Source organism: Schistocerca gregaria, chromosome 3, assembly GCF_023897955.1.
Source record: "Schistocerca gregaria isolate iqSchGreg1 chromosome 3, iqSchGreg1.2, whole genome shotgun sequence".
Lineage (NCBI taxonomy): Eukaryota > Metazoa > Arthropoda > Insecta > Orthoptera > Acrididae > Schistocerca > Schistocerca gregaria.
Genome location: NC_064922.1, coordinates 217,884,535 through 218,172,892, shown reverse-complemented (window position 1 = coordinate 218,172,892; position 288,358 = coordinate 217,884,535). Strand labels below are relative to the sequence as shown.

The following is a 288,358-nucleotide window of genomic DNA, read 5'->3' as shown; positions in this document are numbered from 1 at the left end:
AATTTACTGTTTCGCTGGGTCACTCTGTTTGCTGTTACAGAAGATAGGTCGGGTGTGGGTGATTCCTTAGTTTCTCTTCCTTTTCATTCGCTCACGTATTCGACTCAAGGGCCGTGCTAACTTGTTGGACTTCTGTGTCATTCAGCCACAGTTACTGACGCTTGTGTGTGATTTATTCCGAGGCTTGTTAATTTGGGTGGTTGTCTGCCCAGTTACCTGCTTATTGCAAAATCCTCTGCATTCTTGTTAGTTGAATGCCAAAGTTTCTAGAATTAGCTTTTACTAGTGAAAGTAAGAGTTTTGGGTCTTACTAATATCGTTATTTGGGCGAAATATGCAGTTGATTATTTAGCAGTTGGTATCTGATAATTTTGCACTGAAGGTAGTTAATATTGCATTTTATTAATCATTAATTTACAGGAGAGTTATCTAATTAATTTTTTCTAATTAAAACAGATGTACGTCTTCAGTCATTTAAATTTTCTTATTTACTCGTTTATAGCTCTCTGTCCTATCTCAGTCAGTTTTTTAAGTGAAGTTGATTTAAAATTTTCAGTCACTTAAATTTTATTAATCCTGCGTTTACATGAAAGCTGCTAGTCCAAGTCAATTTTGTAACTGAATCTGAATTAAACTTTTCAGTCATTGAAATGCCATTTAGTCTAATCAGTAAACGACTGTGTGTTTCACTAATAATGCTGCTGCCCCTGTACGCTTACTTTGCTCAGCCCAACATTCTACAGCCACGTCTGCCAGTCCTTTGCGTCGCTTCCTTCCTGTTATTTAAACTAATGTGACACATATCAGTACACAGAGCAGTGGGTGATGAAGAAGGCTTTGGAGCACATAAAACTTAATAACGCTCTCGTCTGTACTGGCTCACTAGGTTCCCTGTGCAGGATATCCAACAAATGTTCCAAACAGACAGGATAGTTTACTTGGTCCAAGACACCACTCACCTCCTGCATACACAGGATACAAACATGGCCTTCTGTTGGTAACCGACAGGAATGGGGGAGGTTACAGAGCAGCGACAGCAGTCTGCCAGGAATTGATCACTGTTCAACTTAAAGTCTCCCTACAGTCCATAGTGTTCTGGGTAATTGAGAATGTGTTGGATGAGTGGAAAAGACTGTAGCTGGAAGCGGCCAACAACAAACCGCATTTGGTGATACCTCTGCTCGCCCATGAAGCACTGCCTTGCAAACCGCCTTCGTATCGTACCACCCAAATGATGCTTGGTTACCTCTTGTTGCATGACGACTCACCGGGCTGTAGTGCTGGTCGCGTCAGAGTCATCACAGCCGCGGTGCGTCACATTTTATCTTGCTTTGTTTTTTAAGTGTTAACACTATGGCCTACCAGGGAACTTAAACTTCCATTTCAGGCAACGACGAAACAACGGCACTCTCATTCTTGACTTCTTTGTGGCGTCAGGACACGTATGTAATTATTTGGACTGCGGTTTGAACTTGTTTCCCAGTGGCTGACTCGTCCAGCCATCTTACTATCAGACAATCTTTTATTATTTGTATTAACGTGTGGTAATAATATGAACACATTTACTGGAGACCATATTTGAAATATATTATTACTGTGGGAGTAGTTATATGGTTTACGTTTATCCAAAATTACACTATTGGACATTAAAATTGCTACACCACGAAGATGACGCGCTACAGACGCGAAATTTAACTGACAGGAAGAAGATGCTGTGATATGCAAATGATTAGCTTTTCAGAGCATTCACATATGGTTGGCGCCTTGGCGACACCTACAACGTGCTGACATGAGGAAAGTTTCCCACCGATTTCTCATACACAAACAGCAGTTGACCGGCGTTGCCTCGTGAAACGTTGTTGTGATGCCTTGTGTAAGGAGAAGAAAAGCGTACCATAACGTATCCGACTTTGATAAAGGTCGTGTTGTAGCCTTTCGAAATTTTGTGCTTATTGTATCGCAGCATTGCTGCTCACGTTGGTCGAGATCTGATGACTGTTAGCAGAATATGGAATCAGGATGATTATACGGAATGCCGTGCTGGATCCCAAGGACCTCGTATCACTAGCAGTCGAGATAACAGGCATATTATCCGCATAGTTGTAACAGATTGTGCAGCCACGTCTCGATTCCTGGGTCAACAGATGGGAACGTTTGCAAGACAACAACCATCTGCACGATCAGTTCGACGACGTTTGCAGCAGCAGAGACTACCAGCTCGGAGGCTACGGCTGCGGTTACCCTTGACGCTAAATCAGAGACAGGTGAACTCACGACGAACCAGGGTGCACAAATGGCAAAACCTAATTTTATCGGATGAATCCAGGTTCTGTTTATAGCATCATGATGGTCGTATCCGTGTTTGGCGACATCGCGGTGACACACATTGGAGGCGTGAATTCGTCATCGCCATACTGGCGTATCACCCGGCGTGATGGTATGGGGTGCCTTTGGTTACACGTCTCGGTCACCTCTTGTTAGCATTGACGTCACTTTGAACAGTGGAGGTTACGTTTCATATGTGTGGCGACCCGTGGCTCTACACTTCATTCGATCTCAGCGAAACCCTACGACCGCATGTTGCAGGTCCTGTACGGTCTTTTCCGGATACAGAAAATGTTCGACTGCTGCCATGGCTAGCACATTGTCCTGATCTCTCACCAATTGAAAACGTCTGGTCAATGGTGGCCGAGCAACTGGCTCGTCACAATACGCCAGTCACTATTCTTGATGGATTGTGGCACCGTGTTGAAGCTGCATGGGCAGCTATACCAGTATACGACACCGAAGCTGTGTTTTACTCAATGCCCAGGCGTATCGAGGCCGTTAATATGGCCAGATTGTGTTGTTCTAGGTACTGATTTCTCAGGATTTATGCACCCTAATTGAGTGAAAATGTGATCACATGTCAGTTCTAGTATAATATATTTGTCCTATGAATACCCGTTTATCATCTGTATTTCTTCGTGGTGTAGTCATTTTAATGGCCAGTAGTGTAGTAATTCACCAGTACCATTATCCTGCAAAGCACCGCTGATGGTCACAGTGTTTAGCGTCCAACAATTTAAAAGCCATCCATTCATCATCCGTGCATCCAACGAGCAAGATCAGCCGTCACTGAAGCCTGTATTAGCGAACTACGGTCCTGGAAACCAAGCGAAAAGCGACAGGCGTCATCAGCTACGACTTCCAGATTCGAGCGTCTTGCAACTTCTACAGCTGCAAAGCCACAACATCGGCAGCTGATTCCACCAAATCCCGGACGAGGCCCTTCAGTAAACATTCGGCGCCTTCCCTGCGCTAGACGTTTCGTCCTTAAGGAACTCGTACGACGTAAGCTCTCTTTAAATACCAAATTCCTGACCATGGATTATATTCGAGGAGCAACCTCATGTCCCCTTGTTGGGCGAATGGGCTTTTGACGTGACTTTGAACTGAGTGTTAATCCCTTGCATCTGGAACGCTGTATTGTCTCTTAGTACCAGAGCACAATGACGAATGAAGCGACACCTTGTGTATCCCATGTAATGCGTCACTAACTACAACACTGCTACGGCTCGTGGCAACAGTTTGGAGACCATAGAATTTGGCCAACACTGTCTTCACCTGTTCCCAAACTTCAGTCAGCTCCTAGTATGTCTGTACACATCATGCGCACTCCCTATCCTAGTTGCTACTTTAATTCGAATGAAAAAATTAAGTTACTTTACACTGATGTCTTCACTAGGGAAATATGTGGTTAAAATCACATTTTAGTGAAACTCTAATTGATAAAACAACGGTACGAACACGTGAATACTATTATGCAGCAGCATATCATATACAACAAGTGGCAGTCTCTAAATGAATAAAGTAGCTTTTAAACTACAGTCAGTACTTTCACAGGTAGACATCATATGTTTACAGCTTTGGAAACAAACTTTCGGCTTACATCTTGCTACTTGTACTTCAAACAAGAAAAGTAATTACCCTCAGTGATAAGCGTTTCTCGGTGTTATGCTTGTTTCGTTTCAGTTACAACTTTAGAGAGTAAAATGCAAAATAACTATCTACAGACCAGGCTAAAGAGAGTGATTTATATCTTCAGTAATTATAATCCAGTTGTTAGAAATGCAGATTACATAGACAGACAAACTGTAGTGCTATCCGTTCTCGAAACAGCCTGAAATATTTTTTTCCTTTTTTTTCCACGCTGTAATATTTCGCCACTAGGCGTACAAAACAAGAGGCTTCATTTAAAACACAAACTGTAATGGAGATTTCCGCAAAACCTAGATGAGTACCGTATAACTGAAGTGTATGCTTTGGTCACAGTTTGTTGCCCTATTTGAAGTGTAATTGAAAGGAAGAGGCATACTGCGGAGTCACGAACAGTTGGTGACTATTGAGCAAAGCACATTACCACTTCGAACAAACGTTCTTGTTGTTTGGTCGCTGCTCTCTTTACAACATTGGACTGCCGGCAAATATTTAGAGAAAATCCTGACTGCGTGCAACACACTTCGTAGCCCCAGCTCGCGGTGTGATGTACTGCAACACTGGACACTTGCGGGCGATTTGGTAGTTCCCAGATGGCACACCAACTGATCCGAGAACAAAAACTTCTACTGGTATGAAGACTGGGAGGTGTGATTCCTCGGTGTCGATCTTTCGTTGAGTTGGGTGAGGACTGAGCCCACCAACGATGTACAATTGAGTGCCATAGAGGGCAGAGTAGGGGTCGTCTTATTAAAAATCAGTATCCGCAAATCTGATAGAAGTCAGTCAGTGTAATAAGTCTGAGATATATCAATCACTGATTCCTTGTTATAGTCAGAAATGAATTGGACAGGAAGAGAGAGACAATGAGTACTCCATCCAGCATCATGATCCATCACTGATTCATTGTTACAGTCAGAAATGAATTGGACAGGATGAGAGAGACAATGAGTACTCCATCCAGAATCATGGAAACCTATTGTTGCCTCTGTCTTCAGACTCTGTCAAATCCCAATTATCCTTCTGAACGCATTCGAATCTCAGTTTCCCAATACCATGCTGACACCGCATCTGGGATATAATACCACAGTTAACAGACCTAGAGCACAAGTACAATAATCCACCAATTGCCGTTCCTGTGCTCTACCTGAAGGACTAGGTCATTCATCGGGGAATTGGGAGCGAATTAAGCCTCCTAGCTTGAGAACTCTGAAGATTAAAAGCTGCTGACTGTCAACACAGAACGCAACATTGCGCTAATATTGTACCTACCTCATAAACCATGATGTAAAACAGAGTCTGTCGAGTTGTAAAATGAAAAGGTCAGTTATGCAGCCTAGCTCCCACCCCTCCCCTCCCCCCCGTACCGCTCCAACTTGCCTTATGTTAAGTCTTGTCAGCGCTCATCAAATCAGTCCTGACAATATATTTGTACTGTTGAGCTAATAATAAATGTAGATGTTTCCACGTGTTTATCCTTCAATTAATTTGGATACTGTGGTTTACTACTCATATGATAGTTAATCAACTAATTTGGATTCATTACCTTTTAGCGTCTAGAGATGGGCCACGTTATTCGCCGTTTTTCAGATAAGTTTCACTACAATAAATTTGTTGTGGGTTGAAGTGATTGAGACCGGAGAGGAGGTCTTGATGGGATGCATCAGACAAGTCAGATGAATGATGACCAAAGACATAAAAACATTCAGAACTTGTACCACACGTGTCAGCTTTTTTGAGACATATATTCTCTATCTGTAATTCACCTACTGTATTTCAGTCATCTGAGCGTGTATGTCGCCATCCATGATCGTTGTTTCTTATGATAGACGAAAGTTTTCATCTCTCCATGTCACATGTGGTATCGTTAATAGCTTTTCGTGTGCTGTCTTTGTAAATGGAAATGTAGAATTGCCTACAGTAACTGAGACAATAAAAATGAAGTAGACGGCTAAAGGCAGGTATGGTGTCAAGCTACCGCACCCAAGCCTGATGAGTCATGACAAAAAATCCTTGAGAAATACTCCTGCAATCTCTTAGCAACTGCGCCAGCAATTCCTACTCTCAGGATCAAGAAGACGAAAGCCACGCAGCCCTTGGGCAATGCACTCCGTCGAATGGGGAAGGGAGAAAGGCGAGTCTCTGGAGTTTCCAATCTCGGACTTCCCGTCTAACAGAGACAACCCATATGAACTATCAGTCAGGTTGCCAACCCCATAGGTGGCAACACATCAATGTGACACTGTGTCCAGTGCTAGTGCTGCGGACTTGGGCAATTCACTCTGAGAGTCATCAGAGAAAAGTCTCAGATTAAAGGACAGTCAACAAGTACAACGATTGAAAATAGAAATTTGGAATCGAAGATCGTCTGAGAATAGCGATATGGTTATAAAAAATATGACCAACAAATCCAAATTTAACTAAAGATATTAATTAAAGAAAAGAGGATGGACATAACTTTAAAACACAGGCAAAAAAGAAAGCAGAGGACTCAAAAGATTTAGGGGAATATGCAATGAGTTGTAATGGAGTCGCATTAGAAGCAAGGGCACATCAGCAGCAGAAATGTACATAAACAACAAGTGGGAAAATAAGACTGATTTGTACTAATGGTTGAACATAAAAATTTGAAAAGTTGGATTTATGGTGGAAAGAGGAAATTTAGGCAATATGCACATACTCACCACAAACTGGAAGCATGGACGATTCAGAGGACGCCTATGATATATCACAAAACACATTATACACGTTACACAAAAATAACTTTTCGTAGTTGGAGGAGACATGAATGATACTAGATCTGGTAGTATTAAATTAAAAGTAGAAAAGGTAATTGCTTTAATGACTTCCGATTAATGAATATAATTTTCTGACATGAAGAGTGGCACAGAGTAGCACGGTGTGAAGGAAGACAATAGTCGGTGAGAGATATAATTTAATGAACCAGGAGATAACTAGAACATTTACACATGAAGGAGTACACAGGTGTGCTGAATTTAGTTCAGCGCATTATTTGTTAGTGAAACATTGTAAAACACAATAGCTGAAGAACAAGGCCTAAGACTATGAGAATAATATAAGCAGTACACATTTGGTAAAATATAACTCCGTATCTACCTCATCAACGTTCATGTGGAGAGCTAGAATAAACTGAAACGAATATTTATAGAGAGAACTAAGATCTAGAAAAGGAATAGAAGCAGATTAAAAATGCAATAGAGCAGACAGAGGATTAAGGACGTCGAACTCAAATAGGGAGCAAAATTATTCTACGACATTACTCTTCGCTGATGATCAAGTTGCTTCTGCTGATGGCGAAAATACACTCCTCGTGTTTCATCCACAGCAGATATATTTAACGTCTTATTACTGTCATTCAAAGGAAACAAAAGTAATGGCATTCAGGGCCCAGGAGCATAGTCCCAATGAAATAATAAATCATCAGGGAATAAAATAACTTAAACTTCATCCACTTCTTAGAGTATACTGTATCATTAATAACAGAAATTGACATACAAAATATAAAGTAGGAAGACTGAATTACGTAAACTGGAAATTCTACAGTACCCTCAGAAATAAAGTAAGAAACGAAACTACAAAACAATGTCAGCAACCACCGTGATGTGTGGAAGTGAGGTATGAACTGTAACAAAAAGAAATGTATGAAGCATAGCAGTTATGATTCCAGAGAAGGTTAGATGTGTTAACACTATCCGACAGGTGAAGCAATGCTGAAAGAGAGAAGTACAGAAGTGAAAAGCTGAAATGAGCAGACTGGGGAATACCAAACCAATTGGAAGAACTAAGTGAAAACAACCGAAGACGGCATAATAAGAAAAAATTGTGGTTCATTTCATAGCAAACAGAAGATCTTCAGGAAGAGCGAGTAAAGGGTGGAGAGAATAATAACTTCGACCAAGAGGGCACTGCAAGCGAGTGCTTAACAAACGCGGAAAGAAGAAGAAAAGTAAACGGATTGATTGAAATACTTACGATAAAAGGAAATTTTTACTATCTCACCCACAAACATATTAACTTTCCAACTGCAACTTCGTAAAAATATTTCTCCTTGACTCATAGAATAGGATATGTTCATCGCCTTTCTTTCATTTTCTGAAAGCCTACAGAGTATTACAGTATTTCTTTATATCGCCAATACGTACTATACTATAGTCTTAGTGTTCGTTATTGTAATTATTACGTAATGTCAAGCTCCTTACACGAGTCCATCAATTCTAGTCACTCAGCAATTTTCGATAGCAGACTTTTTTTTTTTTGTCGTATGGGACATACCTGCTTAGGGCATCAGTCCCTAAGCTTACACACTAGTTAACCTAAATTAATCTAAGGACCAACACTCACATCAATTCCCGAGGGAGGGCTCGAATCTCCGCCGGGGCCAGCCGCAAAGAGCACGACGGCAGCGCCTCAGACCGCTCGGCTAATTCCGCCGCTTCCACAGTAGAGGCGAACAGTCACCAAGCACATTTTCTATAATTTTTCTGGCAATAAATGGGCATAAAAAGCGTCATCAGGCTGCCTGTGACTGAGAGAAGATGCATAATTATTGTGAACTGTGTTCCAAAGACCCTAACAGAGTCTAATGACTTTACTTATATGCTTTTGTTGATGTCGGTCTACCTATTTGATGGGTTCCTTTCGAGAGGGTATATGGGGATAAGTTTGCATACTCATCATCTAATCGTCCCAAACATTGTCAAAATATCACTCAAACAGACTGCGTGAGTAACAGATTCTTCCTGATACAGTCCCTAATTATTTGATTAAAGACAGGATGGTCCGAAGGAAGATAATGACAAATAGCAGTAGTGGTTACCTTAATAACATGTCACCAAGATAAATCCACATTTTTCGCACTACGAACACGCAAATACAGAACATTATAAACGATATGGTAAAGTTTACGTCATTAAGGAAGCGCATCAGTTATGGAAAAAGAAATGCACATCCAGTTCCATCTAGCGTTGGTGTAATATTACACTTACCTACTGCTTTGATTTTGCTTCGCTTTGTTTTTCAATATGATTAGCTCTCCCTCCACAGATGAATTACTCAAATATTTTGATGTTGTTCAGTGACGGGGCTTTACAAAGATAGCAATAAAATAAATGAACCCTTATTGAATTCAAGATGCTTTGCAATTGAACTACTATCTGGTTTACAAGCTGTTGTATAAAGCAACATCTGCTTTCGGCAGTACAGGTTGTTCACATAGTAGCAGTGCGCAAACATGCGTTGTAGCCAAATAGGTTTGGAACAGGATAATTTTTGAGTCAATAATGGAAACAGTTTCGCGACACACTGTAGTTAAAGGCTACGGAATTAAACTAGTAATGCAGTCATGAAAAGACTTCCCCTACACTATGTTTGCTTTGTACAATAGGCTTATAAACCTGTAGATACTCTGCACCATGAACTCGCTATCGATTCACATAATTCGATTCTTTTACATTTTGGGGTCAACAGTCTTCCGACTGGTTGCAATGCGGCGCCTCAAGAATTCCTCTCCTATGTTTACCTCCTCATCTCAGAGTTGCACTATCATCCAGCGTTCGCAATTATTTGCTAGTTATCTTTCCCTACAATTTTTACTTTTTAAAGATCCCTCAGGCACCATGGAAATTATTCCACGATTTCTCAGCAAACGACCAATCATCCTGACCCGTCTTCCTATCGGTGCCTTCCTGATGTTTTTCTCATCGACGATTCGTTGGAGGCTTTCCTCATTTCTTATTTTATGACACAATATTTCAAAGTATTTATGTAGCACCTCTTTTCAGACACTTCTCTTTTTTCCCACTTTTCACAGTGCATATTTTACTCCCGTTCAGTACTGTGCTCCACGCTTACATTATCAGATATTTCTTCCTCAAATTAAGGCCACAGATTGATACTAGAGTACTCCTTTCGGCCACAAATGCCCTCTATGCCACCGATAATCGGAATTTTGTGTCCTCTTTTCTTCATCCGTCGTGGTATACTTTGCTTCCAAGATTGAAGAATTTGTTAATCTCGTATATTTTACTGTCTCGAATTATTATGTTACGTTTGTTTCAAACGGCAATTTTACTAATCATCATCAGATTCGTATATCTTTGGCTTGCTCCCACTCCATAGTATGTTTTCATTCATTACATTGACGAAGGCTTTTCCTAAATTGTCAAATGATGTCAAAATATCTTGACTATTCGAATGTCTAGCTTCGTGTTATCAACAGCAAGGTCGGAGCTACCTCTCCTGTCCCTTGCTTCCCAAAAAGCTAAGTTTACTGTCATCTGACAGATCCCCATTTTCTTTTTCAATTTTGTTTATGTTACAATGAATTGAAAACACTTAGCTTCTTACAGGCGTTGACATACGTCAACGTGGACAGATGAAAATGTTCTTTCGGGCATGTCCGAAAGAACAAATGCCATCTTAGTATGTATAGTGTGTATATTGTTATTGTTTTCAGCTTTGATGCATGATCTGTTACGCTCAATGTGCGACAGTTGTGGCACTTATCTCCCGAGCTACATTCGTTATTACCTGCATTATATATTACTGAAAATTTGTTGACACATCTCCACGCTCATAAATTCTAGAAAATTACTGCCAAATTAGTTTGGCTCATGCGTCCTGCATTCATTTTAGAAAATCTGAAAGTGTATTGTCTATGCCTTCCATCTTTTTCGATCGCAAGTTTCCAAATCTCTGTTAAGCTACACTCTGGATCCCCCGCGTCTTCCACACACAGCTACTCTTCTATCGCCACATCTGACAAATCCTTCCCCACGCAGAAGTCTTCAGTACACTCATGCACATAACCTGTCTCTCTCTTCTGCGTTTAAAAGCAGAATTCCTCTTTCACTCTTAGTGTAGCCAGACTTGCTTTTAATTTCAGACTGACTTGTGCTAATCCAATACTGTTTCTGTACTATACTTCCTATACTTCACATATATAGCCAACATCCGAAGATTTACAATTTCCCTAATTTTTTAGGCTTCTGAAGATGAAAAATTAACTTTTTGAAACCGGTAAAGCTTAATAAAAATATATTTCAACGGACGACTGAATTTTATCTCCATCTTCATTGCAGTGTTCTGCTATTGCAGATTTTGTTGGACTGCTTTAAGCGGGTGTTGTGCTCACGTTCCATAAATCTGTCTTCAGTTATGCAGTCGTTTGAGCAATAAAAGTTTTTCCTCATTCACACCGTTCTTGGTACAAACCATTTTCTTTGAGACCTAGGCCTTTTTCTACTGTCCGTAATAGAGTTCTTACTTTGGTAGACGGGTGGAGAACTCGCGTTATGTGATGTTCTCACATTAGTCTTCCAGTTTTTCACCATATATTGCCAGCAAAGAAGTTATATTCTGCTTATATTAAACTAATGTACCTGATAAACACTCCACACAATCGTTTGGAAACTGCTATGGAAGCTAAATTTGAAAATAATGAATACAAAGAGAAAGAATATTTTATTACACGCAATCATAGTCAAGGTTGTTATAAACGTTACCGTTTATTTACTTCAGGACTGATCACGTTAGCGAACAGGTCCTGCCACCAGGAACACAGCGCATGAGTTTTCCGCCTGTAACCCTGCGTGTCGTGTTTGCGGTACAACCACGTTAGAACATTTGTACGTAACTCATTAACTAATTACGCAGCACAAATAACTATTTACAGAATCTCCTGCTCCACGGGCAGGTGACGGTACAACGCCAAACAACACAGTTTGCATGGTGATTTTCGGGTAAGGCACTTTCGGTTCAGAGCTCCTTATTTCATTTGTCCACCACTACCGCTTCTCATTATTGGCAACATGAATACGGAAACATACAGTGCTAACGACGGGAGTCAGAAAACATGGTGGCGTCACTACAGGTACTTTATCAGTGTTCCGCGTTTCCCGCTTTAATTACACTTTGTGCAGCCTGGCGATAGCGATCTGATTTACGCCGGACAGCTGGGCAGCACAGCACGCGGTGCGGCTGGAATTAACGGCGAGTTACCATCAGCACAATTACCGGCTCCGAAGTGATTGTTCGCCTCTACTAAATCCTCGATCTCAATGCATGTAGATACGTAAAGAGTGATTACAGCTCTCCGTCCGAACAATTCCTCGCTAAGAGTACAATTTCTAGTTAGACACCTTTACACGCAGGAAATGCCATTTAATCTCAATGCTGGAGTTGCAAGAGTGAAACCTTATTCTCCCCATTGGCCAAACTGTGATATTATATACTAGTATAATGATACTGACAAGGATGGTGACAATCTCAACTGCTTTTTAAGGATACGCACTAATTATTATTTATGAGTATCTATGGCCTGTCAGAAGACAATTGCACGAAAACTGTTAGACATATAGCAAACTAATACTTGTCGATGGAATGAGAATCCATCCTGGACTTTAACTCTTCCAGAATTTAGGGGCCATCATTTTATATGACATTAAGAAGATTTATCTTTATCACCCTAGCAATACGAGGGTGCAGTCCCAAATGTTTTCGGACTGCACCGCACTCAGCCTTTCTATTCAGGGCATAAACTGTCATTAACGTCTGCACTAAGAAATGACGACATGACTGTGAATGTATTACGTCTTATTCGGTGTGTAGGAATGTGTAGACCATAGCACTAACATCTGGTACCAAATGCTACTGACATAACAGTACTTCATACTTCCAGTACCGGCTGTTTTTGGTTTGGGTGAAATGTGGGGCTTGATGAGTCCGTGGCAACTGCACTGAAACTACTGGAGTAGGAGCACACACGTGGGTCTGCAGCACTGTGGCAGAGATTACTGTTCTGTGTCAGTGGTCGACTGACAAGCATCTGTCTTCCTGTAGGGACAGCAAATCGATAACAAGTTTATTGTAATATAAACTCACGGCAATCTTCAGGTGTGATATTGGATTCGGCCTCTCTTGTGTTTGGTGTCGTTCCAAGTATAGGACTATGTGACATCTGTCTCCTGACTGACTGGTTTGATGTGGTCCGCCACGGGTACCTCTCCTGTGCCCACCACTTCATCACAAGTTAGCACCTGCAACATATGTCGACAATTATTTCCTGGACTCCAGTCTCTGTTTTCCTCTGCAGTTTGCCCTCTACAGTTCCCTCTAGTAGCATGGTAATCATTCCCTTATGTCTACAGATGTCCTATCATCCTGTCCCTTCTCCTTTCCACGTATTTCCTTCTTCTCCACTGCTGCGCAGAACCTCCTTATTTCTCAGTCCTTACAAGCCTTATCTGAGGATAATTCAACATCGCTGGGCGCTGTTGGCCGCTTCTAGTGATCTTCGTCGTCATTCGATTTCCCGAGTTGATGGATGAGGGGTTCTGGGAAAGTCATGGCTTGGTGGTAGGGTATTATTAGCATGAGCTAACAAATATCAAGGATGTGGGGCTCCCAGCCACATCATACAGGTAGTGTGCTGGATAGACGTAGGGCACATGCAAAAGTCGCCTAGGAGCTCCATTTCCTCGTACTGCTGCAGTTTATGACAAGCTAAGAAGATATTGAGATCACAATTGACCGACAGAAAAATCTCTTGCAACCAGTGGGTATAGCATGCCAAGAATCGGGGTCATTTGCTAAGGTGCGTGTATAATTTACTCCTTCCATGTGAGAAAGTAAAGGAGCACTACATTGGCGACCACTGGCGAGCAACTTTTCATCAGGATGATGGGTTGACTTTAACGACAGTAAAACCGATCCTCCAGTTCACATATCGTTCTTGAAGCTGGTTGTGTTGAACATCTTGCGGTCAGCTACGTACGACATCCGGCCACCTGGTGCATATGAGAAGCGCTTTGTCATCGGCGTACGTGGCACTAACGATTCTAGGCGACTTCAGGAGGTGTGCAGTGTAGGCTATATACAGCAGCGGATCTAAAATAGAAACCTGCCGCACTCTGTACTTCATGTTCTTTTCGGCAGACATCCCCAGCCAAGCACGATCGATGAAGGTACGATGCTGAAAATAATTGCTAACTGGTTTGACAAACGCTGTGGCGACGCCCTGCACGATAATCTTATACAGCCGTCCGCAGTAGCAATCGCTGTCAAACGTCTTTGACACATCCAAACGTATGGCCACACAATCCTCTTAGTAGCTAAAAGCTAGGATAGCGTCATCAACAATTCAGTGAGTGACTGAGTACTGTTGGCGGAAGCTGAAATCTTCGTTAGGTAATACGCCGTGCAAGGAAGATACTCTCGCGAGCCTTACTAATCGTCTAATGGATGTATACTGGTAGATCCTTCCTGTCTTTCCCAGCCTTCAGCACGGCCACAACGGTTGAATGTATCCAAGCTTCTGTATGAGAATAACGTCAAATAACTTCGTGACATAAGTAATCCCTGCCGCTGGTAGTGGACTGAAAGCTCAGCCCCCGATCTTCCGTGATGGCTTTTGCATTTGGAAGACGACAGAGATGACCTTGCACCTCCCTCCCAGTGGCAGGCGTTGTACCGTCTCCGAGGGGGACATCGGTAACGAAGACTGGGTTCACACTCTGTCATCTGTGGGACAGTGCAGAAATAACACGCCGATGGCAGTGGCGAGGCAGCAGGCAATAGCAGGTGGGCTGTCTGTGAGAGGCTCCGAGAAACCATATTGCAGCCACGGATTGTTGGAAGCACAAATCACTGGTTGAAGGATAGCAGCCGTTCTGAGCGTTAACCACCGTTTTCCAACAACAGTGCCTGTTCTATGGTCATATTGTAATGCGACTTGCTTTACTCGCGACGCATCTGCTTGACGCATATAGTGTAATTATGACCTGACAGTTGGTAGACACGGGTCCTGACAGTAGGTGCGTTCGAGAATACTATCGTAAGAGCATTCAGTTATTTTGTGTGATCCTGCACATTTCGAGCATCGTACACTGCTGCGACACTCTTTCTGGTTGTCACCATGCCTGAGTCATTTATACCACTGCACTTCATTCTGTACACAAGGATCGGCAGAGCAGACCGATGTCGAAGTTTATGACCAGCAAAAGTCAATATATATTCACTGTATCTAGAGTCTTTTGTTTACGGTAAGGTGAACATCTAAAATTTTCGCCAGTACCTCAAACAGTTCTCCATCAGTGATGTTAAAATATACTTCTTGTAGCAGACCCTCCTTGATGATAATGTAATGGGAGATATGAAACTTAACTAACTTACAGCTTGCTATACATCCAACACTTTTCGCCGACTGCAACAATCTGATCTAAATCTAGGCGTCGCTTGTACCTTTCGCAAACATAATTAACGTGTTTTCCTTTACTCTGGACATACAGTCAGCCTATCAGCATGTAGCGAGACCTATGTTTCCCTCGAACTGCTCAAATGCTGACACATACCTTCGGTGCATTCGAGAAACGGAAAACAGTCATATAATGAGTGTTTCTTAGAGCCATGTCGATCCTCTGTCCCGTCCATTTTGTCTAATCTCTCTGTCTGTTACTTCGACACAGCATGAGTGCTCCATAAGGAGGGCGAACTAACTTAGTCACCAGATTCCATTTCTTCCTTACTATACGAGTTGTATGGATTCTTTCTACCATGAAGAGTGACAGTTGTTTCAGAATAGTTTAAATATTGGGTCCACCGTCACATGCTATAGCAGTCTTAATATGCGTCCATGAAGTTTGAATATATTGTTGATCATAGCACGTTCCCTCTTGTAAATGGTTTTTAATGCCTTTTCAATATATGTATTTCCTGGTCTACACGTTCTTCTGGAACTGAACTCGAATATCTCTCTGCAAGTTTTCTGTCTTTGTCTACAGCTGTTCCCGTACAGGAGTATTGCAGCACTGTGTTACCCAGACAGGAATAACGCACTTCCGAAGGTTCGCGACATTGTTGACCTTCGTTGACGACACATGGTTCTCTTCAAATTCGTTCGTCAGTAGTCCTACACAGTCAGTCATCATGACGAGGGTAGTCCTAAGGGCTAAACTCACGTTAAAAGTTCACACGATTTTCCTTTTTTTTTGGTCATCACTCTTCTGACTGGATTGATGCGGCCCTCCACGAATTCGTTCATGTCAGAGTAGCATTTGCAGCCAATTATTATAAGGATGTATTCCAATCTCTATCTAGGGGAAGGAGTAGAAGCAAAGGTTACAGGAGAATATGGGTTTGGGACAAGGAATGAAAGAGGAGAAAGATTAATTCAGTTCTGTAACACGTTTCAGCTAGTCATAGCGAATACCAATCAGTTCAAGAATCACAAGAGGAGGAGGTATACTTGGAAGAGGCCGGGAGATACGTAAAGATTTCAATTAGATTACGTCATGGTCAGACAGAGATTCCAAAATCAGATACTGGATTGTAAGGCGTACGCACATATAGTCTCAGATCACAATATAGTAGTGATGAAGAGTAGGCTGAAGTTCAAGACATTAGTCAGGAAGAATCAATACGCAAAGAAGTTGGGTACGGAAGTTCTAAGGAATGACGAGATACGTTTGAAGTTCTCTAACGCTATAGATACAGCAATAAGGAATAGCGTACTAGGCAGCACAGTTGAAGAGGAATGGACATCTCTAAAAAGGGCCATCACAGAAGTTGGGAAGGAAAACATAGGTACAAAGAAGGTAGCTGCAAAGAAACCATTGGTAACAGAAGAAACACTTCAGTTGCTTGATGAAAGGAGGAAATACAATCATGTTCCGGGAAAATCAGGAATACAGATATACAAGTCGCTGAGGAATGAAATAAATAGGAAGCGCAGGGAAGCTAAGACGAAATGGCTGCAGGGAAAATGTGAATGCATCGAAAAAGATGTGATTGTCGGAAGGACAGACTCAGCATACAGGAAAGTCAAAACAACCTTTGGTGACATTCAAAGCAACGGTGGTAACATTAAGAGTGCTACGGGAATTCCACTGTTCCACTGTTAAATGCACAGGAGAGAGCAGATAGGTGGAAAGAGTACACTGAAAACCTCTATGAGGGGGGAAGATTTGTCTCATGTGATAGAAGAAGAAACAGGAGTCGGCTTAGAAGGGATAGGGGATCCAGTAATAGAATCGGAATTTAAAAGAGCTTTGGAGGACTTACTGTAAAAATAAGGCAGAAGGGATAGATAACATTCCATTAGAATTTCTAAAATCATTAGAGGAAGTGGGAACAAAACGACTATTCACGTTGGTCTGTAGATTATACGAGTCTGGCGACATACCATCTGACTTTCGGAAAATCATCATCCAAACAATTCCGAAGACGGCAAGAGATGACAAGTGCGAGAATTATCGCACAATCAGCTTAATCAGCTTAACAGCTCGTGCATCGAAGCTGCTTACAATAATAATACACAGAAGAATGAAAAAGAAAATTGAGAATGCGCTAGGTGACCATCAGTTTGGCTGTAGGAAAAGTAATGGCACGAAAGAGGCAATTCTGACGTTACGGCTAATAATGGAAAGGAGGCTAAAGGAAAATCAAGACACGTTCATAGGATTTGTCGACCTGGAAAAAGCTTTCGACATTATAAAATGGTGCAAGCTGTTCGAGATTCTAAAAAAAGTAGGGGTAAGCTATAGGGAGAGACGGGTCATATACAATATGTACAACAACCAAGAGGGAATAATAAGAGCGGACGATCAAGAACGAAGTGCTCATATTAAGAAGGGTGTAAGACAAGGCTGTAGCCTTTCGCCCCTACTCTTCAATCTGTCATCGAGGAAGCAATGATGGAAATAAAAGAAAGGTTCAGGAGTGGAATTAAAATACAAGATGAAAGGATATCAATGTTACGATTCGCTGATGACATTGCTATCCTGAGTGAGAGTGAAGAAAAATTAAATGATCTGCTGAACGGAATGTACAGTCTAATGTGTACACAGTATGGTTTGAGGGTAAATCAGAGAAAGACGAAGGTAATGAGAAGTAGTAGAAATGGGAACAGCGAGGAGTTTAACACCAGGATGGATAGTCACGAAGTCAATGAAGTTAAGGAAATCTGCTACCTAGGTAATAAAATAACCAATGACGGACGGAGCAAGGAGGACATCAAAAGCAGTCTCGGTATGGCAAAAAAGGCATTTCTGGCCAAGAGAAGTCTACTAATATCAAATACCGGCCTTAATGTGAGGAAGAAATTTCTGGGGATATACGTCTGGAGTACAGCATTGTGTGGTAGTGAAACATGGACTGTGGGAATACCGGAACAGAAGAGAATCGAAGCATTTGAGATGTGGTGCTATAGAGGAATGTTGAAAATTTGGTGGACTGATAAGGTAAGAAATGAGGAGATTCTACGCAGAATCGGAGAGGAAAGGAATATGTGGAAAACCCTGATAAGGAGAATGGACAGGATGATAGGATATCTGCTAAGACATGAGGGAATGACTTCCATAGTACTGAGAGGGAGCTGTAGAGGCAAAAACTGTAGAGGAAAACAGAGATTGGAATACATCCAGCAAATAATTGAGGACGTAGGTTGCAAGTGCTACTCTGAGATGAAGAGGTTAGCACAGGAAAGGAATTCGCGGCGGGCCTCATCAAACCAGTCAGTAGACTGATGACAAAAAAAAATTTTCTTCTACAGCCTTCTACAGCTGCAACAGAAGCCATTCTCTGATATTTTAACATGTGTCATCCGGTCCACTTTACTTGTCAGTGTTTTCCACATATTAACTTCCTCTCCGATTCTGCGAAGAATCGTGTCATTCCTTACCTTTCCAGTCCACCTAATTTTCAACATTCGCCTGTGGCACCACATTTCAAATATCTCCATTCCCTTCTCTTCCGTCTTTTCCACAGTCCATGTTTCACTACCATACAATCTGTGCTCCAAACCTACATTTTCAGAAATTTCCTCTTCAGATTAAGGCCTAGGTTTGATACTAGTAGATTTCTCTTGGCCAGGAATGCCTTTTGGCCTGTACCGACGCTTGTGTTAGACAGCTGCTACGAAAGCAAAGAAAGTCCACTGCCAAAGCCTCACAGACGAACAGAAACCGAACAAAGACAAATTAGCGTTAGCAAACAATGTAAGTAGGCTGTTTACATTTTCTTATTGGTAACGCCACGTAGCGCTCTGTATGAAAAATCACTGGCTGTGCTGTGCGCATTCTGCGGCTAGTTTGCATTGTTGTCTGCCATTGTAGTGTCGGGCAGCGGCAGCTGGATGCTAACAGCCCGTAGCGTTGCGCAGTTGGAGGTGAGCCGCCAGCAGTGGTGTACGTGGGGAGAGAGATGGCGGAGGTTTGAAATTTGTAAGAATTGGTGTCATGAACTGATATATATTCTGACTATTAAGGTAAATACATTGTTTGTACTCTATTAAAATCTTCCATTCGCTAACTATGCCTATCAGTAGCTAGTGTCTTCAGTAGTTTGAATCTTTTATTTAGCTGGCAGTAGTGGTGCTCGCTGTATTGGAGTAGTTCGAGTAACGAAGATTTTTTGTGAGGTAAGTGATCTGTGAAAGGTATAGGTTAATGTTAGTCAGGGCCATTCTTTTGTAGGGATTATTGAAAGTCAGATTGCGTTGCGCTAAAAACTATTGTGTGTCAGTTTAAGCACGTTGTTGTTGTTGTTGTTGTCTTCAGTCCTGAGACTGGTTTGATGCAGCTCTCGTTGCTACTCTATCCTGTGCAAGCTGCTTCATCTCCCAGTACCTACTGCAACCTACATCCTTCTGAATCTGCTTAGTGTACTCATCTCTCGGTCTCCCTCTACGATTTTTACCCTCCACACTGCCCTCCAATGCTAAATTAGTGATCCCTTGATGCCTCAAAACATGTCCTACCAACCGATCCCTTCTTCTAGTCAAGTTGTGCCACAAACTTCTCTTCTCCCCAATCCTATTCAATACCTCCTCATTAGTTACGTGATCTATCCACCTTATCTTCAGTATTCTTCTGTAGCACCACATTTCGAAAGCTTCTATTCTCTTCTTGTCCAAACTAGTAATCGTCCATGTTTCACTTCCATACATGGCTACACTCCAAACAAATACTTTCAGAAACGACTTCCTGATACATAAATCTATATTCGATGTTAACAAATTTCTCTTCTTCAGAAACGCTTTCCTTGCCATTGCCAGTCTACATTTTATATCCTCTCTACTTCGACCATCATCAGTTATTTTACTTCCTAAATAGCAAAACTCCTTTACTACTTTAAGTGTCTCATTTCCTAATCTAATTCCCTCAGCATCACCCGATTTAATTTGACTACATTCCATTATCCTCGTTTTGTTTTTGTTAATGTTCATCTTATATCCTCCTTTCAAGACACTGTCCATTCCGTTCAACTGCTCTTCCAAGTCCTTTGCCGTCTCTGACAGAATTACAATGTCATCGGCGAACCTCAAAGTTTTTACTTCGTCTCCAATGAATTTTAATACCTACTCCAAATTTTTCTTTTGTTTCCTTTACTGCTTGCTCAATATACAGATTGAATAACATCGGGGAGATGCTACAACCCTGTCTCACTCCTTTCCCAACCACTGCTTCCCTTTCATGCCCCTCGACTCTTATTACTGCCATCTGGTTTCTGTACAAATTATAAATAGCCTTTCGCTCCCTGTATTTTACCCCTGCCACCTTTAGAATTTGAAAAAGAGTATTCCAGTCAACATTGTCAAAAGCTTTCTCTAAGTCTACAAATGCTAGAAAAACGTAGGTTTGCCTTTTCTTAATCTTTCTTCTAAGATAAGTCGTAAGGTCAGTATTGCCTCACGTGTTCCAACATTTCGACGGAATCCAAACTGATCCTCCCCGAGGTCTGCATCTACCAGTTTTTCCATTCGTCTGTAAAGAATTCGCGTTAGTATTTTGCAGCCGTGGCTTATTAAACTGATAGTTCGGTAATTTTCACATCTGTCAGCACCTGCTTTCTCTGGGATTGGAATTATTATATTTTTCTTGACGTCTGAGGGTATTTCGCCTGTCTCATACATCTTGCTCACCAGCTGGTAGAGTTTTGTCATGACTGGCTCTCCCAAGGCCGACAGTAGTTCTAATGGAATGTTGTCTACTCCGGGGGCCTTGTTTCGACTCAGGTCTTTCCGTGCTCTGTCAAACTCTTCACGCAGTATCGTATCTCCCATTTCGTCTTCATCTACATCCTCTTCTATTTCCATAATATTGTCCTCAAGTACATCGCCCTTGTATAAACCTTCTATATACTCCTTCCACCTTTCTGCCTTCCCTTCTTTGCTTAGAACTGGGCTGCCATCTGAGCTCTTGATATTCATACACGTGGTTCTCTTCTCTCCAAAGGTCTCTTTAATTTTCCTGTAGGCAGTATCTATCTTACCCCTAGTGAGATAAGCTTCTACATCCTTACATTTGTCCTCTAGCCATCCCTGTTTAGCCATTTTGCACTTCCTGTCGATCTCATTTTTGAGACGTTTGTATTCCTTTTTGCCTGCTTCATTTACTGCATTTTTATATTTTCTCCTTTCATCAATTAAATTCAATATTTCTTTTGTTACCCAAGGGTTTCTAGCAGCCCTCGTCTTTGTACCTACTTTATCCTCTGCTGCCTTCACTACTACATCCCTCAGAGCTACCCATTCTTCTTCTACTGTATTTCTTTCCCCTATTCCTGTCAATTGTTCCCTTATGCTCTCTCTGAAACTCTGTACAACCTCTGGTTCTTTCAGTTTATCCAGGTCCCATCTCCTTAATTTCTCACATTTTTGCAGTTTCTTCAGTTTTAATCTACAGGTCATAACCAATAGATTGTGGTCAGAGTCCACATCTGCCCCTGGAAATGTCTTACAACTTAAAACCTGGTTCCTAAATCTCTGTCTTACCATTATATAATCTATCTGATACCTTTTAGTATCTCCAGGGTTCTTCCACGTATACAACCTTCTTTCATGATTCTTAAACCAAGTGTTAGCTATGATTAAGTTGTGCTCTGTGCAAAATTCTACTAGGCGGCTTCCTCTTTCATTTCTTAGCCCCAATCCATATTCACCTACTATGTTTCCTTCTCTCCCTTTTCCTACACTCGAATTCCAGTCACCCATTACTATTAAATTTTCGTCTCCCTTCACTAACTGAATAATTTCTTTTATTTCATTATTTAAGCACAGTCGTGTATAATTGTTCGAAGTGGACGTTTCATATAGACCAGTCTTGTATAAATTTTTCTAAGGGGACGTTTCATATGTCGACCCTTAGCCAAGGATACCTCACTGGAATCTTCAGATTTTTTCTTGTAATTTGTGTAGTTAGTGTAGCCTTTGTTTATTGCTAGCGCGTAATCATAGAGAGAATTTCCTTTGTAGTTGCAGTCTTTCATTGTTGTACAGTAAAACAGTTGTGGCATGCATGTAGATTTGCACCAGGTATTTCGCAGCTTCGCTTGCAATTAACTAGATATTATTTTCAGTGCTATGTTAATGTGTTCTCTTATTTTTGCTCTTCAAATTGTGCTTTTCTGTGCTATCGTGTGAAATATTGTGACAATAATGGCGTGTGAAAAACGTATTACTAGGCTACAAAGTAAACTGAGAAATGACAGTGAAGACGAAAGCAATGTGTTGGCACCACCATGTAATGAATTCACAAATGTTCAAAGTAGTAATTTGGTAATAGTGCATAGGGAAATGGAGCGGGCTGCAAATAATGGTGTAGGAAGTGAAACAGTTAGTGAACACGGAAGCATTATCGATCGATTGGTCGGCAACAGCTCACGTCAGGAATCCCATATGACAGGACACAATCTTGCAAATACTGTACATTCAGGTTTTGCGCCCTCACCGTTTTCTCAAATAAGTCGAGACACATTTTCTGCTTGTCAAACTGTGAATGTTGCCGGTGCAAATGGACTGCCGAAAAGCATAGAGGATCAGATTCCAGACACTAATACATTATTATTGCAATTAATGCAACAAATGAAACAAAACTAGAGGCAAACACGTCAACAGTTAGACACAATGGAACAAAATCTTCAAAAGTTAGACACAATGCAACAAAATCAGAGACAAACACAGCAACAGTTGGACACAATGGAACATAATCTTCGGAAGTTAGACACCACACTTGTACAAACAAGTGACGATTTAACTACTGAGTTACATAACATTGAATCGAAATGTCAAAAAATCTGTAATGACGTAAAAACACAAATTTGTGAGCATTTTCAACCTATGTTTTCGCGGCATGAAAATGCATTACAGAATCATGAAGCAGCCATAAAAGAACTGCAAACTATTGTTCGTGAAAATCACGACACCTTGCAAGCTAAAATGGACTCAGTTGCATCCATCGATTCGGTTACGCAACTTGCAAGAACTCAGGAAAACTTAAAGGTCACAGTAGATTCGATTTCAACACAAATGGACACTCTGAAACTTGGTTCAGAAAAACACACTGAGGAAATGTGTTCATTATCGGAGAAAGTAGCCGAACTTTCGGATCAGTTCACTAATTTATCGACGAAGGTAGATGATAATCTGAATGACACAAAACCGGAAGAGTGCGAACAAATTAGGAAATTCAAACAAAGTCTGAATCAAATTATTACGCAACACCAAAGAGAAATCCGGGAAGTACAAGATCAGCTGACACAGGTAATACAACAATTACGTATTTCAGAGGACACTCGCGCTCCAATACGGGAAGAGGGACATAGAGATACGGAACAGCCACAAAATAATAACACAGGGCACTTCGGAAATTATGAAAGAAATTGGCAAGATACACCGAATTCTGAGATGGAACCGCCGACACGACGTAACAATGACCGAAATGCTACCCGCCGAGACGATGATTTTGACTATAAGCTGTTCATTACTACACGTAAATTCAAAACATTTAAGAATTCTGGCAACGACATTCATCCACAAGCGTGGCTCCATCAATTCTCTCATTGTTTTCCTCCCAACTGGTCACTAGAGCACAGATTAGAATTTATTTGTGGCTACTTAGAGAATGAACCAGCTGTAAGAATGCGATCGGTCATTCACGATTGCCACAGTGAAGGAGAATTTTACCTTGCCTTCTTCTCAGCATATTGGTCCCAAGCCACACAAGACCGAGTAAAACATGGCATCATGATGATGAAACATTTCGAAGAATCTGAATTTTCCAGTCTTGTGAAATATTTTGAAGACATGTTACATAAGAATCAATATCTTTCAAACCCATACAGCCCCACAGAACTCATCCACATTTGCTTAATGAAATTGCCTGAACATTTACGACATGTTATTTTGGCAGGACGTTGCAAAGACGACATTGAAGCTTTTCAGCGACTCTTACAAGAACTGGAAATTGACACTGACAGTCGCGGAACGCAAAAACAGAAGCACAATAATTACAGGTCATATCCGTCGCAATTCCGCGATGAAAGAAATAACAACTGGACACGACAAGGCTATTCTCACAATACAAATCGTGACCAAAACAGACACCACCCGTATTACAACCGTTGGCAGATTAGTAATAATTACAGGGAAAGGTCACCTCTCCGCGGTAATGACTATCACAGAGACAATCATAGAAACAGACAATATGGCAACCAGAACTATTATTATTATTACGGGAGACAGAATAACTTCAGACGGCGGCAACGGTCGAGCGCGCAGTTACGATTCAGAGAGTAATTCTCCACCACGTGGCCGACAAGAAAGAAACTATGGAATCTACCGACAAAATGACAGACCTGAATTGCATCAGAACTGGCGGTATTCCTACAGAGCAGTGCCCTCTCGGCAAGGTGAAATTGTGGAAGTTAGTTCTCCTAATCCCAATAACGAGGCGCGTCAACAAAGAAACAGACAATGACTCGCACTGCAGGCAGCCGCGTGCGCCGTCTGGCTCAGAGAAAAATAACATAAGCTAACCTTGAGCAAAATTCCAGTGTTCCTTACTGACGTAATGACATGATAATTGCGTTGAAATTCAAGCTCTGCGTACAAGGAAGAGTAAAGGTTTACACCACATTTCACATGTAAAACCGTTTATTGAAAGATAATCTGCTTTTTAACTTTTGTCTTTGCCATAAAATTTTTCACTTTACATTGCTAATTTGCTTTGTCAGACTTAGAATCTGTTAATATGCAACAATATTTGAAGTTAAATATCCAGTCTAGAACCTACTGAACATACTTAGACAGTATTTACGATTGCATTGTTATTGTGAACAGACGACGCAGTGTTGTTGTGTGTGTGTACATTCTTGCTTGTTAGTGGCACGATTACGTAACGACCATAAGGCTAACATTCTTAGAACATTTACCAGTACTGCTAATGAGATTTTAATGCAACATTTTGGTTTACTTGATAACTCATTCTTTATTTGAAGTTCATTCGGTGAGATTAAAGATGACTTAGCATTTGGTTTCTCTAATAGCTACACGATTATATCACGACGCTACTAATGAGTGACAATTTACAATGTTGCTTTTGCAGTTTGTCTGTTTTATATCTGCACAGTGTTTCTGTATTATTCTGGAAAGTAAAACATGTTTTAGTAGTAACTTTTGTGGTATAGCTACAATGAGACAGCCTTTATCGTAGCACAACAATACGTTACATTATAGTACATTCTTGATCACGGTAAGGTACGTAATAACTACGACATCTATACGGATAGCATTTCACCTTCGTTTATCATGAGGTAAGTACATTGACTTCTGCAGAACTTAGCTTTTGGAGGACAACAACTACGACACTTCCACAGAGATTGTCTTACAGCAAGACGCACATTTAGCGCTACAGGACACGCATTAAACTATTTATTTTTCAACATATTTGAATTACAAAGAAAGTTTTCCGTGATACATTTCATTCCATTGCTGTAATCTGTAACACCTGAGGATATAATTACATTATCCTCAGGGGGGTACACGCTTACTTTGTGTACCATGTGTTTGGCAAGCACAAGGAGCCCTAGCTAGTATGGTATTTGCTTATACAACTCTACACATCAGTACCATATTTATCTAACACATAAATTACACAGCTATCTGATCATTTAACTGAGAGAAACAAACATTTATTATACTACATCAGTGACAGATGTTTACGTAATTACACAGTTGGATAACTTCACACGAAATTGTATTCTTTTCTGTACTTTGTGAACTGTTCATATTTTTCCAGAACCATTGTGACACTATGAGAGCTTTGAATAACATATTTGGTATGGGATCACGATTTTTAAAGTACGTTTGAGGCAGATGACACTTTTGACATGAGCAGAGAATTTTCTTTTAGGTATTGAAATTATTGGAGGAAGCTACGGAGATTTTGAGAATTTGACTGTGGTGTTATGATATTATTACGACGACGATGTGAATTATGGTGCTGAAGTATGCTTAAGCTGATGCTATATGAGTTATTTGGTTATGCTACGTATCTGTTATGATGACATAAACCCGAATTATTCAACGAACACGAAAGATAATTCTTTGGCGAATAATCCTAAGAGTCTTAGTCTTAGTAAATGGATCCAAGCCATCAGTCCAAACACTCTGTGAACGTATTGGCATCGAAATGAACGGTGGTGAAGAGAAGGTCGAAATATTAAACGTTTTCTCATAAACTTCTTCTCTGAGGAATGTCGCACTGAACTTCTTCATTTAAATCGCCGCTAGAACCTCAAAATGACACGTATCGAAATTATTGACGATGAGACAGAAAGCGAACTGAATCCAGTAATCAGACGAGAGGTAATTCGACCTATAAGGACAGCAAAACATTTCTGCCTAGAGTGTATGAAATAACTAGCTCCTCTTCTAACAACTGTGTGCCACGTCTCTATCGCAGAGAATGATTCCCAGTGATTAGAAAAAAGCGCAGGTTATTCCAGCTTTCAAAATTGGTCATGGAACAGGTTTACAAACTTATAGTAGAATATCTCAGTCCTCTGTCAGTTGTAGAATCTTAAAACATGTTTAGGTTACATTAGATTCAGTTTTCGTTCAAGAGACACAAAAATGAGATGGTTTTTGTGGGTGTGGAACAATTCAGAAAGTATAACATAAATACATAAAACATTTCAATATAATACTCACTATCTTGATCATCTCTCCGGAAATTGACAAAATAAGTGAATATATTACAGCAGACAAGAACTGCTAATATTTACAGAATTACTACACCGCCGGAATGAAACATTAATAAATATTGGCTGTTGCAACAAGGTGCCGTCAAAACTGAAATCTGCCAGACGTTTTTACTTAAGGAGGTCTCTGTTGAGATATTCATCTATGGAGATAGGAGTTGCCTATCAAAAAGCCTTTCAAACTCGGTTTACACTGTGCTTTATATGAAGCCCAATTTTTATTGGTTGCTGGGACTTTATTGATAATTAGAGTTCCTGAATATTGGGATCGTTTTTGGGACAAGGTAAGTGATTTAGGTCTGAAGAATGACATTATTCCTAGTGCTGATACTATGAATTCAGTTATTGGTTCGGAAACAGAGATATATTACTTGGAACAAATTTTAAAAAGATATTAATACACTCAGAAGCAGTGGTTAGATTAAACTGTTTCTAGAACAGGTTTTACATGATATTCTTGAACGTACACCACAAATGAATCTTACTACACGCCTCTGCTCGCATTTTGTGACACTTCTAATGGCCGAAAACTTCCTCTGCAGGAATTAACACGGAGTTCCGAAAAGAATGATCGTGAGTGACCCAGCCCGTTCTGTTCTACCACGAATCCTAAAACGCAATAGAAACACGCTCCAAGGTGGATGCATCGTTCCATGACTGTTGGAAAGCGTTCGACATAGATACGTACTGCTGCGTAAAGAAACAAAATACGTGCTTACTTATATCAGATGTGAAGGGCTTGTAGTAGTCACAACACAGTGCACAATATTCAACAGAGACAAAGCTTCGCACTTAAAAGTGACATAGTGCGAACCCTATTGCAGTGTTATACGACCATTATTTTGAATGTGGATGAGCAAGTCGATAACGTTGGGAGTGGAATGAGGCTTTTCGCGGGTAACTCCATAAATCTGTAGCGGAATGGTAACACCTGCGTGGGACCAACGCTTGCAGCACTGACTGGCTGTTGAGAATGATCAAAAATGTAACACACTGCGCACAAGGAGAAAAATAAACGACTACGGAAGTATTAATGGAAAGAATTTCATCCATTAAAAATGTAGCAGTGTGAGTACGAAACGATTTAAAATGTTGCGGTCACCTAAAACAATTCGCAGGTATAGAAGATGCCAGAGTGGGATATTTTAATATTGCCTATCTGTTTGGGATCTGTACCAGTTTATGGGAAAAACAGAGAAGACCCACAGAAGATTAGGGTGTTCCTTCAGACGTTTATGTAGTAATAACCCATGCTTTACGGATATGCTAAGCCATCTCCACTGTCAGATGCTGTAAGAAAGAAGATTATCATCAAGGTGTGGTTTACTGCTAATGTTACAAGAGCGTCTATTCCGACAAACTATATATTGCTTTCTGCTACCTATATCTCACGAGTGGATGAAGAAGTTAAATTAAGAATCATTTAAACTCACCAGGCGGCTTACAAACAATCAAATCTGTTTCTCGTGAACCATTCGTGACTAAAGTGGCAGTGATATTGTAACGTTTTTTTAAATTTTGCTAAATTATTCGTGTTTGTTTTTGGATATAAAATGCCCAATGTTTGATTTACGAAAAGTTACTGTTTAATCTGTTGTTGAGCAAATGGTGTGCTTAATCAGTTTTATTGCAATCCAAAGAAAAATTAAACAACTAAATCTGGAAAACCAGTATGTAAAACCTATAATCAAATCAATCCCTCTGAAATTAACTCAGTCTCGTTAGCACCGAGACCTATGGCCTTGTGCAATAAACTGATAAATTTCCCTACGCACGTAAACGATGAAACACATTTATCTTAGCTCTTGAGTCCCAAAAGGTGTAATCATGCTATTCTACACAGTAGGCACAGAAAATATTGTCTTGGCACAGCGAAGTACAAGGAGAGCCGTAAAACGGCTTTATACAAATAATGCCAGTAGATCAGTTGATAAATGAATAACCATGCAAATGTTCAGTGATAATTTTGGATATTATTTCAGAGCTGTGTAATGCTGCCCGCATTAAATCAGTTACAAACATTAATACTTTTCTGATTCTGGCACATTAAATTCTTTCTCACTCCGATTGAAAAATCAATTCTTTTAACAGCTTAATTGTTACAGCTAGCCACTAGCTTTAGTTCTTGCATCAAAACTTTAACAGAGTGCAACGGCAACTGATAGTGCGCTCTGTGTGACTCGCCTTACAATTGATTTGGCCACTCAGGCAATATCTTTGGTTCAGTGGCGTCAAAGATACAATCTCTTCTACGTGCGATAACCATTTCATGTCATTTTGCATGAAATATATTACAAAATCGGGCAGCACAAGTGGATCCCTCATATCTCGTGTACCACTCGTGACTGGAAGTCACAGTCATATGCCAAGTACTCTCCGCCAAACAACGGAAGGTGGCTTCTGGTGTGTATATGTAGACGAGCCTGACACAGTGTAATTGTGACGATAGTTCATTATGTATCCAGATCTCTACATCACGATGCAGGAAAGCACTTCTTTTTCAGGGTCCCACTTGCGCCCTCCATCTCCTTACCCTTCTCCATTCATACATAAATGACGGGCTGTAAACCTCCACACGAGGCTTCGATGATATTATAATGACAACGTTCTTATAAAAAAGAAACTAGTATACAAGTTTGCAGGTTTTTTATTTATGGTAAAGCCTTTTGTGTCGCTAGACCAAACCGCAGTGCTTTTTTCTAATCTTTTCAGAAATCAGTGTTTCGATCTCTCTCCTGGGGTTTTCTTCAGGATGCTACAAGTCTCTCCGGATGGCCGAATACAATGACCCTTACACCTATAAAGTGTTAGTCTCCCGCGTTTTCCAAGAGAAACGGATTTACAAGGTAAAATTCATCAGGCTGTTTGGTCAATCGTCGTCATTTCGTCATTTGGAAGATACTGAAAACAGATGTTAAAAGGGTGCAGAAATTTAAGATATTGGTGATATGGTTGTTGTACAGCCTCGATTGTTTCCTGCTGTTTCTATATTTTGCTCGCAGTGGCTTACTGTTAACTTCCTTCACAGCAGGTAGGCACGAAACTCGGAATCGTACTCCCTATCGATATTGAAATTAAGCTAAAACTTTGAATAATGCCTCTCTACAACTTTCACCACACACCGGCCGTGGTGTCGTTTTCTTCCAATGTTGTAATCGGATGCCGTATTGACATGACCTTGGAGCCGCTATTTATCATTCTAGTAGCTTCTGCATTAGCTCAACGAAATGTGTAAACTCTGTTCCAGCCCTGTCACTAAGATAAAATCACTGACTGCACCGAGAATCAAACCGAGGTCTTCTGCATAGCAGTTAGAAGCTATGGAGGTAGATATTGTAAATGTAATCGTTCTTCGTGGTTTTAATGGACGTTTCTGCAGAAAATACTAGTTTCTGTCGCTAAACGCTCTTGTGTCATTAAGATCAACGAACTAAGCCTGAAGGAAGTAACATTTTGCTTTAAGTTTGAAACGAATGTTCTGTACATTTTAACGACAGTCCGATTTGTGATGATAAAGGAATTTTGATAAGCAACTTCATAACGATCTCCCGTTATCTTATGGACCTGTGAAGAAACACACCTCTCTTCTTTATGTCCTCTTTTAACCTCACGTGCCGAAGCACACGACAGTGACCTGCATTACCTAAGAACCTGTGGAAGAGCTTTCATGCAAGCCACGCCTTTCGTGAATGGGTTACATTATCTTGAGGATTGTGTCAATTTTCCGCAAAATTAATTTTACGTTACTCTTCCAATAAATGTCTGTCTACAGAACTAGTGCTTGTCATTTAGCGGCTATTGGTTTACTCTGGCACTTCCTGCCAATAGTTTAGTCTGTCATTACTTTTGTATATGCGAACCACGTCACCTTCATTTACTTTCAGCGTCAAACATGACGACATGCACAGAGTGTCGATTCCCTGTAGGTCTTCTTACATTTCTCCACTGTTATCTGGCATTAGAACTTACCCGCGAGATCGTTATGAAGTTGCTTAACAAAATACCTTTACCATCACAAATCGGACTATTTTTAAAATGTACAGGACATTCGTTTCAAACGTAAAGCAAAATGTAACTTGTCCACGACCAGCTTCGTCGAGGTCACGAAATTATCCATCAGTTCATTTATTGTAATCAGTAAATACTTTGTAATACTCGTTTGAGATGCTCCCTAAATTATATGTCTGGCGATTTCGTTATGATGAGAATTATGCGCTGAGTTCTGGGTGATTCACAGCAAGCTTGCACTCTGTCGAGCCTCTACCTGCGGGGACCGAAGTGCTCTCGGTGTAGATACCTCAACCTCTTTAATTCTATTTAAAATCGAACGTTGGAAGGTACCACCTATTACCATGTAGTAAAGTTTCGGTTTTATGATCCCACAAGAGTACGAGATGGCGATGGTCGTACCGTTAAAACGTGATTGGTATCTTTTAAGCGCAGTTAACTGGATATAACAGTTCGGAGTAACGATCTGCGTATTCGTCGTCAGTACTACAAAACTTTTCAGGACAACGAACTTATTAATCGTCCTCCTGCGTAGCGGAAAGGCAGTTTGCATAATTTATATGCCCACAACATCTATCTTCAGTGTGTAATGTGATAAAGTAGAAAGCAAATGAAAAAATACTGTCACAAAATTCTCTCATCGTAGCGTCGGGGTCACCACGTTGAAATGGAGTCCATATATGAGATCGTGTTTTTTCTTAACGAGTCGCCCCGATAAATGACCATCGACTTCTATTCAGAGGCATTGGTCGAAAAGTACACGGTTCTACTCTCAAGTGGCCGGATCATGCAAACATGAAGAAAACAGAAAAATATGGTGTCTGATTTTAAATGTATCTTTCGATTTCAAAATAACAGTGATAATTCTCTTTTTACTGTTAGATGCCCACTGAAATATCGAAGAAATTAAACTTGTGTGACAGTATTCATCATTTCTCTTTTTTGGTCGACGACAAGGACTTCTTAAGCTCACTTCACAATATTACTTTCTTCTGAAAAGTAATTTTAATGCAAATTCCCTAGACTTACGTTGAAATAATCGCTTTGTTTCATGATTTAAGAGTCCCGAAAATACTAGTGGCAGGGAAATACGAATACTATCATAGAATTACCTTCAGTTTCCTACAACTATGTTGATGACAAGAATAATATACAGAAGAGTGAAAGAGGAAATTGAGGATATGTCAGTCTGCTTGTAGGAGACGAGGCGACACCAGAGAGGCCGTTCTGACTGATAATGGAGGAAGCAAGGAAGTTCAACTCACTTTCATACTATTCTTGAACATTAAAAAAAAACTTTCCACAATGTGATATGATTCTAGATACCTAAAATTCTGAGGATACAGTTGTAAGCTTTTGGTAATGTAGGAGAACACACCGCATCTAAAAACTAAAGAGGAACGATAAGAACAGAAAGTAAAAAAGGCAATGTTCCAATTATGGTAAAAGGGGTGTAAGACTGAGATGCAGCGTTTCGCCACTATTTTTCAGTTTGTACGTAGAATTATCAATGACAGTAATAAACTTAAGGGAAAGGTCCCGAATTCGAGCGTTTGAGATGGGGTGCTACAGATCGATGTAGAAAATTATAGGACCGATAACAAACAAGCAGTTTCTTCACGGGATCTATAAAGATAGAACAGTAGAAAACACTGACGAGAATGCACAGGTTTGATACGACATATATCAACATATCAGGGAAGTAGTTCCATTCTACTAGAGGGAGAACGTCCTAGTAGAACGTCCTTCAACTCGTGACGTCACCATGTGGGAGTCTCCTTAAAAAAAAAAATAAAAAAATTACCGAGCGAGGTGGCGCAGTGGTTAGCACACTGGACTCGTGTTCGGGAGGACGACGGTTCAATCCCGTCTCCAGCCATCCTGATTTAGGTTTTCTGTGATTTCCCTAAATCGTTTCAGGCAAATGCCGGGATGGTTCCTTTGAAAGGACACGGCCGATTTCCTTCCCAATCCTTCCCTAACGCGAGCTTGCGCTCCGTCTCTAATGACCTCGTTGTCGACGGGACGTTAAACACTAACCACCACCACAAATTCAGTTTTCCCCTGGAATTTCCTCAAAATAGGTTCTTTGCCAAATTGCAACGCCCACAGGGATAACACGTTCAATACGTAACCGATAGGATGGGTGAAACTGTATGTCATGCCTCGTCGAAATAAGAATGTAAGGGAGGTGCCACTGGGTACCGTAAATGGTAGGTGGCAAAAAGGTGTGTGGATTCTTCTTTAGTCAGGTAGAGAACATGTTGTTACGAGAGTAGCGCCTGTTTGCTAATATTGCTTATATAACAGCTACACGCAGTGACAGTAAGCACTGGACAATATAGAGAGACGAATGACTGTCATTTTCTTTACTCGAAGCAGTAGCACTGCAAGAAGTATGCACCTGTTTGAATCGACGGTTGCGCTGTATCCGCAGCATACGCGGCGTGTGGTAAACTGTTTTCCGTCCTTCCGAAATCCAATACACTACAAAATAACATTGTGCAGGTACATGCGACTGAAGATGGTTCATTGTGCGAAATTTAATACTTTGAACTTGTCTTACTGATACGGCAGCAGAAATACAAACGGCTAAATGCGGTTTATTATTCAAAATAACATAGGAAATGGTTTTCCAGATATGGCCACTGTGATATTAAATCGCTGTTTCAGTTCAGTCCGTGGTGTAGAGGGTCGTCTGGAGCAGTATTTGGATCTTACTCTGAGGCAGGCCCCATTACGCGCCTTACGTTGGAGCTCCCAACCAGCAGCAAGCTCACCCTCTGTGAATGCCAAAAAATTGCGCGCGGAGAAGCTTCCTCTGAAACACGATGGACGACTGCATCTGGCTCAGAGACAACGTCAGCCACAGATAACGCCCGAATCCTATTCGTCAAACGAACCGGGGTGGCTCTACGATCGGCCCCTTCGAAAGTTTTTCGCTGCCTGCCAGACTTTTGAATAATCTCCCACTCGACCATGGGGTAGGGGTCAACCTCAGTGCAGGCAGTACCCAGGACAGCAACAGCGGTGGACCGATCGTAGGAACACGCGGGACGTGCTCGGAATCGCTTGCATCACCGTGTTCGATCCCCCAAAGTGACTCCCCTTGGCAGCAGCCTTAAGCTGTCTGACAGACGATAAAGCAGCCTGGAGCTGTGAGCAAAGGGTCGCCAGCTCAACTCGCATCTGTACACAAAAATAACAGTTCCTGTCCATTACTGCAGTCGCTCCTGTTCCAAGTTCGTAAAAATATGTAATAAACGATTGGTGTACTCACCTTATTAGCAGCGGGAAATGGAGGTTCTTTCTCACTGACGGTCTAATCGACACTGGGCTGTTCAAACGAAACAAACAAAAGCCTGTACGATACGAGGGTCGATAGCATCGGCGGTACTGTACAGTACACTGTTATTGAAATACAATTTTTTACCTAATAAGCAGTCAAACACGCGAAATATTACAAAAATAAACTAGTAACTACCCAAGTAACCAAAAATAAGTCGCTCCTGTTCGAAGCTCGCAAAAATATCTAATAAGTGTACGGTGTGCTCGCCTTAATAGTAGCAGGAACTAGCAGTGCATTCTCAATGCCAATCTAACCGACACTGTTGCTATTGCAGAACATAATTAACTGAATTTTCAATATTCACTCTATATCTGATTACATCTGATCAAATGTTTCCTCATTCCTTTCATTTAGTGATACCATTTATGAGTGTCTCCAGCTACCTACCACTGCTGTTAGTAATTTCGGCTTTAGATCCCATTTCATTAGCATCTCAGGACATTTTTATCAGTTTCTTTGTTGTACAATCAGCTGTTATGATTCTTATTGAGAATTCATTTCTGTATAGCAATTATTATCGAATTATTATTCTCCTAAGTTGCAGTTTTTGTTTCCCACCCTTGTCATTTTCACCACCAGGTATTTATAATCGTCAATAGATGCTGTTGTTCTGATTGTTTCATGGTCTACAAATTTTAGTTCATTCAGCTAACAGTCAACGAATTTTGTTTTAATGCTTCGTAACTTTTAGAAAGAATTATTTTCTTTTTTTCTTTTTTTTACATTCTCCTTTCAGTTTAATAATAGTATTATATTCTGTAGACTCACAACTGTTGTAAGGAGTGTGTCAGAACTCTCTATTACGTAAAACAATATACCCAACTTAACGCTAAGCACTCAGATATCGATAGTATGGGAGCGAGAGTCTAAGCATTGTTGTGAGACTCTCGGCGAGAGTGTAAGATCAGCACCAATCGACAGCTCACAGAGAAAGACCTATATAGCTGCCCTCACGTCGGTGATGGCAGATCTTACCACACTCCAGACTTGAATCCATTTATATAGCCAGGGGATATCTAGATAGCTTTACTACTCTTGCAGATGGAATTCAAGGTAAAATTCGCAGGCATAGAGCAAAAGTAACAGTAGGGTTAGGCTTGTGATTGTTAGTCCGAGTTTTCAACAATCCCATGTTTTGCTTGTCAGTGAAAGAATCTCCCTTATCCTTCTAATCTAAATAATATGCTGTGGTTACTAAATGTCATTGCAATTTTCAAGTTGAAATAATTTGTTAATCTGACATTCAGACATGATTGATATCGTTAATACTTGTTCATGATGATTCTGGAGATTTAAATACTTGCATAATCAAATCCCTTCTCAAATGATATTTACTAATTAACAGGAACCAAGGAAACTCCTTTTTATGAAATTCATTCTTAGAAACAATAAGCTTCAACCGCTGCTGCTGCATGCTGCCGCCCATTGCTGTAAACCACATTGAAAAAGCAATCATCTAAAGAGGCGAGTGCAAAACTTAGGGCTTGTGCCGTTTTTACCGCGATACGCAGGGTTGTCATGGTTAAATCGGATGTGGCAATGTTAGTTGAAGGGGTGGCTGGATGCCCTTCCCGCTTCCATCCAGTGCCCCCCGGGAAAGAATTAGTGTACCCCAACTTTCTGCAACTAATGTAATCCATGGAATAGAGCGAAAGGATTCAGATGTCTGCGAGCCGTATAACGGAGGCAGGGCGTGGAGACAAGCCAAGTTTTCACCTAGGGGGATGTGGAAAACCACCTAAAAACCACATGCAGGCTGGTTGGCACACAACCTCTCGTCGTTAATCCACCGGACGGATTCGATCCGGGGCTGACGCGCCAACCCGATCCAGGAAGCAGCGCGTTAGCGCGTTCGGCTAACCTGGCAAGTCATAACATGTCATGTACTCTAGTCCAGTAATTTCCGTTGAAGAATTCAGATTCTGTATCACTTGCAAATTCCTGTTCAAATACGCAGTCAGATAGGTTATCGAAATGTCAGTTTTTCATGTAACGATCTGTTAAGGGCTTAAATGACAGTGAAACTGACACTCATACAACACGCAACCGATGTTATGCGGGTCTACTGATAGCTCAGGTTGCTTATTGAATCCAGTTTCCCTGATGAACATTAGCTTTAGCTACGTTATAGATAACTATTTCACAGAAGTTAATTTAGCCGCTGCTGCAGCGGAATTAGTCCCATATACGTAACGTATGGCGAACTCTTATGCTAGACGTCACAATTGGAAATTATAAAAACACATTCAGATCAGCATTACACACACAGTGGCTACAGCTGCGATGCCGTGTTAACAGTTATACCTACATATACATCTACATGACTACTCTGCAATACACATTTAAGTGCTTGGCAGAGGGTTCATCGAACCACAATCATACTATCTCTCTACTATTCCACTCCCGAACAGCGAGCGGGAAAAACGAACACCTAAACCTTTCTGTTCGAGCTCTGATTTCTCTTATTTTATTTTGATGATCATTCCTACCTATGTAGGTTGGGCTCAAGAAAATATTTTCGCATTTGGAAGAGAAAGTTGGTGACTGAAATTTCGTAAAAAGGTCTCGCCGCGACGAAAAACGTCTATGCTGTAATGACTTCCATCCCAACTCGTGTATCATATCTGCCACACTCTCTCCCCTATAACGTGATAATACAAAACGAGCTGCCCTTTTTTGCACCCTTTCGATGTCCTCCGTCAATCCCATCTGGTAAGGATCCCACACCGCACAGCAATATTCTAACAGAGGACGAACGAGTGTAGTGTAAGCTGTCTCTTTAGTGGACTTGTTGCATCTTCTAAGTGTCCTGCCAATGAAACGCAACCTTTGGCTCGCCTTCCCGACAATATTATCTGTGTGGTCCTTCCAACTGAAGTTGTTCGTAATTTTAACACCCAGGTTCTTAGTTGAATTGACAGCGTTGAGAATTGTACTATCTATCGAGTAATCGAATTCCAACGGATATCTTTTGGAACTCATGTGGATCATCTCACACTTTTCGTTATTTAGCGTCAACTGCCACCTGACACACCATACATCAATCTTTTCTAAATCGCTTTGCAACTGATACTGGTCTTCGGATGACCTTACTAGACGGTAAATTACAGCATCATCTGCGAACAGTCTAAGAGAACTTCTCAGATTGTCACCCAGGTCATTTATATAGATCAGGAACAGTAGAGATCCCAGGACGCTTCCCTAGGGAACACCTGATATCACTTCAGTTTTATATTGTACTTCGTTTTTCAGCAATAATTGTGTCCGTCTATGTTATTTATAAGAATTACTTGTGACATATTTCACAACTCATTCTCGAGGACGAAGAGTTACAAACATCATTTTTTCCGTGTGACGCGACTGAGGAGAAACTGCAGGCAATTTGTCTTGCATTGTCAGAAATCATCATCTCTGTTTCGTAAGTGATTTTGTGAGAAGACAGATTCGTAGGTGAAAGATTATTTTCTGTCATACTTTTTTGATTATTGCTAACGGTGTCTCACGAGATCCGCTATTCTCATTAAAGACCGCAGAGAACTACCACATGCAGGAACCACTAGTGACACGATTATCTCTCCAGAATATTCCCCGCCCTCAGAGAACGAAGCGGCAAATGCTGGCGAAGATAATGCGACACAAGTTTCTACAACGTCACTACATGCGTCAAAAAATCTAACACATGACCTCAGCGGCAATGCGGAAGCACTTCCAAATTAAAAACTAGTGAATCATCAAATCACAGTGACACATCCCCACAAATATTTTCAGAGACAGTAAATTCCTGTTCCGTAAGTCATTCTGAGGTAAAAACAGCATCTCAGACAGTTTCCATTTCCTACAAGTGACTCATTTTAAACATTGTTAGAAGTCATGTTTAACAAGATATAACAAGATGCATTAAAGTCCCAACAAATCATGGCTACAAAATTCTGATAACGAAAGAAATCATGTTGACCGAGTCTAAATAGGACAGACAAACAATGGTAGAATAACCAAAAACTCAAATCACGCAGATTAATACGTGGCAAATAGACTTGCAATCTCAAATTGCGCCGATTAATACGGCGCAAACGTACTGGCAAACTCAAATTGCACAGCTTAAACATTTGGTCCCTAAAGCGTTGGCTTTGTAAACTAAAATTGACACCGTTGTTACTGTGCAAACTCAACAAGAAGAAATCTCAAGGATAGAGACAGTTTTTCAAAAGCACAAACAGGATATGTTAACTGCCGGTAAAACACCTGTGTCCAGCACTTTGACCACGGATCTCACACAGCACTGCGATCAAAACGCATGTAAAATTACAGAAATTTGCACCAAAACAGATTCTGTAGAAGAAACTGTTTATACTATTGCAAAGCAGTGAAGCACAATTTCTTAGAAAACTAACGCCCTATCGACAAAAGTTACAGATTTGCCCGACAATGTAGACGCAAGCTCTGGCGTCACTGCTCTGTACACTTCTCCCAAACGGAAAAGTGTTTAAAAATGAAACATGTATACAAAGGGAAAGTGCCCCTCCACGTGACAGTAAAATACAGATTAAATTCTTTAGAACGGAAAATTCTTATGATGCAAAATACCAGCTCCTACTGGAGCACAAACACATAGTGAAATTACGTAGCAATCGGATTGCATCAGAGGTTACATACCTTTGAACTGTATGTTCCACAATATTAGAGGACAGCCTCATTCAGAACGCATTTGCACTAACGTCCATCACGCTGAACGTTACGATAGCCAACAAACAGACCAATCGATGAGATTCTATCTCCAAAATTTTAAACTAAGAAGGGACGATAGGATCGATTACAAATACTTCCTTCCACTACGAAAATTTGAAACATTTCGTAATGCTCGTAAACAAAAATACGCAAGGGCCTGGCTTGATCAATTAAATTATTCTTTACCACCGAATAGCAGATTGCACACAAGTTAGAATTCACGTGCTCTTATTTCGCAAATGAGCAGTAGCGCAACAATACGTATCATCGGCAGAATTTCAGCACCACTTTTTGACGAAATAGTGGTCTCCCACAACGCAGTTACGCGTAAAAACCAGCATATTACTCCAGAAACCGTTTGAAAGTTTGGAATATACCACCCCAACATTGTACCTTGAGGAGATGTTGCGTAAAAACCAGTATTTAGACAATCCGCAAAGTCCAGCACAAGTTATCGGTATTTCCATAACAAAACCGCACACATACGTAAAACATGTCATTGTTACTTGTAGATGCAAAGACAATATTGGCGACTTCACAGGTATTTTCTAAAAACTAGAAGATTATGACGACAATCACCTCAATAGGCAGACTTCTAATAACAACAAAAGTAGAAATAATAGGCAAATGCAGCCTTCTGCGTGCCAGTACGCTAATAATGGACACTCAAATGATCATTATAATTACGAAAATCAAGATAACAACTTGACCATTCGCAACACTTTGCAAAGAATCCACAGTTTGTGCAGAACAATCAGCCTAACCAAGATTTTAGATGTAGTCCTAACAACTGCGACAATTACGATCAACAGAATCATCAGCAAACACATCATGATCTAGGTTGTTGCCCAATGATCAATTCAGTGGCAACTCTGGTAACAGACACTAAAGAAATTTGCAGAATGGATACTTTAATCGTAAGAAAAATTTTAGAAAGTGTTATTATAACAGTGACAGCTTCAGGGAAACAATGGTCCCCAGAACATGCATTATAATAAAGCTAATCAGTATAATTTTGACAATGGTGGTAACCATCCAGCAAATAGCTACAGCAATTAATGTGTTTTTCCATCTAATATTTTTGGCAACACAAATCAGGGTAGGGCAGTGTCTAATCAGAATAATAGTCGTAATAATTCTGCTCCCCAATTTAACAGAAGACAACCGCAAAATTCACCAATAGATTGGCACCTCAACGATGATGTAAAGCAGCAAATTCATCGTGAATTTTTTGAAATAAGGTCACCAGATCCTCGAAACAATTCCCGTGAAACAGCTACCGGGATAAGCTTTCGAGAGGCCACGAGGCGAGAGTGAAGTGTTTAATTTTTTTTCTTTTTGCTTGACGCAACTGGCCAGCAAGTAGGTCAAGGCCAAAGGCATTAGCGGTAGTTGTTGCCCGGCTTAGGAGACTGTTACCAGTTCACCTTTTTTGTGTGTAACTTCAGCGGACGGTTGTAAATACGTCACATCTCACGCTGAAGCGTTCGTTAAGGGGAGAAACGGTTTAAGTACCTTCTGAAAGGAAGTGGTCGCCGTTGTCTCCGCAGGAACAATACCTCTGTCCTCCCACTTTTAAATAATGAACAATACTCATTTTTGTGTTATTAGTTTCATAAAAGAATCCAGCGCTTACCAAGTGATGAGATGATTATTCTCACAAATTACAAGACATGTTAGGTATAGAAACTCCCACTTACTAAAGCGTAACGTTAGTTTTCAGACACTCCAGAAGTTGATGTATAATAACACTTATCAGTTGTATGAGCTGCCAGTGGGAACAGATGTGGAAAGCACAATTAAAAAAACAAGATGACACCAGTGTAATACAAGAGGATTCAAAGGAATTCCACCATATTAAAGTAAGTAAATGAAGGCAAGATGCCTTGAGGGTCCATTGTAGACTATTCTAATAATAATCATAATTTGTAAGAACGTCTGTGGAAGGCACTTCGATTATTGTATTAGTAATAAATCACCATTGTTACCATTATTCAAGCTTAAGCAAGATTTCCTAAGGAGTCAAAGTTCAGGGCATAGCTCGAAAAACAGAAAGGGTGCGGAAATGCTGTGTTACCATTATGAAGAAATGTAAAACTAAAATCGTGGAACAGGGTAACATCAGGTTTGTCTCATATAGTTTTTCACTGTCACAAGTAAACATCTACAAATACAGCGCTGTAGAATTTTAATGCATATATGTATGCCACTTATGAAATGTTATCACGTAATAATACAATTCCAACAAGGAAGGAAGGGATCAGAGATAGAAGTAAATCATACTAAAAGTGAAAGCAAGCAAACTACAAAGGGTTTAAAAATATTTATGTACTAATAATCTTTTTGAAGGTATCAGACGAAAGTGAACTAGGCAGCCAATCCACAAAGAAGATTGTTAGCTTAAAAACAAACGAATTTCTTTCTTTTGAAACCACTGTAACGCAAATCATGAATGTGAAAATAAGAATTTTATGTAACATTTACGCTACTGTTAGTATAAGAACCAATAAAATTTCATTTAGGTGAAAAAGACAAGTGAAAACATATGTTGAACAGTATTCCATAGTGAATACAACAATGAAAAAGCTACCTATTCCAATCCCCTTTACTACAATAGACATCCTTTAGAAAGATGTATCCAGTTTATGTGTAGCATAGATTCCTCTGTGTTTTGTGGTAGTTGAGGCGATGGTATGATAGCATCTCCATTCCTCAACAAAAGTGTATTTCTGATCATACAGATAGTTTTAATATTTCTTATCACTATGTGCATAAAACTGAGTGTGCAGACCAATAATTTTTTTTAGCATTCTTACATATAGCTACCTGATGCAAGATAATATATTTGTATCAATTTTCGTGTCAAAATGGTGAACCTTGCCTGGAAACGCCAGAATTACAGTATTGCCTCAGTGAAAGGACTCTGGCAATACAAGCCGCTATGTCATCAGAAATGCAGTTTCTCCATGTAAATGTGTCAGTGAGATAAATTCTGTACACACCACTGCATGATTCTACTGCACTGTACGTTTCTACTTTGAGGCGTTACTGGTGTAGACATTAAATACACCTATACACACAGTTTATGACGTTTCTTCTCCTGACGTATTTCTACAAGTGTGCAAAGTGCAAAACCATAAAAATCTCCCTGTGCAGTGAACATTCCAGTTTTACAAAACAATAACAATGTATATGATTTTCTTGTCATATTGCTAAACTTTACAGTTTGAATTTTTTCATGTATGAAAATCTGCCTAATTACTTACTTTAAAAGGGTCACAAAACGGTCAAAGGGTAGTCGAGCCAATAATGAACAATCCTTTTGACATTAATAGAACTTCTACATATTTATGTATTTTGTTTAAATATTTGAATTACAAGTTTTAAACTCCTTGTGTCCTATTTGCACATTAGTCCTGTTCAAATTCTTCAAGAAGCGACATGGAGGCTATGTAAGAAGTGTGTCAGAACTCTCCATTACATTGAAAACAATATCCGACTTAACGCTATAATTTGCATTGTGTAAGTACTCAGATATCGACAGGAACAATCTGAGGACGAAATTCCGGAGCGCCATTCTAAGCATTGTTGTGAGACGAGATCTGTGTGTGAAAGTGGAACAGTAGCGCCAGTCAACAGCCCGGAGACAGTAGACGTCTCACTCTGCCCTCACGTCGTTGACGGCAGTCTTACCACACTCAAGGACTGATTTCATTTTTATAGGCAGAAGACATCTAGATGGCATAACTACGCTTGAAGATGGAATTCAAGGTAAAATTCGCAAGCATAGCATAATGTGCAATTGCAGGGTTGTGATTGTTAATCCGTGTTTGCAATAGTCCCATATCTGGCTTGTCAGTGAAAGAAGTCTCCTTATCTTCCAAATAATAATAACTGTTCTCTACGCAGGAATAATATGCTCTGGTTACTAAATGTTAATACAGTTTGAAATAATTTGGTAATATGGCATTCAGCCATTATTGACAAATATATCATTGGCCATTGTCTTATTAATGCTTGTTCACGATGATTCTGAAGTTTTAAATAGACTTAATTAATGATATTCCTTCTCAATAGCAAATTGGTGGTTAATAGGACCCAAAAAACTCCTTTTTATTAAATTCATTCTTAGTTACAATAACCTTTAGCCACTGCTGCTGCATGCTGCTGCACTTTGCTGTACCCCACATGGGAAAAGACAGTCACCTAAGGAGGTGAGTGTAAAACGTAGGGTAAAATCAGAGACACTGACTTACCACAACATGCCATATACTCTAGTCCAGTAAACTCCATCACACAAGTCAGATTCTGTATCACTTCTATATTCTTGTTCAAATTCACAGTCAGATAGCTTATCAAAATGTATTTTTTTAAGTTTTTCGTGTAACTATCTGTTGATGGCTTAAATGACAGTTAAACTGACACTAATACAACACTCACGCAGTGTTATGTAGGTTATCCAAGGTTATCCAAGTCCAGTTTCGCAGACGAACATAGGCAATTTCGGCTGTAGCTACGTTACGTACTGGTTCCACAGGCATCATATGGCCCGAATTAGTCGTATATACGTTACACTGTGAGCAAAGGTCAGCTGATGGTCCACGAATCTGTGTATTCTGTTTTACTAATTTTTTGGCGATGTATAGAATGTATAAAGGTACACCATCACACCCTCTTTCTTGTGTCTATTAAAAGCAGGTGAAATGGTAGTGGTGGGAACTACAGATGAAACAACTGTGGTGGAACAGGGTCATTCTCGTAATTCATTTTGAAATAGTGGAGTATAAACAATCGTATAATTGAAACAAATGTTACAGTAATCAAATAAGTGCTGTGCGTCCCATCTACGGCATGCATATTTTTAATTTTTTTGTACATTCACTCTTGACATTACTTTGGAGCGGCCGACCACGCGTTCCTCCTCTGTGACAACCACTTTCACATTGTTAGAAGCCAAGTTTAACAAGATATAACATGCATTAATGTCCCAACAAACCATGGCTACAAAATTCTGATAACGAACAGAAATCATGTTGACCGAGTCTAAGTAGGACAGACAAACAATGATAGAATAACCGCAAACTCAAATCACGCAGATTAATACGCCGCAAATAGACTTGCAAACTCAAATTGCGCCGATTAATACGACGCAAACGTACTTGCAAACTCAAATTGCACAGCTTAAACATTTGTTCCTTAAAGCGCAGGCTTTATAAACTAAAATTAACACCGTTATTACTGTGCAAACTCAACAAGAAGAAATCTCAAGGATAGAGACAGTTTTTCAAAAGCACAAACAGGATATGTTAACTGCCAGTAAAACACCTATGCCCAGCACTTCGACCACGGATCTCACACAGCACTGCGATCAAAACGCCTGTAAAATTACAGAAATTGGCACCAAAACAGATTCTGTAGAAGAAACTGTTTACACTATTGCAAAGCAGTGAGGCACAATTACTTAGACAACTAACGACCTATCGACAAAAGTTACAGATTTGCCCGACAATGTAGATGCAAGCTCTGGCGTCACTGGCTTGTACACTTCTCCCAAATCTTTTAATCTTTACAGCTACCTCTAGCACCTTAGAGGTAAGCCGCGGTGCCTTAACACGTGTCCTATCATTTAGTCCCTTTCTCTTGGCACATATTTCTTTTCTCGCTTATTCTGTGCATTCCATATTTCTTAAAATATATCTGATTCAGCAATATTTTGAAGCACGAATCTGTAATTATTCTATTCATGTCTTTCCGTGTTTCAAAACTGAGAGGCTCAAAATTCCGTCCATCCCCCGTGTCCAGGTACAGGTGTTCAGAAATTCCCGTTACAAACTTCTACGACTCGTAGAGGGGAGTGGGTACATTATACTTTTAATACGAACCCACTTCTGGAGACGTACTGTTTCCGTTCTACGACGGTTTCAGTTGAGATGTGTAACGCGTCCATGTCTGTTGAAGGAAAGAGAAAATCTCAGAGATCCTGTCGTGGTATGCAATAGGATAGACTGGATCAAATGCCATTGCATTCTCGTCACAGAATGTTGTTTCAGCATGTTGGTGATCATTTCACTTCCAACGTGAGGTTCGGAGACATCTCAACTGAAGATATTGTGAAAGATGTATAAGAGTGGACCCTACGATTGCTTCTTGAGGGTGGCGTATCCGAAGTGTAATTTACGAAGCTCCTTTAGAGACAGAGGAAGATCTGCTCTCACGTGTTCTGGCCGCTGGACTAGAAACTGAAGAGACACCAGGTGGTCAGAAGCTTCGTAGGTACAATGGCCGTAATAACGTTGGTGGTCGCCACATCGGGCCGTTGTTAATACGTCAGTACTCTTCTGTACATATTGTATACAGCGTTCCTTTATGCTTTGCAATAATGTAGACATGTAATGTTTAATGTTTAAGTGTTAATACAAAAAACGTACTTAAGAGAAGAACGGTTGTTTCGTAATGTTCCTTTCCACTTTTTACGTAGTAATTGAACTGTGTCGTGTCTAATTCAATTTATCCAGTAGAAGTGGATGAGTTAAACATCAGACCTGAAAACCTCGTAGAATGGCAACGGTCCGTTTTCGGACAGGCATTCCTGTTAAAAATATTATGTACTCACTCCGCTCTACAACTTCTAGCAGTTTGTAAACGGAATTTCAGAAAATACTGCATTACGTTAATTCCGGAAGAAATGACATGGCAAACGCAGTCTCTGAGTTAAGACCAGAGGGAATGGCACAGGGCTCCGGCTGTCACTCTAAAAAAAAAAAATAAGAATAAAGGACTGTGTCAGCGCTGAAAATTAAAACTGCTAGTATTACCAATAAACAAGTATAAGTTTAACTATAGAAACAAGAATCTAAAGCAAGTGTTTTAGACGTATAAGGTCAGCCATTCTTCTCCTCCAACTTTCATACCATGAGAGTTCCTCCACAAACTTCCAATAGTGCTATACTACCACCTTCGTTAGCGAATGTAGTTGATCTGTAGTCACACTTTATTGAAGGTCTGCCACCACTCATTCAAGCTGAAGCAGGACATGCGTTGTGGCGAAACATTTTGAGAGACCATGGAGGATTACTGAGCAATGATTCAAACCCAGACACTTCTTTCCTGAAAGTATTGCATTAGGATGAAGTAATGCTGCGTTTCATCATCCCACTAGGTAGTATACTTGAAACTGCTCACTGGAAACACAAGACTGTTTTATGATCATCAGAAAAGTTCCCTGAATTTCGTTGATGATCATAAATGTTTTACCGCAACTTTTTGGATGTCTACACAACTTCTCGTTAGATACGCCAGTGTCCTTCTTTTACACACTTTTATCACATGTATGCCACAAATTAGGTAAATAAACACATGTCTATCTCGTATACAAAGAATATGCTACTCGTGAAAGAGATTCATAACATTCACTCAGGTGCTCTTGCTATCAAAATCGTAATTGTTATGTTTTGGAATTTATACTATCTAAGTACAACGGTTATTTACGTTGCCATAGTAATAGTTTCTATCCTACACTACTGAACGTTGCTAAGAGTAAACCATATTATACCTGTACAATAGCTGTAAATGCTAAGATCGTACTTAGGTAGCATACATCCCCTGACTTTTTTTTTTTTTTTTTTTTTTTTTTTTTTTTTTTTTTTTTTTTCAGAGAGAAAATCGATCTACGTATGATACGCAGTCGCTGTATATGTGAAACTTACAAACCGAAAAAAGACTCATCATGTCATACAATGCTGTAATTAATCAGAATAATGTAAAATCAAATAGTGGACTAGTTCTTCCTGATTTATGTATTGTTTTCGGTATAAGTAGCCAATAAAACTAACAATGACATAGTATTCATGTAATACACTGGAGTAACATGAAACGAAACTGTTGTCTTTCTCCACTCTAATTTACTTATTTTCTTCTTTTTGTGTGACGTAAAGCGAGAATGTTGTCTCTCTCAAGCTCTCTTTGTATAATAGGTACACGAAATTTCATTAAGCTACTTCGTCACTAAGGAATCAGTTTGAGTAACTATCTAGATGTAATTTGTTCCAAAATTGACACTATTATATAAATTATCTAGGACATAGCTAGTTTGGGAGTTAATCTCATCATTTTCATTTGTCATAACGTCAATAGGGAGTCAGCCCAAAAATCGCATTTCAGACCCTTGTTGGAAAATAAGCACCTATAAAATCATTTTTTGACACACAAGAAGATAATAAAGATCAACGTTTAACCTCTCATAGATGTCAAAGTCATTAATGTTTCTAGTGTTTACCACTGAAATTCGTTGCAATTCTGGTCTCAGAAGTGTCAGATTAGATCCTAGGTTGTACATTTGTTTCCCTCTTCTCTGCAACATTAGACACACAGAAGGAAAAGAAATACATTAGGCCATAATGGAAGAGGCATTAAATATCGGAGGCACGTGCCACCTAGTACCTAATTAAATATTGAGCTAGACACGTTAATATGGTCTGTGGTATGCTCCGCTCTGATACTACAGGGACATGTGGTAAAATTATGCTAGTATTCAGGTCGTAAAACAGGGTAAAGTCTCCTGCAATACATAACCACAACATTATCTTTCTACACATTGCTCCGAAAGACGTTCTATGAAGTAAATCAACAATATATTACACGACAGAAAGTGTGGTCTGTAATTCCACTGCAATAAAAACTGGTGGGTGAAAGACAGAAAGTACTTCCTACTGACCACCTCTAACGTATGAAACGGACAGCACTTTGCTAGTGGTATATACAGAATCTGAAGCAAGTTACAAACCAGCAGTCGATGTCTTAACGTTAAAGACTGCACATTTATGTTGGCAATTGTTTATTCAGCTGTGAACCGTCAATAGTATTTGCATTACATTTCTCTGACTCGTGAGATGGGCATTTATTATCATCTTCAACGATCACTTAGGAGCTACAAGGATATTCTCGAACGTCCCTGATTTTAAGGAATTCGTACATAGTCTTGCAGTAGATGGGACTAGCTGATTTAATGGTTCTTCTTCATTATAACCAATTCGCACCGAGGAGGCCTGCTAAATTTTCTTCCTGTAGCATCGGAAACATATGCTTCCCTCAAATTGAACATGAGACTTCAACGAACTAAATCGGTAAAACTTCCTGGCAGATTGAAACTGTGTGACGGACCGAGACTTCAACTGGGGACCTTTTCCTTTCTCGGACAAGTGCCCTCCCAACTGAGCTACCCAAGCACGGCTAAAGATCGGCAGGTGTATAGTATTTCCTCTCCTACCTTCCAAACTTCACAGAAGCTCTTCTGCGAAAGTTGCAGAACTAACACTCCTGGATGTGTACACAGTCAAGCTTTGCATTTCGGAATTCAGATCAGGTTCAGTTTAGTGAAGTTTAAGTAAGATATTTATTTTCCTAGACTATCTTTACCTTACAATTCAGTGTTACTTATCGAATTTGTTATTTTATGTGCAACTTTAATTCTGTAAACCTCGTGTACTACAGCTCTAAGCGCGTAGTGTGTTATCATGCGATGTAGTACTGTCCGCTGCTCTACGGGACACAGAATGTCACAAGATAAATTATTAGTGAGCAGATTTCCTTTTTTAAAATAACTTTTGTTAACAGTTATTAGCCGGCCGCGGTGGTCTAGTGATTCTAGACGCGCAGTCCGGAACCGCGGGACTGCTACGGTCGCAGGTTCGAATCCTGCCTCCGGCATGGATGTGTGTGATGCCCTTAGGTTAGTTAGGTTTAAGTAGTTCTAAGTTGTAGGTGACTGATGACCACAGATGTTAAGTCCCATAGTGCTCATAGCCATTTGAACCATTTTTTGAACAGTTAGTTGGAATACTGTTACATAGTTTCAGTTGGATTCGGTGACTTATTTCACTGAATAGTGATTGCATAAGCTCACTACTTCCTTGGTTCAGATTCACATTACAACACATATGTACACCAACGTTAAGAATAAGAAAACGAGTTCTCATTTATGACAACAACAAAAGTACTAACAATAAAATGAAACAGTTACAAAGTCACGGAATCCGCAGTCAGTGAATTTATTTCGAAAATATTGCGTTCAGTTGTGGGTCGCCGACAACGTCTGTCCTGAAACTTCCTGGCAGATTAAAACTGTGTGGCCGACCGAGACTCTAACTCGGGACCTTTGCCTTTCGCAGGCAAGTGCTCTAACATCTGAGCTACCGAAGCACCAGTCACAGCTGGTCCTCACAGCTTTACTTCTGCCAATATCTCGTCTCCTACATTCCAAACCTTACAGAAGCTCTCCTGCGAACCATGCAAAGATCCCTTGTTCGAGTCTCGGTCGGACACCCGGTTTTAATCTGCCACGAAGTTTCATGTGAGCGCACACTCCGCTGCAGAGTGAAAATCTCATTCTGGAAACATCCCCCAGGCTGTGGCTAAGCCATGTCTGCGCAGTATCCTTTCTTTCAGGAGTGCTAGTTCTGCATGGTTCTCAGGGCAGCTTCTGTAAAAGAAAAGAAAATTTCAGGAGTGGAATTCAAATTCAAGGTGAAAGGGTATCAATGGTACGATTCGGTGATGGCATTGCTATCCTCAGTGAAAGTGAAGAAGCGTTACCTGATATGCTGAATGGAATGGACGGTCTAATAAGTGAGGAATATGAACTGAGAGGAAATCGACGACAGGCAAAAGTAGTGAGAAGTACCGGAAATAACCACAGCGAGAAACTTAACATCACAAATGATGATCGCGAAGTATCTGAAGTTATGGAACTCTGCTACCGAGGCAACATAACCGATGACCGGCAGAACTCGGAAGACATCAAAAGCAGACTAGCACCTAGAAGAAAGGGTATTTCTGGCCAAGAGAAGCTTATTGATCTCAAACATAGGCTTCAATTTGAGGAAGGAATTTCTAAGAATATATATTTGGAGCACAGCATCGTATCGTAGTGAAACATGGATTATGGGAAAACAGGAAAATAAGAAAATTGAGAAATTTGAGATTTGGTGTAACAGGTGAGTGTTGCACATTGGCTGGACCGACAAGGTAAGGAATGGGAAGGTTATGCGCGGATTCGGAGAGGTAAGGAATATGTGGAAAACATCGTCAAGAAGAAGGGACAGGAAGATAGTACATTTGTTAAGACATCAGGGACCGACTTCCATTGTAGTAGAGGGAGCTGTGGAGGGGAAAAAAACTGTAGAGGAAAAGAGAGATTGAATTACATCCAGCAGATAACTGTGGACGTAATTTGCAAGTGCTCCTGTGAGATGAAGAGCTTGGTTCAGGAGAGATAATCATGGCGCTTTGCATCAAACCAGTCAGAAGAGAGATGAGTCAAAAAAATTTGTGCTTATTTGTGAAGTATACTTCTATTGTGGATTTTAAATCTTGAAGTATCTATTGAGAAAGATCTGTTACGTCTTTTGTTGTACTGATACTGATATTATTATTGTGCTTAATATATTTGTTATTCCCCCCCATGAACCATAGACCTTCCCGTTGGTGGGGAGGCTTGCGTGCCTCAGCGATACAGATAGCCGTACCGTAGGTTCAACCACAACGGAGGGGTATCTGTTAAGAGGAGGCCAGACAAACGTGTGGTTCCTGAAGAGGGGCAGCAGCCTTTTCAGTAGTTGCAGGGGCAACAGTCTGGATGATTGACTGATCTGGCCTTGTAACAATAACCAAAACGGCCTTGTTGTGCTGGTACTGCGAACGGCTGAAAGCAAGGGAAAACTACGGCCGTTATTTTTCCCGAGGGCATGCAGCTTTACTGTATGATTAAATGATGATGGCGTCCTCTTGGGTAAAATATTCCGGAGGTAAAATAGTCCCCCATTCGGGTCTCCGGGCGGGGACTACTGAAGAGGATGTCGTTATCAGGAGAAAGAAAACTGGCATTCTATGGATCGGGGCGTGGAATGTCAGATCCCTTAATCGGTTAGGTAAGTTAGAAAATTTAAAAAGGGAAATGGATAAGTTAAAGTTAGATATAGTGGGAATTAGTGAAGTTCGGTGGCAGGAGGAACAAGACTTTTGGTCAGGTGACTACTGGGTTACAAACACAAAATCAAAGAGGGGTAATGCAGGAGTAGGTTTAATAATGAATAGGAAAATAGGAAAGGGGGGAAGCTACTACAAACATCATAGTGAACGCATTATTGTGGCCAAGATAGATACTAAGCCCACACCTACTACAGTAGTATAAGTTTATATGCCAACTAGCTCTGCAGATGACGAAGAAATGGAAGAAATGTATGATCAAATAAAAGAAATTATTCAGATAGTGAAGGGAGATGAAAATTTAATAGTCATGGGTTACTGGAATTCGGTAGTAGGAAAAGGGAGAGAAAGAAACGTAGTAGGTGAATATGGACTGGGGCAAAGAAATGAAAGAGGAAGCCGCCTGGTAGATTTTGCACAGAGCACAACTTAATCATAGGTAACACTTGATTCAAGAATCATAAAAGAAGGCTGTATACATGGAAGAAGCCTGGAGATACTGACAGGTTTCAGATAGATTATATAATGGTAAGACAGAGATTTAGGATCCAGTGGCAGATGTGGACTCTGACCACAATCTATTGGTTATGACTTGTAGATTAAAACTGAAGGAATAGCAAAAAGGTGGAAATTTGAGGAGATCGGACCTCGATAAACAGAAAGAACCAGAGGTTGTAGAGAGTTTCAGGAAGAGCATAAGGGAGCAATTGACAGGAATTGGGGAAAGTAATACGGTAGAAGAAGAATGGGTAGCTTTGAGCGATGCAGTAGTGAGGGCAGCAGAGGATCAAGTAGGTAAAAAGACGAGGTCTAGTAGAAATCCTTGGGTAACAGAAGAAATATTGAATTTAATTGATGGAAGGAGTAAATAAAAAAAATGCAGTAAATGAAGCAGGCAAAAAGGAATACAGACGTCTCAAAAATGAGAAGTGCAAATTGGCTAAGCAGGGATGGCTAGAGGAAAAATGTAAGGATGTAGAGGCTTATCTCACTAGGGGTAAGAGAGATACTGCCTACAGGAAGATTAAAGAGACCTTTGGAGATAAGGGAACCACTTGTACGAACATCAAGAGCTCAGATGGAAACCCAGTTCTAAGTAAAGAAGGGAAAGCAGAAAGGTGGAAGGAGTATATAGAGGGTCTATACAAGGGCGATGTACTTGAGGACAATATTATGGAAATGGAAGAGGATGTAGATGAAGATGAAATGGGAGACACGATACTGAGTGAAGAGTCTGACACAGCACTGAAAGACCTGAGTCGAAACAAGGCCCCCGGAGTAGACAACATTCCATTGGAACTACTGACAGCCTTGGGAGAGCCAGTCCTGACAAAACTCTACCATCTGATGAGCAAGATGTATCTGACAGGTAAAAAACCCTCAGACTTCAAGAAGAATATAATAATTCCAATCCCAAAGAAAGCAGGTGTTGACAGATGTGAAAATTACCGAACTCTCAGCTTAATAAGTTACAGCTGCAAAATAGTAACGCGAATTCTTTACAGACGAATGGAAAAACTGGTAGAAGCCGACCTCGGGGAAGATCAGTTTGGATTCCGTAGAAATGTTGGAACACGTGAGGCAATACTGACCCCACGACTTATCTTAGAAGCTAGATTAAGGAAGGGCAAACCTAAGTTTCTAGCATTTGTAGACTTAGAGAAAGCTTTTGGCAATGTTGACTGGAATACTCTCTTCCAAATTCTGAAGGTGGTACGGGTAAAATATAGGGAGCGAATGGCTATTTGCAATAGTACAGAAACCAGATGGCAGTTATAAGAGTCGAGGGGCATGAAAGGGAAGCAGTGGTTGGGAAGGGAGTGAGACAGGGTTGTAGACTCTCCCAGATGTTATTCAATCTGTATATTGAGCAAGCAGTGAAGGAAATAAAAGAAAAGTTCGGAGTAGGTATTAAAGTCCATGGAGAAGAAATAAAAACTTTGATGTTCGCCGATGACATTGTAATTCTGTCAGAGACAGCAAAGGACTTGGAAAAGCAGTTGAACGGAATGGATAGTGTCTTGAAAGGAGGATATAAGATGAACATCAACAAAAGCAAAACGGGGATAATGGAATGTAGTCGAATTAAGTTGGGTGATGCTGGGGGAATTATATTAGGAAATGAGACACTTAAAGAGTAAAGGAGTTTTGCTATTTGGGGAGCAAAATAACTGATGATAGTCGAAGTAGAGAGGATATAAAATGTAGACTGGCAATGGCAGGGAAAGCTTTTCTGAAGAAGAGAAATTTGTTATCATCGAATATAGAATTATGTATCAGGAAGTCGTTTCTGAAAGTAATTGTATGGAGTGTAGCCATGTATGGAAGTGAAACATGGACGATAAATAGTTTGGACAAGAAGAGAATAGAAGCTTTCGAAATGTGATGCTACAGAAGAATGCTGAAGATTAGATGGGTGGATCACATAACTAAAGAGGAAGTATTCAATAGGATTGGGGAGAAGGGAAGTTTGTGGCACAACTTGACCAGAAAAAGGGATCGGTTGGCAGGACATGTTCTGAGGCATCAAGGTATCACCAATTTAGTATTGGAGGGCAGCGTGGAGGGTAAAAATCGTACAGGGAGACCAAGGGATGACTACACTACGCAGATTCAGAAGGGTGTAGGTTGCAGTGGGTGCTGGGAGATGAAGAGGCTTGCACAGGATAGAGTAGCATGGAGAGCTGCATCAAACCAGTCTCAGGACTGAAGAACACAAAAACTACAAGAATATTTGTTATTAATCAGTTGAAATGGCTCTGAGCAAAAAAAATAAAAAAAAATAAAAAAAACGCTCTCGGCACTATGGGACTCAACTGCTGTGGTTATCAGTCCCCTAGAACTTAGGACTACTTAAACCTAACTAACCTAAGGACATCACAGACAACCACGACCGAGGCAGGATTCGAAGCTGCGACCGTAGCGGTCGCTCTGCTCCAGACTGTAGAGCCTAGAAGCACACGGCCACTCCGGCCGGCGTTATTAATCAGTCTCGTAATGTTTATGATTATAAACTATTCTGTTTCTTAGTAGTCAAGACAACTGTTGAATAAATCTATTATAATCTGTTCCGTTAAAATAAAGAGAAGGTTAACAACAGCAATGATCTTCAGTCACCCTTGTTTCTACCCTTTCTACCACACATTGTCTAACGCGGGTGCTAGGTATCAGTGTGTAATCTAACAAATTTTGGAGGTTAAGACTGCGCATGAGGTGTACTTGTCCTGTTCGAGTTGTGGTACGTAGCCCTAGGCTACTGCTCTTAATATAAAGCACGTAAACTGTTGTTTTATTTGCTAGCGTACCATGTATGAAACTCGAATGTTGCAGCTAGGGATCTGTTACGGCATGCGTTTAAACGCAATCTGTGATTAGCTTGTTATAGACGGACGTGACTCCTCTCATGTCTTCTCATATGTTCTCTTCCCAACGCTTCTTACCTCGCTGCGACAATAATGACTCATACTTTCTGGAGGTCGCTCCACGTACCATGAGGGCCACGTATGGCAGGGCAGACATGAAAACGCCAGCTGCGGTCCACTCGATGCAGGCTGCGATCTGTCGCAGTCACGTGGGGCTAAGCTCCATTCTCTGCAGGTTGGCCATGGTGACTGTGCCCGTGGTGAAGAACTGCGTTATCACCGCCATCACCTTGATGGCAAGTCCGCTGAAGTTAGTTGAAACAAAAATACCGTGCAGCCCTTACCAGGTACAACTGAATGACGGAATATCTCTCTTCTCTCTCTCTCTCTCTCTCTCTCTCTCTCTCTCTTATACACACACACACACACACACACACACACACACACACACACACACACACGCACACGCACACACACACACGCAAGCAGAGACACACAGAGGGAGCACACAAAAAAATTGCCCTGTTTAAGCAAATGATTGCAGGATCTGAGCCTGTGACGTTGGTGAACTTCGGGTTTTCTGTTAGACAACAGGTCTGAAGCAACTCTCCGTGCTAGCCCGTTCTACGCAGGTCGCTATATCTCTGTGCAGCTACAACAAACGGCATCCATTTTAACCTGCATACAGCACTGAAGCCTTGTATTACCTCTACAATTTTAAGTAGAGGCACTTCTTTCCTTAACCAAATACACAATTCCTCGATGGCTCATAATGTTTTTTTTATCCTTTCTTATAGTCAAGTCACTAATTTAAATTTCTTTCTCCCTTCTTGAACTTAATGGTTCTTCATTTATTAATCGACTTATCCATCTGATCTTAGTCATTCTTCTGTAGGACCATACTTCTAGACTTTTTTATGATCTTGTAGTTTGAAATCATCACTGCGCTCTTATGTTACTGTTCCTAATATAAACTGAGCGGCCAAAAATCATTTAAAAATTTGTCCCATTTCATGATTTACAGTGTATGATAAGTGTTGCGGTTAGGGAGAGAGTTTAGACACAATCTGTGACCAGTTTGTTACAGACAGTTGTTTAGTGTTTATGGATCCAAACCGTCAACGTGGGATACTTATTGGAGTAAGAAACATATGGTTCAGCGTATCGGAAGTTACATAGAAACTCATGGGTTCCAGGTCAACAACGTTCACCCACTCATACACCGTGCTTGATGAACGGATATCTGGTCTCGTCTGTAGAGTCATACGATGCATCGGTCTGCAGTGCATCTCGTTGCCGCCGAATCGAGTGTGCCAGGAACCTATTTGCACCAGAACTGAATAGAGACAAATTCAAACCAACAGTTTCAGCTCCAGGGCTACAGCGCCTTCCCATGACTTTCGGCCATACAACTTTCATCATAAATACATACGATCTTGTAGCTTTAGTACATACATTTATGATCAATGTACCATGGAACTAGGCGTCTTGTACCGAGAGGTCCAGAGGCCACATGTTGACGAGAGCTTCGTCTGAGAGCTCATAAGGGGCCGTTCCGGAAGGAGTGTTGTAGTGGGAGCTCGAGGAGCACTGTGGTCCTGTACTGACAGTTCACGAAATACTGTTATTGGTGTAGTTTTTTACTGAGAGTTCACGAGGTATCATATTGCTCCAAGTCTTGTATCGAGAGCTGGAAACAGTCATGTACTGGGAGCCTATGTGGCACCAGGCTGGCGAGAGTTTTGTACTGATCTCATCAGGCAGCATTCTGGAGCCATGGTAGTGAGCGCGGTGTATAGAGAACTCACAAGGCACCATGCAAGAGCTTTCTAATAAGAACTCATGACCCACTAATCTGAAGAGTCTTATACTGAGGCCTGAAGACGCACCATGCTGGGGAGAGTATTTTACTGCGAGTATCGAGGCAATATGCGTTCAACAGTCCTGTCCTGAGAAATAACGAGGCACCATCCTGGGGAGTGTGCAATACTAGGAGGTGACGTACACTCCTGGAAATGGAAAAATGAACACATTGACACCGGTGTGTCAGACCCACCATACTTGCTCCGGACACTGCGAGAGAGCTGTACAAGCAATGATCACACGCACGGCACAGCGGACACACCAGGAACCGCGGTGCTGGCCGTCGAGTGGCGCTAGCTGCGCAGCATTTGTGCACCGCCGCCGTCAGTGTCAGCCAGTTTGCCGTGGCATACGGAGCTCCATAGCAGTCTTTAACAATGGTAGCATGCTGCGACAGCGTGGACATGAACCGTATGTGCAGTTGACGGACTTTGAGCGAGGGCGTATAGTGGGCATGCGGGAGGCCGGGTGGACGTACCGCCGAATTGCTCAACACGTGGGGCGTGAAATCTCCACAGTACATCGATGTTGTCGCCAGTGGTCGGCGGAAGGTGCACGTGCCCGTCGACCTGGGACCGGACCGCAGCGACGCACGGATGCACGCCAAGACAGTAGGAGCCTACGCAGTGCCGTAGGGGACCGCACCGCCACTTCCCAGCAAATTAGGGACACTGTTGCTCCTGGGGTATCGGCGAGGACCATTCGCAACCGTCTCCATGAAGCTGGGCTAAGGTCCCGCAAACCGTTAGGCCGTCTTCCGCTCACGCCCCAACATCGTGCAGCCCGCCTCCAATGGTGTCGCGACAGGCGTGAATGGAGGGACGAATGGAGACGTGCCGTCTTCAGCGATGAGAGTCGCTTCTGCCTTGGTGCCAATGATGGTCGTATGCGTGTTTGGCGCCGTGCAGGTGAGCGCCACAATCAGGACTGCATATGACCGAGGCACACAGGGCCAACACCCGGCATCATGGTGTGGGGAGCGATCTCCTACTCTGGCCGTACACTTCTGTTGATCGTCGAGGGGACACTGAATAGTGCACGGTCCATCCAAACCGTCATCGAACCCATCGTTCTACCATTCCTAGACCGGCAAGGTAACTTGCTGTTCCAACAGGACAATGCACGTCCGCATGTATCCCGTGCCACCCAACGTGGACTCCACGCCGCTCTTCACGAGAGGCCCGGGGATGGGTTTGGTGAAGTTGTGTGCTTACTACACACAGTTTATATTTGGAAGAATTTCTGATTTACTTATTGGTAGGCTTGGAAGATCACTCCTACCTCACGAATATTGTTTTGTAAATTTTGAAGAAAGACTTAAGTTTGAATAAAAACGCTGTAACTCACACCCTGAAATTTTCCTATCCGCGGACGGCAAATACATTAGTATCCTTCGCTTTGTGCGTCAGTGAACAGACACAAAACAGTGAAGAGACGGTTGCCCGGTCACTACACGCAGCAGTTATGTGAACCGTGAGGGCAGGCAAACGTTTACAAGATGCACAGCACAGGGAGAGACCAATCACAGTGCAATATGTGAGGCGCGCTGGTCACCGGTCAGCATGCAGGCGACAGCTATTGAGGCGATCCCAGACCGCAGGGCGCTGCCCACGGAGGACCAGCGGCGGACGAAGAGCGCAGTAGAAAAGTGGAGGTCGCAGTAGGGGGCAGCTGGATGCCACTGCCAGTAGCGGGCTCACGCCCACGCCACCAGACTGGATTGCACCTAGGCATGTGCGAGGATCTGACCAAACTTGTTTGACGAGGTGGCTCGTTAATTACCATGTTCCACAGATCATACGCTTACTATCTATGTCATAGGTGGTTTGTTTACATTGGGATAAATAATTTTGTCCAATATTTACCTCTTTAGAAAATTATCTTTTTCATTTTTATCAAAAAAGTGATATTTTTAAATTATTTGTGGTGGCTAGTTAAAACTTTCCTCTCACTACATCATCCACTCCAACAGTCAGACAAACACACAAACTAACACGCGACCAATCTTCACGACCCCAGCCAACACTCAATCCCACTGAACCTGCAGAGACAGAAAACGCAACTTTAAGCAGCAGGATAAGGATATTGTCGGCCACGACGTTAAGGTGTTTACTGCACTTGCTGTCAAATCTATTGCTCAGACATCCGTCACATTGAGAGCGCCTTCTGGCCGCAAAAGCGTGGAGGGCTGGCTCACAGACGTGCCCTCTGCAGACGACAAATCGCTCGAGAAGCTATTTCGACCAGAGATTCTACTAACGAAAGTGAATTGTCGCTATGAAAACGTGCTCGCACGCCACGAAAATAAGTGCCGTATTTTTCAATTAACATTGAAAGTATGATGCGTAGATGAAGACTGTTAAATAATCTGAAAAAAGATAAAGAGCTTCCATTCCATTTGGCTAAATGATAAAAATATCATCCAGTCATCTCAGACAACCTGTGTGCGTTATCTTCTAAATCTTACATAAATGTTTGGTGACAGCAGAAGAGATAGTACTCACCTTAGCCACAGCGTCAGTTTGTTCAATAAATTTATCATTAAATAAAATATATGTCAGGTCAATAAATGGTGCTACAACTCAGTAATTTCATCATTCAAAAGCTGATCTGTTAGCAACGACTCCTCCAAAGGTAACTGAGTAAAAAGTGTAATAACATCAAAATCGTCTTAGAGATCACTGGTTCCAATTTATATAAACGTCAGGCTTTAAATATCAGTAGAGCTGGATGTATGGTGTTCACATTTCCTCATATGAGGGATAAGAACAGAAGCACGATATTTGGCCAAATAATAAGCAGGAGTGCCCAAACTGTTGACGATCGAATGTATGAGAGTTCCATGTTTATGGATCTTGGGTAAACCATGCTACCTGGGTGTCGCCCTATATAAAGGTTTTCAATGGTCTCCTCAGGTAAGGAGTGGCTTTTTGTAAGTGATTTATTTTTGTAAGTGAGATGATGTTTCGCTTTACCCGGTCTGTAGGATGACTTCGTCGTTTACGATACACATAATCCTCAAATAGAAAGATCATTTTTACCAAATGATATTCCCGAAAGAGAAGAAATGTGACACTTCCTTAATTAGCAGGAAGAACTATAAGATGCTCATGTACTCTCAATACCCAAACGGTCTTCCTTTCACCAGAAAAAATATTATTCCATTGTGGCACTGCTCGACCAAAATTATCAGATATTCCCTGTCTAATTTCATCTTGGAAGTGAAGAATGGACGATAAATAGTATAGACAAGAAGAGAATAGAAGCTTTCGAAATGTGGTGCTACAGAAGAATGCTGAAGATTAGATGGGAAATCACGTAACTAATGAGGAGGTATTGAACGGAATTGGGGAGAAGAGGGGTTGTGGCACAACTTGACTAGAGGAAGGGATCGGTTGGTAGTACATGTTCTGAGGCATCAAGGGATCACCAATTTGGTACTGGAGGGCAGCGTGGAGGGTGAAAATCGCAGAGGGAGAGCAAGAGATGAATACACTAAGAAGGTTCAGAAGGATGTAGGTTGCAGTAGGTACTGGGAGATGAAGAAACTTGCACAGGATAGAGTACCATGGAGAGCTGCATCAAACCAGCCTCAGGACTGAAGACCATAACAAACAACAATTCTACCTTCAGTAAAGCGAGCGATGGCCTGACCCACAGCACTAATAAAATCAATAGCAGGCAGGTTCCTCGGTGGGGGGACAAAATTCCAGCCTTTCTCCAAATGCGCGTGAACCGAGTTTGGAAGAGATTTGTGGAGATAGTAAACAAACGCCTGTGTCAGCCAGTACGACAGCGAGTGGAATCACATAATCACCTAAACGTACACTACACCCAGAAAACCTTATACAGCGTGTTATTTTTGCATATAATACCAAGGTTTGGTGGCCGCATATTGGGGTCGCGGGAGGCTGGGAGGTCTTATCGTTGTAATGTGCGCGACATAGGTCGTAAGTATACCATTATACCCCGTTGCTGGCACTAATCAAAAAATGAGAGCATGCGTGGACGTCATGGAGGATGTGGAAGTCTGACACGCCTCACAAGGGGGAAAATACGGCGGATGGCCCACCAGAAGCCGAAAGATCCAACGGAAAGTCCGTGGAGGGAGCTGTCTTGCCGTCTATGCGACATTCCGTAAGTGGTATTAACACTATCAAGCGGTTGCATGACGCAGGATTCTCCGAACGGTGGCCGTTAGGACACTTGCCGCTCACGCCCCAACAGCGTCACTCCCACCCCTTCAGGTGTCGGCAACTTCGGACACGGGCGGTGCACAATGGCAGCAGTGGGTGGTCTTTATTAACGAGCGCCGCTCCCGCTCTGAAGGCGACGACCAAACGTTCCGCGTCTGGAGGTGCAGCGAAGAGCAGCTCATAGAGCGGTTAGTTGTGTACCAGCAAACGCCCCACCAGACGGTGTTCTGGTGTCCTTTCCCTGGTCCTAACGGCTTCTATCTCAGATCCACGGCACGTGCGAAAGGTCTTGGCGCTGGTGGCCGTGGTGTTTGTAAACGTTCTATCCCATGCCCAATTTCAACAGGACAACACTCGTCCACGTACAGCTACAACCTTCCCATCATGCCTTGCTACTGTGGATACTCTGCCACGGTCAGTTGCATTGTCTTGGCTCTCCCAGATCGAGAATGTGTGGGGTGCCATCAGGTCTCGTCGTCCACCAAACAATCTGCGGGAACTGAGAGCTCAGGACGAAGCAAAATGGGATGGAGTATCACAGTACTATGTTCGTGACCTATACTACTCCATGTCGCTACGTCCGAACTCCTTCAGTTCATTATCCAGAGTGTTCCAATGCCATACTAACAAGTACGATTTGTGAAACTGAGCGCAGTACATATTGCTCCTTCCAAGTTGAAAGTGTAATCATTTCGTACGTGTAGTACTATTTATGTTCCTGCAATAACAATCGAGTCTGCCTTGTCCATCTGGTAGGAACTCTGGAAGCAACGATAGCTCAGGTATACATGCCAACTTTGCCAGCTGAAGGTAATTACAGAGGAAGTATATGAAGGTATTGAAAGGATAGTACAGTACACAAATGGCGATCAAAATCTAATAGTTATGGGGGACTGGAATTTAGTTGTAGTGGAAGGAGCAGAAGAAATGGTTACAGAGGAGAATAAGGACTTGGGGCAAGGAACGAGAGATGAGAGAGACTGTTTGAATTCTGTTATAAATTTATGCTAGTAGTAGCGAATATTCTGTTCAAGAACCAGAGGACAGGAAATTCTTCAGGAAGGCCAGGTGGCACGGAAAGATTTGAGCTAGATGACATCATGGTCAGACAGAGATTCCGTAGACAAATGCTGGATTGTAGGGCGTACCTGGGAGCATACACTTAGGTGCCAATGTAGTAGCGATGAAAAGTAGTTTGAAGTTCAAGAGTTCAGTCATGAGGAATCAGTACCCAAAGAAGTGGGATACAGAAGACCTAAGGAATGACTAGATACGATTAAAGTTCTCGAAGGCTATAGATGTTACTGAGTAAAGTGAAGTGCTGGCACACCAGCTGGGAACGATAGAGCAGAGACGTCTGTGACACTGTTAAAAAAATTGTGAGAGCAGGCAGAGGGAAGCTCACGAAGGTTTCGTTGGAGAGCCTAAGAATTTTTCGGAAAGTGATCATTCAGTAGTCTCTCTGGGAAGTTTTCGTTCAAAGGTGGACAGTGGAAAGTTTCCTCTGACCAAGAATCGACACCTTGGTGGTGATAGACGCCTTTCGACATGTTCTCCGTATTCCTCCTAACAGGGGAATAACCACTGGTAAAACTATTTCCTGTTTTAGTCCACCAATGACGCCGGTGTGTGATAACGCCCCTACATTTTACTTCTAGGGAGTTCCACAAATTTTGGATTGGCAATGTGAAATGCACGTCACTACAATTCCCTACTACCCACAACCCTCGTTTGCAGAGTGAGTCAATCATAAATTAAAATCTCTACTGATCATGTTCCACAGAACATATGTCTTTGCTATGAAATGGGCGGTCCATGAGACCGACAAGACCATTCCGTCATGTTTATGTAAGGGGAATATGAATTATACGTTTCCGGAGATCACTGAGGCTGAAAGATTAAAACAACTGGTCTAGGGCACTCAGTGACCTTCGACTTCCACTCTGGAGAGAGGCTCCACATTATTATCAGACGAGACAATCTGCCTCGTTGGATTCACAGATTTACTTTGGATCAAAGTTCTAATGACCAAAGTAAGGCTGGTTAAAAGGAGCAAGGGAAACCAATTCCGAATATTGTTGGTTATTATTAAATTTTCAAGGTCATTACAGCTATCACTTTTAGGGCGTAAAGCACGGCCGAGGGAAAGATACAAGGAGTTCATTTAAAACTAACTAAAGATGGAAGAACTCAGACGTAAAACGCGTCTATACTGATGACCTCCCCCAGGCATCATATTAGGATGGGGAGGCTGAGCCACGCATTGGCTCCTATCAATACCTGATGAGACAAAAATCGTGTTGCTGAACAAGGAACGTTGGTATTCGACGCTGCTCTGTAAGAGACGCTTGAAGAGGAATACTGTAAATTCAATGCTGCACAACAGGGGACAGAGGAGTGATGATAGCCGGGTTTTCCCCAACAGCTTTTGTTTGCTACGCTGCCTGCTGTGAAAGAACAACACAGGCGCCTCGCACCGCAGCGGAGGACTCGTACCAGATGCTTGTCGGGGTGTGGTGCATCGTGAGGAGTGATGTCATCGAGCAGTTTCGTGCCACAGAGCGTTGCGACGCTTGCATTGAAGATTTCTGCCAGGCAGGGCTTGAAACTGGGAGGCAGGTTGCGGAGATATACTCGCTGGTGATTTACAGCACTCTCAGCTGTGCAGCAGGATTGTGTTGAATCATGTGGCCCTTCATTTGTTAATGTGGCCTAGTGCTTTCTCTTCTGTAGGAGGGCTGTTTCAATTTTACGGTCCCTATCTGCGTTTTCCGATGTTACAAGTATTTCATTTGAACACAAACTGGCTTTCTTGCATGAAATCAGTTCATAACCTGTTTACTCTCTAGAGGTCTATTAATGTAAAAAACGAGTAAACTAGGCATTGAAGTTACATGAATTGATGGTATTTATGTCTTCGGATTTTCAAGTATAGTTTACTTCCATGTTCAGTTTAACTAGTAATTATTCTTGACACACGTTTCGTGTTTTGACACCCATTGAGTGGTTATGTTTTTCACGGACTGAATTGTATAGCGTATGTGTAACATTCGTCTCTTGATGCCGTAGTTAATGAGCCCATTGGGGATGGTTGATTTCGTAGCTAGTAAAGCAAACATAATATCTGTTCAGAGCCGAGTTTCTTTAGTGTCTTAACTAGGTACTCTTGCTACAGAGGAGCTCATTAAAACTTGCTATTACATTTAAAACCTGCCATCTATGAATGGTGCCGTTGAACAAGTATTTTAAAGATATGAGTGAAGTACCTTGCTTTGTTCTTTATTACAAAAGTGCTGAGGTAATTTTAACAGCATTGTTAAATTTCCACACTTAATGGTCGTGCTATTTAAAACCATTTTCTTTGAATTGCAATGTGATTTTGTTTCACAATGCTTTGTTTAAACTGTATTAAAATAACTGGAATATGTCTCTATAGAGACTGTGCCAAATGTTCTGTGTGAAGACCTCTGGAAAAGAAGCAATATTGTTTGAAGACCTTACTCTACTGTCGCTCACTACCTGTACTCCGTACAGACACAGTTGCTACGGTCGTAATCATCCGTCAGTAAATCATACACCCTATGCATTGTTAGCTTATCATCCAGTCGCATTGTTATCTTATCATTCAGTCACCTAAAAGAACATGTCAAACTTGTAGCTATCTACTCCCTGGAACCTTGCAGTTGTCTGAAGAGATAAAGTCGCCTTGCGTTAGTTACTTAAGGTATGCCTACGAGTCGTCCCGCAGTCGTTCATCTCTGATATGTCTTTCACTTCGGCAACTGGGGGTGGTTCTCTCTGCGTCGAGCAGCACGAGATGGAGGTACGAACAAACATCAATATCCATACGACTATTATAACGCAAAAGCAACTCTGTCTGTTACGATTTGACGACTAAACAGCCCAGCCCATTTCTATGAAGTTTTGTGCATAGTTAGCGTGAACCCAGTGAGAGAAGACAGACTACTTTATAAAGTGTTCAGTACAAGATATTTACTGCTTTGAAGAATATTGCGCCAATTAGGGATAAATATGTACGTTTTGAAAATTCCATTTTAGCTGTGGAATTTGAACTTAATGATTTTGGTAAAACTTCTTTTATTTATATGTTCTACGCAGAATGATTCGACATAAAGAGCACAATGCTTATACGGTGCCTGCCGTGTTTAAACCATGTTTCCATAGTAATATTACTAAATGGGAACTTATCGTTCTATGTCATGTTTTCACAATTAACCCGCTTAATTCTTCTCGATGAAAATATGTATGGAGATAGATTGAAACATCAGAAAGAACTTAGGCTAGATTGTAAAGTAAAGGAGAAGAAATCGATCCCCACTAGAATGAGGTTTGGAACGGAACATCTTCTTTAAATCACTGAACTTAATCTATGCTAAAATGTTGTTAAGTTTCTTGCATAATGCACACATTATGTAATGTGTAGCTGCTTCAATAACACGATGATAACGGACCGCTGCTACCTCACTGCCCCGCCTCCCTTCACCCACACCATGAGATATGCTTACAATAGCAGGATGAGAGGAGCTGATGTTATTGCAATGCAATAGCTAATTTACTCACCATCACTCATCATAACGAAACTAGATATGTAAGAGCAAAGCGGGTACCAGATTGTAGTAGTATAACTATAAGGACGAAAACATTGCAGAATTTGTTGATGGTCTGAGGGTACATAAGGTGGAAATTTGCTACTTTTACCTCTGTGTCGACAGATATACATAAATATTTGACTCGTCAGTTTTTAGTTCATGGTGGAGGTTGCATCGTACCGTTGTTGATAACTTCATTACCTACTCTGTTTGTTTATTGAACGAGGAATGAGTGACTCCGTAATACGTGTGTAAGCGATATAATCCCTCGTATCTTTTACTCACGATCCCTACAGCAAATATACGTTGTTGACAGACTAATTGTAGCACATTCACAATGAACACGTGCTTTTGAGTTCTTTCAACGTCTTTTTCTGGGGCTTCTCCACAGAAGAGAACAATATTCTAGAAGTGGTTTCACTAGCTTCATTGATGCAATTTTCTTTACAGATCCAACATAAATTCCAAGAAAACGTACGTAGAAGTGGAACTCATTCATTTTTTGCCCTAATATTGATTTACCGTTTTCATTTCATTTCATATCACTTCCTAGTAATAAATGAGACAAGCTCAAACGGTTCACCACATAATTATACCGTTCACTCTCTTTCTCATAGGCGTTATGTTACAGTTATCCCCCTTCATAAAGAGCTGCCATTAGTTAAATAAGGTGCAACTTCTGTCGAAGTCATTCCGAAATTCCTTACGACGGCGATATTTTCCGGTACACAACACAATTGTCACCGGTACCACGTATTATACTCATATGCAAGAGTACGATGTGCTTACATTGTGCACGGAAACAAAACTATGTGTAAATGAATACAAGGATAGAATCTATGATTGCTGCTACTCCAAGCAATTCTATGGTCTACTCGGAGAATATATAATCGACCTTTGTCATCTGTCGTATGGATTGAGCATGCATGACTGTCTGAATGGCTAGCACTTTTGCTCACTAACCTGAATTACAGGGTGAACACTAATAAAACCAACAAGCTGCGAATCGAGTAAGAAAGGTTCTCTGAACATTTGTGGAGAAATCCATAGTTGCCACAGTAGATGGCGCCTAACTACAACAGTTCTTCTGACCACGTGCCGTGTGTTCAATTTGTGTTATCGGCTATGTCACTGACACACCGTACTGCATGCTGCAGAATGGTCCGGTATTCACTTCGTGAACAAGCCGAGGTGGAGTACGGCCAAGCAGATGGAAACGATCGAGAGGCAGCATGGCTATACCAAGACAAGTACGCTCGCAGATGCCGAACACATCGCACAACACTTCAAGTCTTTTTGGAGTTTGCGTGTTAATGAATAATTTCAGACAAACGAACATGCAGGAAGGTGGTGGACTGCATCCACATTATTTTGAAACGAATTCTAGTACAAACTCCAGACGAATAGCCACCAACATGGTGTAAGCTAAAGTACGATTATGTGTATCCAGCGTGACAACTGCAACTATCCATATCACCGGCAATCCCATGCAGGCCACACTGAACATTTGTTGTCACGTGGATGCGATGCAAATCCCTACTGTGTTCCTCGACGATTTCTTGTTGTTGTTGAATGAACACATCCAATTGAAAACACATGTTCGTGGGGACTTTCTTCTCTGTTTCCAGTCAGGAATCCGTCAGTGCAGTTTTTCGTACTTATTAATGTATAAGGTATACAGCAATAACGTTAAACATAATCTGACAGGCAGCAAGATGTATTGGAGTGTACATTCCACTTTTCACCTCGCCAAGCTATAATCCATGTGGCCAATGGTCTTGTCGCAGTGGTCAATCAGGTTCGCGTCAGATCACTGAAAATAAGCGATCTCGGGGTTGGTTAGCACTTGGATGGGTGACCGACTGTCCGTCGAGCGCTGTTGGCAAGCCCAGCTGAGAAGTTATTTTGTAGAAAAACAGCTGCTCCGGTCTCGATAACTGATAAGACCAGGAGAGCGGTGGTATGACTGCTCGCCCCTCCATACTTATATCCAGTTATCGGCTGAGGATGACACGGTGATGGAACGGTAAAACTGGACCTTCTGCTGCGTATTGAGACGGAGTTGATATAGCATGTAAAAATAGGCAGTTTTGTAGAAACTTGTGCTTACTGAAGCTTTTTTTTGACATTGACCATCGTGTCTGCTGAAGGCAGAATGCCGGAATACTGATTAAAGCTCGTGGTTGAAACTATGTCCAGTTTAGAAATTGAACACAATGGTCTGTAGGCAGACGGATCTTTAGACTGGAAGTTCATAAGTAACACAGGAATTAAAAGAACTCGTGAAGCTTCAATGAAATTTATGACAATTTTGACCCAATCCAAAACAAGTGAGTACAGTTGTCCCGGTGTGGACCTTGTGATGTACAAGCGGTCCATTGTAGAAAGAATTGAACAGTCTGAAACTCTAGATACATCAGAAAATCTGAATATTTTTAAATAAACGAGAGTACGATATAGTCAGTATACCTATCGTACGGATAAACTAATGAAAAATCAATGCTGTACAATGCTCATTGATAGCTCACTGGACAAATGATGTTGTGTCGGAACATGAGCAAAGGCTCATTTAATGTCCTGGAAATTCTACAGGCATATTCATGCCTAGCTGCAAAATGCTGCTCTCACACTTGTCATACATAATTTTAGGTCGTTGCGTGAATGGCTATCAGAAAATAACTTCAAAAGAAGCTACCATAATAGTAGTCAATTACAACAGCGTGGAAGGGCGAGCCAAGAATTCCATCGAACCAGACAGACTCTCAGAAATCTGACTATAAACATTTAGCTAGAGGAGGTTAGCGACTGATTCGATTAGGCGCACCTACATACCATGCGGCCCTAGCAGGCTCCAAAGCGTACTGAACGACGTGTTGGCGACATCCTGTCCCAGTGGGAGCCCCAATACTGTATTATTTGCTATCGCTCTGTAGGGATAATATGGAACAGTAGCTGATGTCACCTTCTGTCCGAGCGCGACTTATGTGATTCGATTACAAACGTAAAATCCGCTGCTCTCTTTCCAGGGATGGTGCCTAACCATCTAACCGTCTATGTGGTACAAAGGAACAAAAAATCGTGTTAGTAGCACACAAGAAATTGTCTTAAAAGTCTAGTAAAACCTTTGTCCATTTCCTACAGCTTTTCCAGAAAAAATACAGTTATTTCGGGACAATGTTATGGACAAGTAGAGACAGGATTTTGGCCCGTATTAGACCTGTGTCAGCATTCTGCACAGAGGACTGGGAAAATTCATTAAATAAGATCAAGACGCTACGGGATGCATGTCTCACCACCTTCCCCAACACAGGTGCTCTCATGTAAGCAATCGATTCGTGTTACACACCACTGCGCTTGTTGACATCCTGAGTATGAATCGCCAACACAGACGATGGTGGTGTTTGGTTTGTGGGACGCTCAACTGCGCGGTCATCAGCGTCCTTACAAAGTCCCATTTTTTACAGAGTCCAATTTAGCCACTGTCACTATTAATGATGAGGATGGTGGTGAAATGATGAGGACAACACAAATACCTAGTCTCTGGACAGAGGAAATCCCCAACTTGTCCGGGAATCGAACGCAGGACCCCGTGATCCAGAAGCAGCAACTCTAGCCATTAGAGCATGAGCTGCAGCCCCAACACATATGCAACTAAGGCCTGTGAACTGGAGCCATTGTAGTTCCCTGACCGTCGACAATTTTCGAGTGACCTGTGCTGACGTTTCAGCAACTCAGATAACGTTAGGATGTACAGGAGATATCCTGTCGCTCAACTAAGCGTTTTTCAGTTAATTTATCACGAAGCAGAAAGTGGGGACAGCTGTACGAATTTATCGAGGACGCTTCCCACACTTCGCACGATCGATATTAGTTTCTGTCGACCAAAGGATTATCTCAACGTAATTATCTGGTTTTACTCGATTATTTTCAGTTCATTCGTAACTAAGTACAGTAGCTATCTTTATCTTTTTACATTCAATTCTGTATGCGAAATATATTGTCTATTCTGATATGCTTTCATTTTGTTATGAAATAAAATCACCATGGAATACAACTTATGACTTCGTATTTAATTCGCGTACATTGTGAGATACTGACTGGTTACTGCCCTGCGCAGAAGACAGAGGCCCATTTCACGAAAAACATACTTTGGAAGCTGAGAAAAAAATTCTGGGCAGCATCACGAAAATCCCACGCAGCGTCATCACCCGCCAAGTGGGTGCCCCGGACACGGGTTCATCGCACTTTGAAAGAGAATTGTCTGTGGCTTTACCACTTTCAATGCACGCAACCGTTAGAAGAGACTAATTTCCATCCGCAACGAGGATTCTCACAGTGGTTTTGTTGGAAAGTGCACTGCAGGATTTTGTAAGCATAATACTCATCATAGATGAAGCATGTTTCACTCTCACTGGAATGACTAATTTCCATAACATGCTCACATACTATTAGCCTCAAATAGTAACATCACATTTCCAGAACCGCCTTTCCCAACATGTATGGGGTGATATAGTCGATGATTACATTACTGCGCCCCGTCTTTACCTGCACGAATGACTTGTCACATCTAACGAACTTTCTAGATCTTACATTGTTATCACCTTTGTTACAAAATATTACGTTATCTGTGTATCATAACATGGATTCCCATACTATGATCAAAGATTATGAAGATTTTTGAATAGACGATTTCCAGGGCGATGGATAGGACGCTATGGTCCACTTTGACGGCCAGCACTCAGTCGTCATTTACGTCCAGTGAATTTTTACTTTTGGGGCCATACGAAGGAATTTATTTGTACTCATCAAGTAAATAAACAATGGACAAACTTACGCAGAGAATTTTCGATGTAGCCAGAACTTCCAAGACTCCTGTGTATGTGTGAACTAGAGCGATGAAATTGGATTCGCCGTAAATTCGGATCGAACATTTGTTGTAGTATTGCCGTAAGAAGAAACAAAGTAATGTTGGTTTCATTTTCGTTACGGTACTGTTTTACTAAAGGAAAATAACCTCAATTCAATTTTGTGATACTGTTGTAAAAATAGAAAAATGTTGATAGTAGTTAATGCACAATGAATTACGTGGTATTTGGTTGATTTTCGAACAAGGATGAAGATCCCTTCGGCCACCACTTAACCGCTCTACCCCTCATGAAAGATAAATGACAAACAAGTATACGTATTTGTAGTTCTGAGAAAAATTGCATCATACACATGAAAATTGAGTTTGTTACATAAGACTTAAAATTAATAGGCTACGGTAACTGACACTGTAACAGATCCTTTATTATCACACCTAGTAGATACGTCTATACTTGATGCGAAGTGTCAGACATCTGTATAACACGTTTAAGATTCAGAACCCGTGGAATAAAGGCTAATTTGAACGTTGACATTTCAACGAACAACTTTTACAGTTTTATAGTGCTGATGAACCTGTCTGATAAATCTTATGTTGAAAAATAGTGAGCCTACTGATCTACGTCACCCGTACGTTACTATCGTTTCCATGGAATATTTGCCGCAAAGTGAAGCGTGCTGCCTTTAGTTAAGAACATGATATTTTCGGGGCTTAGATTGAGTTTTACGATCCTGAACCACATGCACATCACTGCCTATTACTCTGTGCAGCCCTCCTACTACAGTTTCAGCTGACAAGAGTGACGTGTACCTTTTCAGTCACACATACACCGATCAGCCAAAGTAGTATGATCTTGGATACATCGTAGTGGCTACTGGAGCACGTGACGCGGTAACAAAACTATGTAAGATGAGCAGAGAAGGACAGGGGTCACACTAGAGAGGTTGCAAATGGGGAAATTCATTGAGATAAACGATTTTGACGAAGGGAAATTGTTATTACGCAGCCTTGTGAGTATCTCTAGAACGGCAAAGGTGGTCGAATGTTCAACTGCTACCATCGTAAGCATCTACGGAAAGAGGTAGAAGGACAGTGAAACTACCACTATGCAAAAAATGTTTGGACGTCCACGACTCTTCACTGAACAAGGGGTTCGGGAGCATATCTGCTCTGAAAAGCAGGATGAATGCTGATCTTTGGTATCTCTACCTAAAGAGCACAATACTGGTGCACGCAGAAGTGAATCGGAGCACATCATTCATCGTACATTGGTGAACAAGGAGCTGTGGAGCAAGCCACTCCTATGTGTTCATATGTTGACCCCAGGACGTCGTCAGCTACGATTGCAGTAGGCACGGGACCATCGGCATTTGACCGTCGATCAGCGGAAACCTGACGACTCTTAGGCTGAATAACATTTTTGCTGCTCTAGGTCGATGGTTGTCTCAACGAACACCATCATCGATGTGAACGGCTGCTCGAAACGTGCAACGCGCTACAGACGGAGGCTGGTTGGAGCAGTATCATGCTACGTGAGACATTCTGCAACACTTGCGTGGGACCTGTGTAGGAGTAATCAAAGACACGCTGACAGCTGCGGAGCATCTGGTGTCTTCTACGACGGCTACGTCATCTTTCAGCAGCATAATCGTCGTGTCTCGGAGCGAAAAAGTGCTACAGTGGATTGAGCAGCGTTATACTGAAATCACGTTGATGTCTCAGTGACCCAGTTTGCCTGATTTAAATCCTATGGAATCCATCTCGGTCGGTATCTGGTGCCATTACCTCGTCAGCAAATCAGTGGCTCGTTATTTACGCGAATTATATGGCATTTGCGTAGACATCTAATGTCAAATACCTACACGAATCTATCAACAAACTGTCGGATACCTGATACGCTGAATCAGTGACGTATTTAGTTACCACGACTGACCATAAAGCTATTAAGCAAGTGGTCATCATATTTTGGGTCATCAGAGTAGCGTCCGCACCCAGTAGCTGAGTGCTCAGCGCGACAGAATGTCAAACCCAAGGGCCCGTGTTCGATTCCTGGTTGGGTCGGAGATTTTCTCCGCTCAGGGACTGGGTGATGTGCTGTCCTAATAATCATCATTTCATCCCCAGTTACGCGCATGTCGCCGAAGTGGCGTCAAATCGAAAGACTTGCACCCGGTGAAAGGTCTACCCAACGGGAGTCCATAGTTACACGTCATTTATCAGAGTAGCTGTTAGTTGCGCAAGCGTATGTCGATGATTATGAACTACGAAATTTGCCAGTTCTGTCTCGTGTTCTGTGAAAGATATAACCATAAATCCATCACAATCATGTGCCTTGTTCGCTTTCAGTTGTTTTATTGTCTTTCACTACTGGGTGCTGATATCGGTATTGCTAGATTCAGAGTCTATGAGGTGGTCGAATATTAGTATTATACTATCGTCTTGCGTGTATATTTTTTTAAAGGTGGATTCTGAGACATATACTTTCTGTCACGTGTGTTTAGTTTCAACGTCAGACCGATCCACGAGAGATTAAAGGAACGTTTTAATCCCATTTATTGACTTCACATACAACCTGAAATTCTTAGAATTTCTTGACTGTCCAAATTATTGTAGAGTTCGTGCCTGACACGTTTCACAGAGGAATGAGTTGCTATCAACTTTCCTTCTGTCAGCATTACTACAATGTCTCTTATAGCAAGAGTATAGTAGACACTGTTTTCAAATCATTGTACTAACCGCACCACGGAATCCGTGTTGTTGTTCACCGTCTTTTATTAATCTACATGGAACTCACTTATCCACGGTGTGACGTATACCGTCTCTCCACTTTCAGCATAGTTTTTCTGAATTTACCAAATCTGTAATAGATATTGCTATTTATGTAAAATAGTTTGATTATGAATCTCTGTCATTTCGACCAAACACAAATAACCATTTAGCTTTTTTGATCATCTTTCTCTCTCTCGCAATCATTGTTCCTATGAAAGCATTATTGTCGTTGATTTATCTCTCTTTGATGACTGTCTCGAAATGGACGGGTCTCTTGGTATCTGGCAAGTATAGGATATTTTTTGCACTCATTGGTTGTCGGAAACGTTGTTCAAGGCAGCTGATGAACATGACTCTATACAGATGACGTCAGCACAATTTTCCAATTCATTAACGCACAAGATAAAGTTATCACCACCTGCTGTCGTACGCTCAGGGTATTTCAGTGTTCATGTGACTGCAAAGGTGTCTCTAGAAACACACACTCATTAACCCAAGTCAACTTAAGTCCACGAGCCACGGTATTAATAATAATAATAATAATAATAATAATAATAATGGCGTGTGAGGAGGGCCTCCCGTCGGGTAGACCGATCGCCAGGTGCAAGTCTTTCAATTTGACGCCACTGGGCGGAGAAAACCTCCGACCCAGCCTGGAATCGATCCCCGGCCCTTAGAATTAACTTTCTGTGACGCTGAGCACTCAGCTGCTTGGGGCGGACGCTATTCCGATGACCCAAAATATGATGACCACCTGCTTAGTAGCTTTATAGTCAGTCTTGGTAATTAAATACGTCACTGATTCAGCGTATCAGGTATCCGACAGTTTGTTGATAGATTCGTGTAAGTATGTGACATTAGATGTCTACGCACATGACATGTAATTCGCATAAATAACGAGCCGCTGATTTGCTGACGAGGTAATAGCGCCAGATACCGACCGAGATGGATTCCATAGGATTTAAAACAGGCAAACTGGGTCACTGAGACATCAATGTGATTTCACTATAATGCTGCTCAATCCACTGTAGAACCCGGGCTCTTAAGATTTACGGTCCGTCGCGCTGACCACTCAGCTACCCGGTGCGGGCACGAACCTCGGTGACTCTCGTGCTTATTTATCCTCAATCAAACCTCACTAGAATTAACGCTTCTCCTCGTCGGAGCTAATATGTTTCATATAATTAAAATCTTTCTTGGTGTAGCTTTGTGACATCTTATAAAATACTTAAACAGCTAAAATAGTAAAACAAATCGACGTTTCATCGTTGTTACAGTGGTCGTGCTCACGAAAAAGACTAATTTGCTGATGAGCAGGTGCTTTATTATAACAATAACCGTGTTATTAGACTGCCGACAATACATATTTTGTACTTTACACAAGTGCATTGGTGGGTGTTAGAAGAGAGATACACAGAGAGAGACAAGGGATCGCTGGCAGTTAGTAACCAGCAACGAATCAACGAGAAGTTTAGTACTTCTTCTTGTTGTTTTGTTGTATCCGTGGCTTCGGAAAATGTTAATTACCTTTTCTCAATTCTCTTTTGGTACAGTGTTCATCACTGATGCATTGGGTTCGAGAGGTCAGCGTGAGATACACTGAAAACCTCTGGGCTGGATGGTGGCGGGTAGGTTTCCTGTAGGCATTTTGTCCCACATTTCCACTAGAAGTTCTCCAGGATTTTGCGAACAGGAATGGAATTGCACACTTACTTTTCGTTCAAGAGCGAACTGGACTTCTTAGGAAAGCTGTTAATATGTTGGGGCAGCTCTGCTTGTGCAAGTAAATAGAGGAAGTGTCATCCACATATCGCAGCCAACAGCGTTGATGGAACCGCGCGGAGCTGAACGCAGTTGAGCCGGCCTCTGTGGGCGAGCGGTTCTAGTCGCCTTAGTCCGGAACAGCGCTGCGTCGGCGGTCGCAGGTTATAATAATGCCTCGGGCATAGATGAGTGTGATGACCTTAGGTTAATTAGGTTTAAGCAGTTCTAAGTGAAGGGGACTGATGACCTCAAATGTTAAGTCCCATAGTGCCTAGAGCCATTTGAACCATTTTAAGCCAATTGACTCAATGCTTGCTTGAAGATGTCACATGTAATTGGAGAGAGGCGGGATCACATTTGTACACCACTGTTTGCACATTTATGTAGAACGTCAGGTGAAAAAACTATAAGCGTAACAGCACCGAATGAAATATATCAGGTGGTGGTCGTTCTTGAATGATGTCGATTGTATCATGAAAGAGCAGACAAATATATCAATCTACTGTACATGCTACTCTTGCATAAGTGAAATGAAATAAGTAGAAACCTACGCACACGATTCGTTGTGTCCCATTTCGGATCGTAATTAACTAATACACACTTCTCCGGATTTCAGCTATGTGCGTAGGCCCCTTTGAAGATAGACTTGAGGGGTCAGCTTTCGTTATGGATCTTTGGTGGCTAGGAAACTATTGGAGACATTGCGACTGGGGTGAGGAGTCTACTACTGTCATGAACTTTGCTGGAGTTCTGGATTAAGATTCGCGTATACTTTAAAATTTTAGCCTTTCGATCCCTCCCACAATACGATAAATAATTTCACCAGATAACAACGTCCCCAAGAAATTTTTCTTCGTAATATGTCCCGAAGTATGAAGAAACACCATGTTGCACTGCATGATTTATAGTTAAGTATGGCTTTACGAGCAGATGGTAAAAGAAATGGACTTAATTATTTAGCAGCCAATAGCGCGGAAACTGTGTCCTTCATGCATTGTCTATAATGCATTTGCTTACTTTGAAGAGACGTTAGTGCAGCCCTTTTCGTCGTATCTTGAGGCTTTGTTTCTCTGTAGCCGTCACCAAAGTTCCGAAAATGAGTCACGCCGCCATGTGTAAACTTATGGAGAGATCAAATCATTTGTACAAATGTGAGTAACACGCCTATGTTGGTTAAAAACGTGGACGACTTTCACAATACACTGCAATCACGTCGCTTCTTGTGTATCTCAGTGAAAAATTCAAAGTAAACTAATGCTTTATCTGCATAAAGGACAAGGGGTCTCTGTACCCGGATGTGGAAGAACTAAGGCCAGTTCATTTACAGTGTCTGTGTAATGCCGATCACGCTCTCAAATAGTAGGCTGTACTTAGACTGATGAAATTAGAAGAAAACTTACGATAGTAAATTAAAATGAGAAAACGAGGACCAGCTCCCTTGTTCGCATGCGTAGAATTACTGCTATCACTAATTCCTTACCGAAAGAGCTGGTGAGGTGCCGCAGTGGCTAGCACACTGGACTCGCATTCAGGAAGACGACGGTTCATTCCGCGTTCGCCCATCCTGATTTAGGTTTTTCGTGATTTACCTACATCGCTCCAGGCAAATGGCGGAATGATTCCTTTTAAAGTGCACGGCCGACTGCCTTCCCCGTCCTTGCCTAATCCGATGAGATCGATGACCTCTCTGTCTGGTCTCCTCCAACCAAACAACCCAACCCCAATAAAACTAATTCCTTCAGAGCAATATCCCCTCGATAGTTCAGGACTGACATGCTACTTTAGCTTCAGAGAAGGATAGAAGAAGATGTGGAGCACCCCTAAACTTGTGAAGGATTGCCATACGGGAAGCCTCAGGTAATATGGATGAGGCATTCAACTTTTGCAGAAATCTTGAATGGCCGTGATACAGCTGAGAGTAGAAACGTGCCGATATCATTGACATGTACTCTTCACATCAGAAACCCTTGTAAAGGTGTGGTGGAGTAACCTGAACTGAAGATAGTCATGTAATATATATCATAAAAAAATGGTAGATACCCCCACTTCTGGGTAAGTAATCTCGGCTGGACGCATGAAGTAATAGCTAGGGTAAGGGTGTCATAAATCCATTGAATCCTCTCCTGAGGTAAGCTGGCCCTTAGTTATTGCAACTCCCTTTGATATGCTGTCGACTGATCCTGGGACGAAGATAGCGTGTGAGCTCGTCTCAGAGATGTTCTGTCGGGGAAACATCTGATCTTGTTGGCCGTTGGAGCACCTCATAACACGGAGACAGTTCATAGACACACTTATCACGTGTGAATGAGCACTGTTCTGTTGAAAAATGTCTCCAAGAAACAGACTCTTGGCAGTTCACACCGGAGTATGTTCGTGACAAACAGCTGTGCCTTAGAGTTCTCTCAATCATTATCAGTCGTGACCTATAGTCCTACCAGTTGGATATCCACGGAGTGACCCAAGGAATAACATCGCTGTGCCTCTTCACAACATTGGAAGACTGAAACTTCTTCCTAGCTCACCGCAATACTCTCTGGATTAGCGTAGAAAGGTGATTATCGCCGATCAAAACACGACACCATTCATCAGAACGTCCGTACACCCCCTTCGCGGGATTACTCCAGACACAGCCATCTGCCTAGTAGTGTTATCTGTGGCCTATGGATGAGACAGTAAGACGTACTAGTCAGACCAATAGTGCGGCATGACAGGGAATGTTGCGGGAAGTCCGCTACTAGTTATCGGTGGTCCATTTTAAGAACAATAGTCTTCTCTTGTGGTCAGACGTGCCTGATCAGTTCCTTCAGAAAGACTGTGCAGCTCTCGCAATCCCATGGAGCCTAACCTCAGGCCACTGCCACAACAAACTGCTCGACAAATCTGGATATTGTATCATTTAACCAGGCTGTCAACTGGAAACTCACAAAACGGCTCTTTCAAACAAAACACTATGTCTCTCACAAGTATGCGTTAAATCCGTGCACTTCACAGAGATTACTCACCATCTGAAGCAATTAACGTCCCTAAGAGGTCTGGCAACAACACCAACAACACTAATGTACCTCTGGTGGACGTTTTACTTGCTGCAGAGCGTTTCAGCTGTAATCATTCTCGTATGCGTCCATGGTTCCTACGTGAACCATGTTACGTTGATATCCCCCCGTGTTTGCTGGATGCTTCATGTTTATGACAGGCATTTTATGAACAGTACATTTTGCGAGGACAGTGTTTATAGTGCGTTTAAAATAAGTTACGGCTTTTGACAGTTCAGTACGGAGGGAGTGGAGAGGAGAGTAGTTGCAGTGTGCTGGACGCGTCAGCAGAGCGACCACAATGGAGTGCTAGGCCTGCTCGGGGCGGAATCTTGCAGACTGACTTCACTGCCTGAACAGCAAGCCGCCCGATCTGCGATCTTTAGCGTCTTATAGCTGAATTCGTCACCTTCGTGATGAACCGCCAATCGTTTCGTAAGTGGTCCTAGGTACTGTGATATTTTGATTGTATGTAACTTCTCAGTTTGTAGTCGAAAATATGTGTCGCTTGGGATTTGTGTTTGGTGCGTGTTAGGTTACATGTTTCTGGGTGTTAAATGTAGATAATATACTGAAGTAGTCTTTAAACTAGGAACGGAGTCGCTGCCTGTTTTATGTCTCGAGAAAATGGAATTTGTGTAAAGCTTTCCGTGACGAACTCGTGCGTGAGTGAAAAAACTAGTCTGAAATATTCATAAATTCCTCGTCTCTCATAAATGATATGAGATATCGAAATGAGATTTTGGCAAACGATAGCGCGGCAAAACGAGAATGTTTTGCCATATGATTAATATGCGAAACTTCCTGATCTACAACGATGTTCAAGCGACTCAATAATGTAATTATTGAGGACCATAGATAGCTGATGAAACTAGAACTGCTGTATGTCTCCTAACAATAGACGTGAAGAATTCACAAGTTAATTTTTTTACTTAGAATGGGCTGAATCATAAATTATTGATCTTACTGGCACTGAGTTCTTAGTTTAATAATACACTGTTTTAGAATTCTGTCACAACTTCACCTGCGTTAGAACGTTAGATGAATGCTTCCAAACTCTCCTATGTTTTGACAAAACAAGCAGATTCCAAAATACGGAAATTGGTAGGTATTCGTCAAGACACGTCACAGTCTATGTATCAGTGTCTTCCCAACTACGTAGTGGAATGGCCGACAACTCGAGACCACTCCTGTTGTGTAACATCTGCAGTGGCTTCTTTTGTGAGCATTTCAGCCTCAATGAGTGTAAACTTCCTGTGTTTTGCCACATTAATTTTCACCTAGGTTTATATATTCCCGGTCGGATTTTAATGAGGATCATACGTAGGAAGCGTGATTAAAATATACCCTTTATCATTATCCAGTTCGTTGACCTGGTATAATGAAGTGTTGGCTTCTACAGCACTACAGGTTCCATTAACTTCGCCATATACGTGCTAGGCTCAACATTAACTTAAGGAATATTTCATTGTATCCAGAGCAATATAATACAATTTCAATGTATTGTTTAACCGGAGCAAAACATCCGCTTACCTGCACTATATTGTTTGAGCTTTGTGCTGCACAACAGAGTGGTTAGGAGTTTTGTCCATAACTACATTCCGAGGAATGTTTGGCAGCTGAGCGAACATGCTTACGCGCCATTTCAGTTCCTTAACACTGGCAACCAATGGTCTCGTCAATGCTTAAGAGTTGCTAGGGATAAGAAGCAAATACGTCGCGATGTATCGTTATTTAAATGCAGACACACTGAATAGTTTGACGGAACAAATATGGCTACTACTGAGAGTAAACTATTTGGAGACTACATTTTGACTCAAAATTCAGGAGCTGTAATTCTTAGCGGTAATTTCTACGACGAGAGGAGTAAATCGAAAGAGTGTGTAGCAATTCTTGATACGTAAATGAAATTCCGAATTTGCTAAATTACTTCTCATATTAGGTTGACATTACACCTGAACGAATACAAATTTAAGATGAACAGCAACGTTGCCAAGTATTTCCCCAAATTTTAAACACGTATCACTGCAGTTACGGTTGCTGACTACCACACTTACTGAAATTTTAAACATATACCACCGCAGATACTGACACTGATGTTAGATTTATATGGCTTTATACAACAATCTGCATAATACTGACAGACGTGTGAGACAAAATGCGAAGCTTAGTTCTAGTAGAGCAGTTGCTGGTCATTTACTACAACGACTTTTATAGTGATACGTAGGAAGATAATTTTATTTCTTATTCGTATAACACGTCAGTTTCAGTATTTCAGTTGAAATAACGGAGTCTTTTAAAACGATGAGGGCAAATTTACTTATTTCTAGTGCTTGGAGAGACAATGGAGGTAAAGCAAGCAACATATTTGTCATCAGCTTTTGAATCTTTCTTCATGTCAGTATTTATATTTACGCATTATAAAACTCACAATAATGTAACTAATAAACAAGTACTAATACATTATTGTAAGTCGTTAGACGTTCTGTTTGCCTACAGGAAAACGGGGAAATTGCAACGAACAGAAGGAACCTCAAAGTCGCGCCAGCATTTGAGGAAGTGCTAGACTCCATCGGGTCCAGAGGAATATTTCAGACGAGGCTCAACATTGCTTTCAACTGCGTCGGCCCATGTCTCAATATGTTGAGTATAAATGTTTTCTTGCTCGCAATGCAGACGCCTGACCATTGGTGCCATGTTCCTGGCAGGGAACGTGCCAATCTGTCGCTGGAAGAGTGGAAGAATTTTACAATTCCTAGGTGAGAATCACTTGAAAATGTCGTCATAGCATTACAAACACCTTATATATTATACTCTGTACTGCTACAGTAAAGTAATCTTAACGTGCCATTCTTTCTGAGCGTCCCAATCATTTCTCTCCTTCCTAAAAATACAGCTCTCATTTCTATCTCTTTCTTGTTTCTCATAACTCCATCTATTTTCCCAAGTCGCCACTTTAACAGATCAAATTGCACATACTCATATTTTCCATGTCCCTATTACTCTGGATAAAGAGGAGGAACTGGTTAGCATTCTGTTAATGATCACTCTATCCACGTCAACTGTCATATCAAAACTCCTGTAATAAGCTTGCAAACTTTTCAATATTATCTTTACGGCCTCCAGCAAGAATTGTTTGAAGCAGCCACATTAACAAAAATTCGAATCAGTTCAGTAGTACTACAGGGACTGCACCTCAAAATAATACACCCATAAAAGTGAGCAGGATTTGTGAAGCCAGATTGGCTAAAATATTCCATAATTAGTCTACTGTGCTTTTCATCATCTTATTCTGCTTTACACCAGCGTACTTGTATTAATATATGTCCAAATTTTTCCGGTGTTTCACACGTATGAGGTAAGGCACACTTCTACAATACATTTCACCATTCAAAACAGCATAAAATTTCAATCTTATAACTACAAGACCTCTTTGATAGAAGATCAGATTGCTGCAATCAAGTCTGAGGATGAATGCCGTTTGTTGAATTTTTAAATACTTGAGGGATTGGACAGTTACCAAAACGTGATAATTCCTCAATAATGTAAAGACCACCACCATTAACCCAAAATGTGCATTTAACTTCTTCCTTAATGTCTAACCATCCTTCTCAATGCTTTCCATAGTCTCTTCGAAATGCCCAGTAGTAATGTAGCATGACTTGAAACTCGTGCATGGATTTAAGCAACCTCCTCCTGACCAGTTACCACCTCAAGCATTTCTGAGAATGTTTTATTTCTCTCATATTCTTCCCCTAAATGTTGGGGGTTGGGTTCGGTTGGGTTGTTTGGGGAAGGAGACCAGACAGCGAGGTCATCGGTCTCATCAAATTAGGGAAGGAAGTCGGCCGTGCCCTTTCAAAGGAACCATCCCAGCATTTGCCTGTAGCGATTTAGCGAAATCACGGAAAACCTAAATCAGGATGGCCGGACGCGGGATTGAACCGTCGTCATCCCGAATGCGAGTCCAGTGTGTTAGCCACTGCGCCCCCTCGCTCGGTCCCTTAAATGTAGAAAATTATTTTCTACATTGATTACCTCATAAAAAAACTAAAACTGACTCTTCCCTCTCTCAGCAGTAGTAAATTTCTCTTCAACAGTAGACAGTCTGTTATAAGACTCCCCATTTAACTCTCCACTTAGCTGTGTACACAGTTCAGTCAGATTCCCCCTTAACGACTTTGCTAGTAGACCTTAGGCTCTGTGTCTGCACTTGTCTTGCACTAACATTGGATTACTGCTCCTATGAAAAACTTTCACCGGGTTCCTCAAACTTACATGTATATGCTTTCTGTTACACTCGCTTTTCTTTTGTAAATCACTAATAGATTGATTATAAGCATTTATTAATTTTACAAATTACGCTTGTTGATTTGCTATAAGGGTCTTTAAGAATGAAAGAGCATGAGTTTCTCTTGCGATATTCTTTAGTTGCATGTCACATTCCTGCTGTCTCTCTTGAGAATAAGTTAAACTTTTACTACTACAAATTAATGTTACAGACTAAGACATAGGGGCAGAACTCAGCTGATCATGTTACAAGTGTAGCGGTCCAATAACGGAATAATGACGTCACCCTATCTCTTTGTATATGCTTCAATGTAACCATTGCAAACGATGTTTCTCGAAACCTTGCTACCGTACCGATAATGCTTCATATTACTATCCTACAGGATTATGCTTGTTTCTTCCACATTTAGTTATTTATTTAAGAGGGTTGAAAGAAAAGTAATGCCTCCACCTTCGTTAAATGGGTATGGGTGACAATATTTCAATAAATCAAACGCAGAAATAATCCTTAGAATGTGGTCCTTAATTACCGATTTTCACATTTCTACGTAATCACCAGGTAATTGATTACATTCCTGCCAACGATGAACAAGTTTTATGAAGCCGTCATGGAAGAATTCGATACTCTGTTTCCGCAACCATAGTCTCACAGTTCTCTCAGCGTCTTCATCAGAAGCATAGTCACGTTATCGCAGATCGTCTTTCATTATCGGGAACAGATTGAAGTGAGACAGTGCTAAATATGGACTGTATGGAGAATACCGTACAGTGGTATGATACAGTCTTAGAAGTTCTGCTGTGGTGGCACGTGAAGTGTATGGTTTGGCATTGTCATGCATTAGTGTGACCCACACGTTCTTGTGAAATGCCGATTGTGCTTCCAGTTTCTCTCTAAGTGATACGACGATCGTCCTCAGTCAATCTGTCTACATTTTGCTTCTGAAACTTGGTGGTTGCTGTCACAGGACATCCAACTCTTTATTTGTCACGCTGCTCAGATGTTGACCCCTCATGATAATTAAACTTACTCGCCCAACAACGAACAGTACTCACATCAACACAATGAGCATAACCTGCTTTCATTCTCAGATGAATCTCCTTTGCGGTGGCACCTTCTGCTGTCAAGAATTAAATAACTGCACGTCGCTTAAATTGCATTGACCGACCGTCTGCGCTGGGTTCCATACTGCAACAACACAACCGTTCAATGCTAAGGCTTCATGCCAACTCGAGCTATAGAGGAGGGGCCACGTAATATGCCAGTACCTGCCACATACCAATGCTGCCAACTGTTGAAGAGTTACGAAGGTGGAGGCATTCCTTTTCAGTCAACCCTCGTATTTCTTGCTTTCATTTAATCAACTTATTTTTCCGTATGAAAGTTTGATGAATACCTGTTATGAGATGTGTGATTCAAAGCGACGGTGCACTGCCATTCCCGACTGGCTTCAGCGGGCTAAGCTGAGATTTGAGTTACCCACACAGGTGTCTCACAATTACTGCTACTACTACTACTATTTATTAATAATATTACTATAATTTGGGAAAAAGGGTATTTATGCCATCAACTGTACTACTGTAGGATTTTCTCTAACGGTTTCATTGTTACAACCATCTTCTTTCGAAAAAATCTGTTCATCAGTGGAACAAAATGAAAATTATACATGACTGTTCCGTTACTCTAATTGTCATACTGCACAGAAGGTTAATATCGAATGTGTTTAGACAGACCCTTACGATATTTACGTAAATGCTTCTGTAGAATGGGTGAAAAATTTATTTTTGACACATTGATACACACTGATTCTCTTGTATAAAGATACATGTAATAACTGTAGGTAGAGGATAAATGCACAATTGTGCAGCTGATGGCACAATTTTGTTTTAAATTACCAGCCATAGACAGTCACCTTCGGAATATTTAATTTCATAATTATGTTACTTCTACTAATTGCTACTTCCTGCCGGAATGTAACATCGTAATTATGACCATTTAAGAAGTTTCTCTAAGATTTATCATTTGGATGAGGTGGTAATAACCGAGATACGATCGCAAAAACTCTATCGATCGTTATATATGAATTGATTTGTTAGGCAGGTACTAAATTTCCAGTTCCAAAGGAAGCAATGTTTTGCTCTGCAGCCGCTTGTAGCATCTCACCGAATTTTTTTTGCATGCAAAACCAAAATAAACTATGATTTCATCATACTCTCCCTTTTATATTTTCTGATATTCGGTGCAGATGTTTGCATTTCGTTTCTCAGCTATCAAGCTTTTTACATTGTCTGTTTTGAATGCGGTAGTGTTGCTGTTGTGTAATGTGCAGTGAAAAGGTTGAAGACTGTAGTAGAGCAGTAGAGGTTTTCTTATTGCCTCCTTCTTCGAAGGATTTTTACGGTATGGTGATTACACATGTCATCATGGCATTAGTTTCTTGCATTTTCATAACAGCATGTTCTAATATTTCTGAAATTTACTTCGCTCTCATGAACGCTTGTTCTACTTTCGTACGCGCATTCTCATGCGCCCCTTCACGTGCATCATCAGTGATACCAAGCTAATCGATTAATTGATTGTAAGAATTATCGCACTCCGTTCCACTCCCTGGTTCTTCGGTGATAATTTCTTTAACATCTTCAATCACATTTCTCCCCCGACCAGGCTCTGATGTATCTAATGTGGGGTCAGTCAACTTACACAACAGCTCCATATGTCGTTGCTCCAGGTTAACTATGTTAAATAAGGTAATTGTACAAGATGACTATATTAGCCAGTTTTCCTCAGATAGTCTTCAGGATTGCAAACGGAGTATTTAGGGTGTTGGTTTACACGCAGTATTACCGCATACAGTCACATTAAGAGCGAACGTACTTTTGTAATTCCACTTTAGCTATACTACTGCCACTGAACTTTTCACAAGAGACATTTTCACACCATACTTCTTGTCTGACGCCGTAAACCTTCTTATTTAATCTGTGCACTTGCCTGATCTTTGCAAGCGGTACTTCGAGCAATAAATTGCTGACAGAATGACTACAACAAATTACAGACTTTGCCAGGTCGCAAGGCAAGACATGCTTGTGTTAGTAATACCCTTGCTAACAGAACCATCAGTACGATTACATTTTGAATAATCATTCGCGTTCCTTATTATTGCCTCAAACGCTTACGTCTCTGTACATTTAGCATAGACACAGTTCGCAACACATTTAATTATAGGAACTGGCACTTCATTATTAAGCTGCTTTTCATCATATAACACCAATTTCATAACAGGGAGGCGGGTAGGCTCTCCTTCCAAAACAAAATTTTTAAGTTTTTCTCCTTGATGAAAACATGTTACTTACAGTTCAGGTGACATTTCACATCAACCTAAATAACATTTCGCAGTAAACAAATACTCGAATTCACAAAGCCGCTTCTCTATCACTCTTAGAAGAACTTCGGTCTCTGTGAAACGAAAATGATAAATAGTAATGTATTCTGTACATCACTGTTTGAAGATACGTCAAAATTTACAGATGTCAGTACATATGGCACTATATTGGTATGTTATATACAGGGCGGTCCATTGATATTGAGCGAGCCAAATATGTCACGAAATGAGCATTAAACGGAAAAACTACAAAGATCGAAACTCGTGTAGCTTGAAGTGGGGAACAAGATGGCCCTTTGGTTGGCCAGTTAGATGGTGCTGCCATAGATCACCCGTATATCAGCTGCTTTTTTTTATAAATAGGAACTAGCATTTTTATTAAATATTCGTGTAGTACGTAAAGGTATATGAATGTTTTAGTTGGACCACTTTTTTCGCCTTGTGACAGTTGGCGCTGTAATAGTTACAAACGTATAACTACGTGGTATCACGTAATATTCCGCCAGTGCGGACGGTATTGGGTTCGTGATACATAACCCGTGTTAAAATGGACCGTTTACCAACTGCGGAAAAGGTCGATATCGTGTTTATGTGTGGCTGTTGTGATCAAAATGGCCAACGGGCGTGTGCTATGTATGCTGCTCGGTATCCTGGATGACATCATCCAAGGTCCGGACCGTTCGGCGGATAGTTACGTTATTTAAGGAAACAGGAAATGTTCAGCCATATGTCAAACGTCAACCACCACCTGCAACAAATGATGATGCCCAAGAAGGTGGTTTAGCTGCAGTCGCGGCTAATCGGCACATCAGTAGCAGACAAATTGCGCGAGAATCAGGAATCTCAAAAACGTCGTGGTTGAGAATGCTAAATCAACATCGATTGCACCCGTACGATATTTCTATGCACCACGAATTGCTTGGCGACTTCTTTGAACATCGTGTACAGTTCTACCACTGGGCACAAGAGAAATTACTGGACGATGACATTATTTGCACGCGTTCTATTTAGCGGCGAAGGGTCGTTCACCAACAGCGGTAACGTAAACCGGCATAATATGCACTATTGGGCAACGGAAAATCTGCGATGACTGCGTCAAGTCGAACATCACCGACCTTGGCGGGTTAATGTATGATGCGGCATATGAGAGGAAGGATAATTGGCCCAATTTCTATCGATGGCAATGTAAATGGTGCAATGTATGCTGATTGCCTGCGTAATGTTCCACCGATGTTACTACAAGACGTTTCACTGCATGACAGAATCGCGATGTACTCCGAATATGATGGATGTCCGGCACATAGCTCGCATGCGGTTGAAGCAGTATTGAATACCATATTTCATGACAGTTGGATTCGTCGTCGAAGCACCATACAATGGCCCCCACGTTCACCGGATCTGACCTCCCCGGATTTCATTCTGTGGGGAAAGGATAATTGCTATCGTGATCCACCGACAACGACTGACAACATGCCACAGAGCATTATCAGTGTATGTGGGAACAATGCTCAAGGCGAACTACTCGCTGTTGAGAGGAATGTCGTTACACGTATTGCCAAATGCATTGAGGTTGACGGACATCATTTAGAGCATTTATTGCATTAATGTGGTATTTACAGGTAATCACGCTGTAACAGCATGCGTTCTCAGAAATGATAAGGTCACAAAGGAACATGTATCATATTGGAACAACCGAAATAAAATGTTCAAAGATACCTACGTTCTGTATTTTAATTTAAAAAACCTACCTGTTACGAACTGTTCGTCTAAAATTGTGGGCAATATGTTTGTGACTATTACAGCGCTATATGTCACAGAGCAAAAAATGTGGTCCAACTAAAACGTTCATATTTCTTTACGTACTACACGAATATGTAATAAAAATGCGGGTTCTATGCACAAAAATAAATGCAGTTGACATCCATTTAACCTATGGCAGCGCCATCTAGCGGGCCAACCATAGCGCCATCAGGTTTCCCACTTCAAGCTAGACAAGCTTCGTCCTTTGTAGCTTTTTCGTTTGAAGCTTATTCCGTGAGATATTTGGCCCGGTCATGATCAGTGGACCATCCTGCATATCATTCCTGACTGGCGGATACTCAGATAAATCTACAAAATGTCGTATCGATCACAAACGCAAAAAAGGGTTCAAATTTAGTTACGGCTGATCCTCAATCATGTCAGTCAACTCTGACAGTGTACACTAACGGAGAAAATGCAGAGTACCATGGTGTTTCATTTCCCACGTTTAACTGTCGGTCCCCTACAGCTGGCTGGATTAAATCATCTCCACAGTCCGAGGTAGGCAACGGCATAGGAACTCCAATAGAACGATGCCTAGTAAATCACTATGCAATCCAAACTGATGTAGGAGCTAATGATAGTTTCACGTTTATTTTATTGTTGGTTTTATGTAACAGCTTGTACGAATTTAAAGATTCATATTTACGTTGATTCCGTTAGCCCACAGTTCGTTCCAGGAAATTGCTTGATTCATAGGAATTATTAGTTTAGAAATTTTATGCTTCAGTTATCATTCGCAAAAATTTCATTTTAACTGTTTTCGCATTGATTGCAGTGTTGTTATTTTAGAGCCCTCTATGCTACTTGATTCAAAAATATCTGACCTCACACAGGGCAGGCAATTCGTTCAGCAAGTGCCTGATGTACAACCAGAGCGATGGTATCAACTGGAACAGTTCAGAACCCGTTAAGTGTCAGCACGGCTGGGATTACGACGACACGTGGTTCTCTCTGACTGTGCCCTCCCAGATGAACTGGGTCTGCGAGAACCAGCAGTACACCAATGACGTCTTGTTCTACGCACAAAACATCGGAGTGGCTCTGAGCCTGCTATTCGGGTACATAGGCGACATGTAAGCAATCAGTCTACGAGATTATAGCCGTCTTATTTATTTTACCTTTATAATGTAATATTCCAGCAATGGACAAATATTTTAACGTCATCACATGGTGGGTATTAAGTTATTAAAGATTTTCGTTGGTTTATGCATGCCTCAGAAGTTAATGACGAGAGAATTTGATATTAACGTAAGTTATATTTGAATGTAAAATAAAACTTAGATGATAGTAAAATAGAGATTACGGTAACGTATTTCTCAGTCTCAGATCAAACAGACACTGCAGTAACCGGATGAAGTCATTTTACGTGTTTTTATTACGTCTGGTTCCGTAGGACCAAACAGAGGAGCATATTTCCATGTGAAAGGAACGCGTCTGCACCTGTAATTAGCATAAATAAAATATAATGGAGGTGACAAGTTGCGAGTCTGCTGGATGTTAAGTAATGTTTGGGAAATCTCTGAGGAACTGTCAGGGGACGTAAGAAGAAGCACATATACATATCTTCACTTATTTGTAGTTTATTATTTAGAGGCACTTTTTCTGTTGTTTCATGTTTGCTTCGTTTCTGGCAAACAGCTGCCTGGGGCTTGAGACTCATTGCCATTCGATACTTCACGTGCTTGCCCCTCCTATGCATATCAGAATAGTTTTTAGTTACAAATATACAGTACACGCCAGTCCGATAAGAGTGTGGCCGAGCAGGAGTCACGCCAATGACTGGAAGTCAGACTCAACACGTCGCTCTCAGCTGAGGCCGCTAACACAGGCTTATTTGGTTGTGTGTCTCACGTAAATAGTCCGTTCGAGGAGCAATAATATTCAGTTTCGACTACTGATTGTGTTTTCAATACTAAACGGGTTTGCGTAATTACTAGTACCATGGCAGCTAAGGGGTCAACATGAAAATCTAAAAACGAACAACTTTTGAAAATTAGTAATAACCTGTAAAAGGAAGCTAAAAATGGGAAAAACATAAAGGATACAATGGAGGCAAACAAGTCTCTCTCATTACGAAAAAAATTTAATATTTATCTGTATTTTTCTGCTCCAATGTAAATTTTCTACCCATTCCCAAATAATGGTCAACATGCAGTATATTAACATATTCAATTAAGTAGTACAGGAATTAGATTAATTTATGTAGAAACTTTCCGATAGAGCAGAGGAAGTGATCCTGAGGCAATTCGTCACTTAAGCATTGAATGTGCGAGAATTACTGCTAAGACTTTTGAATTCCTGTGGTAAGTTACTGAAGAGGGACGCTGCAGACTACTGCTCGTCTGGCTGTACAAGAATCAATGAAGTGCGCCCCGAATGTAGACTGGTTTTCTTCCTAGCGTTAACTCAGTGAAAGCTGCTAGATCTTGGGAAGAAGGTTACGTTGTCAACAGCAAACCACACAAAAGAAAATACAATTTGAGGGGCCAGTATCGGAGTTCCTAGACTACTGAATAGAGGTCGACAAGAGGCTGAAGAACTCAAACGAAATTTTGCTCTAACTGCACGGTTTTGTGCCAAAAATTCATTTTGTCAATAGGAACATTAACCCGGTATTATAATGCAATAGGACATAAGCAAATGATAATCAACAAAGGAGACTAAATATCATGTTGCACAATCACTTACTGCAGAAAATGCTCTAACGGTAAATACCAATCATTCACTCCTTGAACAGGATCCTGAATATGAGATTCCATAAAAGTTTACTATGTATCTCAACACCTAGAATATTGAACTGTCCAGAATTACTAGTCATACAAAAGTTCGGTATAATGAAAATGTCAGTTTTAGTTGAGCTGTGTGTCATTAACTGTAGAAATTGATTCCTGCTGTGACTGAGCAACAATGTCTTTCTACAAGTCAACAACGTATCACTTTCCTTCATTATTTGATTCATTGCCAATGTTGTTCTCAATTTCTCAATAGCATTCGCAGCCAAGCTTGTGTCACCAGAAAACAGAACTACATAGAATCAACAGTCTAATTAGAAGTCATGACGTTTACATACAGAAGATAGCTAAACAGCAAACAGTGATAATTTAGAGACTAATATCATATTACAAGGCATAACATTTACATGAAAAAGATACCGCAGCTGTCTCAGCATCGACACCTTGTGCTCAGTCCATTGAACAGTTCTCCAGTTGGATGCCATCCAGTAGCTGTTCTCACGGATCTGGAGAATGACATTTTTCTGTTTGTTCTTCATGTATGAGAAGGACCAGTTGTGTGCTACTGCTCTCATTCCATCATGCTCTGTGGTGGCATTTTGTAATCCACATTATGAAAATGACTGTATGTAACTTTTTGTCGAATTCGTTCACCGTCTAACTGATAAAAGGGTATATAGCGTTTCCAGTTGCTAAGCCTCTTCTGAATCCTGATTGTCCGTTTGATAGCAAGTGAACTGTATTGATAAATGATGCTTGTTTATCCAGCCTTTTCACAATCGTTTTCAAATACTAGTGACATAGAAATAGGTCTAAATTTATCAACATTATCCCTTTATCCTTTTTTATAAATGGTGTTTGCTATTGGGTGCTTCAGGAAACTGACCATTCCTAAGGAAAAAAAGAAAACAAATGAAGCTAACATATGCAGCACAGTGGTTTACTGTTCTGCTAAATATCACATCACACGCATGTGAGTTCTTCAGCACCATAATTATTGACTCAGACAGACTCCCTGTTGCCAGTACCACACAACTGTATTTCAGACTGTGGTCTTGGAAAGCCACTCTATATGATAGTTACAAAGGGTGACTCACTAACTATTGGCACCAAGAATAACTCCGAAAGTGAGGTAGTAGCTGAAAAGTTTGAGGGATAGAAGTTGCATGGGAGAACTGGAGCCACATAATATGACATTGATCTTTTGATGCTAGGTGGGGTCACTTCAGAGATATGAAGATCAAATTTGTTTATGGTTTTTTTTTTTTTAAATGGGATGCTGTAGTTTGGTACTTATTTTCTGGTAGCGGCTATCGAGACGAATCCAATGATGTGTAACAGTAAGGTCATTCAAAATCAGCGAAGGTCACAAAGGTGGCATGAACATCAGTTTACTGAACACGTTCGAAGTGACGAACATTGGTGTCAGTGCAGTGATGCAATCGTCTTATCATTGATTGAGTAGCTTTCCTTATCACATCAACATCTACATTTATACTCCGCAAGCCTACCAACGGTGTGTGGCGGAGGGCACTATACGTGCCACTGCCATTACCTCCTCTTTCTGTTGCAGTCGCGTATGGTTCGCGGGAAGAACGACTGTGTGAAAACCTCCGTGCGCGCTCGAACTCTCTAATTTTACATTCGTGGTCTCCTCGGGAGGTATAAGTAGGGGAAGCAATATATTCGATACCCCATCCAGAAACGCACCCTCTCGAAACCTGGCGAGCAGGCTACACCTTTATCCAGAGCGTCTCTCTTGCTGAGTCTGCCACTTGAGTTTGCTAAACATCTCCGTAACGCTATCACGTTTACCAAATAACCCTGTTACGAAACGCACCGCTATGCTTTGGATCCTCTCTATCTCCTCCGTCAATCCGATCTGGTACGGATCCCACACTGATGAGCAATACTCAAGTATAGGTTTAACAAGTGTTTTGTAAGCCACCTCCTTTGTTGATGGACTCTCCCAATGAATCTCAACCTGGTACCCGCCTTACTAACAATTAATTTTATATGACCATTCCACTTCAAATCGTTCCGCACGCATACTCTCACATATTTTACAGAAGTAACTGCTACCAGTGTTTGTTCCGCTATCATATAATCATACAATAAGGGATCCTTCTTTCTATGTATTCGCAATACATTACATTTGTCTATGTTAAGGGTCAGTTGCCACTACCTGCACCAAGTGCCTAACCGCTGCAGATCTTCCTGCATTTCGCTACAATTTTCTAATGCTGCAAGTTCTCTGTATACTGCAGCATCATCAGCGAAAAGCCGCATGCCACTTCCGACCCTATCTACTAGGTCATTTATGTAAATTGTGAAAAGCAATGGTCCCATAACACTCCCCTGTGGCACGACCGAGTTTACTTTAACGTCTGTAGACGTTTCTCCATTGATAACAACATGCTGTGTTCTGTTTGCTAAAAACTCTGCAACCCAGACACACAGGTGGTCTGACATTCCGTAGGCTCTTACTTTTTTTATCAGGCGACAGTGTGGAACTGTATAGAACGCCTTCCGTAAGTCAAGGAAAATAGCATCTACCTGGGAGCCCGTATCTAATATTTTCTGGGTCTCATGAACAAATAAAGCGAGTTGGGTCTGACACGATCGCTGTTTCCGGAATCCATGTTGAATCCTACAGAGTAGATTCTGGGTTTCCAAAAACATGATACTCGAGCAAAAAACATGTTCTAAAATTCTACAACAGATCGACGTCAGAGATATAGGTTTATAGTTTTGCGCATCCGCTCGACAACCCTTCTTGTTGACTGGGACTACATGTGCTCTTTTCCAATCGTTTGGAGCCTTCCGTTCCTCTAGAGACTTGCGGTACACGGCTGTTAGAAGGGGGCAAGTTCTTTCGCGTACTCTGTGTAGAAACGAATTGGTATCTGTGTGTCCGTCTTGAGTTGTAAATCCTGTATTACATAATTTTCGTTTGCTCTTGAGAGAGGTGAGTTTCGTGAACCGAGTGCGAAAATATTACAGAAACAGTGGCGGAAACGATGCAAATCTAATCGCACAAACAAGGAAGAACATGGTTAACCTTTTGTGGACAGCGTACATTGGTTTATTCATATTGTCGTAGTATATCACATCAGCCAGAGCGCACATTTATAACAACAGTTAACTGATCTGGTTTAACAAGGTGTGATCAAAGACGAAGGTTATCACAGAGTGTAAATTTAGGCTTTGTGATTTTGTGGAAGTGTATTTCCAATTGTTCTAAGAGATGTATGATCTCTCCATAAGCTTCATTGCATAATATCACCAAACTTTTTCCTATCTTGCTGAACATTTGTTTGCTTTCTAACATATGAAGTGAAATACCTGATTTTTCACAGTGGTTAAGTCTGAAAGAATTTGTGTGTTGTCGGCAACGGGTTTTGAAGTTTTTGCATTTTTTCCCTACATAAGTCAGTCAGAACAGTTGGAAATGTACCTTCACAAAACGAAAGGTCTGAATCTGTGTTAAATGAACAAGCAGATTTCATTAGCCTTAGATATTTTAGTTATTTTAAATACCTGTTTAAATTTATGCCTTGCATCTGTTAACTACTTAAAATTCAGATCTGTGACTCCATGTGATGAACGTCATTTCTGCTCACTTCAGGACAAATTAAATCTGTGAAGTGTTTTTGAAGAGGTGTAAAAAATTTTGCACCATATGTGACGACAGTGTGAATACACTAAGTATGCTGACCGCAAAAAGGTTAAGGATGTTTTCCTCGTTTTTTTGGTGTAATTTTCATTGCATTTTTCTTCTTTCTCATACATTTCCGCACTCGATTCACGAAATACGTAACCTAACCTCTAACATTCTTGTAACAGGAGAACGCTTTTCCACCCACTCAAGAGCAAATTTAAAATATGTACTCATATCAGACGATTTGCATCAGACGAACCCACTGGGTACGAAATGCGTCATGTAATTTCTTTGTTGTTGTTGTTGTTGTGGTCTTCAGTCCTGAGACTGGTTTGATGCAGCTCTCAATGCTACGCTATCCTGTGCAAGCTTCTTCATCTCCCAGTACCTACTGCAACCTACATCCTTCTGAATCCGCTTAGCGTATTCATCTCTTGGAGACCCTCTACGATTTTTACACTCCACGCTGCCTCCAATACAAAATTGGTGATCCCTTGATGCACCAACAGATCCCTTCTTCTAGTGAAGTTGTGCCACAAACTTCTCTTCTTCCCAATCCTATTCAATAATTCCTCATTAGTTATGTGATCTACCTATCTAATCTTCAGCATTCTTCTGTAGCACCACATTTCAAAAGATTCCTATTTTCTTCTTGTCCAAACTATTTATCATCCATGTTTCACTTCCATAATGTAATTTCATAAAACACAGAAAAATTGTGAGTGAACGCATTTTTATTGAAACTTCCTGTGTACTGATTACTATCACATTCAGAGCTGCAAACTACAGATAAAATTAAAACGAAGCAAATCAGTGCTGTAACACATATTTTCTTTTAGTTGCAAAGACAGTTTTAAACAACCCTCAGTAATTAAATTTTATGTAGAAATTGCATGATCAAGAGCAGTTTGGTTAACAAGCCTCAAGCGGTGTAAAAATGTGAAATAAACTAAGTAAAATATTTAATTTACTATATTCAGCAAAATGATGGTTTTTAACACTGATAAACTTGATTCAGGCATTTCCTTGACTTCGACAGATAGATTAGCAAACCCTTAAATATTCCACAACGTCTATAATCAATATGCATATACCTGGTCACAACAAAGATACCAATATTACTTGAAATGTATAGATACAAAAATCTTACAAATTCCCTACACTGCGCAGGCAAGCAACAGTTACATCTAACGAAAAGCAATTTACCAAAAATCCTCACATAGTATCAAGTCCCCTCTGTTACTGCTACCACGCTGCCAGCAATTTGCGACATCTGTTGCAAGGCTTGTCTCCACGGCAGGATGCGACCGACTACTATCAGCAACTGTTCACTCTCGTAATAACTCAGACTCAGAGATTATGTCTGCACACCGCCGAATAATCAGTGGCCATCATTCGAGAGAAATATTAACGTCCAACTTTCAGAATCACCAACCTCACATTTAAGAAATTTGTGGGGTGGTTCTTGCCTAACATGGGCCCAAGGAGAAAATGCTAAATTCTTCGATAACGAAAGTGAGAGAAGTACTGTCAGACGTTTTACAAATCTGGAGAAATACATAATCATAAGCATACGAGTATGTAAGTTATGTACATAATGAGAAACTGATAAGCTGTATAATGTAGTCAAGAAAAATAGTATACAAGTATCAACTTGTGCATGAAAGCACTGATATCCACATGACAATTATAGTACTTCATTTGACAGGATAACAAAGTGTTATTTATACCTCTCAAAGAGTGTAAAAAATGTCTTTCAGTCATGTACATAGAGATACGATATAGAAATTGAAATCGTGCAAAGAGAGGCAAAATAAATATACAGGTATCATTGTGTAGGTAAGCAACCATATTTGCATAAGATTGGCGATAGTCCATTTGACCAGGTATCAAAATGTTATTTACACTACTTCAAGAGAGTAAGTATGTCTGGAAACAAAAAAAAAACAGGTTAAGAAATACATTGTAGGTACAGTGGACTCAGGAACAACTCTCACTGTGACCACTGACAACCACACCGAAATGTCAGTATACTCATTTGAAGACACACAAGTTTGAGATGTAAACAGACTCAGGGACTAGTTACATACATTATGTCTCTCTTTCTCACATACAGATAAAGAGACTTTACACAATCCATACTTACAGTATAAGCTACAAGTATACGTTGCTCAGTATCTCAGAATGCATGATAAGATCAAAAAAGCATTGAAGTTGTATTTAGATATCAGGTTCTCGTAATTGACTCTGAAAATCAACCGTCTCATATATGATGCAATAACAGAAGCGAATTATACTGCATAAATTAATAATGTTAAATTATATACTCTTGAATGTAGCATCTACATCATGTGGATAAAGACAAGAGCTCAATGCTCAGATAATTACTCAAAATATGTATGGCCACACATGATTATATAAGTGTGGCAAGTTTGTTGAAGTACAGTTGTAAATTTTATGTCCAAGTCAACCAGATGGTGGCAAATTTGCTCTACACAAATCCATTTTCTCATGGTACAGTACACTGTGTGCTATGAACTGCGTGTTTTGATCCAGAACATGGAAGATTTGTGACATGTAAGAACACTGATTTAGAGATACATTTGTCTAAAGACGTTAACGATAACAAACTTTAAAAATGCTACAGTTAATCATAGATCCCAGAGTTGATATATACATGGTGGAAAATGGAAATGAGCATACGGCATCATTGGCCAAGATGCTACATCCGGGAAAGTATGGCCTATAAGTCCGAGTCTTATCGGAGTCAATGCCACATTGGCCGATTTGCCCACCAGTGATGAGGACGAAATGATGATGAGGACAACACAACTTACAGTCCCCAAGTGGGAAATCTCCAACCCAGATAGGAACTGAACCCGGTCCCACTTGCATCGGAAATGAGCACACTACCACCAAGATAAGCAGGCAGACATATTCATAATACATAGTAATTACGTGTCATTTCAATTATTGTACAATATAAAAATTTGCAATTCTCGAAGATGCATTCTCAAAACACAGTAAAATTACATCTAAATATCAAAATTTGAAGTTAATATAATCCAGTTTCTGTGATAAATGATTATGGAAAAATAATGTGAGTGTACATGCGTTTCCTCCTCATTGATGATAAGAGACTTCACCTCCAGACAACATAAGTTGACAAACAATGTCAATTGTTATTACTGCATAGTCAGTTGAGGGACTTGAACTCAAGACAACATAAGCTAATAAAGAATATCATTCAGTATTACCACATAGTCAGTTTATTTTGCATCACTTATTACACATTCAAATATTATCACAAATACTTCCTTTTCATTACAGTAGAAATATTTCATTCCTCAATCTATCATACAATGTTTACACGATGATCATCAAATAGAAAATGTAAGTTGCACACAAGCTCAGTATCATCAGACGTCAAGTGACAACTTGTCTGTGTGTGGAGTCAGAATTCTGTGGCGATATGTAGTTAATCACCAGCAAAATAAATACAATATTCAAAAGAGATATCTTATAAAGTAACTAATACCAAATTAACCTACTCTAAGATGCAACAGAAAAAAGGTTTTTCTTCAAAGTGTTCAGTAACTGCTGATATAAATGGCTTATTAACAGAAAATGAAGCAAATAACATCTCTTGAGATTCAGTATTGCTGAATGACAAGAGAAAAGAAATCACCATCTTACAATAATTAACTTAAGGGCTAGAATCAGCATTCCATCACTGCTGTAGCAGTACCTATATCTTAATTCGGCATCATAAGAGAAAATCGCAAGTAAAGTTTTTTAAGAAGAAAACACTAAAGTAAAGAAGTAATTTATTTTACTCACTTATTTACAAATTTACAACATTGATAAATGTATGATATCAACCTGCATGAGGTGTAAAAATACTATAAACTGAAAACAAAAAGTTGTCAACATATGTATATATCTACAAGTAATGAACCAATGTCTTGAGTGTGACCACGTTCTTCTGGTGTACATACTTCTTGATAACAGACCATTGCAAGATTTGAATTGTTAGAATGCAATTCACTCACTATGTACCTTACACTTTGATCTAAAAATACAGTTTAGTACATATAAATGAATACAGTTCTATGTTTTTTTTTTTTTTTACATTTGTAATAAGCTAACATTCAATTGTGGTCACGATACAGACTAGAAAAGTTCTATAAGTGCATCATAAGGCTCATATGGCAGTCTGTAAGCAAAAGTCCTCATAATGTCTCATATCTATATCTCACAGTATTCCATAAATTCATAATTTTTGTGCACACAAGTCTGAAATTGTCTCTCTTCAAGATACTTTATAAATAGCAGAACAGTCACTATTCAGAAACGTCCATAGTTAAGCTACTGCCCATCAGATACAACTTCCTCAATTCACAACTTTTACACATTACTTTATCCAAATAACACTTATCTATATCTTTAATATTCATGACCTACTTCACCAAATTTGTACCTACAGAATATGTCATCTCCTCACTTTCCTGAAAAATAAAATGAATTCTGTCTGGTAAATTTAAGCAAAAGATACACACCACAAGTTACAAGGAATTTTATCATATGTGCAAAGTATCTCCCAGGATAAATGTGATTACCATAGAACCTCAAAACAAAGTTTGCACCCCTATACCAAGATCTCTAAAGAAAAGTCCCGGTCTCATGAAATAAGAAAACAGTATTATATTTCAGTCAAATAGTTCACCAGTAAACTCAGGGTAATATCATCTGAATAAAAATTGTTTACAGATGAGTTACTATTCCACACTGACAAATCAAAAACTGTAGATGCAAAGAAAATTGTATCTTTCCACTGAACTATCCTATTGTCAGCCTATACTTAGCAAATTCAGAGAACTTTTCTTCAGATGACACAAATCATAAATCATCACTACTCATTAAAATTCCCCTTTAAGTAAATTGACAGTAAAAGATACATTAACAGATATACAGTCTAAAATGAAAAGGAAAGTTGACACACACCATGTAGTGGAGATACTAAGTGGGCGCTATGAGACAGTACGATATATTGCAGGGAAAGTTCCACCCAGCAAAACTGGTGTTGTTGGGAAAGATCCATATGGCACAGGCTGTGAAGCAGTCAATGAAATGAAGGGTAAAATGTTTGGCACCGTGCTCATCAACTGTGTCGACCACTTGTTTTGCGGTCTCAGTTTCTCAGTAGCCATTCATGTGGAATGAATGAACCAACCACTTGTTGGTTGTTACAACCACATACAGTGCAGCATAGTGGTTGCAGCTTAGCTTGTAGATGACATGACTGGTTTCAGAGGTGGCCCTGCCTTTGATGTGACAGGTGATGACATCAACGGGTGGTGGGAAGATCTATGTAACAGATCTCGCATCTTGGTCTATTAGAGGGGTATGAGCCATGAAGTAAAGTATTTGGAGCGGTGCTTCCCTAGCAAGTATATATGTAGGTTCAATGGAAAGCGGAATACCACTTTTGGAGGGGTGGGAAGGAGGGGGTTGGACATTTCTTATTTCAGGGCACAACAAGAGGACGTTGATGCCCTGGTGGGTGGTGTAAATAATTTGCTCCAGTTCTGTGTGGTACTGAATTGCGAGGGGAATGCTCCTCAGGGGCCATAAAGTGAGGCTCTCGGTGGTAGTGGGCACGAGAAATTTATTTGTTTGAAAGATTGGGTGAATAATTAGGGTCTGTGAAGTCTTCAGTGAGACCTCATGGTATTTCTAAAGGGTCTGCTCTACACTGCAAATGCCACGACTATGGGGGGCCTAAGCTGTATGGAAGGTAGTAGTTGGTATGGAATGGGTGGAAGCTGTCGAAATGGAGGTATTAATGTTAGTTAATAAGTAATATAGAAGGAGGTACTGATGTAGCCATCACTGAGGTGTAGGTGAAATTCTAGTTAGGTGGATTGCTTGGTTGAATAGGACTAAGTGAAGGAAATGGGGGAGAAGTTTTTGAGGTCTAGTGTCCTCACCCTTGATTCAGATAGCAAAGGTGTCAGCAATGAATCTGAACCAGGTATGAGACTTAGGATTTTGGGTGTTTATTAAGAATTCATCTAAATTTTCCATGACAAATTTGGTATAGGATGGTGCCTCTACAGGTAAACTAACCTTACATCTGCAGAAAGAACTGCATTGCACCATCTAAAAGCTATTCCCAATCTTACAATCCTACCCGGGAACAAAGGCTCCATCACAGTGGTTTTGAACCACATGAATAATTTTGCAGAAGGACTCTACCAGCTGTGAGATACATCCGCTTACAAACCTTGCCACAGTGTCCCCATCCCAGAAATCCACCAGGATCTCCTCACTCTTCATATCCTTGGGCCCATTACAGATCCTCTGCTTGGAGTCCAACTCTCTTCTTATTGCTAACACTCCCTACACTCCTACTTTCTACATTTTTCCTTCAGTCGATAAACCCAATCCATTAGGACTCCCTATTGTGGCTGGTAACTGTGTCCCTGCTGGGAGAATCTGTTTCCTGGAACCTACACACCCAGACCAAAAATAACAACCATTTCCTCCACCGACACTCCTCAGTTCTATCGCTTTATCACATGGTTCTCGGTTTGTCACTATCGATGCCACATCCCTTAAAACTAATATCCCTTGAAAGTAATATCCCTAATTTCCATAGCTTTCCCACAATTAAAAACAATATTTCCCACACCCAACGGATTCCAAACCAACAACCAACAACCTCCTTCCTAGAAGCCATGACAAACGGTATCCTCACCAAAAAATTACTTCTCCATTGAAGGCATTACCTACAAACAAATCCAAGGTATGGGTATGGGCACCTGCAAGACACCATTGTATGCTATCCTGTTCATGGACCATCTAGAGAATCCTTCCGAAACCCCAGAACCCTAAAACCCATACCTGGTTCCGATTCACTGATGACAGCACAGCACTCTGAATCGATGATGAGACCACTACAGAACCTCAAAACTTCTTTCCCATTTGCTTCACTTGGCCCTATTCAACCCAACAAGCTACCTACCTAGATGCTGAACTACACCTCAACGATGGTTACATCAGTACCTCCATCAATGTCACCTATTAACTACCAGCAATACCCCCATTTCGACAGCATCCACCCATTCCATTCAAAGAACGCCCTTCCATACATCCTAGGCACCCATGGTCACTGCATCTGCAGTGATGGTCAGTCTACCTCGAAATATACTGAGGTCTCACTGAAGGCTTCACAGACTGTACACAACGAAATCCCTCATGCCTTATCTTTTCAGTCTCCCACCACCTACCAAAAACCTACTGTCCTGCCACAGAAGAATATTCCCCTCATAACTCAGTACCACACAGAACTGGAGCAACTGAATTACTGTTACTCACCAGGGTTTTGACTACCTCTCGTTGTGCTCTGAATTCAGAAATGTCCTGCCCGCTCATCTTCCAACCTCTTCCACAGTGGTATCCCACTGTCTACTGAACCTACATAATATATTAATCCGTCACTAGGCAACCCCTGCTCCCAACTATCCTGGTACACGGGTGTTTTTTGGGTATTTTACTTATCACGGTACTAATTGAAAATAAATATCTATTCAACACTGCAATATTAGTTACTTGTTAAATATTGTAGGCTAGCATGAGACTTTGATATGATCAAATACAACGAAAACATACGTACGGACCTCGGCTATTAAGAAGTAAGTACCGAACAATATTTTAAAGACAACACAACACTCACTGCCTTCCAATAAAGAGAACGAGTGAGCGCCGCTATTTTAAAAAGGAAATGTGCGTGCTTCTATGCAACCTGTAATAATTAATTTGGTTTTCAGGGGGCTACTGGTCATTATGTTCCAAACTCCATAAGGTAACAGAGATATTGTTATGCTCATTGAATGGAATATTGTTCATTATTTATTATTCGTTATTTGCAAGGCAAAACTGGAGAGAATCTAACTTGCTGTTAAGCGGCCAAACTTCAAACATTCTGAACTCATTCGGTATTCTATATATTAATAAATGAAATCTATTTTTACTCTGTTAACTCTGAAACTATTGGAAGATCAGAACAGAGAAGTCTTCAATATTTACATTTAATTATAAAATATCGACAGCGTAATGTCCGACCAAATGCTGCTAGGAGAGATGAGCTCCTTCTAACACGAAGTTCTCAATATAAATTTGTACATATAATTAATGATTACTATCATGAGAGGTGCCGACGAAATCAGTAATACATACTTTCGCATAAGAATTATAATTATATTTTGCTAAAATACAGCCAAAATACATTAAATACCAAACAGGCTATACAATGGTGTCCTTCATCTACACAAAAAAATAGGAGAGAGGGTTCAATAAAACAATAGTCCCTGGTCATGTTCTACATCTACATCTACATCTGCATCCATACTCCGCAAGCCACCTGACGGTGTGTGGCGGAGGGTACCCTGAGTACCTCTATCGGTTCTCCCTTCTATTCCAGTCTCGTATTGTACGTGGAAAGAAGGATTGTCGGGTTGCTTCTGTGTGGGCTCTAATCTCTCTGATTTTATCCTCATGGTCTCTTCGCGAGATACACGTAGGAGGGAGCAATATACTGTTTGACTCTTCGGTGAAGATACGTTTTCGAAACTTTAACAAAAGCCCGTACCGAGCTACTGAGCGACTCTCCTGCAGAGTCTTCCACTGGAGTCTATCTATCATCTCCGTAACGCTTTCGCAATTACTAAATGATCCTGTAACGAAGCGCGCTGCTCTCCGTTGGATCTTCTCTATCTCTTCTATCAACCCTACCTGGTGCGGATCCCACACTGCTGAGCAGTATTCAAGCATTGGGCGAACAAGCGTACTGTAATCTACTTCCTTTGTTGTTCATTTTCATTATACAGAGATTATAGAGAAAAAGTTCTTTGTTAATCACATCGGTGTTTGTGAGGTATGGTGGTAATAGTTACACTTTTTAATATTTATTATATGTCACGAACACAAATAATTTATAGATCACCCATCACACAAGCAAATACCATTTTCTTTTTTAAAATGTCAATTTATGTGACATTTGGTCACACAACCATTTATCTCATGGCTCATACCCTTGCAGTAGACCTTGATACAAGACCTGTCCCATGAATCCTTCCCGACAACCTACTCCAGTCCCATTGCAGACTTCACTTGTGTCATCAAAGGTATTGCTGCCTGTGAAACCAGTCATGTGACCTACAGGCTAAGGTGCAACCACTGTGCTGCATTCTATGTTGGTATGATAACCAACAGGCTGTTGGTCCTGAATTTCGCAGGCATGGCCACCAGGAAACATGTGGACCACCTGTTGATGAGCACACCCCCAAACACTACGTACATCATTTCAATGACTGCTTCACAGCCTGTGCCATATGGATCCTTCTCACCAACACCAGTTTTTCTGAATTGCGAAAGTGGGAACTTTCCCTGTTATATACCCTACTTTCTCGTAGCACTCCTGGCTTCACCCTTTATTAGTTATTGTCTTCACCAATCCAGCCCCTTCCCTGTTCCCACTCCAGCATTGCTAGCCCTCATTCCTCTATGGTACCCACTCTTTTCACACCTTCTCCTCTACTGCCCCCTCCCCACCTCTCTCCAGCCCCCTTTCTAACCCCCTGACGGCACATAGCTGCCCAACCCTCTCCCCACGTCGTCTGGTGACACTCCCTAGCATCACTGCACTGTCTGCCACCCTTACGAATATATCATTCCCATTCCTCGCCCCAGCCTCCTCACTTCCCCCACTCAGTCGCTACTTCCATCATGAACTGGTGCTGATGCTGTCAGTTTGGCTTCAGTTGTCTCAGACATGTCATATTCACAATTCTTTATTAAGTTTTTACTTACTGTGATTTAAATAACTGAGAAAGTGAAACTTCTAAATTTAGTTCTGAAACTGCTGAGTGCAATTTAATCAAGTGAACCTGCCTAAACTACTGATTGAAACTGCGTGTCTTTATCATTTAATATCTGACCTACAGAATTTCAGCAAAGGCGTTGGATACAGACGTCCGGTAGCTTTGCGTAGCAGTGTGAAAGAAACAAATTTTGAAGTACGTTTAGCAGCGACTAGAATGTACGAAAATCCATTCAATGTTTTGACAAGAGGCCCCAGAATATCAACAGCAGCAGATTCCTTTAATCCACTAGGAATGACAAGAAACAATGGAGCAACGGTGTGAGATAGTAGATAGTTTAGCTTTTTGACGAACTTACAAATAGACAAGACTCTCCTAATCTTCTTTTCCATGTTGTTAAAATTACAAGTCACCCGAAGAATGTGGTAGCATATTCATGGATCAAAAATGTGAGTAGCTTAATTGGGTATACCATATGAGCTTATTAACTTCATCCTCAGGAATAGAAAGTACCCATAGTTTGTCACAACACTGCAACGTTGAAGAGTATGTTGTTTCTAACCAGATAATAATGATGAATTTGCGTGAGTATTTTTTCATGCCATTTGCTTTTGATATCTTTCCAAATCGGATCCTAGTTTTGTACATAAGCGTTGTCCTTTAAAGATGTAGGAACGAAGTTTTCAAAGGCTGCGTTTTGAATGTATAAAATACTGAAAATTTTCTCAAAGTTTGCTTATGTGATGCTTTTCTCAAGGCCAGCCCTTGCTCGTGACAGTGTTTCCGCAACAATGTTTTCCTTGCCGGGAATATAGACTGATAGCTTTCCACTTCAGTGACGGAATAATTTTTTTCAGATTTTGTTAGCGTGCCGCTAGCAAAGCGATGGTTTTCGGAACAGTAATGCAATTTTCTATGGTATCTTAAAATAAATGGGCTCCAAGCGAACTTTAGAGGAATCTGTGCTAAGGTAGAAATCTTGTGACAGATCGGGTGAGTTAAGATTGGCGCGTGAAGTAGCGCTTCTTTTAAAGATTCAAATTCCATCTGTGCCTGTTCGTCCCAGTTCCAAATAGTGTTTTTGCCAGTGAAACAACAAAATTTTGTTTATACAAGAATTTGCACATTCAGGAAACGACGGTAGAAATTTTCGAGACCTAGAAAATGGCGAACTTGCTTTTTTGCGGGTGGAAGTGGAACGGATCTGATTGCTTCCAACTTTTCAGGATGTGGCTGAATGCCTTCAGAAGAAATAATGTTCCCAAAGGCTTCACCTCTGTCCTACGTAATTTAGATTTTTCAAAGTAAACTGTATTTCCAGATTCTGCAAAAAAAAAAAAAAAAAAAAAAAAAAAAAAAAAAAAAAAACACTGTTGAGGATACGCTTATCTTGTTCCCAAGAGGATTCTGCTATTAAAATATCGTCCACGTATGAGGTGATGTGTCGTTTACGGAATTTAGCCGAAATAGTGTTCAAATCAAAAGAAAGTTTCCGATATTGATAACAAACGCCGAAACAAAGAGAAGCTATAGTTTTTCTACATTCTAGATGAAGTTCAATTTGATAAAGTTGGATCTGCCATCAATAGAAGACAACACTTTTACGCCATTGAAATTTGGAATAAATTCTTCCAACGTTTGCGGTCTGTCGGTTTCAGCAATGATTAAGGTATTTAATTATCTCGAATGTAAGACAAGAGTGATCGATCCGTTTTTCTTCTCAACAACGTGTAATATATTATTCTATTAACTTACTAATAGTTCAATAATGCCTTCGTCAAGCAATGATTGTATTTCTGTTGTAACGTGGTCCCTCTAATGTGACGGAATTACGTATGGTCTGACGCAAAATTTAATATGCCCAAGAACACGAAATTGGTACTGAAATCGTATAATTGTTCCTCGTTTGTAAGTGAGAACTGTGGAATGTGCTTGTAAAATGTCCAAAAGATCTTTCCTATCAGTATCATTGCAGTTCCCATTTGTTTGAATGATTTCTGAATTAAAACTTTATTATTTAATACGTGATCAATATCATCTTCTTCAGTACTTGCAAAGTGATTATTAGTGTCAAATTCCGTCGAAAGTTCCAAATTATGATCTAACAAAAGGTAAAGTCGATTGATTTCCTCGTCGTAGTTTGAAAGCCAATCTTAATATTTTAAAGCTATTGACTTACCTTCTAATTCTAAACTTCTTTCGTGAAAGTTTAAAATTGCCTTATACTCACTAAGAAAGTCTTCACCATATATATAATCCTTCCTCAATAATGGAACAATGACAATATTCATAGTAAATCTGTGTCTTTGACAAAATAATTCTATGTTAGTTTGTTGGCGAATATCTACACTTTTTCCAAAAATTGCATCTTGTAATTTAATCTAACGTAATGGAAGTGTGGGATAGTTCTTCGATTTGTTGCGTTTACTAAAAGCTCTTTCACTAATTATTGAGATAGGACTGCCAGAGTCAAGTACTGCCGCAAATTTTATGTCATTTGCTGTGATGTGAATTACAGGATACACAATATGGCCATATTTCGTGACGTGTTCCTGGAGTAAGATGTCCCTAATGTCTGCCATTTTCACGTAATTGCTAACTACGTCAGCTTAATAAGTACGCTTTGTGGCTACCTGTAGTTTGAGTCATTGTCTATTACCTCTTTGCTAGCGAGCGTCGTTATTGGGATTAGGAGGTCTAACCTATATAATTTCCACTTGACAACAGGGACCTGCCCTACTTGAATCACGCCAGTTCTGATTAAATCCAGGTCTTTTGTCATGATAATAACGTCTGTCACCGTGTTGGTAATTTCTGTAATTTCTTTCTTGTTTGATGTGTGATGGAGAATTTCTCCTGAAATCGTAATTACAAGGTGGACCATTGCATTTGAAGTTACTTTGTCTCCCTTGATAGTAATTGGTGTAGTTCCTATATTCTTTCTAACGTCGTTGTTGTCTTCAGTCCTGAGACTGGTTTGATGCAGCTCTCCATTCTACTCTATCCTGTGCAAGCTTCTTCATTTCCCAGTACCTACTGCAACCTACATCCTTCTGAATCTGCTTAGTGTATTCATCTCCTGGTCTCCCTCTACTATTTCTACTCTCCACGCTGCCCTCCAATACTAAATTGGTGATCCCTTGATGCACCAACAGATCCCTTCTTCTAGTCAATTTGTGCCACAAACCTCTCTTCTCCCCAATCCTATTCGATACCTCCTCATTAGTTACGTGATCTATCCACCTTATCTTCAGCATTCTTCTGTAGCACCATATTTCGAAAGCTTCTATTCTCTTCTTGTCCAAACTAGTTATCGTCCATGTTTCACATCCATACATGGCTACACTCCATACAAATACTTTCAGAAACGACTTCCCGATACATAAATCTATATTCGATGTTAACAAATTTCTCTTCTTCAGAAACGCTTTCCTTGCCCTTGCCAGTCTACGTTTTATATCCTCTCTACTTCGACCATCATCAGTTATTTTACTTCCTAAATAGCAAAACTCCTTAACTACTTTAAGTGTCTCATTTCCTAATCTAATTCCCTCAGCATCACCCGATTTAATTTCACTACATTCCATTATCCTCGGTTTGCTTTTGTTGATGTCCATCTTATATCCTCCTTTCAAGACACTGTCCATTCCGTTCAATTGCTCTTCCAAGTCTTTTGCCGTCTCTGACAGAATTACAATGTCATCGGCGAACCTCAAAGTTCTTACTTCTTCTCCATGAATTTTAATACCTACTCCGAATTTTCTTTTGTTTCCTTTACTGCTTGCTCAATACACAGATTGAATAACATCTGGGAGAGACTACTACCCTGTGTCACTCATTTCCCAACCATTGCTTCCCTTTCATGCCCCTCGACTCTTATGACTGTCATCTGGTTTCTGTACAAATTGTAAATAGACTTTCGCTCCCTGTATTTTACCCCTGCCACCTTCAGAATATGAAAGACAGTATTCCAGTCAACATTGTCAAAAGCTTTCTCTAAGTCTACAAATGCTAGAAATGTAGGTTTGCCCTTTCTTAATCTTTGTTCTAAGATAAGTCGTAAGGTCAGTATTGCCGCACGTGTTCCAACATTTCTACGGAATCTAAACTGATCCTCCCCAAGGTCCGCATCTACCAGTTTTTCCATTCTCTACCGTTATCTATGTCATATTCATTACCACAGAAAGGTGACCTTTCCCTGTAACTATAATAATTCTGCCAACGGTTGTCATACGGGTGGTGTCCGTTTTGGTCACGATTTTCGTTACAATAATAGCCATTTTGTGCCTGGTTATTATTTCTATCGTCACGGAATTGTGATGGATATGACCTCTAATTGTTGTTTTTTTCCTTTTTTTCCTCCTTAATCCTCGAAAGATATGAGATAAAGTGTGTTTTCCATCTGCAAAACTGAGGAACCTGTTAGGTTCGGTTAAGGATGGTTTCGGCCTGAGGAAACGTGGTGTGTACAAGATTACTTTTCAGTGTGGGGCGGCATATATAGGTCAGACATGTCGCACAGTACAAGAACGTTGCGATGAGCATCAGCGCAATACACGCCTATGCCATCCGGAGAAGTCGGCAATTGCAGAACACTGTCTGAACACAGAACATCACATGAATTATGAAAAGACGGAAGTTTTATCCCCAGCATCCTCTTTCTTGCACTGCAACATTAAGGAGGCAATACATATTATTATGTACAGGGATGCAGGATTTCAGTTGAGTACAGCCTGAAGCCCTGCATTGGCTGCTGTTAAATCACGACGAAAAAGCAAAGAGCTTTCGATAATAGACCCGTCATAGCTTTGGCTGCATGTTAGTTAACACAGCGTCAGCGCACGCGCAGAACGACCGCTCTGCGTCTCCCTGCAGAGGGCGTTTGAGTCTGGCGCCATCTATCTGCAAATTTTTTCGCATACGTGGTTTCCACGCCTGCGCAATCTTCACGCGCTTGCTCTATATACAGCGGCGTCGACATACGGATCTTGTCGGTCGTACCTAGCCACCAGTGAGATTCAACCACCTGATGGTTCAAAAGGCTCTGAGACCTATGGGACTTAACTTCTGAGGTCATCAGTCGCCTAGAACTTACAACTACTTAAACCTAACTAACCTAAGGACATCACACACATCCATGCCCGAGACAGGATTCGAGCCTGCGACCATAGCGGTCGCTCGGTTCCAGACTGTAGCGCCTAGAACGGCATGGTCACTCCGGCCGGCACTTGATATTGGGTATCCTGAGACCAATACATAGAAAGGAAGAATGACAGAATTCTCCTTCACTGTGATAGTCGCGAATAACCAACCCATATCACTCTTACAGCTGGTTCATTCTCTAAATAGGCAAACATTAATTTTAATCTATATCCTAATGACCAATTAGGAGGAAATCAATGAGCAACCTGATAAAACCTAGCTTGTGGATGAATGTCATTACTGGAATTCTTGAATGTTTTAAATTTAAGCATAGCGACGTATAGCTTATAGCCAAAATCATCACGACGGCGATATGCTAATCGGTCAATGTTACGTCATGTCGTCTGTTCCATCTCAAGGTTCGGTGCACTTTACAAACTACTTTCAAAATCTCCGTAATACCCAGTGTTATTACTTTGTGACTGTTTAGTATTTCTAAACTCCATTTCCAGTGCCGTAGACAGAGTATCCTCTGAAATATGTACCTCTTGTACTTCCCGCGTGCCTCTTTTGTGTTGCGTACTGATTTTTTTCTGACTTTGTTTGAATTTCCAAGTTCCTTCGTACTTCTCTGTATACCGGTCTTGTATCATTCAGTTCATCTTCTACCTTCGTAGATAAATTTATTAAGTAATCCGAAAGTTCTGCTATTTTTTGCGATAATGAGCTAATTTCCTTCTTGTGTTTTTCTGAACGAAATTTTAGAGTGCCCATTTGAGTCGAAATCGTGTCTACGGTGTCCTTTAAGTTTTCCTGATTTTTTGCAGGTTGTCTAACTGTATCGGCAGATGAAATTGGCTCAGTTTTGTCCTGCAAGGTGTTGTGATTTTCGTGAACAATGATCTGCAGTTCTATTATGGCTGCTTCATGATTCCGTTATGTGTTTTCGTGCCACGATAAAATAGGCTGAAAATGTTCACAAATTTGTGTTTCTAGATATTCAGAAGTCTTTCTATGTTTCCATTAGGTTTTGAGCAGCTCAGCAGTTAAATCTTCACGTGTTCGTTCAAGCGTTGTGTCCAACTTTTGAAGATTTATTTCCATTGTGTCTAACTTTTGAAGCTGTTTCTGTGTTCGTTCCTGATTTTGTTCCATTGCGTCCAACGTTTGAAGATGTTCTTCCGTTGCATCTAACGTTTTTGTTCCATTTGTGGCATTAATTGCAATTACATTGTTTTAGTGGCTGAAACATGTTTCTCCGTCCTTTATGGCAGTGCATTTACGGTGGCAAAATTCATATTTTGAAAAGCATCGAATGTGCCTTGACCAAATTGAGAACAGGGTGACGACGCTAAAACTGAATAGACGGTATTTGCAAGATTTGGTTCTGTCATTTCACATTCGTGAGGCGATCTGTTACTGACCAATCGATCGAAAGTACTTCTCTGTTCACTGACGGCTTTAATATATACACCGTGATTTACTGGGTGGTCTTTGTCCCTATGCTCTATTTCCAAATTACTTTCTTCAACATTTGTCGCTTCGTTACTAGGTGGTGCTAACAATCTACAATCGTCTTCACTGTCGTTATTCAATTTGCTTTACAACCTAGTTTTGCGTTTTTCACACACCATTATTATCAGAGTATTTCATATGATAACACACAAAAAACAATTTGAAAAGCAAATATGAGAAGACACACTAAAGTAGCACTGAAAATAACACATATCCAATTAATTGCAAAAGTGACAGCGAGATAAATGCTGCAAATCCACATGCATTCGACAACTGATTTGCTCGTTACAATACAGTACAAAAATAAGAGACCACAACTACAAACGAAATTCTCCATACAGAATCAGAAGATACTAATGAGATATCCTAGGAGGGTCGCCAGGTGAAACTTCTTTATTAAGTTCTTACTTACTTGGAATAAAATAACTTGGCAGGTGAAACTTCTAAATTTAATCCTGAAACTTCTGAGTGAAATTGAATCAAGTGAACCTACTTAAACTGAATGTACTGTCACTTTGCTTGTCTCTATCATTTCATATTTGACCTACAGAATTATTCCTGACAAATACAACTCATACGCAATCTGACTGCTCAAAAAATTAAAGCAAAAGAATGGCCCTGCATCAGAAGAAATCCTAACAATAACCTACACATTTCATAAGACACCTCACAAAAAAAACTCTAACCTCCATCACTGCTAACTATTAACTTCCAACTTGCATCACTGCCGACTATACAGTCCCAACTCCATGTTCGACCAGCCACAGACAGTGTCTTACAGAGGGCACACACTACTGTCAGAGTTATTAGTACAGTCTATCGCATTGCCAATATCCAGACATAGAAAATGTTACTTACAATAAGTGTGTTCGTTGCATTTGTGTGCAGTCTTTTTCTTGTGCCTTTCAGCGACTCAGCATCTCCACTAGATGGTGAGCGGCTGCTTTCCTTTCCACAATATTTTTACACTCCATGGTGGATTTTCCATTGTTAGATATACAGATTAGTTGCAGAGCAAGAAATAGTATTGAATGCTAAAGTAAGAACTCCAATTGCAACAGCTGTGGCCCGCATTCTCGCCACTGCTTATGTATACGTAGGTACAGTACACACCCTGTGGTATTTAATCTTCGATATGTGATGAAGATCTCATGATTATTGTGTGCATTTGGTTTCAAGTTCCACAGTATATGCATGCGCGATTCGCCCTATGCGAAAAGGACCATCATTTGCCAAGAAAATCTTGCTACTTGAGGACACTCCTTTGTGAGATAAGCAATGTGATCTAAGCAACACTTTCTCACTCTGTTTTATTTATTTTATTTTTACCGTTAGATATCACTTAATTTTTTGTCTGAAGAAATCCAAAACCATTGAAATGGTACAGCATCGCCCGACACTGAAAATATGTACAACATTCTTCGTTATTCTTGTCAGAACCTCATATAGTTTTTGTAATAATAACTCAATTTCACTTAATACACCAAAGCCGGATATCAGTGTAGGGAAGAATGACAATTTATTTGTTTAATTGATTACATGTGCACTCCAACAAAATAAATCCTTACACCCAATTTGGTGAGATCTTTGAAATGAACGAATGTATTTTCGTCTGCTAACTGCAGATAGTGAAGGTGCAATACATAATCATCTTTGAGACGGTCCTTTGGTGGAACCAAAGAGATGAAATTACCTGAGCTTTGAGCACCTGAAATGTGGCTGACCAATATGGTAGCAAGGTGCTCCCCTACTTCGGCAGAGGTGTGAGATGACCAAAAGAACGGCCATGTTTCAGCACTCTGGTGGTGGATCTTGTGTTGGTAAGACATGTCTTAGGTGTGCTTCGTAAAGACAGGAGAGAATGGTATGCATGTGGAATACTTAAGAGTAGTTTCGAATATTAATTTCTCTATTTCAGGAATATTTGTGGGGATAATTAAATGTCAGGCAGGTAATATTAAGGGGATCGTTGTAATCTTTGGAAGTGACCAACGGTCACAATGAAACCACGTGTAGCAATAAGTTGAAATACTTCCGAGTGCTTAAGTTAAGCTGAATTACTGGCGTGTCTACTATAAGTTGGAAATATTTAAGAAATGGCGTGTGCAGGACTTGAATTTAGAGACGAGTCCTTCCACGTGGTGAGTACTGTGTTAGTCGTAATCTGTGTATGAGACAAAGGATAAAGAGAAGTACTCGTCCATGGTATCAGTTTAGGACTCGCGTGTGTGACGAATATATTCTTTATATTACTTTGCGTGTTACGTTTCCGTGTGACGCTTGATTCAAATTATAATACTCTGAGAGTGAAGCAAGGTGAGTCAGCCGTCTTCCACGTGGCTTGCATTGCACAGGAAGACGTGCATATAACCTCCAGAGTTCATAGTAGGAAAGAAAAGCTACGAAATGGGGCAGTGTCGTGTTAAACTGGGATGAATACTAATTTAAGTGGGAAAGCTGAAAGTGATGTGATTATAACGTTGTGACTATTCCTTGTGTTGTATTCCATGTTGCCAGTATGGTGTACTTCATGTGATTTGAGTATGTGTGGTTTGCGTGGGAGAGTAGCAAGATAGCTTCAGAGGTAGTGGGTTATGCATGTTCCTTTTGTACTGCTCGGTCTGGAGGAAATTTTCGTGATGATGGGTGTGAGAGTCGATGTGTGAGATATAGCAAAAGATCCACCATCCTATCCAGAAAGTGCACTGTAGTGTTAGATAATTACGAGACCATAAGATAGAGAATCACCAATGTAAAGCCATGCCCACTGGGCGGAGTAACTCATGTGTAATTGTAGAAAATGTAATGGTGTTTTGGTTATAGAATTTATCGGAATAAAAATGATAGTGAAAAGGAAAAGATCGGTGGCCTTTTCCTTTGAATAGTATGTTGTCATGATATCCAGAATTTATAATGTGTGCGCCATTCAAATTCAGTACCATGGCCAGGTGTTGATCAAAGCCGTTGGGTAAGAAACAAAATGTGGTATTGCCAGTGCGTAGTGAACAGTCAGAGTTGTGTATATTACTAATAGTCAGATATGCATTTCCGTTGCGTAATATTCAAACAGGAGAATAATTTGTAACCTACTTGTGAGTACTAGAGCTCATGTTACTCCATAAATAAGAAAGAATCCACTCGCTTGGCAGACCACTCATCTTGCCGACCTGACTGATTGATGCCATAGTATAAAGCAAGGCCTGTGGGTGCCTCTTACCATGTTCTGAAATAGTGTCTTCTTTCTCCATTAGGCAGTGCCAAAAACGGTAGAACAACACACACACAAAAGTCATACTAAAGAATGTAAATCCACCCGCTGATGGAGGTTTAAACCATTGAATCGCGTCGTGGAAATAAATAAAACAGTGACTGGTAACAGAAAACTTGTTGTTTCATTTAATATCAAAAACAGCCACGGTAAGGTCTAACCTAAAATATTCGCAATTAAAGTATTTGTTTTGTTTTGGCATTTCTGCTTTATGACTTTACAGAATTCTATCTTTCACCTGTTCATGAGCAAAATCACAAAACGAATAAGAAATAAAGTTTGCAAAGGCTACTTTTGACATATGTAGCAAACCAAAATTATCTTCCTTGTTACTATGAACTGAACCAACAGTTTCACGTGAAAGTGGATCGACAAAAGTGTTTTCAATACCTGGAATTTAAATCACAGTGAAACTAAATTACTGAAGCTACGATCCTAATATCTTAAACTATCATGATTTACTTAAACTGTCATAAGAGACTGAAATGCCCGAGGGTTGGTATATGTGTTACGTAATTACCTTTTAGAAGTTAAAGAATTTCATAAATTGCACAGACTGTGGCTTCTGCTTCCAGCTCAGTGACAGAATAGCTATGTTCAGCTTTGGTTAATACTCAGCTGGGAAATGCTATACTTTTCTGTGTAAGAATTCCATTGTCCACAACTTCTTGAAAGAAGTGTACACTGAGATCATATTTTGAGCTATCAGTTGAAAGGTAAAACTCAAGAGATAAATCAGGGTGTGATAATATAGGTGCATTAAGTAGTGCAGTTTTAAGATCATTATATTAAGTGTGTGCGGAGCCATTCCAGTCTCAAACTGTATTCTTACCTGTGAGTTTACATAGGTGTAGACAAGCTCTGAAAGCCGAGGAAACATCGATAAAAATTTAAAAGACATAAGAATCGTGTAGGTGGTTGGTTGTTTGTAAGTACAGGCATTTCTTCAATTGCTTTGAGATAGAATGAGGATTTTGGAGATGCAGTGTGGCCAAGGAACTTAACTTGCGTTCTATCAAATTCAAACTTCTAAATTAACTGTAATGCCATGAGGAAGAAATGTCTGTAATATTTTACTCAGTACTTGATTGTGTCCTGTTCACAAAATTTCAGTGACCAAAATGTCATCAACAAAGATAGTGATACTGTCTTTTAAATGCTTTGGTATGAGGCTCGGATAAATGCAGCTGATGAAACATTAAGATAAAATGGTAATTTTGAATTTAGTAGCATTTTGAAAAACAAATTCGATTTTCCAAATTTAGTTGCACACCTAGAGAAGACGATTCCTTTACACCATGATGTTTATGTAATAATTCGTCTTGTGTTTGTGTTCGATCAGTTTCTGGTTGTAATATAGAGTTGATCTGTCTGAAATCAAGAACAAGTGTAATAGAATTATGCTTTTTTTTAACAACATTTAACAGACAGTTATATGAACTTACAGCATGCTCAGTTATTAGCTGAGCTAGCATTGATTGTATCTACTGTTTAACTTATTCTCCATATGTCAATGGAATAACGTAAGGTGGTACAAAAATTAATTAATTTCCTTATCTTTCAATTTATAAAGAAAATTTAATATAGTTCTGGTCATGTCAGCAAAGCTTCTGTATGTGATTCTAAAATTTCGAATAATTCATGTGTCTGCATCAGAATCGACTTTATCTCTGATTACTTTATTTTTAATTAACCGTTCTGTACTAACATATTGTGCGGTGTCATAATGAAATTATTTCATATCGTTCTTGCAACCATCAGTCAAACTCAGTGAGTGTTGTGCCTCGAGCGGAATGAGAGAACGCAAACAGCTCACGTCTTCATCTTCCTTCGTCAACCAATCTTGATATTTAAGCGTCACTGTTACGTGATTTATTTGTAACACTATTTCAAATCGCAAAAATTTAACACCTGTTAATTTTCATGTAGGAACTCTACACCGTAAATGGATCCTGTTGACAAAAGAGGAACTATCACAAAATTCTCAGAAAACTTATGTCGCTGATTACGTGCATTTATGCTCTTTCGTTGAATGACTCCCTTCTATTTACTTCTTAATAGGGGCAAAGTTGGACAAATAAATGACTGGGGTCATTTACTAAATGCTGTCCCACTAATCACATTAACCCATCTAAAAGAATCAAGTACAGTGGAAATTGAAACCATTCTTGCGGAAATTTTTACAATTGAATGTACAGGTGTTGTTTTCTTGTAACAATGTGTCTCTAAAGTCAAGAAAATATACGAAGTTAATATGGTTTGTGTGTGGACAGCCGGAAACTAGAAATGGTTCGTTTTGATAGGAGCTGTTGCGTGGGTTAGGCACAATGATTTGTATAGTTGCCCCACGCTCAGCATTTGAATTTCAACGATAACGCAACTCATGATTGATTTGTTTCACAATTATTTCGTCTTATATCCAGGGAGGTCGGTGAATGATTTCTACAACTTGAGCTCCATGCTCGAAATCGAAATTTGTGCAGTCACGCAAATTTCGATTGATTCTTTCATTACAATGGCGTCCAACATTATTCTCATGCCGTAACGTCTATGTCCACGGTATCCGCGATGCCTACTACTGTACTGAAAATTTGGACGGTCACAGGAATCATATGTCGAGCGGCTGCAATCTGCAGTGTACAGGGCTGATGTCGCATATCATGTCTGTCTTCGTCGCGTCTCTCATCATTCGGGTCACGCGAAATCCGTCTACGTTTTCGATTACGGCGCTGACGGCAATATTGCCAGTATTGACTATTATTGTTTCCGTGTATGCGATATTTATTGTCAAATTCAAGGTCCTACAAAAGAGACTGAAAAGGTTGTAAGTCATCTTTACAACGGCCTGCCGAAACAATGAGGCATAATCTGATAGGTAATTTAGTCAAACAAATGCAGATTAACTCCGACGGTATGTATGCATTAGTTAAATATCTATTAGTGCGCATTATGTTTTCAAAGTACTGCACAGGTGTTGAAAAATTCGATTCTTCATAATTTTTCATCATATTAATGGTATGTTTCATGCGATCTACAGTAGTTTCAGACCAGTAAGCGGACAACAATCAGCGTACGTGTGACATTCACGTGCTATCGATTTCACTTTGTCGCAGGTTGTACTTCGAGATGACTGCCACTAAATTCAAATTTGTTGCCAAATAGTCATCTAGATGACAAAGATCAGTGAAATTGTTGTAACCACTCCCTTAGGTGAATTTCGTTGCTGGCAATGAGAAAAATTTAATAATTCCGTGAATGTGTAAGTGTTTGTAATTAAATTCGTCGCTTTTCTGAACGGATTAGTCTGTCTTATGATTGGTTTGCTGCGGACCGGTACTGCTTTCTCTCCTTTGCCAACCCCTGCATCTCACAAAAGTGCTTGCACCCTACGTCTTCAATTACTCGTTGGATGTATTCCGTGGTTATTTTGCTGCCTATGTAGAAGAACTCCATAACTTCATCGACTTTGTGACAAATGATCCTGATGCTAAGTTTCTCGCTGCTTTCATTTCCGCTACTTATAATTACTATCGTCTTCCTTTGATTGTCTCTCCATCCATATTCTGTAATCAGTAGCTTCTTCATTCCATTCAGCAGTAAAGTAGCTCTTCTTCACTTCCACTCAGTACAGCAATGTTCTCAGATAATCTTAACACTGATATCCTTTCACCTTGAACTTTAATTACAGTCCGGCACTATTGTTTTTATTTCTATCATTACTTCTTGATGTACAGATTTAATAGTAGGAGCGAAAGACTACATCCCAGTGTTACACCCTTTTTAATCCTGGCTCTTCGTTCTTCGTCGTCCACTCTTAGTGTTCCACATTGCCACTAGTACATTTTGTATATTACCCATCTACCCCTACAGCTTACCAATGTTTTTATCTGAATTTTCAAAATCCTACTACATTTCTAATTGTAGAACGCTTCTTCAATGACGGTAATTCTCATTAACTCGCCTTGCTTTTTCTTTCGTCTTGCTTCCATTATCAGTCGCAACGTCAATATTGTCTCACTGATACCTTTATCTTTCGTAAGGCCTACGTGATCGTTATCTACTTCTTCCTCAATTTCCTTCTCCATTCTTCTGTGTACGTTTCTTGTCAGCAACCTCGACGGAGTGGTTCTAGGACCACAGGGGCAGTTCCAATTGATGGGAGACCCCTCTCCCAAACTCTCCATGTCAGAAGTAGGTCGAACACGTCTTGGATGTGACTAAACGTGGAATCAGAGCTACAGCCCCCTTCCCAGAATTTAAGGCAATTCTGCGACTTTTGCGTACAGATGTGGTGCCACTTCCCTCCAGCGTCCTACCAAGACCTCACTGCTTCCATGCCACGACGCTGCCGCTGTTATGCCTGCCAATGGTGGACATACCGGATATTAGATAATTTCTCGTAATGTTCTGGCTGGTCATTGTACTTCTTTCTCCGCCATGCATGCAAACTTGTAACAACATTACGGATTCACAAAATATATTCAGTGAATGTAATAATAGTTATTTTAAAATCGTTTACTATTCAGATAGTCTTACATACACTTTTCTCTATTTCTGAACAACATAGGTTCATCATTGTTGTAAACATCATACTCAAGACTCACACATAATGTAATTACGGTTTAACAATACCGCTATTAAATAAAGCGGACATTGTGGTTCTACGTTAAATACAAAAATCAACACGAGCTTTCGGCTACTTTTATAATGCACACATGCCGAGCCTTGATCTGTCTTTTGCAGCACCTCTGCTCATAATATTTTCTTAGCAGATTCGATTCTCAACGCCGTTACCAAGTGAACAATGGGAATAATTACGGCATTCATCGTTCTATTAATCAAAGTTAATCTTGAGAGATGTGTTACAGCTGGAATTACCAGTTAACTGTTACGGCATGATTGACAGCAGGTTATAGAGGGTGTTACTAGAAGGTACGGCCTAACTTGATCTCTCTTTTGCAGCACCTCTGCTCATAATATTTTCTTAGCAGATTCGATTCTCAACGCGGTTACCAAGTGAACAATGGGAATAATTACGACATTCATCGTTCTATTAATCAAAGTTAATCTTGAGAGATGTGTTACAGTTGGAATTACCAGTTAACTGTTACGGCATGATTGACTGCTGGTTATAGAGGGTGTTACTGGAAGGTACGGCCAAATTTTCAGGAAACATTCCTCACACACAAAGAAACAAAATGTTATGTGGACATGTGTTTGGAAACGCTTACTTTCCATGTTAGAGCTCATTTTATTACGTCTCTTCAAATCACATTAATCATGGAATGTAAGCCCACAGCAACAGAACTTACCAGCGTGACTTCAGACACTTTCTTACAGGAAATCTTGAAAATGTCCTCCGTTAGCGATGATACATGCATCCACCCTCCGTCGCATGAAATCCCTGATGCGCTGATGCAGTCCTGGAGAATGGCGTATTGTATCACAGCCGTCCACAATACGAGCACGAAGAGTCTCTACATTTGGTACCGGAGTTGCGTAGACGAGACCTCTCAAATGCTCCCACAAATGAAAGTCAAGAGGGTTGAGGTCAGTAGAGCGTGGAGGACATGAAATTGGTCCGCCTCTATCAATCCATCGGGCACCGAATCTGTTGTTGAGAAGCATACGAACACTTCGACAGAAATGTGCAGGACCTCAGTCGTGCATCAACCACATCTTGTGTTATACTTGTAAAGGCACATGTTCTAGCAGCACAGGTAGAGTATTCCATATGAAATCATGATAACGTGCTCCATTGAGCGTAGGTGGAAAAACATGGGGCCCAATCAAGAAATCACCAGCAATGCCTGCCCAAACGTTCACAGAAAATCTGTGTTGATGATGTGATTGCACAATTGCGTGCGGATTCTCGTCAGCCCACACATGTTGATTGTGAAAATTTACAATTTTGATCACTTTGGAATGAAGCCCCATCCGTAAAGAGAACATGTGCACTGAAATGAGGATTGACACATTGTTGGATGAACCATTCGCAGAAGTGTACCCGTGGAGGCCAATCAGCTTCTGATAGTGCCTGCACACACTGTACATGGTACTGAAACAACTGGTTCTCCCGTAGCACTCTCCATACAGTGACGTGGTCAACGTTACCTCGTACAGCAGCAGCTTCTCTCACGCTGACATTTGGGTTATTGTCAACTGCACGAAGAATTGCCTCGTCCATTGCAGGTGTCCTTGTCGTTCTAGGTCTTCCCTAGTCGCGAGTCATAGGCTGGAATGCTCCGTGCTCCCTAAAACGCCGATCAATTGCTTCGAACGTATTCCTGTCGGGACACCTTCGTTCTGGAAATCTGTCTCGATACAAACGTACCGCGCCACGGCTATTGCCCTGTGCTAATCCATTCACCAAGTGGGTATCGGCCAACTCCGCATTTGTAAACATTGCACTGACTGCAAAACTACGTTCGCGATGAACACTAACCTGTTGATGCTATGGACTGATGTGCTTGGTGCTAGTACTCTAGAGCAATGAGTCGCATGTCAACACACGCTCCGATGTCAACATTACCTTCCTTCAACTGGGCCAACTGGCGGTGAAACGAGGAAGTACAGTACATACTGACGAAACTAAAATGAGCTCTAACATGGAAATTAAGTGTTTCCGGACACATGTCCATATAGCATCTTTTCTTTATTTATGTGTGAGGAATGTTTTCTGAAAGTTTGGCAGTACCTTTTTGTAACATCCTGTAATCAAATGCTAAGCTCAAACAAGGACTTCTTCTTTTATGTAATTCGTTATTTTTCTTTCAACAACGCAGCTGTATGTCGTTTCCGTTGACGAATCTAGTGAGGTAATACTATCAGGCCATCCTTGGCACTCCGTATAGCATTGTTAGCGCCATGCAGCACCTGCTGCGATGTAGGGATGTCTACTGGGGAACTCTATCCTACGCACGTCACCTGCGGAGTACCTCAAACAAATAATGTAACATAAAACAAACATTTAGGCATTTAAAAGGTATCACTTATCAATATCTTCCTGTACTGTTTCATTATTCTAAATGTGATAAGAGAATTAGTTGTACATGGACTTGCTCGCATAAAGATGAGGAGCATACAGAGAATTTCGTACCTATAACGCTCATAAGACAATTTCCGATTTCAATTGAGCCAAATTCTGTAACTTCACAGCTACTGCTCTCTTTAATCTTGATTCTGCTACGATGTTTCTTACGCATCAATTCATATTAATTCACTTCCTTTCAGCCCCGTCGACGGGACGAGGTTCTCCTCACTCGGCATCGGTCACAGCCCTATGACGCATGGCTTCTTGCTCCGGCGAGAGGACCCTCCCATGTGTGGTGCTTGTGGCTTCCTGGTTTTGGATTGCGTTTTATTTTCTGACCCGTGGGCCGCGGCTGACATGCCAGGGGATCTGCAATCTCTGTTAGGCAACACTCGGACGAATGTAGTTAAAGTTTTAAAATTCTGTGCCTTGTAAAATGTTTTTACAAAGATTTTATGGAGAGGGTCTTAATTTGCTCACTGTGTGACAAGCTCGCCAATATTTTATGTAAGTGGCCAGCCAATGACAATTTCCTGTAGATTTCTTGCTGCTACGTTTTCCCTTTCCTTACGTTTTACTTTCTTATGTAGCATTTTCCTTCTTTTCCTGCTTTCTTTGCGTGTGTGCTTCAGTTTCATTAGGTCTGCCCAATTTCGTTTCTCTTAATGTGTGTGAGGGCGCTGAAGACCTCCACGTAGAGCGCCCATAAGCCCCAAAACACACACCAACATCAGAGCAGGTTCAGGAGATACTTATTTATCGTGACGCATTAGCCATCAGGCACTTATGTGCTCTCGTCAAGGGGATGCTGACACGAAGCGTTAGCGTGTCGAAGATACTTGCAAACTGAGGCAAATTACTGAGATTACTAGGTATCTGAAACCTCATAGTATGGCCCTACCTCCGTAGCTGGAATCCTTAATCGACAATGGAGCTGCTCCATGTGCAATACATCCTGATAGAAGAGCAGGTTAGTATATTAGTTTTCCTGAATCTCTTGAAGGACTAGTAATCTCAGTATGAGCGCCTTAGTAAGTATGAAATTCACCTTCCTGACACCAACGTAACTCACTTTCTTTTACGATTGTAGGTACGGACGGCAGCTCGTGCAGTTCCTGTGCCTGGCTGCCCACGCTATCAGCAGACTGCTGCTGGTCCTCACACCAGACATCCTGGTGCTGTTCATCCTGGCACAGTCCCTCGTATCAGCAGCGGCCGGACCTATGCATGAATCTGCCTTATCTGTCGGTAAGTGCATCGACACACGCAGCTGCTGTCATAACATTAACGTTTTAGCACTATGGTTTACATACTAACTGTTCTCAGAACTTCAAGAGGTAGAAATGACGCAAAAATATCAACGTTATGGCAACCGCAAATTTATGAATGATATATGAGGACAAGTCTTGTCAATAAATGCAGTTATATGTTATCCAATCAGCACATTCAAAGGCAAGAAAATGGAGATATAGTAGCTCCTATAAGTCTCGAAATCGAACTGCCCATGTTGTGATCCTGACGTTAACTTGCGTGGAGTCTCTCAATCAGTTCAATGCTTTAAGTGTTTCCTAGGAGACTTGATTGGCCTTCCAAACGGAGTTGAATATCAGGATAGGAAACAGGCGTGCCAAGACCATGGGTCAGCTGACATAAGACGTTCCTGTTACACAAACGTGATATTGGCGATCACAATGCCGTAGCTACTCAATTCACGGCGGTAAAATGGCAATACTTTTTCTGAAAAATTAATAAATCATTTACGTACCAGAAGTAATAAATGTTGTATAACTGCCAACACTTTTGACACATGTCAGCTTCCGTGTTTATGACTCCGCAGGATAACTTATTTAGGAATATTCGAAAATGTCGAAAATGCTCAGTCATTCCTATTTAGAATAAAATTTACATTGTACCAACACTAAGAACTTGCTGCTTTCTTGATGAGACTCTCATCTAAATGTAGGGAAATAGGCAATAGACTCCAACAAAACGTAATAAAGCACTCCTGCGAAATGCGCAGTTGACGACAAGTTGTCACCAGAAGGTAACCCGACAGTACGAAAGGAGGAGGGGCGTATTTTATTGTCAGTAGGAAAGCAGTAACGGGATCGATCAGGACATCTCAGTGACTTTGAACATGGCCTGATCTTTGGATATCTCCTATTCACATCTACATCTACATCTACGTGATAACTCTGTTATTCGCAATACAGTGCCTGGCAGAGGCTTCAATGAACCACCTTCAAGCTGCATCTCTACCGTTCCAATCTCGAACGGCACGCGGGATAAACGAGCACTTAAATTTTTTTGTGCCATCACTGATATTTGTTACTTTATCGTGATGATCATTTCTTCCTATGTAGGTGGGTGCCGATAGAGTGATTTCTCAGTCGGAGGAGAAAACTGGTGATTGAAATTTCATGAGAAGATGCCGTCGCAACGTAAAACGCCTTTGTTTAAATGATTACCACTCCAATTCACGTATCGTGTCTGTGACACTACCTCCCCTATTTCGCTATAATACAAAAGGAGCTGCCCTTCTTTGTACTTTTTCGATGTCATCCGTCAGTCCCAAATGATTCGGATCCCACACCGCACAGCAATACTCGAGAATAGGGTGAACAAGCGTGGTGTAAGCAGTCTCTTTAGTAGACCTGTTGCACCTTTTAAGAGTTCTGCCAATGAATCGCAGTCTCTGGTTTGCTCTACCCACAATATTATCTATGTTATCGTTCCAATTTAGGTTACTTGTAATTGTAATCCCTAAGTATTTAGTTGAATTTATAGCCTTCGGATTTGTGTGGCTTACCGTCTAATCGGCATTTAGCTGGTTTATTTTAGTACTCATGTGAATAACGTCATACTTTTCCTTATTCAGGGTCAATTGCCACTTTTCACACCACACAGATATCGTTTCTAAATCATTTTGCAAGTCTTTTTAATCATCTGATGACTTTACAAGACGGTAAATGCATCATCTGCAAACAATTTTAGACTGCTACTCAGACTGCCTTCTATGTCGTTAATATAGATGAGGAACAACAGAGGGCCTAAACACTTCCTTGGGGAATGCCGGATATTTTTTCTGTTTAACTCGATGACTTTCCGTCTATTACTACTAATTGTGGCCTTTATGACAGGAAATCACGAACCTAGTCGCGCAACTGAGACGATACTCCGTAGGCACGTAGTTTGGTTAGAAGACGTTTGTGAAGAACTGTGTCGAGAGCCTTCTGGAAATATAAAAATATGGAAACGTATCAGGGATATTACTAGTACTTTTAAAATAGCCACATCGACTGCTTGTGCATGCGTTCCACTGTGCTGCCAGAAGCCCAGTTAACGCAGTGAGTAGTGGGTACAGAGGTGAAGCACGTCCTCATAAGCCAAAACATTTCTTTAGTCAGTGCCAAGCTGAGCTTAATGTACTGTAAGAAGTGACGTCACTGGACAACGGATAACTGGAGACGAGCGTTTGTAGCCACTAATCACGGTGCAGCCGTTGCAAATCTGTTGGAAGTGTCTGGGTTTGCCAATGCCTGGGGAACGTTACCTCCTACCAGGTATAATGACAAGAGCGAAGTACGGAGGAGGCGGCGTTACAAAGTGAGTCCCCATATTATTGTTAGAAAACAGTTAGCGAGGAAGATATAAACACATTTTACACCACAGTGTACTGAGTACGTTAGGGGAACAGTTCAAAGACACCTAGGCCACCTAGATTGTACGTTTTGCCAAATGTTCATAAGGACAACGTCCCGTTGAGACCGATTGTTAGCGCTATTGGCTCTCCTACGTACAGGCTTGCAAAACACCTAAATTGCTGGCGCCATAGTTCGTCACTGCACACATCATATTAAGAATTCAAATAAATTTGTTGATAACATAAAAAAGATTAAGGTAGGCCCAAATGATAAAACGGTCAGCCTCGACGTGGTTTCTCTGTTCACCAAAGTAGCTGTGGACGACACATTACAACTGCTGGCTGCTCATTTTTCCTCAGAAATTTTCAAGTTGATCCGGCTTGCCTTGACGACCACTTACTTTTTATACAGTGGAAATTATTATGGAGTAACGGACGGATCAGCCATAGCGGATTTTTTCAAGGACGATTTTGGAGAACCAGCATTGAGCAATGCTCACCTCCACCCATCATGTTTCTACAGATACGTCGACGACAGCTTTTTAATCTGGACACGTGGCAGTGACACGCTGCAACAGTTCGTCGAACATTTGAATGGCGTACATCCAAACATAAAATTTACACTCCAGGTAGAGAAGGAAGAGTAGTTACCTTTTTTAGATGTGTTGGTGGAGCGAAAACCGGATGAACGATTGGGCCATTCTGTGTACAGGAAGCCACCGCATACAGACATATATCTGCATAGCCACAGCTTTCAACATCCGTCTCAGAAGAGAGCTATACTTTAGTACACAGAGCCAGGACTATTTCCGACAAGGACCCCCTCGGTCCCGAGATTAACCATTTGACGACTGTTTTCAAGAGGAATGGTTATTCAGCCGGTGAAATTAAAAAAAGCATAGTCCAAGAAAGTAGGACACGATGCCGTCCATAAACAAGAAGAGGACCAAAAGAGGCAAGGAATAAAGTCAACTTTCCGAGCACCAAGGAAAATTAAGGAACTGTTGAACCAGTCAAAGATAGTTTCGTCTTAAAGGTGCCGGAAATATATAGTATTCTTTGCGAAAGAGCGAAGAATTATGGGTGCCACTCTGTACGAACCGTTGCCGATTGTTGCATCGAGTACCAGCGCCACCTGAAATACAGGTATTTGGATAAATGAGCGGTGGCTGAGCACAACCTTCTTACCAAGCAGAAGATTTTATTTCAAGAAACGAGAGTAATAGCCTACTCATCGAATTACTGGGACTCTGTGATCCGGGAAACGGTCGACATTAGACTTAGCGATAATAACTTTAACAGAGACAACTTCTATGCATTTAGCAACACCTGGAAGAGTGCACTGGATAAAGAAAAATGGCAGGGGAAAGCTTCCTGCACCATACCTCCTGATTCAAAGGATGGCGCTGCAAGCAATGCGGAATAGAAACTACATTTATGGAAGTAGATGGCACCACGTCACTACGCGCCATATCGCTGCTGCCATGACGTATTCCAGCCAGTCAGAAGCCGTCCTTTATATATAAAAGTGGGAGCCTCCCTAGTTTACGAAACTCCTCCCGTTCCTCCAACATCTCCACATCCTTTACACTGTCTGCAGGCTTGATACCCCCACCCTCTGGTTTCCTCCTTCTTCTCCAGCCCCCCGCCCATTGCCGTGGAACTAGTGCCGCGCCTCTATCGTTGTATCCCTCCATCTCTCCACCTCCACACCCTCCATCTCATTCGTCAGGGCAATTTCCAGCGCCTCCCCCTGCCGGATGACGAACTTTGCCATGAAATCTACCCTTCCTTCCAACTATAACCTGGCCTTGTCCCCCCCCCCCCAAATCCTCAGTGCCCCCTTTTTCCTCTCCCCTCCTTCTCCCAGAGCGGATTTTCCTCCTTTCCCCCTGAGACCGTGCACCCCATTCTTGCATCTTCTCTTCCCACGTCCCTCCCTACCTGGCCCTCTTCGGCGCGCCGCCCGCCCATCTCCTCCCATCTTTTTCTCTCCCTCCCTCCCTTCTTCCGGTCTCCCTCATGTCCTAGCACCTGGCAGATCCTCCATTTTCATCATCATCAATGTGCCATATCAGTGTTTTGTTTAGTGCTGTTTTTCCTGTGCATCGAGAGGTGTGATCTTAATTGTGTGCTGGGATTGTACGTAGTGTCACTGTCAGTGTTTGCTATGTCCTATGCCATCTGTCAATACTTTTATGCTCCAATCATATTGTGCCTTGTGTTCTTTTAATTGTCCCAGTGTGTGGTTTTATGTGTGTGCTACATTTTTACGACTTTTATTTCCATTTTACAGTCGCTCCTTTTTTTGTCTATTGTCTTCCATGATCTTCCTCCTTTTTTATATCTATGTTCACCATGTTTTCTCCTTTGTTTATTTTTAAATGTCTTGTTTTGTTTGTTCTATGTCTTTTGGGTAAAGTGTAGCGTGTGTGCTGCTGCCAGCCAGCCCCAATGGGGAAAAGAAATACAATAAAGGAAAATAACAAATTTATGACAGTCACTTTTAGCCCTGATGACGAGTATGGAGGTAGTGGTCGAAAGCTTGGAGTTTTATCCTGAATTGACGCGGCACGTAAGCCGAGAGATTTTTATTCAGTTCGGAAACTTTGATGGTATGAGCATTACATTCCAACCAATCATAAAGCAGCGTCTGTGAATCAACGATTTTTGAAAGCCAGCATTTTTTTAACAGACTGACCCATCCAGATAACCAACCTGAACACAATGGAACACCTTTCAGATGAGATAGAACATCGACAAAAGGTCCTAAATTTTGAGATAAAAGTGTAGGTTATATGCAAATACGTGTATTATTAAATATGTACTTAAGTTTTCGGATTAAGATTGGTGTAAGACGAGGATGAAGTGTTTCGCTCCAATTTTTTCAATTCGTACACCGATGAAGCAATGTCAGAAATAATGGAAAGGATCTAGATTTTGATTAAAATTGAGGGTAAAAGGATATCAATGTTAAGATTCGCTGATGGCGTTGCTATCGTCACCGAAAGTGAAGAAGTCTAATGAGTACAGAATAGTAATTGAAAGTGAACCTCAGAAAGCGAAGAGTAATGAGAAGTAACGTAAATGAGAACTGTGTGACACTTAACATCAGTATTGATGATAATGAAGGAAACGAAGTTAGGGAATTGTGGTTTCTTGGAAGCAAATAACCCAAGACGTTTGATGCATCGGGAACGTAAAAAAAAAAGGTTGATGCAAGGAGGACGTAAAGAACAGGTTGATGCAAGGAAGAGGTAAAAAACAGAGTAGTACAAGCAAAGAAGACATTCCTGCCCAAAATAAGTCTACTAGTATAACATGTAGGTGTTAATATGAAGAAGAAATTTCGGAGACAATGTACTTGACACAAGTAATGGCATGGTAGAAGTCATGGACATTGGGAAAACCATGAAACAAGAGCATCGAAGCATTTGAGATGTGATTGTACAGAAGCAAGTAGAAAATGAAGTGGACCAGTAAGATAAGGTACTCTGAGTAACCAACAAAGATAGGAAAAGAAGGAATAGACAAGAAAAACTGATGGTATGAAAGCGTGCATGGTAAAACATAAGGAAATACCGTCCACAGTACTAGAGAGAACTGTAAAGCGTAAAGTATGTAGAAAAAGACATAGATTAAAATGCATGCAACAAATAAGGAGTACGTAGATGGCCATTGCTATACTTAAATAAAGAGTTTGGCAAAAAAAAGGTATTTGTTGATGGCTACATGAAATCACTCAGAAGACTGATGACTAAAAAGAAGGCAGTTGGTAGATGTACCCCATATTAATGTAGGCTAATACTTTTTCTAAGGTAGTGTACATGCACTTGCATGATCATCTACATGTTCTTCAGTGTATTCTCCACATCACCCTTCTGTGTCTTTCTTACCTCGATCGTCAACATATTACTCAGTGTATATTCCTCAGTACTCTTCTATATCTGTCTTACCTTTCGCCTGTTATCCCTATGCCATGATGGCAACATATATTGCATACAGCCTTCCTTAATTACAAGTGCTCTAACTTTGCCAATTGACATGTATACCGAGGAAGAATATAAGGAAGTAATAGGAAGGCACAGTACTGGGAGAAACATACAAATTAATTATATTTCAGTATTTGGGTACTTTGTTGTTTTCTGTGGTGATGAGGAGGATTCCCAGAACTTGAATGGAATGGTTTGCCAAGTGCAGAATGTAGTTTGAAGCAAGCAGTCGTAGACCAGATACTGAGGAGTAAGAGAAATGATGGTAGTGACAAGCTGTGTGTTAAAATAGGTTATCACTTTCTTGCTGCCCCGAAATGTAAACAAACAATGGTGGGCGAAATAACAATTAAAAAATCTGAAGAGCAAAGACAGTGCTCCTCACTAAGAGGTGTCTATAGTGATTAAATGTGGGCCTAAGAATTCACCCTTCGGGGATAACACTGTTGCAACTATGTCATAGGACGTAAATACACCTGAAAATTGTACAATTTACTTGTTTAAGTTACTGATGTTACAAGAAAAACCTGTATCTAATTAAAATGACTGACAAGTATAATAAATTCCCTCCCGCACTTGCGAGAGAAGAAAAAAGCGGAAAAGCGTAGACAGAAGGGAGTGATGGATACACTCGGCAGCTATTTCCATTCTATTAGAGGAAGCCAGAAAGGGTATAAACTTAGGCTGCTAGTGATACCAAAACAGTCAGGAAACGCATGACTAAAAGTAGAGGAACCATGAACGAACTCATATCGTAAGACTCGCACATTCACATTCACATTCACAGTGCCACTGGGAAACACACACACACACACACACACACACACACACACACATATATATATATATATATATATATATATATATATGTGTGTGTGTGTGTGTGTGTGTGTGTGTGTGTGTGTGTGTTTCCCAGTGGCACTGTGAATATATATATATATATATATATATATATATATATATATATATATATATATATATATATATATATGTGTGTGTGTGTGTGTGTGTTTCCCAGTGGCACTGTGAATATATATATATATATATATATATATATATATATATATGAAAACTGTCAAGAAATGCCCGCTTACGATTAGTCATCAATGGATGTCTCATTAATTATAAATGTTACCGGCTTCCTGTTGAGCCAGACCAACTCGTTTACTTCTCGGAAATGTAAATAAGACTTCTTCCTCATAGAATACGGTCTGTTTTTTATATGCAGTCCAGAGCAAATATGAGCCTATCAAATGTAACCAGTGGGCATCAGCAAGGGAAAAATACGTGATTGGTTCAAAACCGTGTTATGCTTACCAAACCTATAAGTTATTATATTTATTTGTCTACTTCCGACAAGTCCGAAGGTTTTTGAGGCGTGGTCGGGTTTTATTTTTAGTAACGCATATCAGATAATGACGGTGAGGGGTCGAGCGTTATAGCCTTTAAACATGATAACGTAGTTCACAAACTGCGGTACAGTCGTGAATAAGACCAGTGAATCCAGAAAGATGAGAAGTACTTATATTTCGCTCTGCGATCCCAAAACATCTAGTTTGACTTTCATATCTTGCCTTTGGTGACCATCATCAAACAGAAAATGCCTGTAGGGCGACCAATTTTGTCATCGTACAGTGCAGTGAAACAGTGACATTTTGAAGCGATATTAATTCGCTACTGTGTTGCAGGTTGTGAAACTAGTGTGTGGCTTATGACACAGTCAGAAGGCTCTGTAAATATAAGAAGGAAATCACTCTATGAAGGAATGTCACACACTGAAATCGACAGTTCAACGATCAACTTTTTTGACGATAGACTGTAATAAAACAAAAAACGAAAATCCATCCTATTCATTTCGCTCACATCAGTGACATCATCAGTTTCCTGATTATTTCTGGTTACATTTGGTGCGCGTATTGACCGTTGATGATCATCAAAGAAATTTACGTTTTGTTATACTCTTTGCTCGGTGGACCTGTTATTTCATGGTTCTACGATAGACGAACCGTCTTTGGTAGCTGTCAAACCATCAAATACGTAGGTGTAAGTACATGGAATACATAAAACTGAATCGGCTACGTAGAGGAGGCTAGCGAATAATTTTGTCTGAAATTTGAAGCTGCTATTATGCAGATACTCTTTTCTATATATTATAAATTTCATGAGAAGCGTACCTAGCATCACATTAACAATTTATTTTAAGTACATTCAGGGTATTCAAAGAAAGGGTCGAATGCTTTGAGAGCTAACACTACTCATCAGAACAACAAAAATTACTTCAATATACTTGCGAAAATGCTTACTTTCTGAGATAAATCCAAGAAACATCGATCAGCAAATGCTTATTTTATGCGATAAACACCACTTTACAGAAGATGCTCAACGCGACGTCCATTCATGACAATGCACCACTCTGCCCATCGGCGTAAGAAATGAAGTACACCCGGTTTTAGTTGTACCTGCTGGATCGAGATGAAGACCCTGTAGTATTCGCGCGTAGACCAATTCCTTCAAATGCTCACATAACCAAAAATATAGTTGACTGAGGTGTGAGGAATGAGCAGCCCAAGGCGGTATCCAAAAGTATCTAACATATGTGATCATGACACAATTTTAGTGATGTACTCCCTAGAATGTACCAGAAAGAGATTATTACTGAATATATACCCAGTCATCGAACGCATTAAATTATCTGAACCTGCAACTGAGCCACGAGACATAGTTTAGGGAATGTCTCCTGTTCTTTACTAGGCATAGACGATTTTACTAACAAAAGTACTCAGTTATACAACAAATGTGTTTCCCCACACAAAGGAATAGTAAGAAGAAAACATGCACAGTAGCTAACTAAGAATTAAACAGCTCATGAACCTCAAAGAATCTTCTTTAATCATACAGGTAGCATACCTCATGCGCGACTTCAAGTCGAATTTGTAATACAAGTTTTTTTCTCCCTTAAGCCTTGGAAACAGGGACTAGTTAAGCCACTATCTAAACAGGACGTAGCCACTGCATCCTCTAATTTCTGACGTATTTGCGTTGTTCCTCCACTGTCCAAAGCCACAGAATATGTAGTCCACGACCACGTAACAAGCTAGCTAACTACCAACAGTCTACTGGACAAATACAGATAATATCTAACAATCTACCTAACTAGGAACACGTAAGCATAACAGTAGCTTAGTGAAGGAAACGAATGACAACTGCTTGTCAGACTTCATCAAAGCCTTTGACATTGTCAACTTCAAAACTTACCAATTTTTTTTCGCCTCTACTGCTTCTTGTAGTACAACGGAAGTTAATTCCTGATACCTTAACAGATGCCCTGTTATCGTATTCCTCCTTATCAATGTTTTCCACATATTCCTTTGCTCTCCGGTTCTGCCCACAACCTGCTTATTCCTTATCTTATCAACGCACCTAATTTTCAACATTCGTCTGTAACACCTCATTTCAAATGTTTCGGTTCCCTTCTGTTGAGGTTTTCTCAAAATCCATGTTTCACTACCATGCATTGCTGAGCTTCATACGTACCTGTCTTCCTCATAGTAGTAGACTTCTTGCCTGGTATGCATATTTTCTAGTGCTAGTCTACTTTTGATGTCCTCTTCACTCCATCCGTCACGGGCTATTTTGCTGTCTAGCTAATAAGATTCCTCAACTTCATCTAATTCTTGACCATCAATCCTGACGTTAAGTCCCGCTCTGCAGCTGCTCACTACTTTCTTGGATTGTTGTTGTGGTCTTCAGTCCTGAGACTGGTTTGATGCAGCTCTCCATGCTACTCTATCCTGTGCAATCTGCATCTCCCAGTACCTACTGCAACCTACATCCGTCTGAATCTGCTAAGTGTCTTCATCTCTTGGTCTCCCTCTACGATTTTTACCCTCCATGCTACCCTCCAATGATAAATTTGTAATCACTTGATGCCTTTAGGACATTTCCTACCAACCGATACCTTCTTCTAGTCAAGCTGTGCCACAAACTAATCTTCTCCCCATTCCTATTCAATACCTCCTCATTAGTTACGTGATCTACCAACCTAATCTTCAACATTCTTCTGTAGCACCACATTTCGAAAGCTTCTTGTCGAAACTATTTATTGTCCATGTTTCAGTTCCATACATGGTTACACTCCATACAAGTACTTTCAGAAACGACTTCTTGACACTTATATCTATATTCCATGTTAACAAATTTCTCTTCTTCTGAAACGCTTTCCTTGCCATTGCCAGTCTACATTTTATATCCTCTCTTCAACCATCATCAGTTATTTTGCTCCCCAAATAGCAAAACTCCGTTACTGCTTTAAGTGTCTCATTTCCTAATCTAATTCCCTCAGCATCACCCGACTTAATTCGACTACATCCATTATCCTCGTTTTGCTTTTGTTGATGTTCATCTGATACCCTGCTTTCAAGACACTGTCCATTCCGTTCAGCTGCTCTTCCAAGTACTTTACTGTCTCTGAGAGAATTACAATGTCATCGGTAAACCTCAAAATTTTTATTTCTTCTCATTGGATTTTAATACCTACTCCAATTTTTTCTTTTGTTTCCTTTACTGCTTGATCAATATACAGATTGAATAACATCGAGGAGAGGCTACAAACCTGTCTCACTCCCTTCCCAACCAATGCTTCCTTTTGATGCCCTTCGACTCTTATAACTAACACCTGGTTTCCGTTCATATTGTAAATAGCTTTTCGCTCCATGTGTTTTACCCCTGCCACCTTTAGAATTTGAAAGAGAGTACTCCAGTCAACATTGTCAAAAGCTTTCTCCAAGTCTGCAAATGATAGAAACGTAGTTTTGCCTTTCCTTAATCTTTCTTCTAAGACAAGTCGTAAGGTCAGTATTGCCTCAAGTGTTCCAACATTTCTTCGGAATCCAAACGGATCTTTCCCTAAGTCGGCTTCTAGCAGTTGTTCCATTCATCTGTAAATAATTTGGGTTAGTATTTTGCAGCTGTTACTTATTATACTGATTGTTCGGTAATTTTCACATGTGTCAACCTCTGCTTTCTTTGGGATTGGAATTATTATATTCTTCTTGAAGTGTAAGGGTATTTCGCCAGTCTCGGACGTCTTGCTCACCAGATGGTAGAGTTTCTTCATGAATGGCTCTCCCAAGGTCATCAGTAGTTCCAATGGAATGTTGTCTACTCACTCGGCCTTGTTTCGACTCAGGTCTTTCAGTGCTCTGTCAAACTCTTCACGCAGTATCGTATCTCCCATTTCATCTTCATCTACATCCTCTTCCAGTTCCATAATATTGCCCACAAGTACATGGCCCGTGTATAGTCCCCCTATATACTCCTACCATCTTTCTGCTTTCTCTTCTTTGCTTAGAACTGGGTTTCCATCTGAGCTCTTGATATTCATACATGTGGCTCTCTTTTCTCCAAAGGTCTCCTTAATTTTCCTGTAGGCAGGATCTATCTTACCCCGAGTGAGATAAGCCTCTACATCCTTACATTTGTCCTCTAGCCAAGCCTGCTTAGCGATTTTGTACTTCCCGTCGATCTCATTATTGAGACGTTTGTATTCCTTTCCGCCTGCTTCATTTACTGCATTTTTATATTTTCTCCTTTCATCAATTATATTCAATATTTCTTCAGTTACCCTAGGATTTCTACTAGCCCTCGTCTTTTTACCTACTTGATCCTCTGCTGCCTTCACTACTTCATCCCTCAGAGCTACCAATTCTTCTTCTACTGTATTTCTTTCCCCCAGTCCTGTAAATTGTTCCCTTATGCTTCTCTGAAACTGTATACAACCTTTGGTTTAGTCAGTTCATCCAGGTACCATCTCCTTAAATTCCCACCTTTTTTCAATTTCTTCAGTTTTAATCTACAGTTCATAACCAATAGATTGTCGTCAGAGTCCACATCTGCCCCTGGAAAAGTCTTACAATTTATAACCTAGTTCCTACATCTCTGTCTTATCATTATATTATCTATCTGATACCTTTTAGAATCTCCAGGAGTCTCCCATGTATAAATCGTTCTTTTATGATTGTTGAAGCAAGTGTTAGCAATGATTAAGTTATGCTCTGTGCAGTATTCTACCAGACGGCTTCCTCTTTCATTTCTTACCCCCAGTCCATATTCACCTACTGTGTTTCCTTCTCTCCCTTTTCCTAATCTTGAACTCCATTCACCCATGACTATTAAATTTTCGTCTCCCTTCACTACCTGAACTATTTCAATATATCTCATCACACATTTCTTCAATCTCTTCGTTATCTGCAGAGCTAGTTGGCATATAAACCTGTACTACTGTAGTAGGCATGGGCTTCTTGTCTATCTTGCCCACTATAATGGGTTCACTATGCATGTTGTAGTAGGTTACCCGCAATCGTATTTTTTATTCATTATTAAACCTACTCCTGCATTACCCCTATTTGATTATGTATTTATAACCCTTATTCACCTGACAGGAAGTCTTGTTCCTCCTGCCACCGAACTTCACTAATTCCCACTATATCTAACTTTAACCTATCCATTTCCAACATACCTGCCCGATTAAGGGATCTGACATTCCACGCTCCGATCCGAAGAATGCCAGTTTTCTTTCTCCTGATAACTACGTCCTCTTGAGTAGTCCCCGCGTGGAGATCCGAATGGGGGACTATTTCACCTCCACAATATGTTACCCAAGAGGAGGGGATCATCATTTAACCATACAGTAAAGCTGCAAGCCCTTGGGAAAAATTATGGCTGTAGTTTCCCCTGCATTCAGCCGTTCTCAGTAACAGCAGAGCAAGGCAGCTTTGGTTAGTGTTGCAAGGCCAGATCAGTCAATCATCCAGACTGTTGTCCCTGCAACCACTGAAAATGCTGCTGCCTTTCTTCACGAACGACGCGTTTGCCTGGCCTCGCAACAGATACCCCTCCGTTGTGGTTGCACCTACGGTACGTCTATCTGTAACGTTGAGACACGCAAGACTCCCCACCAACAGCAAGGTCCATGGTTCATTGGAGGGAGGTCTTCGATTTACTCTAATGAGAACTTAATATGAGTTTAGTCAATTTTTTTTTCTTCGATTGACTAAATTCATATTCTGTTCTCCTGTTCTCATTAGAGTATTCATTCCATTCAGCATGTCATGTAATTCCTTTCCGCTTTCACTAACGATTCAAATATTATCAATCATTTGCATCACTAAAACCCTTTCAACTCGAAATTTGTTTCCACTCCTAAACCTTGATTTAATTTCCATCACGTATACACTGTAAACTAGGAGCAGAAGAATGCACTCTTGTCTTACACCCTTTTTAATCCGGAAGCTTCGTTCTCAGTCGTACATTCTCAAGGCTCTTGTGCATGATGTAGATTACCCGTCTCTCCCTAAAGCTGGCACCTACGTACCTCAGAATTTTGAACACCTTGTTCCATTTGGCATAGTGAAACTTTTTTTCCGGCTGAAAAATTCTATGAACGTGTCCTGACGTTTCTTTAGTGTTGCTTCCATTACCTACGGCAAAGTCGTAATTGCCTCTCTGGCGACTTTACGTTTTCTAACGCCAAACTGAACGTCATGTAACACATCCTTAATTTTATTTTCCATTTTTGTGTGCCTTATGCTACTCAGCACCACTGATGCATGAGCTGTTAGGCTGATTGAGCGATAATTTTTGCATTTATAAGTCTTGCCGCCTTCGGAACTGAGTGAATGATATTTTTCCGAAAGTCAGGTGGCAATCGCCGTATTCATACATTCTGCATACCAACGTGAAGCGTGTGTGTGTGTGTGTGTGTGTGTGTGTGTGTGTGTGTGTGTGTGGTGTGTGTTATAGAGAGACAGAGAGAGAGAAAGAGAGAGAGAGAGAGAGAGAGAGAGAGAGAGAGAGAGAGAATTCGTAGGAACCAAACCTCTGAGGTCGTTGGTTCCTATACCCTCACACTAGTTGAACTTAAACTAATTTATGCTAAGACCAAAAAACATACACCAATGCCCGAGGGAGGACTCGAACCTCCGGGAGGAGGGGCCGTGCAGTCCGTGACATGGTGCCTTTAGCCAAGCGGCCACTACACGCGGCCCATTATTACTCGTTTTTTCCCACTTCCCCAATGATTTTAGAAATTCTTATATAATAATATCCATCCTTTCTGTCTTAATTGATCTTAAGTCTTCAAAAGTTTTTTTTAAAAATTTTGTTTCTTCTTCTACCACATCAGACATATCTTCCCCCTCACAGAAGCCTTCAGTGTACCCTCCTCACTTATCTGGTCTCTGTCTGCACCTATCAATGGAATTTCTGTTACACTGTTGATGTTACCACACTTGCTTGTAATATCACCGAAGGCTGTTTCGTCTCTAGTATATGCTAAGACGGGCCTTCCGACAATCATTTCTTTTCCGATTTCTTTATATTTTTCATACAACATTTTTGTCTTAGCTTCCCAACACTTCCTGTTACGTAGTTCCTATATGATTTCTATTTCTGTAGTCCTGAATATTTTTGTACTACCTCCTTTCATTGATCAGCTGAAGCATTTATTCTGTTACCCCTGGTTTCATCGCAGTTACCTTCTTTATAACTATTTGTTTCGTTCCAGCTTCTTTGATTTTGAATGATTTCACATACAATAGTGTCTGAAATGGTTCTTGAACAAAAGTTTCTCATAGCCCCAACAGTAAACACATCTATGTTAAACAACAAACTTGCAGCTCTCAGGCTTCTCAATACAAGCAAATGTTAAATAACAAAATATTCCAGCTGTTAAGCATAAACTTGTATTTTATGCAAGATCATCAGATAGCAATAGAAAAATTTTCACAAGATCCACCCTGGAATGACTTGGCGGCCTCTGTATAATCTTAAGTAATAACACAACAAAACGTGACAGAGGAACAGCTCCCCTTGGCTATTGTCACTCATTCTGTAGGTCCTGTCAATGATACCTTTAATAGCACTACATAAAAGAACAGTATTTAATTATGTTCCATAAAATCAATTTCTCAAGAGAAAGAATTTCATTAGCACTGAACAAAAAGAAATCTTGCAAATAGGCATACACACGGTGACGAAATATTTGCGCAGTCTGACCTCGCAGCGCCTCAGATACTATCAATACAATAACCTGTCTCACTAAATGGTGGCAGTAAATGGACGTTAAAGAGTGGCAATCTGGCAACACAGTAATCACATGTACGGAAACTACCTCTGACAGCAAACGTAAGTATTGCTGTGCAGTTGAGGCAGTGGATAGTGTTTTGGATTAGCATGCCAGAGGTCGTTGCATATTTGTTCTTGTTTGCTAAATGTAGTCTGCGTGGTACGGTATCTGGCATCTCAATCGTCATTCTATGATTATAGTGGATCTTGTACAAAACATTTGCGTCTGCATATTAGGAATATGGAAATGAAAATACAATCGTTTTCACTAGTCAGTTTATAGGAGCATTTTCATGTCGAAGACGCAAATTGTTTCGCTCCACTGGTATGTTTTCTGTGTACCCTTCCGCTGGTAAGTATCAGCTATTATTGTGGTCTCCTTCAGGGCCATTAAATTTCGTTAGAGCGTTACGGGGCTAGTAGGGCTAGCAAAGGGCTTTGCAAAAAAATTTCCGAACTCAGTTACCATTTATTTATAACATCACCACGGAACCACTAATGATGCCTGTTAGCATTGAGGCATATAAGTGCGTGCGGTTTAATATCTGAAATCCCTGGGCTATCAGGATCGAGCAGATGAGGCTACTTTTGTAGAAAGGGGCCAAAATAAGTTACTGTCAGTTGCACTCAACATATAAACTTTACTTCTTAAAACACACAATCACACAAGCAAGAATCAAAAACTTTCAAGATTTTAACGTAAGAACTCCTCTGATTTAATTTAGATCGACTGAAAGCCACATCGAAAATCCAAAGCACAAGGCCTAAGCAATGGACTGAGGTAAAGGAGCTCTTCTGGAGTTTTCACTTCTTTAGGAAAAAAAATATCTTCATTATAAATAGGCTGAAAGCCACAGCTAAAATTTTTCCCATAGAACTCTACTGAAGGCCTCACATTAATCAAGAATAGTGTTACGGCTTAAGGCCGAGACAAAGATTTTCAATGTTTGATCTAAATAGTCTCAAAACTCGGTTTAAGGGCTCATATCAACAGAACAATTTAACGGCTTATGGGCTAGGAAGAAGAGCTTCCAATTTGGAACGCTGAATGTCTTATCGTAAAATATTTCGTTTAAAACTTGACTGGAGGCCCCATACTAAAGAATAACAATATCATGGCTTAAGGACAACACAAGGATTTGGAATTTTTAATTTAAGAGCGATTAAAACTCAGCCGAAGGTAACATACCATGCAGATAACAGTTTTACGGAGTAAGGCCTAAAGGGTAAGATCTTCTGAATTTCAACTAAAATAGGCTAAAGGCTTTATCCTAAAGTGCTCCACATAAAACTCGGCAGAAGGTTACATACAGAACCAAAAAATCTCACGGCTTAAAGCCCGGACAAAAAAAAATCCAATTCTTAATTTAAGCAGGAAAACTCGGCTGAAGGCCACATACCAAACAAGAAACAATTTCTTTATTTACAGCCTAAGGACTAAGAAGAAATCCTTGCAACTTTAATAAGCTAAAACTCGGCTGAAGAGCACACAGAGTACTTAAGACTAAAAAACTAAATCACTATGTAAAACGCAAGGATCGGCGCTCAGAAGGTTCCAAGGATCAGCCATGGAAGGTAGCACGGACACAAGTTTAGGTGAGACAGGCAGCCAGACCAACAACCTCTCAATCGGAAGGCAACCCAACCCAAAGCAAGTCAACGAACCTACCAGTTCTGCTCCACCCGACCAGCAAAACGAAAACAAGATGTCAATAGCACAACATTCTCGATACCGGTACTCAATCCAGCCATGTCAGAACAAACGCCAAATCTACCAACAACACCTCAGCTGCCGAACTACACGCCCTCCTGGACGGCATCAACACGTCGAGGAAAACACACTGCCTAAAACTACGTCAACGGCCACAAGGCAGAAGATACCGCTGGTACACTACAATAATGAAGGAATGAATTACATTAAGTTAAACACCACACAACAAGACGGCTCCAACTCTAACCGACTTCAATGCACACACGTTGTTGCTCGCGGGAATCTCACAGAAAGTCACAACCAGCATCAGACGAAGGGAGGGTTGGGTTGGGTTTGGGGAAGGAGACCAGACAGCGAGGTCATCGGTCTCATCGGATTAGGGAAGGTTGTGGGAGGAGGTCGGCCGTGCCCTTTCAGAAGAGCCATCCCGGCATTTGCCTGGAGCGATTTAGGGAAGTCACGGAAAACCTAAATCAGGATGGCCGGACGCGGGATTGAACAGTCGTCCTCCCGAATGCGAGTCCAGTGTCTAACCATTGCGCCACCCCGCTCGGTAGACGAAGAGATATGATAGCAGTTGAGGCTTCATAGTAGGCTAAGTTAGCCTTCAAATTTAGTGTCCAAGCTTGGTGGGCGACGAACTTAGTAACCCTCACAAGAAGCGCCTCACAACTCCAACCGTTCGTGCACGCCGCCAATGGCTCCAGCCTGGCTACGCGCCACGGAGACTTCCACTCTGCTCTGACCCAACCAACCGACTGCCACACACGGACACTGTCAAAGGACCAAGCCGACGTCGGCTGATCGGAGGGCGACTGAACGACCAACCACCGGTCGTTTCCGATCAATACCCCTTCAGTCCGACAGTGCATGTCGGCAAGTACTGATGTCCGCACCTCACTGGTGCTCCGACCCCGAAGCTCCTTCGTCGCCGACCGCTGCTCCGTCCCTGACTGCACTGATGGTCCGTCTCCAACGGACTTCCGACACACGACGACCCGGAAATACTATCGGTCGCTCCAGAGATGGTACAACAGTGCATTTATCGATAAGCGCTAGTGCTGCCACTCACGGGATGGTAAGGGGGGAAGTTAGTGACGCCAGTAAATGGAATAAGAAAACGAGGCAGCAGTACCGTCATAGAAGATGACAAACAATAAGTGGCATGAAGAGGAGCTGCTCACGGCTCCGTATCTCTATGCATTAGTATTATTATTGTTACCAATGGAAATTTGGAAACATCACATCCACTGCCGTAACAGAAACTGAGTAATTCGAAAAGGAACATTTCGCAATTAGCAGTGTCGGGATGAATCATGCAGAGCAAAAGCTGCAAGAAAGGTGTCACGCATTATGTGGAACAATCCGCTTCACTAATAACGTGTTTGTACTATATGCGCTGTTCACCAGACATGGACAAGTTCCTTGTGGAGAACAGCGCGCGTGGTAGACTCCATGTACATTAGTAAAAATATTGTGTTATCTTCTTGTGTTCTTCTAAACCATTGTACAGATGTACGGTATACCCAAAAGATAAATGTGCGAGCATTCTTATGGTCCTTGGTGGATCTGATAGCCGGCCACGGGTTGCCGTTCATGAATATGCTGCTAGATATCCTAGTTGACGCCATCCAGATAAAAAATGTTCACCTCTCCTTCCACCATAGCGTGACAGAGGTCGTCCACGGACTCGCCATATCCAAGCTATTCAGGAATCTATTCTGGAGGGCACACACCAAGAATAACCGATAATTACACGTAGCGTAGCAAGGCATCGTCGTGTCTGGCGACGCATGGTCGTTGACGTGCTACACGAGCATCGGCTGCACACCTACCATTATACTTTAACACTAAACCTCCATGCTGAGGACCAACGTTTTGCGGATGCTATTCTGTGAGTGGTTCCAACAGCAACAAGAGGTCAACAACGACTTCATGAACACCGTATTATGGTCAAATGAAGCTGCGTTCACTCGTGAGGGTATTTTCAACATGCACTATGCCCACCGTTGTTAAGGCGTTAACCCGCATGTCCCCCGCGACCATGGATATGAGGTTCTCTTTGGCATTAACGTCTGGGTCGGAAAGGGATTTGGGTAACTACTTGTTGCCTGACGGTTTGACTGCACTGAATTATCATACGTTTGCTTTACGAAAGATGTTAACCTTCATGTTCGGCAGAGCCGGCCGGAGTGGCCGAGCGGTTCTAGGCGCTTCAGTCTGGAACCGCTTGACCGCTACGGTCGCAGTTTCGAATCCTGCCACGGGCATGGATGTGTGTTTCGTCCTTAGGTTAGTTAGGTTTAAATAGTTCTACGTTCAAGGGACTGATGACCTAAGATATTAAGTCCCATGGTGCTCAGAGCCATTTTTTTTGACCAGCAGAGGTTATGGTTCCAGCATGGCAGTGTACCTCCAGTCTTTGGATTTAATGTGCGACTATATGCACACAGAACATTTTCGACAAATGACTTGCACAGGGAGGTACATCTGTGTAGCCTCTGCGTTCACGTGACCTGCATTGCTGGATTTCTTCCAGTTGGTACACTGGAAGGAGAATGTGTTCGACTGCGACATGTGGAATAACTAATAGCGCATGTTGATGATGCTCTTGTACCTGTGGATGTACGTGCAGGACAGGGGGTGAGCAACTGCTCTGAGGTAAATATATGCTTTTCTAAACGTCTTACGGTCGCTAATATGGAAATTATTATTCTCACTGGCTACTAATGTGTCACATCTGACCGGAAGTACTGCATATGGAATGAGTGACTGGTAGATGTTGAGCTATTTAACTGTGCAGCCACCATTAGCATCTCGGAAACGATACTGTTTCTGTAGGTATTCTGTTCTATGTCTTGTCATTCGTTTCAGCTATCTGTTTCTGACTTGTCTGGGCGCGTTTTTGTTATGCTCCGCATTATAAAATACTGTACTATCGAAATATCGGATATGTGTGGCTTAAGAAACGGTGTATACTACAGTATTATATGGCAGAATGAAACTGATAAATAAAATACTTTACCTGCAATCGAACGCTCGTGCTCCTGCATGCTATCTCAAAACGCTATCCAGTGCACCAACTGCTCAATGCTATTGAGTTGTGCTGAGAGAGCTGGTTCAATGGTTCAAATGGCTCTGAGCTCTATGGGACATAACTTCTCAGGTCATCAGTACCCTAGAACTTAGAACTACTTAAACCTAACTAACCTAAGGACATAACACACATCCATGCCCGAGGCAGGATTCGAACCTGCGAAGTCCGAGTGCAGGAAATTTTCTTCGCTCTGTACAAACAAAGACTGTACTACAAGTATTGATGAAGTAAAGTAACGTGTGTTGTTGCGGAGTCATACGGCGCCAGTGTCTTCCATTGGTTCCGGCTCCTCCCACCAATAATAGCACTCTCAAACACGTTTGCTTTAATACTTGCGGGACAACACAGCGAAACATTATGACATCTTTAACAAACTTGAATTAATACCTTGCAGGGAAAATACAGAAATATAATCAGTTCCACAGTAATCCACTACGCCAGCTCGTAGGACGCACGATAAGTAGTGCCAGTGCTTTACTATGCTACCACGATCAATGCTAATCTCCGATACTACAAACCGCATCCTCGGTGGCATTTCGTATCCCCTTGAACGTATTCACATCTTGGGCACATAATCCAGAATGTATGTTCCAAACCAGTTGCTATCAAACATATACAGTACTAGTCCGTCCAGAGTGCTACGGTAACTGTGGTCGAGGCGCATCTTCTCCTCACCTCATTTCCCGCTTCGCGCGCCATGTCGACAGCGCCAGCGAGACACCTGCCAGCAAGTACACAGTCCTCTGTTGGCGTCGGACACGAACCCAATACCCGCCGGAGGTGAAGTAGCGCAAGTGGCACCAGTGCAGACAAGGCACAATTCCCATTTTTAAAGGTGTCCATTCCTCTTCAACTGCACTGCCTACTAAGCTAATCCAGTATCTCTGCCCTTAGGGGACTTCAAGTGTATCTCTTCATTCCTTACTAGTTCCGATCCCATTTCTTTACTTGTTGATTCTTCGTGATGTTTAAACTTCTTGAACAATCTCTTAAAGTACAGCATACACTTCATCACTGGGAAACTGCCGTGTGAGTCTATATCTGCTACATATTACACTCCAATATCAGATATGGTATCTCTGTGTAACCACGGCGTAATCTAATTAAAATCTTCCCATATCTCACGAACTTTTCCTCCCATTAGTGTGATTCTCGACCAGAGTATTCGCTGTTCCTAGCAAAATTTCTACATCTACATCTACATTTATACTCCGCAAGCCACCGAACGGTGTGTGGCGGAGGGCACTTTACGTGCCACTGTCATAACCTCTCTTTCCTGTTCCAGTCTCTTATGGTTCGCGGGAAGAACGACAGTTTGAAAGCCTCCGTGCGCGCTGTTTGTTCTGCTATCATATAATCATACAATAAAGGATCCTTCTTTCTATGTATTCGCAAATACATTACACTTGTCTATGTTAAGGGTCAGTTGCCACTCCCTGCACCAAGTGCCTATCCGCTGCAGATCTTCCTGCATTTTGCTACAATTTTCTAACGCTGCAAGTTCTCTGTATACTACAGCATCATCCACAAAAAGCCGCATGGAACTATCTACAAGGTCATTTATATACACTCCTGGAAATTGAAAAAAGAACACCGTGAATTCATCGTCCCAGGAAGGGGAATCTTTATTGACACATTCCTGGGGTCAGATACATCACATGATCAAACTGACAGAACCACAGGCACATAGACACATGCAACAGAGCATGCACAATGTCGACACTAGTACAGTGTATATCCACCTTTCGCAGCAATGCAGGCTGCTATTCTCCCATGGAGACGATCGTAGAGATGCTGGATGTAGTCCAGTGGAACGGCTTGCCATGCCATTTCCACCTGGCGCCTCAGTTGGACCAGCGTTCGTACGGGACCTGCAGACTGCGTGAGACGACGCTTCATCCAGTCCCAAACATGCTCAATGGGGTACAGATCCTGAGATGTTGCTGGCCAGGGTAGTTGACTTACACCTTCTAGAGAACGTTGGGCGGCACGGGATACATGCGGACGTGCATTGTCCTGTTGGAGCAGCAAGTTCCCTTTCCGGTCTAGGAATGGTAGAACGGTGGGTTCGATGACGGTTTGGATGTACCGTGCACTATTCAGTGTCCCCTCAACGATCACCAGAGGTGAACGGCCAGTGTAGGAGATCGCTCCCCACACCATGATGCCGGGTGTTGGCCCTGTGTGCCTCGGTCGTATGCAGTCCTGATTGTGGCGCCCACCTGCACGGCGCCAAACAAGCATACGGCCATCATTGGCACCAAGGCAGAAGCTACTCTCATCGCTGAAGACGACACTTCTCCATTCGTCCCTCCATTGACGTCTGTCGCGACACCACTGGAGGCGGGCTGCACGATGTTGGGGTGTGAGCGGAAGACGGCCTAACGGTGTGAGGGACCGTAGCCCAGCTTCATGGAGACGGTAGCGAATGGTCCTCGCCGATACCCCAGGAGCAACAGTGTCCCTAATTTGCTGGGAAGTGGCGGTGCGGTCCCCTACGGCACTGCGTGCATCCGTGCGTCGCTGCGGTCCGGTCCCAGGTCGACGGGCACGTGCACCTTCCGCCGACCACTGGCGACAACATCGATGTACTGTGGAGACCACACGCCCCACGTGTTGAGCAATTAGGCGGTACGTCCACCCGGCCTCCCACATGCACACTATACGCCCTCGCTCAAAGCCCGTCAACTGCACATACGGTTCACGTCCACGCTGTCGCGGCATGCTACCAGTGTTAAAGACTGCGATGGAGCTCCGTATGCAACGGCAAACTGGCTGACACTGACGGCGGCGGTGCACAAATGCTGCGCAGCTAGCGCCATTCGACGGCCAACACCGCGGTTGCTGGTGTGTTCGCTGTGCCGTGCGTGTGATCATTGTTTGTACAGCCCTCTCGCAGTGTCCGGAGCAAGTATGGTGGGTCTGACACACCGGTGTCAATGTGTTCTTCTTTCCATTTCCGGGAGTGTGTATTGTTAAAAGCAATGGTCCCATAACACTCCCCTGTGGCACACCAGAGGTTACTTTAACGTCTGTAGACATCTCTCCATTGATAATAATATGCTGTGTTCTGTTTGCTAAAAACTCTTCAATCCAGCCACACAGCTGGTCTGATATTGCGTAGGCTCTTACTTTGTTTATCAGGCAACAGTGCGGAACTGTATCGAACGCCTTCCGGATGTCAAAATAAATGGCATCTACCTGGGAGCCTGTATCTAATATGTTGTGGGTCTCATGAACAAATAAAGCGAGTTGGGTCTCACACGATCGCTGTTTCCGGAATCCATGTTGATTCCTTCAGAGTAGATTCTGGGTTTCCAAAAACGACATGATACTCGAGCAAAAACGGGTTCTAAAATTCTACCATAGATCGACGTCAGAGGTATAGGTCTATAGTTTTGTGCATCTGCTCGACGACCCTTCTTGAAGACTGGAACTACCTGTGCTCTTTTCCAATCATTTGGAACCTTCCGTTCGTCTAGATACTTGCGGTACACGTCTGTTAGAAGGGGGGCAAGTTCTTTCGCGTACTCTGTGTAGAATCGAATTGGTATCCCGTCAGGTCCAGTGGACTTTCTAGGGTGATTTCAGTTGCTTTTCTATTCCTTGGACACTTATTTCGATGTCAGCGATTTTTTCGTTTGTGCTATGATTTAGAGAAGGAACTGCAGTGCGGTCTTCCTCTGTGAAACAACTTTGGAAAAAGGAATTTAATATTTCAGCTTCACGCGTGACATCCACTGTTTCAATGCCATCATCATCCCAGAGTGTCTGGATATGCTGTTTCGAGCCACTTACTGATTTAACGTAAGACCAGAACTTCCTAGGATTTTCTGTCAAGTCGGTACATAGAATTTTACTTTCGAATTCACTGAACGCTTCACGCATAGCCATCCTGACGCTAACTATGACATCGTTTAGCTTCTGTTTCTCTGAGAGGTTTTAGCTACGTTTAAACTTGGACTGAAGCTCTCTTTGCCTTCGCAGTAATTTCATAACTTTGTTGTTGTACCACGGTGGGTTTTTCCCGTCCCTTACAGTTTTACTCGGCACGTACCTGTCTAAAACGCATTTTACGATTGCCTTGAACTTTTTCCATAAACACTCAACATTGTCAGTGTCGGAACAGAAATTTTCTTTTTGATATGTTAGGTAGTCTGAAATCTGCCTTCTATTACTCTTGCTAAACAGATAAACCTTCCCCCCTTTTTTTATATTCCTATTAACTTCCATATTGGGGGATGCTGCAACGGCCTTATGATCACTGATTCCCTGATCAGTAGGTCCAAGATGGTATCTCCACGAGTCGGTTCTCTTGAAGTAATCAGCGTACATGTGGTATTTGCAAAGGCGTTGGCACGTCCTTGACGTATAATGAAAGCGTATATTACCATATATCGAAACCTGGGAGGAAATTTCTTACAGATGCCAATTAATCTTGCTCCTCTCTCATTCCTAGTACCAAGTCCACATTCTCCTGTGACTCTCTCTCCTATTCCTTCACCTGGCACATTGCCATTATATTTTTATCTCTGTTTAAGAACTGAATTACCCATACAGTATCCTTAAATACTTTCTCCATCTCCCCATCTTGAGGTTGTGACGTCGGCATGCATACCTGAACCGTCGCGGTCAGTGTTTTTTTGCTATCGATTCTGATGACAAAAAACCTACCTTTGATCTGTTCACAGTAACACACTCTCTGCCTTGTCTTTCTATTCGTAACGATTGATAATGGTAGTATGATATTTTCTGACGATGTGGATATTACCGCATACTCATCTGACCAGAAATCCTTTTGTCTTCTTTCCGTTTCACTTCACTGACCCACACTATGTGCAGATTGAGCCTTTCCATTAGCCTTTTCAGATTTTCTAGCTTCCCTAACACTTCCAGGCTTCTGATATTCCATGGTAACACGTTGAGGCTTCTGACATTCCATGCCCCGAGTTATCCTTTACTTGGTTTTCAATCTGTTTCTCGTGGTCTCCTCCCCCTTGGCAGTCCCATCCTTAGATCCAACCCGGGATCGATTAGGGAATTTTTCGCCAATTGAGGGATCATCATGACACTTCTCAACTGCAGGCAACATGTTCTGTGAATACATATTATATGTCTTTAAAGCAGCGGTATCGCTGTTTCGTGTCGTTTGTCATCGCTAGTTCTTCCTCATTCAGGGCCTGTTTTCCAACCCATGGGTCCGATCCTCCACCTCTTTGATATGCCCGTTGGCAGAATGACGGTGACTTCTATGCATAAGTCTTAGACAGCAAATGCTACTTATTATCCAAAATTTGAGTCGTAGTGAGGTTGAAATCCAGGACCGAGGAAGTTTTGATTACCAATATAAACCCTATTCCTAGACCACTGGTAAACTTGGTAGCCAAGTTTTCTCACAAAGTGCAGTGCAATAGTTCCGCTCTTACCTGACATCTGTCCAGCAGTGCGTCATGTCCGGCAGCATTACCTCACAATGGAGACAGAGAAAGTCATCCTCCCAGGTTTCGATATAAGGTAATATACGCTTTCATTATGCGTCAAGGACGTGCCAACGCCTTTGCAAATACCACATATACGCTGATTACTTCAAGTTATACGGACGTACAAAACTTGATATTAGCTCAATACCGAGATGTATTCACTATAGCAATCGTCACAGGGTATAGGGTTAAAGCTCAACCAATAAAAACCCATGAGTTGCTGGTCGGTCATTCTAGGATCATGCTCCCCAATTATCAGGATTCTCCACCATCTTAAACCCCAAATGGTACAGATATCAACTTCTCTACTTAATGGGTCTAGTAATAACAGCAGATGAAAATCTGAACTGAACTGAGCACGTAACGACAATTTCGAAAAGGGCGTCAGCACGTCTCCATGCCCTACAAGAATATTAAACTCCGTTTCCTCTTGACAAGAACCAGAAGTTTGTGCAAACACTTGTATTTCGACTTAGTCACTAAAGGAACGCTATCCTACAAGGCCTAACTCAGGAACACACACAGCACCTGGAACTGGTTACGAGTGCCTGTTATTGTTATATTTATGATGTTCGACTCTTTTATCACATTTCACCATCACAGGCACTGCTACCTTGGCTGCATGCATACCATTCCCGACGTTACCATAGACTCTGTCTTCTGTACAGTCTTATATCTCTCCTCGACCTTAATGCCCTTCCCTTATTACCAAGAGAGAAACAGCAGCGTAAAATCCGTTGTGTCTCGTTCATCACTCAGCTACAATCTCGTAGTATCTTTCAATCGCACAAATTTTGGAATACCTAATGTATTATATTTGAGAACCGAATAATATCTGCACCTTCAGAAGACAGCAATTGACGTATCTACTTAAGCAATAATGAAGATTGCCATTGACACCTATACATATTTCTTTGTAACCATATCATGTCATAGTATTCTTAGCTGGTGCACTCTCTTTAAATTTACTCTCACCAGATCACCCTAGATTCTTTTTATATCTGCCACTATTGTTATCTTTACTACTGTCATTCTACTTGTTATTAATGCTATCATTACTATGATTATATTTTTCTATTATTGTCATTGTTAGTGGCAGCAGACGTCCTACCAGTATTAACTTCATTAGTCCTAATTCAGTACTGATTACCCACATTGGATCTGTAGACACTGAGATCATTTTAATACTGTTTATCATACTAAAATTGTTAATTCTTTGGTAGGTGCGACATAGAAAATGAACTGCATTTATGATCGCCGATGGCCCAAATCAGATCAGGTTAAAAAATAATTGATACAATATATATTTAATCGTAGGGACAAATTTTAATTTCTGCGAATAACCAGACATGATGGAGATTGCTTGTAAAACCCTATTTAGACCAATAACTGAATTTAGCTCGTCTGTCTATGACCGTTACCTGGCAGCATTGAGAGACTGAATAAGGACAACAGAAAGAAGAGCTGCGCCTTTCATCATACGTTCGTCTGGAAAGCGATAACTCACCTGCTAGATGCTCATCCACCTCCGGTGTTAGACGACACAAGAAAGTTCATATGCATCATCTAATAGTTCGCTCTTACCGTTCGAGAGGGGTCAACTACTATATTGCATCTTCTTACATGTTATTGTTGTTGTGGTCTTCAGTCCTTAAACTGGTATGATGCAGCTCTCCATGCTACTCTATCCTGTGCAAGCTTCTTCATCTCCCAGTACCTACTGCAACCTACATCCTTCTCAATCTGCTTAGTGTAGTCATCTCTTGGTCTCCCTCTACGATTTTTACCCTCCACGCTGCCCTCCAATACTAAATTGGTGATCGCTTGATGCCCCAGAACATGTCCTACCAACCGATCCCTTCTTCTGGTCAAGTTGTGCCGCTAACTTCTCTTCGCCCAAATCCGATTCAATACTTCCTCATTAGTTATGTGATCTACCCATCTAATCTTCAGCATTCTTCTGTAGCACCACATTTCGAAAGCTTCTATTCTCTTCTTGTCCAAACTATTTATCGTCCATGATTCACTTCCATACATGGCTACACTCCATACAAATACTTTCAGAAATGACTTCCTGACACTTAAATCCATACTCGATGTTAACAAACTTCTCTTCTTCAGAAACGCTTCCCTTGCCATTGCCAATCTACATATTTTATCCTCTCTACTTCGACCATCACCAGTTATTTTGCTCCCCAAATAGCAAAACTCCTTTACTACTTTAAGTGTCTCACTTCCTAATCTAATTCCCTCAGCATCACCCGACTTAATTCGACTAAATTCCATTATCCTCCTTTTGCATTTGTTGATGTTCATCTAATATACTCCTCTCAAGACACTGTCCATTCCATTCAACTGCTCTTCCAAGTCCTTTGCTGTCTCTGACAGATTTACGATGTCATCGGCGAACCTCAAAGTTTTTATTTCGTCTCCATGGGTTTTAATACCTACTCCGAATTTTTCTTTTGTTTCCTTCACTGCTTGCTCAATATAAAGATTGAATAACATCGGGGATAGATTACAGCCCTGTCTCACTCCCTTCCCAACCACTGCTTCCCTTTCATGTCCCCCGACTCTTATAACTGCCATCTGGTTTCTGTACAAATTAGATATAGCGTTTCGCTCCCTGTATTTTACCCCTGACACCTTCAGAATTTGAAAGAGAGTATTCCAGTCAACATTGTCAAAAGCTTTCTCTATGTCTACAAATGCTAGTAACGTAGGTTTGCCTTTCCTTAACCTAGCTTCTAAGACAAGTCGCAGGGTCAGTATTGCCTCACGTGTTCAAACATTTCTTCCCCGAGGTCGGCTTCTACTACTTTTTCCATTCGTCTGTAAAGAACTAGCGTTAGTATTTTGCAGCTATGAGTTATTAAACTGATAGTTCCTTAATTTTCACATTTGTCAACACCTGCTTTCTTTGTGATTTGAATTATTATATTCTTCTTGAAGTCTGAGGGTATTTCACCTGTGTCATACATCTTGCTCACCAGATCGTAGAGTTTTGTCAGGACTGGCTCTCGCAAGGCCGTCAGTAGCTCCAATGGAATGTTGTCTACTCCAGCGGCCTTGTTTCGACTCACATATAACTAGCGAAACGAGAATGATGTCCAAATCAGATTGACACAGTGCTGTCCGTAGTCTTAGCAAGAATGTCCCATCTCTGACACCATTCCGAAGATTACGGCGAGTGCAGTGGAACACGAAGTCGTCCTTCGCCGCTCCGACGCCCCCTCCCCCCCCCCCCCCCCCCCCGCCCAAATCTCATTAAACGCTGCAAGAGGGTTTGTGGAAAATAGAGGCACATGTAGACGTAGAATGGATGATTTGCAAAAACCGTTTCGTTTACAGATGTTAATACTTTATAGACAATAACAAATCCAATTAAAATTTTATGGTGTTTCTTTGTGCTTCAGGTTTGGAACTGGCAGACATCAGACATCGCACGACTCTGAATTATTTCTCAAGCTGTTGCTTGGGGGCTGGATTTATAGCTGCTGGCTTCTTAGGTTGGGGTCTGCGCAACTGGAATTACTCAATGTATTGTACTGCAGCGCTTTTCATGGCACTGATTTTACTTTTCAGGTAATATTAAAAGTGGAAATACTAAGGAAACCGTTATATATTCCAAATAAGCTTTATTGTGAGGATTATATACTTGCAGTTTCACTACGTAATATCACATTCCATTACGGCATTATATATCTATTAAGACTCTTTATTTATTATGTCCTACAGAAAACATGTAGTGCTCTTGACATCCTTCAAGAGAGAAACAAAACAGGACACCACTATTTTCGAGACAATTAGGCATATACAGCTGTGTGTAATATACAGATGGCTACTAACGTTGGAAATGGTTTGATTTTGTATTTTTCGCTATTTTCAACCTGTGTTTTTGACAATGGCAACACAGAAACTTTAGCCCAAAAGGATACGTCGTGCTGTGTCTTATCTTCGATTTGTTTTCCTTCTCGGGAGACAACGTAAAATTAATGTCATTCACGTAGCATATACCTTATTCATCGTGTGTTTTTATAGTCGATACTTTGTGTTTTCCTTTCAGGAGCACAGATCAATAATTTTTATGGTTGTTCAACACATGAACACGCTACGTATATTTGTCCATTCGGGAACACAACCCTTTTAAAATCACTTCGCAAAAATGGAAACTGTTACGTTGTCGTTTATTGATGGCATGGGAATATAACACCATTTAATGCTGAATTACACGATAGTTAAATGAAGCTGAATTCGTGTTGTGACTACTGACTAACATTTTTCTCTTCGTGGTAAGATTTTCGCTTGTATGAGGTTGTTCAGAAGTTTCCTGTGTGAGCACTCAGAAAACATTAGCGAATTTAGGAGATTTGTTGGGAAGTTTACGTTCTTGTCTTCGCTCTAATTGTGTAAATCAATTTAAATATTTTTCTTCCCTTGTATCATTTTCCGTATTCGCTAATTTCTTGGTAGAACTACGACATTCTGTGTTGCTAAAATTTCTCTCTCTCATATCCTCTGTTCGTCTACATCTAGATATATCATTCGAAAGCTACCGCACGGTACGTCGCGAAGGTTACCTCGAACCATATCTAGTCAGTCCCTTCGTTGTTCCACTCCACTAGCAAATGGTGCGAAGGAAAGCGGTGGCCTGTGTGCTTCGTACTAAACAAAGTGTCCGTTATCAGCGAGGGAAAGTGAACCCTGGCTTCCTGTATCATATCTTCACAGTGGAAATGTATAGTGGTTTGCGAGTGGAACAGGATGCACAATCTGTTAGCTTGCAAATTACATATGTAGATGTACATGCGGAGAGGGTGTGTGACAAAGCAACGCGTTGACCAGCATTGCATTGTACCATGTAAACTTTTAATAAACAATATGTAGTAGCTCAGCACTAGTTGATGCCAATCTATATTAGAATGGTGGAAAAAATAGCAACAACAAAAATTAATTACGTAGAATAATAAAAGTTCGGGAATACTTTCAAGTAAGTGAAATATTTAAGTGATTAACTTTCCAAGATTACAGGTAATGTAAGAGGGATAAGCTATTGCAAAAGTGAAATACTGGTACGTTAAAACTAGGTGTAATAGTCAGAACGTTGAAGGCAAGAAAGGAAATGAGCATGCATTGTATTCTACAGGTGCCAGATGTCAGTTTGTGGGATAGAGATCAATGTCTGTTGCATTTCGTCGATTAATAAAGGTACGGTTAATGCTGCTCGCAGATGATGCCAGAGATGTTGATACCCCACATGTGGTCAAACGGAGACAGATATGGTAATCGAACCGGCCAAGACAACGTGTCGAAACATGATGGGTTACAACAGCACACTGCGAGTGAGCGTCAAATTGTTGGGAACATCGTCTGGAATACTTTCAGCAAGTCCAGTCACCAAAGTTGACACAGAGTAGCAGTCAGGGTGCGTCGGGTAACTAGGAGGGTGCTTCTGCTGCCATACTAAATAGCACCTCAGACCTTAACTGCACGTGTAGTCCAGCGTGTCTAGCACGCAGACAGGTTGGTGGGATGCACTCTGTGGTGTCACCGTCAGACACCACACTTGCTAGGTGGTAGCCTTTAAATCGGCCGCGGTCCGGTAGTATACGTCGGGCCCGCGTGTCACCACTATCAGTGATTGCAGACCGAGCGCCGCAACACGGCAGGTCTAGAGAGACTTCCTAGCGCTCGCACAGTTGTACAGCCGACTTTGCTAGCGGTGGATCACTGACTTTTACGCTTACATCTGCCGAGACGATAGTTAGCATAGCCTTCACCTACGTTATTTGCTACGACCTACCAAGGCGCCATTATCTGTTGCTGTTGATACTGTGAATCATGTCAAGAGCGACGTTAGTCATTAATGGATTAATGTTAATTATTCCACCAGCTACGTCTGTTTTTATCAATTCTAATTCCCTTGTCATGTTCCAGACCTCACGGCGTCAGCTGAGACGCGTGCATGTCGGCATCCTTTAGTAATACGGTGTTGGCTCTCCTGCCAACCACAACACACTCAGATGGAATCCTTCTAATCAATAGACGGGCGTCAATGGGACCGAGCCAAAACTAGCTATAATCAGAACACACAACAAACCACTACCTTGCCTCCAGTGAGCTCTCGCTCGACACCACTGAAGTCGCAGATGATGGTAGTTTGACGTTAGTGGAGTGCATACTATACGACGCCTGTCTTGAAGTGAGCTATATGTAACAGACCGTTGTGTCACTGTGGTGCCAACTGCTGGTAAAATGGCTGCTGCAGATGCAGTACGATACGCCAGATCCACACCGAAGATGATAGTCGGACCTGTCGATAGTGCCACGTGACCATCCAGAATCCGGTCTCCTTCTGGCCTTACATTATCGTAACCTCCGCTGCCAGGAATCATGTACAGTAGCTACATTCCCAACAAAGTCCTCAGCAGTATCGCAGAAGTAACGTCCACGATCTGGTAGCCCTATCACACGACATCGTTAAAACTCAGAGGTATGTTGATAATGCAGTCTTTTTCGCCTTAAAGACATAAAATCACCATGTCCAGTCTCAAAGGTGAATAAGGCTCATCACTGTTACAGCGTGTATTGTCATCCTAGTAGTGGCACTACTAGCTCCACTGTTACGTGATTGTCATCAAATGTTGGAAGACATCTTTTTTCAGACGTAGAATCACACCGACAAACTTTCATTTATGTCACACATCTTCTGGTGTCACCGCCAGACACCACACTTGCTAGGTGGTAACCTTTAAATCGGCCGCGGTCCGTTAGTATACGTCGGACCCGTGTGTCGCCACTATCAGTGATTGCAGACAGAGCGCCGCCACACGGCAAGTCTAGAGAGACTTCCTAGCACTCGCCCCAGTTGTAAAGCCGACTTTGCTAGCGATGGTTCACTGCCTACTTACGTTCTCATTTCCGAGTCGATAGTTTAGCGTAGCCTTCAGATACGTCATTTTCTACGACCTAGCAAGGCGCCATATTCAGTTACTATTGATATTGTGAATCATGTACCGTCAAGAGCGACGTTCATCATTAATGGATTAAAGTATTCCCCCAGCTACGTCCGTTTATCTAAATTCTAATTTCCTTGTCATGTTCCAGACCTCACGCCAGCCTGCGTGAGCTAAAACGCGTGCATTTCGGCCTCCTTTAGTAAAACGGTGTTGGCACTGCTGCCAACCACAACACATCTCCCTCTTGGTATTGAATTTTTTTCCCTCAGTGTGTATGACGCCCTCGTAGCTACGTGTGTACCATTGAGTCTATGTACTGACATGACGGTCAGGCGATAAAATTCTACCTTCTACTATTGTGAAATAGTGACATGAATGCTGATCGATAAGGATGAGTGTTGTGAGTGTGACTACGAATTACCTCCTGTCCCATATCAGCGACTGTACTCACAACTTCTTTCGCGAACGTAAGACTTTACGATGTACTTCATGGACAGATTTTACAGGTGAGTGGTTCTGGCCGGTCACGGTGGTTTCGCGGTTCTAGGCGCGCAGTCCGGAACCGTGCGACTGCTACGGTCGCATGTTCCAATCCTGCCTCGGGCATGGATGTGTGTGATGTCCTTAGGTTAGTTAGGTTTAAGTAGTTCTAAGTTCTAGGGGACTAGTGACCACAGCAGTTGAATCCCATAGTGCTCAGAGCCATTTGAACCGTTTTTGAGTGGTTCTGGTCCTCGCAGGTGGTTCCCGGAGTCACCTCGGTGGCTGGCGTGCAGAGGTCGCGAGGAGGACGCCCTGAGGGTGCTGCGTCGCATCGCCAACACCAACGGCGGGTGCCTGCCTCCGTTCGCTCCGCGGGTGATGCGGACCGTGGCCAAGGCGCAGAGGGACAGGAAGGGCTTCCTCAGCCTCTTCTCCAGCTGGAACGTCTTCAAGAATACGGTGCTCCTCACAACTGCCAGGTATGTGAGGACGGGGAAAATGCATCCAGAGAACCTCTTTGACTTAAATGTTGAACCGTGCAGTGGTATTGTTGACAGAGCTCTGCTCTTGCTGTTGGAAAAGAAGTTGAGCTAGTAACACGAATTCATTGTAGTGGAAAATAATACGGTTCGCTTAATCAGTTAACCTAAAAGTTAGGTAGATGAACGAAGTTCGAATCAAAGATTACGAGTTGCATTTAATAATGCTGTCAATGAAACCAAACAATTCTACTTGTCACATTTTTCAAAATGTACAACTGATAGATCTACTCGAGTTTTGCGTACCTGTATCCCACAATCACTTTTAATGCAACCGGGAGGTCGTTTGTGGAGAGATGTTTCACCAGCAGAATACCTTTCAGAAATGTCGAAAAAATATTCCTTTACTGCTGGCAGGAAACGCTCGCCTTAATGTCGCCGTGAAATGAAGAGTACGTTTCCAATCAAAGAGCACATGGGAGAGAATGAGTGGTAAGTCCAGCCATCTGTACAATCTGGCAACACTGTAAGATGCAGAAGTGTCAGGGGGGAGTGTTGTCTACTTCCAAGATGTTGTCGGCTTCTGTGAGCCCGTGGTCTAGTGGTAATCGTAGTGCATTCTAAACTTATTTTTTCCCCTCATTTCGGACCTCGTCAATAGTTATGAGTATGATTGAGTATCGAAGATAATTCGCTTCACAAAAAATGGTTCAAATGGCTCTGACCACTATGGGACTCTACTTCTGAGGTCGTCAGTCCCCTAGAACTTAGAACTACTTAAACCTAACCTAATGACATCACACACACCCATGCCCGAGACAGGATTCGAACCTGTGACCGTAGCGGTCCCGCGGTTCCAGACTGTAGCGCCTAGAACCGCATAGGACACTCCGGCCGGCAATTCGCTTAACTTTCTACCCACTATCAATAACAAGTACTTCCAGAAACAATTCTCCAGGATAGCTGGCGGCTGCGTCGCGATCAGAACAGCTTACGCTCGAGCGTTTCCTCGCGCTGCAGCGGCTACCGGCCACCGGCCACACGCCACCCGCCGCCTGAAATCTTGGTGAATTTTCCTCAAAGCTTTTGCGAGTGTGTTCCAGAATTTTTCGACAATTTCGGTGTTTTTCGTATTTTCGATGTTGGTGGAGGCATGTGCATTGATGAGTGTACATTTTTTATTGGGGGCTCTGAATGGGCATGGTCATAAGTCGATTGTTGATGGTTGTGATTTCTTTGACAGAGTTAATGATCTGTGATCGAGAAACGCCATGCCGAAGATTGGTGCGCATTTCGCTACCTTTTGTTGTGTTTTGCTCTTGAAGAAGCGATGGTTTCCGTAATGCAAGGTTTTATTGTCAGTTAGTCGTGGTTCTTGAAGAGCAAGGATGAGAATTTTTTGTCGGTCGATTTCTTATGTGAGATTATTTAGTTTTTGTGCCTGGATCAATGTATCGATGTTTAGTTTTCAAATGCATGTGGGCTGCATGTAGGGAAATTTGCCAGAGATATCCGATATTCTCTGCAGTGCTAGGCTGGACTCCCCAGAATCCGAAAATCGAGCTGCCGCCTGTCGGCGGGCGGGTTGTGTACCACCTGGGGTAAAGTTGTCTTTGTTTGCACAGTTCATGTTTGCTTGTGTTTCATTGGTTTGGCCTGGATGATACCAGGACCCGACAGGACCAGAGCGTGTTCAAGCCTTTGGCAGCAAATATTTTCATCCGATTTCATTGAGCTAAGAGACGGTGACCAGAGTACCTGTGATTTTCAGTCATACGTATCTGGATTTTGAGTTGAAAGGGTTGCGTAGCCGTTCAGGATGGTGTTAAAATTTGTCTCAGCGCAAGTAATTTAATTCCTTATTACCACCCATATGTGGGAGACTTTCCACTATCCGCCAGACGAGATTATTATTAACATTATGTCATCAGAAAATCAGATATGGTGTATCTTCCCACCACTAATGAGATGTGTGTTGTTCGATTCAGTATTTCCATCTCATAAATTTACGTTATAACTACGTTACGTTGCTGCTAGTAGACATATTTCTCACTTTTTCTTCGACAGTTGCTAAATTTTACTCCAAAGTAATTATGTGCGCAACATTGTTGTAATGCAGCATTGTTAAAATTATCCGGTTTCTGTTATTTCATTTCGATACCAGATCGTTCTATCCGGATTCAGCCAGTCAGTCTTAATGCGGATATCCGACTACGGCTCTCATCATATGATAGAATGTTGATTGTAGATCACTTATCTATGGCAGGGCCTGAATTATTAAACACTATGGATATACTAATTGAATGTGCTTATTAAATAAACATTATTTAAATTTAAAAATATGAAGTAAGGAGATAATAGTTTATTTACAGGAGGAGAGCCCCATACATCATAGCAGAGCAGTATAAGATTGGTTTCTGGCCCTAGAGAGGATAAAGCTGTTACCAGATAGGGAATATGTGGGCAGAGGTAAGAAGGTCATTGCTATATGGACCTACAAATGCAAGCGACTTTTGGACGAATATGGAAAACGTATGGTGGGAAGTAAACCATCACGCAACACTGAAATCACTGCCCTTAAGCCTTCGAGAAATCTTACGTATTTATGGTGGGTGAGTAGGTTACTAAAAGTATACTCGTCCACAAAACCCATATGGATAATTATCTGATAATCGGTCAAGCTTTGCTTTGTCGCAGCTCTTTAGTATACAAGTCCATATATTTCAGTCTCCCCGTTACAATTCTTTCAATGCAAGGTAATGGAAAAATCTCATCCACTCTACTCCAACAGAGGAATTGATTAGTGCATGTGTTGTTTAACACACAGTAGTCGTCACCCACACTGGAGTTAATGACCGTGTGTGTGTGTGTGTGTGTGTGTGTGTGTGTGTGTGTGAGTGAGTGAGTCTGTGTGTGTGTTTTCGTGTTCACTCACAATTTGAATCAATACTATTAACATTAGAAAGACAACCAATAATAAATATTGCATCAAATATGACTGAAGTATTTTAATGCGATGGGAAGTTACAAGCTGAATTTTTACCCAACCCACGTCTTGCATATTACGTTAAGCAAGTAAAATGTATTAACTCCATAATATCGTTAGCAGAGACAGTGCGCTCTTGTTGTTGCGGCTCATGACAAGTGCAGCGATTAGCAGTGCCCAATGCCGCGGCGATTTGTTTCGTTGGCTGACCGTGGACAGTGCAGCAGACGCTTCGCCATAAACAGAAAGAAATCACCTTGTCTCTGACTGCAGTGAGCGGACGTCACCTGTTGCCTCAGGTGCCATGGAGGAATTGCAACGGGTATCACGTCATTAGTCATCAGAATATTTACCAGTGATGAAATGTCCACTGTATTTGAATCCCAAAAAAATGGGACCTTCCTCACAAAGTAATGTGAGATGATACCAATATTTATCTAAGACGCAAACATTAACTGCAGAGCTTTCATGGACGCAGTAGTAGCACACAAGGAAATATGTCTTGGAAGAGTATACTTCAATATACGCCCTTGTCTTAGTATGAAGTGAGAAAGTAAACACGAAAACCTAAAGTTCCTGAGAAGCATATAAGTCATTTCTTCTTCTCATATCATAGCTTTTGATTTAGTGTGAAGTAAAAACAAATGAACAGTTTAGGGTTCTCAGGCATAATATGACCCCATATTCTCTTTCCTTTAATGCCTTACTACCGCTAGGAGATTGTTATTTAAGGACTTGTGGGCATGATAAGCCATATGTTATAGTGTTAATTACGGTATGGGAAAAATGCAACAAAGACGAGTTCCGCTAGGGCAGTGAGGAGATTTGCACATGCCTATATTCAGCAATGACCGCCAGCTGCCACAACACTTCACAGAATCCATACGGCAGGCAACACAACTGTGTGTGCGCTTCAGACTTCATTTAGTAAGACGTCAGGAGGTGGACGGAAACGTCAAATTAACGTCACCTTCCGAGTCATATTCAATCCAGTATGAGGTGTTATTATGGTAGTTGAGCGTTTTAGCAATTTCACTTCTGATAATTTCCATATGGATATTCCGATAGCGAAAAGAACTCTTTTGTGTGAAACAATCGGAAACTGCAAGAACTTGAGACAATACGTGGACTCTTCTCTTCACTGGGTGACCTATTAGTGTTATTTTGGATTCTCTCCGCCCTAGGCGAAATGCAAGTGGAACTTCACATTCATGAGTCACTTTGCGCTATTCTTGACAAACATCAGCAACTTGTAATCACTGCGTGTTGCAACACTGTGATGATAATGGAACAGGTTGTCAGTAGGTGTGGTGTTGTTATCAGACTGCTTACAGTAACGCTAATGGTGGCGTTGACAACCTACTTAAGAGAAGATAGAGTGGTGCCGTCGTCGCTTCTCTTTATTTGGCATCAGCTTGAGGAATCCGATATAGCGAACATACCACTCCATTCGCGAGCTGCTAATGATCAGTATGACTACAGAGATCATCGTGCGGGTGTTACATTAATTCCGCAGTAAACTGCTTAACAAATATTACCCTCAGCTATGCAGCTGGAATTATTCATTACTCAGGTTCTCTACCTTGCACTTGGTTAAGTTATCAGTTCACTGCAATCCTGCTTCTACTTTTCGTAAATACTTGTATACTGATCATTTGTTATTTGACTTAATATACGCTACAATCTGATTCGCATGTATATGACGTGGGTTTGCGCCGTCACAAAGCAATGACTAAGGGTTGGATGCATCTTAAATATCGAAGGACCGACGTCCACACTATCACAGCACGCTGAAATACAGCAACGACGGCAGATGAAAATTTGTGACTGACCGGGCTTCGAGTCTGGACTTTCTACTGACTAGACGGACGTGCTCACCACTGCGTTATATTTTTTCTTAAGTTTGAGAAGACTCTCATCACCAGGTAGGCGGAAGCAAAGAGGGATTTTGCCAAATCAGAAAAGTTCTTACTTTAGAACCAACGTAAAAGAAGAGTACAGGAACACAAAAGTGAAAGAAGAATATTCTGCTTCTAATTAAAGAAATTGCCCACTTCTCTGTAGCCCACATACAGCAATTGACCAAAAAATTTGAAACCATTCCTTATACTTGTTATTCTTCTTCAGCTTACAATGCTCTTCTGCAAGGTAAATCATGTACTCTTCTAAGTTCGAAGTTTTGTTTGTTAACACGTAAAACTAGAACTGTCCCAGAAGCCACGAAAAACTGTTATTCTTTGCGGGCGGGCAACATTTCCAGTTGAGTTGTAAAGCTTCAGTTATCGGTATATGACTTTCTACGCTTCTGTTGATAGTGCTAATTTCTTCCTGTTACACTTCCAAATTCTGGTTCTATTTTCACATAAGAACATGTACGCTACAGTTTCTAGAAGCCGACATTTCTCGCAGTATGGAGGTTTCCAACGTCGTACCATTGGGCACTGACTCTAGTTGGTATTTTTCCAGACGTTCATCCAGTTTTTAGTAGGTTAATTTACCTGAATAGGGTTGTGAAGACGATATCTGGTAGCATAATCATAGACGATTCTAGTATTGGTTTGTGCTGGTGGAAGTCTTATACAGCTGCAATCGACATAGTACTTTCGGACGTAATCTAGGCTGGCATCTATATGTGCTACATGAACAGGAGGGTTCCTAACCCCAGGATCTAACGAGAGGATCAGAAGTTTCTTTATGCCTATGTTAGTGGCATGTATTAGTTTAAAAGCACAAGTTAGAAGCACTGCGTCACATCTAGATTTAACGTATTTAATTCCAAGTCCACCGTTTTGCCTCTGCAAAGTCGCCATGTGGAAGGATCTTTGAAGATGAAACTTCCTGGCAGATTAAAACTGTGTGCTCGAACGAGACTCGAACTCGGGACCCTTGCCTTTCGCGGGCAAGTGCTCTACCAACTGAGCTACCGAAGCACGACTCACGTCCGGTACTCACAGCTTTACTTCTGCCAGCATCCGTGTCCTACCTTCCAAACTATACAGAAGCTCTCATGCGAAACTTGCAGAACTAGCACTCCTGAAAGAAAGGATATTGCGGAGACATGGCATAACCACAGCCTGGGGGATGGTTCCAGAATGAGATTTTCACTCTGCAGCGGAGTGTGCGCTGATATGAAACTTCCTGGCAGATTAAAACAGCCCCAGGCTGTGGCTATGAAATGTCTCCGCAATATCCTTTCTTTCAGAAGTGCTAGTTCTGCAAGGTTCGCAGGAGAGCTTCTGTAAAGTTTTGAAGGTAGGAGACGGATACTGGCAGAAGTAAAGCTATGAGTACCGGGCGTCAGTCGTGCTTCGGTAGCTCAGATGGTAGAGCACTTGCCCGCGAAAGGCAAAGGTCCCGAGTTCGAGTCTCGGTCGGGCACACAGTTTTAATCTGCCAGGAAGTTTCATATCAGCGCACACTCCGCTGCAGAGTGGAAATCTCATTCTGGATCTTTGAACATATTTGGTTTCCACACATACCAACATGCTGCAGTTAGTATTTTAAGTGTGGTGACCTGCGGTATCGGTAAGACTGCTGCGACATGATATACTTTGCTGAGTATGTGTGTATTTATGAAGTGAACTTTCTGCAGTCGGTCTAACGATCTCATGTTATGGTCGTTCAACAAGGCTCAGATGACATTAAGTTTCCGCTCCCAATTGTTCGCAGCCATGCGCTTGGAATTCGCCCTGAACCACAATCCGAGCTCGAGTTTCTCTTCAGTTACATCTAACCAATGCACACCTGTTGCACTATTGTAAGAACGGAGATGCAGTACTTTGGATTAAAATTCTGTATATTTGTGGTAAGATCTTATAGGTCCAAGCTGCTTAGGTCATCGGTACCTAGCTTTACTCACTACGTAACCTAACCTAAACTAAGTTACGCTAAGGACTACACAAACACCCATGCCGGAGGGAGGACTCCAACCTCCGGCTGTGGACACTATCGCGACAGGGCAGCCAACTTCTCAGCACCTATCTACTAACGCTCCTCGTCAGACGCGAATTCCCATCTTTGCCGCACACCACATGCGCTGTACTTACCGCCCTCTCTCCCCCCCCCCCCCCCCCCCCCTCTAGGCCATTATTCCACTCACTCGCGGCCACACTGTATTCTCGTGAGGGTTTGGACGATGTCGTGCGTCTAGCACTGAAAACTTCCGATGACCCGTCGAGCCTTAACAATTATACAGGATGTTTTAGGAGGAATAGTAAATATTGTAGGAGGTGGTAATATAGACAAATTGTATAAAAAATGCTATGTAACATGTGTCCAACTTTTATTGAGATCATATAGTTGAGTTTCGTTTCTTATGTCGGTCCTTACAGGATCCAGTTCTCTACAATATTTTTGCAAATGAGCTTCCAGCGTTATCGGAAGAGGTTCCTTTCGTTAAAAGACTGCTTATGTTCCACCAGCAGGACGGGGCTCCTTTATATTCTAGTCATCAGGGGACATTATCTAAGCCTAATGTTTCTCGGAAGATGGATCAGTAGGTATGGGTACTTTTCTTGGCCACCAACGTCCACGGACCTTATCTCTTCGGATTTTTGTCTGCAGGGATGGTTAAAGGCGAAGTTTACAAAGAAAAATTAAAACGGAGATCCGATTTGATCGTTCGGATTATGATTAGTGCAGCCCTCATAAAAGAACGCAAAGACGACCTCAGAAGAGCTACACGTGGTTTTATCAAGAGAAGACCAATGTGCATTGAAGTTGGTGGGAACATTTTCGAAAATCTACTTTGAACGTCCTCATTTGCCTTTCCTTTGAGTTTGTTAGGGTTACGAACTAACAGCTGTATCTCTGTACTCAATAAAAAGCGGGCGCCTTTATTTGGAATTTTTTATGCAATTCCTCTGTACTACCACCTGCTAAAATATCTACTGTTCCTCCTGAAACAACCTGAATATGGATACATGTATGGTGGCGGTTCTTTTGGACATGTCCGAATGAAAACACACTGCGAATCCAGGTTCGAACATGGTCAGGTACAAATTTTCATCTGACGCCGTTGTTCTATTTTAACTCCGATGACAGCGTGGACATCTCTCCTTCGATATTTATTTGTTTAACAAGGCTGTCTATTTCGATTAGTACTGTCTGTTCTTTCGGCAATGTCCAAAAGAACAGACACACACACACACACACACACACACACACACACACACACACACACACACACACACGCACGCACGCATCTTTAGTGCTATTCGGAAAATATTTGTCAACTCAGTGATATTGCCGGACTGAAGCTGCATCAACCCACTCATTTCACTATATATAGTTGTAATTTTCTGAACAATTACTCTTTAATAAGTGACAGCGACAGTGTCTCTCATCGTTTACTTTGTCGGAAACCTGTTTCTTTCTGCTCTAGCCAATATTACAGCAATGAGTGATTGCTCACATTCTTGATACCTCACTGGACGTGCTACTGCAACTATAGCCAAAGGTTCAAAAACCCCTACAAAAGTACATTTCAAGTCAGGTGGTTTGCTCGTCCCCTACTGTCACTGAAAACGATCACAACGAAATTAAGTGTAGGAATCCTATGAAACCCTTGAGCTCATATTACGGTGTTGTGCAGATGAAAAAGTAGTTTTTCACAATTATCTGATGACATATGGAATATGTCAGATTCCACTAATTACGACTGCATTAATAATTGTTGGTTCACAGGCGCTTATCTGCCGCTTATTGTAACTGTTTTTTGAATGTTAGAGCTGGAAGAGGAGAAACATCAAATTTTCGCCATATGGAATATTCGAATTCACCTTTAAGTCTTCACGTTTCGAGCTAAGGCTGAATATCGGTCAGAAAAAATTACAACATGAAGCCAGGCCATGTCTGTCTTCTGGCGGATGTGCCAATGACAGTGATCTCAATAACAGTAATGTACGGCAAACTTACATTGCCAGCTCAACCACTGCAGAATCTCCAAAATTGTGAATCTCGTCTGGTAAATACGCTCAAGGTTTCGGTCCGATTCAGACAGTAAAACTCAAATAATTGTTGCATCTATTAATTTATGACATTTAGTTTGCATCGATGTATTACAAGTAATTACACTCTAACCCCTAAACCTAGTTACAGAAATGCTAAGACTCATTGACATATGTTGAGGATATTGCGGCCCTTGCCACCCGCAACTTTGAGACGAAGCTATAGTCACTTCTGAGGTCTGTCACAGAATACATCAGCTGGTATCCTTCCTAGCAGTATAACTGAAACATGTCAACAGCGCAGAATATGTTTGGCAACTCTGTGACGGACGATTTACTTCCTTGATGGCAGAGAACTATCCTGCTATGGTCACTTGATATGACCGTGTCATTTCAATTGAATAGTGTGATTTTCTCTTGAAATGTCACATAAGGATGTCAGTTAATGCTTTTGAGTTAACTAAAGTCGTTCCACACGGGAAATACTACCACTCTCGTCTCTTATGTTCCGATTTATCTGTCATAGTGGCTACTAGGCCAATAAGAAAGGCGAACACACGCCACCTGTTCGCTAGCTTCTAGGTAACGTGCTTGCTTGTCAGGTGTACGCTGCCTTCGTTCGCTTTTCGAGACTCGCTGAAAACCAGCTTTTTAAATCTTTTGTAGCAGAGCTACAAGCAGGCAGATACAACCTCAATAAGGGACTCGTAAGACCACGCTAGAGCAAAATTTGTCTTGCTACTTTTAGTACCTCATACTGTCAGAGCTAAAAACCTTTCGGTACTGCAAAATTCATAATGCCACTTTTATTTTCTGCCGACAAATTTTTCGTTGTTGTGGATACGTGATTTTGTCTATGGACTGCCACATTTTCGTAATACTTGCGAATTATACAGGACATGAAGTAAATACAGACCTTTTCGAAGACAAAAGTCGGTAATATCCTACTAAATTGTGTTAAAATAGGCTCAATCGCCTTACAGATACTTAATGCTTTATTAAGATAGGGTGCCCTCGTAATTTTTTCCGTAGAAAGCTGAATTTACTTTTTTATTGGTAGAGTGAATATTTTAATTGCATTTTCCATTAGTTTACTGAAGGCAACAATAATCATCAAAGAGAAATCAATCAGCAGCAGAATTTCCTTCCACGATATCTAATACAATCTGCCAATGCTAGTTTACAATTCCTACGCCTGTAGAGACCTACTGGTTCCAACGATGTCATTAAACTAGTGTTGTTTGAAGAGTATTTTCGCCTTTACGGTTGATCGATCAGAAGCAGGGCAGGTAAAGTTTTACGAGTATATGAAGAGAAGGACAAGTGCTTGTGACAGGATTTCACTGTCAATACAAGTGCCTGAGAGACGACTTTCCTATCAGTCTCCTGGATAGTTTTGTTTCTCAAATCAACAGAGTGCGTTATAATGCAGTAGCACAGGTGGTGTACTTTTGTTGGTCGATGTTCTTGCACTGCGACCGAAAGATTTCTCAGTTTATGGCAACAAATTACAGCTGTGATTAACACACCCCTTGAGGCAGAATTCGCAGCCCAAAACACTATCAGATGTATAATATTATGTTCACACTAACCTTTGCTCGAGTTTACGTCTTTTAGTGGCACTCAGCCTTTCATCTCTTCTTAGGAAGTTAGCGATGAAGCCATCATAACTCGTGACCAGTAACAGAACTGCATAGGAATGCTCAATGAGCAACCTGATGACGTTCAATAAAAGTCACTCCAACGATTTTGGTTGTTTGGCATTAGAGCATGTAGTACTCCTACACCAGACTTCTGAACTTCACCTCTTAAATGAAAATGTCACATGATGGTTAAATGATAATCCATCACATATATCAGTAGTCGAGACTTCCTTAATTTGGAAAATCATTCATGGCAGAACGATCTTTGTTCAAACAAGAATATGTTTTTCTGGCGTATTTTTCCCAAACGCACTCGCTCCTCTCACAGTTCAGATCTTTCTAGCTGCCTCTTCTGCATTCACCCCTCTGTTACGCCAAAAGTAAATATTGTGTTGCAGATCTTACACCTTTTCCCACTTGCGACTTAATTTTACAATGCTTAAACATAGTTCATGATTTTCAGGTATGCAAAATCCAATGCTTAACTGCAACATGATAACTACAACTTCAAATTCGAAAATAACAGTTGATACATACACTGACAGCGTGGCGCCACGTTCACATGGGCGGCGCCGGGTTTCAGGCCGCGCGTGGCGTTTGGCCGGTAGCCGGTAGCCGCTGCAGCGCGAGGAAACGCTCGAGCGTAAGCTGTTCTGATCGCGACGCAGCCGCGAGCTGTCCTGCGCAATTGTTTCTGGAAGTACTTGTTATTGCAGATGGGTAGAATGTGAAGCGAATTATCTTCGATGTTCAACTAGCCTCATAACTTTAGACGACGGCCGAAATGAGGAAAAAAAATACAGTTGGACGCGACGGGCGACCATAAGTTCACAAAGCACGATGATTACCATTTTTTTTATTAATTTCATTTTGTTTGCTTTTGTTCGTTGCGTCTGCTCAGGACGGACGTCGTAAGACATCGGTTTAAGTTCGTTGATGATCGGTTAACTCAGTTTCTTTTTTATTACAGTGGGCACGTAACCCTCTGACCGAACCCGCTTTTTTTTCCCTCATTTTGTTCGATATAGTACGTTGCGGTTGGTCGGGGCGGACGTCACAAGACATCCGTTGAAATTGATCGTTGGTTCCTTGACTCCTTTTTTTTTTTTTTTTTTTAGTTGCAGGAAGCACGCAGCCCTATGACCGAACACCCTGAGCTACCGTACCGGCTCTTCTAGACCAAGGGCTCAAACAAGGCGACAACATATTAGAAGTAGACAGCTCTTCCTCCTAACACGTCCGCATCTTACAGTGTTGCCAGTTTGTGCAGATGGCCGGACTTAAAAGTTGTCAAGGGTGATCAGTTTTATTGGCCACCTTAAGTGAACGACTCGGACTTAGTCTCTGTGCCGGCCGGACGACAATCCGTTTTTATATCTAAGACTGTACATTGACATAAACAGGGCGCTACGTCAACAATTAGGAATCACCTTTTATTTCTCTCAGACCACTGTCGTTGTCAAACTTTTCCGTCAGAATACTGCCGGACTTTCAGTGTAATTAAATTTTAATGTCCAATATTATAATTTCTACTTTGAGGCCTGTTCGAAAATGGTTCAAATGGCTCTGAGCTCTATGGGACTTAACATCTAAGGTCATCAGTCCCCTAGAACTTGGAACTACTTAAATTTAACTAACCTAAGGACACCACACAACACCCACCCATCACGAGTCAGAGAAAATCCGTGACCCCGCCAGGAATCGAACCCAGGAACCCGGCGTGTGAAGCGAGAACGCTACTGCACGACCACGAGGTGCCGGCAATTTGAGGCCTGTCTCAAGTGCAATAGATCGTCCCTCAGGACACGGTAAAGATGATACTCATAGAGATGCAAACACATGTCGTCATTAGATATAATCTACCTGAAATGTTTTCCTCATCAGGCGCAGTAATGTAAAAACAAGAATGACATATGTGAGTGAAATACCCAGCCAGGAAATAACAATCGTCTGCATCTATATGGGGGCAAGCACCTTAGGATGTGTGGTCTAGGCCGTTATTTACTAACTTTCCTCTTTCAGTTCAAAATGGTTCAAATGGCTCTGAGCACTATGGGACTTAACATCTGAGGTCATCAGTCGCCTAGAACGTAAACCTAACTAACCTAACGACATCACACACATCCATGCCCGGGGTAGGATTCGAACCTGCGACCGTAGCAGTCGCGCGGTTCTGGACTGAGGCGCCTAGAAACGCTCGTCCACTCCGGCCGGCTTCCTGTTTCAGTGTCGGGCACACTGATTGCTGACAGTAATTTTTTCCTTTTTTTAGTGATCAGTCCCCCGTCTGGTTTGATGCGGCCAGCCAAGAATTCGTCACCTGTGCCAATCTCTTCATCTCAGAATAACACCTGCAACCTACGTTCTCAATTATTTGCTGGATATAATCCAATCTCAGTCTCTCTCTGCAGTTTTCACCCTTCGAAGACATTCCCTCATGATGTAAACGGTATTCTATCATTCCTGTCGCTTCTCCTTGTCAGTGTTACCCACATATTCCTTTTCTCTACGATTCTGTGCAGAATACCTCCATTCCTTACCGTATCAGTAACTCTAATTTTCAACATTCTCCTGTAAAACTATATCTCAAATATTTCTGTATTTTTTTTTCTGTTTGGTTTCCAAACAGTCCGCGTTTCACTTACATACAGTACTTTACTCCAAACGTACATTCTTTGAAATTTCATCTTCAAATTAAGATCTGTGTTTGATACCAGTAAACCCCCTTGGCCAGGAATGCCCTTTTTACCATTGATACTCGGCTTTTGATGTCCTCTTTGCTCCATCCGTCATTAGTTACTTTTCTTCCTAGGTAACAGAATTCCTTAGCTTCATCTACTTCGCGACCATCAGTCCTGATCTTAAGATCCTCGCTGTTCTCATTCTACTACTTCTCATTACTTTCGTCTTCTATTTACTCTCACTCCAAATCTTGTACTCATTTCCTTCGACACAGCATTAATTATTCTTTGTTTTCTCTCGGGGTAGCAACGTTATCGCCAAATCGTAATGTTGATATCCTTTAACCTTGAATTTTAACCCAGCTCGTAAACGTTTCTTTAATTTCTATCATTGGTCCTTCGGTATACAGATTGGAGAGTAGGAGTTGAAGATAACTTCCCTGTCTTACACTCTCATTAATCTCAGCACTTCCTTGTTGGTCGCCCATTCTTATTATCCCTCTTGGCTCTTCTCTCCCTTTAGTTTACTCCGATATTTCTCGGAATTTCGAATGTCTTGCACAATTAATCACTGTCGAACGATTTTCCAGGTCGACAAATCGTATGAATATATCTGGGTTTTCCTTTAGTTTTGCTTCCATTATCAACCTCAGCGTCAGAATTGCTTCTCTCTAAATTTACCTTTCCTAAACTCAAAATGATCGCCATCTACCACATCATCTACTTTCCTTTCCGTTTTCCTTTATATTATTCTTGTCACCTACTGCATACATGATCTGTTTAGCCTTTTCTGCGATGACTCTCTCACTTGTAACTTCTTGTACACTTCGGAACTGTGTGAATGATATTATGGCGAAAGTCAGATGGTATGTTGCCAGAGTCGTACATTCTGCTCAACGTGAACAGCCATTTAGTTGTCATTCCCCCCCCCCCCCTTCCCCCATGATTAAAAAATTCTGTTGGAATATTATCTATCCCTTCTGCCTTATTTGATCTTAACTCCTACAAAATTCTTTCAAATTCAGTCTCCTCTATATGGATTCCTGTTTCGTCTTCTGTCACATCAGTCAAATCTTCGCCTTCATAGAGGCCTTATATGTTATCTCACCATGTAAACTCTCTGTCCTCTGCATTTAACACTGGAATTTTCTTTGCACTATCTATGTTAACAACCCTGCTTTTAATTTCACCGACGATTGCTTCGACTTTCTTATATGCTCAGTCAGTCCTTTACGACAACCGTCTCCTTTTAGATTTCTTCCATTTCGTCCTAGCTTCTCTCCACTTCCTATTTATTTCGTTTCTCTCTGACTTGTATTTCTGTATTCATGAATATCCCTAAACATTTTTGTACCTCCTTCTTTCATCGAACAACGGAAGTATCTTTTCTGTATTCGTAGTTATCTTCTTTGCACATAAGTTTTCCTTTGCAGCTACTGTGATTGCCCTTTCTAGAGACGTCTACTCCAGTTCTACTGCCTACTGAGCTATTCCTTATTGCTGTATTTATACTCTTCGAGTTCAAGCTTATCTCGTCATTCCTTAACACTTCTATACCTCCTCCTCCTCCTCCTGTGATTCTTGAACATAGTTTTCGCTGCTACTACCTTTCACAACTCAATTAGTCTTTCACCTCTCTCATTCCTTGCCCCAAGCCCATATTCGCCTGTAAACATTTCTTCCTCTCCTTCCGCTACAACTACATTCCCGCCTGTCATGTCATGTCCATTAGTTTGGGCGCTAATGACCATTGTATCTGTGCGCTCTAAAACCACAAAAAAAAAACACTTCTGCAGCGGATTTCCTACTAGCTGTCACGTCAATCTGCTGGCCTACGTTAGGGAAAAAGAGGTCCAACACATTCTTAGGAGGTATTGCGTGACTCTTTCCACCTCTGTGCGAAATAATAATGATTCTTTTGAGATGAGAATTAAGTCTTTCTTGCTAACCCTGGTATTAAGAAAATTCATTTTCTTAACTATAACTTAACTATACTGGAGCCCAGTACGTAGCCATATCTGTAACTGTTCCTTTAGGAGTGGTCGGTTTCCTGACCGGTAGTGAAGCCACTTTATAAAAAGGGAGACAGGGATAATGTTGACAATTATAGACCTATTTCTATGCCATTGGTGTTTGCTACAGTTATCGAGGAAGTTGTATGTACAAAGGTTACTGGAGCATTTAAAATCACATAATTTGCTGTCAAATGTTCAGTTTCCTTTTAGAAACGGTTTCACAACTGAAAATGCAATATTCTCTTTTGTCTGTGAGGTTTTGGAAGGATTAAATGATAGGTTACGAACGGTAGGTGTTTTCTTTGATTTAACGAAGGCTTTTGACTGTGTTGACCACATAATATTACTGCAAAAGTTGGACCATTATGGAGTAAGGGGAGTAGCTTACAACTGGTTCGCCTCTTACTTTAAGAACAGAAAGCAGGAGGTAATTCTCCGCAATACTGAGAGTGGTAGTGATGTTCAGTCCCAATGGGGCTCTGTTAAGTGGGGCGTTCCCCAAGGGTTGGTGCTGGGCCACTGCTGTTTCTTATTTATATAAATGATATGCCTAATAGTATTACAGGTGATTCAAAAATATTTCTGTTTGCTGATGGCACCAGCTTGATAGTGAAGGATCTTGTGTGTAATATTAAAACAGTATCAAATAACGTAGTTCGTGAAATAAGTTCGTGGATTGTGGAAAATAATTTGATGCTAAATCACAGTGAGACTCAGATTTTATAGTCTCTAACTCACAATTCTACAAGAACCGATACTTTGATCAGACAGAATTGGCATATAATAAGCGAGACGGAGCAGTTCAAGTTCCAAGGCGTTCGGATAGATAGTAAGCTGTTGTGGAAAGCCCATGTTAAGGATCTTGTTCAGAAAGTAAATGCTGCTTTATTACCATTAGAACAGTATCAGAAATAAGTGACAGTTCAACACGAAAAGTAGTCTACTTCGCATATTTTCATACGCTTATATCGTATGGTATTATTTTTTGGGGTAATTCTTGTGATTCAGAAAGGGTATTTTTGGCTAAAAAATGGGTTGTTCGAGCTATATGTGGTGTAAGTTCGAGAACCTCTTGTCGACCACTTTTCAATAGTCTGACATTGCCCTCACATTATGTATTTTCTTTAATGTCATTTGTTGTTAGCAATATTAGCCTATTACCAAGAGTTAGCAGCTTTCACTCAGTTAATACTAGGCAGGAAGTCATATCTGCATGTGGAATGCACTTCCTCGACTTTTGTGCAGAAAGGAGTGCAGTATTCTGCTGCATCCATTTTCAATAACCTACCACAAGAACTCAAAAACCTTAGCAGTAGCCCAAACTCTTTTACGTCTTTACTGAGGAGTCTCCTCATGGCTCACTCCTTCTATTCTTTCGAGGAGCTCTTGGAAGAGCTAAAAAATTAAGCGAATTCCAGTGTTACATTGTTGTTATACTTTATTTAAATTTACGACTTGTCACCTGAATATGTTTTTTTATATTTAATTTTATCTGTCTCTAATATCGTGTTATAATTTCATGTACTGATTCGTTCCATGACCATGGAGACTTTTCCTTCATTTGGTCGCACGGAACAATAAATAAAAAAATAAAAAATAAATAAAAGTCAAGTACATACATATTACACAGAAAAAATGTATCACACTTCACACTAACGTTTCATATGATAGCTAGAGATGAAAGTTATGACGCGGGGAGCATGCAAATGACTTACTATTTACTTCATACTATTTACTGCTTCGAGCAGGTGTGCGCACGTACTGACGCAGTACTCGCTGGTATTGCTGGCTGGAGGTGTGGGCGTGAATCCCTTCCTGACGGTGGTGGCGCAGGGCGCGGTGCAGCTGCCCTCTGTCTGCGTCGTCCACGTGTGCGCCGCTCGATTCGGCCGCCGCTGGACCGCTGTGGGCTGTGCCCTGCTGGCAGGGGTCACCTGCGCAGCCACCTTCTGCATGCTGAGGGGTAAGCTGCGTATACTGTAAACTTTCCTCTGGATGCTCTGTTCTGTAGTGTAGTATTTCTCCCACGGTTTATGACATTCTGCGTTCCCTTCCTGTAGCTTGGCTGTTCTTTCATAATCGTTGAAGCCACTCTGTAACATCTCATACTATATCGGAACCATAGCATAAACTCATTCAATACGATATGTTTAGAACTGCGATTCTGTTACTCTGGATGTGGTGTCGTAAAGCGCATGTTCTTTAACCTGTAACAGACACAAACTCAAGGAAAGAGTTCACTTCAGTGCAGCCTCTGATGCGTTGTATCCCACTTTGCTTTGTGGATGTATCAGTAATTGAATTCATGAAATGATTAAAGAAAGTGATATGGGTGAAATAGATTGACGGTACCCCAATGAGCCCAGTGGGAAGAGCTGAAATATCGTTTGGTAGTAGATATATGTCTTTCACTAATTGTCAACATGTACGTTTACATTCTGACTGAAATCAAATTCAATCGTATTTATCATCAGATTTCACAGACTGAAAAAACATGGCAGTAGAAAGAAAGTGAAAGAATGAATACCTGCTTGAAATGCGCTGCTAAACCCGCAGGACAGGACAGGTAGAATTGTTGAAAGGGGCCAAAATGAGCGGCTGTCAGTTGCACTCGGACTCATATAACATTATTTTTTTGGCCAAAAAGTACAGAAAAATCCTTGAACTTAGTTATCAGCTGAATAGGCCACACTATCTGACGCCTTAAGGGCACAACCACTTTATTTGTTTAAAAAAATGGCTATAAAACACGAACTCTAAATTCAGACGCCAAAGAGAGCATTTAGAGGGCAGAAGGCCTCAGTTCTAAATTTGGGCTAAAGGCCCAAAATCTAACACTTGAAAAGCAACAACCTTAGTTCAAATACGGCTGAAGGTCCATGATTTAAGACTCAAGGTAAAATTAAATAAAAGAAACACAAGGCAGAAGGCATCTTCAATTAAGCTGAAGGCCTCAATCAGTCTGATGCTCGAAAGACAAAGATCCTTAATATAAAAACGTCTGAAGACCCCATAACTTAAAACTCACGGTAAAATAAATTTCAGCAACAAAGCCTTATCTTAAATTAAGTTTAAGGCTCCAAACAATCTAATACTTCACAAGAAAGGAACCTTAATTTTAAACAGTTGAAGGCCCATGACTTTAAACACATCTAAAATAATTTTTAGTGGGCAGGAGGCCCAAGGCATTATCTTTAAAAAATATATTAATCAGTCTGAAGGCCCAAAGAGCCTAACAACTGACAAGCAAGAAACGTTTAATTTTAAAACGGCTGAAGGCCCATGACTTAAAACAGCACTAAAAACAATTCAACTTTAATTCAATTCCGTCTGCTATGACCCATACAAATACACACAACAGAAAATAAGCAAAGGCAGTTCAACTAACGCCGCACAGGTGTTTCGGGGGTCGGCCATCACATAAAATTCTAACCTTCACTTAAGTGAGACAGCAACTCGGCTTAGTCATTCTCGATGCAACGACAACCCAACGAACAGACAGTCAGTGGACCCACCGACAAGTTAACTTGCGCTCCACTCTACCAGCACACAACCCTGAGTTCAATGCAAAACGTAACAACCATGGACACCCACAACCAGGCATACATTAAGCTGTCAAACTACACACCGTGCTGGACAGCGGCAACACGGTGAGGAGAGGACAGTGCCTGAATTTACGTCTGCGGTCGGGACAGGTAACCGGAATATTAACGGCCACAGGGCATAAACTTCCGTTGGTGCACTTCAATTGTAAATAACCAAATACAGTTAGACTCCACTGGACGGTGGCTAAACGTTCGCTAACTCGAACACACTCGTTGTTGCTTGCGGGAATGTCCCAACAGCCAACAACGAGAACCAGACGGCACAAACTGAACAGTCTTGCCTTTTTGATAAATTCAATCCTAACTCTGCTTTCGTGTCCAGTGTCGGTAAGCCACAGACCTCGTAGCAATGATAACAGCCCCACTTACTCTGACACTGCGTAGATACCGCCAGGGGGCCTGGCCAAACTACGCCACGCTGAAATTTCCTCGCTGCTCCACACCAACCGACCGACTGCTCGCACACAGCACAGCTGGAAACTATAGGCACCAGATCACGGATAATACACAGTATGAATATCGGTGCACACCGCTGCTGTTTCTCATGGAAACGGAGAACAACAGCATAATCGCAATAACTGCAGCTAACCAAACACAGAATAGGAAATAAGGTTTAAACCAACGCATAACATGAGCCCAATATGGCTCATTTCTGGTACTCAAACACTTACAGTTCGATCTGAACATGAGTTTGACAACTCAAGCAATTACAAGTCTGGCATTTCTTAAGTAATATTTTATTCACTACACAAATATCCCAATTAGGTCGTCAGTTACCAATGTATTGGAATTTCAGTTATTTTGTAGACACTCAGCAGGTGGCACATCTTGTGTAATAACAACGGCAATATACAGTGAGGTATAGTCTTGCAGGTGTTGTGGAGAAAATCTTAGTTGTGGAAAGTGGCTGAGGATTGTGTGGGTGTAGTTACTCAACAAATTTTAAACACAGTTATTAATGACATAATGCTATAAATAAGTGAGCATAGGAAAATTATTATACAAGAACGGTGACCAGCACCTAGTTCAAGAAATACACGTTACGCCAGTCTTGTCTGATGCCGGTCCATCACGTCGATAAATTTTCTGAAAGGAATCTTTGTCCATCATTCAAATTGTTCAGCCTATAACAGATAAGATTTCATCTGAGAAAAAAATACACATTACCTTAATATATATTACAAAATAATCCTAGTAAAATTCTTGCTCCTCAGACAGATTTACAATAACACAGAACACTGACTGCAATAAGCAACTCTACCGCTGAGAACGAGCTGCAATTAATGCTAGGCAAAGCAGAATAGCTGAATAGACACCATTCCACTAATTAACAACAAACAGTAGACGATAGAGAATTAGAACACATGGAGACAGCCCACTCTTATATTGGCAAAAGGACCACATAAATTGGACCAGTAATTCGAACTAGGCCTGCTGTTATGTATCGGAAAAAAAGTCAGTTGAACAAATTCGAAAAAAATGAGGTACGCTCTGTGATACAGTTCATCTAGAATCATTTACTGAAACGTATTTTCCATTGCAGTAATAGGCATTGCAGTGGCCCCATCTTAATGATTACACAACATTAACACACAAACGCTGAACCAGAACCAGACACAGTCGTCTGCACATCGCTGTTCTTTTTTTCCAACCACAGCCAGTACCAACAATGATAAAGAGCTCATGGCACATCTCAGCTTGTGTCTCGTCAGCACCACTTTCCCTCGTGTCAGAACAGGAGTATGCCTCGTATTTTAATAAGTCCCATCTGACTCTGGCCCATACTTTTTTACTTTTTTGTTTTATTTGCCACTTTCTTTCAGTCTATTATCACCATAAAAAAATAGACCGAACCTTGTACATTATTTGGCATGAATATATAACACGTATGATTTGGGTACTTTCAAATGTGTAAGTTGTACCCTTGTGATATTTAAAGAGTAAAAAAATTCGACTTAGAATACCTAAATGTCCTAACAAAGAAAACAATAGCTCTACGTGCTACCATTTAGCCATCTGGTGGACAGATACCTGTTCACCCGGAATCCAGAAAGTATCGGCTACTGGTCCATTACCCTTTTCTGGATTTCACTACACCATACAGCAATACACTAAACAAGATTACAATACACTACTGTACTTGGTATCAGAACCAAGCTGCATATCTCTCTGTATGGTTAGCCCCAGGTGCACTAACATCTGATTCACAGGGGCTGTACTGCTGAGCCATACAAGGCGCAGAGATTGCGAGATGGCTTCAGGGTCTCACGGAGTCCTTCCTGGTCTTTTCAAAAGCTCGTCTTCTCACTGCTTCCTGAATATTAAGTGGATGTCAGGCTGTGGCGCGTCTCATCATAATGTATGGTCTATTTTTCGTTTTCTCCCAGCCATGTAGGCTTGTATTTCATTATTATTTTATATTTATGCGAGTTCAGGTTGTGCCACAGTTCGTTATTCCTTATTATATAACGAAGAGCTAAAGACACTTGTACACATTCCTAATACTGTGTAGGGCCCCTACGGCACGCCGAAGTGCTGAAGCACGATGTGGCATGGACTTGAAAGTGTCTCAAGTAGTGCTGGGGGTATTGACACAAAGATGCTTCAAATATGCCAATAAATCAGTCCGAGCGGGTGCTACAAGGCATCCCAAATATGTTGAATAATATTCACCTCTGGGGAGTTTGGAGGCCAAAGGAGGTTTTTGAACTCAGAAGAGTGTTCCTAGAACCACTCTGTAACAGCTATGGACGTGTGGGGTGACGCATTGTCCTGCTGGAATTGCCCAAGTCCGTCGGAATGCACAATGGACAAGAATGGATGCAGTTGATTCGACAGGATACTTACGTACGTGTTACCTGTCACAGTCGCATCTAGACGTATCAGGGTACCCACATCCCTCCAACTGCACATGTCTGACACCGTTATAGAGCCTCCACCAGCTTGAACAATCCCATGCTGACATCCAAGGTCCATGGATTCATGAGGTTATCTCCATATCTGTACACGTCCTTCCACTCGATATAGTTTGAAACGAGGCTGGTTCAACTAGGCAACTTGTTTCTAGTCATCAAGAGTCCAATGTCGGTTTTGATGGGCCCAGGTGAAGCGTAAAGCTTTGTGTCGTGCAGTCATAGAGGTTACAAGACTGGGCCTCCAGCTCCGAAAGCCCATATCGATGATATTCCGTATAATGGTTAGCACGCTGACACTTTCTGATGCCCCAGCATTGAAATTTGCAGCAATTTGCGGAAGGGTTGCTCTTCTGCCACGTTGAACGATTCTCTTCAGTCGTCGTGGTTCCTGTCCTTGCAGGATCGGTTTCCGCCCGCTACGGTGTCGGAGATTAGATGTTTTATCGGATTCCTGATATTCATGGTACACTCGTGAGATGGTCGTAAGAGAAAATGCCAACTTCATTGTTACCGTGGAGATACTTTGTCCCATCGCTCATGCGCCGCCTATAACAGTACGTTGAAACTTACCTAAATATTGATAACCAGCAATTGTATCAGCAGTAACCGATCTAACAACTACGCCAGACACTTTTTGTCTTGTGTAGGTGTTGCCGACCGCGGTGCCATGTTCTGCCTGTTAACAAATCTCTGTATTTGAATACGCAAGCCTATACTACTTTCTTTGGCGCTTCTGTGTTTTACAGAATGCTGTAATAGTTCCTAATCTGGTTTGTAACAACTTTTGTATTGGCACATTTCCAGACGATGTGTTGCAGGATGCCGATTGATCGACATTCACAAGTGTCTGTGGTGCGATGTCGTATTTTTAAGTACCTGGGATACGGACCACGACCTGACAGGTAGCGTACAGCGCCCTTGGTTAGAACGTAGTATGTCATTCTTGTTTCTTTTAAGTGACTTGAAGCGTTCTTGTGTCTACTTAAACTGCAGAGTGCAACTGAACGTAGTGTACCGATACTTATTTTTATCACTTTAGCACTGACCTACGGAATTTTCCCTGAAAAAGTCAACAGAAACTTAACCTATTTATTTAATTCCCACAATACACAAGCCCAATGAAATCTGTCTTCTCTCAAATGACAAAATGACTTAAAATAATTAACAGAAAAGAATGGCCCTGAATTCGAAGAAATCTTAACACGAACCCATACTTTTCGTAAGTCACTTACTTCAGAGAAAATCTTCATAACGCGAATTATAATTACATCAAGCAGCAACTACAGCCAGTTAAATAAAAGGATTCTAACTACTATAGGCTCGAACTTCTAGCAGGCATAGGAATAGCACAAGAAAGCACAAGAAAGCACAAGAAAGATTCAGTTGAAGAGCAAACAATGTATTTAGCAGATTTTACCATACTCATGTGCCATCCATGTTTTAAAATTATATAGTCGTTAATAATTCCATTACCCAAACCGTTACCAACTATATCCATCATCATTTTACAATTCATGTCCTAGCAACGCTGAGTCTCCACGAAGGACACATGTTCTAGCCGTCCGCTCGCTAACTGCTAACTACTAGTCCATCTAACTACAGAGTCTCTTAGCGGGGGCGCAGAGCACTGTCAGAGATGCTAATTATTGTAAAGGCGGGACAGATGACACAGGAGGACACACAGCGCACTTCCAAGAAATTCGTCACCAGACATTGTTGTGTGCTCGACGCTCATTGTTGTTGTAACCGCTGGTGAGATCAGTTTACCCCCACGTTTTTGTACTTCAGGAACGGAAAACAGTCGAGAAATGTAAGAAACCAGCATTTCGAGACCAATGTAAGTCAAGGAAATTTTTCACGATTACTTTTTAATAGTATGTACTAGTAGACACGTGCCTGGTAGCGTATAACTTGCATTTAGATTGTGCAGTAGAAACATTGTAGGTTATGTCGGTCGAGTAATGGCTTCTTCCGATAATATCTTAGCTGGAAATGGGGGGGGGCGGCATCTGTCCCTACAGAAACGGACAGATGACGCTCTATTACTGTGGGACAGATGCCACAATGTCTGCAATGTTTACAGGAGTCCATACGTTTTAGTTTTACAGAAAAAATGCCGACAAAACGCATTAGAACAATAGACAGGGGAGAATGGACTGCAGAAGATCTATTAGAGGCAGTGAAACTAGTCGAAGAGGAATGTTATGCTAAAAGCAAAGCAGCTCGAATGAAAAATATGCCAGAACGAACATTAAGGAGAAGACTTGCTACGCACCATTTCAAGAAAGGATGGTGTAGTTCATCGTCGTACTTAGGTAAAGAAGCAGAAAGGAAATTAGTTGCCTATATAGAGAAACTGCAACCCTGTGGCTTTGCTCCCAAACCGTCAGACGTCAGGCGAATTTCTTTCAATTTAGCTGAGCAGATGGGACTGAGAAACAAATTCAACATGGAAAAGAAACTTGCAGGGAAAGATTGGTTTCTCTCACTTTTAGAACGCAATGAGGGCTTAAGCATCAGAAAAGCGCGAGGGCTTTCTGTAGCTAGAGCGAGTGGAATGAAAAAGACGAAGTCAATTCTTACTTTGATCTGTTAACACAAGCGTTGACCGAAAATGGGATTTTGGATAGACCAGGTAGTATATGCAACGTAGACGAAACTGGTCTACAGTCAAACAATGAGCATGGGATGGTTGTGGCGGCAAAAGGAAGCTGAGATGCCCCTGTCATTACTTTTGCTGAAACAGGAGAGACAATAACGGTTGTTTCATGCTGTGACGGCGAGGGAAATTTCTTATCACCTTATTGCATTTATAAAGGAGTGAATAAAAAACAAGACGCTGAAGGCAACATGCCTCCAGGACCAGTGGTTGTTTTGAGGAGAGGATCTGTTTATGTCAACTGATATCTTCATGAATAGCTTCAGAAACCATTTCCTTCCTAGAAAAGAGCCTGACCCTGCTCTTTTTCTGTCAGATTGCCATGGCTCTCTCATGAATTGTGTCAACCTCTTGGATATAGCTGTTGAAAATGAAGTGTCGATAATTTGTTTGCCTAGGCACACGACGCAATTTTTACAGCCAGTAGACCGATCATTTCTCAAGCCGCTGAAATCCTACTTTAAAGAGGTTTGTCATTCATGGATTGTAGGTAATGCAATCAAAGACAAGGCAGCACTTTGGAGAGTTGCTCTTCAAAGCATTGACTCTTGCTGCCACTGTCCAGATTGGTGTATCCGGATTTATAGCTAATCGAATTATCCTGCTTGACAGAGCAGTAATTCCAAACCATGCATTTGTTTCAGACATTAATAATACTGAACTACCAACTACTGCACATTTCTCTAAGGATCTGACTCCACATGAGCAATTAACATCAAGGTCTGAAACAAATGTGTTAAGAGAACACCGTCCTGCATGCAAACCTTGCACAAATTTGGCTACTCATCAACCAACTGATCAAGGCAGATGCTGTGTAAATGACAACTCAGTGACACCTCATGGAAAGACTCCATCACAATTGCTGGAAAAGGTTTCACCTGTTCCTATACTGCCTCAGAGTAATCAATTCACAAGAAAGCAATCAGCAACAAATATATTACATCCGACGACTTTATAGCAACGAAAAGAAAGGAAATCACTGAAAGAAACAAGAATGGATTTGCTTTTTCCCACAAAAGTGTAGCAGCTAAAATAAATCAAATCCCTAACACCAGGGGGATAAAACCGCAAAAGAAGCGTCTGTCTGAGGACTCAGTTTCAGAAGATGATGATGATTTTCCCCACACGGTAGTCCCTCCGATGAATTAAATTTCGAAGAAAATGAATGTTTAGAGTGCCTTGAACTTCAATAAGATACATCGTCTACGTCTGACTGGTTCAGTATATAGGATGTTCTAGGTGGCTTCATGAATCGTGCACTCTCTATGAGGACATGTGTCGTTTATGTGTACGACTTAAAAATAGACCTGAAAAACAAAAATCAAAGTCAATGTCATTTTCAATGTATTTTGCCATTGGCCATGTGTCCCTTCCTTCTGCGGCATCGTGCCGCCACTTACTCATTAATTGAAATTTGCAATCCTTTGTACATCATAAAAATGTTCTTTTGTTATAAATTTTTCTGTAATTCAACTGTATCTATAATAAAATACAATGTTCACACCATGAATCTTGCTTAATTTTATTGCGATTTCAGCACGAGTAAAAGTCACTTTGAAAAAAGTGTTCTGCTGTCCCGCCTTTACCTTACAGTCTGTAGCCCTACTACCATACAAACATATAAACAGGCTGCTTACATACTGAGCCGTGCGCGTTTGGGTTCTCTACGAGAGTAATGCCTCTCTGGTTATCGATGGCCGTCCTTAGTTTAGTCTTCTCATCAGAGACGCTGGTCTGAGGGTCTTTGGCTGGAAGACTGTTTAATCGCGCGCGGCGTGTCGGTTGCTCTCTAGTCCTTCAAGCTCTCTCCGTAGTGGTGCGAAGAAACTCCGCCAAGTGGCGGGCCACGCCCCTGCTAGCAGAGTGGGAGAGCGAGCGCAGTGTGCATTGGGGGTGTGTGTTGCCCGCTGTGCTTGTGCGGAGCCGGTGTGGTGGCCGAGTGCGAGTCCGATGATAGTTCTGTAATCGAGTCTGAGGGACCAATCTGCACTGTGTTCACTTCTTTTGTTGGTTTGGAGGCTACGCGGCTGTTTAAAATATTTATGCGTCCCACAGCCTGGTTACAGTAGAAGTACGAGTACAGTTGCGCTATTGTATGCTGTTTTGGGAGGGGATTGCACTACTGAACGTATATGTTACGAAACAGGTGGGTATTTTAAGTGATTTGATATTATTAATTTCCCATATTTCACTATTTAAGTTTCTTTCGCCCCTTAAGAAGAATCTTAAATTCAGTTGGCTATAATTTAGTACGAAATTCATGTTTAAAAAAACCCTAAAATGTTCTATTGTGGCTGTTTTGCTGTGCTTTACATATGTTGTGCTTCAAAGGGAGTTCCTCTTTACTTAACCATTACGTAAAGATTATCTATGTGGAAGATCACTGAACTGTTTATAATTCTGGTCCGGTTAAGTGGGCTGTGATTGTTGCTTCTCGTAAACCGAGGAGGTGTTAGTGACTAGCTTTCGACTTACTCACAGCTTGCGGAGTACGAGTAACTGGTACAAACTGTTTGCACTGCTTTTGATGTGGAATTGTTTCATAAAATCGAGGGGTGTCGCTCGTAGTAGCCAAATAGTTACTTCTTACTTGAAGTGTGTGGAAAGCACTCAGACTGTTGATTTGTTAAGCTGTTGTGAGAGGGAGCAATCATCTTTTGGCTTAATTTGGAGTCGGTTAAATTAAAGGTTAAAATTAATTTGGATACGGGGCTTTAATAACAAGGAATAATTCAAATAATTTTAATTGCTTTTCATTGAGAAGTTTCTGTGTGTGTGGAGGGGGGGTGGGGGGGCAAAGAGGGTGTTTGCGATGTTTGTTACCGTTGTTAAACATGTTAATTAAGCTCTGTGTCTCCCTGGTTATGAGAGGCGCCAATAGGTCTATGTTAGAGATGTTACAAATTACTCTAAGCAGAAGCTCCAGTAGACGGACTATTGTAAGGAAAAAGGCCAGCATGTTCACCGAACGACCTATTGTTTGTAAAACTAACACGAATATTGTGGCACCACAGTCAACCATCCTTCCCCCCCCCCCCCCCCCCCCCCCAAAGTTGTCAGCGGACTTGCAAAAAATGTATCTGTTGTTTAATTGACTGTCTTGAATAATTTCGAGGCAACAGCTTGCTAATTTGTGAGTTGTTATTATTAGTTTTAAGGAGAAAAATGTATACTTTAAGATTCTTGGTATTCTTTCTCCTGCTTGTTTATTTTATGTATTACTCTACTGTAAGCAGTCGGATTTAAAAAGCTAACAATGTTCCTTAAAGCTGGTTATCAGAGTTCGCTTTAAGTTTTCAGAGCTGACCGTCTGTGTTCTCAAGAGACAAACAATAAATCTGTTTTCAAGTATGTTTGTAAAGTCGATTTGCACATTACCATTCCCCAAACGTTTTGCCATTTGAGTTAGGAGGGAACTGGTTGTTTCTTATACCTGTGTTTTCCCAGTACCATTTGCCTTGGCATATTCTATTAATGCGTGCTTTTATTTCCTAATTCGATACAGCTCTTGTGCTCTGTACCTCCTTTAACTTATGACAGCCATTGTTCACCTCTCTTGCTTAGTGCTGTGCCTAGAGGTAGAAAACCCAGTATCAACAGCGGTGCCTCAGTTGGTGTTGTTGTTATACCCGCCTGTCAGGCGCAAGCGTGCACTTCTCTGTGCTCGCTGTAGAGCCTGTGCTGTCCTTGCTTTTGTGGATGTGTGAGACCAAGTGTGAGTAGCACACAACAGCAAGCAAGCTTGCGTTTTGGGATGTTTTTCTGCCACGTAGTGGCAGATAAATAGCTTTTCGGCCTATTGTTGCTATGTTATTTGGAATTTTAATGCCTCAATGCTAAACAATTTCTACATGTGCATGAATATTTTGCTTTTCTTCGATGTTAATTCCAAGATACCTAAATACTGCTTTTCGTTTCCAGCGTTGGTCAATTAATCTGATTTCAGGATATGTCATTCTTGATAATGTTCATTTTAGTAACACATTTACTGTTTCATTAGCTGTTATCGTTAATTTCTCTTCCACGAACCAGTTATTCAGGCTTTCAAGAGCTACCCCACTATTTTCTTCTATTTGTGCATGTATATTAGCAAATACTATAATTAGCATATCGTCAGCGTAAACGATGCTGCCTCTAGCGTTTATTATACTCTGAAGCTGGTTGACTTATGACGCCATTCCAACATACCATAGCTCTGGACCACAAACAGAGCCCTGTGGTGAGGATTTTAGTGTGTCTTTCACAATTTTCACTTCTGTACATTCCAACTGCTCCTGCCTTTCTGAGCAGTAATCTAGCAGACTGATACAGAGACATCTGGGACAGTCCATCCGTCTCACTCTCTTGAAAAAGCAGAGTCCCAAAAATTATCAAATGCCCCAGCTACATCATTCGTTATGGCTATAACAGACCTGTCATCCGACGTGTTTCCCGTATTCATTGCATGATTTCTCGCATCCTCTGTGGATTTCCCTTACTTGAAACTGTACTGCAAGGGGTTCATTCCTACTAAGTTTCTGTGGTCCCTCAGGAGGCGGCACACAAAGTTGCCTCTTCTTTGGCTAGATCATTCACCTAACTAACGGGGCGGTAAGTCTTCGGTTCTTTTGGGTCTGGCCTACCCCTTTTTTTAGTACAATAAAACTGGGGCTTTTCTAGATAATGGGCACCTGACCCTGAAAAAGACGTCCTTTTAATAACACTGTTATATATGGCAAATTTTGTTCTAAAAGCTGATGTAACACCTCCGCCAGTATTGTATCATGTCCTGGTGCTTTCCTTTTTTTAACTTCATTATAGCCATTCTCACTTCCTCCAGGGAAAACGAAAACAGAACACTGTTAGTCACATGCGGATCTAGTAATTCAGGGCGAAGATGCTAATGGTAGTCAGACTTCCTTTGTTGTGCTGTCCAGTAAGAGTTATGAGTTGCAATTGCTAAGATGTCTCCGAGACTTTCGTCATCGTGTCGTCGGATAGTCTCAGGGGTGGCGCAGACTTCATCAGCACGACACCACTGATTGCCGATTGAACATGCTGCTCCGTCTTCGCAACTAACTTTCTCTCAATTACTAAATGTGGCGACTCGAACGGGCAGTCGCAGGAGGGCACGCGTCATTGACGGTTGTGTCTGTATTTCGAAATAGATTAAGTAAGACTTAGAGTCAACTTGAATTTTCTAGATCTCACTCTTATGATAGTAGACGACAAAGTTAGCTTCACTATCTTCCGCAAGGAGAACAGTTCTGATCAAATTACACCATTCACATCAGTACACCCGCATTTTCGTAAGATTGCCTGTTTTCATTCAGCTATTCATAGAGCCACCATTCTTCTGAAAATCTCAATTCTGAAATCAGTCTGATTAGAACTGTGGCTGCTAATAATGGCTATGCTCCTTCTGTAGGAGATAGTACTTTTGGTAGGACAACTAATAAGACAGTCACCACCCTAGGCGTTTCTAATATTGAACCTAATGACAAGAAAATTTTTTCTCTATACCATTAACAGACCCAGTTTCCTACAGGATACAGCGTTTACTTCAAAATAAATATAACTTTGGAGTAGCCTTCTCCAGTAATAATTATTTAAAAAGTAACATCTTACATAACTTGAAATCTACGCTTTCCCGTCTGCGTAATTCTGATGTCTATAAAATTATTTGTGGCAATTGTCCTGCTTTTTCCATAGGCCAAACTGGCCGAGCTATTTCGACAGGATTTAGGGAATACCTTCTGGGCAAAAAAGGCACCAATGTTTACAATTCAACTTTCGCTGGCCATTTGTTAATCACAGGACATATTCCTAAAGAAGTAAAAGACGACCAGCTCTTGCACTGGGAGTAAAAAGGCTCTAGGCTTAACATCTACGAAGAGCCAGAGATTTTTAAACACCTATCTATGAAGGACTGTCTCGCATTGACCGAACAGTTGCAATTACGCAACAAAACCTTTTTTCAAGGTATAGAGCCGCTAATTAAAAATGGTCTGAACTGCGATATTCTCCTCAATGTAGACTCTTAAACATCGGTTCCCTGTTGCAGTTTCACATTCTTTTATGTACATTAGAAGTATATTTCATTTATAAAATAGAACTGTTCACTGTATGTTGCAATTTTCATGCACTAATTCCTGTCGTTGCCTGTGATGTTAAATACGATATACAATGCCTCATTTCCTCTTTTCTGTAATTTGATCACTTCTCGCTAGATAGCGCGAATGTGCTTTCGTATCCACCTCCTGGCTGCCCTGGCATGTGAGCCGTCTAGCCTCACGGTAGCGGCTGTTTTCTTTCATCTCATTTTGTTCGATATTGTTTGTTGTATATCTTCAGGGCGGACGTCCCATGACGCTTGTTCAAGTTGATCGTTGAGGCAACAACTCAGTTTTTTCATATTACAGAGGGCAACTACCCCTCTGACCGAACACGCTGAGCTGCCGAGGAGTTTTTTTTTTAACTCAGTTACTTTATTACAGAGGGCAGCTAACCCTCTGACCGAACACGATGGGGCACCGCACCGACCTACGTACATTCTGTAATTAAATTAAAATCGGACGTTTTCTTTGGAAGTTACGATGCCGCAGAGAAATACACAGATACCCGAGTTAAAATTACGGCACTCTTCTGTTTCCATCCGTGAGTTAGAAACCGGATTTCATCGGCCTGCATTTCTAATAGGTGCGAGAACATTGCAGACTACCAAATGCTGCCATGTTTCAGTCTCAATTGGTACTGCGAGCACGCCTTTGTAAGTGACTGGATTGGTGTCAGACTATCTTAGACAGCCGCGTCTTCTATGAACGTACCCTTCCTGGTCATGGTCGAGATTACTGGGTTCGCGGTGGACAAGCACGTTCTTGATTGTAGAAAACGCTTCGTGTTGGGGTCTGACTTATTTTTAGCGGCAACTGACTGAGCAAGATTTGTGTTTTACACTGAGGACGTCTGTCACAGGCCAAGGTTTCGGGAACCAGTCCTTAGTATGTAAAGATGATCTGTCTGAAATCGACGCCGTTCTTCCCTCATTCTGCTGTCGAACTTTTTTGCTGTATTGTCACTGAGCTGTCGGCTTTAGCGCCTTACTTAGTCCATACAATGTTATCTCCTATTTTTGTCTCAATTAAATTCTTGTCCGAATGGTATTGCTTTGGTTAAGTGACACCTCTTTAAACGTTGAATCTATACTTCTGTACATGTTAACTGTTGCTCCTCCTCTCCTAACTGTTGCCTCATGCTAGTAAAATTTTGCACTTCAGCTCCGAATTCAATAGGCTTTAGATTGGTCGCAGGCTACGACTCACTAGACAGCTTGAACTTTAGCTCGTCGTATGAGATCGTTATTACTTGTAGCTGGCAATTTACTCTGATTTGCAAATTGTGAAGCAAGTAAATGTCTGAATGAAACCTTCTTACATCTTAGACACTTTACTTTTTTTATCCTTTCAAGCTGTATTCTAACAGAATACCAAATACTGACTGAAATCTTGGTATTTTGTGGTTTTTGATTAGAGGTTGGATCAAATATTAATGGGGATAAACTTCAGGCTTACTGAGATCAAGTTTTATATGTATCTACCAGAAGAGAAAGAATCTTAGAAGCAGCCAGATTACTATATGCATATGGATAATGGACGGAGAAAGCCTCACTTCGAAAACAGAAAGTTTGGGCCTTTCAGTGTTCACTGAATTTATGTTGTCACTGACTGGACAGATAACTTGTAGGAGGCCTACCAGTGGTTTACACCTTTTGTAGGGTCTCTCTGTGACTTCAGAATGTGCTGCTGTCGCTGGAGCACTCTCCACTGAGTTTAGTTGCAATATTTTCACTGACGCTCTGTGAACATTTAAAGGCACAGACTTTCCGTTTTCGAAGTGAAGCTTTCTCCGTCCATTATCCATATGCATATAGTAATCTGGCTGCTTCTAAGATTCTTTCTCTTCTGGTAGATACGCATAAAACTTGATCTCAGTATGCCTGAAGTTTATCCCCATTAATATTTGAAAACTCATCTGAATATGTTGGACATGTTGATTTTCATTAAATGAGGCAAAAATGTTTAATGCCTTAAGGCTGGCGCTCACATCCTGTAATAATTTTTAAAGACAACGTAGTGACCATTGACAAACCATACTGGCCATTGACTGTAGAAATTATATATTTTCAATATTGCAATTTTGGTCATGATGCCATTACGAAGGGAGATACTGTGAAGGCTAAAAATAAACAACAGAATGGAAATAAAATTAAACAATGGCAGTAACAATTCATGCTTACAGTAGCATAAAAATAGCAGAAATAATATTGTAATCTATTTATTCTGTATTTTGTAGAACATGTGAAACTTAGACAGTCTTGCAATGCCTCAGCAATATTAAATGGAGTGATACTACAGACATACAGTAAAGTTTTGTAAATTACATAAACTCCTACCAATGGCACCAACCAACCAAATCCTTTTTCTTATACATTGTTTTACATGCGAACTAAGCAGTTGGTGCGAGAAGACATTCAAAGGTCGTACTATCTTTGGCCCTGCTAAATATCATACATGCAGATAAAGAGCATGGATGGCAGTGAACAACAAAAGAGAGGAGACGATCTGGACAATACGAGATACTGACGTGTCAGACAGATAGACGCAAACCTAGAAGTGCAGTTAAGAGGGCATGGTTCCCGGGCATTTTCGCTTTCTCCGTTTTTCTCCGGAGAATGGAGCGATGGCATTCGAATAAGACACAAAAACACCGTCCACAAAATTAAAGGCGTTCCGTTGGAATATAGAAAGTCTGACACTGCAATGAATATGTCTCCACAGAGCGATACAAACATCACCGTTTCGACCGAAAAATCGCAACACCAAGGATTTTAGTGCAGTCATTTTCTAGCAAACCACAGCGATAGATGAAAGCACATGGGAGGAGTAACTTACCCCATAATAACCGAATTATCGCCAGCAACCACAATTATCACACAGAAACATACTATCCCGACAGATACAAATAGATTACACTGATATCAGCTTCTTTCGAATCGAATAAAGCAACTACTGACTCTGAAATAAGCCATGTGAGAGTAAATCGCTATCAGAGATTTAAACTGCGGAATGGATGTACCAAATTACAGAGATTGTAGGAGACTGTAGGTCTTCTGTTTAACTTCGAGGTACCAATCAAATTGCTTACCTAGTTGATGCTTTTATAACACAAAGAAAATAAAACTTGGTGTTTCTGTCCATCCCGAAGAGAACAAGTGTATGGAAACAGCGGTATTAATCTTTTTTTTCAGTGATTCGTCTTTCTGCTGGACAACAACATGTAGAACTCGTTTTCGGATCCAAGAGAAAACAAAAAAAAAAAAAAAAAATCAATCTGAAAATGAAAGTTTCTGTCAGGTTAAAACTGTGTGCCGAACCGAGACTTGAACTCGGGACCTTTGCCTTTCGCCGACAAGTGCTCTAGGCAAAGGTGCCGAGTTCAAGTCTCGGTCCGGCACATGGTTTTAATTTGCCAGGAAGTTTCATATCAGCGCACACTCCGCTGCAGAGTGAAAATCTCTTTCTGGAAAATCTGTGTGGTTCAAAAATTGCTTATTCAGTCCAAACAAATATTACTGGACATATTGTTTCTTATAGTGTTTTCCTAATAAAAGTTGTTACATCTCTAATTACTTCATTGTAATATAAAGATGATGTCAATGAATCTTCAGATCATATCCCCAGACGTAACGAATACCTTCAGACCAACACCACTTTGGCTAAAAAACTATTTCTCATTCGTTTAAATATATATCTTTAACCGACCTAGTTTTCTTTTTTCAGAAGAGAACATAAACATCACCTTTGCCTTCAAAATAACAACTCTAATACGCAAATAATCTAAACGACTGCTTAGTTTTCCATGTACTTTAGTCACACCATAATCTCCTGTGTCGAGAACAGTGCGAGGTGGTTCAATTCTGTCGAGTTCTTTGTCCATTTCTGAAGAAATACGGACGATCACCATATGTATTCACCCTACCAATTCCAAAAACATAACCCTGAACTTTCAAGTAGCCAACACAAGTCAGGTTAAAGTATGTTTTAGAACTCAATTTCATTAATAAGCCTCAATTGCAAATTAACGTAGTACTTACTGAAATTAAAAAAAACACAATTTATATTTGCACTTATAAATAAATTTCGGAGTAAGAAAATTCAGCATCACATCCGATGTTTTTCATAGGGTGAACAATTTACTACGGCAGAAACACAATACAAATCCAACTCATAACGGGAATATTTAAGGGCAATATAATACCTCTCGAGGACAGCAAATTGCATACCACTTCGGAAACATATTAATCTGGAAACAGGAATCCAAGAAGAATGGCGAAAACCAGAAGAAAGAAGAAACAAGCATTTCCGGAAAGTGGAAGCAAAATCACACACCGGAAAACAATTTCAAACTCTAATGAAAAACGCACAACTAAAGGAACCAATTCAGGGACTGGAATAAGTCCTAAGACAAGCTGTCACCCCTAGGAATAAAAGAAGAAAGAAACAATGAGTCGACCTAGTGTGCTACACACTACGAAACGGCGTACTAGGTGTAGCGATGCAAGGGGTACCAAATTTGTTATGAGAGTCAGTAAATCACTCAACTGACAGTGTTTTTCAGTACAAGTATTTCGCTCATTACAAGCAAATATCGATTCGTGACGTCATCGTCTAGACTCTAGTTGACTGTTATCTGATTCCGTTTTAGCAAACTATAGTTTCTTTCAGGCGATCAAATTTTATTCATTATGAAACACAAGTTGTTGACGTATATTAAGAATAGGAGACGTTAGTAGATGCAGGCTACAATTTATCTGTTTAATAGAAAGGTGTTTATGAATTTTCTGCGCATGAAAAAGTGTGAATTTATTTGTGGCTTTTAGTCTGAGACGAGTCATCACTAAAAGTGCTAAAAGTGAGCGTGGACAGTTCCCTGACCTGCGCGGTGAATTTTACTTTTTTTGATTTTGTCCCGAATGGAGACAAATCCAGTTTCATTTAGACTATACTTGGGATACACACGTCTCGTTATTACAAAAGAGTCGTTTAGCTCATTAGGGAAAACTGAAACCTGCACGCTCGATTTGAAATTCGTTACACGCTAGTGCTTGATCTAGCTGTCCAGTGAATCGCGTACGATCGTTGCAAACGCGCTCGGACTTAATGCACTAAGTTGGAAATTAATTTTGAGACAACTGCATATTTTGACGAAAATGGACCGAAAGCAAATTTACGGGGTTCTGTTTTAATTGAGACACATATTACCTTGTTGATCACGTTGGTTAGCAACACTGTAACGCTGATTAATTAATTCATTAGAACGATTTGCGACGCAATAAGTCCCATTATGCATGTAAACTGTTACACGAAATTTGCTGACTGTATGAATTTATGAGAGTGATTTTATTTCCAGAAATGTCAATAAACCGGCTGATTCTAAAGTTAAATTACTAACTGTTTTGTAACTTCATTGGTTGTCCCACGTCACTACTCAACGTATTGTATCGCGTCTCTTCACGAGAGATCTCAAGTAGCCGGGATAAACATTAAACAAGAAGACTAAAGAGGAGGCATCGGCATATAGGAACACAACACCTTATAAAGACGTTGTGTACGAAACCATACATTTCTCAGAATTTAAGTCAAGAATCGCTATATCTACCGAAAAACCCTAAAAGGAAAAAAGAGGACATTCTGGGATAGAGAAGGAAAGAAACTTGTGGAAGAAGCCACAAGCGACCGAAACATAGCGGCACACACATGAAATACGCTACAATGTCGCATGAATGAATGGGAGACACACATACAAAACATACTTAACGACGTGGAACCAAAAGGCTACCAGCAGGTCTAAAAGAAGGCATTGTCACATACAACAACAAAATGGGCACTGTTTACTATAAGGAGGTCAAGTATCACACTAAGAGCACCAAGAACAAGAAAGCAGTAGGCCTTGAAAGATTATATAGTGTGTGTACTACAGACACAGCACTTAATTATTTATATATTTATTAATTATTGTTCCGTAGGACCAAATTAAGTAGAAGTCTCCATGGTCATGGAACGAATCAATACATAAAATTATAACACGATAGTAGAAACATATAAAATCAAATATAAGTAACATATTCAGGAGACAATTTGTAAGTTTAAATAAAGAAAATCCACAATGTAACAATGGAATACGCTTCATCTTTCAGCTCTTCCAGGAGCTCCTTGAAAGAATAGAAGGAGTGATCCGTGAGGAAACTCTTCAGTTTTGACTTAAAAGAGTTTGGGCTACTGCTAAGATTTTTGAGTTCTTCTGGTGGCTTATTGAAAATGAATGCAGCAGAATACAGCACTCCTTTCTGCACAAGAGTCAAGGAAGTGCATTCCACATGCAGATATAATTTCTGCGTAGTATTAACTGAGTGAAAGCTGCTAACTCATGGCAAGAAGCTAATATTGCTAGACAAAGGACATTAAAGAAAATATATACTGTGAGGGTAATGTCAGAATTCCCAGAAAGTTGAATATGGGTCGACAAGAGGTTCTCGAAATTACACCACACATAGCTCGAACAGCCCATTTTTGAGCCAAAAATACCCTTTTTGAATCAGATGAATGAACCTAAAAAATAATACCATATGACATAAGAGTATGAAAATATGCAAAGTAGACTACTTCTAGTGTTGAAAAGTCACTTATTTCAGATACTGTTCTAATGGTAATAAAGCAGCATTTAATTTCTGAACAAAATCCTGAACATGGGCTTTCCACAACAGCTTACTACGTATCCGAACGCCTGGGAACTTGAACTGTACCGTCTCGCTTATAAAATGCACATTCTATCTGATCAAAACATCTGTTCTTGTTGAATTGTTAGAAACTGTAAAAACTTAGTCTTACTTTGATTTGGCATCAAATTATTTTCCACAAGCCCCAAACGTATTTCATGAACAACATTGTTTGATAGTGTTTCATTATTACACACAAGATCCTTCACTACCAAGCTGGTGTCATCAGCAAACACAAATATTTTTGAATCACCTCCAATAGTAGAAGGCATATCATTTATATAAATAAGAAACAGCAGTAGCCCCAGAACCGACCCTTGGGGAACCCCCCACTTAACAGGGCCCCATTGGGACTGAACTCGCAATATTGCGGAGAATTACCTTCTGCTTTCAGCTCTTAAAGTAAGAGGCGAATCATCTAGCGTTCGCCATCCTTTACTTAATCCATCCAAAACCTCAAAGAGAAACGAGAATATATAATTTTCAGTTGTTAAACCATTTCTAAAACCAAACTGTACATTTGACCGCAAATTATGTGAATTTAAATGCTCTCATAACCCTCTATACCCAGCCCTCTCAATAACTTTAGTAAACACCGATGCCATAGAATTAGGTCTGTAATTGTCAACATTATACCTGTCTCTCTTTTTTAAAGTGTCTTCAATACTGAGTACTTTAATAGGTCAGGAAACCGACCACTCCTAAAGGAAAAGTTACAGATATGGCTAAGAGCTGGGCTAACATACACAGAACAATACTTCAGTATTCTGCTAGATACCCCGTCGTATCCATGAGAATTCTTTGTCTTTATTGATTTAATTATCAACTCAATCTCCCTCTTGTCAGTATCATGGAGGACCATTTCAGGTAACAGTCTCGGAACACCTTTTGCTACAAGCGCTATGATTCCCTGTTGGGACTAGGTTTCTATTTAGTTCATCTGCTATATTCACAAAGTGATTACTAAATACTGTACGACTTGTAACTAACACGGAAATTCCCACTACGCAGTGATTCTATATCCTCGACCTGTCTGTGCAGACCAGCCACTTCATTTACAACTGATCATATGGTGTTTTTTTTTTATTTTATCCTGAGACTTAGCTATTCTATGTGCATACCACATACTTTGTGCCTTCCTAATAACTTTTTAATCACCTTACAATACTGTTTGTAATGGGCTGCAGCATTTAGATCCTGATATTTCTAACGTTTTTATATAATTGCCACTTTGTTCTGCAGTATATTCTTAACCCTCTTGTCAGCTACCCAGACTGCCTGTTTGTGCTAGTACCATGTTTTGAACGTTATAACGGAAAGCAACTTTCAAAGAGAACGAGAAAAGTCTTGAGGAAAGCATTATATTTAATTTATACAGTATCAGCACTATAAACAACTTGCCACTCTTGTTCCTTGATAAGGTTTACAAAGGTCTCTACAGCAAGTGGACCAGCTTTCCTAAAAAGGTGTGTTGAGCACAAAAATCTTTTAGAGTTAAAATTTGTGCATCATGATCCGAAAGACCATTCACCTTTTTGCTAACAGAATGCCCTTCTAGTAATGAGGAATGAACAAAAATTTTGTCTGTGGTTGCTCTACTGTTCCCTTGCACTCTCGTTGGAAAGAATGCGGTTTGCATAAGATTATATGAATTAAGGAGGTCTACCAGCATCCATTTCCTTCCACAATCACTTATACAATTAATACTGAAGTCATCAAATATAACTAACTTTCTGTATTTCCTATGAAGTGAACCAAGAACCTCCTCTAGCTTTAGCAAAAACGTTGTGAAATCGGAGTCTGGGGATCTATAACCAACAACAACAGTTAGAAGATTAGCTCCACTAAATTTAACCACACCTGCACAACATTCAAGTACATTTTCAGTGCAGTACTTTGGAACATCATTGACCCAAATGGGATACCGTTTTTCACATACTAATGGCACCATTGTGAACAGAACTTTAGAGTAAGTGCACAGAAATAGCCTCTGCTACAGAACACTGGAGACAATAATGAAAGTGCTATATGAGGGAATGAAGACCGCAACAACCTCACCAAATAAAGAGATATAGCAATGGAAAAACTACCTTCCAATATACTCCAAAAATATGGGTAATAACGGAAAGAATGAAAGAAATAATCAATGACCTCCTTCCCAAAAGCCAAACTAGATTCAGGAAAAGTAGATCTTCTCTGATCGAAGTAGAATTCCTGTTAAAGTGTATATGGGAATCTCTTGAAGAGAGAGAAAGTCGCACTTAGTATTTGTAGACTTTAGAAGTTTTTGATCTTATATACATAAAGCTAGTGACAAAAAATTAGAGAAAGCCCTATGCAAAATCAAGATAAGAACATGAATCATAAGTGCAGTAGACCTACAATGGTGAAAGAAAGTATGAAGCTCAGCCAAGTTCCCACTATCAGAGTCAGCATCAAAATAACATGGAGCACTTCAGTAACATAAACTAAATCTATTATATTTTGTAATTGTGGCGGAATAAATAGGATAATGACCCAGAAGGATGGGCGTAATCTCGCAAGCTATTACGAGGCTACAAGAAGTAATAAATGATACGAAAATCTTCGAAATAAATTCAGTAACAACAGAACAGATTGTACTCATAAATGGAGGAGAAACACTCGCACCGGCAATGATCTTCGTACAGGATGGACGAAACCTTAGTGTTACCATACAAAGGAGTGCAAAATGTTTGACATAACATGTAAAAGGGAAAGCACAGCAATTCAGCATATCAGATTCATTTCCCCAGAGATCGCAATATCACTTTTCAGAGCCAAAATCTCGCAATACTGATGTATGGTATACAAACTGGCGGACCGCTTCCCACAGTGAAGAACCTAACAACACAAGATAAAGGCGACGTATATAATGGAAGCAATCGCGTTTCCACAACCATGCATTCCAGCCCCATATAATTCTTTTTTTGAATACGTAGGGCACAAACTTTATTCTGTCTAACACCAACACTTCGGAAACATTTTCAAAAACTTTGAAGGAAAAAAGAGAAGACAGTCCAAGAGTATATTATGGCACACAGGCAATGACTGACCGATCATGGACGAAGGATGACTTAACGATGAGACACGTGATTACCAGAATGGCAGTCCATGGTTTCCGCCACCTTGTCTGCAACAACACAGCATATCAGAAACCTAGAGCAAAGTGCGGATGTAAACAGAGTATCGTAATACGCCAGCGTAACCACATCCCGTAGAACCCTGCACATAAGAGGACACACTGATTAAGTGGCTGTGTAAACCACAATTCGTAAAATTTCCACTTTATTATTATAATTGCTGTTTGGACATGTGTGGTTATTTGAATGTTTTATTATACACGTTTAGTGCATAATTTCGTAGCTTTTCGTTTTTCATGTTGGCATTCCGCTTCCTATGGTTTAATTATCAGTTGTCACATTTTTATTTGTAGTTCACTTTTGCTATTTGAGTTTACATATTGCCATCTCGAGATGATGAGTGCAGCAGTGAACGCTACGAATTGGCGTGCAAGTTGAGAAATCGACACATTTCAGACTTATTTTTCGGTTTGACTTCAGTAGAGGAGTGACAGCAGTGAGATAGTCAATAACATTTACCCCGTGTATGACGATAATGCCATTGGGCATAGCATGACAAGAAAATGGTTCTCTGGTTTTAAGGAGAATCGTTTTGGCATTAGTGACTCTCCATATTCAGGAAGACCTTTAGGTATCGGTAGGGAACCTTTGAACGCATTAATCCACAACGATCCGTGCCTGTGTACTCGAGAACCGTCAAATGTGAGGAACTGCGATCGTTCAAACATCGTCCGTCACTTTCAGGCAACAGTGAACTTTTAAAAACCCGGTGTATGTGTACCACGTGCTATAAACCAAAATCACTGAAATATGGTGTGTTCTATGCTACACAAGAGAGAAATAATCCGCGGCATGAGACCCATTTACGAAACTATATTCCACAGGGGCAACATACGATTGCATTTGTAATATACAAGACCTGTCTATGCAGTAACTCGCTACATCTTCTTCACCTCAAATAGTGACAGAGTAACTGAACGACGAACAGTATTGTAAAACGTTCCGCCTACGATCAGCGTACAAAGTAATGTTTGCTGTCGAAGAGATGGCCTCGAGTAAGTTGCTGCTTTGTGTAACTTCCAGCGTCGGTGGATGTCGTTCCCGGACCCGGCTGCTTATCCACAATTTGTTCCTCGCAACACCCATTGCAACGTATCCAAGTTTGTCGATATCACATTTGTAACGACCTGTATGATTACTTTCACTAATTTTACCATTAACAATTTTAAATCCTTTTGTAAGTATTTCACATTTTATTTAGTTTTCTTTGCAATCTTAATGAATTATTATTAGTTCCTTGGCTGAAGAGCGGGTTTATTGTACCACACACACGAAGAAGTATACGTTGTATTAGACAAACATCACAAAAGCAAAGAACGTGACTAGACACAATGCTCACAAATGAAAAGATTGTACAGAACAAGCAAAAACTAAGTATAACACATCAAGGTAATAGTATGTGATGAGACACCTCCCACTCATAAATTTCAAAACTTGCTCTTTAACCACCATCTAGTTTGTGAAATATAATGTAAACAGACTAGAAAATGCCTCTGAGCACTATGGGACTTAACTGCTGTGGTCATCAGTACCCTAGAACTTACAAGTACCTAAACCTAACTAACCTAAGGACATCACACACATCCATGCCCGAGGCAGGATTCCAACCTGCGACCGTAGCGGTCACGCGGCTCCAGACTGAAGCGACTAGTACCGCACGGCCACTCCGGCTGGCAAACAGACTACAAACTCGTGTAAATGTGGTCATACAATTTCATGGCGCTTAGACTTTTACAAAAACTTCCCTTGTAACACTGCTTTCATAATATTTATAATGGACAGTTAAATTAGTTTACGTCAGATAATAGCCGCTCCTTATCATAAAAAGCAATAGAACACAACATAAAACGTGAGAAGCATCACACAATATGAAATCTGGCTACACGCGTTCTTGTGCCAATAATTCAATAGACTTTAGTCTAACAGGACGAAATGTGCATTCTCCTGCTTGTATTTTCCTAAAATTATCCCTAAAATAGATTGTAATTTATCTAAAAATCTCCAATTATTTGTGTGACCATTAAGCACGTCGCCTGGACATTTTTTGATCTAGATGTAAATTTCTGTGTTTATAATTCTACTTCTATGAAATCCGTGCAGAATTTAAGGGCTATACCTACATCATTTAATTCATGTCCTGATGTAGTCCTCAGTTAAATGTTTACTGAAGATAGCGATACTTCTCTGTGTCTGCCTGATAAGGTCTTTTCATCCATCACTGAACGGTCGCCCAGTATGTCCAATACTACGTTACGTGCCACACTTAATTCTGCAGACAACATACCCTGTTTACTGGTTGGTCCTGCCTGTGTTGTGTCGGATTCTCCTTCTGAACGGTTTGTGTGTATCAACACTGATACATACGTTACCTTCTTTGAACAATTGTACTGTTTTGACAGGGACCACACCTGAGTATGATAGATAGTAATCTTAGACTCTTTGTACTTCAAACTTTCTCTTTTTAATGTAACCTCATCAGTTATAACTCCTATGAGTGTTTTACGTGTCTGACCAGTTATTTTTATGACGGCTCCGCTCTGAAACCGTTATTGGCAGCCGCTTCTAGCAAGATCTCTAATTTTTCTAAATTGTATCCTCTTATAGTCACAAGTCCTTAAGGTTTCATATCACATAGGCTCGCTGGTGGCACGTTGGACAGCAGGAATCAGTAGTGATTGTGCAGTCTGTATAGTCGGATTATGAAGAGGTCTACGATATTTATGTAACCTATATTTCATTCATGAATTTAATGTTAGATGTAAGGACAAGCTACTGAGAAGAAACAAGTCAATGATACTGATTCAACACTTAAAATGCTTTACTTATTGCGTGAAAGTAGGATTAAGAACTTTCTTGAAGAAACAGAAATTTGCCGTTACCTCAAAATTCATCCATACGATCTGCTTGACGGTGTGATTTCTGAGATTAATTTAGCAAGTTCTGCTATGCTAATTACAAAAAGTAACCGGCATGAGCATCCACAACAGTCCCATTTCAATAATATTTCCTGAATATCTACAGATATGCATGTATCTTCGTTCCATAATTTTTTCGTGCTTTCATGAGACACTATTTGCAGCCGGATGTACACAGTGCGCAAATACAACATCGGACGTGACCGCCTTCAAGGAAAGAGAGTACACATTGCACTTCCGTTACCTACTGGGTTCCAATACACCCCTAACGATGGAATTCATAATTGCAGGTAATTATACTCTCTGCACTTTATTAGACGTGCCAGGATGATCGGAACCATAGCCTCTTGAATACGCTAACTGTGCTGGCACACATGGACCTTCAATAGCTGCAGAATCCTGCAACCTGCTTTTAATGCGTAAGTGGATGACCCAACAAGTAGTACCCAGTTTTACCTTTTACCCATAAAACAGACATACGCCACTCATCGCTATAAACCGTCAGGTGTGTGTTGATTGGCAAGGACGAGGAAATACGGAGGCACTGCGACATCAGAGAACCCACTCGACAGTTTAGGCACTGGACGTTCCGAGGCATTCATCTCAGGTGCTCCAAAGGCTGAAGAACGGCGACTGTGGCAATCACAGATTACTACTGTTCACAGGCAGTGCTCCAGTCCCCCCCCCCCCTCCCCCCCAATTAGTACACAACGGGAACTGTGAAAGAATGATCATTCAAACCCAAAGGACAATAACGCTGACCTAAACAGTCTCTGGACTCAGTAGAAGAGCTACTTCGAATTCTTTCTTCACTCCCACTCTAACGTTAATTCAAACGGTGAAAAAGCAGTAAATTTTAACGAAAAACTTACAGTAAGGTTGCATACAAGAGTAACGCAGTGAAATACACATAAGTAATTCAGTATTTCACAGAAGGATCTGAGAGCATAAACTAAACTGAATCCTGTCTAAAATACTATATACTGTTGCTGACACTATTGGTCCACTCGGTTGCTCAGTTTCGGTTATCAAGAATATATTATAATTAATTCTGTAGATCTAATTGTAATGAACTTTTCGTGCTCCATACTTCTTCGTTGTAAGAGTCGCCTATGAAGATTCAACGTACGTAGTAAAACGAGCCTACACTGATCTCTGAGAAACGATGTCCATAAAGTCTCGCTATCACTCTAAAATATCATAACTTGGAAATTATTAGAGGATCATTGTTCTTTGCAAAACGTATAACAGATCTCAAAGCTTTTCACCCTCATCCTTTGCTGCAATACTTGGGAAATAACGGAGTGGAGACAGACCAGATTCAGATGCACTGCGACATCTGGTATACATAATCCAAATCAGTAACAACATATAGCGCATCTATTGATACCTGTTTGGGAGACACAGTGAAAAGGAAGCATAATGGTTTGAAACAGTTCCTCCTGCCATAGATTGAGAGGCTACATTCGACCATCATGTGAAAACACGATGGTGTACATTCAGTTCCACCGCGGTATGTGCCGAATGACATTTACAGCGAGGAGGCTGGGTCTTCATGGCCTCATCACATGGCCCTTGAGCCCTTCGGATTACGAGCTGGTAGACCAATGTTGCGGGGCTATGTTAACGACCGCCTGTACACCACACTATGCTACGTACTTGCGCGAATCATGAAGTATTGAGAACTACTAACGCTGTAATCCTGACATCTACAAGGGAAGATAGACACCATCTTGATTTCTACGACCGTCGAATGAGGCGAGGCTGAACTATTTTACTATTATTTTTTTGGCTCTCTCACACGAGATATCTTCATAAAGACGAAATTGCGATATTCTTTGCCTGGAAACATATTTTCAGTTTCAACATTCCTTACTATCTTTCACAGTTATGAATACGTTTTTTATCTGAATACATGGCACCAACACCTGTTATTGGATAGCGGTTTCTTTGGTATGTAGGGTAATGTGTTTGGTTGTGCCTCTTGGTAATCATTGTAGAAAGTGTACCTGACCGGCTGAGTCACCGACGCAAGGTCTTCAGGTACAATGGGTACAAAAGTCACCAAATAAATTAAATGTTGTCAAGTGAGAATCGTAATAACACCACAGACGATGACAACGAAAATTACATTGATTTTTCGGCGTTCTGCTGCTCCGAGATGAATAAGATAAGCGGCCTGCTGGACAGAAATCGATCTTCAGACTTCTGTCAAAAATTTCATAATAAATGAGACCCATGAAAGATACGGCAGTTCTCAGAACATCTAAGTTATATAAAACATCTTATGAGGGTAGCCAGTCTTACATTCTACAAACATTTCTTACTGTAGAACAACATGTTATAGGTTTTATCGCAAACGGTACACCGGAATATTCTATTTCATTGAGCATGATATTGTAAATGTTCAGCGAATCAAACATGACGAATCTTCTATTGCGGTTTACACTAAAAGCCGCTTGGAAAGTGTACATAAGAAAGCAATACAAATAAAAAATCCCTACCAACTGGTTCAGTAGTAACGGAAGGACGCCCTCAGCAGGGCAGATGCCTACAACACTGTGTTGCGTGGCATCCATCGATCGTGTAATGGGGTGCATCGATCGAGGAGTCAACCAGTTGCAATATACAAAGATTGAGTGGGCGCCAGTGACGTCATAGTGTAAGAGCCCATCGCGCAGTCATTTCACTTGTCAGTGGCCAAGGGGCACTTGGCCGAAAGTTCGTGGCATGTCAACGCGGTTGTGAGGCGGAGAATATTCTAAAAAGCGTTATCTCAGCGGGACTCTGTTTTCTTATCCAACATGATCACTTGTGGTGATCCTGTGCGGCGGTCAGCGCGTATGGGAACATTGTCCGTGCGATTCTTGAGATACAGGAATAACATGTCGATTTCATGAGACTTGAATTCATGGCCAGTGTCTCATATTGTATAAACAACTCGTCTCGTACCGATGGTCATCCCACAGTAAAAAGTAGTTTAAATATCGTGATCACTGTACCCCCTCCTGTAACAGGCTCTTCAGACGCTGATACCATGGTCACACCAAACGCCACATTTGGTTCTCATTAACGGCAAATAAAATGGGACAGCCATTCATATCACTTTCGGCCGCACAGCTCACATAATGAACGATAACATATGGGTTATAGTGTGCGTGTATCCTACTGTCATTATCTAACTATTTCTCTTAACTGCTGTGATACATGTTTTGATTCAGCTGGCATCATCGGAGTGCCTATCACGGTGGCGGCTGTGATAACGCAGTTCTTCTCGACGGGCACAATCGCCATGGCCAACCTGCAGTGTGTGGAGGTGCACCCCACATGTCTGCGGCAGATCGCGGCCTGCGTCGAGTGGACCGTAGCTGCCATCGTCATGTCTGCTCTACCGTACGTGGCCCTCATCGTAAGTAAAGCGAAACGACCGTGGAACCTATACGCCTACTTTCATTGTCTGTTATATGAGTGACCCCCAAATGACGTCAGTTACCAATATGCTATCGAAAGACACAGTAGGGGAAGAGTGAGGCGTAGAGGAAAGGAGAGGAAAAGAAGAGAAACGAGAGTAAGAACAACACAACGAAGAACGTTGTAACAGATTTTCCTGAGCAAATATTTCACGTAAACCATTCTCACTGCGTATCTCTCTGTTATTTAAAGTCTTGTATACTGACATCGTGTCATAGGTGTTGCATTTTGTGCTTATATTTTGACCTACCTGCTACTGTGGTAGTCAGTTGCCATAGGAATGTATCAACAAGAATGACGAAAGAGTTGATCATAAGACGCTACGGGTACTCGACGGAAACGTCTCTGTCACGAAGGCTTACATTCTTATGCTCATCAAACCTCTGTGTCCTCAGCATTACTATGCTACCAATAAACCGGGCGTTGTTTTCTAGAGATATCAGAAAAGACGTGCGTTCCTCCAATAATAAGTCAGGAGTAGTACTGAAGATTACGTGAAAGTCCCATATCAGCTACGCTCATGAGGAGTACGTCTCATGACAAGACACAGTCATCTTAGGTAAATTAACTGTAAAGTATCATACATACGTGTGATGCCAGATATTCCCTGTCATCACTCCCCTGACCTAGCCACAGCCCCCGTTATTTAGGGAAAGCTCTTCCTTTTTTGGTAGCTTCGTAGAGAACCAGTAACGAATTAATAATAAAAAAAAAGCAACGCATACAGTCTAACCCAGTGTAAAAACCTGGAAGGAAAGTACATTAGAGAAAGAAGCCTTCGAAGCGGCTCTGAGTCTGCAATAAATGTTCTCTATACGCTCGCTGAGTTAGTTCTATGAAATTATCTGCTATTTCAGTGAGTTAATGAGAAAAGCAGTGAGTGACAGAGAAATACCTTAACTATTATGACCTTAAGGATGCGTTAGTGTTCGCCACGAACAACGATTACACCTGAACCAGCGAAGTCCATCTCTAGTGCTTAGTTTTCATCAATGTGTATGATACTGTCTGAGCATTTCGGTATAAGATTGTCATCGTCGCGAACTGACTGCGTGTCGTTTGATATTCACTTGATCTCTGTACGTGGGTCGCGCTTGTAAGATCTGCGGAACACTGCAAACAACGGCGATAAGCGCTGCGTGTCTAGTTTGGAAACAAAATTTGTTCCATTCATCCATAGTAGATGATGTTGAAAGCAGGAACGTCCACTTTACATTTCGTCCTTAAGGTCTCGTTCAGTGCTCTCCAGTTCTGTCACGGGTATGTTTTTCCGGTGTAATTACTTTCATAACAGCAACAAGCAGGAATGTGGATAGAGTAACTGATTATGAATTGGCCAGTATGCACTTAGAGTATGACGTCAAACAACACAATGTACGCGCGAAACCATGACACTATTCCGAACCTTGCCAGCAGTTGATGAGTCACATCACAGTACTTCACGTTAGTCCAAGAGTTTCTCTCTAAGCTTTGTGTTGTACGTATTACCGACTGAATGCAATAGGCTTACTCTCTGTTGTGCAAGTATTTTCACAGAAACAAAAGAAAGTACGTCAACGAATTAATTAAATCATTGCATCATTGTCACTCTGCAACTAGCCATCGGAGACTTCAGAACATATACACAGTAATACTGAAAAATATCCCAGAACAACGCGAGAACTTTTGGCAGTGTGACCCGGGGTCTCTTTGTAGTAAGTACCCGTTTCCTGGCATTTTTGAATGCGTAACCTACATCTCTATTCACGTTGTTTATACACATTCGAATTTCCAAAGATTCATTGACTATACTCGTATAATCCCAGCAGTTCTAACCGTGGTATATCAGTGTCTGCTTTCGTATGATGTTGTGCTTATTCGCGTGTTTGTACTTTGGAACAGAATGTACTCCTGTTTTTGGTATGCCATTATGTTCGTCACAACGGAGGAGGAGGAGATTAATATTTAACGTCCCGTCGACCACGAGGTCATTAGAGACGGAGCACAAAAACTTTGATTATGGAAGGATGGTGGAAGGAAAGCGGCCTTGCCCTCTCGAAGGAAGCTTCCCAGCATTTTCCTTAAGTGATTTAGGAAAATAGCGGAAGACGTAAACCTGAAAGGCGAGAAGTAAGTTTTAACGGTCGTTATCCCGAAAGCAAGTCCAGGGTGCTAACCACTGCGCTACCCCGTTCGGTTCGTTACAGCACCACATAGAGCTAAAACTGTCTTCTTCTTCTTCTCCTTCTTCTTCAATTCAAGGAGTTAACTTATAGCCTGTTCCGTCGTCACAGAATCCACCTTAGTCTACATCTTTCCGTATCTCTCTATCCGTTGGATTAGTTGTTTATGACATGTCTTGCTATGCTCTCTGACCATTCTATCAGTACGCTTCTTCCATTTTTTAACTCGTATTCAATTCTTGCGTTCATGGAATATAGGACATTCTTTCCTAATTTCACAATCTGTTTCTTGATGTCTCACAGAACGTCCTATTGCTTTCCCTGAAAATTTCAGTTAAGCTGACAGTACCCTTATTTGTTCTTTCTTAGTTATTGTCCAACTCTCACTTCCGGATGTGAGCACAGGTGTTACCAATATTTTATAGAATTTGGTCTTTGTTTCTTTCCTGGATTTACTGGCTGATGTGGGATGGATAGTGCAACCTACAATTTCAGTTTTCTTTAACTTATTGTAGATACCAATACCATGTTCGCAATTATATATTAGCCTAATGCTTAAAATTGAGACACTTGTTCAGCTTATTTTCCATTTAGCACCATGTTATGAAGTACTGGACGTTTTCCATTTATTTTTTGTAAACCATTACCAAACGGTTCCGAAATTATTTGGTCTTAAGGAAAGAGTATAGTATTTGAATGTGTGCAATTAATTTTATTTATTGCATACGTTCTTGTTTCCATGGTGTCGTCCATGTATGTGTTAAATAAGGTTGGTGAGCGACAGTACACTTCTCGTGCTTATATTTTAAGTGCTGTTCGTTCTGTTCTCTCCTCCCCTCTAACAAAATTTCTTTATTAAAGGACAAAATTATATCACTTAGCATACCTTCCTCTTTCCGTTATATTCCACAGTATATACCCGTTCACTCAGCTCACAATCTACAAATGCAATACAAGAGTCCAACTTGCATTCTCGTCTACAAAAATACTGTAGTTACAGCATGATCATCGTTTTCTGAAACCTTTTGCTCCTCCAACATGAGCACGTCAGCTATTCTTTTGCGTATCTTATTTATTACTTGTGCATATAATTTATAGCTGGGATTCAACTGGCTTATTCCGCTACAATTTTTACAAGCAGATCTAGTTCCTTTTATTAGGAGCTATATTACTTCTTCTGCTCTTCATAAGGTGATTACCACCTCTCATTTCCAACGTTCGTTTAATAAACGCAACAACCTCATTTATAACAGAAGTCCTGCATGTTAGACAAGGTCTTCATAAATGTTATCGTGTCCAGCTAGTTTACTATTCTTCATCTCCTATAGTGCTTCTTGTATCGCCTCCATTGTAATATTGTCCCCTTGTTGTATTTCATCATCTTGTCGATTGATATCGGTCTAAAAGTATCTCGGTGACTACAAAAACCATCTAACCCTTCCGTTTAGCCAAAATGGCATATGGGACAAAATCAGTTCTCTTCAGGAAACGCCAAAGCAGATCCAATGAATCATCGCAAGGGAACGGAAAAAAAGTTTAGCGTCACTTAGATAGCGATCAGTTTGACTTTAAAAACTGTAAATGCACCATAGAAGAAAGCTGGTAAAGGATACAAGAACTACGAAAAATCTTAACACTTGCCTAGTATTTTTTGGCCTAGTTCAACTGCTCGACCATGTAAATTTGTGCAAGGTGTTCGATTTTCTCAGAAAAACAGATGTAATCTACAGTGAAAGAAGGAAAATATTGTTAATCAGAACCATGTAGGAACAAATAGGAGGAAAAATGAGACTGAAGTAAATGAATTGGAAACGTCGTAAGACACGGCGGTTCAGGAGTGTTATTAACACGCAGGATGAAATGAAATAAACGATAAGATTTAGTTCAAGAATGATTCAAATGGTTGTGAGCACTATGGGACTTAACTTCTGAGTCATCAGTCCCCTAGAACTTTTTTTTTGTCATCAGTCTACTGACTGGTTTGATGCGACCCGCCACGAACTACTTTCCTGTGCTAACCTCTTCATCTCAGAGTAGCACTTGCAACCTACGTCCTCACTTATTTGCTGGATGTATCCTAATCTCTGTCTTCCTCTACAGTTTTTGCCCTCTACAGCTCCCTCTAGTACCATGGAGGTCATTCCCTAATGTATTAGCAGATGTCCAATCATCCTGTCCCTTCTCCTTATCAGTATTTTACACATATTCCTTTCCTCTCCGATTTTGCGTAGAATCTCCTCATTCCTTACCTTATCAGTCCACCTAATTTTCAACATTCGTCTATAGCACCACATCTCAAATGCTTCGATTCTCTTCCGTTCCGGATTTCCCACAATCCATGTTTCACTACCATACAATGCTATACTCCAGACGTACATCCTCAGAAATTTCTTCCTCAAAATAAGGCCGGTATTTGATATTAGTAGACTTCTCTTGGCCAGAAATGCCTTTTTTGCCATACCGAGTCTACTTTTGATGTCCTCCCTGCTCCGTCTGTCATTGGTTATTTTACTTCCTAGGTAGCAGAATTCCTTATTTTCATTGACTTCGTGACCATCAATCCCGATGTTAAGTTTCTCGCTGTTCTCATTTCTACTACTTCTCAATACCTTAGTCTTTCTCCGATTTACTCTCAAACCATACTGTGCACTCATTAGACTTTTCATTCCGTTCAGCAGTCATTTAATTCTTCTTCACTTTCACTCAGGATAGCAATGTAATCATTGATATCCTTTAACTTTGTATTTTAATTCCACTCCTGAACCCATCATTGCTTCCTCAATGTACAGGTTGAAGAGTAGGGGCGAAAGGCTACAGCCTTGTCTTACACCCTTCTTAATGCGAGCACTTCGTTCTTGATCCTCCACTCTTATTATTCCCTATTGGTTGGTGTACATATTGTATATGACCCATTTCTCCCTATAGTTAACCGTACTTTTTTCAGAATCTCGAACAGCTTGCACCATTTTATATTGTCGAACGCTTTTTTCCAGATCGACTAATCTTATGAACGTGTCTTGATTTTTCTTGAGCCTTGCTTCCATTATTAGCCGTAGCGTCATAATTGCCTCTCTCGTGCCTTTACTTTTCCTAAAGCCAAACTGATAGTCACGTAGCGCATTCTCAATTTTCTTTTCCATTCTTCTGTATATTATTCTTGTAAGCAGCTTCGATGCATGAGCTGTTAAGCTGATTGTGCGATAAATATCGCACTTGTCAGCTCTTGCCGTCTTCGGAATTGTGTGGATGATGCTTTTCCGAAAGTCAGATGGTATGTCGCCAGACTCATGTATTCTACACACCATCGTGAATAATCGTTTTGTTGCCGCTTCGCCTAATGATTTTAGAAATTCTGATCAAATGTTATATATCCCTTCAGCCTTATTTGACCGTAAGTCCTCCAAAGCTCTTTTAAATTCCGATTCTAATACTGGATCCCCTACCTCTTCTAAATCGACTCCTGTTTCTTCTACTATCACATCAGAAAAATCTTCACCCTCATAGGGGCTTTCAATGTATTCTTTCCACCTATCTGCTCTCTCCTCAGCATTTAACAGTGGGATCCCCGTTGCACTCTTAATGTTACCACCGTTGCCTTTAATGTCACCAAAGGTTGTTTTGACTTGCCTGTATGCTGTGTCTGTCCTTCCGACAATCATATCTTTTTCGATGTCTTCACATTTTTCCTGCAGCCATTTCGTCTTAGCTTCCCTGCACTTCCTATTTGTTTCATTCCTCAGCGACTTGTGTTTCTGTATTCATGATTTTCTCGGAACATGTATGTACTTCCTCCTGTAATCAATCAACTGAAGTATTTCTTCTGTTACCCATGGTTTCTTTTCAGCTAACTTCTTTGTACCTATGTTTCCCTTCCCAACTTCTGTGATGGCCCTTTTAAGAGACGTCCATTCCTCGTCAACTGTGTTGGCAACTGCGCTATTCCTTATTGCTGTATCTATAGCGTTAGATATCTTCAAACGTATCTCTTCATTCCTTAGAACTTCCGTATCCCACTTCTTTGCGTATTGATTCTTCCTGACTAATGTCTTGAACTTCAGCCTACTCTTCATCACTACTACATTGTTTTCTCAGTCTATATCTGCTCCTGGGTACGCCTTACAATCCAGTATCTGATTTCGGAATCTCTGTATGATCATGATGTAATCTAATTGAAATCTTCCCGTATCTCCCCGCCTTTTCCAAGTATACCTCCTCATCTTGTGATTCTTGAACAGGGTATTCGCTGTTACTAGCTGAAACTTGTTACAGAACTCAATTAGTCTTTCTCCACTTTCATTCCTTGTCCCAAGCCCATATTCTCCTGTAAAATTTCTTCTACTCCTTTCCCTACAACTGCATTCCTGTCGCCCATGACTATTAGATTTTCGTCCCCCTTTACATACTGTATTAACCTTTCAATACCCTCATACACTTTCTCTACCTGTTCATTTTCAGCTTGCGACGTCGACATGTAAACTTGAACTATCGTTGTCGGTGGTGGTCTGCTGTCGATTCTGATTAGAACAACCCGGTCACTGAACTGTTCACAGTAACACACTCTCTGCGCTACCTTCCTATTCATAACGAATCCTACACCTGTTATACCATTTACTGCTGCTGTTGATATTATCCGATACTTATCTGACCAGAAATCCTTGTCTTCCTTCCACTTCACTTCACTGACCCCTACTATATCTAGATTGAGCCTTTGCATTTCCCTTTTCATATTTTCTAGTTTCCCTATCACTTTCAAGCTTCCGACATTCCACGCCCCGACTCGTAGAACATTATCTTTTCGTTGATTATTTAACTAACCTAAGGACATCACACACATCCATGCCCGAGGCAGGATTCGAACCTGCAACCGTAGCTGTCACGCGGTTCCGGACTATAGCGCCTATATCCGCTCCGGCCGGCTAAGATTTAGTGATGAGCCTGGTATCTGCAGTGAGTGCGAAGAAGTATGACCATTTTATAGAGACCAAATTTTCTATTGGGTGTAAACAGAAGAAAAAGGTAATTAGGATTAACAAATCCGAGATTAGTGATAAAATTAGCATCAAATTCAGGAACGGAGAAGCAGACGAAATGCACTTTGGAAGCAAAATAATGTATGACGAACAAAGCAAGTATGACGTAAAACCGGATCAGAACAAGCAGAGAGAGCATTCCCTTCCAAAAGCAGGCCACCACTACCACATTTTAGCGTTAATTTGGGGAGGAAATTTATGAGAATGGAAGTCAGCAGCGCATCACTTTAAAGAAATAAATCATCGACTGCGAGGAACTGGAGAAATAGGGAATGATACGTTTGAAATCTGGTACTGTAAAAAGGCGCTGAAAACGGTAGACTCATATGATGAGAAACGAGGAGGTACTCCGCAGAACTATTGGTGAACATAGCTAAAATATTGACAGGAAGGTAGGACAGATTTTTACATGTGTTAACACATCAGGGAATAGCTTTCACGGTATTGCAGGGAGCTGCAAGGGGTTATAACTGTAGGGGACATTTCATATTGGAGAATATTAGATTGGAGCATGGTCAACAAGCAACTGAGGGTGTAGCATACAAGTCATGAAACACAAGGTCCTCTCCAAAAACAAAATCGCGACAGGAACAGCGTACGATGTTCCATCGTTTTGTGGAGTTACATCAAGCACACCTTGGCGATATCGTCTTTCGGCAACCCAAGAGCACTAATGGTTTGTTGCACTATGTGAACCTTAAGTAAGGCTTATACTATTCGCTTTCATTGAAATATACTGCTAATCTAGTGTAATAAGAGATAATGAAAACCATATCAAGTGAATTATTCGTACTAATTACGTACACTTTTTGAAATACAACCTGGTAGGTGGCAGGTCGCCAAAGAGCTTCAGTCCGCGCCGATCGTGATATGCAGAAATGACAATACGCTTCAATTCCTTCATTACCATAGGCTGTGGCATTTTCTGGAGGAAGTCTTGTCTTCTCTTCGAGCTGTTAGGCGACGGCTTCACCTGTGGTCTACCGGTAAACCACGTGTCATCTAAATGCAGTAACTAGCTCTCGCTACCACAATTAGCCTGAATTTTTATAGCACCTTTCGCTTGATTTTTGAAGTCATTATTACAATCTGACACACCGGTAATAACAGTACCGTCCTACAAAATTATTGCAAAAGATTTCTTAGCCGACTGTCTGCATTGAACGCCAGATCCACCAGAGTTTTCTGAGACCTGTTGGCTCAGAAGCGATAGCGGCGGTTGCTGCAGAGGCGCTGCAATTCCTCTCCTTCTGTCGACAGCGTCAGCTACTGATCAACGCTCTGGATAGTATAAAACACATCACTGTTTGGTACGGTAGGAGCTATTATTGAGTGGTAAGGCACCGGGCTAACGTGGGTTCAGTCCAACGCAATAATAACATCAATTAAAAGTAGCAACTTAAGCTAGATAAGTAAGTGTGGTAAAAAGTTTAAAATGCCAGAGGCTATTTCAAGATGCTTGTGGTAACCTTTATATAAATTCATAACAACACAGTGACACCTCGTCCTCGCAGTGGGGCCTGCTGTTTCTCTCCAGCCCAAGTATCGTAAATTATGACTGGGTACACCGGAGCTACAGTTATACAGGGTGAAAAGTATTTAAACCGACAAAACTTTGGGAGGTTGCAGGGGACATCAAAACAAATATTTAGATACTGCCTAAAGGAAAATCTTTGGAGAAATGAGATCTTTGGAGAAAAGAAAGCCACTTGTATGAATATCAAGAACTCAGATGGAAACCCAGTTCTAAGGAAAGAAGGGAAAGCAGAAAGGTGGAAGGAGGATATAGATGGACTATACAAGGGCGATGTACTTGAGGACAATATTATTGTAATGGAAGAGGAAGTAAATGAAGATGAAATGGGACATACAATACTGCGTGAAGAGATTGACAGAGCCCTAAAAGACCTGAGTCGAAACAAGGCCCGGAAGTAGACAACATTCCATTGGAACTACTGACGGCCTTGGGAGAGCCAGTCCTGAAAAAATTCTACCATGTGGTAGATGAATGAGACAGGCGAAATACCCTTAGACTTCAAGAAGAATATAATAATTCCAATCCCAGACAAATCAGGTATTGACAGATGTGAAAATTACCGAACTATCTGTTTAATAAGCCACGGCTGCAAAATACTAAAGCGGTTTCTTTACAGACGAATGGAAAAACTGGTAGAAGCCAACTTCGGCGAAGATCAGTTTGGATTCCGCAGAAATGTTGGAACACGTGAGGCAATACTGACCCTACGACTTATCTTAGAAAATAGAATGAGGAAAGGAAAACCTACATTTCTAGCATTTGTGGACTTAGAGAAAGCTTTTGACAATGTTGACTGGAATACTATCTTTCAAATTCTGAAGGTGGCAAGGCTAAAATACAGGGAGCGAAAGGCTATTTATACTTAGTACAAAAACCAAATGGCAGTTATAAGAGTCGAGGGGCATGAAAGGGAAGCAGCGGTTGGGAAAGGAGTGAGAGAGGGTTGTAGCCTGTCCCCGATGTTATTCAATCTGTGTATTGAGCAAGTAGTAAAGGATATAAAAGAGAAATTCGTAATAGGTATTAAAGTCCATTGAGAATAAATAAAAACTTTGAGGTTCGCTGATGACATTGTAATTATGTAAGAGACAGCAAAGGACTTGGAAGAGCAGTTGAACGGAATGGACAGTGTCTTGAAAGGTGGATATAAGATGATCATCAACAAAAGCAAAACGAGTATAATGGGATGTAGTCGAATTAATTCGGGTGATGCTGAGGGAATTAGATTAGGAAATGAGGCGCTTAAAGTAGTAGAGGAGTTTTGCTATTTGGGGAGCAAAATAACTGATGATGGTCGATATAGAGAAGATATAAAATGCAGACTGGTAATGGCAAGGAAAGCGTTTCTGAAGATGAGACGTTTGTTAACATTGAGTATAGATTTAAGATTCAGGAAGCCGTTTCTGTAAGTATCTGTATGGAGTGTAGCCAGTATGGAGTGTAGCCAGTATGGAAGTGAAACATAGATGACAAATAGTTTGGACAAGAAGAGAATAGAAGTTTCCGAAATGTGGTGCTACAGAAGAATGCTGAAGATTAGATGGGTAGCTCGCGTAACTAATGAGAAGGTATTGAATAGAATTGGTGAGGAGTTTGTGGCACAACGTGACCAGAAGAAGGGTACGATTGGTAGGACATGTTCTGAGGCATTAAGGGATCACAAATTTAGCGGTGGAGGGCAGCGTGGAAGGTAACAATCGTAGAGGGAGACTAAGAGATGAATACACTTAGCAGATTCAGAAGGATGTAGGTTGCAGTAAGTACTGGGAGGTGAAGAAGCTTGCACAGGATAGAGTAGCATGGAACGCTGCATCAAACCAGTCTCAGGACTGAAGACAACAACAACAACAACAACAACAATGTCATTTTTCCCTTTGAGGATTATTTAAACCGGTGGAGGCCGTATTACGCTCTTCTGTTGTTAAAGGACGTATTACGCTCTTCATTTGAACGCAACTGCTCTCCTCCAGTGTAGTAGTGCATTGTCTCCGTTCACTAACGGGGCGTTACAACTGGAGTGAGTACACTGATATGGTTGGTGCGTACTACGTAGCGCACCACAGCGGACGAGCTGCACAGCGGGTTGATCAACAACAATACCCTAATCGCCGTATCCCGCATCATACGACATTTGCTGCTGTGTACCAATGTCTGCGTGAGACCGGATCGTTTAGAAGATTACCTGGACAGGGACGCCGTCGCATGGTAAGAACGCCGCAATTTGAAGAAGCTGTCTTGCAGCATGTGGTACGGCATCCTTCAATCAGCACTCACGCAACTGCACGACAAATGTGTACGAATCAGACGAGTATAAGAACAGTCCTTCGAGAGCAACTGTTACGTCCGTTTCACTTACAGCGTGTCCCCAACTGGAACCTGTTGAATATCCATCCAGAGCGCAGTTTTCGCAGTGGTACCTGTAACAGCGTGAAATGCATCCTAACTTTCCATCCTTTGAATTGTTTACCGGTGAAGTAATGTTCGGGAGTGATGGAATCTTCAACATACACAGTTAGCATGCTTTGAGTGAGGATAACCCGCATGCCACAGTTACTAGCGCACATCTAGTGCGGCTCTTTATTAATGTGTGGGTCGGTGTTGTTGGGGACTGTTTAATTGGGCTGTATCTGCTACCTAGGCCATTAAATGGCAGGCAGTATTACGATTTTCTTGCCAGAGCATTGACAGAATTACTGGAAGACGTCCCGCTCCCTACAAGACAACGCATGTGGTTCCAACATGACGAGACGCCGGCACATTTCAGTCGTCGTGTGCGTCGATATCTGGATCGACGGTTCCCAGACACGTGGATTGGCAGAGGTGGTTCAGTACCATGGCCTGCTCAGTCCTCACTTTTTTGTGTGGGAAACAATTCAGGACACTCCTGATGTATTTTCCCGTGTCAGACAGAACATAATCCGGCAGTGTAACCTTTGTGTTCGTGTCGATGGAAACATGTTTGAAAATCTACTGTAATTGAAATTGGGTTGTGTTAATGTGTTGTCTCTTGGTCATAAAAAAAAAATGGAAAAGTGTTTCTTGGTTTAATTAATTTGCCTCCTGAGAAATCTTCCTCTACCGGTTTAAATACTCCTCATAGGCAAAAATGACACAGGTGAAAAATATTTGTTTTGAAGTCCCCTACAACCTCCTATAGTTTGTCGGTTTAAGTACTATTCAGAACGTATACTTGACAAGGCCAAACTTTGGCTTCCAGTAGTTTAGTGCCACTCGCTTCTGAAGAAGGCCCAGTTATTTTGGCTAAAACCTGCGTAAAGTGTGGTTTCTATTTGCAACTGAAGCTGACGTGTTACTTGTTCAAAACGCTTTTCTTTGTCGTCGTCTTTGGGATTCTGCACTAGCTCCAATTTGAATGGTTTCATAGACAGCTGCTGTCGCAGGACTTTCCACACTGTCATTGGAGTCGTTTCAAGTTCACGGATATAGGATTCAATGATTTCTTTGGACGCCTTATGAATGTCTCTCGTACGCGCTCCACATTCACTTCACTGATATTCTCTTTGCCGGGCACAAGCAACCCGTCATAAGGAATTTGTTGTGCCAGTGGTAAATGGCCTTCGTTGTTGGTGGCTTCTTACCGTACATGGTTCTAAACATCCGTTAACAGCTGTGGCGTACTTGTTTCTGTCGAACTCCAACATACAAAATGCTCGCTCCTCACCTTAACTGGCCATGCTTGCGACTAGCGCTGACTATCGGTCAAATACCAAACTACGCTGTGGCGGTAAATATGAAAAAATACCGAGTACAGTAGTGTGGTGTAGAGTTGTGCTGTGTAGTATTGTGTTGTAATAGTGTGGACAATAATTATAAATTACGAAAATTCGTGATCTACCAAACCACTAAAGTGTGCCTTCAGTGCGTCAGATGGCCAAATAGTACTATGCAGACTTGTTTTCAAGTTTTTATTAGTTTTACGTAACTAAAGTTATTCTATGTAGGTTTCCCCCCTTACATAGCCTAATTCTTATTCACAGCTAACACATTTGTAATTATGTTAACATTTATATGCTTTAGTCGTGGAAATTCATGTCAAGGTTAGATCTCTAGTTTTATACAGATAGAGGAATAAAGAAATAGCAAATATATAAACAACAACATTGACGGCAAATGGACCTCATTATGTCATGTGTTGTATCATACACAAGTAGAATATAAGGAATACCACCGACATGTTGAGATATTACGTTTAATAGACTAATATCGACGTCAGAGAGTAGTAAATCAAATTTCCCATTCTAAGTACAAATTGGATGTATGACTACTGAAGTAGATCAAAAATGAATTAATGTTCAATTATGAGTTGTGTGCTTTAATATGTTCTGTTACTTGTCCATTTCTTCTGTAGTTTCTCCCATCTTTTCTGATACGGACATAATGAACAAAGTTCAGATTCGTACCAGTGACCTTTCCTAAGATTGTATTCAGAGCCACAGCCCTCTGTTGTTAGTGATGCAACGTGGTATTTGTGGACTAGAAGACTATGGGCACGCATGTGCAGTTGCAAGGAGACATACGATACGGAGGATTAAAATTCCTCATTTGACTTGTGACGCCCAGAGCTCAATTAAATCAACAGCGATAGTAAGTCGAAAGAAGCAGCTTTTGCACGAAAATTCGGATATAATTTTCAAAGTACCTACTGTTTGAGGATCTAAGCACACATTGCATTGCTGCAGTAAACAGAGTCTCAATTCTATAATCATAGATCATGTATGTACTTCGAACGTAAAGACGAGGGTAGGGGTGGCTTATGACTAAAACGACCTCCTGGGAGCCAAATATGTTTACTATACAACTTAGGGTGAAATCCTAAGTCGGAATTTTTCCAAATATTTCATCTATATAACAATGAAATATTCAAGGTAATTTAGTCCGATTAACCGTCGTTATGACAGTAGAGTTTCCAAAAAATTGCTAAGGTTTTGCAAAATCCTGACTATGACAGTGGCGTGAAAACTCGGTTTCGTTGCTGGAATCATCCGTTCTCGCATCCGAACATGACAGCGATTTGCGGGTCTGGTTCACATTTTCCTGTCTTCTCAATGAAACGCTCCTACTGGTCCTCACTCAAGATATCATTCTGAGTTAGTATTCTATTTCGAGTCCAAGAAAGACGTTCCATCTATAAGGTAGCCCTGTTCTCATCTTTCACGTTGCAAGGTATTTTCCTCAGCTGCGATTATGACATTGAGAGAATGTTCACCGCAGCAGTACCTTGTCCGTATAATTGTGAAGTACTCACTTCCTGAAACGCTAGTAGCTTTCGGTGAGGAAGCTGTATCTTCTTACTTCCTTTCACTGCTACATTGAGCTGCTAACGGTCACAAATAAGTGATGAATCTTAACCGATTGTGTCATACGTCTCCTCGAAACATCACAGGAGTAGCCTTGGCAATCTGCTTCGGTATCAAACAAGAACGGAAAAATTACCGAAGCAATGAGTAAACTTGTTAGTGTGCATTAACTATGATGTAAATTGAGATGGAAAACGTATGAGTGTACACAGTTTACTTCAGTTTTGTTTCTGCTTCAGCAGTCGTACATTTTTCCTCTTGGAACCCGCTTTTTGATATACAGGTTGTTTCAAAAAGAGTATACGTATTTCGAATGCATATATTTATTAGTCTTTAAGACATACGATTATGAAACCTCACACACATATTTAGGAACCTCTCAAGTTCAGATTATAGATGCTCAATATGCCCTCCATTAGCAATACGAACAACATCACATCGATACCAAAATGCCTCCCAAACTCGGGCAAGCATGTCCTTCGTCACTGAGGCTATCGCAGTACGGACTCGGTTCTTCAACTCTTCCAGGTTCTGTGGGAGTGGTGGTACATAAACGTTGTCTTTAACAAATCTCTACAGGAAGGAGTCGGTGGGTGTCAAATACGGTGACCGTGGAGTCCTGCTGAGGCATACAAAGTCGACAGCTCCTTGACGACCAGTCCAACGTTTCGGTAGAGTTCCATTCAGATATTCACGCACTTGGCTAATCCAGTGAGGGGGTGCCCCATCTTGTGGAAAAATGAATTTGTCTTCGTGAAAACTCGGGATCAAAATTTTGTAACTTAGTGAGATACGGCTGACCGTTAACCGGGTTTCCATTAAAGAAGAATGGACCATAAACAGGTGATCGGGATATTGCACAAAACATATTGACTTGATTTTGAAGGACTACGTAGGAAAGCAATTTGAATTCGTGCAACATTTTCTTGAGGAACACGAGGCCGGCCAGACTCTTTCCTTTATATACACATACTGTATCTAGAAACTGTCGACACCAGGTGCGAATGTTCCACCCATTCGGAGTATCAATTTGGTATCTCCACCTGAAACGTCCTTGCACTGTAATCACGGAATTGCGCTTCGCAAACTCAAGAACACAAAATGATTTCTGCTGGCGAGTAGCTATTTAAAACTTATGACGGTTACCAAGAGAAACAGAAGACAACTGACATCTAGCTGCTATTAATATAAATTAGACAATGTATTCGTTTCCCCAATAGCTCAGCCGATGCCCATCGATCGATAATTTGGACAAAATAATACCCTGTAATCTCTACATACTTTTTGAAACACACTGTGACATGACTGTATTTGAAACATCCTGGCAGATTAAAACTGTGTGCCCGACCGAGACTCGAACTCGGGACCTTTACCTTTTGCGGGCAAGTGCTCTTCCATTTGAGCTACCGAAACACGACTCACGCCCAGTACTCACAGCTTTACTTCTGCCAGTACCTCGTCTCACAGAAGTAAAGCTGTGAGTACCGGGCGTGAGTCGTACTTCGGTTGCTCAGATGGTAGAGCACTTGCCCGCGAAAGGCAAAGGACACGTGTTCGAGTCTCGGTCGGGCACACAGTTTTAATCTGCCAGGAAGTTTCATATCAGCGCACACTCCACTGCAGAGTGAAAATCTAATTCTGTATGACTATTTGTCTATTATCCCTAATATCTCCACATTTCTGTGGTACACTTGATAATCTAAGCGTGTTTGATGCAAGACCGGATGTAGAAACAGCCCAATTGGTCTCAATAGTCCATATACAGTCCTGGAAATTGAAATAAGAACACCGTGAAATCATTGTCCCAGGAAGGGGAAACTTTATTGACACATTCCTGGGGTCACATACATCACATGATCATACTGACAGAACCACAGGCACATACACAGGCAACAGAGCATGCACAATGTCGGCACTAGTACAGTGTATATCCACCTTTCGCAGCAATGCAGGCTGCTGTTCTCCCATGGAGACGGTCGTAGAGATGCTCGATGTAGTCCGGTGGAACGGCTTGCCATGCCATTTCCACCTGGCGCCTCAGTTGGACCAGCGTTCGTGCTGGACGTGCAGACCGCGTGAGACGACGCTTCATCCAGTCCCAAACATGCTCAATGGGGGACCGATCCGGAGATCTTGCTGGCAAGTGTAGCTGACTTACACATTCTAGAGCACGTTGGGTGGCACGGGATACATGCGGATGTGCATTGTCCTGTTGGAACAGCAAGTTCCCTTGCTGGTCTAGGAATGGTAGAACGATGGGTTCGATGACGGTTTGGATGTACCGTGCACTATTCAGTGTCCCCTCGACGATCACCAGAGGTGTAGGGCCAGTGTAGGAGATCGCTCCCCACACCATGATGCCGGGTGTTGGACCTGTGTGCCTCGGTCGTATGCAGTCCTGACTGTGGCGCTCACCTGCACGGCGCCAAACACGCATACGACCATCATTGGCACCAAGGCAGAAGCGACTCTCATCGCTGAAGACGACACGTCTCCATTCGTCCCTCCATTCACGCCTGTCGCGACACCACTGGAGGCACGCTGCACGATGTTGGGGCGTGAGCGGAAGACGGCCTATCGGTGTGCGGGACCGTAGCCCAGCTTCATGGAGACGGTTGCGAATGGTCCTCGCCGATACCCCAGGAGCAACAGTGTCCCTAATTTGCTGGGAAGTGGCGGTGCGGTCCCCTACGGCACTGCGTAGGATCCTTCGGTCTTGGCGTGCATCCGTGCGTCGCTGCGGTCCGGTCCCAGGTCGACGGGCACGTGCACCTTCCGCCCACTACTGGCGACAACATCGATGTACTGTGGAGACCTCACGCCCCACGTGTTGAGCAATTCGGCGGTACGTCCACCCGGCCTCCCGCATGCCCACTATACGCCCTCGCTTAATATCCGTCAACTGCACATACGGTTCACGTCCACGCTGTCGCGGCATGCTACCAGTGTTAAAGACTGGGATGGAGCTCCATATGCCACGGCAAACTGGCTGACACTGACGGCGGCGGTGCACAAATGCTGCGCAGCTAGCGCCATTCGACGGCCAACACCGCGGTTCCTGGTGTGTCCGCTGTGCCGTGCGTGTGATCATTGCTTGTACAGCCCTCTCGCAGTGTCCGGAGCAAGTATGGTGGGTCTGACACACCGGTGTCAATGTGTTCTTTTTTCCATTTCCAGGAGTGTATATGACAGTTTTCTGACCTTTTGTATAGGTTCGTATTGTTCATATTTTGAGCTTTGACAAAATAGACATATCCCATTTGCCATCTCCACACATGGCTGGCTGGAGCAGCCCGTATTTAGTAGTGAGGACGTTGTGAACTCTCCAGGAAGTTCTTAATATTGCTACTTCATCTGAGATTTGGAAATATGCTAACGATGTCTGGTAAGTTGGGGTCGTTTATTCTCATTCGGGCTTGTCGCTGGGTGACCGTGCTAGACTCTCGTTATTTTGTCTTTTCATATTGATGACGTAATCCAAGTAGACATTGCGTTCATGTAACACCGAGATCATCAATTAATTTTTTAGATATTACGAACGTCGTACCAAGTCAGTTTCAACTAGTTGTGTTTTTCATGATGTGAAATGTCAACATCAACTATCACCAGACTAATGTCAGAGTGCCAAACGATGCCGTATCATATTTGCTACATGACGTAACGGTCGTCTTGTGCGTTTGCTGCTTCAGCTATCGAAGGACTACCGGTGTGTACAGCCCGAGTTCTTTTTTTTTCTTTGCCATACAAAGAGTCTGAATGGAATTCAATAACAAAACGCTAAGAAATCCTTTGAATTTCACCAACTGGAGGATCAGACTTTTTCATTAATTTTAATATTTAATCGTAAACCTTCCGCTGTAAAACAATAAATTTTATTCAAAATTAGTTGTGGTTTTACTATTGTTGTTGTCAATCGTTCATTCGCAACAGCTTTTCCGTTATTGTTTTGTCCCTATACACATGAGCAGTTAATGTGGAAGAGTGGAATGTTGGGTGTTTTTCTATGCAGATTACGCACATTTATACTGGTGCTTCATTTCCAGGGCAGTAAGATAATCCCAGAGGAAGAGATGTCTCGTCCGGTGACGAAACACGAACTCTACGTCAATTTGCGCTGATTTTACGTGACGACGGATAAATTTTCGTCGCCGGATATTGATTGGCTATCCTCCTGGCTATATTGATATAGCTGTAAATGGTGGACTATGTTTCGTTCTGATGCTGTTAGAATGTTTACGTATCTACGAAAGCTAACATGGGAATTTTAGGCCCGTGTTTCACTTGTGACATTCGAATTCGGGTCCAGTTTGTACGTCTTCGCACAACCTCATCCAATACGACGTAAAACCAGGAATCCCGTCTACTTTACGAATAATAATAATGTCGTGCGACTAGGGCCTCCTGTGGGGTAGACCGTTCGCCGGATGCAAGTCTTTCGGTCTGATGCCACTTCGGTGAATTGTTCGTCGATGGTGATGAAATGGTGATGATTAGGACAACACAACACCCAGCCCCTGTGCGGAGAAAATCTCCGACCTAGTGGGGAATCAAACCCTGGACGCAGGATTGACATTCTGTCGCGCTGACCAATCAACTATCTGGGACGGATATTTTGTGAATACCAAGCAACAACACACAATTTCAACGCTGTAAATATTCGAAAGAAACGTCGGTGGCACGGATTTGTATCTATTCATCATTTAGGAACAAAAGAAAGCAGACTAGTTAGTAGACATTTATGGCTAAAAATGTATGAAGGTGTACATTTGAAAACTACCCATTTCTACAGTTTCTTGTCTGTGCTAATCAATATAACTTTCAGTTTCTTAGGTTCAGAACACTCAAATTAAGTGCTTAGCGCGTAGTATCGAATAATTAGTGAGCTGTACTAACAAAATGTCAATTTGGTTTTTTCCAGAAGGCTTTTCAACAGTAAATGCTATATATGGTTTCGCTGATCAAAAAATGCATGCGCTGTATAACCGAACATGAAGTGCATTAGAGATATTACTCCTTAATAGTATCGTCGACATGTCAAACGGTAATCTCTGTTCCTTTTCTGTGGGTGAAGATACTTCTGTGCAAGTTTCTTTGCAACAAAAGCTTATATCCTTTTACAAAGATTTTCCAAGCGATCGTTTTACAGTAAATAATGGACTCCATTAACTCTAGTAATGATTTAAAACCCGAATAAATAATGTAACTATATCAATTCGAAAGAAACTCAGCCTGGTTCTGTTAGGATCAAGGCTATCAGGCGTTTCCAGTACGTTTATTTATAGCTATACCCTTGACGTCGTATACATGTGATTAGTTTTTTTCTTATATAGCTTTATGTGACTAACATACGCTCACCGTGAATTACACACGCTTAAAGCGATATGGTAAATTATGAGGAACAATTTGCATTCTGCCTGCACCACACCCGTTCACGTTTCGTCGTCTATGATGTTATGTTCGAGGGAAGTGACTTTCGTCATCTGTAAGCGAATGTCTCTGAGCGGTGAGATAATGGATGACGTTCTCGGTTACAGTTATGTCACAGCTCGCTTTCGCCAGTAGTTTCCACAGAGCGAGGTAAAGCCTGATGTTTTGGAGCTTCAGCAGATCCCGCCTCACGATCTTCATTGCATTCTTGAGATCGCAGAGTTCTTAGTTTCTTAGCTGTTGTGATGCATTCAAAAAATCCTACCAGTTTCAAGGCAGTTTGACTCACAAACAAAACAAAATCAGCATGTAATGAGTAATCAATCAAATGACAAAGAAAACTTAACAAATCTGTTTGCCTAGCAAAGAAAAGAAATAATAACCTAACGTAAGAAGCAAAGCAACGTTGTTAGTTACTTATATAAAAAGCGAAACCATGAAATTCGTATGCAGCAATAAATTTGGTCACTCTTGTATCTATCCGAAAATGCCTCTGGCCCCGAAATAAAGAATCTGTCGTAGAAAAGAAGTCAAATTTAACTATAACCTATCGAAAGAAGAAAGCAATGTCGTTATGTTTCTAATACACAAGGTGAAATTGATAAGTTTATATGTCCTAGCAAAGAAAATTCGCTGTTCATTCATATTCATAAAGGTAAGAATGGGGCGATTAATTTTGTCACTGTTGTAAACTTCCGACAACAAATCGGTCACCGAGTGAGAAAAAGCTACCAGCTGCATCTGTTGGCTGTTTGGGGTCCAATTAAACTAATGGCGCTATCTATCAGTTCTTTAAAGTTCTCCACAAACCTTTGAACGACGAAGCTGAGAGGAGTATTTTAGATGAAACTTCGAACTACTATAGCTTTCCTCCATGATCCAATTTTGTTTTTTGTTTTAGAATTAGTGTTTTCAGGACGATAAACAGATACAATTCATTGACGCAAATTTTTACATGTCAGTGCCTTTCTTCTCGTTGATCCAACTTTGATGAAATAAGACCTATACGTTGCCCAAAGCCACACTCAAATTACCTATAAATATCCCATGAAGCTTCCTCTACCAGTTTTGGGATTACCGTGTTCAAATAAATAGACACACATTTCGGTTTTTACAATTTTATAATTTGTCTGGATATAGCAAGTGTATGTCTAAACGAAAAAAAAAAACAATGTACGGTACATAACTACAATTCAGTTTTTGCTATTTCTCTACAGTTATTGTAAATGTCAGAATAAATGTGTGCACTATGCCATTTTATATTTACGTTGCTAATCTTAGTAGCTATTTCGCAGGAGCTTGGCGCCATAAGCACGTTCTCTATATGTACGTTTCACATGTCCTGAATATGAATTATACTGGAATATTATCTGTGACACTACGCCGCAAATAATCCTCTAGTAGCTTTGTGGCTACAGTTCAACATCATTTTACTGTTGCGTACGTTGTGTATTTTTTGTTTTTTCTTCATCAGTCTACTGGCTGGTTTGATGCGGCCCACCACGAATTCCTTTCCTGTGCTAACCTCTTCATCTCAGAGTAGTACTTGCAACCTACGTCCTTAATTATTTGCTTGACGTATTCCAATCTCTGTCTTCCTCTACAGTTTTAGCCCTCTACAGCTCCCTCTAGTACAATGGAAGTCATTCCGTCATGTCTTAGCAGATGTCCTACCATCCTGTCCCTTCTCCTTATCAGTGTTTTCCACATATTCCTTTCCTCTCCGATTCTGCGCAGAACCTCCTGATTCCTTACCTTATCAGTCCACCTAATTTTCAACATTCGTCTATAGCACCACTTCTCAAATGCTTCGATTCTCTTCTGTTCCGGTTTTCCCACAGTCCATGTTTCACTACCATACAATGCTGTAATCCTGACGTACATCCTCAGAAATTTCATCCTCAAATTAAGGCCGGTATTTGATATTAGTGGAGTTCTCTTGGCCAGAAATGCCTTTTTTTCCATAGCGAGTCTGCTTTAGATGTCCTCCTTGCTCCGTCCGTCATTGGTTATTTTACTGCCTAGGTAGCGGAATTCTTTAACTTCATTGACTTCGTGACAATCAATCCTGATGTTAATTTTTGTCGCTGCTCTCATTTCTACTACTTCTCATTACCTTCGTCTTTCTCCGATTTACTTGTTTGTGTGGTATAGGACAGAAGATTACCGTATAGGACAGAAGATTACCCTATAGCCAAAAACACAATAATTTTGACTTCGACATATTGAATAACTACGTAAATTTTCGTAATATCTTCCTAAAATCGGAAACATTTCTCATGTGATTTAGAGATACGTGTATAGATATCAAGTTTAAAACATGTGTTTCATTCATTGAGACAATAGGTAAAAACTAAATATAGCAATATTTCTGAGTGACCAAGAATGGTTCATATTAATCTCAGAATATTTATTGAGAGACCGCCAACGGCCTTGCGGCAGTTGCAACACCCATTCCGTTCAGATCATTGAAGTCAAGCTCTGTGGGGCTTGTCTAGCAGTTGGGTGGGTGACCGTGAGTTCCGTCGAGCGCTGTTGGTGAGCGGCGTGCACTGAGCCCTTGTGAGGGAAAATTAGGAGCTACCCGATGAGGAAGCAGAGGCTCCGATCACACAAACTGACAACTGCCGGGAGAGCGGTGTGCTGACCAAATGCCCTTCCACATTCGCATCGAGTAACGACGGAGGTGACACGGCGGTCGGTCGGTACCATTAGGTGGTCGTCAAGGACTATTCGTACCAAGTTTACTTTTACGTAGTGAGAGGTCAAGATTACTCCAAACAATTTGTAAAACAATTTGTATGAACATAAAGCTTATCTCCTTTGCAATATCGTGAAGCCAAGATCAAAAACTTATTGTGAGAGGATTTAAAAACCACACCTGTTACCTTTGGGAATACAAGTGACAAGTTCCAAGTCATGGTCCGACACTCGTCCTTACTCAGGCGAAAATTTTGTAACTGTTTACATTGCCCTGTAGAGTGAAGGATAAGTTGCAGAATTTCAGTATTGTCATTTTTTAATATACAAAAAGTGTAAAGACAGTTAAAATATGAACACAGCGATGTAGACATTCGTGACAGAACTGAAAATTAATGGAACGAAGCTGGAAATGTTTCAGAGTCTGATCTTGTTCAAGTAAACCAAGTTTTTTCTTCTTCTCTTTATGTTATGGGTATTGTCTTGACTCGCAACTGTGATTTGTTTCGCTAACGCTCTTTCTCTTTTTCAGAGTGATAGACGGACGCCCTACGCCATTCTCGCAGCTGTAAACGTGGGGACAGCGGTTGCACTATCATTCCTTCCAGAATCAGCATTGCAGAGGTTACCAGAATCATTACAGGATGCAGCCGTCTTCGGCAAAGACCAGAAGTACTGGAGCTGGAAGCCAAAGCCAGCCCCACAGTACGCCATGGCGTAAAACCAGTTAGGGAGGTCGTTAAATGATTCTGTCGTTGACGTACTTTTTCTGAAGAAAAGTGCATATTTGTACCCTGCTTGTTAGCATAGCTGTAGACTATGCCAATGGTCTACATGATCACTAAATACGTCGCGAAATATTTCTTTAGACTGCACACATGCTTCATAATTTCATATAAAAAGTACTACCGAGTAAAATAATTACAAGTTCTAGCAAGTAAATGGTATCAGTCAAGAACAGTATCAGGCTACAATATTGCTAAAGTTTGCAAAATTTAGAATAGCTCAGAGTGTCACCTGTGTTCTGAAATGCAGAACCACATGTCTTAGCAAGTAAATTTTATTTATCATGAATGGGAGGAACCAAAATGATACAATGCATCTATTGAAACGATTTCATTCAAGATTGTTGGTGAATATGTCATACAATATACGATTACGAAGGAATGTCGTTCATTATTTGTCATTCATTTCCGTTCCAATGTCTCTTCCCTCAAGTGCTTTGTTAAAAGTCCCTGCCAGACACAACACTTCAACTTTGAAGACATGATATCGATGCTCCAGGTTTTGTGTCTCTTTACTTCGGTGTTTATTGTGTATTTATTTATTTACACGTATTGGCCAACTAACGACCGCGTTACAAATTCTCTTTCGTGTCGACTTTTTTCTCTCTCTTCTCTCGGGTTGCTCTTCTGCCATTTTTTCCAGATGCGCAGCTGTTAGTTTCCTGTTGGTCTTTGGTTTTGGAGCCTCTTGAAAAACCTCGAATTCAGTTGTTGCCGTTCTGTTCTTGTCCCCATTCACTGAGTCGATTTCTGTAAGTCCAAGTTCACCGAGGTCTTTCTTTATCCTTTGCAAACAGGAGTTGGCAGTTTTCTTCTCTTGACTCATATTGAAGATTTTCTGCACTAAACTGCCATCATCAATTCTCACCAGATGACCAAAGAACATCAGACTTCTCTTTCTCATTTCCGTTGAGAGTGGTTTAATAGATTGCTTCGCATGGCTCATCTTTACCCATTCATCTCCAGTTTTTTGTGTCCACCAAGACTCTTCCTCATAATTACTCTTACCTTCTTCTTGAGCTCATCTATTAGTCCTTTGTTCTTGATGGAGAGTTTTCTGCTGCATATTGAACTTGTGTTCTCGTCACTGTATTGTAGTGTAATAACTATGCATTTCGAGACGGGAGTGACTGGTAATACAACTTCTGTGTTAAAATGTGTGTCTTCGTAAGTTAGGCTACTCGAAGTTTGACACCTTTTTCTATGCCAGTATATGTTACTGTTTTTCACTAATATTTAAAGTATTTGACCCTTTCGATACATCCAGTACTTGTGTGCAAAAATCTTTGATTTCCTTGTATTTCTTAGACATAAAATTAGTTTTCTTTTGTGGCATCTGTAAACCAAATTTGGCTACATGCTTTGGTAAGATTTCTATTTGATTAATTGCATCTCCTGTATCTATGGACAGATGAGCAATATCGTATGCAAAAGCTTGTGCACGTATGGTAAGGCCTTTAACTGATCCTCCAAAAGAAATTCCCGTTATTTCTTGTTTTGTGTATTCTTCCAATGTATCTCTCATAATCATTTGGAAAGTGATGCTGAATAGAACTGGGGAGAGTCAATCGTCTTGTCTCATACCCGTTTGGATTTTAAAAGGTTCAGAAATCTAGCCTCGAAATTTTAATTTGGACTTGGTATCTGTCAAATTCCTCGAGAGTTCTAACGATGCTTTCTCTGTCTATGGAGTCATATGCTTTACTAAAATCAATAAGCATCCTAACGTGTGGTTGACCAACACGTGTTGTAATTATGTTTTTAAGATTAATAATTTGCTCCTAAGAGATCGTCCATTTTCTAAATCCACCTTGGTATTCTCCTGTATGTGCTTCGATAACTGGTTTAATATTATTTAGTAATGTCTTGGAAAAGACCTTGCATGGAACAGATAGAAGGAAAATCCCCCTGTAATTGTTCCACATCTAATCTGTCACTATTTTTGTGAAGCGGGTGTATAAGTGACGCCCTCCAGCCTTCTGGGATCTTCTCGGTTCTCCAAATTTCCTTAATCATTGTACCGAGTTGTAAATCTACTTTTTCCTCGCCTAGTTTCAAAAGTCCAGTATTGATTCCATCTTCACCAGAACAATTGTTGTTCTTGAGGGATTTTATAGCTTGCCAGACTTCATTTAGAGTTGATGAATGTGATTCAGTAGTGATCTTTACTGTTGAGAACGTCTTCGAAGTAGAATGCTAAAATGTTGCAGTTTTCTTGGTCATTTGTACATAGTTCCCCTGATTTGTCAAAAAAATATTAACTAAGTAATTTGTAACCTTTCAGGTGTCTTTTAAAAGATTCGTAATAATATCTGGATTTCTTTTGAGTGAAGTACACCTGTATTTGTTGAAGGGAGAGTCTTCATTACAGTCTCTTTTCGTTTCTGATTGCGTGGAAGACTATTTTTCTACATCCCCTGAAGCTTTCCAGGTTGTTTTGTCTCGGATTCTATTAAATTTTTTCTCAAAGCTTTTGTCTGTCATTCCAAAGATTCATTGCACTTTTCAATCCACCAGATATTCTTCTGTTTAGTTTTTGTTGGAAGATATTCGTTTGCAGCTTTCATTATTTGACACTTCATTTCGTCCCATGTATCACCTTGCAATCCGATTTATAATAATGTTGACTATCCGCCTCAATAGTCTTGGTTTCATAATGCTTTCTCATATGTTTATTATTATTTGTTCCTGAATTTGGGATGAATTTAATTTTAGACGTAACAAGATAGTAATATATACGATTTGTAGTCTTTTCTGTACCTAAATATTTTGAATTTTGTTTAATTCTATTCTAGAATTCGCTATGTGGTCAATTTTGAACTCTGCAAGGAGTTGATTTGGTGCCTTCCAAGTGTTCGTCTTCTTGGAATGTTTCTTGAAGTGTGTAGTTATAATTTTGAGGTTGAAGATTTGGCAGGGGTCCACAAGTCGTAATCCGTTCTAGTTTGCCCCTTATGCGCTGTGTATTCTCCAGTGACGTTTTTAGGATTTCCTGTCCTTGCCGAGCTATGCATTCAGATCCCCGAGCAGAATAATAACATTTCCCTTTGGAATCTTCTGAATGTTGTGGTGTAGTTCTTCAAAGAAACTCCGTACTTTTTTCGGATTTTTTACTGTCAATATTTGTTGGAGAAAGTGCATTCATTATCATATACATTTTGTTTTTACATTTGATCTTCTATGTCGAGAGCCTGTTGGACCTAGAGCTCGAGTTTGTAAGGGACTCTGTTATATGTCTTCTAACAATAAAGGTTGTACCTAACTGAGGATATTTTCCACAGATATACTCTGCTTGTTGGCCTTTACAAATTCGTGATTGCCCGTTTGAAAATAATTTTCTTGTTGTGCCAGAATTTGGATATTGTGGTGTTCAAGTGCTTGAGTCAGTTCCTGATGCTTTCCTATTTTGATCAGTCGGTTAATGTTCAGTGTTCCTATATTATATTTCTTCTTGAATTTGAGTTTTCAGGTTCTTTCGATAAAACAAGAACGGAACATACAGACTCCCCGGAGTCCGGAATGCCTGCTTGCGACTTGAGGTCGAGAGAACTTACTCCCTGGGGTAATTTGTTTTCTTTTTCACTCATAATCCACAAAATATATAAGGTTGGAGTGATGGAGCTTTCGAAAAACTGCTCGAGATAGAACTAGAGTTTTAGTCCATGGGGTTTGTGTTTGGTTCGTGACAGCTATCTTATTTCACTCAAGTCCTCTGGCAAACCAATGAGGACCCCCCCCCCCCCCCCCCTGTCCACCACCTGGCGACGCGCCGCGTCGAAGTAGCACCTCTCCGCCTGTTTCGGCGACGTAACAGCTTCGTGGGATTTGGTGTTTATATTCACTGAAAAAATTCTGTAGATCACAGGGTAGTCAGACAAGGAACACATTCTTACACAGATAGGTAGGAGTAACAACATCGAACTTGTGTTTTCGTTTGGAAATTATCGCGGCAGTCGTCTTAACCGAAAAAAAAACCCAATGTTTGGGTAGTATGTTTCTCTCGAGGTTAGTTCAACATTATATCCAATGTTCCAGCACCCCTGATCTTACATTTGCAAGAGATTAATTTGTTCGTAAAATCTCTACTTATTCCCGACATTTCTGTGATTAGTATTGTAAATGATCAGGAGAACACCAGTTTAGTGTACTGTACACTAGTGACATTGGACCAAGAGTTGATATCAATGACTACTGTCCTACAGCGCGATTTACAACTTCTTCATCAGCCAATAATTACCTTCGTGCAAATCCATAGTTCTTTAAGCTGCTGTAGGAGATAATCACCAGATAAAAGTAATTAAATGTCCAGCCCAATCTTTGTCGAAGTTGGATGATATATTCAAGCTAGCACATTGACTGTCTCTCTTCGGGCCACGCGAAGCAAATACAACTCAAGGTCATTTTTTCCATTTAAAGCTCCGTGGTGCAGTTGTAACTCAGGGGAGCATGCTGTAACTCGGTGTTATAGTAGGTTATGGCCACAGTAACAAATCATGTTCGTGGCCTACGGTTTTCAAGAGCGGAAGAGTAGTTATTGACATTTGAATTCGTGAGTTATATTCACATGGCTCATTCGTATTGGACTTTTCTTCTTTTCATTATTTATTTATTATTTAGTTAGACATATTACTTACACTGTAGATTGCATATCACATACAGTTTTATTTACATTCTTGAACTATAATTGCAACAACAATGAAACTGAAAAATTTGGGTCAATCCACGTTGTTTCTCTGACACTTGTATGCACTGTGCTTTATGAAAAAACACTATGCAAAAATATAAGTCACAATTCTTACATTTACATGCAGTTTGCTTGCATTTCTTGACAGCTTGCTCTCGTCCAAATTCATTCCTTTTTTTTCATAGTATACTGAACACCTACATCTCGCTGCTCCCATGTACACAAGTGCACAATCTGCAGGTAGCGCGATGGCTTTGGTGAAAGAAGTCTAAGGCTCATAGGTATCTTTTGTATTGAGTAGTCCCTAAGCCACTTCCTCTTAGAATTCTATGGTTGAGATCTTCTTGTTGTTGATGTATCGGTAAATCACATGAGCGTTTACCAGTGCTGAGCCTGCCAACAATTCAACTGCAAGCTTCCTGTACCATTTCACACTCCGCCTTAGACAATGCGAGTAAGACATCATTTGGTTATAAAGATCTATAAAAGAATGATTGTAGTCAATTATCCTTACTGGTTTCTCTTTGGGTCCTTCCTGGTTTGAACTTCTGCTTCTTTTTCTCTCAGAACATCCCTCTTATCTTTCCATTTCAGGACTATTACACCCGTGGTACTTTCCTTTGCTTTGTGTTCCCCCTTCTTCAGTTTTGCCTGTGCAACATCATCATGATTTAGTTTTCTGTTTGATTTTAGAGTACCAACTAAGTGTGTTGATTGGTCAAGAAGCTGGTGTGCTAGATGAACACGTACGTAAAAATAGTATCCAATCATCAGGCTCACAACACCAGGATTCGCGTTCTTCATAGAGTAAACTTTCATATTCCAGGTGTAGCCACCCTTTGGACTAAGTCTGAACAATTCCAAAATTATGGCGCTTGTCCGTTTTGTACTGAATGAAACTTAATGTTACTCTAAATGGTAAAAGTAATTCGTCAATGCAAACTTCTTTCTCCCACACAACTGCACTTTGAAATCTCTTCAGTAATTTATCAATAAGAGGTTTCCCAGTGGGCACTGGTTGTTATCGGTAAAATACCACATACGTAAAAGAAGTTCAAAACGATTGTGTGATATAACAGTTTTATACATTGGTGTGATACAGCATATTTCTTGACACATAACTTGGATTCCTTAGTTTTACATTTAGTGACATCCACCACAAAAATCCTAAAATTTGTTGAATTTAAGTTTTGCTGACATCAGTCCACTTTTTCTTAGTCATGAATTAACAGTTACTCAATGACTTTCTAAGACTTGTTTTGTGTACAGATTAGTCTGTCGACTCACATATTCTAGAATTTTATCAGTTACAAAATATTTCAAGAAATCGTATGGTGTCTTGCCTTTGAGAGCTAGTGCAACAAAAGCATTTACACAAGAAATGGAGTGAATAAATGTAAATTTTTAATACTTTTCACCGGTCCTCAGACAATCTCATTACAATTTCTTATAAGTGTGTCAGCCTTCATCTTCAAAATTTTCTGATATTACATCTACTTCAGTTGAACCAGAATAAACTGCAGTAGTTATGGCACTAACAAGGTTAGAGGTGCTTTGTTGCCTGGTTTTTACAGCTTTGAAGTCTGGTTCTTTGACTGCATGTGGGCATTCCATCATCAGAACTTGCGGTTTTTTTCTTTGGTCGTCAGTCTACTGACTGGTTTGATGCGGCCCACCACAAAATCCTTTCCTGTGCTAACCTCTTCATCTCAGAGTAGCACTTGCAACCTACGTGCTCAATTATTTGCTTAACGTATTCCAATTTCCGTCTTCCTCTACAGTGTTTGCCCTCTACAGTTCCCTCTAGTACCATGGAAATCATTCCCTCATGTCTTAGCAGATGACCTATCATCCTGTCCCTTCTCCTTATCAGTGTTTTCCACATATTCCTTTCCTCTCCGATTATGCGTAGAACCTCCTCATTCCTTACCTTATCAGTCCACCTAATTTTCAACATTCGCCTATAGCACCACATCTCAAATGCTTCGATTCTCTTCTGTTCCGGTATTGCCACAGTCCATGTTTCACTACCATACAATGCTGTACTCCAGACGTACATCCTCAGAAATTTCTTCCTCAAATTAATGCCGCTATTTGATATTAGTGGAGTTCTCTTGGCCAGAAATGCTTTTTTTTGCCATAGCGAGTCTGCTTTTGATGTCCTCCTTGCTCCGTCCGTCATTGGTTATTTTACTGCCTAGGTAGCATAATTCCTTAACCTCACTGACTTCGTTACCATCAATCCTGATGTTAAGTTTCTCGCAGTTCTCATTTCTACTACTTGTCATTACCTTCGTCTTTCTCCGATTTACTCTGCGGACATAGCAATCAAATTAAACTCACACATAATTTTTTAAAAAAGATACTAAAATTCCATATTTTTACTTTATTTTCACTTAACAAGTTTACTTGGAGCAAACTAAATCAGGATATTGAAAAAAAAGTAAATGGACCCAAGGAGACGGTAACCTAGCTACACTGCGGCAGTAAATGTACTAGATGATTAAGCCCCAATTCTGTAAGGAAATATCAGATACTTCAGTTGTCACCTCTATGTGCAGAACTACAGTCTCTCCTATAAAAATAATTCATAACATCCATCATAGGAAGACCGTGAGCTGTATTCACTTTGGTAGTCTAAAGTCAATTGTACACGATATCAGCCTGGAGGTTTAATGTGTAAATGAAAAGCAGCTTAAACTTACAAACGAAAGAAATTATGCGTCTCATCAACGACAACGTCCCTAGAGAAGCATCACCAGTTACTTTAGGTAGTGAAGAGACAATAAACACCTGATTTTGGTAACGTGTAGATGGGTGAATGTAATATTAACCAAGCTCTAGAGAAATTATAGAGCTGGCCTACGTTTCTAGCATACTTTTGATCAAAACTTGACTCTGGCTGTGTCATAGTCAGCTCAGCTGTATTTTATGAAGAAACGTATGATATAACGCTGGAAGGGGTAACACAAAAAACATACTATATTGTGCTAGCTAATATGTATGTGATTACAGAGTTAATGCATCTGCATTCAATAAAAGAAAATTGGAGAGGTATGGGAAGTTATTTAAGATTCGATTTATGATACCAATGAATAAATTATAAAGAAAACACACTGGTTGTTGTGTAAATGACTTCATTTACAGTGTTATCCTGATTCTTGGTTTGCATCAAGCTGTGAGTAATGTAGAGGTCTAGGACTTAAAGCAGAACCGTGTGTGAAGTATGTACAAGGGAAGGACTAAATATCTATTATTGCTCGATATACAAAGCGAAATAAGGAGTAAAGGTTTAGTGAACCGCATTTTAAAAATCACAGGCTAAATATAGACTGTGAAAGTAACTTTTAAGTTAGAGTACACAAGTGACTTCATGTGATATACGACAAGTTAGTTTTAATAGAAGTTAACGTACGTCATATTACCCTGTCTATCTTTGATATTAAATTACGCGGTGTGTCTGTGACACAGCTAGTCCATCAACTACGACATCTCTTAATTTTCTTCTATATTATGAGATCACGCTTCTACTGATAAGAAAACAACAATAATATTATCGTTATTCGTAAGTGATATAGACTAAGGTCAACACAGTTACTTAAACTGATTTCATAATCTGAATAAAGATTTAGGATCCAGTCAAATGACGTAAGCTGTTGTAAATGACAAGCTACAGCTGTAAAACTGAAGATTTCCTGCAGCTACCGGAATAGATAATCATAAGTGGTTATTGTGTGATGTTGGTATATGAAAGTATCTTCCAAATAGCTTTGTTTGCCTAATGTTCTCTCATGGACAGATGAAAAAATGTACTTAATATATATACTTTGCTATGGACTGTTGTGTAATAAATGATGAGTTACTATCTATTGGCACTAAGAATAACTCCGAAGGTATGATAAGAACTGAAACGTTTGTGGGGCAAAACTTACATGGGACAACGGTGGCCATGATATAACGTTGGTTTTTTGTTGCTAGGTTGGTTCACTTCGGTGAGGCGTAACTCAAATTTTTTTTAATTGGTAGCTATAGTTTGGTACTTACTTTCTGATAGTGGCTATCGAGATGAATCCAATGATATGTAACAGTAAGGGTTATAAGCACCTTCTCCTTGGAGACGATATGGGTTAATTAAAGATTATTACGTTACAATCCTCTTGTTGTAGTTGACCGAGTATATCGAGACTTCATTCATTGTTAAATGCAATGGTGTGGTAATAAATGATGGAGAACATTAAGAAATGGTAAAATTTAATTTATTTCCTTTATCACTCTGCCCAAACATAAACACCCTATTATTCAAACTGTGTGCCAGATTTATTAAACATGGAGATAAATCCTTCGCTACACAACCACCTTTGGCTCACGCAGCCTACACCTATCACAGGCTCTCAACAACTGCCTCTGCTTGCGACTCTCTGCGTCACTGGGCATTGTCGCCCTCCAAAGAACAACCACTTACAGATATTGCACACCAGTACCCTCACATCCCCACCAAAACAAAACTAGAGCTGGGTTACCTTTTGAGGGGACTCAGATGTCCTAGCTAAAGTTATACAATAAAAAATTAAAATTTGAAAATTACACCAATTAGTATTTAATGTCAAAGTAGTTGCAATATGTATCTGACCCTGAGAACAAATGAAATTCAAAATATAACTAATGTTAATTAGCCTTATCTACAGACACATAAAACATGATCAATGACTATAGCAATTTGAAAATTATTTAATGACAGCAAGAACATAATTTACTAACTGTCTGTTAATCATCAATAAAAATGTAAAGAAGATAAGAGAATGTGACTGACACAGTTTCCCTTTTGTTGGAGATATCAAACATATCAATACAGGTAACTCTTAATTACACACATGAATCACAGTAAAGGATATAATTGACACTAAGGAATGGAATCTGAATAAATTATCCTAATTTTAAATAACCTAATACAAATGTAAAACCTATATACAAAAAATCATCTGTCAAAACTACAATTACAGGCATGAAACATTTTACCAATTAACTACTGAAATTTGTGAATTGGCACACAGCACACAGACTACTTATACAAAAGTCAGTGCATACCGTTAAAGCAGGCTCGTCCAAACTGTGCCCCTGGGGTGCTAGCGCCCGCGATCGCCCGAGGCCGGCGCCCCGGGCGAATTCGTATGTTGTCGCAATGGCCGAGCCGTGTTGCTTAGACGGCCGTGCAGCCTGCCCCACGGGCCGCCGCGCATCTCGACCTTATACCATTGTAGTACACAACCACTGGTTTGGATGTTTTTCTAGCCGTGGAAAACGTGTTAGAGTCAATGGGTTTAAATTGGGGACGCGTGACCAGTGTAACAACGGATGGAGCCCCTGCGCTACGAGGGATACGCACTGGATTCCTGGGTTACGTCAGGTCAGAAATGGACGAACTCGGCTGTTCCTTATTCGCGGCAGTCCATTGTCTGATATACCAGAAGGCAGTTTGTGCGAAGACTGTGAACATAAAAAATGTTATGGACACAATTATTCGCACTGTTAATTATCTTCGATCGCATGGACTCACACACCTCTAATTTAAAGAATTTCTGGCTGACATCGAAGCGGAATACCCAGACATCCCCTACCACACCGAAGTAAGATGGTTGAGCAGAGGAAAGGTCCTTCGTCGGTTTTTGTCCTTGACGGGTGAAATAAATACCTTTGTGAAATGAAAGGACGTCCAGAAGAATTACTTTGTGATCCTAAGTGGGTGGTGAATTTGGCTTTTTCGAGTGACCTTACTGGTCATTGAAATACTTTGAAAATTTCACTTGAAGGCGAAAATCACCCTGTTGCTGATTAAGTGCAGACGATTCAAGAATTTTTTTAAAAAAAACTTATTTTCTGAGGAAAACAGTTGTGCGAGAAGAATTGTGGACACTTTCCTGCACTAGACACTGTTAAAGAAGATGTGAATTTTTCAGATTATGTTCATTATCACTTGAGAATTACAAGCACAGTTTGAAAACACATTTTTGGAGATAAGTTAGCTTCAACCGTCCTATATATATATATATATATATATATATATATATATATATATATATATATATATATATATATATATATATATATATATATTCTTCCAGAGTGCTTCAGCTAGAGCCGATTGACCTGCAGTGCGATATCCGCCTGAAGAACCGCTTCCTCATGTCTAAAACTTTGGATGACTTTTACAGATGTCTTCCACGAGGGAAATACCCGCTTTTGCACTAGCACGCGGCCAAATTTCTCTCAATGTTTCCTTCTAGGTATGTTTGCGAGTGCTTTTTCTCTCTTTTAAAGCGTGCTAAAACTAAGAACCATTCATTACATGGCGATAAAAAATTAATTCTTTGAGGTTAGCAGTCTCACGGAATATTGTACCAAACCTAGAGAAAATCGTTTCCTCGAAAAAGAAAAAGGTGTAAAATGTTAACTGATGTCTTTAACAATGTTGACTGTAAGAATTAAAGAGCTTTACTACCTTCATTCTATTTTAGTAAGTTTTCAAACTAGGTCAGTTAAAATTATTACGTACAAAGGAGTAAACTGAGGATCCGATTTCTAAACTCTGAAATGGGATACAAAAAGCTGTAGCACGTGGTACAACAAAAAATATTTACTTGTAACTACTAACAGTAAGAATGAGACACTATATCCCTTACATACAACTATTTCTAAAATAGAATATTTTCAGAATGAGATTTTCACTCTGCAGCAGAGTGTGCGCTGATATGAAACTTCCTGGCAGATTAAAACTCTGTGCTCGACTGAGACTCGAACTCGGGATCTTAGCCTTTCGCGGGCAAGTGCTCTACCATCTTTTTTTTACCAAAATTTTTTCGACTTTTTTATTTATTTTTCTTTTATTTTATTGTTTTTATTATTTTTTTCACCTGGAACAGGGTAAATGAACAGAAGATCTTTATTGGTACAAATTTAGATACAACAGAAATGCCATCCTTCCGGCGAGAATAACACAGGACATCATACTCGTACTAGGCGCACATTTTTTTTATGAACAAGGTATAGGAGAAAAAAAGAATAATAATACTGATGTAAGCTAAGAGGTGTTAAGAAATATTCAGTGGAGTGCGGGAAAGACCAGTGTTTTCTGGTATAGTGCATAAAAGAAAGAGGGCACGCGTCCATGCGCCTACTCCACTCTCCACAGTGGTTTACAATGTAGAAAGAAGCGCGGTGGGTCTCAGATGCCAGTAGGGGGGGGGGGGGGGGGGGGGAGAGCTGTCGGCGTGTGGCACCATCCAACTGAGCGGGGGTGACGTAAAGATCGCGTGTAGGTAATTGGCGAAGAAGGTGCGGTAGCGCGGTCGGTGTACGACTTCACTGTGGGAAGTTTGTAATGATTTTTGGTGGCGGAGAAATAAATATTCTCAGGGTGGATAAAAGTCCCTGGTGGCAGCACAAGTCAGTTGATGGACATCGTCATCCACGAGGTGGCAAATGGAACAAAGTGGAGAGACCTTTACTCCGATGGCGTGAAGACGATGACTTGTGGCGAATTTTTCATTGGCGACTTGGTACCATGTTGCCCGGACGTTGGAGGGAAGAAAAGGCTGGTGGATGTGACACCAAACCGTGGGCCACCGCGTGGACGGATGTCTCAGTTCGATATTGTTGCTAGATATGGAACGAAGGAGTGGGGTGTAAAATTCTTTAGGTGGAGGAGAACGCGTGGTCGGTAAGCCTGTGTGAGCATAACTGAAGTCGACGATGTAATCAGAAATGTGCGTCAGATGGTGTTTGATGTGTCCGACTGGTACTGGTGGTGTTATGGTGGCGGGCACAAGAATTTCCAGCAAGCTGCGCTTAAGGGAGGTGCCCCTGTGCCACTCCTTGTGCATGGTGGACATGTACAAGGACGCCTCGAGGAGTCGTACATTAACAAGGCCGAGGACCCCCGCTCGCGGAGGAGGGGTGAGCGTGTCGTAGCGAACCTTACAGAGTGTACCGGCGTAAGGAAGTATCCGAAGGCATATCTTCTGGTAAGCCTTCCAGGATGTAAAGTCGTGGTCCATGAAACTCTTTAGCTCCTAACGTTTCGTATAGAGCTGCGCTGGACATCTTCAGAGGGGCGTTTCTCCTCCGGTGAGTCTTGCCGACTGACTGGTCGGACGTCTGAGAGCGACTTATATATCGTGGCCAGAATTACACGTGATATGCAGAGATAATTTTTGTCAGAGGTAAAACTTAGCTATTAGTGTGAAGAAAGCGGGATAAAATTCTATCAGCAATCCGTCGACACAAGGTGACTTATTCAGAGCACCTTTAATGATTGCATCGTGGATTTCGTCACGTTTAATGGGCTCCATCAGCACGTCCGCTTAGTCGCTGGTGAGGGTGCGAGTTATGTGTGGGCCGGCCGTGGTGGTTTTGCGGTTCTAGGCGCTGCAGTCCGGAACCGTGGAACTGCTACGGTCGCAGGTTCGAATCCTGCCTCGGGCATGGATGTGTGTGATGTTCTTAGGTTTAAGTAGATGCACGTTCTAGGGGACTGATGACCCAAGATGTTAAGTCCCATACTGCTCAGAGCCATTTTAAACTATTTTTTAGTTATGTGTGGTAACATAGACTCCTCAGCGTGGTTGTTGGTAGTCTCCTCCTGGTACATTGTGCGGTAGTGGTCGACAAAGGCACTGACGATTTCGGCCCGGCAAGTGACGTGCTGGCCGCGACAGGTGGTGATCTCGGTGATGAGATGTTGTCGTCGATGTTTCCTATCGGAGGCGATATGATGCATGGTCGGATGTTCGTGTTCTGCCGAATCTTGACGTCGGGTTCGCACCGTAGCCCCCTGCAGTCTACGACATGTCAAAGTTACAATTTGCGCCTTAATCCTGCGGCGTTCGCTCTGGGTGTCGCGGGTGGGTTGCTGGGCGTCCAGGTCGCGGAGAACCGCGTAGAAATAGTCGGTAGTGTGCTGGCGCCACATAGCAACTTCCTTTCCATACTGAATCAAAGTACGTCGAATGGCAGGTTTGTCACATTCCAGCCACCAGGTCAAGGTCGTGCAGTATTTAGCTAAGCGACGTTCACAGGCGGCCCATGTCTCGGTAACACGTTGAAGACATTCGGGATCATGAAGATGGGAGGTGTTTAGCTTCCACGGTGCACGGCTACGCCAGACCACTTGGGGGAGAGAATGCTGCAGATGTAGGCACAGTGGACCGAAAAGGCCAGGGGCCAAAGTTCTGCACCTGGGACTGCAAGTGTGAGTTCCCGAGAGACGTAAATTCTATCAAGCCGGCTCGTGGAGTGACTTGTCTGATAAGTATGTCCAGGCGCGTCGCCGTGCTGAACTTCCCAAGTGTGGCGGAGCAACAGATCTCAGACGACAAGACGCAGTTCTTGACAGGTGTTGTAGTGGGGCTCTTGATATTTAGGGTGCAAGACACAATTAATGTCACCCCCAAGCAAGTAATGGTCGGAGTGTCCAAGAAACAAAGGAGCGATTTCTTCTGAATAGAAGAGTGCTCTGTCGCGTCTGCGGGTGGAGCCTGACGGAGCGTAAATGTTGACGATACGCGTCCCCATGGCGGTGACGGCCATGCCTCTGGCAAATCGAAGGTATGTGATATCGGCCATTGGAATGCTTTCTCTGGCGTAGATGGCTACGCCGCGTCCCAAGTGGTCACCAGGAAAAGGATAAGTGTTATACCCCGCGACGTCTGGAACTGTGGCCAAGTGTACTTCCTGTAGTAGTGGGATATCGACTTCCGACGCCCATATCATCTCTCGCAGCAGTTGAAGTTTCACGGGTGAGCTAATGGTGTTAGTGTTCATCGTCGCTATTCGGTAGGTATCATCTGATCTACCGAAGCACGACTCACTCCCGGTCGTCACAACTTTTCTTCTGCCGGTGAGGATCGGGCGTGAGTCGTGCTTCCGCAGCTCAGATGGTAGAGCACTTGCTCGCGAAAGGCAAAGGTCCCGCGTTCGTGTCTCGGTCGGGCACACATTCTTCATCTGCCAGGAAGTTTCAATAGAATGTTTCGTTTACGTTGAATCAGACCGCGGGACAGTCCAGCGCAGAGCAGTGCTGTGCAGTCTCAGTCGCTCCGCAGCTATCTCTCTCTCTCTCTCTCTCTCTTTCTCTCTCTCTCTCTCTCTCGCGCGCGCGCGTTCCTATGCCGACACACCGTAGTGGACGGAGCTCTGAACTACACTGCCTTGCGGCCGCCGGGCGCAATTCTTGGATGAGCCTGCCTTAAAGAAATAATTTCCATTTTCAAGCAAATTACATTGAGTGGATACTTTATAAACAAAAGACATTTTGTTGGCTTGAGCACTTTACACACCATAAGGAACTATTGGGTACTGTGCTTTGGGGCCCTACCTATAAGCTGAGCAGAACTTCACACGATATCAGTAGGGGGAGTGGCATCGCCGCCGCTGAGGACTCACAAACACTACACGTAGCACAGCAATTGGTAGTCTGATTTTATCACAGTCCTATGTGTTGAGTTGATCGTCACACGCAGTTACTACGTTTGATGCAAGGGAAGAGTGACATCGACGCTGCCGGAAACAGGAAGATCTAGGAGCTGCTGTTACGCCCACAAAGAATCGCCGCATTGCGCCGTACGGTTCGTCGACGGGACGTTCCCATTATGTTTACAAGTACCGGACGCCAGTCAGCTGTTCGTGACGTCAGTCACCTCCCCCTCCCGCAAACAGTAGTGCACAGGGAGTCGAAGGTCATTGGCAAGCAGGCCTGAAAACACTACGGCAGCATGAGGTAACAAAAGACTTAATGCGTTGCGCGCTGAGCTGTGCACTGTTGCCTGCTTCCTGAAAACCATAACATACGCTACAAGCGTCGCTCTGTTGTCCACTGCTGCGCCTGTCACAGGACATAAGAGAAAGTCACACGATATCAAACACAAAGAATAAAATGCACTCACGCAGCTACCGACTACAGTCTTCAGCATCTCACAACAGCTACCGACTATTGCGCAACGGTTTGTCCATGAGTAACGTAGAATATTTATAACTAAACACAGTTCACTAATTGACACTTCCTTGTGGTAGTTCAGGACACTTATACACCTTAATGTTCTCAACATGTTGTAGGCTATGATATTAGCCAGATTTAAGCCCTTCTATCTCCACTGAATTCGAGTGAACCAGCTTTTTGTTCTTGAATGGTCTATTGTAATAATGATTGAACTTTCTTTTCTCCTCACCCACATTAGATGACTTTTGCGTGTCTGAATTAGGATCGGATTTCCTACCTTGTACGTGATACGTTTTACTATTTTATCGTGAGCTTGCTTCCAATCTTCTGCTTTCGTCACGTTCACTGACGTCTGAATTTTGATTCGAATACCAGTCACAGCATCTTCATCATTATTCTTCTCTCGTAGAGCAGGATCTTCCTCAGAATCATCATAAGCCGCCAGTTCCTCTTCTCCTCGAAAACGCATTAGCCTGATTTTCACGCACGAAGCGCTTTTATTTTCTTCATTAATAATTCCTTTAAACATTATCTTCTTCTCGACATTATTTATTCTCGCCCACAGACGACCCTTTTGAAATTCAATACTGCACCTCATTTGAGTCAACCAATCGATTGCCAGAACTAATTCGACATTAAGAGATCCAGCATTTAATACACTCTGGTTTTACACGTCTCCATTGATTCTAAACTTCAATAGAGCTTGACCTTTAATGGGTTTGCTTCTATTGCCTACAGTACTGACAGTATATACGCCGTTCACAGGGAATGTAGGAAATGCCACCAGATTATTTAATTGTGAAAACAGATTTTCTGAAATTGCGCTCGCTTCGCTCGCTGAGTCCAGTAGAACGTCCACAATAATTCCGCATACCTCCATCTCTACAAAAGGCTTTAAGATTTCTTGACCATTATTTTCACCCGCTCGATACAAATCGTCTTTAATATAATCTACTCGTTCACACATGATTGCGTCAATCGCGGCATCCGACCCATTTCTTCTAACTTGAGTTTCAGAGCAGGTCATGTTCGAAACTTGACTTAGTTTACAGGTTTACGTTCATGTGGATTACACACTGGGCTCCTTTCTTATTCCGGTGATCGTTGTTGTCTTCTGTTTACTTAATACTGTGGTAGATCTGAATACTGATTGTAAATGAATCTTTTCGGTACGTCATACTCATTTCTTCTTTTTTTTCCGTCCCCTCTTCTATCAAAACTGCTCGGTCTTCCATTAGTCTTAAATCCTTAACGTGGTGGGCCGTTACCACGCCAATGACGATCGTCATTATTTCTCTCGCGCTGTTCCCGTTCATGGTTAAGCGAAAAATATGGCTCTGAGCACTATGGGACTTAACATGTGAGGTCATCAGTCCCCTAGAACTTATAACTACTTAAACCTAACTGACCTAAGGACATCACACACATCCATGCCCGAGGCAGGATTCGAACCTGTGACCGTAGCGTTGCGTGGTTCCAGACTGTAGCGCCTAGAACCGCTCAGGCACAACGGCCGGCATTAGTTAAGTACATCAATTCTATCGATCATTAGGCACGTCTACTCCATGTTCAATTTTGGAGTGAGTGCTAACTTTTCTAACTTTTCACCTACCGCTAAATTTAGCTTCTGTATCAAAATTTCTTTGACCGGATCATCAAGACAGGCAATGTCGATCCAAAATTTCTGCATATATTCACGCATAGTTCTAAAACGTCTTGCGTAGTTCGGCGGTGTAAAAATCTTTGATTTTAGGTCCCATTGTTTTTCTCGCAACCAAAATTTACTCAAGAATGCAAATTTAATTCTTTCTACTGAGCAGAATTTTTTGAAACACTGATGCCCCAGATACGTGCTTCGCCTTTCATGTGGCTAATGCACATATGAAGTTTCGCACATTCCGTATAATGCCTTGGAATCGCGTGTTTAAATTGCTTAATAAAGCAATACCTTGTTTCGGACCGTAATCTTGAGTAATAAAATAACTTGAGGTAATACAATAACTTGAGGTACATTAACCGTACTGTCATCAACTTCACGTAACGCTGAATTGATTTCCTGTCGTACAAGGACTTTATCGGCATTGTTCAAATCATTTTCGGATGACATTACCTTTTGGCAAATTTCGCCTACTTCGGTGCTCCGTTCAGTGCATTGCGTCTGTACGCCTTGAACTAACTTAACAATCGATTCTTTGTTGCCTTTACATGTACTCTTAATTTTAAAAATTTCATCGCTTCGAGCTTTAACTGTTTCTTGAACTTTGTTAAATATCGTCCTCGATTGTTTACCTTCTTCATTAACCTTTGTGTTAGGATTTTGCATTTTATTTTCAAGTTCTTCATGTTTGGTATCACATTCCCTTTTGGAGCACTTCATGTTTTAGATTAAGTGAATTAGTGAGCTCAGTTCGCAAGTTAACCATTGCGGTTGATAAATTCTTTATTTCTTCATTGGCGTTCCTACTTTCCTGTTTGATTTCTCTCAACATCTGCACTATCAAATCGTTAGTGCTAACACTCGTTCCCGTTTGTTGGTTACTCACTGGCGTTGAATTTGGCGTCGATGAATCGACCACTATCATCCATTACGTTAAGTGCGGTATTCTGAAGTCAAAACTCGCATTCTACATTGACTAAAGCATTAACTTGTCTCTCCTCATTAATAAATTCACTGTTGTTTTGCGTTGTGTCCGCCATGTTAACAATGTTCACAAAAATCTCTGTCCGTTAATAATAACTTCCAACACATAATTTAAGAGATCATATTATAAATCTCACAGCGTCTGACATAGGTCAGACGCCCTTTCCTAATTTCTCCGGTGCAACGTGGAAAACAATTAGAAACGAAGCGCCGCGGTCACTCATCGTTTGTTATGGCGTCTTTTCCGACGATCCGAAGATTGCGAAGGAATCGACGTCCGACAGACATGCCGTCAAATATAAGCTCCCTTCTCCTTTGAAATTATAAGGGTTAAAAGTAAAACAAGTTTCACTTGAGGTTTGAAAGCGTGACATTCCTTCGTTTATCTGTCAACTGAATTCCAACAATTATTAACCCCTTACTAGAACACACAGAAAACAGGCAGTCCCCCACAAGCAAATGAGACCGAGATGGTCAGTCTTTGACCCACAGAAGTCGCGGCATCCTTGCCAGTACATGGTAAAAATCACAGTAGAGAGCTGCAGCGTTGATATGTTGACTATCGATAAGCCTTCGAAAATATTTCGAGCGTATATTCCAACCAAAAGTACAACAGTAGCCGACACAGTTCAGCTTGCAAGTCAGGCGGATCACCCAGCAAATCAAAGACCGGATCGGGCAGTCATAACATATTGATCTTAGTGAGCTCGGAAAAATAACACTGGAAATGTTTAGATAATATACCAGTGATTCAGACTAACTGACGTAAAGACAGTACAAATAAAACATGAACAACGTCGACCACAACGCTTCCTCTAAAACAACAAAGAACTGCCTTATTTTTTCGTAATCAACTGTCAAAATGGGAGAACAAATATAGATAATTGGAAGCTGTTCTCAAACCCCTAAACAAGAATGTTTGTGCGATGAAAAGATATGAAGATTTAGTACTGCATGTTACCGCCAGGTAAATAGCCAAATTTTCTCAAGTCTAAAACACAAAGAATATTTATCCCTGTAACTGAGCGGCTAGCTCCGAATCTTCTCAAAATCTAAAAGCCACTGTCATCATCAATACAGCCCAAAGGGAGTCAGTGACTATGATTTAATTATTCCACTTTACCCGTGCATTCTATACCAACAAAACATGCCAATTGACTGCGCAGATGGTGGAGAGATTGTAAAAATCTAAAATGTTCAGACAGTCAAATGAGACGAAAATTTAATTGAGATGGAGGACTTGAATTCGATAGTAGGAAAAGAGAAAGGAGAAAAATTATAGTTGAAAATGGAATGTCGGAGGGGGAGAGGAATGTGAGAGGAAGTCGACTGACAGAGGTTTGCACAGAGCACAATTTAATTGTTGTGAACAGTGGGTTTAAGGATCATTCAAGTAGATTGTATGCGTTGACGAGACCTGATTAAAACAGACGGTTTTAGTCTGCCTATGTATTTCGGAAACGTATTTTAAATTTTTAGGCATTTCCATGGGTGGATGTGGACTCCATCCAAAACTTGCTGGCTATGAAATGTAGATAAAAATTGACAAATTAGCAAAAAGGAAGGAAATCAAGGAGTTGGAACCTAGATAATTTAAAAGAACCAGAAGTTGTTGAGAATTTGAGAAGTATCATTCGGCAACGTTTTACGAGAAGGATAGCGTTAAGTGATAAAATAGTGAATGCAGCAGAAGATCAAATAGGTAAAAATCAAGGCCTAGCAGACGTTCTGGGTGATATCTCTGGGAGATATTAAATCCGACTACGAAAAGAAGCAAATATAAAAATATGTAGCAGGAATTACATTTCAGGGAGAGAAATAAAAACTTTCATGTTTTCCGATGACATGACAATTTTGTCACAGACAGCAAAAGTACTTCGAAGCGCAGATGAACGGACTGGATAGAATCTTAAAAGGGGATACAAAATAAACACCATCAAAAGCAAATCAAGGATAATGGAATGTAATCGAACGTAATCTGGTGATACGAAGGAAAGTGGATTAGGAAACGAGACTTTAAAGCAGGTGATGAGTTTTCCAGTTAGCATCAAAATAACTGATTATGGCCGAAGTAGAGAGGATATAACATATTTACTGGCGCTAGTTATAAAAGTGTTTCTCCAGAAGAGAAATCTGTTAACATTTAATACAGACTTAAGTATTAGACAGCCGTTTCTGGGGTTATTTGTCTCGAGTGTAACCTTGTATGAAAGTCGAGTCAGCCCTTTTTGGGGGTATTTGTCTGGAGTGTAACCTTGTATGAAAGTCGAGTGTGGACGATAAACAGTTGAGCAAAGAAGAGAATAGAAACTTATGAAATGTGAAATTCTGAAGACTAGATAAGTTAGCTAGAGAGAAGGTACTGAATAGTATTGGGGAGACAAGAAATTCGGGGCACAACGTGACTAAAAGAAGGGAATGGTTGATAGAGCGCATTCTGTGATATCAAGGGAAGTAAAGTGGGTAGAATTCGAAGACTGAGATAGGACTTCAGTAAACATATTTAGAAGGACGTAGGTCGAAGTAGTTATTCGGAGCTGAAAGCCTTGCTCCGTATAGAGTAGCATGGAGAGCCGCATTTAATCAGTCTTCAGACTGCAGATCACAGCATCGACAAATAACAGAGTAAATGTTTGAGCCGTCAGCCACCAAATCCTAGCGAGGAACATCTCGGGCATTTAAAGATGATAGAATAGCGACACCCGCTCCCTCGAAATAATATACAATTCCAGCAATTTCTCATACGTTCAAGGTCCCAAACAACTGCCAGTTCTTGCCATTCGACGGCGGTTCGCCAGCAGCCGGACCAAGCTATGTGTCCCAAAAGTTGACACACTGGACTCGTATTGGGAACAACGACGGTTCAAACCCACGTCCTGCCATCCAGATTTAGGTTTTCTGTGATTTCCCTGAATCTCTCTAGGCAAATGTCGGCACGATTCCTTTGCATATACTCGGCTAATTTCCTTCCCCATTTTCATTTCATCAATAATAATCCTCACATATTGAATCATCTTTATGTTAGAAGCCCGTTAATCACTACAATAACTCGCAGCTATTTATTCTCTTTCATGTGTGTGTTAAACATATACGTGTTTGCTTGTCATGAGCACCTAGTCACATGTTGAAATACTTCTATCGTTTGCAGTTTGAAGTCGCTGTGGTCCAAGCCACAGAAATACATCGAAGGAAACACTTTGTCGCCTAGCTGCAGTAGATGTCATATAGTAATGACTTCCTTGTAACTAAAATTTATTTTACTTATGTGTTGATGTGTCTGGAACAACTAAATGTGTGTTCGCTAACAGCAGTAGCGTTAGTAACAGCCTCAGTAGCATCATGGCATGACACCCATTTGGAAGTTTTACGAGTTATGGCTTATCTACAAATATACATGACTGTATTGTAGCTGACAATTAAGTGCCTGGCAGAAGGTCAATCTAACTACAGTTTCACTATCGAGCAGCGCGTGGGGAAAATTAACACTTCAGTCTTCGCGTGAGAGCTCTTATTTCTCTTATTTTATTTCGATGAGCATTTCTCAATCTGTAGGTGGTCAGCATACAAGAAAAGCATTTTCAGCAGAGCTCACCGCTAAAAATATTGAAGGGACAAAAGAAGAAATGCTAACAAAAACGGTAATCGGAATGCGCTAGTGCAGCCGGTAGTTTTGTTAGAAACTAAACAGCCTGGAGCGTACAAAGCAGATACGGGGCAGGAAAGAACCAACCAGGACGCCGAACTCCCTAACTCCCTTACTCCCTACAGGAAAAGGTGTCACCAGTAACGCGGTGATAGCTGGAGTGTTATCAATGCACGCGTAGTACATATTTCATCTGACACTCGCCGTTCATCGCCTGGTATTGGGAACACTTATCAGTTGTAAACAATACAGATTTGATTAGATACTAACACCGGTTCCACATACAAAATCTTTTCTCCGAACGTACTGGAGATTGTGGTCACTGAATTTCGAGCGATTACCCTTGCAAATCTAGACTGTAACCCAGCCGAGGCTGCGAAAAAATCATAGAAACAGCAAACATTACGGGAAATTCCTGTGAAGCGCTATTTTTAGAATGTTTACTTACGGTGCCATATACATGCCAGATCGGAAAGGCAGAACATGCAAACCACCCCAGGTGACCTCAAATAATGCAGTTACGCAGCTTGTCGCTGTGTGACAGCATCACCTTTACGTCTCGTTCGCGGTTCGAGTAGATGGCGCAGTGAGATGTGCATTCAGGAAGACGGAATTCGTGTAAAAAACTCACCTAAATTAACATACTGGCGCCAGAATATTCATCTGAAAAAGCCTCTTATTTATAGCGTGTTGCATGCATATCTTAACCTTTGAACGTTTCTAACTCTGTACCTAAAACTGATGGAAATTTGATTTGAATTAATTTATACAAAGTTATTTGAAGCACATCAGCTGCAATATAGAAAGATATAATGTTCTGTTTATAATATTACAACTCCTTGCTGTATCTCTCCGGAAAATAACTAAACAAACAACACTCGTAGCTCCACAGAAAGACTGGCTTCCCTTCTGTTTATCAATTGTTCATCAGTCTAAACAAATATTCTTTTCACCTAGTATTTTGTAAGTTACAAATATGAAACATCTTACCTGAAAGAAGTTACCTTCGTATGAACCTGCCTGGTGTATGGTAGCACGAAGACTTTTCATTTCAACATTGTCTGTTGTGCCACTCAGTGGAGAAACCTACCGGAGTCACAGTAGCAATTACCATTAGCGGGGTCACATTGGTAAGGCAAGTTGAAAGTAGTACAATTTTCACATTTAAACGTTATCAGCCATCTGTACGTACACTTTAAAGTTTGAGATGAATTGTAATTTGGGACAAAAAGGTTCAACTGTGTTTGAATTTTTAAGGGAACAAACTGCTGAGATTATCGGTCTCTAGACATAAACACTACTTTAACTGATGCTCAGAATAACACACATCCATGCAATCAGTGACTAGGCGCCACTAAACGCACGGCTACTCTACGCGGCAATTGTGTGACAAAGGAATGAAAAATGCAAAATGGTCTAACTGCAACAAATAGAGCCGAGCTACTGTTGTAAAGAGTTTTCACATCAGTTTCTGTGCTACAACTTCCTCAGGGTCAATGGCAGCGTACTGCACATTATTATCATTCGATCAAGATAACTGTCATCTTTGGATATGCATAGACGGCTGCACACGACTGCTACGACAGAAGCAGGTGTGCTTCTAAACGGAAGTCACTGACCAAGTATTATGCTCTACACATGCCCATGTAAGATGAGACAAAGTGTTTTTTCAGACTAACGATTACCTTACCCCGTTGTAGCTTACTGACACTCTCATTGCGAAGTTGCATAGTAGGAATTATCTGTCGTAGCAGCAGTTTAGTGGATCTTCAGTAAATGATCACTGCTTGAAACGGATCATTACTGTCAACAGTCTATGCCAACTGTCTTTATCCGTTGTTGATAGTACACTGTTTTGTTTGCTCACGCAATTGGAATTTTTATGTGTCATGTTTAAAGAAGCTGCAGCAGTTTGACGAAAACCCATCCCCTTAGGTGGCAGGGCTCGGCTAGCACATATCCGTCTCAAATTCCAAGTAGTCACAGATTTTTTCGCGTGTGTGCTGAATCTATTGCGATGAAATATGCTGTTATGTGTGAAATTCATCGCCCGCAGGCTCTCGGAATAACTGAAACCTTCGCTAGTTGCTATTGTACCACGCCCAACATGAAAAAAGTCATAAAATATTAATTGTGCACTATGCGTATCTGCGAGTATTTTACGCTGAAAAGTAACAATGGTAAATACGTAAACAACTGGTAATAATATGTATAGTGGTCACTTCCCCTATTGATTAGTGTAACTATTTACCGCAGCATTCGTCATGGTAACAAAGAAGCATTAATTCTGTAGGTTTCTTACCAAAACCTCTGTTTGCCAAGATCTCAAGACAGAAAAAAATGGTCACTAGTTTCCACCGTTTATACGATCATCTTCAGATGAGGATATAACCATCCGGTGTCTACATCTACAGAAGTGGTAAGACACTTAAGTCGTTTCACTGTTAGAGAAAAGTCAACTTGCAAAAACTTACAAAACTCATTTAAATATAGGTGTGTGAAACATTTTGTGCAGCTGTTTGCTATGTTGCCTGACGCTGTAACTGGGCACGCTGGTGTATCTTACGCCTCATCCATTTTGCTTCAACAATTTTTTCACAACATATCTCACATATAAATACTGTAATACGATTGTAAGGTGACATTTCCTGAACGATGTTAACAATGAAGTCTTAAATATTCTTTTCATGTAGACACCACTTCTCTGTATTCTGATCTGAAGATGACTCATTAAGAGGTTAAAAATAGTAATCACTGTTTTCAACATTGTGATTTGGGCAATCAAATGTTGTTTTAAGAAAATAGCCGCGTGGGATTAGCCGAGCGGTCTCAGGCACTGCAGTAATGGACTGTGCGGCTGGTCCCGGTGAGGTTCGCGTCCTCCCTTGGGCATGGGCGTGTGTGTTTGTCCTTACGATAATTTAGGTTAAGTAATGTGTAGGCTTAGGGACTGATGACCTTAGTAATTAAGTCCCATAAGATTTCACTCACATTGGAACATTTTTGACAAGAAAATGTAAAGTAGACAACATGTCTCTCAACACGTTGTCAGCGTTAGGTATAGTGCCCACGTTTTTAATTTCTGTTGCCAAACTGTTTGTAGTGATAGGCATTTCATTGTTGTGTTGGAAAGAAACGTTTTATCAGTTAAAGGATTAAGGATATAATTAATATCCAACCCTTCCTCTTTTCTTGTCCAAGGCAGTGGCCTGAGCAAATCCAGTTTACATTGGAATTTGGCACAACGCTTTTTGTCCTTTTCTTAAAGCTAACTTGGCACACGCTTACCTACAACCCGAGTTCCTCTTAGAATCGCAAAATATTGTTGTATGGGTATTCGTTTACGACCAAATCATAATCAGTGCGTTCCTTCCAGCGTGGTATCGAAGCAAGTCATTTTCTAAAGTTATCAGGAAGAAATTCAGTTATTCTCAATACATTTAGAACGGCATTAGCGCAAAATCAAACACGAGGAGAAGGCACATCTTTTGTGTTCTATGCAGTTTATAAGCAAGATTTCTGAGAGTAAACAGATTTTTGGAAATTGTGTATGCATTAACAAATTGAAACGTCAATTAACAAATACTGAATGATAATGTTCAACGTAAGCAAGTGCAGATTGTATCAAAATAAATTACATTTCGTACTGGCATACAAAATGATTTCTTGTTAAATTAGATAATTATGTACAACAATAATCGTTGCTATCTATGGAAACAAGGATGTGTTTTTCTTTCTATTCAGTGTTTCTCATTTCTTATCTTTTTATTTATTGTTAATACCCCTATGTTTCTGCGATTAGTAATTGAAGAACGATGTTGGTTTTTTTGTTAAGTATGGTGCACTAAAATAGACTATCACTCAGAGTGTATTTTTCTCACTTAAACACATACCATCACTTCAATTTTTTTATACAGCTATATTAATAGTAATGTTTCATATCCATACTAAAATAAGACGAAAAAAATTTAAATATGTAAATCAGTAAGAAGCATATTTCAAAGCCTTTTTCTCTTCTGTCTACTTAAGCCTAAAAATTATTGTTTCTTACCAATGTTTCTTACTAATTGGCCTTTAACTGACCACAGACTCTGCTTTTGTCGCTTAACATAATAAACTGAGACGGAAGTGTACATAGCAGCGCTAGGAAACGATCCAATTTTCAATAACTGATTTTAACATTATTTTGAGGATTACATAGTGCTGCTACAGGAAACTAACGTCATGAGATTTCGTAGTAAGATTGGGAAAGGGGCAGTAGCTATAAATTCACTAATATCATAAGTAACGATCTCGTATCGGTTTACAAATCATCCCAGACCTCAAGCATCTTCATGTAAACTCTCCCAAGTACCTATCTGAAGCCACGTCTTAGACTTACAAAAATGGTTCCAATGGCTCTGAGCACTATGCGACTTAACTTCTGAGGTCATCAGTCGCCTAGAACTAAGAACTAATTAAACCTAACTAACCTAAGGAGTTCAGACACATCCATGCCCGAGGCAGGATTCTAACCTGCAACCGTAGCGGTCGCTCGGTTCCAGACTATAGCGCCTAGATCCGCTAGGCCACTCCGGCCGGCATAGATTTACAACGTTTGTCTTTATTTACGTATCACTAAAAGTTTCATTATAGCAGTTGCGCACCACACGATAACTCTGATACGTCATTTCATCTTTCATATAATCCCACCTCATCATTCAATAAAGCAACGTGTTTTTTAGACCGTTGACAGTTTTCTGCTAACAGCAGCTACCGACAGTTTGCTAACCCTCTTCTACAGTCAGATTTAACTTCTGGCTGCACCCATGTTATCGTTGTCACCAATACGTCCCGTCTTCATTAATTAGAATCATTCATCTGCATTTCAAAACGTCGTCCTTTTCACTCACGAACTGGACGTTGTTTGTGTTGTGGTTCCTACAACGTCTCAGCCTTTTCACCAAAGCCGATGGGGTACTGGACATGCCAAGAGTCCTGCTTACCATCACATCTTGTGGTATTTAATAGGCAATAATACTGAATCCATGGCGTACAATCGTCTTTCAGTACAATGTGCACCGGTCAGCGTATCCTCAGTTGCTCGTGTCACGGCACGTACGTGTAACGGGCCCACACGCGTCGCTCATGCGAAAGTAGCCAATCTAACTTCATCCCAAACACATGTTGCTTATCATCATCAATGCTCATCAAATTACGTCTACATCACTATAATATTTCCTCTCAACACTGAAGCTGCAATGTAGGCCTATGACCAAAGGACTATCTAACGCATGCCTTACGAAAAACATTCTCCCAGACAACAAACGGCAATGTACTCAAAAACATTTCCAATCCAAACGTCAAAACAGTTGCATCAAACGGAAGCTACTCATAGTGGAAACACCTATTCCTTCAAGCCGCTGAAACCAATGCTGTCGATACCCGACCAGTTGTCTTTAGCCCCTTTGAGGTTATAACTGCATTGCTCTGCCATCTACACTCATGCTTATAAATTAAAGATAGTTGCAGAATGTGGCACTACACACAAGTGGCGCTAGTAGTATAGGCACATAGGGAACGCGCACGACACAGATCAGGTAAGTCCGCGGTATTGGTGAGAAGTTGAGAAAACCGTCCAGAAACACGTGTGCTACAATACGCCACTGCTTCCCGACATCAATATAGCATTTGATCACCATGCACACTTAAACAGGTCGCACAACGGGTTGCCAAACTCTCGATCAGGTGGTCGAGCAGCTGCTGTGGTACATCCTTAGCCTCCCTTTCTTGCACCAGTTTCTGTCGGAGCTTCTGATGTCTCGTAGGGGTTTGAAGACGTGCAGCTATACGTCGACCGAGAGTATTACAGACGTGCTCGATTGGGTTTAGGTCTGGAGAACAGACATGCCACTCCTTTCGCTTAGTATCTTCTGTTCCAAGGTACTCCTACATGATGGCATCTCGGTGGAGCCGTGCGTTATGATCCATCGGGAGGAAGGTAGGACCCACTGCACCCCTAAAAAGGCGGACATACAAGTGCATATGGTGTCCCGATACACCTGACCTGTTACACGTCCTCTGCCAAATATGTGCAGGGGTGTACAGGCATCAATCATAATTCACAGCTCACTATCTAACCACAACCTCCATACACGTCTCTTTCAAGGACATTAAGGGGTTGCTATCTGGTTCTTGGTTCACGCCAGATGAAAACCCGGCGAGAATCACTCTTCAGACTATACGTGGACTCGTCCGTGAACATAACCTGGGATCACTGTTTCCACACGTACTGTGTTCTTGTCACCAGGCTGTCCGGGCTGTCCTGTGACCAGAGGGAATGGAATGCACATTGCAGTTCTCCAGGTGAATAAACCATGTCTGTTCAGTCGTATGTAGACTGTGTGTCTGAAGACAACTGTTCCAGTGGCTGCGATAAGGCCTCGAGCAAGACTACCTGCAGTACTCCGTGGCCGTCAGCGGGCACTCATGGTGAGATATCGGTCTTCATGTGTTGTTATACTCGGTGGACGTCCCGAAGTGTAGGGCCTGGACACGTTTCCTGTCTGCTGGAATCGTTGCCATAATCTTGAGATCACACTCTGTGGCACACGGAGGGTCCGTGCTACGACCTGCTGTGTTTGTCGAGCCTCCAGTCGCCCTAGTATTCTACCCGGCATAACGTCATCAATATGTGTTCTTTGAGCCATTTTCAACACACAGTCACCTTTAGCAAGTCTGAAAACGTCTGCACACTTACTCGCTGCACCATATTGTGACATGCACCAACACACCTCTGCGTATGTGGACTGCTGCCAGCACCACAAGGGCGACGACTGCAGGTTAATTCGACGAGATGATTTAAACCCGCAAACCGCCCACCAGAGCGTTCTTTTACCACGAATCTGCATTATCCTTAATTTAAGCATGAGAGTAGTACTCATGAGCAACTTTACTTCGCCAACTGAATCTAGTAATACCTGAGCTACCACAGTGGTATTGCCGGGATATGGTCACGTTATGGAATGCATTTGTGGACTGTAGATAAGTCACTGACTTGTACTGAATATTTAATCAGAATTTTTGAGTATCGGAGACTAAATTGTGCTTGTGTGAATTTCTCCAGTAAATCTGTAATATCCTAAATATCGAATGATCAGTCAGTACGACAACAGGAGGAATAAGCTACTAGTAGTAGCAGTTGAATTTAAATTTAATTAAATTTAACATAACTCGATGCACATGTCTAACAGTTATAAAGTGAAAGTATTTTAGGTAGCGACCAACAGTTGATAACTGTTTCTCAAAATACTTAAATTCAATAAATTCAATGTAAAACAATTACAATAAGCATTACTATTTGTATACAAAGAGTACTTAAACATGTGCTTTCATGTTAATAGTGGAAGTTTGCTGTGTCAGTGATATGATTAAATACACTCCTGGAAATGGAAACAAGAACACATTGACACCGGTGTGTCAGACCCACCATACTTGCTCCGGACACTGCGAGAGGGCTGTACAAGCAATGATCACAAGCACGGCACAGCGGACACACCAGGAACCGCGGTGTTGGCCGTGGAATAGCGCTAGCTGCGCAGCATTTGTGCACCACCGCCGTCAGTGTCAGCCAGTTTGCCGTGGCATACGGAGCTCCATCGCAGTCTTTAATACTGGTAGCATGCCGGGACAGCGTGGACGTGAACCGTATGTGCAGTTGACGGACTTTGAGCGAGGGCGTATAGTGGGCGTGCGGGAGGCCGGGTGGACGTACCGCCGAATTGCTCAATACGTGGGGCGTGAGGTCTCCACAGTACATCGATGTTGTCGCCAGTGGTCGGCGGAAGGTGCACGTGCCCGTCGACCTGGGACCGGACCGCAGGGACGCACGGATGCACGCCAAGACCGTAGAATCCTACGCAGTGCCGTAGGGGACCGCACCGCCACTTCCCAGCAAATTAGGGACACTGTTTCTCCTGGGGTATCGGCGAGGACCATTCGCAACCGTCTCCATGAAGCTGGGCTACGGTCCCGCACACCGTTAGGCCGTCTTCCGCTCACGCCCCAACATCGTGCAGCCCGCCTCCAGTGGTGTCGCGACAGGCGTGAATGGAGGGACGAATGGAGACGTCTCGTCTTCAGCGATGAGAGTCGCTTCTGCCTTGGTGCCAATGATGGTCGAATGCGTGTTTGGCGCCGTGCAGGTGAGTGCCACAATCAGGACTGCATACGACCGAGGCACACAGGGCCAACACCCGGCATCATGGTGTGGGGAGCGATCTCCTACGCTGGCGTACACCTCTGTTGATCGTCGAGGGGACACTGAATAGTGCACGGTACATCCAAACCGTTATCGAACCCATCGTTCTACCATTCCTAGACCGGCAAGGGAACTTGCTGTTCCAACAGGACAATGCACGTCCGCATGTATCCCGTGCCACCAAACGTGCTCTAGAAGGTGTAAGTCAACTACCCTGGCCAGCAAGATCTCCGGATCTGTCCCCCATTGAGCATGTTTGGGACTGGATGAAGCGTCGTCTCACGCGGTCTGCACGTCCAGCACGAACGCTGGTCCAACTGAGGCGGCAGGTGGAAATGGCATGGCAAGCCGTTCCACAGGACTACATCCAGCATCTCTACGATCGTCTCCATGGGAGAATAGCAGCCTGCATTGCTGCGAAAGGTGGATATACACTGTACTAGTGCCGACATTGTACATGCTGTGTTGCCTGTGTTATGTGCCTGTGGTTCTGTCAGTGTGATCATGTGATGTATCTGACCCAAGGAATGTGTCAATAAAGTTTCCCCTTCCTGGGACAATGAATTCACGGTGTTCTTATTTCAATTTCCAGGAATGTATATTACTACTGATAATAGTCCCACGGATTGAAATCACGACAACTACTTTCATAAATCCAATCAAAACCACAGATCGGCACTAATACAATGCTACTGGGTAATATTACAAGTCAGCAATGTATATATTGAAGAGAGAGACAGCTGAAGTAAATTTTATGGTAATATTAACTGTTGATAATTAACTTTAAATTCAGTGGAAATTTTCAAATAATTAAATCGTTCAACGAACATCCAGACTAAAATACTTTTCAATGTGTGATCACGTATGCATCATAACTTTGCGACTTTGTGAAAATCGTTTAGCTTTTGTGTCAGTAATCTGGCTGCTAATCGGCAACATGCCTAGGACTTGGTATCAATCTCATTACTATTCAGTGCGCCTGTAAAAGGAGGCTAGGCTCTGCTTTGTATACTTCTTCGAAATCATAACTGATTGATAGAATATGATGTCAACCGTATCATAGAATCGTAAAAATGCCTTGGGGCTTACAGCTAAATATAATTTAAATTACAAAACAAGTCTCAGGGAATGGAAAGAATGTCTTCAAATGACAATCTGTTACAAATTAAACTATAATAAGACCTTTATCTTCGTAAATTATTCCTATATGTATGATGCTACATAGTAATTGGTGTTTCAAGAATATGGAACGGAAATAAAAAATTCGGAAATAGAAAATTTTCATGTTATGTTACCACTGCCAGAATGAAGCCCCACAGAAAGACTGTAGGTAATCACTGATAAAATTTTATCGCTATACTGTTTCCGGTGCTCTACGCAACTCCGAAATGTCTTTTCTTACTAATACAAACAAAAATATGTGGCTGATAAGTTAGATCAAAACACTGAAGTTGAACTTTTAACAGGCCACATACTACCTCCTAACATTCACGTTTTCTGTAATGTGGTCGTCAAAATATGATTTTACCACATACTTTTCACTCTCCTTTTGTTTCAGGCAGCTTGTATCACTTGTCGATAGAGATCTGATATTTAAGATTCATTATCAATATTTTTTTTCCAGGCGTTGGTAATCGTTTATTTTGTAAATAATTTAAGCTTCATTTGTATTTATAATCGAAAAAAAAACTTAATTGGGTATGACTTATTTCTAACAGCATCAATCACTATATCATCATTGTCAAACTGTCGTTCTTTGAGGTCTTTTTTAAGTTTGGGAAAAGAAAAAATCTGATGGAGCCAGATCTGAAGATGTAAACTTTTGAACTCGCCGTCACTCGTAGTTTCCAGTGTTGCGAAGGCTTCTTGCGTCGGTGAATTGTTCTGGTGCAAAAGGACTCCGCGTACAAATTTTTCAGACTTCTTTTATTTATCTCCTCACTGTTGTTATGTCTCAGGATAAAAGTGGTGAATCGAAGATTCGCTCATTGACACAAACCTTGCAAGAAAGCAGCCCCTATCCGCTTTAAATTGGCGGACGATTTCTTCACAAAGATGCACACGTTCCCGTCTCCGATCTGCATTCAAGTTCCTCGGGACACACCGAGATGAAACTTTCAGCGTTCCCAAAATATCCACAACAATGTCATGAGCACGACCATGGGAGATTCTAAATGTTATTTCGATGTGCTGATACGTTGCCGAACTATTCTGCATAATCTTGTCGTGAATTGCAGTCACTGCTTCATCAGTGACAACGGTGACAGGCCTTCTGCTCCTTGGCGCATCTTACACATTAGTTCTTCCACGTTTGAAGTACCACACCCAGTTTTTCACTGTAGCCTAAGACGGAGCACTGTCGTTAAGTGTGTCCACCGCAATCTCCTTGGGCGTTATTCCCTTCAAATGAAGATATTCCTCGATATTCCCCATTATGCTTAAACTGCGGTACACAACGGATCCTAGCGGTAAAACTAACGGATCTGAAGCCGCGAAATTTGACTTGCATACCTAAAGTGTCAACATAAAATATGTGGTGTAGTTGGTGCGAGACATTATGGTAACTATCTCGGGCTACGAACTTTTCGAAACCACCCCTCGAAATTGTATTGAAATCTATTATATAATATGTAAATATAGCACTAATTAGTAGCTCATACTCTCATATACACTCACAAAATATTTCGAAGATAAGTTTTGTGCACTCAGAAAGATACAACACAATAGGTGGAGAGGTGCAATGTGGTAGTGTTTATTAGCAGGTCTTGTAAATAGCACCGTTCGTATTATTAATTGTGCCACAATGTATTAGCTCCACTATAGCTAGAATTAGAGATATTTGGTGCGTATAACTAATATTTATTTTAATTATTAAGGCATTTGGTAGTAAAACTACGGAACTTCTAGTGGCAGTAGTCAGTGAGTGTCGTGTGGAGGCAGTCAATGAATGATTAAAACATTACCTCTCGCTTACGTTATAGCATTAACATTTTTATATGTGTGGCATGTGCGTCCAGTATTATTGCCACCTTTCTGTTTGACTCAGATCTTTCAGTTTCCATAAAATGAACAAGCAATTCACTTGTCATCCAACCACTGTCTGATATAGAATATATGGTACGAGATGGAGCTCCAGGCTTCTAATCGTCATAACATTGTTGCAATGAACCCACATATTCGTCAACAGCACTGAGACAACAAGCTCCTCTGATATTTGTCGCCCCTTCTGCACTACTTATAATCCCTTGTTGTTTTTGAGGTTTATGTAGTGTGGATAGGCTATTCTTGTCCATATTGAATATGTGCATAGCCTGAAAACCATGTTTGTTCATTAAATCAGAAATAACTATAAACAAATATAATAACTTTTTTTCTGAATCCAAATTCTCTACCTTTCAAAACAGCTTTTGCCTGGAACAGAGATAATTTAGTATGGGATGTTATGAATCTATAATATCACCTTTGTCTGCTATCTCATTTTTAAAATACTGAGTAAACCAGTTTGCTCCGGCAAATCAAAAGCTAGCATTTGCAAGTTAGCTTTATAAAATCTAGACATGTGACAATTATCTAGCAGATTGTAATCCACCACTTTGTCCTCGGAGCTCTTTTAGGTGAAGGTCACATTTTTACTCCTGCTAAAATCAATCGATATCCTCTGCAGTCTCTTACTCCGAAAGATTTTAAATTGCGTTCGTGCACATCTCTGTGAGCAGATGCTGACACAAAATATATAGAACCGCTCCTCCAGCCTGACGGAAATAGTCAGGAGATTTCAATTGGTCACTGCATAACAAGGACTGCATCTGACCCAAACAGAGCCCACTGGGATATTAGGGTGCTGGGTATTAAAGAAGTAAAAATATATAAAAGTGAAACCAAAGCTATGTGGCAATAAAATTTTTCGATACTTCCTTAAATGGCCGCTCTGAGGTTATCTGGTTTATTAGGCTAAAACCAGTACACCACTTGCTGTACTGTTTGAGCTACGGAGCACAGACATATGCAGAGATCTGGACGTGACAACAGTTAATAGTTCACGCGTAACGATAACGTCCTATGAATCAACTTTTGAGATGATAGCTGCCATCAGAGACGAGGGTATAGCCAGAAGAGCCACAGGAAAGAGTGATAAGAGCCGCTAATACCTTTTGCACACAAGATGATATGAGGGGCAGGGTGGCAGCAATCGGCAGTGGTTTGGTGATGTGTACCGGAAAGCAATGAGGATGACTGACCGCAAGATGATGCGAGATGACTTAGACAAAATTTATAGTTCGTGTGATGAATGGCCGCTGATTGTAAATGTGTGTCAAAGTAGATGAGTAAGGAAAACAATCCGTAATATTCGGATACAGCACTAGCAGTGTGCAACTTCAGACTATCATGTCGCTTCGATCGCACGAGGAAACGCTGAAGAGCAATATGCAATGAAATGAACATGCGAGGGCTGTGGCAAGAAAAGCGAATGGTCGACTTTGGTTTATTAGGAGAGTCTTAGGAAAGTGGTGTTCATCTGTAAAGGAGACCGCTTGTTTAACGCCGCAGATATTTATTCTTGAAAACTACTCAAGTGTCTAGGATCCCCGTCAGGTCGGGTTAAAGGAAGACATCAACGCAGTTCAGAGCGGGACTGCCATAGTTGTTACCGGTAATTTCTAACAACACACAAGTGCGACGGAGACGCTACACGAATTCAAATGGGCATCCCAGGAGGGAAGGGGACGTTCTTTTCGAGGAGCACTATTGAGAAAGCTTAGAGAAATGCATTTCAAGCTAAATGGAGACCGATCTGACAGCCGTCAACACAAATTTTCGCGTGAGGACGACGATGTCAAGAGACGAGTAATTAGGTCGCATGGAGAGGCATTTAGTGTGATGATGGTACTGACAACTCCAGAGAGTACAGCACCACAGTCGGTAAGCCTCGCACGAAACATTCCTAGCGTAGGCAGCTGTATGGGTTGGCAGTACGAACTATAATTAAGTCTGCCAGAGGCCGCTGCTGTGAAGCCATGCGCATCACGTGTGTGGATAGTGATTGATCGACGCTTCCTTAAATATTGGAGCACTGAGATACGGCCGATCTCTTCAGTGTTGCCGAGCCGTGTACAGTCTCCAGTGACCGCCGAGCCTTCAAGCTGCAGTGTTCGTCCGTCGTCTCCGAGACTGACAAGGGGAAGGCCTCAGAGACGACCAACCGCTTCGGCTCTGATTTGGTCGGTCGCTTGTGTACAACCTAAAACGAAGGAATCTAAAGTATTTTGGGTCAACACCCTCGCGGTTTTGAGAAAATCACCCCTAAAAGTTATGACGAGCGATCGACTCAAAGTTGGCGGGATTGTAAATAGAGCATTTTCCATCACTAGGTATGGGGTCCGACAACGCATACTTCTCCAGGAATCGAGGTAAGAAACTTTTACAACTGCCGCTTCTGTACCCACATGGCCAACAGCACTGATAGCGCAACGGCCAAGGTACTGACTGCGAATCTCGAAGAAACGTAGCGTTTGTTATTCTCTTGTATTGTATTTTTCCGTATCTAAATTGATAGGGATAAGAGGGTTAATAAGGTAAGTAAATCAACAACGAATGATAATAAGGTAGGCAAAAAAATTTCTCGAAGCTCTTGGGATAGTAAACAACTAATATGTTACTCCAGGTTACTTTACAATGGCTCCTCCACTCACTGTTACGTGTCCTCAGTTTTCTTCGAACAACTAGATGGATGGTACTTGTCATATGAACATTCGAAAAAAATTACTCACGGCACCAAGAGCATCTAATGAATGCAATCTTTCGACAGCTATACTATTCCTTCCCTATGATATGACGAAGAGGCAACCGGGACAACATAACTCTCCCCGCGTGCATTCTATCCCGTGTCTCGCTGTAAAGAAGCGTCGCACGGTTAGCTATTTGTGATCCCTCGTGACGAAGTCGCAAAACTTTTACTCGGAGTTGTTTTCATGTGACAAGGCTTAAAAGTGTAATACTTTACTAATTCACGGCATTTGGGAAATTAGTTTGTCTAACTTTATTTATTTACTTACCTTATTAACCCTCCTATCCCTATCAATTAAGATATGGAAAAATACAAACGAAAAGATTAACATCAGCTAGGTTTCTTCGAGTTTCGAACCCGGGCTTTCCGATTACCAGCCTGTTGCCTTGGCCGTTGCGCTGATTATTTTCTTCAAATCTCATTTTGTTCGTTTTCGCTCGTTGTATCTGCACAGGGCGGACATCACAAGACACCCGTTTCAGTTCATTCTTGATCCATTAACTCAGTGTTTTTATTACAGAGGGCTACAAACTCTGACCGAACACGCTACCTGGCCGGTTTATCGGTACTGTCGACGACAACCGTTAACAATGTGGGTACAGACGCGGCAGTTGTATAGTTTCTTACCTCGATTTCTAGAAAAGTATGTGTTTTCGGACCCCATACCTGATGATGAAAAATGCTCCATTTACAATTATCTATCGATTCCTCCAATTTGGAGTCGATAGCTCGTCATAACCTCTAGGGGTGATTTTCTCTAAAACGCAGGGGTGTTGAACGAAAATATTTTAGATTCCTTCGTGTTAGGTTGTACACAAGCGACCTGCCAAATCTGAGCCGAATCGATTGGCCGTGTCTGAGGCCTTCCCCTTCAGTCTCCTCAGGCATTGTAGACTAGCTCTGCACTCAACGTAGGCATCACTCAGAGGCACAGTAACAGGAGTTTAACATTTTGAAGGACTTGTAACAATTTCAAAAGTCTAATCGCTGTGGATGTTTCACAAGAAAACCGCTATTTTAGTGTTTTTTCTTATTAAGTAAATATCATTTTACTACTGATGCTCGCTATGATTCAGACAGAAGAAATCAATGCCGTCCTCCTGCATTCCCAACACTTAGGCAGTCGTTTTTTCCTCGCTCTGTCTGCGAATGGAAGAGGAAAGTAATAGACGAATAGTGTTACGTGGAACCCTCCGCCAAGCACCGCACAGTGGCTTGCGGAATGTGTATGTGGATTTAGGTAAAAAACGACTGTGATTCAGATTGTCCATCTCCCTGACTGCATACTATTCGCTTTCACCTGATAAATGTAAATTCTTCACTAAGGATGTGCACTAGTGCTCAAAAAGATGAACCTGTTTTTAATAGTTTTGAAACAATCTGTGTAAACTTTCATCAGCTCCCTACACACCAAGCTGAAGACAATTTGTTGGTAGAGGCTATTGTTTAATGAACGAATGTGTGCTTCCTATGTAACGTTGAACTGCGTTGGAACGAGTTTTCTGCACAACAGTCTCTATGCCACTGTATCGAGCTTTACAAATTATACTGAATTTCCTTGTGCCCACCTCCCTCGAAAATACTTCCGCCACTACGTTATAGGATCACATATTGTAATGTGACATGACGACGAAGTGTTAGTCTAACATCTTGTAGGACGTATCTGAATTATACGCAGATTGAGCGTGTCACGTCTTACGTACAATTTCTTTCGTTGTTTAATTATATTTGATTGTATGTCATTAATTCTGTAATGGTTGGTAGCTTCACCTCATTTGAGATAGAACAGGACTACTGTCGGATAGTATTTACTTCTAATCTACATCACGAGTCATCGTATTAAGGCTGTCGATAGTTTTCGGTACAATCAAGCGCTCTAATACACACTGTGTATCGTTGGCTTCTGCCCTAGCCAACAGACAGAAAGTAAATGAGCCCACAATCAGTTTATTTGTGTTTACATTCAGTTAATCGATGTGAAACAGATTTCCACCACATTCAGTTAACAGTACATTTCAATCTTAGAAACCGCAAGTACCGGTTCTGAAATGGATCAGAGTGAACTATTTGCAAACCCAGGGTATCATTACACATTATCCCTCGTCTCAATCTTAGAAACCGCAGGTACAGGTTATCAAACGGATCAGTGTGAACTATTTGCAAACCTAGGGTATCATTACACATTGTCCCTCACCTCAATTCAAATGCTTTCCAATACATTAAGTGACACGTGATTCAATATACACACATTTGAAAATATACTTGTTAATACATACTTCGGGATATTTACAAAGTTGATGAAGCTTAATTAATCACAGTAACGTTAACTGTCCTTATTTGCCACCACAATAAAATGTAATGCCACGTGTTAAAAATAGAGATTAGCTTGGCCGTAGCCAGAAAGAGACTCCTTGGAACATTAATATCATTTGGTGCATTTTCCAATATTCAGCTTTCATTGTACAGTCATAACAGCTGCAGGAAATGTGGCACAATTTCGGAGTTCTTGTCATGGTGCACGCTCCGTGATTGGATAAATAACTGTATCCCTTTACATGAATTCCTGTTCCCCGCAAAGATGGACCTTTCACTCTCGCCAGACCTGCCTAGTTTCTCACCAAATAACTGATCTGACAGGAAGAGTGTGTGATGAGTGGTGTGGCGCTGGGCACATTAAAACAAAAAAATTTATCTGACATCTTGTATTAAAACATTTATAAAAGTACATTTAACCCACAGCAATAGAGAATTAATCAAGCTGGAAAATTGATCTTGGAAGCAAAGATTATGCAATTCATTAGGTAAGGTTAGTTACAGCCTTTAAGTATATATTCAGGAAAACAATTTTTCTCCATACTCAAGGTCATGCAACTCAATCTCTAGATGAAGTAGTAAATACAATATTATGACAATCAGTCTTACTCCGAAACAAGGTAGTACAAAAAGGAGTTAGCATAACACAGCTGAATCGCTGTTTCCAAGGCCCCACGAAAAGTAATGAAATATAAAACTGAGGTATTCAGTTAAGACGTGCTCTTGTTCTAGACATGTAAAATTCAAGCAATAGTAGCCCTCGTTTGCAAAAAAAAAAATCTTTATGGCCATTGTTTCGGCATTGCTATAAGTGCCTTCATCAGAAATAAATATTCATACTGTCATGTCCAGTATAAAAACTAATATCAAGTGGTAAAGATTTAATAAGAAAATTTTTGAAGGAGAATACATACGAGGGTGAGTCAAATGAAAACCTGAAATATTTTCTAAAATATTGTGTATTGTGCACAAGTGGTACAAAGCTGTACCACTTTTCAACATAATCTCCCCCACGCTCAATGCAAGTCTTCCAGCGTTTACAGCGTGCATAAATTCCTTTAGAAAATGACTGTTTTGGTAGTCCGCGCTACCACTCATGCACCGCGTGGCGTACCTCTTCATCAGAACGGAACTTGTTCCCTCCCATTGCGTCTTTGAGAGGTCCAAACATATGGAAATCACTTGGGGCAATGAGAGTATGGTGGATGAGGAAGACACTCAAAATGTAAGTCTGTGTACGGGCAGTGCGGGGCCTTGAATTCCTATATTACAAAAGGACACCTGCTGATAGCAATCCAAGTCGCTTTGATTTCATGGCAGGCCGTAGATTATCTTCCAAGAGATATGTGTATGAAGCACTAGCGACAGTGGTCGCTCTAGACATGTAATGCTTCCAAATGACGCCTTTTTTGTCCCTGCTGATGGTTCTGTTCGAAACTTGTTTTGTTTTGGTGATGAGGAATGGCGCCATTCCTTGCTCGCTCTCTTTCTTTCCGGTTGGTGGAAGTGAACGCAGGTTTCGTCCCCAGTAACGGTTCTTGCAAGGAAGCCATCACCTTCTCGTGCAAAGCGCCGAGCCGGCCGAGGTGGCCGAGCGGTTCTTGGCGCTACTGTCTGGAACCGCGTTACCGCTACGATCGCAGGTTCGAATCCTGTCCCGGGCATGGGTGTGTGCGTTGTCCTAGTATAGTTAGGTTTAAATTGTTCTAAGTTCTAGAGGACTGATGACCCCTGAAGTTAAGTCCCACTGTGCTCAGAGCCATTTGATTCAGAAGTTCTTTACAAACATCAACATATCGTTTTCTCATTTCAGGAGTCAGCTGCCGTGGCACACATCTTGCATACTTTGTGAAAATGGAGCACATCGCGCACAATGTGGTGTGCATGACTAATTTGTAAACATCCTGCAATGTCATTCAGTGTCACTCGGCGGTTTTCCTTCATTATGGCTTCAACTGGTGCAATGTTCTGTGGAGTCACAACTCGTTGTTCCTGACTTGGATGAGGAGCAACTTCGACTGAAGTCACACCATTTGCGAACATTCTAATCCATTCGTAGACTTGCTGCTGTGACAAACATGCATCAACGTACTGAACCTTCATTCGTCGATGAATTTCAATAGGTTTCACACCTTCACTACGCAAAAACAAAATAACAAAACGCTGTTCTTCCCTGGTGCAAGTCGCAAGTGGGGCGGCCATCTTTAACTCATACCGCGATGGTATGTGTTCATGTGCACTATGCTGCCACCTACAGGCCATTCTGCACGCCGTTTGTGGCACGCTTATAAACTTACGGGAAACGACGTGAAATTTCGATTTGTTATTACAAATTTAAAGTTTCTATTTGACTCACCCTCGTAGAAGGCAAGCCACTATAGGCTGCGCACACGTGTCGAACTACGGTAACTTCTCACAAGTTTTCGCTAAGTCTTATAGCGGCCATACATTCCCAGTTTCAAAATTGGAAGAAAAAAACTGCAGGGATAATAACAATGGTTAAGACAAATCTTTAATTTACCTACTTAATGCAAACTTAAACAGTTTCGAACCTCAACGTGACACAAGACGCTTCAAGCAATCCTTGTGGTAGACTGGCAACAGTGCACAATAGCAGCAATAACGGCTAAGTGCCTTTATACGTAAGGAGGTAAACAATTAATCAGTAATTGCTTACACTATTTAACGAAGCAGTACAGGAATTATATTTTTGGGAGCACCAACTAAAGGAAGATCATAACAATTGTTACGTCAAGCTGAGAGATGTCGAGGGCAATTTTCGATCACGTATCCGGTAGTTCACAGTTTTACGTTTGAGAAAAGTAAGTGACCGAAAATCGTAAGTAACATTAGGCATGGCAACAGTAATAAAGTAACACATGACTGCGAATGAAGCGATCAGTAAGATTCAGTAGATAACCCTACCGACTCAAAGTGAAGAAACTTCAGCCGTTATCTACAGTCGACAGCCTTTGAAATATAGGGACACTGTAGTATGTGAACAAGTCAGGCGGAGGAAAATTTGCATCAATACTAACAAGTAATTGCCTCTACAGCAAACACATACCAGTATGGCGCCTACATGTCAAAATGTCCCAGAGCGTCACTTAGTTTAGTCACATACGTAAACTTGTAATTTACCTTAATACCTTCACAAGGACTACTCTATACATACAAGATTGAACAACAGCAAGCGGAAAAGAAACCTTTCACTTTTTGTGATAGCGGCAGCCGTAACAGGTGAAGAGCTAGAAACGTACAACGAATAAGAACACTGGCTTAAGATCTCCACAGCAAATGTTAATGTCAGTGCTCGAGCTACAAATTGTGTTCGATGGTTCAGAAACTTAGTGCCTTTGCTGCTTGAAACTTATTACAAGAACTACACTAATGAAAGAAGCAACACAAAAGTACTGGAAACTGACTGTACCAAAGAGTATAGCTGCCACACAAACATTAACACAAACACAGCTGCTCGTTGCAATTATGGTATATTATAACAGCACAACGGTTCGATGAATCATGAACGTTACAAAAGGCGCGGCATCTTATGGATTCCATGTTCACAGTTTATGACACCAAGTGAACACTGAATTTTTAGAGACCGTCTAAATCCAGTATTTTATAAAGCACCAGGAAGTGCATGGTCAACCAATCGACGGTCTGTCCTCTCTACGGATCTTAATGCAGACATGAGAGTCACAACTGACCGCGCAATTCCCAGTCTCAGCTGCCACAATTATCACTTTGCAGTCGACTGTAAAAAAAAAAAAAAAAAAAAAAAAAAAAACCACTCTCACGGTTTTGCATTGCTGTCGCCGGCCGCCCCACCTGTTTATACTCACGGAGTACACCCGATCTAATTCCAACTGCCTTATCTTGCCCTGCGCAGCCAAACTTAAAATTTCCTTTTCCGACAATTGTGCTGACATCTCGCGGCTGGTCATACGACAAAGATGTTCCAGCCTGCCGCAACACCGATACTAACCTCGAAGGACATCGATATAGCTTGAGTACGGCACAGTAACTATTACTAGGAAGAAATCGTTTTATCTATTACGTAATATATCCTAAACCTGCTTCACCTTGTGTCATGCATGCGGCGAATTCCAAGGTGGTACAACACGTAATCCGTATCAGTATAACAATTTTATCTACACAAGGCTGCTACTGACGAAATGTTAGCATTTTGTCACAGAAAAAGCTGAGTAGCACTGTCATCGTGGTGTACTGGCTAAGACACTAGGCCACTGCACTGAAGATAATGAGTTCGAAACTAACCTGAACTGTAAAATTCTAATTTCTATATTCGGTTCGAGTACATTCTAGCAGTATCTACAAATGTCGAGGATCATTGTACTGGAATGTTCTGTAACTGTATATACACCGTACGTGTTCTGGCCGGAGGCAGTTCGCTTCGCGCTCTTGTATGTGCAAGTGCTGAATAAACCTTCCTTAAGTGAAGTTACTGTTCGTCATTCATCTAATTACACCTTCTTCTGGTTAAGGCGCTGGGTATTGGAACTTGCGATGGCGCACGATATCTACGGCACAAGGCTCCCATCAGGCCACGACAGTGCCGCCGTTGACATGGTGAGAAACCCGGGTTCGAGGCATATTCAACAGATCACAATCTATCGGAGACAGAAGAAGAAGATGACGTTACGATGACAGCATCTGTGTGCCACCACATGAGACATCCTTCCGGGTTCTCTAGTAATGATGACCAAGATCGAAACAAATGGCTGAAGATATGTGAGCGTGTAGACATGTTTAACAAATGGGATGACAACGTGCATATGGCTAACGTATTTTTCAACTTGGAGGGCACTTAAAAGCCATGGTATGAGAACAACGAGGAGAAGATCAAAAGCACGGAAGTATTTCAGGCAGAGACGCGCAAGTATTTCGGCGACACACAAAGACAGAAGTGCGAGGCTGAAGATAAATTAAAGTGCAGGACGCAGCGTCCAGGAGAAACTACAGCATCCTACATTCTAGACGCCTTGGAGCTGTGAACGATAGTGGATCCTAGAATGTAGGAGGAAGATGACGTTGCAGATAAGATTTGATACAGTATAAATGGCTCTGAACTCTCACATTGCTGAGGACATGTATCAAGCCCTACTCCTGAAGGACGTTTCCACAGTGGACGACTTCATAAAATGGTGCCAGTATGTCGAGACAATGTATCAAAAAAGAATTACACCCAACAAGTTTGAACGGCTTTCAAAAGTCGTATCAATGTCTGTGGTGGAGAAAGAAACTGCTTTCACAAGTGTTCTTCGTCAGTAGTAGGAGAGGAAGTTCAGAAGGCACTTGGATTGCACTGCCACCAAGAGGTCATAAGCGAGGAAGAGGAACAGACATTGAGACCAATATCTAGTCCTTCATTGTCCTTTACAACGGTGAAAAGGTCGAGGCCCAGGCGGAGTTATGTTCCTACAATGCCGCGTGAGAGACCTGTTTGGGCACCAAGGGAGAATGGCGTCTGGAGGACCCTGGATAACCAGCCAGTATGTTTCCACTACGGACGACCGGGACATGTGGTGCGCTATTGTGGAGAAAGTCGGCAGATATTAAATACGCCCGATCCAGAAGACAGCAGACCGACCTCAGCCGACGCCAACTCCGGGACGACGAAGATGAACAAGGAGATGTGGATGCATGACGACGTAGGTCACCATCGCCGCAAGATACACCCTCTGGAGAGGACGCTACCCAACACGCCGATCAAGGTCTCCATCGCCGTTTTGAAGCTACAGCCGATCACATAGCCGCAACGTGGAAAACTGTAGGATGCGACCCTCCTTGGAGGTGAGGCCGCCGAAGAGGAAAATCCTCCGCCATCAATCACTACCAAATGATAGGAAACTACGTCGATATCCCCATGGATGGCCGACCAGCCCTAGCTCTGGTGGTCTCTGAAACATCATATTTAGTCATTTCGGAGAAGAACAGTCACCAGCTGTAGAAAACCGTGTTCTTCGACAGCAAAACATCTCTGCTGAAGGTGGCTAGTGGGAAATATGTAAAACGTACAGCAAGATGTATCATTCGTGTGGGTGTAAGTGGCCATATATAACTCGTAGACTTTATCGTCTTACAAGAGTGTAGTGATGACGTCATTTTCGGATAGGACTTTTTGAAGGCTTCTGAGGGAGTTATAGATTGTGGTCGCTGGAAGATTATGCTAGACAGAGATGAGATACTGTGGACAGGAAAATGCGCATCCGAGTATACAGACACTATGTGTGGTGAATGAAGTGATCATTCCTGCAGGCAGTGCTAGAAAGGTAACTGTCGTGTGTCATACCATGAGTCAACCCATGGATCCTGTAGTGGAATGTAAGACAAGCATACCACTGAAGAATAACTTCGTCATCCCAGCCTCTGTCATCTCGTTTAAAAATGGATTCGGTGAATTGTTGATAGTTAACTACCGCCGAGAACCGAAAATCCTTCCAAGACGCATGTGCGTAGCCAACGCCGAGCTGTTAATTGCAGAACAGCTGAGCGTCATAGAAACCTCCCACGCTGAGTCTGTGGGCGAAATCAGCGCTATCACTACAAGGTAGACTATCACCATATCTCACTAAGGAACAACAGAAAAAGCTACTTGCCATTCTTCTAGAGTTTTCTTAATTCTTCAATCCACAGGTAAAGAGCAAATTAGACAAACTGACGGTGAAGCACCGGATTAGCACTGGAGACCATCAACCAATAAGCCAGAGAGCATACCGTGTGTCAGCAACACAATCTCGAATAATTAGTGACGAGGTAGAGAAAATGATGAAGAATGACATCATAGAGCCTTCGCAGAGCCCAGGGTCGTCACCAGTGGTCCTCGTCAGGAAGGAGGATTGCAGATGATTACAGGAAGCTAAATAAGATAACCAAAAAGGACGTTTACCCTCTTCCACGAATTGACGATGCACTAGATTGTCTGAAGGGGGCTGAGTTTTTCTCAACCAGGACATGTACTTGGGATACTGGCAAATCGAAGTAGATAAGGCAGATCACCCCTGAGGGTCTGTATGAGTTTAAGGTAATGCCGTTTGGTTTGTGATATGCACCAGCAACTTTTGAACGCATAATGGATAATCCTCCAAGTCACCTGAAGTGGACCATGTGTCTTTGTTATTTATATGACATTATAGTGTTCTCAGACACATTTGATGAATACACAAAAAGACTGAGGCCGTTCTTAAGTGTCTCCAACAAAGCAGACTGAAACATAATCCAAGAAAGTGTCTCTTTGGAGCAAAAGAAATCAAACTACTTGGACACCTCGTGTCAAACGAAAATGTGCGGCCAGACCCAGATAAGGTGAAATCTATAGCGGAATTTACTATTCCTAAAAGTATTAGAGGTATGAGAAGCTTCCTCGGATTATGTTCTCATTACCCTCGTTTAATGAAATACTTTTGCATCAAAGCCAGGCCACTACAAGTGTGGTTAAGAGCCGATGCTTAATTTATCTTTGGTGGTAGTCAAGAGATTATTTCGATGTTCTGCGGAAATCTCTGACGACTGAACCTTTACTTGGTCTGTATGATGAGGGAGCATCTACAGAACCACACACAGATGCCAGTTGGTATGGGCTCGATGCTGTTCTGGTGCAAATTTCAGATGGAAAACAGAAGGTTATAGCCTATGCTATTAGGACACTTACATAAGCCGGAGAATCTACTCAACTACAGGAAGAGAATGTCTTTCTGTGATCTGGGCCATGTGCCAATTTGGACTGTATCTCTATGGAAGGCAATTCACAGTTGTTACAGACCAACATTCACTTTGTTGGTTGGCAGGTCTTAAGGACCCAACAGGACGATTCGCCAGTTGGGCGCTATGTCTTCAACAGTATGACATTACTATAGTGTACAAAAGTGGAAGAAAACACCAAGATGCCGACAGTCTCTCAAGAAATCCTGTGCAAGATAATCAAGGCTTTGATGAAGATATCTCAAATTATGCTTGCCTTAAATCGGTCAGAGGATGTGAAAGGACAATTTCAGGTAGTTAATGAATTACTTTGTAAGAAAAACTTTGCTCCGTTTGGAAAGTGGTGGTTACCAGTGATTCCTAAATACATGTGCTTAAATGTTCTACAGCAATTCTATGACACACCTTAGGCCGGACATTTAGGATTTATTGAGACATTCAATAGGATCCACAAATGATTTTTCTGCCCAGATTTATTTAGGAGTTCCGTCACTATGTGTCGCACTGTCTAGAGACCCAAAACAGAAACGCATTTCCTCAGTAACCACCTGGCCGACTCATACCAATTGCACCCACCGAAACGCCTTTCCAGCGTGTTGGGATTGAACTCCTCGGACGATTTCCAACGTGGCAATAGATGGATTATTGTTTGCACTGATTGTGTGACACTCTATGCCATTACAAAAGCTGTGAAAACAGCCAAAGCGTTCGAGGTAGAAAAAGTCATCATGGAAGACATTGTATTAAAACAGGGTACCCCAAGGTCGTTAAATACGGTTCGAGGAAAAGATTTACAATCGAATCTTGTAACAGAGATAAACCGTCGGTGCAACATTATTCATCAAGTGAGGGCTGCGTACAATCCGCAAACTAAGGGGCTTACTGAACGCCTTAAGAGAACCTATGCCGACATGCTATCAATGTTCGTCAATGTTGAGCAGAGCAAATGGGATGAGGTGCCACCTTTCATGACGTTTGCCTACAACACCGCTAAACAAGAAACCACAGGATTTACGCCATTTTTCCTGGTGCATCGGCGTGAGGCGACGACGACGATGACCACTGTGTTTTCGTTACATCCTGATGACGTGGACTGCAACTACATCGGCCAGGTGTTAACCAGAGCTGAGGAAGCTGGGCAGTTAGCTCGACTCTGCACGCTGCCGACTGAATAAAACGATCGCCGAACGTATGACGCGAGCCACCGCCCTGTTGTCTACCAGCCTGGTGATGTCTTCTGGATCTTTACTCCCGTTCGGAAGGTTGGTTTCTCTGAGAAGCTCCGGAGGTGCTACTTTGGACCTTATAAGGTAGTAAGACATTTGTCTGTTGTTACTTATCTAGTTGAAGATTTCGACCCCGACAAAAGACGAAGGAAGATCAGAATTACGCTCCACCTACTTTGAATGAAGCCTTAAAATGATCCTGCAACCCAGGGTAAATTCGAAGCTCCTGCGACAGGCAACAAGCGGAAATTCGACGAAGAGCGTAAGGACGTTCTAAGAAGAGCACCGCCAGAGCGAACATCAGTCATCGGGAGTAGGAGTATGTAGGACCGATTACTCGTCCGAACTAGGACGACGTGACACCGAGGCACTCTTCTCTCAAGCACGAAATAATGTCGCAGAAGAAGCCGAGTAGCATAGTTACCGTGGTGTATTGGTTATGATATTAGACTATTGCATGAACGGTCGTGAATTCAAAACACACGTGCACGGTAAAATTTTAATTTCTATATTCGATTCGAGTACATTCCAGCAATATCCACAAATGTCAAGATCATTGTATTGGGATGTTCTGTAACTGTTTATATACCGTATATGTTCTGGCAAGAGGCAGCTCGCTCCACCCTCTTGTATGTGCAGGTGCTGAAAAAACCTTCGTTAAGTGAAGTTAGTGTTCGTCATTAATCTAATCATGCCTTCTACGTGACATCATGTATATACTCTGATAAATAACTTCGTATCATACCTGCTATCATACCCAAGAATATTCGAACGACCTGAGTTGCATTTCGCCTGATTTGCTAGCAGCCCACATAACGCAGCTGTCTTGCAGGTCCTCTAACATATTTGATGATTACTCGTTTGACCATATAACATGGACACCACAATAATCAATACAGAACAGTGAATCCAGAAGTAAATCAAAACCCAGGTGTTGCAAATACTGGGAAACGTGTCATTACAGAGGAGATAGTCCTTCACGATTGTGAACTCAATTTTGTTACAAAAGGTAATACTGCAAAATCACTACCACACTAATTAAAATTTGAGTTAATTAACTCTTTCACATACGTCATGTTGGCCATTTTAACAAATTTAAATATGTGGACACCAAGCTTTCCTGACATTTAGAAGTATTTTAAACTTTGAAAGGCCGGCCGCGGTGGTCTCGCGGTTCTAGGCGCGCAGTCCGGAACCGTGAGACTGCTGCGGTCGCAGGTTCGAATCCTGCCTCGGGCATGGATGTGTGTGATGTCCTTAGGTTAGTTAGGTTTAATTAGTTCTACGTTCCAGGGGCTGATGACCACAGCAGTTGAGTCCCACAGTACTCAGAGCCATTTGAACCATTTGAACCTTTGAAAGGTTTTCCCCCCACATGAGAAACGTCAGTCCGCGTACGAACTAATCAGTTAAAACAACGTGATTATCAGCGGCAAGCACTCTATGAAAATCCCAAAATTAATATCGTATCACAAGTAATTTCTCTGTATTGCTGAATGAGCAATTATGTGTCCGCATGTTTAAAGTTTTCTTATTTACAGTGGCTTTAGGTGCTTGGTTTCAATCCATATATAAAACCAAGCACCTAAAGCAACTGTAAATGAGAAACGTTCTCGTTCGCGTCCGACTCGCGACCACAGCAGGGTTCGTTACTGATGACTAGGCATAAGGAGTCGTAAAATGTCAAATGTTTCACAAATATCATTTAACAAAATTGTTCAAATAGCTCTGAACACTATGAGACTTTACGTCTGAGGTCATCAGTCCCCTAGAACTTAGAACTACTTAAACCGAACTAATCTATGGACATCACACACATCCATGCCCGAGGCAGAATTCGAACCTGCGTCCGTAGCAATAGCGCGGTTCCTGACTGTAGGGCCTAGAAGCGCTCGGTCACTCTGGCCGGCGTATCACTTAAAAAATCTGGAGCTGAAAATTAAAGTGATCTCTTTCGAATCTGGTGAAAACCCCTATGAACCGTAAATTACCCACCAGAAACATTACATAATTTCAAATAACAAAGCATGTTTTTAAAAAGATATCCTATAACGTAAGGTTTTGTGCTGGGAACTCGAAACTAGTATATGAACAGATTGCTAACTAAGTAAAAGGAAATGTTGGATATCGAATTTATTCACCAACAGCATGACTTTTGAATTTGAAATGTGGGAATTTTTTTTTTCGCGACAGGGAATCGAAGGCGTCACCTACTTCCATTGAGTTCTACCAAAGTATTGTTTGACCTTGAGAAGTTTACAATCTTGAGGAAGACAACGAAATGAGCAATGTATATCGTTTCATGTGGGTCAGGCACAACGAAAGAGGAGATCCGAATTCGAATTCCAGTAAAGCACCAAATTTTTCACCGTCTGAAGCTCAGAGAAGATAACAGCTTTGTAGCCTGGAGAAACCACTGGCTCACTAAATAAAATAATATTTCTAGTGCAAGGAAGCACACTAGTGACAGGTTTTTGTTTGCCGCGACTTCTGCCTCTGCTATGGCTCGACCTAAAATGGCTCTTGACCCAGTTGGTACAGAAAAAATACACTCCTGGAAATTGAAATAAGAACACCATGAATTCATTGTCCCTGGAAGGGGAAACTTAAATGACACATTCCTGGGCTCAGATACATCACATGATCACACTGACAGAACCACAGGCACATCGACACAGGCAACAGAGCATGCACAATGTCGGCACTAGTACAGTGTATATCCACCTTTCGCAGCAATGCAGGCTACTATTCTCCCATGGAGACGATCGTAGAGATGCTGGATGTAGTCCTGTGGAACGGCTTGCCATGCCATTTCCACCTGGCGCCTCAGTTGGACCAGCGTTCGTGCTGGACGTGCAGACCGCGTGAGACGACGCTTCATCCAGTCCCAAACATGCTCAATGGGGAACAGATCCGGAGATCTTGCTGGCCAGGGTAATTGACTTACACCTTCTAGAGTACGTTGGGTGGCACGGGATACATGCGGACGTGCATTGTCCTGTTGGAACAGCAAGTTACCTTGCCGGTCTAGGAATGGCAGAACGATGGGTTCGATGACGGTTTGGATGTACTGTGCAATATTCAGTGTCCCCTCGACGATCACTAGAGGTGTACGGCCAGTGTAGGAGATCGCTCCCCACACCATGATGCCGGGTGTTGGCCCTGTGTGCCTCGGTCGTATGCAGTCCTGATTGTGGCGCTCACCTGTGCGACGCCAAACACGCATACGACCATCATTGGCACCAAGGCAGAAGCGACTCTCATCGCTGAAGACGACACGTTTCCATTCGTCCCTCCATTCACGCCTGTCGTGACACCACTGGAGGCGGGCTGCACGATGTTGGGGCGTGAGTGGAAGACGGCCTAACACTGTGCGGGACCGTAGCCCAGCTTCATGGAGACGATTGCGAATGGTCCTCGCCGATACCCCAGGAGCAACAGTGTCCCTAATTTGCTTGGAAGTGGCGGTGCGGTCCCCTACGGCACTGCGTAGGATCCTACGGTCTTGGCGTGCATCCGTGCGTCGCTGCGCTCCGGTCCCATGTCGACGGGCACGTGCACCTTCCGCCGGCCACTGGCAACAACATCGATGTACCGTGGAGACCTCACGCCCCACGTGTTGAGCAATTTGGCGGTACGTAAACCCGGCCTTCCGCATGCCCACTATACGCCCTCGCCCAAAGTCCGTCAACTGCACATACGGTTCACGTCCACGCTGTCGCGGCATGCTACCAGTGTTAAAGAGTGCGATGGAGCTCCGTATGCCACGGCAAAATGGCTGACACTGACGGCGGCGGTGCACAAATGCTGCGCAGCTAGCGCCATTCGACGGCCAACACCGCGGTTCCTGGTGTGTCCGCTGTGCCGTGAGTGTGATCATTTCTTGTACAGCCCTCTCGAAGTGTCCGGAGCAAGTATGGTGGGTGTGACACACCGGTGTCAATGTGTTCTTTTTTCCATTTCCAGGAGTGTATGACACTTATAATGCGTATTCTGAACTACGATGCAACCTCTCGTTCTTCAAGCGGCATTACTAGACTAGAAGGAGATCTTATCGTATTTGTTTACAATATATGACGGAAACGGTCAACGAACCCAAGTCTCTAGTTACCATGTCAGTACACTAGACCAATGAAGACAATACTTTTTACCTTCATGATTTTACCTTAAAGTGTGCTGCGCTTACTTTGCGATTTAGACACGGTGGAAATAAATTCAGTTTTCTATCATCTGGTTGATGAACAGCAGTCTTGTGGCACTGATATTATGACACTCACGTCAGCGGGGTGAAGAGCGCTTTTTGTTTTTCATCATAGCCTTGAAAGGAAGTTACTTTGAAATTTACACTTTCGAAGAAAAACTGAGCGAGGTTTCGCAATGGTTAGCACACTGGACGCGTTTTCGGGTGGACTGTTCAAACCCGTATCCGTCTATCCTAATTTAGGTTTTCGGTGATTTCCCTAAATCGCTTCTCGAAAATGCCGGATGGTTCCTGTGAAAGGGCACGGCCGACTTCCCTCCCAATCCTTCCTTAATCCGATGGGACCGATGACGTCGCTGTTAAATCCCCTCTCCCAAAATCAACCAATCAACAAATTATTTCAAGCAATTACTTAGATCGAGGAATAACATGGTTCGATTATTACTGTCACTATTGCTATTAAGTTCCTCATTCTGCTGTTGCTACACGCAGGCTTGATGGAACCATTTCATGCTTCTTGGTCATTTTAAAAGAATCTGCACAAACACAGGTAAATGTTTAGCTCGCAGCGTAGCAGCGGCGTTCTGTGGCAAGTGGAACATAACAAGTATTTACAAAGTTCTTCCATGCCTAGGGAACACTGTTCAGGTCAAAAATCGGACATTCGAATTACTTATAGATGACATTAAAAATAAACTACCTGATACCGATTTTACTTCAAAACAAGAATTGCATTGCACTGCTTCATTTACTTGTGCTCAGCAATGACGTTTGTAAAATGGTAAAAACCACTTGCAAAACCGGAGGAATTTTGAAGTCTTCTGTTAAAAGTAACGATCATTCCGTCCAGATGACTTTGTCGACGTGACTTATTTGAAGTAGTACCAGGGGTAAAATACTGTAGACGATTAGTTGTTTTCCCATGCTAATCAGTTAATTTCTGTGGTAAAAGTTGTCATTTTCAAAAAAATTACTCTAACTGTAATAACCAATTCAACAACGTAGAAAAATATTTCAACGTTGCAAAATTGACATCCGACTCAGAGGCCTTCACTTATTCACCACTTTCAGCAAGCTAATGTAGCGAGGACGGTTTACCAACTCTCTTCCTCACTGGAAAATCCGGAAACTGACTTCTTAGAGTCTATATTGGGACAGCAATTTCCTGTGCAAGGAGTTAATGCGAAGCTCAGAAGTTCAGGGTGCTGTGGTTCAGTTTATTCCTAACTTAAAGTGTCTCTGCCTCATTTCAGGCCCGAAGTACTGGAACGTAATACTGATAACAACAATGTGCTTATACTGCCAACCTCATTGTGTGTTTCACTAGATTTTGTAGTCACTGAAATGGAAGTCGCATGACCACTCACCGTGAGAGACTTCTTTTCATACCTTTCTTCCATCTGGGAAATTATTTTGCCGTTCAGTAACTTTTTTCCAACTAATCAATGAAATGCCACAGAACGTGGCCAGTAGTCGCTTCGGAAACCGTTATTTATTGCTTCTAAGAAGATGTCTCTTAATGTAGTTGTAGGTTATGCAATTCAAATTAATCTTAAAACATCTTATGCAGCAACGTTGTCGAACTTATAGAAGAAAAACTTATTATCAAGGTGGGAAAAGGAGGAGAAGGTTTTAAAAAAAAAGTGTGCACACTCTGCTCAAGGTTGACACTTCCATCTGATAACCCTGTATTATCCTTTGCCGAAGAGGTACCACACGTCGTTTTCCTTTGGCTGTGGAAATTATAAGTTGAAACCGAGTTTAATATCTAAGGGTATGGAACTGCTAAAAGTACAAGAAGATTGGGACCCTAAGGCTGAATTCATCCTCAAACTGAGGCAGGTTTATAATAGGGAAACCACGAGAGACCGTTTCTCCTTGCCTTCCTCCATGAACACAGAAAGCGATGAAAGTAAATACTGACAATACTGCCAGAAATTTCAAGGTTTCAACAGTGTCGTCCTAAAGTAAATATTTCTATTGTTAAAAAGAGTTGAAACAAACTCATCGTTATATCTATTCCACTATCCTGCCACTTGTATGACTTGCTGTTACAGATTTCTTTGGTGTAATGTGTGAGGCGACACATTTAACTAAAATACAATAGACGAAGCCACAAGACCTGCATCACAATTTGAATCTAAATATTACGTTTAATGTCTAACAAGGTTTCATTACTGTTATTAGGTACGATGATTCGCGACAAAATAGATTTACACGATACACTCAGCAATACTCACAAGGAAGTAATTTATTAAATCTTTTTTCAAAGCATTAAATCGGGAATGAATTTGATTTCTGAGGTGAAGGGAGTCTCTCCACTATGCATCCCACATCGTTTCCTCCTGCATGGTGACTGGTTGCTTACTTGAGGAACTTCACAGCTCATGGCATCTGATGAAGGTCGATTTCTTGCTCTTTAAGAAAATGGATACTGTAACAGCGTCATCTACCCTGTCCTAGGACAGAGAAAATCTACGATGTATCTCCAGCTAAAGAGGGTAGTGGACGAAGGCCACATCAGCCTTTCTCGTCGCCCCGTACGCCCACAAGTTAATGTGAGCAGGTCGACCATTCGTTGTCGTCCCAACTAGAAAGGAAAGTATGGACGAAAATAAGCGGCTATGGAAATCTTAAGGAAGCACCAACTAGAAAGGAAGGTATGGACGAAAATCAGCGGCAATGGAAATCTTAAGGAAGCACCATAAAGCTGCCAGAGTAAACTTCGAATTGGTGCAATATAGGAAAACACTTTCGTATTGGGAGCAAGATATATTTACGGCGAAGAAGGTGTTTTTTTCTGCACCAAATACATCACCCGATGGATATCAAGCAATTGGAACGAATACGTACATCAGATGCATAGGTGTGGCCGAAATGCTGTCGGTTTGGGGATGGATATCAGCCAGTGGTTGCGGCGTTCTGTGCCATCTGGAATGTCCGTTTTCTACGTACTCAATTATTTGCTGGTCGTAGTCCAGTCTCTATCTTTCTATGCAGATTTTGCCGCCTACAAATCCCTCTAGAAACATGGAATTCATCCCCCGAAGGCTTAACGCATGCCCTATCATCCTTCCGCTTCTAGTTGACAGCCAGTGGTTGCGGCGTTCTGTGGCATCTGGAATGTCCATTTTCTAGTCGTTACTACTTCAAAATACTCTAAACGTAATGCTTCCTGCTGAGATTTTCAGGAGAATCAATAATGTTCCAACATGATCGTTGTTCTGTCCACACAGCAAACTGCGTGAAATACTGGTTTCGGATGAGGGGAGACTTTGTGATGTTGTACTGCCCTCCCAAAGGTGCTGACTACAGTACCATAGAAATCGAAAAAAAATGATTATAGTGACAACCAAAGCAGAAGTGTACGAAAGTAGTCCACAACCCGTGGGAAGAGTTGTCACAGAATAAAAGATTCATTGGGAAACTTTTTGCCACTAATCCCGGGCGCCTACAGGCAGTTGAGGATGGGCACGGAAACTGCACACGTGACTAAGCTACTTATTGCGAGGGTGAGCAAACCATGCTTGAAATGCGACGCAGTATATGAAATGAAACATAAAAATTAAAGTTCTGCATTTGTACTACACCAATGACACAATATCAACTTTCTTGATTTCTTAGTATCTGAGTGCTGCTCATAACATAGCCATAGGCTCTAATCCCGCTGGTATAGTATATCTAAAATCAAACTTTGTTTCTTCTCTTTGTATTAACTGATAAAGAACGAAAAGAATTCAACTAACATATCCCTACAGAACCATCAAGTTCATACCGCAGTGGTATATAGGTCAGAAAGCAGTTTTTCATAATTCATTTGAGTGTTGGAGTATGGAGAAGATTACAAACTCAGATATATTAATTCAGAGGTGGTTCCTCTGTCTCTTATTTTTATAACTTTTCGAATAATAGACGTGGAGGAACGGAAACACTTCGTCATCACCATACACAATATTCGTATTTACCTCAAGTATTTCTCTTCAGAGCAACGGCAGAATACCCAGTCATAAAAGATGATAAGAAGGTGGTTAATTTACACATAAATCTGCCTTCGGTCAGACATCCACAGTAGGTGTGTCGGGTAGGAGGAGGAACTGAGCTCGAACGATTGTATGGTAAACCATAGCACTTGTATGTCGCCTCGATAATAGGGTGACAGTCCTGCCACAGAAATTAAGTTGGTGGTAGGAACATGCGAGCACAGAGCATCTTGCAGCTATTATGTGGCATATACTGGGACAGTGCAGTGTTTAGGGTGAGGGGCTATTGGTCTCGATGTTATTCCCCCCTGTTTATCAATTCTTTTACAGATAGAATTTTGTGTGGCCTATCATATTACGTACAGAAATAAAGTACGGCCTAAAACCTTGTGTAGTGGTAGTTTCACTCTTTGATTCAGAACTATATGTATAGTCTCTACGGCAGGCCGGGGTGGCCGAGCGGTTCTAGTCGCTACAGTCTGGCACAGCGCCACCGCTACGGTCGCAGGTTCGAATCCTGCCTCGGGCATGGATATGTGTGATGTCTTTAGGTTAGTTAGGTTGAAGTAGTCTTAAGTTCTAGGGGACTGGTGACCTCAGAAGTTAAGTCCCATTGTGCTCAGAGCCATTTTAACAAATCTGATAGTCTCTACACATTATAGATCAGCTCGCCTGTGCTGCGGGGATAGAACTCGATACTACTGTTGTAGCCTGGAGGCATCAATATTAAAACGTAAGAGGCTAAGGTAACAACACTCTGCACAAGCAATGTATTGAATACATTTAGAACCACCACACTCAGCTTAACTCTGTCGTTATTTCGTGTTCTCTCTGTCTTCAGGATACCGCACGTTGGAAAGCTCTTCAACATAGGCGTCTGTAGCTGTTATTGACAGAGTATCATCAGCCGATACATTTAATCAAAATATGGTTCAAATGGCTCTGAGCACTATGGGACTTAACTGCTGAGGTGATCAGTTCGCTAGAACTTAGAGCTACTTAAACCTAACTAACCTAAGGACATCACACACATTCATGCCCGAGGCAGAATTCGAACCTGCGACCGTAGCGGTCGCACGGTTCCAGACTGTGGCACCTAGAACCGCTCGGCTCCTCCGGCCGGCTACATTTAATCATAACGAATAAATTATGTGTATCTATTATTTACTGATTATCTACTGAATGACAGTTTCACTCAAGGACATAAGTGGCAGTGTTTTGTGTTCCTTGTTCCAGTTTTTGATAACAATTGTTTCTCCTTTACCGCCAGCAGAATATGGAATCAAAGTTATTCTGCATATAGTTACTAGTTTAATGTACAACGGAATCTTGAGCCTGAATTTTCTGTAGTTTCTTTTGGTTTCCTGCGAAGTGGCATTTCTTGATTAGGAACTTCATGTTATTCGTAAGTTACGAAACCTCTCTGTGGACGTTTCATTTTGCATTCGACGATGTGTTATTGTCTCTTCTTTTGTGTGACTGTCTTTCGAAGACAGTGCCATTGACATCGATCTCAAGAAAAACGTTTTCTAATTATATTATTATTAAACATGCCTTGCCCACAGATAACGTTTATAGTGTAACTACCGGAGGCCCGAGACATGGATGGCTATCACCTTTTACTTTCAGTAGAGTTAAGACAGAAAAACACTAATATCGTGACAGTTAACGATCTGTGTTGTATAGTCTGCAGTCGCTACGTCTGAAGTTTATTTGTGACAACGCTCTAGTCCCTAAACCTAGTTACAGAGACGCCAGCAAAACGCATTGAGATATATTTTGGGTACTTCGACTGTCGGTCGCCACGTCTTTAAGACTTGTACTCACTTCCTAAATCTCTCATGGCGATGTTCTTCCTGATAGAAGTATAACTGAACCCTGACGACAATCTGGGTATCTTTTGTAACCATGTGACCGACAAGATACTTCCTGGATGACACAATGTTTTTTCTTTTTTACTCATCGGTCTTCTGACTGGTTTTATGTGGCCCCCACAAATTCCTCTGCTGTGCAAACCTCTTCATCTGAGAGTAGCATTTTCAACCTACGTACTCAATTATTTGCTGGTCGTAGTCCAGTCTCTATCTTTCTATACAGATTTTGCCGTCTAGAAATCCCTCTAGAACCATGGAAGTCTTCCCCCAAAGACTTAACGCATGTCCTATCATCCTCCCGCTTCTAGTTTTTCACAAATTCCTTTCTTCTCCGATTCTGCACAGAACCTCCTCTTTCCTGACCTCATCTGTACGACACATTTTCAACATTCGTACGTAGCACCACATATCAAATGCTTCTATTCTCTTCTGTACACACAGAATTAGTCTACAAAAACACTAATTACGTTCGTATAATTTCAACTAAGTAATCATATTGATTTTCACAAAGGGTGCGAAGTAAAGTTGTCAATTATTTGTTTTGAGTCAAGGAAAGTCATTCGACGTCTAAATTGCACTTAATCTCGTCATTTACACTGCCAGTTTATCTGTCGTAGCCAGCATCTGGACAATACTGGAGATCCCAATGCTGCCGTATTCTGCTAGCTGTGGGTAATGTCGTTACCTCTAACGTGAGGGCCGCTTTTATTTCTGTTCCAGTGTCGTTCAAGGCTACATTTTTTGCCGTTTCGTGACAGAGCCACAAGCTGGTAGATCGAAAGTCATTAGGCCTTTCTCTATTTTATTCAGGAAATGCAACATTCTCTAGCACTTAATAGCGACACAGGAGAGCACGTAAACACAGACCATTTCGAAGTCCTGAATGAGTAATATCTATCTAGATCGTGGTGGTATAGGTGCGAACCTCCTACAGCTGCTTTATGTCTAACTCGAATTTAATTTGATTTAGGAAGGTGGATATTGTAATAGCGTTGTCCATTATTTTATTGAAATCAACTGTAATCATCAGAGAGAATGAATTAACAATATATTCTCTCACATTATCTAAAACAGTCAGACAATGATCAGGTAGGGTACTGACCCTATGCGTTTATAAATCTACTCGACCTCAATTGAAGATGCCGTCAAACCAGGTTTGAAGCTGCGTTTCTGTCCAGAGAGGAATTTTCTTGGCTGGTAAGGAGCTTCTAAGGCAAAACGTGAGGGCATAAGACCAGACGAATAAGTGAGTGCGGGATGACTTTTCAAACTGCTGGATAGTTTTGCTGCTGAAATCGGCAGAATGCAATATCGTGTAGTATCAACAGGTGATGAAGTTTTGTAGGTCGTTTTCCGTACACTGCGACCGATATATGTCTTAGTGGTTCACAAAAATACTAGAATTGGTGTATCCTCCCCTGGGAAGAGTTTCGTGACGCAGAACACCGTTTTTGAGACATCAGAGCAAAATATTGATTTCCTAATGCCCTGAAAGTATTTGTTTGGAGTGTAGCCATGTATGGAAGTGAAACATGGACGATAACTAGTTTGGACTAGAAGAGAATAGAAGCTTTCGAAATGTGGTGCTACAGAAGAATACTGAAGATAAGGTGGATAGATCACGTAACTAATGAGGAGGTATTGAATAGGATTGGGGAGAAGAGAAGTTTGTGGCACAACTTGACTAGAAGAAGGGATCGGTTGGTAGGACATGTTTTGAGGCATCAAGGGATCACAAATTTAGCATTGGAGGGCAGCGTGGAGGGTAAAAATCGTAGAGGGAGACGGAGAGATGAGTACACTAAGCAGATTCAGAAGGATGTAGGTTGCAGTAGGTACTGGGAGATGAAGCAGCTTGCACAGGATAGAGTAGCATGGAGAGCTGCATCAAACCAGTCTCAGGACTGAAGACAACAACAACAACAACAATGCCCTTTAATTAAGTATATGTCTTTCGTTAGGGCTCAGGCATTAATTCTTCTTCAGAGGGCGATCTAAGACATCGTAGGTAGACACCAATAGGTGTACTGCGATGGAATTCTCAAAATGCATTAATAGCCACTTCGGTCTAACAGTAGGTGCCAGCACAATTACCAGTAGCTCTATTTACGCGCCACACTCGTTAGGTGAGCGGACTGCACGGAGAGTGATCGTGCAGGACGGCGCTGGACGACTTGGTTTCTGTGGGAAGAGGAAGTGAACACTGTGGTTGTTCACGGGCGATTGCTAGCAGAGCGGTTAGAGTGTCATCCGTCACGAAATGTGCTCTTGCAACACGGTGTCACTGGTTCCCATACGATTGGGAAGGCGACGGCTACTTTGGCTGCAATTTTTTCCTGATACTATCACACCAATTACATTCTCCTGACCTGTCCCCTTCTGATCACCAGCTATTCGCGGCAATGAAGAAACCCTTGCGAGGACATCCCAGATTTCCATGAACGCCAGCAGCTGTCCCACGGTGGGTACGACAGACTCCAGAACTGCAGTTCGAGGAGGACGTAAGGAAATTTAAGAGATCAAATTAGGAGGATATCGTTGGGTGTGGCAGTACACGGAATTTCATTTAAGTAGTTGTCATATGTGGTTCACCCTCTCGTAAGGGCACGAGTTTCGTCCTGTAGCAAAAGCATTTTTCCTGACGGTGCACACGCTACACACACTTCCACCTATCGCCTGATAGTATCTAAAGTGTTTACACACCCCTTACACAGAAACTACGTCACTCAGCACTATTCTTGATGGTCACAATCCATGTTGTCCCCTCACGTAATAACAGCAGCTGAAGAAGTGGGCTGCACTATGAGGTGATTAGACTTGTTGTGATGCCTGCCTTGGTAAGAGCAAAATACTATATCCCGGCAACTTTGATGAGAAGTCAACAGACGCATCATAATTGGTGGGAAAATCTACAGTGTAAATAAATGTGGAATGCATCTCGTAACCGCATGTCTAGTCTGCTTTCGCAAATTTGACTGGTAATACATTGAGTACGATTGAAAAGGGGGGCCAAAGTGCTGCAAAATCCTTCTCTGCGGTATAAAAGATTACTTCCAGTTCATGGAAAGTGAAATATTGAGTCCAACTTTACGTAGATATATTTGTCATATTTAGGTGTTTCTTGTTTTCCATCTGCTGCTAAATACAATTACGTCAGCGCTATTCATCAGACGTAACTGGAACGCGAGAAGAATCGCATTATACAAGTGGTTAGTCACACCTCTCATATGTGCAATGACTTTCAGATAAGTGTATCTAGTGAAATATTCTAGTGGTACTGGTCTTGAGACTAGAGAGATTGTTTCATGTCCAATAAAATGCAAAAAATTAATGCAAAAGAGCGTAGCTTCTTTATAGAATACAAATTTTAATCAAGATAATGATTTCACCACATATCTAGAATGTCTGAAAACGTGCCATAACTTATCATCACTTTCCCGTCTGTGTAGTTGGAACCAGGAAATTGTGGAATGCGGGCCGAGCCTATTGCCGTCGAAGAACTTCCATTATCTTCCATGTCACTCCAATCTAAGGTAGGAAGTAAATCGCTAACATTTTGAAATGTGCAAGAATTTCTAAGGGACCAGACAGCTAACGTCATCGGTCCCTAGACTTACACACTATTTAAACTAACTTAAAGAATCTTACACTAAATACAGCACACACAGCCATGCCTGAGGGAGGTCTCGAACCTCCTGTGTGAGGGGCCACTAATTAGCTACCTAATTACTAATTGAATTAGAACGATCAATCTAAAATACATCCATTTTAAAGTCTATCCCTTCATTCACTGTAACTAGATTGTATTCGGAAAGAACATGGACATAAGATGTCAGTCCATATGTGGAACGATGTTAAGTGGTGGTTAGGCAGGGCTTGTGAGAAGAAACAAAGCTGTTGGCTGTTCATTTCGTCCCTGTCGCCCTTTAATAATGCATTCCGAATCGACCTTCTTCTAATGAAACTTTGTCTCTTCCCTAGACAGTCCAGCTTTTCGTAAATCTCATGCTTTACTTATTCTCATATCGCACATCTGGTTTCACGATCATGTTTTCGGTCACACACTTTTGTTATTCTTGCGCCTTCCTCACTCTTTCTTTCAAATAACATATGCTGAAAAGCACCTCATACAACTGAACTGTGAATTTACTTTCAAAATCTTTTCATAAAGAATTTACTTTATTTGCTAACGATTCATAAAGAACATTAATCACACTATGTGAGCGTGGGAGTAGTTGCAGTGGCTAACTGATGAAAACAAATTTCTTTCAAGAAACGGAAATTTTATTTCTAAAATCCCTTTGTTTTTATTTTCAAAAAAAATTAAAAATTACAATGATAAAGCACCCTCTAAATATCAAGCTATACTTATTGAGAGGCAGAAATAATTTCTTTTTGACAGTATGAGCTTTCGGGCTGAGAAGCTTGCCGCTCTCTCTTACCACGGCCGTAATCACGACCGCTCACAACAACCTCTGAAAGACTACACTGGTGCAAATCTGCAACACAACAGATTACTTTAAACTAAAAATTTTTACAACTCGCACAAACACATAAACTTTGCACCCCGTAGGAGTGATGGAAATGGTAAAAAACACTAACATTAAAGAAAAATTATTTGCCACCGAATGTGCAACTTATTTCTAAAAGAAAACTCTTACGGAGGAAGGGTGGCAACTTTATACACTAAAATAGCCATTTAAATAAAAACCCATGAAATGCAGTTTTAAATAAAATATACAAAAAGCTCTACATTACACACATACCGCCTCTCAAGATGATAGGCACGATCAAAACATATTACTGGAATTCGGCCTTTACGCTTTAAGCAATCAATTCGTTAACACCGAATCCGACAAACACGTCAGAGGCAGCTATTAACGTACGGCAGACCGACAGACAGACAGACACTAACTGCCTAAAAAATGCGGACGAGAGACAGACGCCCAAGCTGGAGACGAGAAACTGACCAAGAAAACAAGTCGAATTTAACAAGTAAATGAAACAACATATCACGAATCACTTAACTTCTAATAAACTGCGACGTCTGGCACAGACTTGGCGCAGCACCCCCAAAACGCTCTCCAGAACCGTCCGCTGCCAACCGCATCAACGGACGCAGGAAGGCGTGCCAAGCTCCCGTCTCACGGCGTCGCAGCTCGCGCCGGCCAGACCGATGTCGTGGGTTGATTCCTGTTGCTCTCGTGTCGGCCGCGAAGCCACTACCCCTCGTTCTACGGCGCGGCCCACTGGACCGACGTGGCGCCCTCACATGCGCCGACGCTCAAGACGGACAAGTCAACTTGTGTCCCAGCGCGCGACCGACAAACCGATCGATCCAATCACCAATGACTATTTCCTGAACAAACTCGAGCAGACTGGTGGCCTAAGACATACTAGCACTCCGGACGACAGACAGACACTGACTGACCCGCACTGACCCTGCTGACCAACTGACTAGACTCAATCCGACTCACCAACTGCCACTCACGAGTTCTTTTTTCCTTTGTTGAATTTCGATTCCTCCCGAAGGGGGCGAGCTGGCAGCAGCTTATTATGCATCGCTGCAGCCTACAGACTTTTTAGAACGTAAGAAGTAGATAAGAAACAATAAAAACAGGGGAAACGGCGGAAAATTGGGGAAAGTTAAAACATAAAGCAAAGGTTTGGCAAGGCTAATAAAATACACAGGAAGCAGACAGGTAACATAGTACACAGAAAATTAAAAAAAGAACATGACGACAGTCTGGCTTTTGTTCACAAGAGATATAAAAATCACAGCCAGCGACAGTATGATGTCTGTTCACAACACTTCAGACAAGACACACAACACTGAACACTCACTGTAAACACTGCACTAAAATGTCGGCACAAAGATGACACACCATAGCGAAGGGCAGAGTGGGGTGGGGGACCTGGACATGTGGGGGAGGGGGGTGAACAAGGAGGGAGGAGAGGGGGGGTACCAAAGGAGGGAAAGGACTCATAATGGGGGAGGGGGAGGGACAGGACAGATGTAAGAGAGAAAGGGAAAAGGCAGAGGAGGGAAATGCAAA

The 288,358-nt window shown here is 41.4% G+C and overlaps 1 protein-coding gene across 1 annotated transcript; it reads left to right on the top strand.

Moving 5' to 3' along the window:
- Positions 1-57,884: 57,884 nt before the first annotated feature.
- On the top strand, positions 57,885-225,516 carry LOC126355316 (solute carrier family 22 member 7-like). Its single transcript, XM_050005609.1, has 9 exons — positions 57,885-57,962; positions 80,057-80,316; positions 87,861-88,085; positions 121,353-121,510; positions 150,725-150,893; positions 155,008-155,229; positions 172,251-172,465; positions 201,793-201,980; positions 224,749-225,516. Exons 1-9 carry the CDS (start codon positions 57,885-57,887, stop codon positions 224,935-224,937), a joined length of 1,704 nt encoding a protein of 567 aa, XP_049861566.1. The 3' UTR covers positions 224,938-225,516.
- The last annotated feature ends 62,842 nt before the right edge of the window (positions 225,517-288,358 follow it).

What these genes read in the sequence shown, in the direction of transcription:
- LOC126355316 (XM_050005609.1), top strand. Translation starts at nt 57,885, where the DNA reads ATGCAGGCGACAGCTATTGAGGCGATCCCAGACCGCAGGGCGCTGCCC. An exon ending in AGCGGCGGACGAAGAGCGCA is followed by an intron (nt 57,963 to 80,056) that starts GTAGAAAAGTGG and finishes GTTTGCCTACAG; the next exon opens with GAAAACGGGGAAATTGCAAC. An exon ending in TGAATCTGCCTTATCTGTCG is followed by an intron (nt 121,511 to 150,724) that starts GTAAGTGCATCG and finishes TTTGTGCTTCAG; the next exon opens with GTTTGGAACTGGCAGACATC.